Below are 288,358 nucleotides of genomic sequence, written 5' to 3' on the forward strand. Positions count from 1 at the left end.
CCAATAAGATCACATCAATTCTTTGTTACTAGACAGGGATCAGACAAGGTTGTCCATTCTGACTATCCTTGTTTGCCATCTTGTTGCACAGATTGAACATAACTATTAGACTAGACCAGCCAAACACTTGGAATTTATGATCACAGCATGGCAATGGTTTGTTCCTGAAGACTTTCCACTGGTGTCCCACAAGGCTCAGTACTTGGTCCTCTTATGTTTTTCCTTGATACTCAATCTCTCAGTGAGAGAGCAACAAATTATGGCCAAAATCATCAACAATAGTACAACTTATAGAAAATCATTAGAACCATTAAACTCATTGATCAACTATCCTTATTTTCACTGCCAATATTAAACACAATTGGATTAACATTTCCCCAAAGCTATTAAACCTATTAATTTAAAACAATTCAAATGAGTTTGCAGCACCAGATAAACTAAAAAATATATAAAAACAGTTGAAAAATGTTAATATTACTGAAAGTTAATTATCTCTTCACCACTAAAATGACCTGTTTTATTTTGTTAACTCAATTATAAGTTGAGTTCACTGGAAATAACAAGCAGAAACTCACTCACTCACTCACTACCTCTTATCCGAACTACCTCGAGTCACGGGGAGCCTGTGCCTATCTCAGGCGTCATCGGGCATCAAGGCAGGATACACCCTGAACAGAGTGCCAATCCATTGCAGGGCACACACACACACACACACTCATTCACTCACACAATCACACACTACACACAATTTTTCCAGAAATGCCAATCAACCTACCATGCATGTCTTTGGACTGGGAAGGAAACCGGAGTACCCGGAGGAAACCCCCGAGGCATGGGGAGAACATGCAAACTCCACACACACAAGGAGGAGGCAGGAATCGAACCCCAACCCTGGAGGTGTGAGGCGAACGTGCTAACCACTAAGCCACCGTGCCCCCTACAAGAAGAAACTAAGAATTGGAATTATTAGACTCAAACAATGCTCAAAGCAACTAATTTCCAAAACACATTATCTGGAAAGTTATTACAACTCGTATATATGTATATATTAAACAATCTGAATGCAGAAGATATGATTAATTGGCTTGATATTCTTCAGCATTGCTATAAAACAACACCCTTACAGCAAGCATGACAATACATAATTGGGAACAATGGCATGTCCAAGGTAACCTGAGCGAAGGACAGAGCAATCTTTATTTTCTGAGTGCCTTTTACTCTGCTAGCCACTTTTTTCTGGGTCAGTGGTGGTAGTGAGTGTCATTTCTGTTCTGTGAATCCTGGAACACACAAAGGACACAACCAGAGTCAATCAGGGAGTCTAGGAGTCAATCTAGACACCCAGGAGAAGGTAATGGAGAAACATGACTGAGAGTGGATCATGATTTAGTTCTCAGCCATCATGTAAGTAAGTGCAACCTTTTTCAGGCTAATTAAGAAACCACTTGCTCACTCATCTACAGTAGCTAATACTTAATTAACGATTGAAAAATAAATTGCTTGTTATTGTGAGTATGATGATGTCTTCTGAAAGGACATGTTTATTTAACATTTTTGGAAGGAGTCTCCAGTGAATTTTGTGACAATGAAAGTTGCAAGGATGCTGCTGATTAAAAAAAGAAGCAGGAGAATTACTGGTTACAGCTGTTGTAATGTAAGTGATATCAGGAAATAACTTTACGGCAGCGCAAGTAACTTGAATAGATAAAAAATGTGCCATTCGTTAATTAATAAAAACATTCCTATAACATGATGAAACACGATGAAACAAATCTAAACCGGTTACATTTGTGCAATCCTAGAAGAGCATACAGTACAGTGAAGTATTTTATTCTTTGCTTATCAGACGCACCATGTTGTTGAGATGGAAAAATAATAAAAGCCATGCTGGGGAGTCGAGTCTGTGGGTGGTTTCTATTTCTGTATTATCCACTTTCACATTTATGGCTCATCGGTTTTCTAACCTGACTGGCTCTGGGCAGTGACATCTAATGCATACTTGTGTGTTTAAGTGTTTTAATGTGAGTTTTAAAGCTGTGTTAAGTGCACAGTACTAAACTTGGGAAATAAATATCCGCATTATATCTGTGGTTTGTGGCACAGTGTGCGTTCTGTATAAAGAATCATTATGCCAGTATTCCCTTGACATTGAGCTTATCGCATCTAGCAGTGGTCCTACAAGTGTATTTATTTCATAAGACATTCACAAAACTGTAATACCTGTGTATATCAAATTTATTTGTGTTGTATGCTTCCGATATCATTAGCCCGCTCTGCTTTATCTCCGATCGGTCCTTATGAACATAGGAAACCTGGAGCCAGCGTTGGTGGAAAGGATGTCTGACTCTCTACCTCTCTCATCTCCTTCCTCACAATCACTGTAACATGATTCACATCAGCTATTTTTTTTTTTTACCTTTTGCAAAAAATAAATAAATAAATAAATAAATAAATAATTCCAGTGCTTAGTAAAATTCAGGGGGTAGCATCCAGATTGATCCAGAAATGGCCTGGCTGTGATAAAACTGGAGAGGAAACCTTATCATGACCATTAAGAACACCACTCGCTGAGTTCAGTTACAGCCGGAAAGCTCTGGGAATCAATGGTGCTGGTGGTGAGATGGAGCTTAATTACTGGATAATCCCAGTAACAATATCTGGATTGAGTTTCATGTCTGAAAGCTCTGGCAAAAAAAAAAAAAAGAAAAAAAAAAAAACACATCATAACGTCTGCCAAATTACATTTAGGAAAAAAAACCCAACACATCAAGTTACACAAGACCATTTATGTTTGCCTCTGTTTGACTGGCACTAGGAGGAATAATGTGTCCTATTCATCAGTCTGGTGCAGAATTTAAAAACAAAACAAAACAAAACAAAAAAATACTTAAAATTATTCAGTAGAGGCATGGAGTGCTTGGCATTTTCTCAGTAGCATCACAAATAAACATAAATAAACTAAATTCCTGGACATTGCACAATAATAAATGGTAACTATAATCATCTTGACAAATTTCTATGATATAACAAAAAAGAAAAATAAATGCTTTAAAATCTCCTCTATCCATCTATCCATCCATCCATCCATCCAATTTCTGACACCCTGGACAGGCAACAAGAACACCCTGATGCTCAAAGGCACTCTGGACGGGGAACAAGGACACCCTGAGGCACAACGAGACCCTGAACAGGCAACAAGGACACCCTGCCTGAGGCACAAAGAGACACTGGAGAGGCAACAAGGACACCCTGAGGCACAAGGACACTCTGGACAGGGAAGAAGAAGGACACCCTGAGGCACAAGGAAAATCTGGATGGGGTACAAGGACACCCTGAGGCACAAGGACACCCTGGACAGGGAACAAGGTCACTCTGAGGCACAAGGACACCCCAGATGGGGAACAAGGACACCCTGGGCAGGCAACAAGGACAACCTGAGACACAAGAACACCCTGAGGCACAAAGACACTCTGGATGGGAAACAGGGACACCCTGAGGAACAAGGACACCCTGGACAGGAAACAAGAACAAGGATACACTTGTATGCAAACTCGGAAGCAAACCTTCAATCCTGTAGGTGTGAGGCAATCTTGCTAACCTCTAAGCCACCCTTTGTCCTGTAATTAGAGAATAATCTATAAGTGGATAACATTAACTCTACTTTGTCTTTTTTCTTGTCCTCACACTACCCTGTCATTGCAACATTGTGTTGTATCCATTACTTTGTGTGTGCAGGCATGGCAGCTATATTTTTTAGATTTTTCCTTACCAGAGGCACTATAAATTTGGATGAAATTAGAGCCTTTTATCATCCAAAATAGGACTTGGATTTAATAAAACAAGATCACTAAGCTCGTTACTCCAGCTAACCATTCACCAATCAAAAAAAAAAAAAAGCCTGAGTTGTTGTGTAGAACAATTTTCCTGGTCAAAGGAGCAGTCAAGCCAGTTGATCCTGTGTTAAACAAAACCATGGCATTGCTAATTAGCAAATCTAACCGTGTTATATAAGTAGATGTAATAAACTAAGCTCTTGTGGGAGATCAGAGTTGGTTGAGGGAGCCAATAAAACATGTGTAGTGAAAACTGCAGAGTTGTGAGATGTGCACTGAAGACTAAAAAAGCCATGGCATTGATCATGACCGATCATTGATTAAGAGACAACCAGTTCTTCTTTTCTCTCAGTTTATTAAGCTGTGTGTTTAAGGTAGAGTGTAGTCACATGTGAAATTTAGAAATAATACAATTACGGGGTGTGATCAAACAAAAATATAATGAACAATGATGTTGTGTGACGTTACCGCACCCAGGCTGATGTTTTCCCATACCCGCTGTCAATCCCATACCAGCCTCTATTTGTGCTAACACTGAAGTCTCCATCCAAACATATTAAATAAACAGACCTCCACACTCTAAACTTCATCACAACAAATCCTTTTATGTGGAAGTCCCTGTGTTCATTTATTACTATAGAAACAATAAGGTACTGCCAGAACTACTGTCTGGTTTGCTGTTGAATCAACAGAAAACGAATCAACGCCTGGTCATCCAGACCATTTGAGAATCTAACAGTCTGTGTGACAGAGTAATTACAAAACCGTACTGATCTGTACTTAAGTGTTGCAAAACTAACGACTCATTCAGTTATCAAATACTTAAAGATGAGGTGCACGATGTTTGACAGCCAATGTTGATATTTGAAATCACCAAAACAAACACGCCCCTAACCCAAATGGGTGTCACCCCTATTTTGATAGCTCCGCCCACAACTATTATGGCAACTATTATGGCGGAACCTGCTGGGGCAGCTGGCCGAGGGGATATTTTTATCAATAAATGAACACAATGAGTAATACTATGGTAATACAAATGTGTTTTTGTAGTACTGTGTGTTGTACCGTGAAAGGCAGAGGTAACAGCAGGTATCCGCCATGTTTCAATCGCTTTTGGCTGACGTCAGACATGTGCACTGAACAGTCTCTCCGCCTCATATTGACAAGACACGCCCCTTTCTGCTCATTGGCTACACGTTTGTTTTGTTTGTCGGCCCGACTCAGTTTTCTGAAGCATTTTTCAAACATCGTGCACCCCACCTTTAAAGTAATGCTACAAAAATCATGATAAGACTTTTCAATAAAACAAAGAAATGTAGGATGGTAAATGGAGACAAACCGATAAAGACGTAACACAAAACACGTGAACACAGTCAGGAAGCAAATCAACAACAGGTCAGGAAAAATAAATTTTTTACAATAAAAATTCAGTAGCAAGAATATTATTATTTTTCTTCCGTTTTCTGCTTGTTTATTTAAAAAAAAAAAAAAAATCTGAGCACCTATACTGTAACTATACCACATAACAGACATGAACACCATTACACAGGTCAAAGATACCTTGCTATAACCTGTTACATCTAATCGTTTTTTAATTCAGTACAATCAATAATTGTTTAACAACTATTTAAGACAAAAAAAAAAACAGACTCGGTCAATATACACACGATTTGCACAATGACTGCACAAATAATATGCTTTGAAATGGCGGTGATGACCAACTTGTCAACCCCGATAATTAAAACACAGCAGAACAGGCTTTACTTCAATTAAGAGGCACAGGCACTGAGTCACAGTCATTAAAAACTCCTTTTAATCTCAATCTCTCACAATTAAACATCCCTCAGTGGGTGAGATGAATCAATTTAAAGTAATTAGAAAATGTGAATTCTGTTTGATTTTGTTTAAGACTGTCCGTTTCGTTTAAGCCTTTCTCTCTCTCTTTCTCTCTCTTTTTGGGTCTCTCTGGCTCTCTCTTTCGCATGCCGTCTTGCTGAGTGATGTTTTTAATCGCACGACACCCTTTTCTGCTTTCCAATTACAGATCTTGATGCTGTCATTAATAATGCACGGATATTATAATTAAAAAGCGTCTGCTATTGTACAGTGTAAACACAATTGATCTTCCAGAAATTAGGCTTTAAACTTCACAGATGGAATACAAAATCAGTCCAATGCAGTATGCCTTCTAGTATAGATGAATAAAATAAGATTTCGTGCAAATAACACTAGGCTTTTTTTTATTTGATTTTTTTAAAAAAAAGCTTTTTCTTACATTGAAAACCTTTGCGTTTGCATGGTTCAATTAAAATATCTGGCTAAAGGCATGTTGAAGTCAATCACTCATAATGATTCGTTATGCACATTATGGACATTATAGCCAGTACACATAACTCGTTCATGGTTGAATCCCAAAACTATGTCTTAGAAAATATGTAACAAGACTTACTGGAGGACAGGAAGCGTCATCCAGCAGCTCAAACACTGCTGTGCTGTTATTGTTTTGACCTTTATCATGAAGGCATTAACATTCACATTAAAAATTCTATGCTGTTCTTTTGAAATCTTATCACCTAGATGTAGATGTTAATACCGAGTCTGAATAGGATCTGGATATCATTCTTCCATCCATCCATCCATCCATCCATCCATCCATCCATCCAACAATTTTCTGTCCTGCTTATCCAGGAACCAGGAGCCTATCCAAGGGGACTCTCTTCTTAGCCATGTTCATGTGGTCTTCATATAAAGTTTTACAAAAGAATGCTTCATTTAAACCCATCTGAAAATATTATTTGCACAACATTTTCATTCCACTTAACCTCTATTTACAACCGTGCTAAGCACAAAAACATCTCATGGGTCATGGCACCACATTGTGTTCCACTCCTCTCAGCCAAAAACAAATCCTGCTGTACCTCATAGTAAAAATAACTACAGCAAAATACAAAAACAGCATAACAACAATTGTTTTATTGTTTTTAAGCAGAAATATGCTGGTTCATTATTTTAGGTCAGGAAACTATTGGATAATTTAGTCCTAAATGCAGACCTGAAACCTGGTTATGGAAATGAGGTTTATTTATTTTCCTTTGCAGGAAGGACTCATTTCTCTGACGTTTTCACTTGTCATTTTCAGTTCACCTTATTGCTTAAGCCCACTAGAGAGCTGTACATAGCCTAAATAGCATGGAACAATATTGCAGTAACCAGCTGTTACTTTACAGAGTGGAGAAGGACATAATACTGCAGTGGCATAAATACAGTGGCAGTGAAAATGAATAAGCAAAATGGTACAAAAAAAAAAAAAAAGACTTTTCTTGAGAAGATTGCTCTTGGAATCCAATTTCTTCCATTTTTTTATATCCCTTGATTTAATGTAGGATATTATATTCACACACCATGCTGGCAAAAAAAACCCAAAAAAAAAACTCAAAACCCATTGGGTTCATGTACCAATATAGATACAGACACAAATAGAGTTAGTGTCATTGTGTTACACCTTTAATACTTAAGGAATGATATTATATGATCAAGGGAGTTTAGTTAACTATTTCTTTCCATTCGTCTTTAATAATTCCTTTGGTAAACAATGTTTTCATCCTTAAACACAGTTTCACATCCTATGCAGTGAACCAAATAGTAACAGTTGAGTCATTTGGTGTATGGGGAGAAGATTTAGGGAGATCTTCAGGTCCTTGGACATTTAAGACCAAACGCATGGGCATAATTTCAATGTTAACTTTTGTGGAAAATTCATACAAATTATATTAAGCTACAAATACTAACCCTTTCCTCTATTAGCTCATTAGAAGACAGTAATTCATGTACATACACCTCCCTCACCACTTTAACACTGATATATTATTCGTTTTGAGATGCTTTTCTGCTTACCACGACTGTAAAGAGTGATTATTTGCGTAACCATACTGTAGCCTTCACAGCTCAAAGCAGTCTCTGTGTCTGTACGGTGTTGCTGTCTTGCATTAAGCCCTACGTGCGATGCCTTTCCAGTCATGCTGTGTCATTTGTGACAAGCTTTTAATAACCGAGATTTCCTCTCACGTCGATTTCCATGCCTTTATAGCAGTGTCATTCCTCTAACAAATTCCATCACCGTAAGAAATCTCCATAAGTCCCTGTCCATGGCTAATCATACATCAACTACGATTTTCTTTTCGTTATCAGTTCTTGCTCTTCCACTTGTGATCTCATGGTTATGACAATGAGGGAGGTCGGGAATAGGAGACCTGTAAGAAGGATGAAGACTGACAATTCAAATTTGGAGATTAATGGATTATCCAGGCAAGCACTGTGCGAATGACCTTTTCAGATTGAAGGATGGCTTCATTTTACCTCTGGAGGGCATGATGGGCCAAGTCTCTCGCTGTCTTTCTCTCTTTATAAAGGAAAAATTAGATGGCAAGGAATTGCATCGCACATAAAGGAGGAAAAAGGAGTCAAGAGATTAAAACAGCCTTAATAAATTCCTCAGCCATCGAGTGCGACTCGTAAACAAATGTTATCATCTCTGATGTTGTGCATAGATGTGTGGAGAAATGTTCTCTCTTTTTAGGTTATCAGCTTCTCATTCAAAATGTGTAAGACAGCACTAGAACACCATTGCAGGAAAATCGTCAGCGTAGGGAGAAAAGATTGAGAGCTAAATATTAAAAAAATAATAAAAATAGCATAAGTCAGGACTATACAAAGTATCAACAAACTTAGAAGCTAGCATTGCTCAATATTACAAAGTCTAAAAGCTAGCAAAGAGTTAGCAATTAACAGGGTAAAAAAATGTTTTGTACAAAATGCAAATGTTAGCACAGAGCCAAGTTTCAACAAAGTAACAACAACAAAAAAAGCTAACAAATAACGAGCCATCAAAATGCAAATAACGAGTGTATTAAACGTAAAAACAAACAAACAAACAAGCAAACAAACATCAGCAAATCCCAACCACAGATTAACAAATAGGGGGGCACAATGGCTTAGTGGTTAGCACGTTCGCCTCACACCTCCAGGGTTGGGGGTTCGATTCCCGCCTCCGCCTTGTGTGTGTGGAGTTTGCATGTTCTCCCCGTGCCTCGGGGGTTTCCTCCGGGTACTCCGGTTTCCTCCCCCGGTCCAAAGACATGCATGGTAGGTTGATTGGCATCTCTGGAAAATTGTCCGTAGTGTGTGATTGCGTTAGTGAATGAGAGTGTGTGTGTGCCCTGTGATGGGTTGGCACTCCGTCCACGGTGTATCCTGCTTTGATGCCCGATGACGCCTGAGGCACAGGCTCCCCGTGACCCGAGGTGGTTCGGATAAGCGGTAGAAAATGAGTGAGTGAGAGAGATTAACAAATAGCAATCATAGTGATCAGGACCTCTAGTCCTCTAGTGGAACAGTCCAATGAAATTATGTCTACTTGGTGTAACTATGGTAAAAAGCACATTTAGATCATGAACAGAATAAGATATATTACCTTATTACTTTTTTTTTGCAAAAAAATCTAGGAATGAAATCTTCCTGTGACAAGCAAAATCTGTAATAAGATCATGCAGGGAAAGAGTCTTTATCTGTGTATGGCCACTGGAGTTTTGTCTGCTCTGCTATCTGCATCAGGTTAATGATGCATGTCATCGCAGCATCAATTAATCTGCTAAGAGGGAAATGGCTTTTCTGCACACAGACCTGAGGCGAAGAACCTACGGAAGCGCGTCCTGGCACCAATGCGTGATTTACGTGTTAAATTCGAATTGCTCGTAACACCTCGGCTATGATTTGTGATTACTTCCAAACACTTAGTATGACAAATGCTAACATGTCTTCGTTGAGCTGCATAGCATAATGAGCAGCGAAATAAACACGATGATTCTGAATGATATTCTGAGTGCGGTCACAGAGCGTGATGTATGTCAAGAATTTGTGAGAATATCTGAAAAGAATTTCATATCTGAAATTTAAGCCATTTTTACAGACGCGATCAAAGAAATGTACAACATTTATGCAAAGAGCCATCCAGCTGCGCTATTCAAATAGCACTTGATGCAGCGCATCCTATTTATATCGTTTTGATATTTGCAGACCTTATGTAGTCTGTAGTAACTTCTGAGGTGGATTAATGTCCACAATCCAGGACAATTCAAATTCTGACCTTATATAGTATTAAAACTGTAGGACAGTTCTAGTTAAAAGGTGAGTCTGTGATATTTGCACCATATATTCCAATAACGTGATAGCCTGAATGTACGAAAGTATGAATCAATGTTTTAGCTAATGTTACCTTAACATAAAGGTCAGCATGTCAGCTGTAATGAACGTAAAGGAAATCAACAAGGATGAACAGCCACGAGAAACGTAACACAAGTGCATTCTAAAAACATAGGCGCATTTCTCCTTATGTTTACCTTCTGTTCTATGTTTATGTTCTGTAAAGCTGCTTTGAGACAATGTCCATTGTAAAAAGTGCTATACAAATAAACTTGAATTGAATTTTTAATTTTGTAAAAAATATAAACGTTACTCATGGTTTCAAGAGGCAATAACATTACAAGATAGCTTTTCATTTCCATCAGTCAACTTATTTTCCCATTTGTCAGCTTTTAAATGAACTCAATCAGCTCTGATTTACAGCAAATGAATGTTGGTTTTCTTTATCACAAATAGTAAATTTGTTCTCTGGGACTCGAAAACATTCTCTCTCTCTCTCTCTCTCTCTCTCTCTCTCTCTCTCTCTCTCTCTCTCTCTCTGTTTCCTCGTCTTAATTTCCCCAGGAGCTCAAAAAGAACCCTAATGACAATCTACTGTGGCAAAAAAAAAAAAAAAAAACCTGAAGAGACTTCAAGATAAATTAAAGAAATGTGTGTTTACACAAGTTCATTTAAATCTCTGCTTGGTGCTTGGCAAATTGTCACCAAATGTAGTGTTCATGAATTGCTTGTAATGATGGCTTGCTTTCTGCAGGAGGATGTTCCATGTATTATTTTGACATACCATTTAGTACAGAAAAGAGGGTAATAAAACGGAAGGAAATGTTATTTACACTGTTTGCGTGTTTATTTAAGAAGATGTCGTTGGACGTTAAAATACTTGAAGAAAAAAGAGGTCATCATCTCCAAAAATAAATTGCTCGTTGTGATCCTAACTAGCTGAGAAACCTTTAGAGGTCAGAAGATTCTAAATAGTACTCAATCAATTAAAAGCAATTTGGGAGAAAATAATTATTTTGTGTGTGTTGTTATTTATGTATAAAGAAAAGTTTTATAAAAGGAGAATCCAGTGTCACTGACAGGTTTTCCACCATGGGAAAGTCTTCAACACGTTTGCTATATTACCTTAAATACAAAGAAAAACAAAAAGCTGGTGAGGAAATGAATGTTTATAGTATTTATACACATTGGGATACTGATGACACAATTTGCAGTGACTGGACTACCCATAAAACCGGTTCTCTTTGGGTGTGACAAGATTGGACAGGATTAGGAACGAGTACATCAGAGGGACAGCCCATGTTGGACGTTTGGGGGACAAAGTTAGGGAGGCGAGATTAAGATGGTTTGGACATGTTCAGAGGAGGGAGAGTGAGTATATTGGTAGGAGAATGTTGGACATGGAGCTGCCAGGCAGGAGGCAAAGAGGAAGGCCAAAGAGGAGGTATATGGATGTAATTAATGAGGATTTGAAGCTAGTGGGTGCAAGTGTTGAGGATGCAGAAGATAGGGTTAGGTGGAGAGAGATGATTCGCTGTGGCGACCCCTGAAGGGAAAAGCCGAAAGAAGAAGAAGAAGAAGAAGAAGAGGACTACCCATAAAACCCAAACTTACAAAATATTTAAGTTTTATATATCATACAAATTTGTTAGCTTTGTTTTGGTCAAGCAGGATCGTAGTCTAGCTAAAGGATGTGAAATCAATAAACACTGAAAAATCTAGTTAGACTCAGAAACCTAAAAATCGCTAATATTAAGTAATCATTTGATAGCTACAACCGATAACAAGCTAAGCTGTCCTCCTTTTTTTTTTTTTTTGAGTACAGAGGCTTCAGAAAACATGAAATTATTTCCGTTAAGGAAACACAGTGAGCATGTACAGTATATGCCCTAGTTTTTGCAGTGCATTGTGGGACAATCAAGATGATTGAGACGCAATTCACGATTAGAAACCTTTCAACCTAAATTGTTTAATACATACTTGGAATCTTAAGAGGAAATGAAGACAATGTTTAATTTGTCTTAAGGGAGACACAAGACAGTCTTTGTCATATTCAATCATTTCAAAACTTGGCCATTTTGTACCCAGAAAGGACAAGCAGGTAGAGTGGAATTGATTTTTATAAACTCAGATCACAAAGCATTGTTCAAAATATTAATTTAATTTCATGCTTCAGGGAATGAGCTATTGTTTTCTTTGATTGCTTCTTCTTATTCTTCTTTTTTAAGAACAAAAGACATGGACAGCTATGGAAATTAATAATCTCAGGGTCATACTAATCAGGCCAGGGCTGGAAAGAAAGAATTCTGGCTCTGATGGAAATAAAAAAGGAAAGCATTAGAAGAAGATGGTTAAATGAAAATCATGCTAAAGTGACATGTACATCAGGTTCCTGGAGAAAACCCATGACATTTACTGCTTAGCTGATTAATGACATTTAACTGAAATTGAAACTGTACACCCAATGCTAAAAAAAAAAAAAAGAAAATGTCACCTTTCTTCCCCAGTGAAACAGAGGTAAGTTTGGTCTGGTAGTGGAACGAACCAGAAATATTAAATGAAATATATGTAATTCATGAATTCGTTCTTCACAGCTCACACGGCTTGAGTTCTTCCTTTGTTTTACCAAAATTCATGTGGTTTTCCTGTCTAGTTTTGTTCCACCTAGGGGGACATTTACAGCATTTGGCAGACTCTCTTATCTAGAGCGTCTTACACTTTATCTCATTTTATTCAACTGAGCAATTGAGGTTTAAGGGCCTTGCTCATGTAAACTCACAACCTTCTAATCAGTAGTCTGATACCTTAACCACTAGACCCCCACATACCAAATACCTTCAGCTAGTCAGACCTAATTGCTGAAGATTTTCTAGCTAGTCAGACCTAATTGCTGTTCTTGGTTGACATAAATGTTCAGCATGTTGTGACACTCTTTTCTGCTCACCATGTTTGCAAAGAGTTTCTTTCTTATTTGATTTTTGTTCAGCTCCAGGTTTCCTAATAAACTACAGTACATTTATTATTTGTTTATAGACTTTTATTCAATTAAATTTTATTTGCTTAGGAATTTTAACATTGGGCATTGTCACAAAGCAGCTTTAGGGGAATATAAAAATGTAAAATATATTTTTCTCAATAAAAAGGTGGGCTAATTGTAAGTATAGGCTTATATCAATTACGGTAGAGGGTAGACTCTTCTTTTGTACTCTCTGACTAGATTTTTATTATTATTATTATTATATTTATTATTCTAATTGTTATGGTAGCTATACTGTCTTTAAACTATAGGCCATTAGATTTCAATTTTCTTTCAGAGCTAATAAATTTACTACAAATAATGATAATAATATGCCTATAAATCGAATAAAAGAACAAAGGCGTTCCTTTTCCCTACAGTGGGAACAATGCATTTTTTTTCCTCCCTATTTACAGTCTGACACCTAAATAGTTTCCTAGAAATATTGATGTAACCAAACCTTAGCCAAAACATATTCTAGCTTTTGGAAATGTAGAGCTAAAATGCCAGATGGTCCAGATTCACACACACACACACACACACACACACACACACACACACACACACACACACACACACACACACACACACACACACCAAAAAAAAAGGTCATTCACCTTGTTTCTCAATTTATTCCTTTAGAGAAATAAAAGAGATGTAGTGATTGAAGTAGTGGTGTTATCATTATTGCACTGGTCCTTGCTAACTTTGCTAGCTATGTTTTTTCTACAGGAATGTTTTGGGGACATGATTGAGCACGTGCTCAGCTACATTAGTCCTAGTGCTAACTCTAATTTGTTAGCATCACCTCAGCTGTTTCAGCCATTATCTATGTCAACTTTTAGCAGTAATAGTATTTGTTTGGAACATTTTGGGAACAATTCTGCATCACCTCAATTGAACAAGTTCTTGCTGGATATAATTAGTTTTTATCCATGTTAACATTTCACAGTAATTACAAGTTAGCATCACAGTAATTACAAGTTAGCATTACTTCAGTTCCACCAGTCCTTGCTAGCTCTAATTTGTTAGCATCACCTCATCTGTGTCAGTACCTCCTAGCTATAATTGGTTTTTAGCTATGTTAACATTTCACTGGAATGTTTTGGTGACTGTTTAGCATCCTCTTAGTTGCATCAGTCCTTGCCCTCAGCATTGTTAGCATTTTACAGTTAAGAAGTTAGCATCACACTTGCTTTTGTATAGCCCCCTAGCTATCACTGGAAATTAGCATCTCCTCAGTTGTCTCAGTCCTTCCTAACTATAGTCTGTTATTAGCTATAAGATTTGTTAGGAAAGTTTTGCTATCATTTATTGCTCCAATTTTTCCCAGATATAATTTGTTTTTAGCTTTTAGATAATATTTGTTGGGAACATTTTAGCGACTAGTTAGAATCACCTTTGTAGCACTAGGCCTTGCCAGCTCTAATTTACTTTTGCATATGTTAGCATTTCACACAAATGTCACCAAGTTAGCATCTTCTCATTTGCATCAGTCCTTGTTAGCTATAGTTTTTTTTTTCTATGTTAACATCTCTTATAAAGGTTTTGGTGACTATTTAGAATCAACCTATAATATATATACACTGTATAAATTGTTTATAGTTATATTAACATTTCTGAGGAAAGTTTTGCTGACTACCAGTTTAGTTGCGCTAGTTCTTTTTAGCAGTATTTGATCATTTCTCAGGAAGTTTTTATTTACAACTAACATGCTAGTCATTTGTTTCCTGCTGTGATCCCCCCAACTTATTTTTCAGCAAAAGAGACAAAGGCATCTGGCAAGGCATCAAATTAGCATTCTTGTATACTCCCATGCCACAAGTACAGTATCATATGTCAGGCAGATTGGGAAAGACTGCATGTGGCCAGTCCACCGCCTGCTAGCTCATTGAAGCGTATGAGTTACAGTCATTTCTGACAGTGAGTGGAGGTAATAACACATTTTTTATGTAAATGGCATGACAGCAAGCCAGATGCCTGTTATCAATGTTATTCTATCTATTAGCTGGCTGATTCCATCGTTAGGGTACTTTTTTTTAAAATATGTTGCGCATTTACAAGTGTGCATGTAAGGTAAAGCTAAAAGACATTAGAAATACCAGTATGTGAAAATAATTCCACAACAGACAGTTCAAATTCATTTGAACTTCTTGATGATCATGAGAAGAACAAATGTTGGTTCCCTCATCCCATTTTTGTTGTTTTCAAATGACAGTTTGATATCGACTGATTCAAAAAAGGTCCATATTACCGTGTAACTATTCAAATTATCAATTAAAATTATTTATTTGTTTTAAGTCCAATGTCAGAGTGTTTGTTAGCATTAATGCTAGATAAAAATGGTAAAAATGCTAAAACTCCATTCTGTTTTGCATTTAAAAGGAAATTACACCTATGGTGATAGATTCTCTTTAATAATATATAGTTAGTTAGAGCTAAATGGTCAGTGTATAATATTTACAGAGAAAACCATTCTGTGTTATAATGCAGCTAATTTAAGCCTTTGGATGTACAGTGTAGAGGAATCTTTTCGGATGCAGATTGACAGATGGTTATATTTCTACAAAGAACAAATGACTTTTAAAGCAGCAAAGTCAAAAAGACTTAAAGGCCTTATTTAGAGACCCTGGGTATTAAATCATGCTTGCTGCACTACATCAATCATTCTGCACGCATGGCATTTATATAACACGTCGTAACTGAAGCCTGTCAGATACATGTGCAGTAAATCCACACTGTGATATCCATAGAAATGAGACAGATGTTTATGTTGCTTTAAACAGCACATGCTTATTTATAGGGAGGCTGTAAAAAAACGTATAGATGTTCGTAACCTTACCGACCGCAGAAGCAAAAATAAAGTGTATATTTGTGTTGTTCTGTTTCTCTAGTAAGTAATGTTCTAGAATATTAAAGTCCTGAAAGTGAAATGGGAGAAAACTTGATGCTGATGTGAATCTTTATGGATAGTTTGATAGCCAGCAGTCACACCTAGCTAGCTAGAAACTAGCTAGCTAAATTGATTCTTTACGTACCAAACAAATATTAGACAATAGCCTACATTGAAAAAATAAACAAACAAACATCTTTGTTTAAATCTGTTTTAGGTTAAAGTTTAGCATTTGGCAGACACCCTTATTCAGATTGACTTACATTTGTATACAACCGAAGGGTAAGGGCCTTGCTCAGGGTTCTAGCTGCGGCAGCCTGGTGGACCTGCGATACAAACTCACAACCTTCTGATCAGCAATCCATCACCCTAACCAACATCCCATCCAAAACTCTGATAGGATTTCCCAGGCCACCTCGCATACATAAATATTCTGTAATCTATCAGTGGTATGCAAAAGTTTTCTTTTTTCATTTTGTTAAGCCCAAACACATCATTCTTCACATTTTGAATACACACACCTTGTCCTTATCCTGTGTATATATACATGTGTGTGTAAATTGGGGTGTTGATGGTGGTGTTTGTGGATTTACAAAGACTGGAGATTATATCCTGCAGGCGGTTGGAGTGATATATTTGTGTCTGGAGCACAGCCATGGCCATGACTCTGCATCCCGCAGAAATCTTCTGATCCAGGATTGAAACATAAATAAAAGCCACTGGCTATTACTTAGAGTGAAGGTGGGTTTAAAGGAAGGTGTGCTCTGTGGAAGGGGTAGAAAAAAATCTCTCTCTCTCTCTCCCCCTATGCTTTGGAAAGAAAGAGTTCTGTCAGGCTCCCAACTATTTAATATAACATGTCTTCATCCTTTTGACAATATTTTTGGAGAAAGCTCAATAAAATTAATTATGGTCATTCTCTCTCTCTCTTTCTCTCTCTCTCTCTCTCTCTCTCTCTCTCTCTCTCTCTCTTTCTCTTATGATATTTGAGGTAGAGGATCAGTGACTTGAGGATTCAGGTCACCTGGTTGTATCTTGCCAATATTTGAGTAGCAAGCTCAGTGATCTTAGCCTTTTGGCTTCTGCAAGCTCATTTCTGGCAAAAGCTATATTTCACCTTGAGCATGGCACAATAGACACCTGGAGAAGAAGCATGGAAGAAGAAGCATACTTTATTTGTGCAAGCAATTGTAGATGGTGGTGGATAAATCTCATTTGTTAGCGTCATGCTTAAGTATTCTATGGTGGCCTGAAACACATTAAAACACCAAAACTGCATGAGCAAATGCAGAAATTCAGAAAACGTAATAAAACAAACACAACAGCGAAGCAAAAAAAGATAAACATAACAGCTAAACAAAAATTCAACAGCAAATTTGTAGAAACAACAACACAAGAACAAAGCAAAAACACAACAGCAAAACAAAATCTTAGCATCAATTTAAAAAAGCAACGACAAAACCAAAAACTACATTATAAAACACCATAATAATTATAATAATAATAATAATAAAATACAAGACTTTGAACAACAACAAAAAGAGCCTTAATAAATATTTTATGTCATGGATTATCACAAAATATATATAGGATGTTCCAGAAGTTCATTCATTCATTTTCTACCGCTTATCCGAACTACCTCGGGTCACGGGGAGCCTGTGCCTATCTCAAGCGTCATTGGGCATCAAGGCAGAATACACCCTGGATGGAGTGCCAACCCATCGCAGGGCACATACACACTCATTCTCTCACGCAATCACGCAATCACACACTACGGACAATTTTCCAGAGATGCCAATCAACCTACCATGCATGTCTTTGGACCGGCGGAGGAAACCGGAGTACCCGGAGGAAACCCCCGAGGCACGGGGAGAACATGCAAACTCCACACACAAGGAGGAGGCGGGAATCGAACCCCGACCCTGGAGGTGTGAGGCGAACGTGCTAACCACTAAGCCACCGTGCCCCCGTTCCAGAAGTTTAAAACAATTATTTACAAATAAAAAAAAATAATAGTTATTCACCCCATTGCTATAAAACTCCATCATCACTGGTGTATTCTCAAAAGACGACTCCCTGCTTGTGGAAATTCTAATATCTGTCATTGTCAGCATATCATTGTTCTCCTGAGGCAAAAATAAGGAAAAAAAGAGAGTCCATGTAGTGCAAGGGGAGAAACTAGTTTGTTTTGAAGTGTCTCCTGCCTGAGGAGCTCGCTTTAGTCTGATACCAGATGGCTAATAAGCACTGGATTCCAGAGGGATGAGGGAGAGAGTGCACGGTTGGGTGACAAGGGCATTTCCGTGGAGCGGCAGAAGTGCTCAGCGAGACGCATTCTTGCTGTCTTCACAGGGGCAATGATCTGACACTTCCCCCAATAGATAAGACAACATCCACCTTGAAATATGTCAGTGAAAATGACATGCTGGTGGTCGAGGAAGGAGGTCTGATCTTGTGCGAAAAACGTAGGACAAGAATCCGTATTAATTTTGTAATCATGAGCTCAGGTTGATGAATCTCTTCAAACAGGCCCATTTGGGAGTAACAAATACAGTCGTATGCAAAAGTTTAGGAACCCCTGACCATTTCCATGATTTTCATTTATAAATATTTGGGTGTTTTGATCAGCAATTTCATTTTGATCTATCAAATAACTGAAGGACACTAAAGTAATATTTCAGTAGTTAAATGAGGTTTATTGGATTAACAGAAAATGCGCAATATGCAATATGCGCAAATTTGGGCACCCCAACAGAAAAATCACATCGATATTTAGTCCTTTAGCAGAAATAACAGCCTCTAGATGCTTCCTATAGCCTGTAATGAGTGTCTGGATTCTGGATGAATGTATTTTGGACCATTTCTCCTTACAAAACATCTCCAGTTCAGTTACAGTAGATTTGATGGTTGCTGAGCATGGACAGCCCACTTCAAATCACCCCACAGATGTTCAATAATATTCAGGTCTGGGGACTGGGATGGCCATTCCAGAACATTGTACTTGTTCCTCTGCATAAATGCCCGTGTAGATTTTGAGCAGTGTTTTGGGTCGTTGTCTTGTTGAAATATCCAGCCCTGGCTTAACTTCAACTTTGTGACTGATTCCTCAACATTATTCTCAAGAATCTGCTGATATTGAGTGGAATCCATGCGACCCTCAACTTTAACCAGATTCCCAGGGCCAGCACTGGCCACACAGCCCCACAGCATGATGGAACCTCCACCAAATTTTACTGTGGGTAGCAAGTGTTTTTCTTGGAATGCTGTGTTCTTTTTGCCACCATGGATGCGCCTTTTTATGACCAAATAACTCAATCTTTGTTTCATCACTCCACAGCACCTTATTCCAAAATAAAGCTGGCTTGTCCAAATGTGCGTTTGCAAACCTCAAGCGACTCCGTTTGTGGTGTGTGTTCAGAAAAGGCTTCTTTCGCATCATTCTTTCATACAGCTTCACCTTGTGCAAAGTGTGCTGAATTGTTGAATGATGCACAGTGACACCATTTGCAGCAAGTTGATGTTGTAGGTCTTTGGAGGTGGTCTGTAGGCTGTTTTTGACTGTTCTCACCATCCTTTGCCTCTCCAAAATTTTACGTGGCCTGCCACTTCTGGCCTTAACAAGAACTGTGCCAGTGGTCTTCCATTTCCTCAATATGTTCCTCGCAGTGGACACTGATAGCTTATATCTCTGTGCTAACTTTTTGTACCCTTCCCCTAAACCATAATGCTGAACAATCTTTGTTTTCAGGTCATTTGAGAGTTGTTTTGAGGCCTCCATGTTGCCAAACTTCAGAGGAGAGTCAAAGAGAACAACAACTGGCAATTGGCCGCCTTAAATACCTTTTATCATGATTGGATGCACCTGTCTATGAAGTTCAAGGCTTAATGAGCCACCAAACCAATTGTGCGTTCCAATTAATCAGTGCTAAGTAGGTACAGGTATTCAAATGAACAAAATGGCAAGGGTGCCCAAATTTATGCACCTGTCTAATTTTGTTTTGATGCATATTGCACATTTTCTGTTAATCCATTAAACCTCATTGCACTACTGAAATATTACTTTAGTGTCCTTCAGTTATTTGATAGATCAAAATGAAATTGCTGAAATCCAAACACCCAAATATTTATAAATGAAAATCATGGAAATTGTCAGGGGTTCCTAAACTTTTGCATACGACTGTATCTGTCAAACCGAGGGCAGTAAACATGAGGACACACATGAGGTGGGACATTACACCTCCCTGCCAGTAGAGGTCTCCCGCCCATGAGATTCTAGTTGTCTACCTCCAAGTTACATGCTGTTTTTATAGTATCTTAAGCTATAAAAGGAAATTTAAATTTACAATTAATGCATTTAAATTAACATTTATGGCATTTGGTAGATGCTTTTATCCAGAGCAATGAATACATCAACTAGTTCACTAGGTCACAGTGTTACTATACCATCTGCCTAAAAGCTCTGATGGGAGGAATTATAGAACATTTTTTAATACCTAAAAACAAACACATAAAATAAAAACTAGTTTAAGTGTTTCAGGAAGAGGTAGGCCTGCACCAGTCATTTGAAGACAGCCTGTTCGGCCATCTAGAGGAAGTTCATTCCACCACCTCGGTGCCAGAACAGAAAAGATGTCTTGATGTATATCTACCTCTTACACTGAGAGATGGTGGGACCAGTCGAGCAGTGCTGGTAGATCTGAGGGAGCGAGGTGCAGTCTGAGGAGTGATAAGAGCTTTGTGGTAAAGAAGATCTGGTTCATTGTAGGCAAGCATCAGAGGACAAATTGCGTTCAGAGATAGACCTGCCAGCAGAGAGCTGCAGTAGTCCAGTCTCGAAATGACAAAAGGCTGAACAAGTAAAATAAACTAATGCTCTACAGGAGAAACCGACATGAGCACCTCACATTAACAACATGGGAGGAAAAGGATATTTGATTGTCCATGGTTACCCCACGGTTGCAAGCAGTGGCCTAAGGGGAGATCAGTGAGTTGTGCAAGGATATCACAGGATCCTGTCCTGTGAATGAATCACTTGGGAAGAGCAGCAGATCAGTTTTGCTGGGATTAAGTTTCATCTAATGAGCCGTTAACTACGATATAAGTCTCATCGGATTACACCATTTTGAAATCTCGTCGAATCAGAGCAGTTGTGTAAATACAAACAAATAAATTATACAAACAAACAAAAAAAAAACATGGATGGTTCATGGTTGTATAAGTGTGACCCAAATCCGCCCTCCTCCCGACACAACGGAGCCTCTGCACATCATGATGCTACCAGCACCATGCTTCACTCTTTGAAGATGTTATTCTCGGTGTGGGGTTTTCTGCCAAATGTAATGCTTCTTATGAAGACCAAAAAGTTCAACTTTGGTTTAATCAGCCAGTCACATCAGCCAATTACGATAATTATTACTCCTTCCTTCCTCTCGCTCCTGTACGATGTTATCTCTTGCTTTTTTGGTGTCACTTAAGGATTTGGTTCTGGTTTATTGCCTGGGACATGTACATCGTTCATATATTGACAGATTCATTCATTCATCTTCTACGCTTATCCGAACTACCTCGGGTCACGGGGAGCCTGTGCCTATCTCAGGCGTCATTGGGCATCAAGGCAGGATACACCCTGGACGGAGTGCCAACCCATCGCAGGGCACACACACACACTCATTCACTCACGCAATCACACACTAGGGACAATTTTCCAGAGATGCCAATCAACATACCATGCATGTCTTTGGACCAGGGGAGGAAACCGGAGTACCCGGAGGAAACCCCCGAGGCACGGGGAGAACATGCAAACTCCACACACACAAGGTGGAGGCGGGAATCAAACCCCAACCCTGGAGGTGTGAGGCGAACGTGCTAACCACTAAGCCACCATGCCCCCTTATTGACAGATTAATTTAATTAAATTTTTTAATTTTTAAGTAAATTTGAGGGCGATCCAGGAGTTTTAACTCACAACAAACTTGTGTCAAGAGCTTGGATGGTTCCTGGCCAGACCACAGGGGAAGGGGGCTGGCAGATATTTTCTCATCGCCCACATTATAATTTCTATTGGGTGGTGCTATGGCTTGTCTAACGTTTCAGCCATTTCACCTGTTCCTTTGTTCACCCTGATTAGTTTCTCTATATATGCTGATCATGTTCTCTTTGTCTTTGTAAGTCATTGTCCTTGTTACATTGATGTGAATGTTGTTGTTGTTACCAGGTTTACATTGCCATGTTTCGGTTATGTTTTGTTTGTTTGTTAGGTGTAAGTTTCATTCATGTTTGCATTGATTAAGTGGTACGAACTGGAAGCATACTTTCGGTCTGATTCGCATCACTGCTGGCGGACAAGTCGAAGGCGGAGATTGAGTCTCTAACACATGAAGTCATTATCAAAACAGAATATGTAAATTATTCAATTGCCTCTAAATCTAAAATATTGAGCTACACAAATCATAGTCCAAACACAAAGCTTGATGTTTATTTTCTGGTCTTATTTTTAAGTAATCTTTATCCAAAGACACATACCCTTTTACCATATCTGTCTGATTTGTTTGTTTGTGTTGTTTCTGGGTTTTAAATTAATATTGATCTGAATCAGATCTCACAGCTCCATCGGGATTAAAGAAGTCAATATCCCTAATTAAAATAAGCATTCCGATAACTGTGGTCCTGCTAATTTGACACATCCATTAAAAATAGATTCAGTCCATTTTTTTGTACTGGCAGCATAAATATCTGAAAGAGTTCCTTCACTGCTAGTCAGGGATCAAAAAAATAGTGCCATAAAGCATAACTTTAAGTCAGTGATGAGGATTTTAATATCCAGTTCTTACTTCTCATGGTAGATGTGTGATTTGTTGATGAGCCTCAGCTGAAAACTGACTGAACAAGCTGACTCATTGCCACTTATGCGAGCTTTACTAATAATGCTATTAGTCTTGTAGTGTAATTCAGTCAGAAATGCTTCCATGGAAACCTCTTTCCAACATCTGAGCTGTTTGTTAGCGTGTTTGACTCTCAGCTGTGCATCTGACGCAACACAGCAGGAAGGATTCAGTGTATTCAGGGAGGTGATGAATAATAAGAATAAATGGAAATGAATCTTCTTAATGAAGCGTAGCACGGAGGCATAATAACATTATTGCAGCGATGCTCGCTTTTGTTAATTAGAGAGAAGAGTTTTGATTATGTATAAGTAAAAAAAAACGAATCAAAAGATTCAATTCTGACCAATTCAGAACAAAATTGCAGGGAGTCGTTTGAGAGTCGACTCTTATTGGTGAGCTGAGTTAAATGGTCTGATTCACTGAAAAGATTTCCATCATTACCTTGGGACTGTGAGTAACAAACTTAATTTAGAGACTCCAAAAGAAATACAACAGCCACAACAAACCTTGAACTGAAATGGATTTACTCAGAATTGAATTTTTGAGAAAAATCTGAACGTCATCTGCGTTATAGTGGAAGATTTGAGCAAAGAGATGACACATGAGCTAATCACAAAACAAATACAAAGAAGGAAGGTTATGTTAGGAAATGGTTGTGCTGCCATGTGGAGAGATTTGAGTTGGAGATAAGGACAAATATTACATGCATCAGTGGGAGGAAAGTGGGTCAGGAATTGCCAGAACAGGCTTGTTGAACAGGATGAGAAGAGTCAGAGGGGAAATGTTTCACTGCACTTATTTTAGGAATAAAGTAATTACGAGATGACACACATTGAGAGACAAGAGATATGCTGTACAAGACTTGAGAAACTTGGAACCATGGAAGTAAGGTAAATAGTGACGCTGTTATCAAGGATATAATGTTCATACAGTATCAAACATTAGAATGGCCAGAGAGGTTCGAGTTGACAAGCACTCACTCTCTCTCTCTCACTCATTTTCTACCGCTTATCCGAACTACCTCGGGTCACGGGGAGCCTGTGCCTATCTCAGGCGTCATCAGGCATCAAGGCAGGATACACCCTGGACGGAGTGCCAACCCATCGCAGGGCACACACACACTCTCATTCACTCACGCAATCACACACTACAGACAATTTTCCAGAGATGCCAATCAACCTACCATGCATGTCTTTGGACCGGGGGAGGAAACCGGAGTACCCAGAGTAAACCCCCGAAGCACGGGGAGAACATGCAAACTCCACACACACAAGGCGGAGGTGGGAATCGATCCCCAACCCTAGAGGTGTGAGGCGAACGTGCTAACCACTAAGCCACCGTGCCCCCCTGAGTTGACAAGCAGAACAACAGAATGCCACGACGAGGCATTTACCAAAGGAGTCTCTAGTTTCAGAGCTTTGTAACAGTCCATCCATGGGAAATCTCTTTATACTGTCTGGCGATGGAACTTAAAGTTCAAGCTTTACTTGTGCCCCTTTTCCACCGAGGCAGTTTGAGTGCTGGTTCGGAGCCTAATTTAGAACCAGTTCTTTCTTTTTCGACAGGCTCTGAACCAGGAAAAGTGGTTCTTAAGTAGCACCAAAACGTTGCTGGTCTACACTTAAGAACCGCTTGTGTCAGGGGCTGTGGGCGGGGCTACTGTTAGCAATTTATTTGATGATGTACCTTAAGTATACTGATGTTTAATACACTTTTACTTTACCGCAATATGATCAGTTATCATCACACATGATAGTAGGTAGCTACATGCTAAGGCTAACTTTTTAACTTAGCTACATGCTAAGGCTAAGGCTAACTGCTAATGATAAAATAATGTTATGTATTTTCTCGATTACAACCTCCGTTTATACAGATTACATGGAGCTGCACGTACACGTTGGATTCGCCGTGTTTGGATGCCAATGTTGAACCAATAATGAACAATAATGAACCATGAGCATTAAAGCAGTAAATCCGCCATTGTTGATATTGTGTTTGTGTTTGTCGCTGCTGCGCTAACATTGCTGTGTAACGTGACGCGTATACAGTGACGTCAGACTCGGCTCTGTGATGCTCTCTAACCGATGAAAAGGCAAACCGGTTCTTAGAAGGTTCGCCAGTGGAACCAACTTTGAACCTGCACCAGTGCTAGCTCTGAACCAGCACCCGGTTCTTTCTGGTGGAAAAGAAAAAAAAGTTCTGACATTGGTGACTCCTTCCAAACATGTTAAAATGCTGTTCGTAAAACTTTGAACAAATCAGTTTATAAGATGCCTACAGGTCCATGTTACTATAGAAATGATAATATATTTAAATGAAGGTATTTATACATTCATTTATTTATGTAAATTAATGTATTATTATTTTCTATTATTTCTTTCATTAGTACAATTTAACAAACCGATAACTGTCAATTCTGTCTTCTTCTTCTTCTTCTTCTTATTATTATTATTATATTTATTGTTTAATAATTTCCCTTCCTACTGCTTACCTTCTGAATTCCCTTTTTTGTCCTGAGCTCATAAAAGAAAAAAAAAAATGACAAAACCTCATTAAAGTTCACTTGTGCAGCTGTTGTAGTGTAACTATGCTGCTGTCAAGGGTGTAATGAGATGGCTGAAACACAACCACCCAGACAACTGAATTCAGCAGCACTAATATGCCAGCAGACTTTTTTCTTTTTTTTTTTTATATGATGTAAATTTTCTTCTTCTCTTGTTTTGTTCTTGCAGCGTATTTGCTCGCCTCAGCTATAGTATGCATGCTTGCGGTATCGTTACTGCTCTAATGTAGAAGACATTTTGTGTGGAATTTTGACACGTTATTATACAGTACCATTCCCGAGGTACTTACACGTGGCGTGTTAAAATCAAACCCAGGTCGTATAACGTACGATCATAAGGTCACCTGCTGGGTTAGTGGAGAGGAAAGAAAAAAATTTCTCCATAACTGTGATGCATTATGAAGTGAGAGATATTAAAAAGTTTTGAATCATGAACTTTTCTCTTTGATGAACCTATAATGAATGTGTGTTTATGGTTTTGTAATTATTATGCAGCACAGTCAATCTTAGGTTAAGACCCCCCCCCAAACACACACACACCAACCTAGAGATTTGAAAAACACTTAAAAACACTTCATATGTACCAAAGCACTGCTTAATGCCACATTCAGATCACCAGCTAAAGTTCAATTTGTGATTCAGTGTAGTATAGACATATAACACAAATGTCTACGCAAATGTTACAGTGCCCTTTTCTTTCGATTTTATCATAACTCAAAAGGGGTAAACTATAGAATCACCCTTGCTCCCAAGGCTTGCTCTTATTATGGCTTTGCTTAACTTACAGACTCCGTGAAGAAATGTTAAACATGACCTTTAACAGGGGTTTGATTAAATTAAAAAATAAATAAATAATAAAAAAAGATGGAACAATACCGTTATTTATGCCGGCACTCCATTGCGTCTATTGCAACAGACTAATAGATACATATGAACCCAGACCATAGTCAAAATCCACTCAATTAGGTTCAATATTAAAGTAAAAAATACAGAAATTCTAGTATGATTGTAGAATTGCAATTTTGTTTTCTTGTCATGCATTTTTGTCAACACCTCAGTAATACTAACATAGGCTGAATTACAGGACTGTCTTTAGTTTAACGCTAGCGCTATATTTCTATACAAGGTCAATTGGATGTTGTAATTTATTCCACAGTACTGTAAAGTTTTATAACAATCAGCTGTGATAAAAAAAAACCCCAAATGAAATGCTGAATAATAAAATGTGATGGATCAAGTGCTATTTTAGAAGAGTCCAATAATTCATTGCAGGAATATATCACCAATATGCTAATCTTCTACTGAATTTATGTAAATACGATAGCATATCACCAATATGCTAATCTTCTGTTGAATTTATGTAAATACGATAGCATATCACCAATATGCTAATCTTCTGCTGAATTTATGTAAATACGATAGCATATCACCAATATGCTAATCTTCTACTGAATTTATGTAAATACGATAGCATATCACCAATATGCTAATCTTCTACTGAATTTATGTAAATAAGATAGCATATCACCAATATGCTAATCTTCTGTTGAATTTATGTAAATACGATAGCATATCACCAATATGCTAATCTGCTGAAATAAGCAATCATGCTAATCTTCTGCTGAATTTATGTAAATACGATAGCATATCACCAATATGCTAATCTGCTGAATTTATGTAAATACGATAGCATATCACCAATATGCTAATCTTCTGCTGAATTTATGTAAATACGATAGCATATCACCAATATGCTAATCTTCTACTGAATTTATGTAAATTCCACCAATATGCTAATCTTCTGCTGAATTTATGTAAATACGATAGCATATCACCAATATGCTAATCTTCTACTGAATTTATGTAAATACGATAGCATATCACCAATATGCTAATCTTCTACTGAATTTATGTAAATACGATAGCATATCACCAATATACTAATTTTCTGCTGAATTTATGTAAATTCCACCAATATGCTAATCTTCTGCTGAATTTATGTAAATACGATAGCATATCACCAACATGCTAATCTTCTACTGAATTTATGTAAGCCTGAATTTAATTCATTTAATTTACATTTACAGCATTTAGCAGACACTCTTATCCAGAGTGACTTACATTTTTTATTTCAGTTTAGACACCTGAGCAATTGAGGGTTAAGGGCCTTGCTCAGGGGCCCTGCAGTGGCAACTTGGTGGACCTGGGATTTTAACCAATGACCTTCCGATCAGTAGTCAAACACCTTAACCATGAGCTACAGTACCACATCCCTAATCACCACATTCATTTTTATGTCATAACATCATTCATCTTCTACCGCTTATCCGAACTACTGTACCTCGGGTCACAGGGAGCCTGTGCCTATCTCAGGCGTCATCGGGCATCAAGGCAGGATACACCCTGGACAGAGTGCCAACCCATCGCAGGGCACACACACACTCTCATTCACTCACACAATCACACACTACAGACAATTTTTTCACGCATTCACACACACAAGGTGGAGGCGGGAATCGAACCCCCAACCCTGGAGGTGTGAGGTGAACGTGCTAACCACTAAGCCACCGTTCCCCCAACAGTAAATTTCTTTCCATTTAAACCTCAGATATCAGGTGATGTTTAAACACAAAACCATGAGATCTCATGAGGCATATCTATTTCCACTTACTGTGTGTATCCATTGGTAAACATTTGTTTGTAATTGTGTTATTATTGGTATATTGTTTGGCTGGATTCCACGGTGCAGGACAATTCATTCATTTTGACCCTTACAAAACATTTCAACACCAAAGACAACAAAACAGGCCGAAAGCAGGAGACTCAGAACTTGGCTTGACATGATTGACAGCTAGGAGATTAAAGATTTTCTTTATAGTTTGACACAATATCCCTCCCCCTGACAAAATCAAATAACTGCTCATTCGTAGTGTTAAAAAGCTTTACCTTTCTCTCTGTTTCTTACCAGAGAGACTTCAAGCAACTGGGACTCTTTGACAAACCAAAGGTCTTTTTGAAGAGAGACACAAACACAACATCTGTGTTTTACAGATCGCAGGAGATCTTTGACGAAACTCTTTTAACTCAATCTGTTATGTTATCTCAGAAGAAAAAGAAAGCGTTGATATTTTTTATCAGATCAGGTGATATCAATGGATGATCAGGTGCTAAAACATAATTGTAGACTGTTATATAATGGCGTGTACAGATTCTCGATTCTGATTGGTCAGATGGTGTTCACGGGCAAAGTTTGTATCAGTGCACATATTCTAATATAGTAACATAAACATAATACACTGGAACATTGCTGGGGTATAAGAAGAATAAAACACTTTATGATGTGCTCTAAAGTAAGATGATGAACTTCAAAATAGTAAACGGTCCCCATGGCAACATTGCATCAATTTTCTTTTTTTTCTTCATATTTTTCAGTAGCGGGGGGCACGGTGGCTTAGTGGTTAGCACTTTGGCCTCACACCTCCAGGGTTGGGGGTTCGATTCCCGCCTCCGCCTTGTGTGTGTGGAGTTTGCATGTTCTCCCTGTGCCTCGGGGGTTTCCTCCGGGTACTCCGGTTTCCTTCCCCGGTCCAAAGACATACATGGTAGGTTGATTGGCATCTCTGGAAAATTGTCTGTAGTGTGTGATTGCGTGAGTGAATGAGAGTGTGTGTGTGCCCTGCGATAGGTTGGCACTCCGTCCAGGGTGTATCCTGCCTGGATGCCCGATGACACCTGAGATAGGCACAGGCTCCCCGTGACCCGAGAATAGTTTGGATAAGCGGTAGAAAATGAATGAATGAATGAATGAATTTTTCAGTAGCACAACCCAAAGCGTTTTTTAATCTCTCACGATAAGACACATTTACTTTAGGAAAACTGATGTTTCCTACTAAAACGAAAGTCCTCCCGTGTTTTCCTACTAAGCCGAATTTAATTTAGTGAACATCCAGCAAGGCGCATCGGTAAGCAGAAACAGCTATATATTTGGCCGGTGTAAGAATGCTAATTACACTGTACGTCATGAGTAGCTGTCTTTTCACAGTAAAACTGTCAAGCTTTGAAATATAAGGTTCTAACCTTCTCCTGGCCACGGTGCTTTGGTTCAGCAGGAAAATCGCTCGCATCCTTGAGGCGTATTCTCCTTATCTTTGATCCGGCAGTAAGAAGGTCAAACCCGAGACAGCCTCGGTCATCACGTGCTGATTAAATGAGGGTAGATCTCGACAGTCCTGAACAAGACTGAAACTCCAAACGAGGAAAGCCTCCACGTACTCTGTTATTACACCTTTAACCTCGTAGTCATTTTCTTTCTCCTCAGGCTTTATTCATTTACTTACAGTAACAAACAACAAGTCATTTTGATTTTAATTACTCGTGCAGCCAATCTCAATATTTGTTCAGCTTAATTAGTTTTCTCAGTCTTAATTAAATCCAAGTTATAGATGAACAAACCAGGTTATAAACAAAGTAAGAGTAACAAGGTAAGAGTTTTATTGAATGAGTAGCATAGTAGGACTGAGAAACACCTCACAATCCCTGGGTTCAGGGTATAATACTGATCTCTGTGTTACAGTCTGTATAGAGATTCCAATTTTCTCGAATTTTGGTTTGTTGAAAAAATACATAACAGTGCTTTTGTGTGAGAAGCAATGATTTGAAATGTTGCTCTGTTAGTAATTTGCAGCCTTACCTCTGCCTTGTGGATCTATTTCATTGGGGTCTAAGTGTTACTTATTTGCTTGTTTTTTTGAAACCCTCAATTAGTGCTTTAAGCAGCCTTTTATTAAGTAAAGCATTAAATAAAGTGCTGAAACTGTTGAACTCCAGGAAAGTGTTAGGACTGATTACAGAATTTCACACCTCAGTAGTCAGGAAAAGTTGTGGGTGTTTTTTTGTCAGCCATGATGTGGGGTACTTTAATGTGACTTGATGTTTTTGAATCGAATTGGATAGGGAAAAAAAAAACATGGGAATGTCTGGGTGTGCCTTGGTGTTGCACTATACTACATGGTGAACCTTTAATGCATGGTGAACATACTAAATGTACACTCACCGGCCACTTTATTAGGTACACCTTACTAGTACCGGTGTGGTCTTCTGCTGCTGTAGCCCATCCGCCTCAAGGTTCGACGTGTTGTGCGTTCAGAGATGCTCTTCTGCATACCTCGGTTGTAACGAGTGGTTATTTGAGTTACTGTTGCCTTTCTATCAGCTCGAACCAGTCTGGTCATTCTCCTCTGACCTCTGGCATCAACAAGGCATTTGCACCCACAGAACTGCCCTCACTGGATATTTTCTCTTTTTCGGACCATTCTCTGTAAAGCCTAGAGATGGTTGTGCGTGAAAATCCCAGTAGATCAGCAGTTTCTGAAATACTCAGACCAGCCCGTCTGGCACCAACAACCATGCCACGTTCAAAGTCACTTAAATCACCTTTCTTCCCCATCCTGACGCTCGGTTTGAACTGCAGCAGATCGTCTTGACCATGTCTACATGCCTAAATGCATTGAGTTGCTGCCATGTGATTGGCTGATTAGAAATTTGCATTAACGAGCAGTTGGACAGGTGTACCTAATAAAGTGGCCGGTGAGTGTGTGTGTATATATATATATATATATATATATATATATATATATATATATATATATATATATATACTTTTTCCTCTTAAAGAGCAGGCTGAATAAAATAACAACCCCATTCCCTATTATGAAAGTGAAAGTGACGTGACATACGGCTAAGTACGGTGACCCATACTCAGAATTCGTTCTCTGCATTTAACCCATCCAAAGTGCACACACACAGCAGTGAACACACACACACACCTTGAACACACACCCGGAACAGTGGGCAGCCATTTATGCTGCGGCGCCCGGGGAGCAGTTGTGGGGGTTCGGTGCCTTGCTCAAGGGCACCTCAGTCGTAGCCGACCCGAGACTTAGGGTTCACACAACCCACAACCTTAGGGTTAGGAGTCAGACTCTCTAACCATTAGGCTACGACTTATGAATTATGTTGTGAAACATTTAAAAGTTTATGTGTGCCAGTGAACTAATACTGTAATCATCTAGTCATGAATATCATATGATTCATAAGGTCACTTACTGTATAATATCAGATTCTTGAGTCTAAAAAAGAATGAGGTGATCTCAGTGACTTACAGATCCTTTGCATGGATTTTGTTGTCAGATGGGCTGCTTTGAGTATTTCAGAAACAAATAATCTCCTGGAAAATTGATGCACAACAGCATTCAGCATTTGACTGGAAGCCTATGATAACCAAAACAGTAACTACTCTGTACAATAGTGATGAGAAGAAAAGCACCTCAGAATGCACAACAACTTGGTTACGAGAGTAGAAGACCACATCTGGCTTCACTGCTGTCTTTAACACAGCCAGAAATGCATTTCTGAGTACAAACTGTCTTCCAGTCTTTAGATTTCTTCCCCTAATGCAATTTTTTATTTTTTTTTAGCTACTGGGATGTCAATCCCAAATATAGATCAAGATCAACACGGATGATGATGTTCCAGATACTTTGGATTCTGTGCATTTGTTCTAATTGTTCTGGCATGTTCTCTACCTAAGGCTATCTTAAAACCATGAATTCTTCCCCCTTTTTCTGAGCTATAGCGATAGCTGTTCTTCATGAGTGATTAGCTTCTCTGCCTGATTAAATGGGATGGATATGCAGGTCATGGTAGTCGGGTGAAGTCGCAGGCAACCAGAGACCCCTTCTTTATGCCTCTCAAGAAGAAGCACAAGATAAGCAGCTTTGGATGTCACATCTCTGTCAGCACTGTAAAAGCATTGACCATACTGTATGAATGCAGACTGTTGAGTTTCCAATACCAGAAAATTAGACGCTTGTATAACACTGTGATTTATGCAATACCAGTAGACTCCTAATCACACCACACTATCACTAAGCTTCAGAGATCTACACCTGGTATATCCCTGGGGACACCACCAGCTAGACCTCTTGGCTTAGAGAGGATTCAGGAAAGAACTCACCTAATACAAGTGCAAATAAATTGCCTCTGGATTTATCAGTTCACCTCATCACCTTGTCGTTCTTGGACTGTGGACACAAACCCACAGATATCCTGGATTTGCAAGGATATAATAACAGACGGATCCCTGGTATTTCAGGACATCTTTCTACATATCTAATCCAACTTCTCCTGGAAAATCTTATGCACAATCTTATTGACTCTACCCCCTGGAATTTTGGCTCAATTCCAAAATTCTCTACAACCATGGATTTTTTTTTTTGGTTTGCCGTAAGTTCTACTCGCTGGACGAAAGTTCTGGCTAAAAATAAAATTCCAGATATGCAGCTAAGGATTGTTTAAGCAACTAACGTGACTGAATGCTCACAATTGGTTACTTTCAATGCTTAACTATTGATGATTGGTTTCCATGACTATATATAAGTTCATTATTCCTGTTTAGATCCAGGATTTCTATGATCGCCTTTGGATATAGGGCTTTGGGAAAAATCTGGAATTGCCAAATCTTGGCCATGATATTTTTCAAGTATTTTGTCCAATCCACTGAAATATCTTGAAACATGTTGCTTTGAACCCCGTTCTTGCATTCGAGATTTGATTAATCTTGCATGAACCAACCGTGTAGCGCAGACAGACACACTTAATTAGATTTAACTAGGGAGTACAATCTGACACACAAGGAGACAAGCATTATGAGTACCATTTCATGCCTTATGATTTAACCCCTTCCCTTTCTACACATAAAGCCATTGACAATGACAACCTCCATGACATCCTTGCAGTTATGAGGTTTTAGGTATAGCTGAAAAGTCTGAAATGGATAATACATAGAACCAGTAGACGTGGATACACTTCCTCTAGAACCTGTATTCTCTAATACAGTCTGTCAAACAGGAATAGGAATATCAACAGGGACCAAGAAGACTGTGAAGACTGTGATGTCTAGTATTTACCCAGAGTACCTTGATTTAGAGGGACAAACTGAAGAACCTTGTAGGCTGCTGGATGATTTTTTTTAAACACTACAGAAAGTAGGCTGTGTATGGGAAAATACACATTGTTGTTCATTGTTTACTAGCACATTGTTCCATCCATCCATCCATCCATCCATCCATCCATCCATCTATTCTCTACACCACTTATCGTACTGGGCACAGGGAACCTGGAGCCTTTCCCAGGCTACTCGGGGCACAATGCAGGGAACACCCTGGACCTACAACCCTGGAGGTGTTAGGCAAACCTGCTAATTACCATGCCACCGGGTCCCTACTTTGTTCCATTAGTGACAAAATTTTATGTACCTATTTGTAAAAATACAGCAGAAGGACTGGAGTCTTGGTCATGGGACTTGGACAGGTTAATTCGAATTTCAACTTGGACTTGTCTGAGTCTTTGTTGGACCTGTCTCAGGACATTGTTCTGTCCTAATATGGTAAAATGCAACTTACTAAGAAGTTTTTGTTTCTTGGGAAACATATCCTCGCTGTCAGGCGGAATCCTCGTATCTCCAAAACCGTTATTTTTCAGGAAATTAAAAAAACGCCGTACCTTATCTGCAGTGCACAGGGTTTAGTCCGCGTTGCAGTGGATTGTCTTCAGTGGACTGTCCTCAGACTAGCACCAGAACTAGCGGGGGTCAAGATTTTTTTTTCTTTGAGCCCAGTGTTTTGAAGACATTTACCTCAGAAGACGTGTTGATTCGTTGCGACTCTTCTTGAGGAGAAATATGCCGTGAAGCTCTCCCGCGGAGTGAGGAAGAGGTGGACAGTTGAAGTGTCCAATGGAGTTATGAGATTTGTGCTCAAGCTATTTTCAAGACTTTAGATTGGTTAATAACTTGTAAAAATAACAGACCCACGTGGGGACTGACCAATAGCATCGATATGTGAAAAAATATAAAATTGACCAAATTTGGACATACGAGGTTTCCGCCCGACAGCGTCGATAGCCTAATCATTGGTACAAGTGTAATGTTGACAACTACTTGAATTAAAATCTTGGCATCACATAGAATTTCCTCTTTCAGATTTGGTCTTGCTTTCAATTGTGCTTAATGTTGAGTTGAACCTTTTTGACTACATAAGACTCGTGTCTTATAAGTACAGGCTTAGTTAGTAAGGCTAGTACTGGTCTTGGACTTGATATGACGTTCTTGATGATAGTCCTTGATGATTTGCCTGTACCCCGTTTTGGAAACAACACAAATCCCTTTTGTCTTGAGAATCAATGACAATACTTACTTCAGAGCATCACGTAATGTTCCTGACATTTGCCAAACGAATTGAATTCATTTGAGCCAGCTATTTTTTGTTATTTAAGTTGTGTTTTGACCTACTTTTGAAGTGTGCACCAAAAAATAGTGTTTATCTGCTCGTATTTTTGGACGTTACATATATTTTGTCCTGCAGAGTGAAAATGCGAAAATTGGAAATAAGGGAGACAATAATGCTTTTCATAACTTGAAAAGTGAGCATCTTAGTATATGATCATAGCTTTCATGGAACTGGGCTTTAAATAACTAGGATCGTTTTATTTTTATTCTTTTTTTATTGGAGTTTTTTAGTGTACCTTTCTGAACACTGAGTCAGCCAGACAGAAAAGTGTCCTTATATAAATTGGACAGTTGAGTTGTGAGTCACTCGGCTGTCAGAAGCAGCCAACCTTGGAGCTCTCACTACCTTGTAATAAAACTCAATGTGAGGCTCATAATGTGACACTTTTTTATATAATGACTGAATAAATATGAACTAGCGAGCACGCTTGACTGGCTTATTGGTGGTATTTTCCAGTTTTCCATCCAACTTATCAGATCCTTGTTTCCTCTCTCTCTCTCTCTCTCTCCTCTCTCTCTCTCTTTCTCTCTCTCTCTCTTTCGCTTGTTGCAGATGGAGAACATGAATAATTGATACAGTTTAATGAGCTTGGTAATGACTGAGGCTGAATGAGAAACCAGCAAAAAACCAGCAGCATGGGAAGAAAGACTTCTGTTTCAAGTCGACTTAATGCTTCAGAAGCGTGATTAAGTTGTTAAGCAATTAAAACTTGGCCAAACAACTCATCCGAGGTAATGGTTTTCAGGCTAGCGGGCACTGTATTCATGTAAATAATACCTCTATAGTAATTCTATAGGAATTCTGTTTCCTTCCAAACTAATTTGTTCATAAATCATACTGTATGTATGAGCATTTAAACAAGAACCAGAACAGGTTTTTAACCTACTCACTATTGTGAACCTAAACCGAATGGTTTTAAATTGTACAACATAGTGATAAGCTACTGTGATTTTTATGTATGAAATATATCTTCAAGTTTGAATAGCTTTTTTTTTAATTTCATTTATACGAATATCCATAATCACCTAGGTGAAGTGTGAATACCCCAAATGAGCTGTCATGAGGAAAATAACTGAAGTTACTGAAACCTTTGTCTGGATCTGCTTCAAATAAAAACAAAGGTGTGTGTGTGTGGGTGTGTGTGTGTGTGTGGGTGTGTGTGTTGTGAAAAGACAGGAAGAGATAAAGAGCAAAATCAATGCAAATTCTGACAGGTGGAACAATACCCATTCAAACAGAACCTGCTCTTACCAATCAAGAGATTTTGGATTTAGAAATCTCCCATCTCACATTTCATCCCCCTCTTTAAACAATATCCTGTATTTGGTTTAGACTTTTAGTGAACCTTAGAAGCCCAGACACGCATTTCATCACTAACATGTGCCCTGAACACTGCCCACTAGCTGTGGAGTCACATTCAGGGAAAAACAAAAGACATACATGACATGAGAACAGAACAGAACAGATACATATTCTTTCTCTCTCTCTCTCTCTCTCTCTCTCTCTCTCTCTCTCTCTCTCTCTCTCTCTCTCCAGCATGCATGTTTTTCTCCTTGGTTCAGCTCATCAGCAAATCATGAGGTCCTTCATGAGCTGAGTCAGTGTTTCCCACCCTCTTCTCCTTCAGTCCCTGCACATTTTAGTGTTTTCTTGCCATAAAACTCCTGACTCATCAACTCATTAGCATACACTTCATAGATGGTTGTGCCACTGAGATATTTATTAAAATAAATAAATAAATAAATAAATAAATAAAATTTTAACAAATGTATAGTGCACAAGAACACTTGGTTGTTAATGTATAATATAGCATGCCTAAGTAAAATGTATTTATTTATTCATATAAATATATTTATTAATTAATTTGGCAATTATATCCATCTCCTATAAAAGTTAACAGCACACACACACACACACACACACACACACACACACACACACACACACACACACATATATATATATATATATATATATATATATATATATATATATATATATATATATATATATATATATATATATATAATTTTATTTTATTATTTATTTATTTGTAGTATTTGTAGTAATTATCATATTACACCTTATATGTTATTATATTGTATTTATGTCATTATTGTTATTCGAATTATATTATTCTCATTGTTATTTTCTTTTTTTTTTTTCTTAAGTGATTTAATAGCTTATTGTTTTCAACTCATTTTAAACTTACAATTGAATGCTAAAATAAAAACAAACAAACAAACAAACAAAAAACAAAACAAAACCGTGCAGTTATAAAGCGACGTCTCTTTCAGCGTGTAATCGGGAGCGCGCATTTTCTCTACACGAGTGGGTTGTGGGTTGAAGGGGGGTGGTGGTGGTGGAGGGGGTGGTGGTGATGGTGTTGGGACTGGTGCGCGCGGCCGTGCACGCAGCTGGCGCGAGGAGCTCCAAGTCGATAAGAGAGAGGACTTTAAATCCCGGCGATCACACGCGCTGCGTTTGCTTTCCGGTTGCGCGAAAGAGGAGGCTGGAGACCGTACGCACGCGGTCGGATTTTGAACGCTCGTGTCTCGCCTGTTGTTGTTGTTTTTGTTGTTGTTGTGTGGGTGTTTCTTTTGTTTTGTTTTAAACACGGAACACAGTTGAGTTGGTGTGCGCTGCGTGCTCCGTGGATGGGGCCCGCGCGCCGCCGCGCTCCGCTCCGCCAAGCGGGCCGATGGTAGCGCGCGACTCGCGCCGCACGGGACCATGGTCGAGAGGAGCGGCAAGTTCCTGTTCGCCGTCGTCGGCTCGGCGCTGTTTATGCTCATCCTCTATCAGTACGCAGCACCCGGTGCCGTGACGTCCAACTTCGGCTTACCGCGCGCCTATGCGTCCGAGGACGACGACGCCGACGCATTCCCCACGCCCGACCCACACTACGTCAAGAAGTACTACTTCCCCGCACGCGACCTGGAGCGCGCCGTCGACTTTCAGATCAAGGGCGACGACGTGCTTGTGTTCCTGCACATCCAAAAAACCGGCGGCACCACATTCGGTCGTCACCTCGTCCAAAACGTGCGTCTCGAGCTGCCTTGTGACTGCCGACCCGGCCAGAAGAAGTGCACGTGCTACCGGCCAAACAGCAAGGAGACCTGGCTGTTCTCGCGCTTCTCCACGGGCTGGAGCTGCGGACTGCACGCCGACTGGACCGAGCTCACTAACTGCGTGCCAGGGGTTATCAATAAGAAGGAGAGCAAACTGAAAAACCAAAGGTGACACACACACACACACACACACACACACAGTGAACTGTCTGTCTTCTTCAGCATCTGGATCCATCACCAGTTTCTATAATCATGTGCAATGCAATTATCATGTACATTGTTCTATTATATTACAATAACTATAGCTATGCTTACGCAATGTTTCCAGAGACACCAGATGCCATGGATCAGTGATGTATGAAAAGTTCTTCTGAGCAAAAAGAGCAAATTATTACTAAACTGCATCTTAAATTGCTGGCCGTCAGGGAAGCGGTCCAGAGCCCAGGCGGGACGAGAAGTTCAGAAGGGGGTTACGTTTATTTCATTTTATTTGGTCTGATGATTTTGGTCCGAGTTTCCGCACCCACTGACATGTGGCTTTCGTGCAAGTTTGTTATGTAGGTCAAAGAAATCAGGTGCACAAGAAGAAAACGGGGGGAGATGAAACATTTTCTATGCTTTTCCCCCAGGCTTGAACTTTTAGTACCTATATTATGTAGCGTTCACCTGGAAATGTGGATAGAATCGATCTATCTATCTATCTATCTATCTATCTATCTATCTATCTAGTCAAATAAGATGCTCACAATATTTTGTTTTTTTGGACAAACGGACAAAAGATGAATTAATACATAGTGTATTACATATCTTTCCAGCTGTATACACACACACACACACACACACACACCCGTGCTAAATAAAGTAAAGTCAATGTTCGAGATTTTGCTGTTTAAGTAAAAGCAGGTTGTAAATCTCCCCAATATTACATTAATTCTTATAGAATCTTGCTTAACTTGCCTTACGCTCTGTGTATGTGTGTGTGAGTGTGTGTGTGTGTGTGTGTGTGGCAGGATCAATTCGATGTAGGAACGTCCCTGATGTGCAGTAGGAGTGGAAAATTACTGTGTAGTAAAACGGCCCTCTTGTAAACACAGGAGACATTCCAGCAGCGTTGACTGGGGTTTCAAAACAGGCCTTGAGTCAACCGGACGCGTAAATCCGTTTTAATATTCCCTGTCCGTCATCTCTGTGCTCTCGGTGGTTTCCCCAAAACGTGAGGAGCAGAACTAATCGTTACGCTTCTATACATTTATTTTTAGATAAGAGGCTGGATTTCATGCAGAGCGATAAATTTAATGTACAGTTGATTTAAATTCACACACACACACACACACACACACACACACACACACACACACACACACACAGAGCCATTTCATTGAATATTTCTAATCAGAAACACAGTGAAGTAAAACGATTATTTTCATTTAAGATAAAACAGATATTGCTGAGATATTTACTTATTTCAAAGACAAGTTAACGTCCTTTACAAAAGACACGCTTGAAATTCGAATAGAACAGGAATATTTCCAGCTTTTTTTGAGTAAAATTGATTAAAACATATACGCAACATTTTTACTTTATTTCTCGTATTAACACGTATTAACGCCCGTTTTTAATTTAGCTATAAGGGATAAAGACAGAAGCTTCAGTCTACTTGAAAAACAAAAACGACGTAAATGACAATTTTTTTTCTCTTTTACTTCAAGTAGCAGTTTGTTTCTTGAAAACTGGCCAATAGAAAACAAGTGGGCGGGGCTACAAAATGGAGTAGCTGCTTATTACTGTTGATTGGTGGAAAAAAAGCTGTTATTTTTTTATTTTATGTGATAAAATCGTTTCTATTCTATGCCGGTTAAGAATGATTTGTTAGCAATGTTTGTGTATGATATCCATCCTTGATTAAATTGATGATAGAGTATACTGAGTATTTTAAGGTCAATTTTAATAGACGTCGCACTACGGTTGATCTGGAACAACCTTTCACTTTTTCACACAGCGAAGAACACCTTAAAAGAGCAGCACGAGTCGTTTGGACGTCAAAGCCTAACATTTCATCAGGGCTGAATTCATTCCTGTGATACCAGTGCTTTATTTTATTGGCAACTGCTTTTATCCAGCATGTCTTAGCAGTGAGGCAGAATATGATTGTGTATAGATGATCAGTTGAGCGTTAAACACCTTAGTCAAGGGCACTGTAGTGACTTTGTGGCAAACTCGTCTCACAACCTTCTGGTGATCGTTTTTTTGTCTCCACTAAAGAAAGAAATTTTTGTCACTCATTTAACAAATCAAAAAGCAATCTCTTTCTCTCTTTTCTTTTTCTTTAGAATGTTCTTTTAATGACAGGCTGCTTTTTTGCTTTAAATGAGCAAATTCACCAAATTTGGGGGGGCACGGTGGCTTAGTGGTTAGCACGTTCGCCTCACACCTCCAGGGTTGGGTGTCCGATTCCCGCCTCCGCCTTGTGTGTGTGGAGTTTGCATGTTCTCCCCGTGCCACGGGGGTTTCCTCCGGGTACTCCGGTTTCCTCCCCCGGTCCAAAGACATGCATGGTAGGTTGATTGGCATCTCTGGAAAATTGTCCGTAGTGTGTGATTGCGTGAGTGAATGAGAGTGTGTGTGTGTGTGCCCTGCGATGGGTTGGCACTCCGTCCAGGGTGTATCCTGCCTTGATGCCCAATGACGCCTGAGATAGGCACAGGCTCCCCGTGACCCAAGGTAGTTCGGATAAGCGGTGGAAGATGAATGAATGAATGAATTCACCAAATTTGTTTCGCATACACGCTAACACCGCAAAGAGCTAACGATTTTATGGAATTCTGTTATTTTCAGATTATATTTTACTGACTATCTTTCGTTTGCGAAAACTTTCAACTCTCACAAATTGAAATCTGTGAAAATGCTCCCCGCTACGATGTTCCGAAAAATGTCCGAAATGATTATGCGACTTCCTGTTCGAGTGGAAAGTTCCAAATTTAATTTAATTTAATATGCGTGGATGTGGTTATAATTTTCTAACTTATAATGGACGACTTGTGGAGATTCTGATTTTGATATGGAAAAATAATATGATTTTTTTTTTCTCAGAAGTTACACTCTGCAATTGTAATGGCACCCCAATCATGGAGCTACTGTATTACCACTTGCATAAATTCTATATTTATCCAGGGAAGAGCTTGAGACAGAAGTGTGACATTAGCTTGATTTAACCCTGACAAAACTTGCGCATGTCTGTATCTACATCCTCTAATGACACAATATTCATTAATATCGTTAAAAAAAGTGTCATATGGAAGATAGTAGTGAGTGTGAGGTGAAAAAAAAACGCATTATGCACTTCTGTGATGCGGTCTGATTAATGCATCAGAAAGCGCATGGTGTTAGGAGTTTATTTCTGATCCTTCACACTCTTCTCATCTTACCTATTTAAAGATATTGCAGCAGATTTCGACTCCCAGGCCAAGAAACTGGCCGAGAAAACAGCCATAACACTGCTGTCATTCTTTTTCATTTTAAGAGGCTCTCACTTTATCCATTCTCTCTCTTTCTCTCTCTCTCTCTCTCTCTCTCTCTAAGGTGTCGTTTTCTAATCAAAGACTCTAGGTAATTTTCTGCATGCGTTCCAGCTTTAGGGGGATGGAGCTGCACAGAAGATCAGACATTCCAGTTGAATATATTTCCATGGAAGATTTGTTGCAATAATATACGCTGCCTATTATTAGCGCGTGTATTATATTGTCTCTCCGGAGGGCTGGATAGCATGAAAAAGCCGCAGTACTGTGGGCAGTAATTAGTACAAATTGACAGATTTGAATTAGCATGTTTGTCTGTATCTTGTATGTGAATATATACTGTATGTAAAGCTCCAGGTCTGCCAGGCAGGGATGAAATGATTCGTGGGTAAAACGGGGTCAGTAGCTGATACAGTGAGGAGAAATGGGTGAATTAGAAAGCACCAGGGTCACAGATTGATATTGTTCAAGAGCTCTTCAAAAGTGCTTGATACGGCAGAAAGGAGAGATGGCCTCTGTCGAGGAGGAATTACGGGAAATCGCTCTACCGTGGCTGCTCAATGACTCTACAGTCAGGAGATATTAGCAATTATTCATATCAACACGAGACGCATCAGTTCCATTATTCTCCTAAACGAATACGAGTGCGAGTATGATTTTTGATACTCGCCGACGCTGATAAGTCCCGTTAAGCAATCAGGGCATTCATGGCATTTAAACAGTATCTTGGAGATATATAGCACAAGCAAGTAGAGTGCACAGAACAATAATCTGTGAGCGCGGTCATTAAAAAACTGGAAGGAAAGAAGTGAGCATGGCTCAGAGTTCAGTACTCGCAGGATTGAATTGCTCTCATTCATGTTCATCAGGTTCTCTACTAGGTCCTTGCTAGCAGCAACCAACATATAACCGAAAGGTCAGGCAGGTATGAGTACATGAGTTCACAGAGCTTTCGTCTGATTGCTAGATAGCTGTTATTTTGTGTCATTGACATACACGTTTTAATTTACCGATCGATGTGTCCTTAATATTAATACATATGTAGATGATGTATAGACAGAATTTTTCCTGTAGCTTTTGTGTTCCTCTAGCAGTTTACTATGAAATATTCCTCTAATGTAACAAGTGTCCAGCATTACCAAGCCCTGTAAAAGTGTTCCTTTGTTTGCTGGGTTCAAGAACACACCAGATGGCTGGAATTTCTTTGCCAGTTTCCCACTGCCGAACCTTCAGCTGATCCAGTCTCTCTTGGTCAGGCGTTTGTGACATCGTGACTTTGAATTCGAAGCTCGGCCTCTGGAGGTATAGCCTGGTGCTTGTGTGGTAATCCCATCAGATCAGCATGGATTATACACAGCTCCATCCAAAACCTGTTATGCCCTAAGGCAGATCTTACGCCCATCTGCTGCAGTGGAGAAATCAACACCCTAGAGCATCTTACTCGAACTTTCCTCATCATTTTTGTGCTTGCTGCATATATGCATTGAATCGTGTCTGGTTGACCAGAGCCAAATTGGCAAATGGCCGACTGATAAGAGTAGGAACAGTGAACGCATCTTTATGTTATACAAAAAAGGGGGTTCTTCTGTTTTCACGTCTGTGCAGACTGTAGAAATGGTCCTCCAATACATTTCGACGTGGCACTCATCCTTGGCGGTTTCGGTCCAAAAGCTATGTCAATTTTTATGGGGAAATTTGCTCATATTCAATTTACTCATATATGATGATTTGGAAATGCGAAGACATGATCTGGTTTATTGATGCTATGGTATAGTCTGGTGTATTGATAATACTGTACATTTCCTACATGATTTGGCTTTACAACGTTTACAACATCGCATTCACCATAATCATTCTGCAGTTTTACCACTAGTATTTATTTGAGGTTGGTAAAAATCTAGCATTACATACAGTAGCTAATAGAGGTTTGGGTTAAGTAGATCTTTTAAGAAACTCCCTCACAATGCACTGCCATAATTCTCATTACTTCACTGGAACAATATCAGGATTTAGCTACAAGAGATCAGCAAGTCAGATGGCCACCATGTCTGAGGCAGCGTGTGTGTGTGTGCTAACCCATCGCAACAATCCATGGCACTCTTAAAACATGATTGAGTATTCTGAATGTTGCCTTGTACTTGGATCTGTTCTTATAATATTAGACTCCTAACGCCCGAACACCTTTCAGCTTCAATTTATCTGCACATCAAAAACATCAAGCACTTCCAATTTAGCCATTTATCAAGTCAGTGCATTTATTCAGACCCTGAAATGAGAGCAGTGCTATTTTAATCCCAGGCGTTGTCTAACCTCAAGTAACCTGAACCCCTTTATTAGTTTTTAGTTTCATTGGCCTCATGTTCTAGTAGTCTTGCTAGTCCTAGTATTTCTAGTAGTAGAAATCCTACTAACACGGCATTGATTATTATGTTATGGCAATGCTTAATAAGTTTCTTAATATTGGCTCTTCATTAGGGTTGGGAACCGAGAACCGGTTCTTATTCAGAACCGGTTTTGTTTTTCAACAGGAACCGAAACCGCACGGAATTTTTAAGTTTCGGTTCCAAACGCGGTTCCGATGCGATGACGGGCAAAGCGCTGGGAGCGGTCACTTTAAATAGCCACGTCTTACCTCATGAATATTAATTGTTTTACAGTAACGCAACCAAATTAACGCAACTTACCACAGAAATCAGTCACTCACGCTGCTGTGCTGAGGTACGCTTTGTGTTAAACGTCTAAAAAAACGTCTAAAGTTTGGATTCATTTCCAAAGCTACAACAATGAAGCAAATCTCCCCCCTCTGAGAGGGTTTTCTCCACAGCTGGAGATACAATAAGCCAGGAAAGGTCTCGTCTTCTCCCAGAGAAAGCAGACGTGTTTATGTTTCTTCAGAAAAAATGCTAACTGTTTTGCTAAGTTGTAATTCTGGATGTTAAATATGATGTTGGATTTATTTAAATTTAAATTTAAATTGATATGAATTGAAATGGTGGCTTAGTGGTTAGCACGTTCGCCTCACACCACCAGGGTTGTGGGTTCGATTCCCGCCTCCGCATTGTGTGTGTGGAGTTTGCATGTTCTCCCTGTGCCTCGGGGGTTTCCTCCGGGTACTCCGGTTTCCTCCCCCGGTCCAAAGACATGCATGGTAGGTTGATTGGCATCTCTGGAAAATTGTCCCTAGTGTGTGATTGCGTGAGTGAATGAGAGTGTGTGTGTGTGCCCTGCGATGGGTTGGCACTCCGTCCAGGGTGTATCCTGCCTTGATGCCCAATGACGCCTGAGATAGGCACAGGCTCCCGGTGACCCGAGGTAGTTCGGATAAGCGGTAGAAAATGAGTGAGTCAGAGAGAGTGAATTGAAATACTCTGTTTAAAATATTTAAAGAGTGATTAATAAACACAAATGGAATTGTTTAAGTATTGTGCATTATTTTTCACATTTCTTTTATTATGGAATCGGAATCAGAACCGGGAATCGTAAAGCAGAACCGGAACCAGAATCGGAACCGGAAAATTTCTTTTGATACCCAACCCTACTCTTCATTGCAAGCGATTCACTGACTTTGCTTAAACAGAGATTTTACTAAAAGGTCCTTTCAGGCAACCCTGCGCCAGGTAAAAGCCCCTTGACAATTGCTTCAGATTGATTTCCTGTGCTGAGAACAAATTGCCATGCATTGACCGATTTAACAAACATATTTATTATTCATAATTAGGGCCTCCACGCTCTCCACGGGAGTTGGAACTCAGCCGAGCTTTAATTAGGAAAGGTTCCGAGTTCCCTTTCCTTTCCTAGCTAAACAGGTGCGGCCGTAATACGTGAAACGACGCTAGCCTGAAAACTAAGCTTTTTTTAAAAGGAGAAAAACAAACCCTTAATGTGGAAGTCATTTTTTTGTATTGCTTAGTGTTTAGCTTGATGACCTTCAAAAGCATAAAACAGGTAAGGCTTCAGAGAGCTGCATAATTACTTTGCATCTACTGTAAGGTTGCAAAAAATGCACCGTTTCACGTGTTTTGAATGTCAGCCACCATCTGTTGGCTGACTTTCACCGTTTGTAGGGTGACTCGCCAACAATTCCAGTGGCGAAGCTAATAACAAAGCCTAAGAGGCCCAGTTCACACTCAGGGAATGTGGACACAAAAGGCAAGCCCTGACTTGAGAATGCTCTCAGTGTTAGTGCCTCTTGTTGGTCCATTCTATCATTTGGTAAAGAATCAATGGCAGCTTTAAGAGCGATGGTATAGAATGTATGAAAAGGCAACAAGCCAGGCTTTTCCAAATGGCTTTCATGAGGTTATTCCTCATTCAGACAAAGCCAATGGGAAAGTTCTTGACCTATGACAGTTTTCCTATTACGGCAAAACCCGGAAATGTTTTCAATAACTTTTTCATGTTACCGAGAACGGGGGGCACAGTGGCTTAGTGGTTAGCACGTTCGCCTCACACCTCCAGGCTTGGGGGTTCAATTCCCGGCTCCACCTTGTGTGTGTGGAGTTTGCATGTTCTCCCCGTGCCTCGGGGGTTTCCTCCGGGTACTCTGGTTTCCTCCCCCGGTCCAAAGACATGCATGGTAGGTTGATTGGCATCTCTGGAAAATTGTCCGTAGTGTGTGATTGCGTGAGTGAATGAGAGTGTGTGTGTGCCCTGTGATGGGTTGGCACTCCGTCCAGGGTGTATCCTGCCTTGATGTCCAATGACGCCTGAGATAGGCACAGGCTCCCCGTGACCCGAGGTAGTTCGGATAAGCGGTAGAAGATGAATGAATGAATGAATGTTACCGAGAACCTGCGGAATGCTGTCTACCACTGGAGACTCATTCCCTCTCAGTCTTTTACAGGATGTCAACATTTTCCTTTGTTTATTAAGAGCTTTTAAATGATCCTCATTATTTATGACGATGAGTGTTGGCCATTTAAGCTATTAATTAATTGGAATGAGTACATTGATATAAACATAACTGACCAATGGTGATGAACGATCAGATGTCCAGTAGTCTGTTTTTTTTTCTTTTCTTTTCTTAAAAAAGATGTGTAATACAGGAGCATCTTTTCTGCCAGATAGAGATTTTCCCAAGTTTTTTTTTTTCCACAATTCCGACTCCACTAACCCCACTTAAGGTGATGCTGACATAAAGAATAAGCCATGTTATGTCTCGTAACATTGTCTGTGTTTTTCCTGTTGATGCAGTCGAGCTGTCCTCAGCAGCTCTTCGCCGTATTATCTCCTGAAAGGAGGGTCGAAGGGAGGGAGGAGAAAGCACCAGTCCTTGATTTATTGCCTCTGCAGAGCAAAGACGAGGGGAGGGGAGTGAGAAAAAAGAATGGGAAGCATTTCAGAGTGGAGAATAGCACAGAAGATATTTGAAAGTGAGTTTTTGAGGGTCAGAAAGAAAGAAGGGGACTGACATTTATAAGCCTCTGGGAGGATTTTTTGTTGCTCCCTTCCATCAGTATTTTTCTTCTCCGGCTATATCACCCTTTGCATGCTTGTTTGATTTACCCAGCTTTTACTCCTCTTTGTGTCCACTTTGGAACTTGCCACTTTTTTCATCATTGCCTGCAAGAGGCCCCTGGGAATTACCCAGAATGCCACTCAGTCTGTCAGCTCTTCTCCCCATGAGGCTATACTGATGGTGCACCTCAGAGAGAAAGAGAAAGGCAGAGATAGTGGGGGAAAAGCAATGAGCGAGTTGTAGTCAGGCACAGAACTGTCACTCATCGCTAGAGCCCCCACTGAGCTATTCTTGCAAGAGGCTACCATCGGCCGTGGAAAACTTTTGCGGAATCTCTGCTTTCGCAAACCAGAAGCTTGGCCCAGAAACAAAATTTGTTTATAGATTCCAGTTCGGATGCCACTTTAGGTGGTGTGCTGTCACGTGTGACGTCTGATGAAGCTGGTTCCTAAGAAGATTGTTTAAACGAGCCCTTGAACAGCTTACTCCTGGTTCAGTGGTGGACAGCTGCATTCCTCTCTACCCTCGTCAATTGTTCTGCTGTTTTTGGTGTACATTTGCATTGTTCATCGTATCTGTCCATTGTGTCTTGGACATGGTACCATTGGAACCATGAAAGTTCCATTTCTTGCACTTGAGGAATCTTAGCCAAAGAGCAAATAATATTCATTCATTCATTCACTCATTTTCTACCGCTTATCCGAACTACCTCGGGTCACGGGGAGCCTGTGCCTATCTCAGGCGTCATCAGGCATCAAGGCAGGATACACCCTGGACGGAGTGCCAACCCATCACAGGGCACACACACACACACACACACACACACACTCTCATTCACTCACACAATCACACACTAGGGACAATTTTCCAGAGATGCCAATCAACCTACCATGCATGTCTTTGGACCGGGGGAGGAAACCGGAGTACCCGGAGGAAACCCCCGAGGCACGGGGAGAACATGCAAACTCCACACACACAAGGCGGAGGCGGGAATCGAACCCCACAACCCTGGAGGTGTGAGGCGAACGTGCTAACCACTAAGCCACCGTGCCCCCCTAGAGCAAATAATAGAACAAGTTAATTTTATTTGAAATGGTCAATTTTCATAGAATGGACAAAATATTTGTCAGAAATGTCAGATGATTCGAGACACGGTTTTCCATCATTTTGATTAACTGTGTTGTGCATCACCCTCAATGATTTGGTGACAACCCTCAACAATTGAGATAGGCACAGGCTCCCCGTGACCTGAGGTAGTTTGGATAAGCGGTAGAAAATGAGTGAGTGAGTGAGTACCAAAGTACCCACTATTTTGACGTTGCATTCTCGTGGCGAGTGAGTAAAGACGCTCTTGTTTGTTTGTTTTTAGGAGCTAACTGTGAAATCTGACCATTATCCTTTCCACGTGAGATCATCATAATTGTGCCTGGACTCTCTAAACACTTCAGAAATATTTTAAACTGGAGCTTTTCCTTTCAACCTATTTTAATTTGAAACAAAATGTCAGTGGGATTGATAACGAATAACAACCAATTATAAATCAGCTGATGGAGATGTAAAAGGATCTTTATGTTCTTACATTTCACTGTCCTAATTTTGGCATTCTTTCAAGTCTTAATCTGACCAGAATATCAAAATGTCTGCTTTCCTGTCCTTTAGTCGTGGTACAGTATTTGCACAGAGCTGGAAGGGTTTTCTGAAAAATTTCACGTCACCTCTTTTTGCTTTTCATTCATTTTTTGTTTGACCGAATAAGATACAAATTCCAATTCCTCTAGGACAGAGGATTTCCAGCTATTAGGACTCCCTCAAATGGTGCAGTCATGTTAAACTAGATTAATCTGCAGTGCAGAGCCTCTGAGTGTCCCCTGAGAGGACATTCAAAACCTACTGTAGTCTTGCTGACACTCTTTCGTGCAGCCACCTGGGCTGAATATCAGCAAGAACTTCCAGCCAGGCTGGATTGCTCTTTCACCACTCGATCCATAACTCCATGGGAAGATGCTTCCGTAAGACGAGATTCAATATTGACTAAAGTGTGACAGATGTGATTAGAATAATTGGCTTAAGCGTACAGCCTTGTCCGCAAAACCATATTACAATACAGCCTTGACTATTAGAGGTACCATAAAAGCATCGGTAGTTGTTTGATCGATTAAGCAAAGTCCTTGTTTTCCAATGGACTTTTTTTTTTATTGCTGAAGAATTCAGCGTTCTTAGCCCAGTGTTCTGCTGTGTAACTCGGTAACTCAAATCTGATGAGGATGAAGACCCAGCTGATGTTCTGGTCTTCTTACAGTTCAAAAATGGTTCTCTCATACAGTTCTCTCATCCCCATCTGAGAGAAGGTCATAAGGATGGCAAAATCACGGTGGAGCCCATGGGTGTTCAAGGGTGTCAACACCGTCCACGAACACGAACGCCATCCTCTGCTGCATTGGTGAGAGAATCGCAAGCAACAGCAGCAACATTTACGCCAACCAGAGAAGGAGGTGGCAAAAGAAAGAGGTGCCAACTGTGTGCAAAAAGAGATAAAAAAACAAGCTTTGTGTGCCATATATAATGTGTGCCATAGATGATAATATATGTATTATTGGGAACACTATTAGTGTTAGCCACAACGAACACAACAGGAAGGTTAATTTGTCTCTTGTTTAACTTGCAAGGTCAAGAAATTGACTTATAAGTATGCAGAATTGCAGGAAGAAAAAGTGCCATTGCAATCATGTCGCTGCCTCTTCTGGTGGAAAATATTGGAGGGAAGAATAAAGAGGGCATTTACTCGCATGCTGGTGGTAAATATTCTATCAGCAAAGCTCAGCAAGATTCAAGGATGACCCTAGAACTGGGACTGGAAGAGTTATGGCTGTCAGCATGTAGAGCCATCATTACTGAATATGATGAGAGAGAGAGAGAGAGAGAGAGAGAGAGAGATGTAAAGATGTGCTGGATAGTGGACAGAATAAAGAAGAGGTGAGGGATTCTGTGAGTGAAATACTACTGACCATGAAAAATAGGAACTATATGAGACTGATGAAAAGTGAATGAGAAATAGAACTCCAGCTCTACCCGTCTTGGCGAGGAAGCCGACATCATTTTTTTCCCCTCGTTGTTCGGACGATATAATATCGAACAGATTTGTCAGTTCACATGGCAAAGACTGACCCCTGTGGTTCACCCCTGTCTGTATCACTCTGCAATCCACTCGTCTTGCACACAGACAGTACGATTCATCTTCTGCAGTTGTCTCAGCTTCTATATGTAGCTGATATAAAGTTTGACTTCTGTTAACTGCATTTTGTGAGGCTTGTAATGGTGCACTTTTCTAAATGTGAGCTGCAGAAGTGTTCCTGGACTTGATAAACTTGATGAAGACGATTCTGAAGATGGTGAAATCGTCCGGTAATGCAGCTCATCCACCGCAGGGTGTTTTATTTGGCTTTCTTTTATTGTAATAAAGTGCGTATGTTAAAGTTGAATGCTGAAAGCTCAATTCTGATTGGTCAAAGGGTGCTGGCTACCATTTCTATTGCCTCAGGGGCTTGCTAGAACCTAAGGTTTTATTTATTTATTTATTTATTTTTAACTAAATGTATAATTAGTCACGATACAAGGATCTTCATCTGATGAATGAACTTTTGAGCTTATAAAGATGTACAAATAAACCTTAATGAATTTTCAATGCTATCTTTCCATTATCTTTAATAACGTAGAGTTTGAAAATTGCCATAGACCTTCATCTGCCCTAAGCAATCAGTTTACTGTGTGTGTGTGTGTGTGTGTGTGTGTGTGTGTGTGTGTGTGTGTGTGTGTGTGTGTGTGCTATCTTTTTCATGCTGGGAAGGCCACAGAATTTTTTTCCCCCGTCATTTGTCTGTCCTTCTCCCTTCTCTGCTAGGTCTACATGCTTCCTGAGGCTGTGTGTGGGGGATGAGAACCAATAGGAAGCGGTGTAGTGGCTATCAGAAATGGATCAGATCTCTCTCCGTGATACAATGCTCAAATTGTGTCACGTGATCACGCTTAATTAGCTTCCTTCTCCGAGATCCGTGCTCCAAAATCTGTCTGGCGACCTTCGCTCGAGGTCATCCAGGCGCGATTAGGAGCGAGAGCGTTAAAAGGAGTCTTCTTTCTTTCCATATGTCTCTCTGTTCTTTCCTCTTGCAAAGTTGCTCAGCTTGAAGGATGGTGCACAAATGCAAATATACATCCTGACTGTTCATTCATGCAGAGCTGAGTTTGTTTGGTTTTTTTTTCTCTTTTTCTTCCTGCTTTTTCTCTCTTTTTGAATTTTTGTTGCTAGGCTTTATCAAGAAAGGTTTACCTTAAAGGTTCCCTGCCACACGTATTTCATTACTTTTGTGGTAATGTCTGAAGTTTACCATGGACTCTGTAACATGTTTTTATGGAAATAATGCCTTGGTTACCTCATTTCAAGCCATTCTATTGTGGTATAGAAAGCCTGCAGGAAGACTCAGCTCGATTTGCAGTTCTCATGAATATTCAAATGAGCTATGCTGCTTGGCTCCGATTGGCTAACCACTAGGATATGAGAGCATGACTATTCATTCACCCAGCGCAATAAGTAGCCTTGGCTAGAGGAAATTTGTTTACAATCACCTTGAATTGCAGCAGAATGACTTCTTCACAAGCCCGTTGATGTTCAGCCATCCTTGCAGTATAGGAAACTCACTGAGCTACACGAATTCTGGGGGCGCGGTCTCAAGTGGGAGAGCTCATGAATAGTAATGAGCTCAGTCACTCTGACGTCAGACTGACCAGCTTTTCCAACTGACCTGATTTCTCCCCTTATTTCTTTTAAGTGGCTAGAACTGACCGTTTTCACTGACCGAATCATTTTCGTTTTGGTTTTCACATTCACTACACAACACAAACACATATGGACCTAACACGTATCAAAAAATACAAGTAAAAACGGTTTTGTGTGGAAGGGCACCTTTAAATAACCTAATGAAAAGAAGCAAGTTCATGATTTAAAGACCCTAATTTTTTTTTCATTTGTTCTCTCTGTCTCTCTCTTATTTACTTGCTTTAACTACTAGAGATATTTATGTCTTCTAGAACGGGAATTATTTTGTTTCTCGTTCATTTTGCAAGGATGGCATGTGTGAAGAAGTGTTAAACACCTGTTTTTCCCCCTCTGGCTTTCTCTCTCACTGGGTTTTTTTCACAGCTTGTTTTTCATGATCAACCCGACAAGCTCCAAACCCCCATTTTCTTAGAGGAAATTTCACTTTCACTGGATATCATATTATTTACCGAATGAAAGCATTTTGAACAAAGCAAACTCACAGACCAGGCATGTAGTGTGCTGCTCAAAAACCAATATCAGGTTTTAGTTTAAAAAAAAATCTCAAACTTTGGAGTAACACTGACTCGAATAAAATGTTTTATTATTTATTATTTATACAATCAACCAAGAACCCAAGCATAACTCTACACGAGCTCAAGAGAGCCACAGCTCGCATTAGAGAAGCTGAACACTCTGGAAAGTTGAGATTTATTGAAGGCTAGTGGACGATTTGAAGAGTTGGTGGAAACCATGGTGTTGGCATAAGATTGTCGGTGGTAGCGTCATGCAAATGGGAAATAGGAAATTGGTCCAGATTGAGGTTTGGACAGATGGAGCCAAATACATGGCTGTCCTAAAAGAAAAAGATTGTAGAAGCATCACAACCCTGCCAAAGCTGCACTGGAATAGTAGACCGAATACAGTAATCCCTCGCCACTTCGCTGTTCAAGTTTCGCGGCCTCAGTGCATCGCGGATTTTTCAAAAATATTCATCGAAAAATAAAAATTCAAAAATACCGCCATATCGGCAGCCGTATTGCCTAAAGCAGCGTTGTTTCATCGTGATGCGTGAGAGAAACGGTTTCCTTGGATGCCAGACAAAGAGAGAAACTCTCTCAGAGGCTTTGTACATACCCACGGGCACTCAGACAAGGCACGTGATTGGTTCCCGGCGCGAGATCGACGAATGAGAGCACAAGTGGATGTATCCCGTGAGCTGATTGGCTGCGCATCATCGCATCCTCTCCCAGCTTCTTCTCTTGTTGTATCTCGCCACTCTCGTTCACGCTGTCAACTGTGTCTCGCGTATCTAAGTGTTGTGTTCGATTAACTTTTCATTAAGCTCTTACAATGCCTCCTAAGCGCCGTGCCCCTGCGAAAGATTCCTCTAGTGAGCCCAAGAGGAAGAGGAAGATGATGAATCGACAGTATAAATATACATATTTTAAACATTCTGGTACCCACACACACATATACGGAAATTCCTAGGGGGCCAATCCTACGTTTTTCACCTATCGCAAGGGGTTCCGGTCCCCATTAACCGCAATAAACGAGGGATCACTGTATCTTAGAGTGGCCAAAACAGGGCTGAGTCTGATTGAGAATCTGCAGAAATTGACTTGCGGACTTGAAAACTACGGTTCATTCATGTTTTCCATGCAACTGGACAGAGCTTGAGCAACTCTGCCAAGAAGAATAGCCAAAATGTGCAGATCCTGATGTGCAAAGCTGGCAGAAACATGCACCAGAAGACCTGCAGGTGCATTGGGAGTGAAAAGTATTGACCCTGGGGTAAACTGGCTAAAAACATCCCAATGATGTTCATGTCATTTAAAGACTACCGTACTACAAACCAGGGGTGAAGATTTATTTTCAAGTCCTCATGTAAATTATTTGTGCTGAATATTACAGTACAGACTACTACACAGTCAATTATCGGTGCATCTACTCCCAGTCTACCCCCCCCCCCCTATTTTTTTTTCTCTTTCCCTCCCACCTCTTGCTAACACATTCTCTCCTCCATCAACCATGCTGTTGTGTGGAAAGGCTAGAATTTGTCTGGCACATCCACAGCAGATTGTGTAACATAACTCGAGCAGATAGCTCCATATGGCATCGCCATTCGTGCTATGACCACGGCTGGCTGATTGATGTAGCTCCTCACAGGAAGTGATCTCTGCATTAACACAGCCCAAAGTGCACCCACATTGCCTGAGCAAATCAGCACTTTACTGGCTTTTGTCCCGTTTCCTTTGTCCTTCATTCAGACTTGTCTGTACCGATGCCTGAATGGAGTTCTGGTATGCGATTGATCCTTGAACATTCATACTCAGTGATGCGTGATACTTTACATTGGTGGTAGCGTCGGCCCTCTCGGGTTGACTTAGGTTTTGCGAACTGGGATAAAATAAACCCCAAAGTAAACAGCATGATAATAGATACAAAGTAGATATGGTCCCTAAATATGGTCCCTAAATTGTCTCCTGCCCTTGAGGGGTAATTAGGGTTGTGTTAATTCATCTAATCCCCTTCCCCTGTCCCTGTTGTGTCCTCAGCTGTCTTTACTCCTATATACACACAGACACACACATCTTTAATAAACATTAATGAACACCCCCTTTCTCCTCCCTAACAATTAGCATAATGTGGCTAAGAGCTGCCCTGTAGGAGCGTACACACTCGTTTTTGTTCCTTGTGCAAGTGTGTGTGTGTGTGTGTGTGTGAGCAGGTGGGTGTGTTAATCCTCTGGGCCGTAAGTTCCGCTGTAAGATATGCAGTCGCTCTGACCCCGGAGCCATTCTCCAAATCCACTCACCCCTGTCTCTTACTTCCCCAAGGCCACTACACATTAACGGACTAGCATTGTTCAAGCACTTGACCTCCTTCTATATTTCAATGACTGTAGGGCACACTTTTAGCATTGTTCTTTGCCTTCTTACTGGAATATATACGGCATGTCTTGAGCTCAATCCCCGAGATTATATTTACTATATATTTATTATAGACGTGATTAAAAAAAACCGACAGGATTAAGGGTGTAATATTATTATACAGTAGTTGTTATTGCTTCATGTACATCTCTAGACTTTGTACATCATCTAAACACTTTGTCGCTGTGAGATGTCGGAAGAAAATGCGAGTCATCGCTCCGTACAACCGTGGCGAGCAGAAAAACATATCAAAAATGAACAGGCATGCTGAATCTTCATGCAAGTGAGCTTTAACTGCAGAAAAACTTCCTCCTTTAACTCCTCCTTCAGCGTGCTGACGAGATATTTGCGTCTTCTGTTTGTCCTACTATCTTAAACAACACTTTTCTTCCCTCCCGAGTTATTCTAGATAATTCTGGATACATCATTTATCTAAAAACGTACAGAACGTACTGTATGATATACCTGGTACAGCACTGACTGTAAATTGTTTTCCTTTATATCGTCTTCACTTTCCACATTCTACCCCCTGCTGTGTTATTTCATTAAGGCTCAGACAGAACCTTGGCTGTTGTGTAATTGGGTCTACATTTATGTTTTTTTTTTATTTCTTTTTTTTTTTTTTTTTTTTTTTTTTTTTACACAAAACCTAGAATGAAAAACTATTTTAAAGCACATTCAAGTCAGACCTCCTACTGATTCACCTTTAGTTAGACAGATGGAGACTAATATATATATATATTTATATATATTTTTTGCTTTCCGTTGCGACTCGGAGGATCTTGACTGAATCATTATCCAGCCTGATTCAAGGGTTCTTCTGGACTTCACTCCTTTGTGGTCAGGGATGAAAATGTATTGGCTCTCGAACATACAGTAGTTTGACTTGTGAAATTGTGAAACGCGAACAGATGTCTAGCCATTTTTAGGATTTAAGGTATCCACCTCTATCCATTTTAAAGACAGTGGAGCTTGTGTTGACTAACTCTCTGTATGTGTGTGTGTTTGTGTGTGTGTGTGTGAGAGTGAGAGAGAATCTTCTGATGGGTACATGCCCCTGTTTGAAATATTAATAAAAGTTCTCTTCCTATATTGCATCTATCTGCCATCTGTGATGCTGTTTCTCTTGTGTCAGAGCCAGACTGTTGTCACATGCCTTTGGTTTCGACTAAAGGCCCTTAGTCAGAGAGAGAGAGAGAGAGAGAGAGAGAGAGAGAGAGAGAGAGAGGTGGGGTTTAGAGACATAGGGACAGACAGACAGACAGACAATTCAGACAAAGATGAGGTGGGGGTGAATAGAAAAGAAGATGAATAGAAAGAAAGAAAGATGTTAGAGAGGACAAGACAGACATGAGAGACTGAGAAATTCAGAGAGAGACGGAGAGACACAGGCATCGATAGAGTGAGAGAGAGAGAAAGAATTTTACAGATAGAAAGAGAGTTGGATGAGACTGACAGACATGGGAGACGGAGAGACAATGACAGACATGGGAGACGGAGAGAGACTGACAGACATGGGAGACGGAGAGAGACTGACAGACATGGGAGACGGAGAGAGACTGACAGACATGGGAGACGGAGAGAGACTGACAGACATGGGAGACAGAGAGAGACTGACAGACATGGGAGACAGAGAGAGTGACAGACATGGGAGACAGAGAGAGTGACAGACATGGGAGACAGAGAGAGACTGACAGACATGGGAGACAGAGAGAGACTGACAGACATGGGAGACAGAGAGAGACTGACAGACATGGGAGACAGAGAGACACAAAGATGGAACACACAGAGATAGAAAACAGACAGACGGATGAGGAGCTGAAAAGCACAAAGAAAGCGATTCAGAGAGAGACACACACAAAGACAGGGGAAGAGGCAGATCAAGAGAGACACACAGTCTGAATAGCTTTGTGCTTATTAAAAAAAACTTTCAGCTCATCTCCAAAAACACACAATCACCATATTATGTCCTTTTCAAAGCTTCTCACCTCTGTCCATATTGCACTGTAGTTATTGTTATTGTTTTTGTCATTTCTTTACCAAGGTCCATCCAGGTGTGTGCTGCTTGTATTCCTCGGCTAACAAAAGGCTTGCCGTCAGCTGTGTGTATTTGTGTGTGTGTGTGTGTGTGTGTGTTTCCCACCAACATAATCAACACCACCATCAATCCACCCTCATCCAGGCCTCCGTCTTATTCCATTGTGTTCTATTCCTCTATTGTATCTACCAGTGTATATGCAGGTCTCTCTTTATGAAGGATCGCTCTAAACGCTGGCTGTTAACCAGCCGTAAGATAAAGGCTTCAATTCAGTTCGGCTCAGTTGGAATTATGATGTATTGACACCGCTTTTCTTTGTAGTACTGCCAAAGCAAATATAAGGTACAGGAGCTTAACTCAGGAGAGAACAAATGTAATTTGTAATAAATATGTACGGAATTAAACACCTGAAACAACAGTGTCGAGTTGAAATAGCAAAGTTTACACGAGCGTATTTAGATATATTACATGATTTAAACATGGACTGTTTATAGGTTTATAGCCTCCTTTTTTATAATTTGTTAATTCATATTACTTCATTCAATTAAAACTATTACTAAGTTACTATCTAAACAGTTACATATTAGAACCAACGCATTAATATAGACTTGCGATCCGAATTACAGCCGGAACTGTTGTCAGAACTACGGCAGAAAATGAACGAACACCTCCTGACCAATCAGATTCAAGATTCAAGGAAGGACAGACATGAGGAAACGCATCAGGCCGTCCTTAAAAATATTCTTGTTTGCCATAACCCGACCGACCCTGTCAATTTAGGACCGACTCAAATGTATTTTTTTTTTGCTTTAAGTCCGACCAACTTGCCGGCTGTAAATTTGCGTTAAGACCGACCAATTTTTTTTTTACTCTTCGAACAACTAATACAAAAGCAATAAAATAATATTATATTTATAAATTATATTTTATTACATATTGTATATATATATATAAATTTCCCAGGCCTACATACAAACGAAGGCTACGTTCTTTCTTTTAAATAAAAACCCGTGACATCATCTATGTTTACACTATTGGTTACCGGATGTCACACTATGGCCTGTGCGTTCGCTTCGTCTCATGCTCTCATTCATTGTCAGAGTCAACGGTCCGCGCTTGGTAACGATGGCTGCAGCTGCAGTAAACAAAATGTTCGCGGTCACTGTTCAAACAAATTTATTTGTGGTCCATATAGCCTGCATCTAAATAAGGTTTGTAATGATGCGCCCGAAGGCACGGGTTGAAGACCCAGTCAGTGACGTCACGATATGCTAATTTGTTTAAATTCATACCTACGTAATCACCGTCACCAAAATTGTACTTTTTTTTTTTTTTTTACTGTTACTGCAAACCAAAATATTTTTAAGGATGGCCTCACAACGGAAGCCTACTAACGGAAATTCACACGGAGTGACGCAACAGAAGGAGAAAACATGAGACACCTCACGATATCAACCGACCAATTCAGAACTCGCCTTAACAACTGTATGTTCAATTATCCAAATCCTCTGGCCATGTTTTGATTCCGTTCAAGGCCATCCTGACTTTATTTAGTCTTTATTCACAAAAGTATAAAAATATAAGCTACCGTTCTACTGAGCTACCGAGATTTTACAGGGTTTCTTTGTACACGTAACCTTTCATCTAAAACAAAACCAAAACAAAACTGACAAAAATGTTATGGCTTTGTGTTTTTTGTTTTTTTTTTCCATTTCAACGACCTGCACACATTTTACTTTGTACTCCTAATACGATGGGTCCACTTCTACTTCAGAAAGCACTTTCACTCTTGTTTTTAGCCATAAAAGTTGACAAGTACCACAACCAATCAGGTTGCAGGACAGTTTGCAAGCAGGCAAAATAAACATTTACAAAATCAATATTCCAGAGCTGGAACGTAGCTAAAAATATGAATGTGTCTATTTTTGGGACACCCCGCAAAACAATACGGCATCGCACTACATACAGGCAGTTAAAGTTCTCTTGGTTTTCTGTCTCCAAAGCTACAGAGAAAGCAAACAACATCCTCATCCCCAGAGCTGCAGCAAACCTTAATAGGAATCATAATAAATCTAATCTTGATGGAATTACACGTTAATTTAGCTCGATGGCACCCTATTTTTGTTATAATGTTTAAAACATTAAGTATTAAAGGGGTGGTAAAACACGATTTCACTTTTCTAACTTTAGCTAGTGTGTAATGTTCCTGTTTGAGCATAAAAAACATCTGCAAAGTTACAACATTCAAAGTTTTAAGCAAAGGGAGATATTTTCTTGTAAAGAAATCCATTTCTAAGGACTACAGCAAACGACCGGTAGGGACTACACGACATTCCTCCAGGGTTGCTGACGTCACTAACCCCGATATTTACATAAACCCCTTCTCCGTGAATATTAAATAAGGGGGGGCGAGGCCATTTTATATTGCTGTGGAGAAGAGTTGTTGTGGTATAGTTAGTAGGCTGGAGTGTCGTTGCCGCGATGCAGACGAAACGCTGTTATTTTCATCCGGATGTTTTCCTCTTCAGTTGGCATTTTTGCACAGTTATTACATGTACACCTAATAAAATAATATTTTTTTTAAATAAAAAAAGGTTCTTGAATACACTTTTGTTAATAGACAAACACTTATTGTTGTAAATTAAACATCAACTATTATAATTAGTACAATTAAATAACAACGTATCTAAAAAGTATGACAACAAAAAAAAAACAACATTCTGAAACATCGTTTAACAGCCGTTCTTGAACAGGTTCTGCTCGATCATCTTCACTAAAATTTTCTGGGTCCGATTCGGGCTCAAATTGGTATGGTTTTATTGACGCCATTGTTTCTAATACCACCAAAGCACAGACTACTGGTAAAGGTAAGGGGCGTGACGTTTCCGAAAAACGTGCACTAGGCGCTTAGCGAATCACAACACACTGGGCCAGCTAACCAATCTAAGCCCATTGCTATTTTTGAGGGACTGGCTTCATAGAACCTGGAAACCATCAGACCGTTTTACAAGGAGGGACAGAGCAGTGTAGAATAAAGGTAAAATATATGAAAAATAATGCAATTTTTAAAAAAACGAAGCATGAACACACAAACACCCCACAAACACAATCAAGCCTTCGAAAAAACGTGTTTTAACACCCCTTTAAAAACAAAAACTATTCAAGGAGAGACGTCACGCTAACCGGTGCCGCGTTACGTAATTTATGATTTCTTCCCACTTTGGCACTCATTAGTTGAAAGACATTCGGCGAAAGGAAATTTGTTGGGAGCAAGACCTTCATTAGAAACCGAAGCGGACCCCATGCTTGCCTTTGCAGCCTGGTGGTAGCCTCATTAACCTTATGCAGGGAACACCGATGAACCTTAGATTGGGAAACTTGTTTTTAAATAAAAGAGGACAAAGGACAGTTGTTCCTATTAAAGAGAATTTTGTTACTTGTTGATAGGGTTTTAATGAGAAGTGAAGCTATTTCAATGAATTTTGGTTTCTTTTGTTTACTTTTTTGTAAAGGTAAAAGTTACAAGACTGCAACACAAAGCAGGTGTAGTCGGTTTTGTCATTGTGAACAATTTGGCGGTGTTTTTGAAGGCTGCCAATGTTAAGAGGTTGTTAAATTATCTAGACCGTTTTTACGCTCATTTGGGTTCATTGTAGCGCTGGCGAATTCTTCCTTCTGATTGGTCGGAAGGTGTCGTTTCATTATCCAGATCAGCAGCTTTGAATATAAGTGCAAAATAAGTTCCTTCTACCATTTCTACTAAAAGCTAAAATCTAAGTCTCATAATAAACTAATTGCAACCTTATATCAAGACACAGTTGCTGGTATTGTGAAGCTTTCTGTAAGGAGACCGAGGAAGAAATCTTCAGCATCAGCCTTCCACTGTTGCGTTAAGTCTTCAGGAAAGTCTTTATTAAAACTTTTTTCTCTTGTAATCGCTAAAAAATGTTGTTGATTATTTTTTTTTTCAAAACCACACCATAAAGGTATTTTATTCCTTTTGTGTGTGTGTGTGTGTGTGTGTGTGTTGGGGTGGGCATATTGTAATGGCAGCAGGTGACAGCGACTGACAGTGAGTTGAGTGTCGGGTCTTGGCAATGTCAGGAAGGATTATGCTTCAGTGGAGCTGAGCACCCTATGTGTGTGTGTGGGGTGGGGGGGTGGGGGTGGGGGTGGTCTCTGCCTGAAGCAGTTCACAAGCTAAAAAGTGCCACTCAGCACTTCATATCCCGGGAGATGAAGCGTGGCTAAGTCGATATGTGCTTCGAGCTTTATCTCGGTTCCACTGAGGAAAACTTGTCTGGTCTTTGAAAATAACCCCAAACTCTTTGGAGTGCTTATGCTGCCAAAGCTGGTCAAAGAACAACTCTACTTTCTACTTTTCAGGTCCAAATCACTCACATGTCTACCTATAGAAAACATTTGCTTTAGGTTAAGTATTTGTTAATCTGTGCCGTATATGATGACAAACGATTTGAGTTTTAAACCTCTAATGCCCTACTGCTTACCCTAAACTTACAGTTGTCATCTGTCATTTGGTGGAATTTATAATCATATCAGATAAAATGTGCTTATTTTTATATATAAAATGAGCCAATTTTAGCTTCTCCTCCAAAGACATTTTGGAGAAAACTGGATAAGAATGTCTGCTAATGTTGCACGAATCCTGCAGTCTGAGCTACAACCAAATGAGCCACAGCCTCACTTTATCATGCCTTTTCATACAAGGTGTATACATTTAATGACCACTTGTGGTGCTGTTGGGTCTGTAACTGTCCAAAAATATATTTCTTTTGATTCATACACTTTGTAACCCCAAACCGAATGAATGGAAGTGTGAAATTTGGTGATGGAAAAACCAAGACACATAAATAAATAAATAAAATAAATAAGGTCAAAATATGAATACATTGAAGTTTTTTTTATCCTAGCACTTTTCCTTTCTTCTTCTTCTTCTTCTTCTTCTTCTTCTTATTATTATTATTATTATTATTATTGTTATTATTATTATTTGTAATTTCTTTTATTAATTTTTATTAATTTTATTAATTACTTTTTTTATTTGATTTATTTTTATTAGTAATTAATTATTATCATAATTTAAACATTTTTTTTCACTTTTGCTTCAAGAATGCCTACAAAGACAATCTTGGGGCAATTTAAAGAGGAAAAAAAATACTTTTTTGTTAGTGATTAAAATTGCTATAATTTATTCAACCTATTAAACAAATGACTAAACCGCTAATGTAAACATGGTGGTGGTAGAATAATTTAAAAAAAAATTTTTTTTAGATTGAGTTCACTTTCAGCCAAGATTTAGAGCTGTTTCTAAAAATATTAACATTGTTATGAATGTGTAATATACTATACTATAATATAATATAATATAATTTGAATGTCATTATGCTTCAGCGAAAGTGTCCTAATCTCATTAGTTGTCCCTGCAGAGCTCTGAAGAAAGGAAATTTAATTGGATCGGGGGGAAAAATGATATTTTTGTCCCTTGTTAGCACAACGGAAACTTTTATGTGACACATAACGAAGTGAAACATCGTAAATGAAATACATTTTGTCTGTTTATCCATGTTAAGAAAACAAAACACGAATCCTTGTACTTCATATAATAGGATAAGAAGAAAATAGATTCCAGTTTTTTATAGCAAAACATGCGATAAAACACGTAGCATACACGTGCTAATTTAGAGAGAGGTCATACAGTGCTGATTTGAGAGGCGCGTGTGGGGGAGTGGTATTAGGGTCAAGGTCGAGGTCACCTAAAGTAAAAGGTCGTAAGTAGTTATTCGCATCTTTTTCTTTTTCTTTTCGTCGCCTTGTTATGCTTAGAGAACCTTTGGAGATGCATGGGACTGACAGGTGGGCACACACACACACACACACACACGTTGCATCTTTCAAAAACGGTGTCATATCACACCGCCCACCTGTGTACATGTCAAGAATGTGATGGAGGGATAGAATAAAATGGTGTGTTAATATTCATGTACATGTCTGTTTAATTGTGGGTGAAAGGGAAGAGATGGTTTGCTGTGTTTTCTGGGCTTGGTGACATCTGACACACACACACACACACACACACACATGCATAAATGCGTGCTTTCAAACTCTGAACCGGTTTTACCGTGACTGTGATTTCAGCAGCTTTTTACTGTGATTACTACAAGCCTGAGAAAATCTCAACCAAAATCTGTAACAGACAGTATGGCGACGGCCCTTTAACGAAAACGTACGAAAAACACTTTGTTCCTGCTTAGGTCATCGATCAGTGATCGAGGCTTAAGCTGCGTAAACAGAAAAAGTGAGTTTGAGGTAATAAGGCTCATTTTTCCGTCCATTAGCACCAGTTTCGCTTACGTTTCCCCATCGTCAATCCCATAGTTTGCGAATTTTGCATTGCTCTTGTCTTATAGATGAAGGTCATGGAGGCACTATAGTAACACACCTGAGATTTAAATACAATGTTTCTCTCACTTCCAGAACTTTCTTTCAACCGTCTTTTTGCTCACACTATTATTATTATTATTATTATTATTATTATTTTATTATTATTATTATTATTATTATTATTATTATTATTATTATTATTTTATTATTATTATTATTTTATTATTATTATTATTATTATTATTGCGATTATTTTACATTGTGGGATTTTTGTTCGAAGCTGCAGAATCTCCATAAATTATATTGTGAAATGTTAGTGTATATATAGTGACTTTTACCTCAGGTGGGTGATTTAAAATGGTCTGTAATGTAGGTTTTCCGTCAACAGGTCGATTTATAAACGTAGACGGAGTCGGGGCGTCCTCTTTAAACGCAGTTTCCTAGTTTTCACCTTAAAAAACAGGTAGTTTTTACAGGTAGTTTTCAGGAAACTACATATACAGTATATATCGTCGCTGTCAGGCGGAATCCTCGTATCTCCAAAACCGTTATTTTTCAGGAAATTAAAAAATCGCTGTACCTTATCTGCAGTGCACAGGGTTTATTCCGCGTTGCAGTGGATTGTCTTGCGCTAAATTCCTGTCCTCAGACGAGCACCAGAACTAGCGGGGGTCAAGAATTTTTTTTCTTTGAGCCCAGTGTTTTGAAGACATTTATCTCAGAAGACGTGTTGATTCGTTGCGACTCTTCTTGAGGAGAAATATGCCGCGAAGCTCTCCCGCGGAGTGAGGAAGAGGTGGACAGTTGAAGTGTCCAAAGGAGTTATGAGATTTGTGCTCAAGCTATTTTCAAGACTTTAGATTGGTTAATAACTTGTAAAAATAACAAACCCACGTGGGGACTGACCAATAGCATCGATATGTGAAAAAATATGAAATTGACAAAATTTGGACATACGAGGTTTCCGCCCGACAGTGACGATTATATATAGATATATTATATGTATAAATAGAAAGCGAGAGAGAAAGAGAGAGAGAGAGAGAGAAGACTTGACAGTGTGAAGGGTTTCCCAGGCTGCCACATGTACAGTTTAATGAGGATTGTGTACCATCTGCCTTTGTGAAAGTGCATTCAGTGCTACAAGAAATAAAATTATAAAAATAAATAAATAAATAAATAACCCGCAAGTAACAGCTTTTCTTACATTCTCTCATATTTTATCCCAGATGCTCCAGAGGTTCTTGCCCTCTTCTTCTTATCTTGAAATTGTTTTTTTTTTTTCTCCTTTCTTTTGAGCCGAAACGAGAACAACAGAGCAGATGCTGCGGTTTCTGACAGCTTTGATGCAAAATGGAAAATTTAATAATACGATGCATTACTGTGGATGCATCACGTCCTTTTCCTTCCGCTAGTTATGAGGAAAAAGGGCACTCAGTCACTTATGCTTTTTTATCCCCCGAAGGGAACTCGAAGTGTTCGGAGAGGAGATAAGAAAGAGCTTTTGGAGAGGTGGTTGAAAACACTGTAAGGAAATAAAATAAGTGAACAAAGGGAAAGTTACACAGATACACAGGTATATGAATAAGAAGAGTATATTCTATCTATCTATCTATCTATCTATCTATCTATCTATCTATCTATCTATCTATCTATCTATCTATCTATATTAGAGACTAAATTATGATTTTATTGTTCTGGGCTGGTGAAATAAATAATGAAAACATGTCGTCAGTTTAAAGACTTATCTAACCAAGCACTAATCAGGTACGCTTACTAGACTCAAAGTCAATTCATGAATTGTTTTCTGTAAGAAAAACGCTTCAAGACTTCTCAAACGCGACTTAAACTGAGAAATTTCTAGCAGAAAAGAGTCTACCAGCAGTTTCACAAGAAGAGGCAACAGGCTTTAACTAAAGAAAACAGTGGATCCTTTTCACGTTGCAAGTGTTAAGGACCAAAAATTCTTACACAGCTAGCCATTTTACTCTTTAAAGCTTCTTCAAACCGATTCCTCAAACTTCAGTTGCAGGAGAAAACAGAAGCCTGAGGCCATCCTAGCAGCTCGCTTCAGGTGAAGATCCCATCCTCTTCGTTTAAAAGCACATCAATTTGAGTGTTTGCGGGTCTGAGGTACATCGCTGCGGGGTATTTTTAAAAATGGATGCTAACCTTCTCTGTTATGTCCTTGGACAGGAGTGCGATTATTTATTCTCGGGTTCTCCGGCATCCCTCGAAGACAACGTTGTCCATCTTGAGTGTTAGAGTGAGCTGTGAAGTGTTTGACGAACGCTGGAATTCCAAGACTACGTTTAACAATTATTAAAAACAGGCACGTGCAACCTAGCTAGCAGCTGAAGAACTAAACAACAAATCACCATCTAACTTACTTTAAATTTGCAAGAACTATAGATAAATAAACCCAAAACAAGTCTACTTACAGTTCTCACGGACACACGTTTTATCAACTGGCTAGTTATCCTCCAGACAGTGACGGACCATGTCGTTCTCTAATTTTGGCCGTGTGGCGCTCGTGCCCGCTCGCGGTGTGAAGCGCGTCCGCGCTATTCTCCGAGATGCACTTGACGGCCTTTTGTGCAGCGGAATTTTTTATTTTTTTTGGACGACCTAGTTAAGGCGGTAGGGTTTCCCGGCTTAGGCGGGCCGCCCGAACTGCAAAGTGCTGCGGGAAACCCTGCACTGAAGGGGAAAGGTCTTGAGAACGTGAGAACCAATAGAAAGGAAGAGGGCAGGGCTTTCATGCCTTTGGTACTTAACAAAATGGAGGAGATGCTTAATATTACAGTAAGAAGTATTTATTTTGTCACATATACAGTACACCACAGAGAAATTCTTTCTTCACATATCCCACCTTTGGAGGGGTGAGAACACAAGGTACAGCACCGCTGGAGCAGTGAGGGTTAAGATCCTCGCTCAGGGGCCCAACGGTGGCAGCTTGGCGGTAACTGGGGCTTGAACCCTGATCCTCCAATCAACAACTGCTGGAGCCAGCGATGCTAGGCCTTTGCCTCAATGTATACTGTATATATTTTAGTGATTATGCACTAGGCTTCTTATTTTGTTGTGAATATTTTTTTTATCTGCCTGCTAGAGGTTTCCTATTAGCAGTATTATCACCTTTGCATCTCTTTTAATAATACTGATCTTTTCAGTTAGAGTTTGTGAAATAGACCCAATTAGCTGCATTGAATGTCCCAAGGCTTCATTTCAGTATAACGTTCTATGAATGTATCAAAGATTCCGCGGAAATAAAAACGACGTTCGTGAATTATAGCGGAGCGTCTTGTAGTCACGAAACTATATTGAAGGATTTTAGGATTTTTTTTGGAGGGATCAATCAGTAATGGGTGAAAAAATGTTATTTTTCACAAAGAAAACAAAGCTCCAGGGTGAGTCATATGATTGAATCCTCAATTCTGATTGGTTGTTCTTTTGATTCGATCAAATCGATTCTTTGTTCGATTTATAAAGTTATTAAACTTATATAGATTCCCATGATGATGGTTGAACAAACATGATACAGCCAGATAGATAAATGCAGAATAAAACGAAGCACGTGCTCATGTTCGGATTTCCACCAGGCTAAATGCGGTAATTGCTCCGACTGCTCTTTTTACAGTTGAAATTTTTAATTACTGTTTAATTCATAAGAACCACATACTGACTCACTTTGGACTGAAAGTGTAAATTATGCAACTGTGCCCACTTTTCTTAGAGTCATCACCGAGGAACGGCGTGTACAATAACGCACTGCCTAATTTAGCTGGAAATGAGACGTTTGCGAAGCTGTTACACGCGCACTAGCAATTTTTCCATTACTCTCAGTTATTGATGTACACGAATTTTCTTGGAAAATCAGTGTTTGCACTGCTGCAGTGTACGGACTGATTTCGACACAGAATGCTAACAGATCTATTATTTTACACACACACAGACACACACACACACAGACGCACAAAAGGTATTTCAGGGCAAACAGATCTGCACTCACTCCTCGCCTGTTCTGCTGCTGATGCGTCAGGCCAAGATTGTAATTATGATCTCTTCTCGCTCTTTTGCTCTTTTCCTGTCCAGCGTGTGCCCCATGAGAATGCAGCGTCTTTCATCCTTTTAGAGCCGAGGCTTCCTCCGTTCTTAAGCCACGTCTGAATCATTTCCGTCGCCTCTGTTTTGACCTCGATCTGGATCAGAGATACACAATAACAGCCGGGACAATTTTACCCGTGTCTTCTGCTCTGTATCAAAATCGCAAGTATTTACAAGGGAGGACAAATCATTAATCATTAATATATTAGGTCAAACAAATAAACAAACAAACAAAAAACCCTGGACGTGGAATCTACTTGTCCGAGGCTACACGTTTGTCCTACTTTGTGTAGCTAATTTTAAAGCAACGTAAAAAGTTTGAGCGACTGTTATTTTTAAAATCTGTCCCTGTCTTTTGATGGGGTATATTTGGACATTTTTGCACTTGAAGGTATGAGTTAAAGGTAGGGTCTCCGTTGTTTGAAAGCCAATGTTGACATTTGAAATCACCAAAACAAACACGCCCCTAACCCAAATGGGTCCCACCCCTGTATTGATAGCCCTTTCTGCTCATTGGCTACACGTTAGTTTTGTTTTTGTTTTGTTTGGCGGCCCAACGCAGTTTTCTGAAGCATTTCCCAAACAACGGAGACCCCTCCTTTAATTGCTAATTAGCAAACTGGATATTTTGGGGATATGGAAGCATCAGGCAGCGTTAAAATAACAGCTTGAAACACTAGATAATATGCTACGAATTACACAAAAACAGGAGATTTGTGCTTACGATCAGACATTTGATAAAATAGACATGTCTTTAAAAAAAAAAAAACAACAACAGATAAATATTCACAGGGTGATACATTTATGGAAGGAGTCTCCAGGGTCAGCGGTTCAAGACACCTTCAGGACATAGGATTTTGTCCTTTTTTGTTCCTCTGTGAGAAAAATCTGCAGAAAAGAAAGAACATAAAGAGAGAATGGCAAGAGAACAAGGTGTATTGCTGCTAGAACTTGTATGTGGTTGTTCCAAAAACATAAATATTATTATGACACGTCATTCCTTAATAAATACCAAAACGTTAGCTTTGGAAATTGTTATGGTTTAAGTGGAACACACTTCAGGTATCGCTGCTGTTGGAAGATAATCAACTTCGAGGTGTCGCTGATTGGTCACCGTCTTCCACATAGTTCTCCATCTTCAGTTCTCACTTATGTTCCTCGCCTTCATTTGTCTCCCTGTGTTTCACTGACACTCCCATGCTTTCTCTTTTTGCTCTCTTTCTCCATCATATATTTTCTAGGCCTGTCTTTTATTGCTCCCGCCTGCTCACTATTTTTTCTTCTCCATCTGCCATCTTAGCTGGCCGTCTGAGAGCTGGCAAGTCTTCACAAAACCGGTATCCGCTGGGGTCGGGAAATGCTTTCTGGAAAGCAACAAAAGGATTTAAAAATAAGCTCTGGTCTGTTACACATTTTAATGAGGCCTTTGCTTATTGGCATGGAGACAGACAAACCTAGCAAGTATTTTTTCTTACAACGGATGTGTGCGCACTATAAAAGCCCTCAAAATATATTAATAAATGAATAAATGTATGTTTCTCTCCCAAGAAACATACTTGCAGCAATGTGACTTGAGGTCAAAAAAGGGATCGAACCCCTTTCTTTCTAATATCATCAAACAAATAAACAAACAAACAAAACAATAAATCGTACAGTCGAGTACAAAATTTTAGACACCATGTCCACGCAGAAGCATTTGGATCATCACAGTCGAGTCTTGATGTTGTTGCCTTTCTTGAGGTTGTATTTTGGGTCCATTAGAGTTTTGTCAAGTTGTATTGAATTGACACTGAGCAAGTGTCTTATCAAGCCATTTTTTTTCCCCGAGTTGGTCAAGTTGCGTCTAGTGAAGGGTCGAACCGTCTTGCTGAGTCTGACTGAAGCTTGCAAAGTCATATTGAGCTGAGTCTGATTGCGTCGAGTGTGATTTAGTCTTTTTTGAGTTATCTTGTCGAGTCAAGTCTGATCACGTCTCGTCAGTCATCCTGAGTCGTGTCTGGTTGCCTTGTCTTGTCAGAGCTATTTAAGTCTAATTGAGTCTGGTTAAGTTGCCTTATTGGGTTGCCATTCTTATCGAGTCTTTTTGGTTAAGTCTGGTCGAATCTAGACTCCTTTTCAGGTCAAGTCTGGCTGAGTCTTCTTCAGCTTTGTTGTTGAGTCAAACCAAGTCTTTTTAGGTTATTTGCCTTTTCTGGAGTCTACCCTTGTCGGGTGCCTTTGTTGAGTCTTGTAGAGTCTTTTCCACTATATATAAATGAAAGCAAATGCTTTGACTGTCTTGTGTACATGTGTTTGTATTTTACATTAACAACTGTCTCCAACTTATTTCATGTCCTCTGACTAGCATTTGGATCATCACACTTGGATCAAACATTGTCTTGTCTTGATGAGTTGAATGTTGTCAAGTGGAGTGTTGTATTGTATTGTTGAGACTTGTCACACAAGTCACATCAATGTGATGCGCATTCTATTTAAACACACCTAACAAGGCAATAGGATGTGTGGTTTATTGTCTTTCTCTTGTTACTTGTCTGCCAGGCAAAAAAAAAAAAAACAGGTTCCAAGTAAATTCCTTTTCGAAGGCTAACAATCCAAATTCTCTTCTAGGAATTCTTCCAAATAATGCCGATACCATCAACTTTCTGTACAGATTTAACATGTTAGGAGTTAGGAGTGTCACTGATGGAGACCCTGGCTCCTGAGGTCCACCATGCAAAAACGACAGGTTCTGACAGAGCTGTTGAGGGTAATCTGGGTAATAGCATAAAAAGCTGCACTGCACGTTCCATTGGATCTCGAAGATCAGTGTTTGGTAATGATCTGGTTTTGCTAATCTCTCTAAATAAATCCCCATGTATCCCCATTCAGTTCTCTGAAAGTTTAGCTTTAGCTTTAGCTTTAAGTTTAACTTATCGCCGTAACTAAATCCAGTATGCTTTTTTTTTTTTTTTTTTTTTTTTTTTTTGCAGATAAACAGGCTTTGTTTGTTCACCCATTTCAAGGGAACTGTCTGGGGCCTGGATTTCAGGACACACTTAAAAAAGATTTTTCGACAGAAAGTTTCACTGTCACTAAATTAATCCTTTTTCTGTGTGAGGGAAACTGAGCACCAAACCCCCACCCCACCCCACCAAACCTCGTGTTTTTTCAGGTCATGGTTCCTTGTAAAACAGGGCATCAAGGGAAGCATGATAAGACGTGTTCCTTGTGGGAGCCTCACCAGTGGTTTTCACCTCATGCTGCTGTGTTGTTTGGAGTTGACAACATGTTTTGACTTGTACTGTGTTGTTTGTGTCCCCAGGCCTCTGATCCAACTTTAGTAAGTCAGGGGTTATTATTGGCATGGTATGGTATTTTTTTTATATATTAACAACTGCTGTGAAATTCTCAAACCTGATTGGTCAGAAGGTGGTGTATATAAAGATGTATAATAGCAGCTCAGTAGTTTCAGTAGTTCTGGCTGCAAGGTATATTAAATCAATACATGACCGTTAATATAATAACAAGATATACAGGGACTTGTATGGCGGATGGTTCATACAGTATCTCTTTCTATAGGGAGATGCTGATTTCCTATTTTTGGAAGGAGACTTCTTGTTTCTGAGAGGGAAAAGTCTTCCATGTAGGGGGCTTCGTGGTTTCTTGTTAACTCAACAGATTTATAGCTTCGAGGAAGAAGAAACGAGAGGCTGGTGATGATTTATAGCTAAAATGTAAGCGGTAACAAGAACTAACTTTGTGCGTTTGCCTCCAGAATCGGTATAGAAGAGTAGTATACAGTAGACTCTTTATTTAAATCTTGAACAATCTCATGATGGCTGGTGCAACCAGAATTCACCTCCCTTTTGTTCTTCTTTACTCCACTGCAGCTGAGACAGATCTCAAAGAGTTCAACCTCCAAAGTGACAGAGTGCTATCCGTTGAGGCTATCATGCTGGTAATGGCCCTTTTCTCAGTCTCTCAGTCACTATAACCTTCGCTGTCAGCTTGGCCTTGGGTCATGATTGTGTTTCTGACTGACTGGCTGCTCCTTGGCATCCTTGGCAGGAGCTTGCTCATCCTTCTCACGTTGACTTGCTTATACATTGTCTCATGCTTTCACTGGCAGTCTATTTCAAACAATCTAAATAAAAAAAACAACCACTGCCACTCAGTCACTGGTGTACTCCAAAAGAGTTTGTACTGTACATGTTTACAGTATGGTTTAAGGGGGGTGTGTACTATGGTGGTATCCTGACCTTGCAGAGTTGCCACGTTCAAGTATTCTCTGTTTAGTAATGTGGATTTAACATTGTTTGTTTTTTTCACCACACAAGTTGGGATTATGTACTACGTTCATCCCTTGTACTTACTCTTAACTTTAGCTCTGAACAGTACTTTATGACACAGTAGGTAGCATTGCTGCCTCACGAAACCAGGGTCGCTGGTTCGATCACGTCCTTAGGTTACTAGCCACGTGGAGTCCCTCTGAATTCTCCGGTACCTCCAAAATGCTAGTCAGTGGGTTTGATAGGCATTCACTAAATTCCAGGGGTTTCGTTACCACGACGTAAAGTGGGCGTGTTTCCGGCGGTCTCTTTCAAAAAAAAGAGCATAACCTACGAAGGACAAAACAGTCAAACAGGTAGATTTATTTTAGAAAACAAATAAACAACCAAAAACTACGGTTAGGGTTAGGGTTAGAATATCAAATAGGCCACGCCTACCCGATGACACAATATCTGTTACGCTGTACTGAAATCCCTGGAAATAATTAGTGCATCCCGGGTTGGATATGCTAACTTGCCTCAAGGTGTGAATGTATAAACGTTGCCCTGTGATTGACTTCATCTTATCTAGGCTGTATTCTTGCCTTACACCCGCAGTTCACAGAACTGGCTCAGGATCTACGATAACCCTAACCAATGAAAAAGGCTTACTGTAGATGAATAAATGAAAGAAAGAATGAATGAATTCTTACAGTAGTAGCCAGGCAGTAGCAAAATCAGTGTAGAATATAGGTTTTAAAAAGGGTAGATTTTATTATTTGTCACATTTTATATTTGAATGCACCTGGCACTCCTGTACAACAGATAAGAAATAGAAACAGCAATCAAAGAGGTAGGAATGTAGTGAGAGGTGTTGGGTGTAATTTGGATTATTATCGAGCGAAGCAAAGAACAGATAATAGGCCGAGGAGAAGGTAGCATGGTCAGGTTCCACCTGCTGCTTACACAGCGGTAAGCAAACTATGGAAGAAAAAAAAATTTAAAAAAAGAAAAGAAATTCTGAAATCAAATTGCTACTCTGTGCTGTGACAAAAAATATGATAAATTGTAAGCTCATTCAAGTAAAAAATAAATACATTTCAAGACAGCATTTTGCATTGAAATTTCCTTTTCCTTTACAGATGATAATTTGATCATTTCTTAATTGGCTTCATTGTGCCTATTCTGCACAAAAATAAAGAAGAATTTTTATCCAAACAATCATGCTGTCATTAGCTCTTGTAATGAAATAAATGAAAATGAGCATAATTGGAAGATTTGCACATTTTCTTTCCGTGATGGAATTGTCCTTTTGTCATGTTTGGATTTAGATATAAATGCCATGCCATAGCAAATATACTGTAGCAGATGCATGGATTTAATTTGTTCTGAAGTAAAGAAAGTGAGATATTATTAAAGGGGTTGTACCCCTTCCCCATTCTTCATCAACGAACGAAAGGGGGAAATGAAAAATAAATGCGAATGGGACAAAGCAGTCTTGTTCTATAGGGCTTTATAAATGCAATACATTAGTGCAATACATTACAGGACGGTAGCCACAAAAAATAGCGTTCAGTCAAAGATTTCCATTCTCCCACTGTCGATCTTTAAATGATCCATGTCACTTCACCTCCTTTTTTCTTTGTTTTTTTTTTTTCATTCTTCCTTTCTGCATTAGTCATCAACTGCTCCACTGCTGCTAACAGTTTGTAGGAGAATTAGAGCATTTGATGAGGCTTCTTGTAAACACGCAGAAATATGGTACTATTCCATACATATTCCAAGGATTAAATATACGTTTGACATAGGCATCTGTCTATAAGCCATTTTCACCCCATCATTATATAGTAGATTTACATGTAATTAATAGCAGTATGCTAATCCCGGTCTCAATAGGCAGCATATCATACCAAGCTTCACCAATTATAAATAATTTGATCTTATTCTATTTAACGGAGAATGAACTTTAGGGAACAGCTTTCTCTTTAAACTGGAGGCTCCTTCCACAGGCTCCTTTGCTACAGGAATATTTACCAAACTACCATTTTAGTTTCTGCTAGCAGAAAAAAATCAATTCGTACCTTCTTGTACTTTCGAATTATAATGTGTTTCAGAATTTCCCGGTAGTCACGGGAACGATGTATGGGCACCTCCAGACGAGAAAATGGTGGAAAAAAATCAACCCTAAGGTTGTGGGTTCGAGTCTCGGCCCGGCAATACCACGACTGAGGTGCCCTTGAGCAAGGCACCGAACTCCCCGCAACTGCTCCCCGGGCGCCGCGACATAAATGGCTGCCCACTGCTCTGGGTGTGTGTTCACAGTGTGTGTGTTCACTGCTTTGTGTGTGTGCACTTTGGATGGGTTAAATGCAGAGAACAAATTATAATTGTGGTTAAAACCCATTGTGGTGTGGGCCACCACACTTAGCCGTATGTCACGTCACTCACTCATATAGATTACAGCACAGTGAAATTCCCCTAGTGCAGTGAGAGTTAAGGGCCTTGCTGAAGGGCCCAACAGTGTCAGCTCACCAATGCTGGGGCTTAAACCCTGATTATCAACCCAGAGCCTTACTGCTTGAGCCACCACTGCCCAAAGAGTCATTAAGAGATGGACTTAACTTCAGATTAAACTTCACTGAGAAGGTCATGTGGATCGTCAGAGCTTTAGATTGGACAGCTTTTATCTCCTTTATATAGGAAAGGTATATGGACAGAGTCATTATCTTCTGGGATTTTCCATCATAAATGCCCTCTTTTCTGTATTAATGGTGGTGTAATACTGCAATTGACACATTATTAGAGCTTTTCTTGCAGGTAGTTCAGGTCTACTTGAGATACCAGACTGGGAATCTGGAACAATGCTTCATTGTTGAGGTTTTTGTTGTTGTTGTTGTTGTTGTTGTTGAGCCTGTGTAGATTACTCATGGACAGTGCCATATTGACTTGCCTGCAGGAGAACGCTTGATCTGCGAGTGTTTAAAGTAGACAGCAAACAACCGGCTCTGCCGAATCGATCTTCAAAGTTTCGATTGTCGCGTCAAAAACCTTTATGTGTTCTTGGCAATCAAGTGCGAGGTCTGAATTCAGGGCTGAGATGGAGGCGAATGCTAATTGGCTCCGGTTGATTAGATGCACAGAGACAAGCGACAAGGTTCTAGACGATTTTGTTGATTGGATTGAAGTATGTGGCGTATTTTCTGAGGAGGTGACAGGGTGTGTCTTTGGTCTGATATTTAGCTCAACATAGTATGTGGGTTTGATACAGAAAAAAAAACGGGCAACGACAGGAACATGAAAAAAGAGTGTTAGGGTTATATAAGATCTCATTTTTTATATCATCTATAGCTGATTTCCAAAAAAAAATTCACAGAATAACAACAACAACAACAACAAAAAACAACCTCTTGTGGTTCAGGCCATGCCTTTAGTTTTTAATTCTAATTAAGACAGATGCAGATGTGAATATTTGAAGCAAGCCAGATACAGATGTTATTTAGTTCCACATCTAATCCACATACAACCACATACAACTTAACAAAGATGGAAACGGTTGTAATTTGCCATCAAACCTCACCTCGAATTCTCTTTCTGTCTCTTTCCATGTCTGCTGCTCACATGAACACATGATCCTGACTCCCCTTCATGCTCCCAGGTAAGACTCGCTTATTTATATGTCCTTCCTTCCTTCCTTCCTTCCTTCCTTCCTTCCTACCTACCTACCCACCCTTCAACCTATGTACTGTATATTCCTTCCTTACCTTCTTACTTGCTTCCTTTCATTCTCTCTCTCTCTCTCTCTCTCTCTCTCTCTCTCTCTCTCTCTCTCTCTCTCTTTTCTTTCTTTCCTTTTTTCTTTCTTTCTTTTCTTTTCTTCTTTCTTTCTTTCCTTTTCTTTCTTTCTTTCTTTCTTTCTTTCTTTCTTTCTTTCTTTCTTTCCTTTTCTTTCTTTTCTTTTCTTTTCTTTTCTTTTCTTTCTTTCTTTCTTTCTTTCTTTCTTTCTTTCTTTCTTTCTTTCTTTCTTTCTTTCTTTCTTTCTTTTCTTTTCTTTTCTTTCTTTATTTCTTTCTTTCCTTTTCTTTCTTTCTTTCTTTCTTTCTTTCTTTCTTTCTTTCTTTCTTTCTTTCTCTCTTTTGTCTTCAGAAAAATATCCTGATATTACATTCAAAAGCTCTTGTAATTTTTGATTAACTTGATCAGGTGTATGAGACTAAAAGCCTGTAAATAATTAAAGAGTGGTCAGTGTAATGGACCCGAATCCTTTGCCTACTACATTACAGAATACATTACTGCAAAACTGTGGAATATTTTGGTCAATAAATTTGTCTAGGGTTGGTCGCTTTTAGAAAATCGAGTGTACAGTGATAGATATTTTTCAAACTTCAAAACTCAGCGGTATAATTAGTCTTTTCATCCGCGTTAGAAAAAAAACAATCCAGCGAACAAGGGCAGAGAGTCTTAAAGAGATCGCTTTGAAGTATGAACATTTTGCCTACGCCCTTTTATCAGGAGATGTTTGAAGTGTCATAGATTTCATGCGTATCTGTGTGTCGACATGTTTTGCTCCAGCAACATGTTCACGTTAGCTTCACATCCCAAGACTTAAAAAGAAGTGTGTTTGTGTGTCAGGAAAGAAAAAGCTACTGTAAGTGGTAAGTCCTTCCTCACAGGAAGACGAGTTCTTTATCTGGACCTGTCCCAAATATTCCTTAGGAGCAGTCGTTCTTTAGGAGTTAGCTCGTTCTTTGATTCCTTTCATCTTCTCTGTCTTCCATTCTTTATCGTCATCTATCTTTCTTTTCTTTCTTTTTTCTTTTTTCTTTCTTTCTTTCCTTTCTTCTTTCTTTCTTTCTTTCTTTTCTTTTCTTTCTTTCTTTCTTTCTTTCTTTCTTTCTTCCCTTTCTTTTCTTTTTTCTTTCTTTTTCTTTTCTTTTCTTTCTTTCTTTCTTTCTTTCTTTCTTTCTTTCTTTCTTTTCTTTTCTTTCTTTCTTTCTTTCTTTCTTTCTTTCTTCCCTTTCTTTTCTTTTTTCTTTCTTTCTTTCTTTCTTTCTTTTCTTTCTTTCTTTCTTTCTTTCTTTCTTTCTTTCTTTCTTTCTTTCTTTCTTTCTTTCTTTCTTTCTTTCTTTCTTCCCTTTCTTTCTTTCTTTCTTTCTTTCTTTCTTTCTTTCTTTCTTTCTTTCTTTCTTTCTTTCTTTCTTCCCTTTCTTTCTTTCTTTCTTTCTTTCTTTCTTCCCTGTCTTTCTTTCTTTCTTTCTTCCCTGTCTTTCTTTCTTTCTTTCTTTCTTTCTTTCTTTCTTTCTTTCTTTCTTTCTTTCTTTCTTTCTTTCTTTTGTCTTCAGAAAAATATCCTGATATTACATTCAAAAGCTCTTGTAATTTTTGATTAACTTGATCAGGTGTATGAGACTAAAAGTCTTTTCAGTCTTTTTGGTCAGAGTAGAACTACTCCAGGATTAGTGTGCCATTTAGCCTGGGTCTATATTATTCATCAGTCTTAGTGGAGTTCGGTATTTTAGCGAAACAAATGATCAACCATCTCATTACTGTATCGTACGGGTAGCTCATTTATCTCAAATTCTTGCCAACGAACAGTGCAAATCTCCTACGTGAAAATCTCCTCTGAAGCCCCAACACAGAGCCAATACCCAGCACCTATCAGTGTGTGATAAATGTTTGTGTAGCTGCTATTTTAATGGGAAGAAAGATTGATGCTCATTGAACAACAGACTTAGAAAGCATCATTGTAAGTCCAACCAGGTTGCACATCTTCACAACAGTGTTCATTTGTCCCACCAGGACAGCGGTTTCTCCTTATGATGATTGGTAGACCTCTCAAGGGGGCGTAACCTCTTGGGCGCAACCACCTGACAATCAAATATCTACGCCGTTTACATTGGAATCGCTTTAAGCCTGGAGTAGGTGTAAATACCGTAAATAACCTAAATATAATGTTATTTGTTATTTTAGAAGTCTAACTAACTGTTACTTCCATCTCTAGGTAGCAGCTTAGCTATGAAATGGGACGAAACGACTATGCTAATGTTGTCCTGAATTTAGAAATGTCCTTTAGACTAAAAAAAAAAATCAAACAATCATGTAGAACTATGGCTAAGATTTAAATTTAATAAGAGGTCCTGTTATCCCCTTGGTCTTGGTACAGTAAAATCGATTGCTGTATTTATTATTTATATTAGATTCCAAATCCCTGGGAATGAGTGATGAAGTGTTGGGAATGAGAGCATGAATATAAAGCTATCAGGTTACATATGCAACACACACACACACACACACACACACACACACACACACACACACACACACACTATACATAATCCTCCTCTGTTTCAAAGTGACCTCATTAGTCAATATCACTGAAAATAAAGAACAAAGAATTAAAGAGGTTCTTTTGTTCCCCCTTAACTTCAGGAAATTTTGGTTATAGAGCATCCTGGTGTTTAAAATTCTAAATATCAGTGAATGAGATATTTGAGAAATGCTTCTGAAAACTGCGTTAAGCCACCAAACAAAACAAAAAAACGAAACAAACGTGTAGCCAATGAGCAGAAAGGGCCGGGTCTTGTCAATATGGCTGGTGAGAGTGTTCAGTGCGCATGTGTGCATGTGCGCATATTCACAGATTGGAGTTTCCCGAGTCAATAACTCCTGAGCTAAACGCCGTTACTACACAAAACGCGGTTGTAGCTGCGTCTCTACATTACTACGATAGAAAAGAGGTGTTATTTGTGTAGTAACAGCGTTTAGCTCAGGAGTTATTGACTCGGGAAACTTGAGTCTGTGAATATGTGCCAACTTCCTGCTCCTTCAGTTCTCTCCAGCGCTGGAAAGCTGATCCTATATTAACACGTCCTACTTCTTACCTTATCGTAAGCCTTTCTTCGCTTTCATTCTTTGTTTTTATCCTCCATGTGAATGTTAAAACCGCTTTCTGCTAATGTCACACATGCGCACTGAACACTCTCTCCGCCGCATATTGACAAGACACGCCCCTTTCTGCTCATTGGCTACACATTTGTTTTGATTTTTGTTTAGTTTTCGGCCCGACAGTTTTGTGAAGCATTTCTCAAAAATTGGCGACAATACCTTTAAATGGACATTTTTCATTACGTACAACAGAGCGACGCGTGGAAAAGGATTTTCAAGCATGAAATCTTCACGATTTAATGTGAGGAAGGTTTCAATGATTATATTTCATAGCTATAGTTGTCTGAAACAGGAAAAAAAATGCTGTTTTGTTTAATTAAGCGATGTAGATTTTATTGTTTATGTTCTAAGATGTTTCCTTCTATTACTTATGTTTAGAACAGTGGTAAGCAAAGTGCTACACAGGTGTGGAATCACCAAGCAAACGAAACCAAAGAAAAAAGAAAGAATTGTTCAGTTTAATGATAGCGAGTCAGACGAACATCCTCCTTTTAAGAGCAATAGTTATGATTAAATCGGACGCTTTCATTGCCGTCGCTGTCAATCTCTCAGCATTCTCCTTTTTCATACCCAAGTTTCAAAGAAACCGAGTGCACAAAGCTAATAAGTAAATCGGATGTCAAATAGCTCACCAGGTTCGGAGGCTTTATGCCGTTTGATGGTGTGTTTTAATTGTCGAGCTTGCCGGGTGCTGTTACTTTTAGTGGGTTTCATTAGCGCTGCCTTTGATCTGTCATTCCTGCCGAGAGAAAAGGAGGATAAGGCTGTGAGTCATCCTCAGCCGTCTGTCTGATACGGCTGGATAAGAAACACCAGGGCCTGCGTGCGATTGTGTAAGAGCCGGCGTTGAAGGAAGGAAGCACTGTGTGTGGGGCGGCGAAAAATGGAAGCAAATGGGAAAGGGAAAGGAGTGGGAGAGAAAGACATGAATACAAGGCAAGAGAGGAGGAAAAGAAGGAGGATACAAGGAGGAAAAAGGAGTGTGAAAGGAAGAGGAAAAAAGCCTGAGAGAATATCTATCTATCTATATATATATATATATATATGTGTGTGTGTGTGTGTGTGTGTGTGTGTGTGTGTGTGTGTGTGTGTGTGTGTGTGTGTGTGTGTGTGTGTGTGACCTCACAAACATTGCATCATTGCATTGTTGCAGTATTTTGGTGATAGCACTAGTATCTCTCTTCCTCCCATGTTTCTGCCTATGAGTTTTCTCTCACTAGGTGTTTTCCTTTATGGGGGAGGAAATGTTCTGCTTTTTCTTCCTCCTTCCCCCTATTTTTCCCTTGCTTATCTCAGCCGTGCAGAAGAGGACCCATTCTGAAATAAACAAGCCTTTGTTGGCAACCGGCACACACCAAGTACCTCCTTTTTTTTTTTTTTAACACAGTTCAAAAGATTGGAAAAGACATTTTGTTTATGGATTCAATGAATCATTGCGTGACTTTTACACATTAGTATAGCTAAAAAACCGACAAAGTTTATGAATAAAATGAGTTTATAGCTTATGCCGCAATTTAGTAAGTAATCCTCTGGCTAGTCATGGAAAATTTGTGAATTTTGTAAAGCAGTGCCAAGCTTTTTAAGTTTTTTCTTGTTTATTTTTAAGAAACAAATGAACACATGACATTTACATTCATTATTATTATTATTATTATTATTATTATTATTATTATTGCTGTTGTTATTATTATTATTATTATTATTAGTATCATACTATTTATAATACTAAGAATAGTAATAATAATAATAATAATAATAATAATAATAAGATTGAGTGTATTTTACTTATTGATTTATACCAGTATTTAATGTAGCCATAAATTGATATTGGATATTGCAACAAATTGCACCTTTATTGTTTGATAAATGGTGGTTGTACACTCAGACTGTTGCTACTGTAAATTGTTTATGAGGGAAATTTAGCAGTAGAGTGCTATCGGTTATAGATGCAAATTCCACCTGATTAAAATATGTGTCCTTAATTTAAAAAAAAAAAAAAAAAAGATTTGTAGATTACAAAAGATTCTAAGTAGTATACTTAGAATTGTGCAATGTATTGATAATGGAAATTTAGTAATGCCCTGATATTAGTTGTAGATGCAGATTCCACCCTTCACCTGTATAGAAATTGTGAACTTAATCTTTAAAAACCTACGGGTTTACACCTTAGAATTGTACAGTCTATTGCTAAAATGAATGGTAGAAATTTAGCAGTACATTGTTATTGGATATAGAAGCAAATTCCACCTTTTTCTGATTGTATATTACTATTTTATTCTACTATTACATTTGCATTTAATATTCAGAAAGCAAGATGCTTGGCCTTGCTTTAAACCATTAAAACGTCAAGCAATGTGCTATGAGAGACCTTGCAAGGCTGGGTTCTGGCATACATACTTATTATCTCAAGTGTGTAGATGTCTTGAGTAATCACTTTACCTTGTTCATTAGGGAAGATGTGCCAAAATTTGTGCAAGAGAAAAAAACAAAAAGTAGTAATGTAGGGTTAGGGTTAGATACATACATCGTCTGAGTTGTATAGGTTTCATCCTAAGCTTTTGACACGCATGGGAACATCGGTTATTACTACCGTATTTTCCGGACTATAAGCCGCAACTTTTTTCCCACGCTTTGAACCTTGCGGCTTAAACAATGACGCGGCTAATATATGGATTGTTCCCGCTTTTGATTTTTAATTTTTTTTTTAAAAAACACATTCTGTGACGTGCTCAGTTTCTTGGCGGCATGAAGCTTTCATTAGACCAATGAAATTGCCGAACGGGTTAACGAGAGATGACGTCAGTGGTTTCAGTGCACAGGAGGAGGAAGATAGTGACCAATGACTTTCTTGGTAGGCTACTGTTTACTGCAAATTTTTTATTTTTTGTTACAAGCCGTGTTTCGTTAAGGCATTCACTAAATTCCAGGGGTTTCGTTACCGCGACGTAAAGTGGGCATGTTTACGGAGCAGGGTTTCCCGCAGCGCTTTTCAGTTCGGGTGGCCCGCCTAAGCTTGGAAACCCTACCGCCTTAACTAGGTCGCCCAAAAAAAAAATTTCCGCTGCACAAAAGGCCGTCAAGTGCATCTCGGAGAATAGCTGACAGACGTGGTTCGTCACTGTCTGGAGGATAAGTAGTTGATAAAATGCGTGTCTGCAAAATTTTGAATGGTGTTTTGCACTTTTCTTATTTATTATTATTTGTTATTTAAATTTTATATTTAGTGTTAAGTATATAATTGTTAAATGTAGTACAGAGTCTGTGGTCTATCTCACAAAGAAGCGCAGATGCCCCACCCCCCGCCCCCCACCCGACAAACCCTACTGCCTTATCTAACAACTTTTCTGCGGGAAACCCTGCGGAGGTCTTGGAAAAACAAGAGCATACTACGAAGGACAAAACAGTCACACAGGTAGATTTATTTTAGAAAACAAATAAACAACCAAAAACTACGGTTAGGGTTAGATTATCAAATAGGCCACGCCTACCCGATGACGCAATATCTGTTACGCTGTTCTGAAATCCCTGGAAATAAGTGCATTCCGTTTCATTAAAGCTTATTTATTTTTGTTACAAGCCGTGTTTCGTTAAAGCCTGGTGTAAAGTTAATTTGTTTCAATGTACCTGTAGGCACTTGCGGCTTATCGACATGTGCGGCTTATTTATCGTTCAAAATAATAATTTTTTTAAAATTCAGTGGGTGAGGCTTATATTCAGGTGCGCTCAATAGTCCGGAAATTACGGTAATCTTGAGCAGTTACTGTGCCCGAATATCTGAATTTTCTGATTTGTTATGCAACATTATGCCACAGTGTTGTTTAATCTGATTGGTCAGAAAGTGTTGATTTAAACACAGCAAAGTATCTTTCGTCCATTAATCATTGTTTTATTTCTAACCTAAGTTATGATAGAAATGTAGATAGAGACTGAGAGTGCAGGTGAGAAGATAGCAGACGGTTGTTTAGTTTTGGGTAAACAGTGCAACATCATGCTCAGACTATATTATCGTGTAAATAAATGATGATTGATGAGGAAGTTTGGAGTGAGCGATGAGGCACGTGCACTCTATCACAGCTTTGACCTCTGAACTCAGGCGATAGTGAACAAGTCCTGTCAAGGACTACTGCTAAGTAATAGACAACAGACAGCGCTGAGACGCCGTGCTTACTTACCCCCTACACGCAAAGGTAAACAGAGGAGACAAAAGGCAAGCTCATTACTACTTTGCATCTGTTGACAGAATACATGTTGGTGTGTTTAACATTCATGTTCTATTCATTACTTTGCAGCAGATGTTCTTCTGGTAAAGCCAATGATAATCTCCTTTTTTTTTTTTATATATCAGCTCTTACTAACATAAACAATATTTACTGCCTTTACACACCCACACACTTTCTCCATGCTTGCAGATCAGACATGAAGTGTGTATGATGGCCAAAAATAGCCCTTCTTGTATTATGTTCACAAAGACAAGCCTTGTTCATCACATATTTCACCTCTCAATAAGAAGTGACTCTAACATAATTCATTCATTTTGTATTTTGTTTCTACCAGAAAAAAATGGTAAAACTATTTAAAAAAAATAATTAATACTTCATTAAATTTTAATTCATTTAATTACTTGTTTTTTTTCCCCTTTAGAAATCACAAGTAAATACAATATAAAAAATATTATAACATAAAATATTTCGTTATTGTCTCACTTTTGGTTTAAACATTTTTTACTAATAATTTTTAAATACCTGAAAGCCATTGAGTAATAATTTTTTTTAAAAGAACCATTTTACAATCATTTGGGAATTGTGTCATGTCTACAAGTGTAATAAATTGGAAACTGGATTGATATGGCTTGAAAAAAATTGAAAAAAAGCATTGGGTCACATTAGCCTTTCCACCTTCTTTTAGCGTCAGTTGTCATGGAAAGGGACTAAGCCATGCACTTGAAGAGCAATGCGCCTCATAACAGCCGCCTCTTGCCCCCTGAGCAACGTTAATACTTAATGCTCCCGTCGCCTCGGGCCTTCCATGAAAAATTCAGCACGATATGAAATAGTGATGAACGCTGATGGAACGAAACCAGCTAATTTGACAGATGCCTCCTCCTTTCTCTGTCTTTGTAGACTGAATTGTCCACTCTTAGGGACTGAAATATAAAGAGCGTTGAATTGAGGGTAGCAAGGAAGAAGAAGTAGAATTGGTTACAGAAAGAGATACTGTTTGTCCAGCTGAATTAAAGAAACAACAGTTTACCAGGTGGAAAAATAATACTTTGTGCTTTCGAGCTATAATAGTAACAGTACAAGGATAGTTTTTGATATCTTGTTTGTTTAACCTTTATTTTTACAGGCAAGTCATTAAGAACAGGTTTTTATTTACAATGGCGGCCTGACAAGAGTTGGTTTTAGGAATGCTTAATTGAAAATGAAGTGAGGATCGGGTGTTATATGTGACAGGCTTTAGCTGCAGCAAGTGACCTAAGTAAGGAGGTGAGTGGCCGAGAAGGGTCTTATAAATGAAGGTGAACCAGTGAATTTTACGGAGATTGTGAAGGGAGGGCAAGTTTACAGATGAATATAAAACACAATGGTGTGTATTGAAAGGAGCATTTGTGGCAAACCTGATAGCAGAATAGCAGGAGATCTGAACTCCATGTGATCCCTACACCAGTACAACACTCCAGTACAACACTTGTCTGACTGTATATTTGTAATCACACCCTCCAGTGTCACCCATATGAGGATGGTTTCCCCTTTGAGTCTGGTTCCTCTCAAGGTTTCGTCCTTTACCAATTAAGGGAGTTTTTCCTTGCCACAGCTGCCTGAGTCACCTCAGACTTGCTCATTGGGAATAAATACATATACTTACATACATACATGCATACACATACATACACACATACATACATACATACTGTGAACTATATATATTTTTAATTTTTATTATATTAATTCTTTATATTACTCCTTATGTTCTATGTTTATGTTCTGTAAAGCTGCTTTGAGACAATGTCCATTGTAAAAAGCGCTATACAAATAAACTTGAATTGAATTGAATTGAATTGAATTAAAGAGCATCAAGTTTTGATAGGATGGACTTGCAAGCAACCCTATATATAGTGTCTCCATAATCTAACATGGGTAGAACGGTCATTTGAATAAGAATAAGTTTGGCAGAAGTGGTGAAGGAAGAGCGGTTTCTGTAAAAGAAACCAAGCTTTGCTTTGACCTTAGATTGCAGCTTTGATATGTGAATAGAGAAAGAGAGTGAAAAATCTTCAAAATACCCGTACAGAACAACCGCCTGTAAATCGTCTACAGTCTGCTGAAATCCAATGAGTTTATCCCAGATGACTACAAAGACCTTTCAAATGTTAAACCAAGTAAATCATTACCCATTACCCGGTTAAACCGAGTTAATCATTACCCATCATTGTGGGTTGTGATTAGTGCAGGTTGTTTGCTAAGATGCGCTCAAGCTCTTCGCTTTACGGCGTCGGCCTCCTTACGTCCGCAGCGTTTTGTTTGACGTGTCATTAAGGATTCTGATAACAAGATTAGCGAAGTGAGTCTAGAGTCTGCTTACCTAAATGTGACCTCTAATGAATGTCTGAAAGAACAGCAACAACGAATGGCTAATTACCCTCCAGTTAAAAAAGAGCTTTGTTTGTAGATTCTGCTTCTTCACTTCAGTATAAATCAGCATTTAGAACTGTTTGTTTTTGTTTAACCGCGTAATGAATTCAGACATTTACACATTAGAGTTAACCGTTGCAAGAAACAAGTCTGCAAACTATAACAGAATATACGGTGCTTTTTAAACATATTCACCCCACTTGAGTTGTAGCCCCATGTTTTGTTGCCTGTACACTACAGTCTACAAAATAACCATCTGCCTCATTTAAAATACAGTTTAAAGAATCTCTCACTCTCATTTTCTACCTCGGTCACGGGGAGCCTGTGCCTATCTCAGGCGTCATCGGCCATCAAGGCAGGATACACCCTGGGCGGAGTGCCAACCCATCGCAGGGCACACACACTCACACACACACACTCTCATTCACTCACACACTCTGGACAATTTTCCAGAGATGCCAGTCAACCTACCATGCATGTCTTTGGACCGGGGGAGGAAACCGGAGTACGCGGAGGAAACCCCCGAGGCACGGGGAGAACATGCAAACTCCACACACACAAGGCGGAGGCGGGAATCGAACCCCCAACCCTGGAGGTGTGAGGCGAACGTGCTAACCACTAAGCCACCGTGCCCCCAGTTTAAAGAATCTGTGGGCTGTAAATACACCGGTTCCAGGACAGCATCATGAAGAAACCCAAGAGAAACAAAGCGTATAATGAAGACCAAGAAATATGTTCGGAATATGTATCAATCAGGGTTTGGGTAACTTTTAACATCTCATGGTGTACGATTACATTCATTGTTTAAACAATAGAAATAATAAAGTAAATCCTAGAGTAAATCCTCTACCAAATGTTAGTGATGTAACGTAAAGAGGAGATTAGTCAGAGAAGCAACTAGTAGACCGAGGATAACGATCAACAGGATGATACCACCACCATGCATGGTTAATACATGGATGATAAATAAGTTTGTTTTTATTCGCAAGTATATTTACTTGCATTGATTGGGTTAGGATGTGTGGTAGACTGACACTTTTCCTCTAAAGCTCAAATAAAACTGCTTCTTGGAAACGGATCAAACCCAAATCTCAGTGACATGCAGCGGGCTGTCGATTAGCATCAGTTTTCTGTCTGGGCAAGCAAACTTTTCACATTTTCCAGTTTGAAGAGGCTCAACATGACGTCAATTACCAGGAGCCCTTAGCCTCGGTCTCAAAGATGTGGCTACATTGGCAGCTGTGCCAGCTCCTTCATTAAAGATTAATCAAGGCCCATTCTCTAAGGAAGCCTCCAAGACAGCTAAGCTAATAAATGCACTTCACTCACCAAGACGTGAACACCTACAAATGCCCTTCACTATACTGAGCTTGGAGTACTGTGTTTTTTTTGTTTTTGCTAGAGAACCTTTCTTTTTAAAGACCTTTTCAGTTGCTTACTGTTTAGTTTCCATGGTTCCTTGAGGATCCCTCACAGGGGAATAGATACAAAATGTCAGTGTTGTTGTTTTCTGGACTTTGTGACCTTTAGGTCAGATTGTTTCTCAAAGCAAGTTCCATAGGGATCTACAGCATTCCTGAAAGCGCCCTCTTCCTCTCGCTGTTAAACAACTGGTAGAGCTTTCTAGCACCTTGAGGAACATCCCCATTAGACTCAAAGACCCCTGGGTAAATCTGTGAACTTTGAAAGCTGCGACTTCTTGTAGATTTGGGAGGTGGTTGTTGGGAAAAGATTGGTATCTCTTTTTTTTTAATTTTTTTTTTTTATCTTCCAATCAATAATTTGGGTCACAGTGTCGAACACTGAGTTTCCTCAGTATCACTGAAAATATGTTCAAATAAACAAGAATTTTTCTTCTTCCTCTGATTCTGAGGAAATTAGTTCCTTAATCCTGGTATCACCCATTTCCGTATTTAATTTAAAAAGGCTATGGAAAAAAAGTCAGTGGGGTTGTTGGTTGTTTTCTGATAAACATACAGTCCAGTTAATGCTTGTATTTGTGTTTTAGGTGACAGATTGAGAAGGAGGAAGGGTTGAAAAAAAGTGTAGGTGAGGACCCAGTAGACAGTAGCTGGTTTTGCACTGGGTTTATCCTTCAGGACAATCTGCTAGCTGTAGATAGACACCCACACAGCATAATAAAGCAATACTGTGCATGTTTGTATGTATGGTTTTGTGTGTATTCATGCAGCGATGCGTGCTTCTCATAGATACCCAACCTCTCCGTGTTCACGAACCACCGAGTTGCTGTATGAAACTCGTATGCGTATGCGCTCGTGTAATTACTCTTGCATGTACATGTAGGTGGATGTATTGCAGCAGCCTTGCGATCTTGCATCCTTTTATTTACAGCCTCATGTATTATTCAGGTTTCATTGTGCATTGCAGCACAGGGGCCATTTTGGATGGCAGTAAAGCAGGGAGCAAATCTATATTAGGGGATATGAAGTGCTATTCCAGAATGTTATGAGGCCGTTACTCGACTGAGGATGCGGCAAGTGTAATGGTACATGAAGGACTCTTGCACGTTCTCATGAAATAAAATAAATCTTATCGTCAGTCCTTCGTTAACTTCGCAGTAGTCTAAAAATGAGACAGTGCGACTTGATGATTACTTAATGGTTCGTACGATATTTTTAAGCAACGAAAAAAAAAAACCACCAAACAAATAAACGTAATAAAAAATGCTCTACTGGATCCATTTTTTTCCATTCACACCTTCGCCTGGTTTAAAGCCTCTTAGGTTTCTCTTGATGTATTTCTTCCCGCAACTGCCACAAAGAAGAGTTTTATTTTTTTTAAATAACCACATGGACCGTGGAATAGCTTTCTGGCAGATGTAGCCTAGAGGAAGTCACAGGATGATGATTCCATAATCTATATGCTCGGTACGTGCTTATCCAACCAGGAGCTTAGAGGCACACAGGAAATGAGAAAAGATGAAAGGATGAAGGGACGATGGCTATCCAGGTGCCGCATTCAGAGTGTGTGAAGCTGGATTTGGAGGTATACCATGTGTGTGTATAAGTGTGTGTGCAATGCATGAAGGGAATGTCAGGAGGCTTACGTGTCCCGAGTTATAAAAGGGAATTGGGTGATCTTTTGCGTGAAATGAGGCTGTGGCTGTCAAGTCCTCACAAATCAAGCGCTACACTACACTACAATGGGTGGCAGTACAGAAGCACAGATTCCAGGCAAACAGAAGCCACACGGGGCTTTCAGTAAATCTCATCTCCACTCTGTTTGCTGCACATTACAGCGACGCGTACAGAGACTCATTGGCCGTCGCAGATTGCGTTTCATAGAACCTAATTCTTCTAATTAAGAAGCCACAAATTAGGCGTCTGCTCTCTTTTATCGATGACGCTATTGTTGTAACGTCTAAATCAGCATGTTGCAGAGGCACTGCTTTGGTATAATTTGTTTAGAGCTGTTAATGGATTTTATTTTCTGTGTGTGGGTTTTGAACGTTGATTCTTCAGTCTTAAATCCCCTGTTAACGCTACAACAATTTTCACTCACGTCTTATCTAACGTAATTTTTCTAACATGTAAACTATTGTAAGAAAATATCAGCTCCACAGAAGAATATTTCATACTGTAGCTTGGCACAATCATGTTACAGTACATACGTAGGCGTATATAAACGTTTCTAGAGAGCACCTTCACCACGAGATGTATATTTTAGTTCTGACGACATGAACAGACTATATTTTCTTGCTGGTATTAAACATGTAAATGTATGAATACTTAATTGGATGAAGCCAAGATTTAAGGGACAAACTTAACTATCGCTAATTTTTTTCTTTTCAAATGTCTCTCCAGATGACTGTATAGAGATTTCAATAGATATTACTTAGCCATAGCATTTTTTGGACATCTTAATACGAGTAAAGACAAAAACAAACGAAAATGTGCCAGTTCACTGAAGGGCAAAGGAATTGGGGGTGTTTCTGGTAGCAGTTACTTACTCTTCACAAATTTATGTAGGTGCTTTATGCAGGACTTGTGAGCCAATGGAATAAAGAAAGGTAGGAGTGTGAATGCTTGTGTCAGAAAATAAATAAATAAATAAAGAACATCTTGTATGCAAGAATAAAGTTTTATCAGATTTTTTTTTTCCCCTAAAACTTTCTTGGCACCACTTTCCGTTTCATAGCCACAACATGTACGGGTTGGTTGACAAATATTGTCTGGAAATTTAATATATTTTTATTTATATTATGTCTGGGGGGAAAAATGATGGTGTGTGGGTGTGTTCCCAGTATGGATATTGACGATGCCTCTTAGCCTCCTTTTTAAACACAGCCATAAACCCTCGTCTGATCTCTGAGCAGTAATTGAAATTGAGCCACAGGTTTCTCCTTCCCCCCGAGGCCCCTCATTTAAGTGTCAGAAAATCCTTTTGCACTGCTATTTGATGTGTATCTGAGGAGTAGACGGTAATAAATTACCGTCCCTTCTCAGAGGAGGCGTGCGTATGTGTAGGCGTCCGAGCATAGGCATGTTTTTCCCTCTGGTGTTTGTCCTTTACTTTCTGAAGGGATGGATAGATTCGCTGATCCACACTAAGGAGGTGAAACCAGGCTTAGATAAATCCGCTCTGTCTTTATGGCTGGCAGAAATTTTTTTTTCTTTCTGTCAGGCCTAGCCTTTGGCATTCTGACTGTTGATGGAATGAACCAAACCATCACAGCTGGAAGGAGTGGAGGATTGATAAAACGAGTGACTGGGGCAGAAACTGTTATCACAGACTATGATCTCAATATACTTAATTGAAGTTCACTCCAGTTCATCGCACAGAAGCTCGGCATATGTTTTAATGTAGGCAATCCAATAATCTTCGATGTTGTCTGTAGCATGGGTCAATACACAAACTTGGATAATCCTTCGTCACAGATTAGTCAGATCCTCAAAACTAGAAAACAAGGCATTAGCATTAGGATTTTAATGACAGGTTATACTTACTGAAGCAAACCATGGTAAGGCTTCTTTAATAAAGAATTGCATATTGATATGATGGGGGGCTCGGTGGCTTAGTGGTTAGCATGTTCGCCTCACACCTCCAGGGTTGGGGGTTCGATTCCCGCCTCCGGCTTGTGAGTGTGGAGTTTGCATGTTCTCCCTGTGCCTCGGGGGTTTCCTCCGGGTACTCCGGTTTCCTCCCCCGGTCCAAAGACATGCATGGTAGGTTGATTGGCATCTCTGGAAAATTGTCCGTAGTGTGTGATTGCGTGAGTGAATGAGAGTGTGTGTGTGCCCTGCGATGGGTTGGCACTCCGTCCAGGGTGTATCCTGCCTTGATGCCCGATGACGCCTGAGATAGGCACAGGCTCCTCGTGACCCGAGGTAGTTCGGTAGAGAATGAATGAATATTGATATGATTTGATAAAATAAATATGTTTTCTCTAAGGACATTTATGAAAAGAGACTCCAGGGTCCAGTGAAGAAAATTTGGCTGAAATGGATGAAATTCCATTTGTCAAGTCAAAACAGGAAGTTCATATTTCTAATTCGTGACCTGTTTTTCCGTCCGAGCAACATTTTCTGAATTTATGGATTCATTCCTGTGTTTGTAAATGGAACTTCTGTTCCACTGCAGCATTTTGAGTGAGTTCAGATGATTGGTGCAGGTGGTGAGCTGATGTCAGCTGCCCACTGGGATTTTTATTAAATGACCTCTGTTGTCTGCGCCGTTTGAACAGTTCGTTCCACAGCAGGACCCAACTTCTGCCGTTTAGCTCGGAGGAGACAGGGAGAGAGCTTCTCATTAGTAGGAAGTTCACTGGAAGAGAAATTGTTGATTGATCATTACTCGCTACGCCCTTGGAACAGATCCATAAAATCCCTCATTAGTTATATAACAGTCCTCACCAAGGATTTGACGGAAAAAAAGTGTTGTTTTATTTGTTATAATTCGAAACATTATCTAGTTAGATTTATTACAAGTATTGAGATTGGCAGTGTCAATAGTTTGGGGATGGATTGCTTTTTGGATGGATTGCAATAGTTTGGGGATGGTTTTTTTAAGCACTGCTCACTATATTCACAAAGATGTGTTTCTGTCTCTGACGGTTGTATCACATTAAATGGCTTCTGGAATTGTTCTTTCACAATTTTTGTATTTTTTTAGTGCTCCACTGTACATATCCTTGTACAACCTAGCTAAAATAGGGCTTTAGCTGTTTTTTCTCTCACTCACTCTCACTCATTTTCTACCGCTTATCCGAACTACCTCGGGTCACGGGGAGCCTGTGCCTATCTCAGGCGTCATCGGACATCAAGGCAGGGTACACCCTGGACGGAGTGCCAACCCATCGCAGGGCACATACACTCATTCACTCACGCACTCACACACTAGGGACAATTTTCCAGAGATGCCAATCAACCTACCATGCATGTCTTTGGACGGGGGGAGGAAACCGGAGTACCCGGAGGAAACCCCCGAGGCACGTGGAGAACATGCAAACTCCACACACACAAGGCGGAGGCGGGAATCGAACCCCCAACCCTGGAGGTGTGAGGCGAACGTGCTAACCACTAAGCCATCGTGCCCCCCAGTTGTTTTTTTATTTATTTTTTAAAACTGTCCAGTTAGCTAACGAGAGCTAGAATATAATTTTAGCTTAATGTTCTACATAAACCTTGTACTTAAACAGGGTTTACAACTTTTATCAGTTTGTACTAACTTAAATGAAATAGCTAAATAAACTTGTACTATCTTACGCTAAAATGCCTAGCAAAAAAACAGGTTGAATGATTAAAGATTAAAGATTTTAAAGATTTAAAGATTTTGCTAGCTAAATCTAAATTTTATTATGATGTAATTCTTAAACCTTGACAAATTACGCAATTGACAAATTGTTTACTTTTCAGTTGTGCCTTGTGTGCATTTATAGACTTGCTAGCTAACTGTGATTTGCTAGCTAACTGCATCCTTTGGTATGCAAATGAACGAACTGAAGGGACCAGGTTTGGTTCTCTTCGTGTAGCCAGACAGATGGAAAAATGTGGTTTAGATTCCACTTTCTTGTCGTCCCACTGAAATCCACTTTCTTGTCTTTCCCTCTCTTTCTTTGAATCACTTTATCCATTTATCTCAGTTATTTTTCTATCTTTACTCTTCCACTCCATGCTCTTTCATGTTCACTTCCTCTCATCTTTACTGTTTAGCATTTACAGCTAAGCTCATGCTAATTCATGCGAATATTGAATGAAATGAAAACTATCAACATATTAGCTGCTCAGCAGGTTCTCGTTAGTTCCTGACTTTCAAGAAAGTTTTTGCATTTATTTTTCTTTTTTTTTGTTTTGAACTAACTTACATTTCGACTTACGGATCAAAGACGCCGAACCTTGCTAGAAGCATTACCGTCTAACTACGGCATAATAAAAGGACGTTTATGAAGGTTATTGGATACAGTGGATGGTTAAATTGCATTAGAATCCTTCCACTAGTAAGAAAAGATCAGCTGCATCACTTTGATCTGAGTAACCAAAGCTCGGTACTGTCATCTGGTTTGAGACGGGAGGTGAAAGGTCAGCATTTGCTCTGCCTATGTGTGTGTGGCGTTGTGTGTATCAACTGGCGCCATGCAGCAAACAGACACTTGAGCTATTGTCCGTTCTGAACGTCTCCTCTTTTGTCTAAATCTCATGCACATTCCTAAAGAAAGCACTCTCATTTCCCGCATTTCCCACATATCTACAATCTCTTTATTTCTGAAGCGTGGATAATTTTTGGAAATGAAAACCTCAGGAATCTTTCAGGACTTTATTCTTTCTTCGTTCTTCGTTCAGGCCTAGTTCAGTGTTGAAGGCTTATAAAGCTGAACCCCTATAACGAATCTAGCGCCTCGTTAGCTTTTTCACACATCGCTTCAGCGTCCTGGGTTAGGAGCGTTTCACACTTGTAATTCACAAGCACGCCTTTTTACCCCCGGGACTACGAAACTCTGCTCAGACGCACAGTTTTTAGAGTTACCCCCACCAATATGTACAGTGTGACACGATGCGCTGACAGAACATTACTGCTAGTTGCTTAAAAACAGACACGTGATCAGAAAAGGAACAGCACATGCCTCATTTCACATGAAAACAATGACGTAGCAGCAGTAAACAAAAACGGCTCGGTAGATAGGAGATAGCTCGGGGGTAAATACACGATACTCAGGCCGTCCTTAAAGATATTCTTGTTTGCCGTAACCCGACCGACCCTGTCAATTTAGGACCGACTCAAATTATTATTATTTTTTTTGCTTTAAGTCCGACCGACTTGCCGGTTGTAAATTTGCTTTAAGACCGACCAATTTTTTTTTTTACTCTTCGAACAACTAATACAAAAGCAATAAAATAATATTAATTATATTTTAGTAAGTATTGTAAATATATAAATTGCCTAGACCTACATACAAACGAAGGCTACGTTCTTCTTTTTAAATAAAAACCCGTGACCTCATCTATGTTTACGCTATTGGTTACCGGATGTCACACTATGGCCTGTGCGTTCGCTTTGTCTCATCCTCTCATTCACTGTCAGAGTCAACGGTTCGCGCTTGGTAACGATGGCTACGGCTGCAGTAAACAAAATGTTTGCGGTCACCATTCAAAGTCATACAGGTTCAGGCACCATAATACATCTAAAAAATACATTAAAACAGCTCAACACCGCTTTAACTTGGCACAAAGTTCTGGAAAAACCGTGCCCAGATCTTTTCCCATCCCTTCTCCCGTCTAGTCTATATAGCCTGCATCAAAATGAGGTTTGTAATGATTCGCCCGAAGGCACGGGTTGAAGACCCAGTCAGTGATGTCACAATATGCTAATTTGTTTAAATTCATACCTACGTAATCACCGTCACCAAAATTGTACTTTTTTTTTTTTACATTGAAACCTATATAGACCTACCTACCGACCCTTTTTTTTCTTTTACTGTTACTGCAAACCAAAATATTTTTAAGGACAGCCTCAAGTCGAACGTCACCGGACGTCTGGTCAACTAAAAGGATTAGAAAAATGAGACATCACATCAATGATGTGAAATCACAAGCCGTTGATTATAGCAATCGCATATTTGCCCATTTCTTTTTATGTTACGGACATATTTCCTCAGCTGGTACACAGACTAACGTTTGATATGGGTAAAGTTTGTCTTTGCTTGCCATCTGCCATGAGATCACACGAGGAATTAACAACACATGCTTTTTCGTTCTGTACACATATGGGCCACGGTCTCCTTTTTCTGTCATTTTTTTCTTTTGCTGCATCTTAAATAAGTGAAAAAAAAGATATATATATTCTATAATTCATATATATATATATAAAAAGAAGGAAAAAAAAAACCAGCCGTGTTGATTGCTTAGTGAATTGCACATTAGGTGACAGCATGGATCCATGACATGTTTTGAAAAGCCTGATTCTGAGGTGACAGCTGTACTTTTGCAGTGTACATGACTGAGTGAGTCATGAGGGAAAAAAAAACTATTTTCTAGCTATTTTCTGACTAAACCTTTAGCTGTTTCGGTGTTGCTCTCTGAGATACGCCACTGCTAGTCATGCCAAGCTTTTTGAATATTGCTCAGCTAAGAATCATTAGGGCTCTATAGTACAAGTTAGCATTAAAAAAAATCCCCAATAAGGATAATAATAAAATATAGCTGATTACCCAATGGACATATGAACCTAGAATGATTTACAGGTGTTCTGAACTCGCTGATGTGAACTCTCTCGCCAGGAAGCTCCGCCCTCTTCCTTGGTCTCACCTAGGATTGCAAAGGGGCAGAAAGTTTCCGGTAAATTTCCGGTAAATTTCCGGAAACTTTCCACAGGAACTTAATCTGGGGAATTTTGGGAATATTCCAAATTGGAAACTTTACGGGAATTTACGGGAATTTATGGGAATTTATGGGAATAATTTTGGAAATACAGGGAAACGTATATAAACTATATCATATACAAACATAAATAAACATTTTGATTGTCATAAGCAGACATGCATGCAAGGTAATACAAATTTTAAAAATGACTTGATTTAATTGTAAGTAAAACTTTAATTGATTCTTTCATTGAGTAACACAAAAGCATAATAAACATTATTATGCTTGTAATAAACATAATAAACATAATAACTAATAAACATATTTCCCTATGATTGCTGTAAAATGAAAGCATCCCGCACACCTTGCCCTTCTAAAAAAGTCCCAATCAAAATGTAAAATGAAGCATTTTTTCTCAAGCTTATTAGGTCTCTGCTTCTGTGGTAGTCAAGGCCTGGAAAATGGAGGACATTTTCTACATTTAAGTTCCTTGTTATCTGCAACTCTGCATTTTTTTTTTAAATTCCCAGTTTATTTCCATATATTCCCGTTAATTCCCATGGAAAGTTTCCAGCATTGAAAATTCCCGGAATTTTGCAACCCTAGTCTCACCATAGTAAAGAATGTTTCAGTTTAAGCTTTTATTTGCTTCCTGTCAAGGTGAAGAGAGAATGTTTAGAGGGCATTCATGTCACTTAAGGTGTTGAGGTTAAATAGCCCCAGAATGTAAACGTCAAATCGGACATACTTTTAAATGTAATCCTAATTAGAAAGTGAGGGGAAAATACAGTTTGCTGTACAATCAAGCCTGTACCAAGGAAAAATGTGGATGTGTAAATCGACTGTCCAATCAGAGCCCCGCGTTCAACAGCATTCACAACTTTGTTCCCTGAATAAAAAAAAATTAATTATGTGACTACGACACTGAGTAGACCTCAAACTAGCTTGAAGCCACAAACAGAAGAATCCGACAGAAACAAACTCACATGCTGTACCGACACTCTGAAGTCTTTGTGGTGATACACTCGGAGGTAGAGCTTTTGACTAGAACAGAGAAAGAGATGAGAAGACAGACTGTTAAGAGGAATGAAGTGACGTGTACCTTTCCTGTCACGACAGCTTCACTTACCGCGACTTTCCCTGGTGCCTACTCTCGTCCCCAGTCTTGTCTAGACTCATCTAAAGGTTTTCAGAGCGAGAGGCTTTTATGCATTTTATATGAATTCCTTCTCTATTCCTGTCTTTGTTTGTGCTTAAGCTGCTTTGACGAGTAATACAGTTGAGGACACAGAACTCCAGAGCAGTCACCAGGTCCGGGTTTTTGCTCTCTCTCTCCGATCCTAACAGACCTTAAATTCAGCCATAAAGAACAATTCTTACTCCATGAAAGGTCTCGGTTTTCCGATGACATTTTGCACATCTGCTTTAATGATAGAAACTATTTCTCATCTGCTGTCCAATCTCTGCTGAGAATGGCAATTATGACAAAAATATCACTATAATGTAGTGATAAAAAAAAATCTAAAATCTGACTTGATCATTTTATTTAATGTCTATTTATTTCATTTCTTTTAGCTATTTTTTTGTATTTATTTATTCCAACATGTTTATTATTTATAAAAATCTGTAATTAAACCCAAAATTTCAATGTATAAATACATAAAAAAAACAGAATACCAAATAAATAAATAATGAAGACAAAAATTACATTTAAAATTATTATTAATTATTATTATTATTATTATTATTATTATTATTATTATTATTATTTAAATAATTTATTAATTCTATTTTTTATCTTTAACATAAAAAAAACAAAGTGAGAGTAAAAAAGTGGGCCAAAAAATAAAATACAATTAATAAATAAAAAATAATAAAAAAAAAAGAAAATAATATAAAATAAACAGGAAAATAAATAACATTTTGAATTCCAGATTTATTATTTTTATTTATTTATTTATTTAAGTTCATAAAACATCTACTAAAAAAGTAATGTGACACTACGAACCATGATCATGATCAGTATAATTTGATATCCTGTCATATCATCCAGCCTTATTCTCCAGCCACAGTAGGATTCTGGTTTATTTATTTCTCTATTTATTTATTGATATATTGTTATTTTTAATCGAAGCGTTAACATACATCACCGTTCCGTGTCATCTGTCCCAAATATGTCACACTGAAATGCCTTTGGAATAATAAAAGACGATGCTCTGGAGAGAGACACAGTTATATGGAGCAAAGCGTCTCCTGACTTGAGAGAAAGGTTTGCTCTCAAGAATTGTACTGTGTGTGGCAGATCATTTCACATTCAAATTGCATTCATCCTATGCTTTTAGCTCTCTCTCTCTTTCTCTCTCTCTCTCTCTCTCTCTCTCTCTCTCTCTCACTCTCGCTCTCTCTCTGTCTCTCTCTCTCTCTCTCTCTCTCTCTCTCTCTCTCTCTCTCTCTTTCGCTCTCTCTCTCTGATTTCATTTACTTATTTAAATATATCTCTCTCACATGTCGTCATGCTCCGAATACAAATAAGCCCCAAATATTATGACTTTTTCCTCGTCTCCTATTCTCCTTTCAGACACGACTAAAACAGATGTATACACGGCGGCGTAAATCTAGCATGAAAACCTAGAACGTGGGGTGATTTCGAACGCCACATGCATGGCTGCTTTGCGCTTTCAAATAATTTGCATGTTAATGTTGTCCCATGAAAGAGGAGGAACCTTTCAAGCGGATGCTCTCCAAACCGCTTCGGAGTTTGCCGAAGCGTTTAAACAGTACACACACACACACACACACAGAGAGAGAAACACTCGCTCTCAGTGCTAATTATCCCACCTCGTTTAGAAAAAAAACGTTGAAAGGATTGCCATCAAATCAATTCTCCTGAAAACACACTGCTGACTCTAGCAGATCGATAGATAGCTATTACATTATCCAGATTTGTAGGGGACTGGTAATACATGTTGCGCACACACACACACACACACACACACACACCACAGATATACATCCTGTCAGAAGAGCTTGTTAAAATGTTCAGACTACACTCTATTTGACTTTTATGAGAATAGTTATATTCACACGTATTTGAGAGTGAGCTAAGTAGCTAGCAGCTTTACGAACTTAACAAACTTAGCTTGATCAGCTAACTTTAACGTAGAGAGAGAGAGATAGCTAGGTCACTTTCTTACGGAGGAGTTGCTCGTAACTAACTAACTTTGTGCAGCTTTCTCTTTAATATAAAGGCCCTGAGTTTTTTATGTATGTACATTTATATCATATCGTCGCTGTCGGGCAGAAACCTTGTATGTCCAAATTTGGTCAATTTCATATTTTTTCACATATCAATGCCATTGGTCAGTCCCCACATGGGTCTGTTATTTTTACAACTTATTAACCAATCTAAAGTCTTGAAAATAGCTTGAGCACAAATCTCATAACTCCATTGGACACTTCAACTGTCCACCTCTTCCTCACTCCGCGGGAGAGCTTCGCGGCATATTTCTCCTTAATAAGAGTCGCAACGAATCAACACGTTTTCTGAGGTAAATGTCTTCAAAACACTGGGCTCAAATAAAAAAAAAATCTTGACCCCCGCTAGTTCTGGTGCTCGTCTGAGGACAGGAATTTAGCGCAAGACAATCCACTGCAACGTGAACTAAACCCTGTGCACTGCAGATAAGGTACGGCGTTTTTTCAATTTCCTGAAAAATAACGGTTTTGGAGATACGAGGATTCCGCCTGACAGCGATGATATATGTACAGTTATTGTAGGCTAGACCACTGCTTAGCATGATTTAGACACAGAGAGGAAGCCAAAGCTTTAAGGAACTTTCGGAGTCACACCGTTCAAAAGTGCTAGTTTAGCCAAATAGCACTAAATATCTTTTAGTGCTAATCCACACAAATACGCAGATGATGTTTTAGCTAACGTGAAGTACGATTCAGAAATAAAAACCCTTGATAAATTCTTCAGCCAGATTAGAACCAAGTAGCATTAAGTTAATTGGCAACCAGGGTTGCCCATGTATCTATAGACAGGGTTGAATAAATTTTAAAAGAATAATAAAATTAACAAACGCAATCTGCTACGTGTCGAGTTTGAAAAGCACGGTCATGACAAACGGCACAGTATCTGTCAGTAGGAAAAGCCCCTGGGACTGAAAGCATTTAATAATTAATAAGAAGTTATAAAACTATGAAGCGTTCAGGATCTTATAGGCTACGGGCAACAGCTTCTATAAATCTAACAGAGGAAGTTTGGGGATTTTACTTTTACAATTAATACGGTTACGTTACTGATACATCGCTGTTCTAATTAGACAGAAGGGGTTGATTCATTAATTTCTTAAAGGCACGTCACAGGTTAGACCTTACACTAAGACTCATATAACAGATGGTCCATATAAATATCTTCATTGATTCAGTGACATCCTTAAAAAAAACCTACTTCATTAATTTCTGCAAAATCAGAATTGGGGGAGTTTAACAAATAGAAATAGGGGGGCACGGTGGCTTAGTGGTTAGCACGTTCGCCTCACACCTCCAGGGTTGGGGGTTCGATTCCCACCTCTGCCTTGTGTGTGTGGAGTTTGCATGTTTTCCTCCGCATGGGGTTTCCTCCGGGTACTCTGGTTTCCTCCCCCGGTCCAAAGACATGCATGGTAGGTTGATTGGCATCTCTGGAAAATTGTCCGTAGTGTGTGATTGCGTGAGTGAATGAGAGTGTGTGTGTGCCCTGCGATGGGATGGCACTCCGTCCAGGGTGTATCCTGCCTTGATGCCCGATGACGCCTGAGATAGCACAGGCTCCCCGTGACCCGAGGTAGTTCGGATAAGCGGTAGAAAATGAATGAATGAATGAACAAATAGAAATAATCAAATTCAGGGTAGTAACAGTAACTCCATTCATGTTGGGCCTCATCGTGTCACTGTGTTGTTGATTATTTTGCTATGACAGCACAACCCTATGTAATGTGCAGTTTGCTAATGGTTTCATGTTGGACACCTGGTTTACTGTAGAGATATTTCCACAAGCCTATTTATAAAATCGGCATGTGTAAGAGTCGAATTCTGGGTGCATTGACTGATGCAGGCGTCGTATTGATCAAAATGCCAACAACCCAATCGAAACCAAGTGGCCTTGACTTATACCTTAGTGGAACAAATCAAATTCGAACTATGCATGCGTGTGTATGCTCTTAATTATCTGGAGCAAAATGTATCGCAGGTTCATCTGAAGAATTCCCAAATCCCAATTATCCATTATATGCTCAAGTCAAATGTCAGCGCTGCTATGAGATCAGTGGATTGAACGACCTCGGGGTTTGACCTTACCCTTGACCCGTCCCTTCAGGGTGTCAGGTTCATCGTTAAGGAATACGCAATCTTTTAAATGCAAAGATTTCCATATCTGTAGTCTGATTGGTCAGAAATGATTGATTCGTTTTCCACACCAGCAGCCAGATGAACAGTTAAAGGTGAAACTATCAAAGTCATTTATACTGAATGTTTGGAAGGAGTCTCCAGTGTTAGCACTAAAGCTACAGGATTTCCAACATTGGAAAATCTTCATGATTATGTTGGCTTTGTAGAAGCTTTGTTTGTTGCTATTACTTTTCTAAGCGATCCGAGTACCGGTACTTCCGGTACCGGGTCTCAAAGTGGCCTTTTTTCCCCATAGACTCCCATTATAAAATGTGGAGGTTTATAACTCGGCAAGCTTTCAAACTATCTACACCAAACTAGGCTAGCTCCTTTAGGGTGATACTCTGAACAAAGGTTTAAATTGGTGTACCGACTGGCCTTTCGGTTTTTCCGCAGCCCCGCCCCCAAATATGCAAAATAAAAAAACTTTTTACAACATGGACATGTGACATATCAAAACACTCAGAACAATGAGCGGTACTTCCTCACGGGTATTCTGATGACGTGACGTCACGTGAAAATATGAGTATTCGGATGACGTCGCATGGGATTCGGATGACGTTACATGCTCGTCTCCACTCCAAATGTTTTGGCACCCTAGCTTTCTGTCCACTTGCCTCCAAATGTAACACTGATCCTTATGTCCACTCGCCTCCAAAAAACACCGGCCTTTGCGAATACCTGCTTTGTCAAAGCCAACATCAAAGTTTGTCGTGACAAACTTTACAAATCTAGTTTTATTTTCTTGTGCAGTTTCTCAGGAACATACAGTATCAGTGTATTATCTTTCAGAGGAAACACTAGTGTTTATAGTGATAACAGGAACAAATTTTGCAACATTACACATTAAATATTAAAGGCCAAAAATATCGATCATACAACCTTGTAATTGACTATTTTACATAACAATACACCTCTAAGAGTTTTATTCCTTAAACCAAGGACAATCATTGTCTTAGCTATTCAAGGACATAGGGAATAGTTAAGAGATTTATAAATGTGCTCCCGGACCGATGCAGTGTACTGTATGTGTGTGGAAAAGGAGCAGAGTTAATAATTCCTTAGCGTCTGATCAGGGATTGGACTTTCTGCACAGGGAAATATCTGCTTGTGTCTGTGTGTGCTGTCATGGTAAAGAATAGAGGTTATGAGGTTTAAAGGAAATGGCCCCCTAAGCTGTTTTTACGTTTCAGTGGAGAGAATCTGTCTGTCACATTCCCTCAGATCACGGTGATTGTCATGTCAAGTCGAGGCGGCATTTCTACGCTTTTATCTCCCGTCTCTGTCGCCCACCGGGGAGAAAGATGCTTGTGTTTGTCAGGGGAAAAAAAAAAACTCCAGACATTTTAATTTCAAAATGGATTCCTAAAAAAAAAAAAAAAAAGAACAATTCTGTCTAAGTGTCTCGAACTCCTCAAATTCTTACTACGACTACTTGAGGCCTGCAGTGACGTTCGCATTTGCATAAACACTCTTAGAATGCAGCGAGCAAAGAAAAGCGTTTTACTGTTGTTAAATAATTCAACTGTGCAAGGAGATGACTCGCTGTTTGTCCTTGTGTTTCTCGTCTTAATTCCAAGGCTTCCTTATCTGGGTATCTCCCCCCGTGGTCTTCGCTGCTGCCTTCAGCACTACGGACCCTTTCATCGCTCTGGCCTTAATCTCTTGGTTAATCAGAGCCACTTCTTGGCTCTGCATTCCACTGTGCTGTCTGTACGTCCATGTTCATTTTGGATACACATTTTCATTGAATCCAATGACATCAACTCTCAGTTTAATTCTATTTTTTAAGACGATAAAAAAAAAAGTTGCGAAAAACCACGGAATTTCTTAAGAGGCCAATTTGACTTTACACAAAAACAGTGCAAAAGAAGCGGGACATTAAATGGGTCGCAGTAATTAGACGTTCACTTCGGATTCGATTACGTATCAGTCTTTTATTTGCTAAGAACTTCTTACACAAATAGTATCTCTCACTCACTCACTCACTCACTCACTCATTTTCTACCGCTTCTATGCCTGTGCCTATCTCAGGCGTCATCGGGCATCAAGGCAGGATACACCCTGGATGGAGTGCCAACCCATCTCAGGGCACACACACACTCTCATTCACTCACACAATCACACACTTCGGACAATTTTCCAGAGATGCCAATCAGCCTACCATGCATGTCTTTGGACCGGGGGAGGAAACCGGAGTACCCGGAGTACCTAACCACTAAGCCACCGTGCCCCCCAAATAGTATCTTCATTACTGAACTTACATTTCCTCTTTGAAGACACAAAGTTCCCTAGAACGAGATTCAGCCTTAAACTGGTCTTTACTATTTGTCACAATGTTTGACACAGGAATAATTCAATCTTAGACAAATTCTGTAACAGACTGTGCAATATCATGTCAGACAATATGATCTATAGGATCCTAATGATAGACCTGAAGTTAAAGCAAACGACTTTACATAAACAAAAACATACCTCGGTGAGCTTGATCTCACGAGGATATTTTTGTTCTGTCCGTTAACTGTCCTCGACTGTCCCTGAGTTTTGAGTAATCCTATTCGGTTGTGTTATTGTTGGCTTTTTTTTACAACCGCTGTGGCAGAGCTCTGCCATAGACCGGCTTTGGTACGCAATTGCACTTGCACTGAGTCATAATGAAATGGAAATCCTGGAAAACAAAGAGCATATAATCATAATGCATAGCTGGCTTTAGTATACTAAGAATTAATTTCAGAGGCATATGTGCATCACCGTCTTCTCTCTTGTTCTTATCAAAATGACCGACGATGGTAGGTAGATACAGGCAATATTGGCGGTGTTGTCTATTGACTGGCACATGAAGGCATCGCACTCGACACTTTCACAATACAGGTTGATTTTTCATGAAGACGATCTTTAATATCTTGATCGTCATTTATTTTTCTACTTCCCCAATACAGTTTATTTGTCCAAATGTCTTTTTTTTTCAATTGCATTATCCCGTGATAAATGGACAGACAAACATAATTGCTAAAGACAGCTTTATGATTTGTGCTTTGTCAGTAGAACATACTGCAAAATCCCACAGCCAATAACCGGAAGCGACAGCTTCTGGAAGATTTAGAAAGATCCAGGATTCAGGTAGATTGTGACGTCCTGACAGACTCTTCGATCTGAAGCTCAGAACCTTAACTTGAAGTACCAAATGTTTTGTATCGAATGTACCAAATCCGGTTACTGTGGTAAGCTAAAGGATTTAGACCCACAGGACTGCATTATTCACCCAGTTGCCATAGTCCCAAGTAAAGAAAAGAAATTATGATTTCAAACAGTGCTTTGGAGTTTTATAGAAACGAATGGGCAGATGGCATGTGTGATGGACAAACTGTTGAAAAAAGCCATGGGTTGCATGACTTTTGAGAAGATGTTCCCACAGACCAATTTCCTGTAAATTTGTGAGCTGGGAAAGCACCCTTTAGATGAAAGAACGCTGGTGGTTTGAAACAAAGCAGCTAGCTACTTTCCTGCAGTTTGGCAAATGAAGCCACGGAGGGGTCAGCGGAACTGTGTTGTCACAGGCTCAGGCGGTGGTCCTGGAGGATGGCTGCTTTCTCTGAGCCTCAGGCTGAGCAGCACTCTGGGTTCTGCAGCTCATCACAATAGGCCCTTTTCACCCGTGGCCTTATGGGAGCACATTCACACACTCCCGGTGGGCCCACTATGTGTTAGGCGTACTTCACAATGTTGTTGCTGGGTTACACAATATTTGGCCCGTATCAACGAAATTCCTGACGTTGGCTCGGAATGGAAGGATAAAAATGGACGGAGGTGTGCAATATGCATTTGCTTTGCCTGTTTGACCGATCATAACTAGCTAGCCAACCTCACAAGGTGCTGGGAATTCCTAAGTGACCTATTCATGATGTCATTCCCAGAGGCTTTCTCCACTCTGTCTTCTCACAATGGTTCGTGATCTGCTCAACACTCAATATTACATATGCTAATTTGCGCCACGGGACACCCATCACCCCGTAAACACTCCCCTAAAAAAAAAAATCCGAGATAAAGACAGATTGAACGAGCCCACACAGCCTAGTACTCAGTCATGCGTGTAATGAGATAGGAGTGTGGAATTAAGAAGGCTTTCCCCATGTCTAACACCATAGAGTAGTATCTATTGTTCAAATTGGTTGGACTGCTCCCAACTATTCATCTTGCATCCCTAAATGGTTGATAACTTCGAGACATGCACTATTACTAAAACTTGATGGCGACATGTATTGTAGTATGCTGAACTAATATCATAGCAAACATACTGTATGATGTAAACCTGTGGTAATCCTAATATAATGATCATTGGGTATAGCAATGACCAGAAAAGTGTCTGGGTCCAACATAAAATGATTTTAAATGCTACTTGACTGGACATTTGAGACCAGCCAAGGGAATTAAGCCAAGTAGGTTCTAGTCAGGGCACATGCACTTGTTTTAAAGGTTTTAGCATAGATCGGGGGGCAGTTTTCCCCATTTCAGAGCTTTTCTTGCCCTCTTCATTAACCCAGTGGCCCCCTTTTGTACAACGGAGACATGTTTGGCAGGAGCCCCTCCTTGCCAATTCAGGATTAATTGAGCATGGAGGCAAAATTTTTTATGGTAAGGAGAAACACCCCACCCCAATTCTATCCACTTTACCGACCCCAAGGGAAACAGCTAGGCTATTGATTATACCAAGAAACATCTACGGGAATTCCACACTGTTGCTGTAGCATACTTAGCTTGTTCAGTAGCTATTTAGGTATTGCCAGCTAAAGAAGATGCAGCCCAAACAATCCCCCATCCACTACCTCAGTGGTAAACGTGTTCACTCTGGAAAGCTTAAAGACTTAAAGCTTGCCAACCCCATGACCTGACCCCTTAACCTGTTCTTCTGGCCAAATCCAGAGAAGGCCAGCTTGGGCCTGTAGCAAATCCTATAAGGAGAAAATAATTACTGCACCAAGATGGCAGAGTAATCCTTTTGTCAACACAGATGCCATGCCCTCACTTTGCTAAGCTAGCTTCTCGAAGTTTGTGCTGAAGAAAAACTTTCACAGATTTATGTGCATGACAGCCATTGTTCATACATTTCTCCCTGTGCATGTGGACACAGCTGGATTCATACAAGCAAGCGTTTGAGGAACTTTTCCATGTAGCCACAACTTTGTTTTGGCTACAAAATCCAGTATATAATGGAGTTATTTTTTAACATGACAGCACTACTGAATTCTCAATTCTGAGGTATTGAACAGCAGCTCACACAGTTACAGCTACAAGGCAAAACACAGGCTATATGTTAATTCGCTTGTTTGTAATATAGTGTTTTTTTGTTGTAAACATACAAAGGGAGCTGGTGAGCACTTGGTGAGATTGATCAAGAAAGCTTGGAGAGGTTTCTGTAAAGAGGGTATTTCCTGTCACTTGGTCACAGTGTACCTTTCTGCATTGGGTCTTTAGGAGACGGGACGTGAACCTAAAGGCAATACCACATTTAAAGGTGGGGTCTCCGATTTTTGAAAGCCAATGTTGACAAAAAAATTCACCAAAACAAACACGCCCTAACCCAAATGGGTCCCACCCCTGTATCGATAGCTCCGCCCACACATACATATGTAACCCAGGCAACTAATGGTAAGAAATGTGTCTTTATCATAGCTGAAGGGAAGAACAATACGATTGCAGATAAACAAACAAGCAAAAATGACACACAAGCATAATCATGTAAAGGACAAAGGCATATATTAGTTCTGTGTAACAAAGCAAAACCAACGTTACTCACCTATCGAGAAGGAAAAAAGCGCCTCGGCGTCAAGTAAAGTTGGCCACATATTCACAGATTGGAGTTTCCCGAGTCAATAACTCCTGAGCTAAACGCTGTTACTACACAGCGTTTGGGAAACTCCAATCTGTGAATATGTGACCAACTTCCTGCTCCTTCAGTTCTCTCCAGTGCTGGAAAGCTGATCCTATATTAACACGTCCTACTTCTTACCTTATCGTAAGCCTTTCTTCGCTTTCTTTATTTGTTTTTATCCTCCATGTCAATGTTAAGACCGCTTTCTGCTAATGTCACACATGCGCACTGAACACTCTGTCCGCCGCATATCGACAAGACAGGCCCCTTTCTGCTCATTGGCTACACGTTTGTTTTGTTTTTTGTTTATTTTTCGGCCCGACTCAGTTTTCTGAAGCATTTCTGAAAAATCGGAGACCCTATGTATGAATGAAGTATGAATAAATAAATAATTGTCAGTTGTCAATTCCAGAGGGATAAGTGCAGTAAAACATTTCTGTTTTTATTGTTTTATTGATTATTTTCCTGTAAGAGCATGAACTGCGGTGCTGTATTCCTTACCTAACGCCTGTTGCTTTGCTTTTAATTCTGCTCGGAATGGTGTTTGCATGGCTGTTATACAAGAAAGCTCAAAAAGTATAGTCATTTTGTATATGTAAGTTTCTCTCTGTGACTACACGAGTGAGGGGAAAAAAAAAAGAAAGAAAAAAGTTCAATTTTGCCAGCTCTCTAAAGGACCGAACCATTTAACAGAACGCTTTCACAGAGCAAATTGATTCTTTTCCCTGGGTGCTTTTTGATCTGTCGAAAATGTAGTCCTCAGAGTCAACCCGAGACGTAATTTCAGGTGGCGTGTCTCTTGATGGGAGCGACACTACGGCTACGGCAACAGTGTGACTCAGAGAAGCAACACCATTTACGGCTTTGATTCATGTAGAACCAATATAAAAAGCAGCAGTATCTGGCCTTTTGAGGGGAAAACTGTAGAGCTCGATCCCACCCCAATCCCCTTCCCCAGGTCTCCGAGACAAAATTTGTACAGACATGATGGTACTGATATTGCTGGAACAGAAGGTAGAAATAATTGAATAAGAAAATGTGTTTTGGTGGATTGAGTGCAAGCTTTTCATTTGTATCTTAAATGCCTCTGGCTTTTGGCATTAAAGCCAGGTCCTTGTCAGGAGGTTCCACGGCACTGGTCCCACTCTCAAACAGCACCATCTGTCTCATGATTAGCATCATTAAGCACCTCTTAATATCAAGACTCACACAGGCCACCAAGAAGTCGGCACATGGTCTTCTCATCTATCCCTTTCCAATGCCCGTTTATCTTTCACTGTATCTTTCACCTTATCTTATCTTTCACCGGGGTGTGACGTGTGATGCTCATCGAGTTTCATTATTCATAGAGAGCAATTGTCCTTTCAGAGGTTATGCATTCAAACGAAGCCCACATACCAGCAGTAACAGATGTGGAGTCTATTTACCAAATTGCATCGAAGTATCTGGAGAGCACATTCCCATTTTCATTGTGTATTCAGGGCCTATTAAGTCTGGTAAGTGTGCCTCAGACTCACATTAAGCCTATTGGGCTAAATTATACTTAAAATGGGCATTCACCACTGCAAATTAACTAGGTGTAATCTGTTTTCAAGAAAGCAAGCCTTAAGGGGTTGTGTCAGTAAAGAAAACACCGGCATGTCCTGCCTTGTTCTGGTAGGTTTGGGGAAGCTTCGCTATGAAGCTCTTGCTGTACTGAGAACCACCGCTTGGGAAATCTTCCTAAATCTAGCACAGGTCATATTATGTGGCAATTGTTTTAGATTTTTGATTTTTGTTGATTAGAAGCCCAAGATTTCAAACTGTTGCCACATCGTAGGAGCCTGAATGCTATCTAACTGTCTATCCATTCATCTGTCTATATTTTGTCCTTCCATCCTTTCTTCTGTCTGCCTCGTTCTATATTTATTTTTCTAGCTATCTAGGTGTCTGACCTATTTTTTTTTTCATTTGTCTATTTATCTGTCTATCTGTCTACTTTTCTATCAGTCTGTCTGTACATCCAACTGTTAGTTTAGCTATCTTTTTTGTCTGTCTAACAGATAGATTATCTGCCTGTCTGTCTTTATATATATGCATGCCCGTCTATCTATCTATCTATCTATCTATCTATCTATCTATCTATCTATCTATCTATCTATCTATCTATCTATCTATCTGTCTGTCTGTCTATCTGTCTATCTATCTATCTATCTATCTATCTATCTGTCTGTCTGTCTGTCTATCTCTCTATCTGTCTATCTATCTATCTGTCTATCTTTCTATCTATCTATATGTCTATCTATCTATCTATCTATCTGTCTGTCTGTCTGTCTATCTGTCTATCTATCTATCTATCTATCTATCTATCTATCTATCTATCTATCTATCTATCTATCTGTCTGTCTGTCTGTCTGTCTGTCTGTCTGTCTATCTATCTATCTATCTATCTATCTATCTATCTATCTATCTATCTATCTATCTATCTATCTATCTATGATTTCATTTTGGCATAATCTTCAGTTGAAGGAAATACAGGCTGCAATATAATTCCTTTCCCCTTTCCTCCCTTCCTTCATTCCATAATCCATCACCGTGCTTTCTTTCCATTTTTTCCTCCTCCATCGGACAGTTATCTGGTTTGCTGCCAGAGTGCAGTGCAAGAGACAACAGGTTGTACATTCCTGCGAGGGCAGTGTCTGGCAAAGATTCATGACTGCCAGGGCTCACGGTCTGACTCAATGGGAACATAAGGGCTTAAATTCAGAGTTTTTAAAATCCAGGTTTTTACCCATAATGCATTTATCATGTACTGTAAGTTATCCAGGGAAAGCCTATTATTCTGTAAATAAAACAAAATCTGTGTTACCACCTAACCTCCGTCTGCATAATTATATAATGTAGGACAGTGAAGATCTCTGCATTAAGCACACTTCTCAGTGCACTGTAATGTTTTGTGCTTCGGCACTTAGCAACAATGCTTATGATGTGGAAATATTATTACTGCTCTGTCCAACACAATTCTAATGAATCTCTCTCTCTTTCTCTTTTTTTTTTTTTTTATGTTGCTGTCTGTGCATCTCATTCCTTCTGTCACACCATCGTCTGCTTTCTTTCAGGTAAGAGTCTGGAAACCAAATACCTATCATAACTAAATGACTAAGATAAAATGCGCTCGTGTTATCCTGCTCCAGGCCAAAAGCATATAATAATGATTCTAAATGTCTAGATAACAATTCAAGAAGGTCTACTTACATCGTAATGCATTAGATAGGCTTAAATATACAGTATGAGAAGAATCGCTTGCAGCCTGGTGTCCTGCATTGTAGACATGGTTAGGTTTATATTACAGATTGCTTAGCTTCCTTTTTGGATATGAGTGTTTGTTTGATTGAAAGGTTCTCATTCGGTTCTTCATCACTGTAACTCTGGCTCTTTTTGTACAGGGGATTCAGTCATATTTTTTGCCCTGGTCAGAGGTGACACCATCTATCATAACAATATGAGAGACACCTGAAAACCAAACATGAATAAAATTCACTTTGTCTCAGTATAGGCACAGACAGTGTGGCTGGGATGGTTAGGTGTCCATAGACTTCTCAGGTAGAGGTCGAACTTTACAGCCAAACATCTTCCATATCTAGATATAAATTGTAATTGAATCCATTGGTTCTTTCCTATAGGAACCAAGTGGGTGGGCTTGTGGTCTGTTTGGTTGCTGTTCATTAATTAATGGCTTAAAAATAAATAAAAGAAATGAGCTGTCTTGTTCACTATCATAAACCAATATTTGTAGCAAAAAAACACCTCGGTCCTCTACAAGACTTTCAATAGGCCATCCTTAAAAATATTCTTGTTTGCCGTAACCCTCTCAATTTTTTTTCCGAACGACTTGCCGGTTGTAAATTTGCGTTAAGACCGACCAATTTTTTTTTACTCTTCGAACAACTAATACAAAAGCAATAAAATAATATTACAGTGATGCCCCGAGATACGAGTTTAATTCGTTCCGTGACTTTGCTCGTATCTCAAATTGCTCGTATCTCAAAACAATTTTCCCCGTTTAAATGAATTGAAATCCCATTAATCCGTTCCAGCTCGCAAAATTCCACTCCAGTTGTTTTGTTTATGTGTTTTGAATATGAAAAATGTTCAGTACCTGTATTTATAAATGACTAATATTGTATAAAACCATACAGTAATAAAAGAGAATGTTAAAAAAATAAACCGGTTTTACTTTACGGAAGATGCGCACGGAGGTTGAGGGAGGAGTAAACAGGAGGAATTTTGTCTCGTACGTACACTTTCGCTTTTGTTCACTTACTCGCTACTGTACACTCTACTGTACACTCTACTGTACACTCTTAATGCTACTTTACCCTTAAATGGAACTTAACTAAACTTCACTAAAATTAATGAACTTAAATCAAGCATCGCGTTAGTTCAGGAAGGCCACGTCGTCAAGCGTGCATCAGCTGTTAATCAGCTGTCCACGACGCGCACCAATCCGGTTACGACATCCATATTACCCGACCATTTAAATTCCCATTCATTGAGCCGCTTTCTAGCGCTTCGCTGCTGCCGCGATCTAAACTCCCTCCTCCAACCCCGACTCCACCATGCCGGAACCTGTGTTCGTTGTACCAGTTTAATATTAGTTAATTATTTATTTATCAATTCATTCATTACTTTCCAAAAACGCGTAAGCGAGCATATCTAATACTATGCATGATTAGTGGTTCTGTTATACGGGGGGTTTATTCTATTTTCGCTGCTTTCTCCGCTCTGTCCACGCATGCACACGGACGGGCGCGTGGATTCTTGCCCAGAACAGAACCATACCGCCAACACTAACTGTATGCATATCATCTAATAAATTCTCTTTTGACAAAGTGGTCCTGACAGAACTGAAATTCGCTTTTCTCTTCACTTGTTTTTGCCCTTTTTCTCACTCTTTCCTCACTAACATCTGCTGGTCGTTTTAATAAAAACCTGTCCGGTCGGCATATCAGATGCGTTGTAGTCGCACAATTTAAAATTTTTTAATGGATCCAACGCTTAAAACGGATCCGTAGACGGTCGGCACCTCACGCAGCGCCTTTGCGACTCTCCGTAAGAAAAGAATGACTTCCGTTTTATCGGCCGCCGTTTGTTATGTGCAGTGAAAAGGCGGCTTTAACCCGAGTGAGACGCGGGAAGCTGAGGCGGGGAAACAGAGCACACGTGGTTGTTGGGGATCTTTGTTTCGGCAGCGGCTCAGATGCTCGTATCTCAAAAATTTGCTCGTATCTCAAGCCAAAAATTTGGTCGAATCACAGTATCTCAAAAAATTCGTATGTCAGAGCACTCGTATCTCGAGGCATCACTGTAATTATATTTTAGTAAGTATTGTAAATATATAAATTGCCTAGACCTACATACAAACGAAGGCTATGTTCTTCCTTTTAAATAAAAACCCGTGACGTCATCTATGTTTACGCTATTGGTTACCGGATGTCACACTATGGCCTGTGCGTTCGCTTCGTCTCATCCTCTCATTCACTGTCAGAGTCAACGGTTCGCGCTTGGTAACGATGGCTGCAGCTGCAGTAAACAAAATGTTTACATCTTTTACATTTTTACATCTAAAAAATTCATTAAAACAGCTCGACACCGCTTTAACTTGGCACGAAGTTCTGGAAAAACCGTGCCCAGATCTTTTCCCATCCCTTCTCCCGTCTAGTCTATATAGCCTGCATCAAAATGAGGTTTGTAATGATTCGCCCGAAGGCACGGGTTGAAGACCCAGTCAGTGACGTCACGATATGCTAATTTGTTTAAATTCATACCTACGTAATCACCGTCACCATAATTGTACTTTTTTTTTTACATTGAAACTTGAAAAAAAATATATATAGACCTACCTACCGACCCTTTTTTTTTTTTTTTTTACTGTTACTGCAAACCAAAATATTTTTAAGGATGGCCCTACAGTAGCAATGTCAAACCAGTTAAAGCACTTGGTGTTCAAACGAGTTGTTGTTTACAATGGGAACCATATGTGTCTTTTGACAGCTTTTAAATCCACACCCTTACACTTACACTAACCAGGACTGATTTTACCTTTCATATAGTCTTCCATTGAGGTCAAGAATGCTATCGTTGTCACTTCCTTTTGCACCTTGTGCAGTAAATAGCACATACCTGATTATAATAGGCATTGTCCTGCCCCGTCTCGACTTTGTTTGAAAGCTTAGTTGAGCTTAAACACTTCCTCTACTGCCTTTCAATATGTACCATGTTGTCAGTATCTTCAACTTAAATGCCATTCTGCAGTTTAGTGGCAATTTGTCACGTAGCGGTGTTTGTTGATCAGAAAAGGGAGTGGTTGTTTTTTTTTTCCCCCCAGTGTAATTGCATTCATTTTTGAATAGGAAAGGTTAATGCGGGGACATAAACGTAACACTCAGCAGCGGTTCGTGTTCAGACTTGCTGACAGCATAAAATAGCTTTGAGAGAACTTCTGATGACAAATGGTTTTATAACCATATCATAAACTCGTTTAAAAAAAACGGATGGTTCTTAATGATCAGAAGATGCACATTTCTTATCTTGTGAAATCCCCCGTTCCTAGAAGCTGACTGCGGTCTGATCGTTTCTGAAGGTTTTTTTGCTCAAATGACCCATGGGCGGTAACTCGGGGGTATTTTAATGGCAGTTCAGTTTGCCGTACCAACCTGGCTTAAGATAAGCATTCGTTTACATGAAGACCACCTGTCTTCCCTTGGTCCTCCAGTCGATAACTAGAAGAAAATCTCTTTCTTTTTTTCCGCCAGCATGAATCCTAGTATATATTGATTTCTGACATTATTAAGCACTACGGCCACACATCACTACTACTTTGGCCGCTAGGCAGTCGTGGCAAAGGAAAGGCAAGCACTGTGTGGCATATGTGAAGAAAGTGGCTTTAAGGGAATATGGATTTTTGTCAGGGTGCCACACTTCTCCATCCACCTTCGCTGCTGTCATTTTCTTAAATGGATATTTGACCATTTCTACTTTTGACAGGGGAAAATGTTTTAAATTATCTTTTGATGCAAAGTTGATTTATTACCTAATTAACAAGAGATTATGGTGAAAAGGTAATATGTTTTTTTTTTTATATACTTTTGTACCTTTTTATATAAAGGTAATATACTATTTTTTGTTATGTTTATATCATTACTGTACATTCTGCCCAACATTTCACATTCATCTATGTGTATATAACGTGTGTGTGTGTGTGTATATATATATACGTATATATATATATATATATGTATATATACACATATATATACACGTATATATATGTATATATACATATATATACGTATATATATATATATATATATATATATATATATATATATATATATATATATATATATATATATATATGTATATATATATACGTATATATATATACGTATATATATTTTTTTATATATAGTAGTTTATTCAGCTTGCTAACTCCTTAAATGCCATAATCTTGTAATCTTGTAACCTTTCACTCTGCACACTCCTCTTCAATGCCATAGCCTTAGAACCATTTCTGCAGTTCTGTGATATTTATTTTCTGTGTTTGCTTTCATATATACCACCTGCTGTAAAAATGCTATATATTTATCTGCACTTTTGCACGACTGCTACATTTTGCACTTCTGGTAGATGCCAAACTGCATTTCGTTGCTGTGTACCTGAAAGTTCGTTCGTTCTATCTATCTATCTATCTATCTATCTATCTATCTATCTATCTATCTATCTATCTATCCATCCATCCATCCATCCATCCATCCACCCACCCACCCACCATTTTGGATGGGACAGTTCTAAGATTTCATGCTCCAAACATGTTTGTACATGTTTAGAAGGGTTTAGAAAAGGCCAATCAAAGAAGGGGTTGTATCACAACAAACCCCAGAGCGTACTAAGCACCTAAACAGCTTAATAATGATGTGGATCCATAAGAACTCCATAGTGCTTCCATTGTGACTGCAATTGCAATATAGGAGATATCCGAAAATCACTGAAGCACAAAGGCCACAGGATGTTATCAATGCACATTTGTTCCTAGTAACCGTTATTTGAAACCATTCATTAATTAATTGATTTTCTCTCTCTGTCTGTAATAGTTGTCTGGTTAGCAATATTTGTAGCTCTGGAACTCCTTAAATGAGTGCAGTAGTGATAAGGATATGCTCCAGACCTCTAGACATCATTTTATATCTGGTGTGTGTCTTGAATGCCTATTCATTCGAGCAGTATACAAAATTAAATCACTCGAAGCCTGTGTAGGGTTTTCAAATGAATTCATTTCATTTGAATTACGTTCAAGACATGAAGATTTACAAGCTAACAAAACAATGGCAATGCATTTGTTCAAATCAACATATCCAGTTGATCAGTGTCTATTTTTACACTAAAGATTTTTGACAAGTAACTCAAGTGTATAAGGTAGTACTGTACTAGTTTGGGTCACAGAAATTTCACAGTTAATGTCATTCACTTCTTTTCGTTGTGATATACCCCATGGATTAATACTAGGGATGTACCGATCCGATATTTTGGATCGGTATCGGCGCCGATCCAAGCATTTTGAGTGGATCGGGTATGGGGTCGGTGGTGCATGACTGATCCAAATCCGATACCCGTGGTCATGGGCGTCGGAACCATTATATGTGAGTGGGACGGGACCCACCCACTTTTTAAGACCAATAATATTGGACCCACCTACTTTTACTGTCTCTATTCAGTGCATATGTCTTTTTGTATATTACTTTTCAGAGCGCCGCCATTCGAATCCATTCTGCTTGAGGAATGCCCTAATAAATTAAATTCCATTCCGCGTTTTACCTACAGCATTGACCACTCTCCTGCTTCCTGAAATCCATGGGCCTCGGAACCATTATATGTGTGTGGGACAGGACACGCCCACTTTTTATTCACTTCCGACGCCCATGCTCGTGGTGGTTGAATAATGAACAGCAAACATCATAGACTATTGCTTAAACTTGTAAGAAAAATACACTTATATATTAAATTACATTAATGAAAATAAATATAATCAATTTTATGTGAAATATGTTGCACAACCGCCTGTGACAGACGGGCCAGTTTAGCAGGAGCCCTTTCCATTTACCTCAGCGCGTTAAACATGTCTCTCATTTGGGTGCAAGGTGTGTTTCAAGAGTTCTAATTTAAGATTCACTTTAAAATATTGCCTTTTCTTCAGAAAATAATTTCATTTAATAATTGCAGTATAAGGGGGCACGGTGGCTTAGTGGTTAGCACGTTCGCCTCACACCTCCAGGGTTGGGGGTTCGATTCCCACCTTCGCCTTGTGTGTGTGGAGTTTGCATGTTCTCCCCGTGCCTCGGGGGTTTCCTCCGGGTACTCTGGTTTCCTCCCCCGGTCCAAAGACATGCATGGTAGGTTGATTGGTATCTCTGGAAAAGTCCATAGTGTGTGATTGTGTGAGTGAATGAGAGTGTGTGTGTGCCCTGCGATGGGTTGGCACTCCGTCCAGGGTGTATCCTGCCTTGATGCCCGATGACACCTGAGATAGGCACAGGCTCCCCGTGACCCGAGGTAGTTCGGATAAGCGGTAGAAGATGAATTGCAGTATATATGGTTTAGATTGTTATACCGCTAACTGTTAAAAGTACTGTTTGCTACTGCATTAATACTTTTTTAAGGTTTCTTGTGTTTTCATTTTTCATCCAGTAATATGGCCATTTTTATATTTCTTTGCCAGAAACAAATAAATCTTAATAACTATACATTCTTTAGTTTCAAAGGTAGAAAAGAACACAGATATCGGATCGGTATCGGTATCGGAAGAGAAAAAGTGGTATCGGTACATCCCTAATTAATACTGGGTTCAGTATACTTCTCCGTAAAACATATCCATTAGGCAATATCATTTGTTCATCATGTTCTTCCACTGCACTGCTGATGACACTCTGTGTAGATTCCTTTGTGCTCAATAAAGTACCTGGAAAATATCAGATGCTGGATGGATTTTTTTTTTTCAATGAATGAAGGACCACTTACTGTATGTTGCACTTTGTTGCTCTAAAGTTCCTGTCATGGGGTATTATTTTTGACATCAGATTTGGTCAAGTATCCACTTTGTTGTCAAGAATATGCATGCTTTTTTCTTGTTTAGTTTACTGTAATGCTGCATAAATACTGTAGGTGTTAAGTTCTCATGGTTACAGTTAGCACAGAATATCGACTGGTGCACAGAAAAAGGGATCACACCACTCCTCCTTTTAGCTTCCCACCAGTGGCTTCCTGTCTGTTACAGTATACAGTTTTGTTTGTGTTCGCAATCCCTTCACAGACTTGCACCTTCTGACATCACTGATATACTTAGACCATATTCTGTCTAAGCAGTCAGGTCAGGTGGTTTTGGCTTTTCCAAATTTCATTACTGTTTACCCCATACAGTTATTGACAATAAATGAATTACACTAGATGGTCACGTACTAAATATAAACTGGTATTATTGCTGGTAATTCCATTGCTTGTAATTCCAACCATATGATAAGAAACATACTGCGATTTAGCGAGATTAAATTTTCAGCAGACAATGACATAACCACATTTGCAGCCGGGGAAGTGTTAGAGATTCTGATGCCATGGGGTGGCAAAGATTTTCGCTTGGCTAATTAAATTTAGGGTCTCCGATTTTTGAGAAATACTCCAGAAAACTGAGTCGGGCCGACAATTGAACAAAAATCAAAACAAACGTGTAGCCAATGAGCAGAAAGGGGCGTGTCTTGTCAATATGGGCGGAGAGAGTGTTCAGTGCGCATGTGTGACATTAGCAGAAATCGGTTTTAACATTGACATGGAGGATAAAAACAAAGAAAGAAAGCGAAGAAAGGCTTACGATAAGGTAAGAAGTAGGACGTGTTAATATAGGATCAGCTTTCCAGCGCTGGAGAGAACTGAAGGAGCAGGAAGCTGGTCACATATTCACAGATTGGAGTTTTCCGAGTCAATAACTCCTGAGCTAAACGCTGTTACTACACAAATAACACCTCTTTTCTATCGTAGTAATGTAGAGACACAGCTACAACCGTGTTTTGTGTAGTAACAGTGTTTAGCTCAGGAGTTATTGACTTGGGAAACTCCAATCTGTGAATATGTGACCAACTTTACTTAAGACGCCGAGGCGCTTTTTTCCTTCTCGATAGGTGAGTAACGTTGGTTTTGCTTTGTTACACAGAACTAATATACTGTATGCCGTCCTTTGCATGATTATGTTTGTGTGTCATTTTTGCTTGTTTGTTTATCCGCAATCGTATTGTTCTTCCCTTCAGCTATGATAAAGACACATTTCTTTCCATTAGTTGCCTGGGTTGCGTATGTATGTGTGGGTGGAGCTATCAATACAGGGGTGGGACCCATTTGGGTTAGGGGCGTGTTTGTTTTGGTGATTTTATATGTCAACATTGGCTTTTAAAAATCATTAACTTTAAGCATTCACATGCACATAAAAGTTTACTTCAAGAGAGAATGAAGTATTACAGTATACCATTACTTCATAATATTTTCTTTCCTAATTTTTAACAGTACATTGTAGATAAACAAACACTAGCATCACACCATAATGATTCAAACATTCGGTTTATATGAAGACTAGTTGACTACCTAGGCTGCCTGTCCAATTACATGACTGACTAACCCTGCCAAAATGGCAGACGCCTCTCAAGACGTCATGACCTCACAATCTCAACCTTAATTAGACATGACAGGCTTCTCTCTGAATGATGCTAATAGGGCACTTTGAACGCCAGATGAGGTGATATTTAGTGCCTGATCCTGTCACCGAAACTGAAGCAAAAATAAAATGACTGGCAGTGCTTTTCAGCCTCGAGGGGCCTCGAGATTAGGTTACACCTGCACCTGTCTCTCTCTCTTCCTTAACTCAACCACTAAAGAAGAATTACGGCTTTCCATCAACACCTTGTCCATTAGCCAGGTCTGCAGGGATACTTCTCTGTGCTGGAACTTAGCGCTAAAAGTCAGCCATATTGAGGTGTGAGAGACTAGGTCTTTGTTGGTGGTCTGATAGCTGAATAGGTGCTATGATGTAGAAAAGTCTTCCTGTCTTTCTTTTCACTTCTCTTTGATGGAGGCTGAACCATCTCATGTCAGAATGGACCAAGCTTATACCCTTGAGGGACTCCGTTTTTTACTTTTTGATTTCTGTCTCTTCTGCCTGGCCACCTTCTTTCTCTTCTCGTCTACTCTGTCTTATATTTCACTTATTATTTTCACTTAACTTTCTCCCTCCAGCCTTTTCTTTTGACCTTCAGTTTCTCTTGAAACTTTTGTTTACTTTCACAGCTCTTTCCAGATTCTTTCCTCATCTGTATACTCCAACCCCCGCCCTCGTTCTGTTTTTTTTTTTTTTTCGATTGCATTATTTTTATACCATAATCCCACTTGTTTTTTTTGCCCTCGTTCATCTATCCTTTCCTTTGTTTTGCTGCGCCTGTTAACCTGCCTGTCTGCAGCTGAAGGCAGGCTATCGATTTGCCATTGCAGACTCCAAGGCGGTCGAGTGAAACAGGTGCAGGAGGTGAGAGCCCATGTCAATACGTCCTTAAGGAGTGAGCGAGAGAGGACCTGTCTCCTCGACACAGGCATGCCTGTTTCCCTTTCTCGAGAGAATGCACCATTCTGAGCTATTCTGGTCTGTCTCATTAGCTGCTGAGAGAGAAGTCAGAGAGAGAGAAGGTGTAAGGGGAGAGGAGAAGGGATGTGTGTGCATGAAGCCCAATTAAGCTCATTGAATTGGATCTGGTAAACAAGGGTACGCTAGCTCATGGAGCAATTTTAAGGACATTTGACTTGGAGAACATACCAAACTGAAAACAGAGAAGTACCTCTTATCTAGGTGATCAAACCTTACCCACTACATTCCTGTAGCTTTTGAAGCATGTCCTACATCATTTTTTTTCATTTTGCATAGTGCTATTAGTCCGGTTATAGTAGTGATGTCATAGTGCATAGATCAATCTTGTTGAAGTGACACTGGATGAACTCTGATTGGCTGTTTAACCTCAAAATCATTGCACAACGAGAGAACTGAGCAAGCGAAATCACTCTCAGAAAGAAGTTTGTTAAGCCTAAAACAGCTCTTACAGTACATTAAATTCTGTTATAATTCTGCAAAGAAATGGCCAACGTTTAATTCCAGAGTGAACTGTTTACGCGTTGACATTATCATGAAATGGTAGCTGGGTTTGTTTGCTTAGGCTACGTCTCAAAACAAACCCTTTCTTTAACTGCAGCTTGCTGTTTCAAGGTTTGTAGGCCCACAGTATTGAGGAGTGAACTGGAAGTAAAGCCTTGCAGATTCCAGAGCTTGTGGATAACTGTCCTGTGCTCATCCAAGGACTCTTTATTCAAACTTGATCATATAAAACATCCTGCAAGCACAATTGGAACTGTTTGTAGAAGTATAATAATTTAAAACTTAACTGTCTGGTGTCACCCAGTAGAGGATGAGTTCTTTTCTGGTTCCTTTCGAAGTTTTGAGAGTTTTTCCTTTCCAATGTTGCCTTTGGCAGGTTCATTAGGGACCTGTACCTATTTTTGGATTCCTATAAAGCTGCTTCACGACCGTGTTTTTTTCCCTTGTCCACTGGCTTGCAGGTTAGAAACCACAGGTCATAATGTTGTCCCTGTTCCTTCTCCGACCTTTCGACTTCTTGAGCCTTATTCAACTCTAGCCCAACTTCAGAGTTCCAGCCTGGCCTCCCACGCATTGATTTAATAGGCACAGGAAGTCGGTGAAAAGCAGACACTTCAAGGTTTACTAAAAACAGTCTGTCTGTGATGCTCCTTGAATGGTTGAGCTCGAAAATATTTGACAGTGTGAAACAGCTTGCAGTCAGGATTTATTTTTTTTACTCTTTTGCTTTGCGAAAGAGAGAGGTCAGACAGGACAGGATCAGGGGAGTGGTTCTCTGATCACATCTCTTTTTCTAAGTGTGTTTACAGTACACTGAGAACTTTCTGTACTTTTAGTATCACATCTTGTAGAGGTGTTTCCCTGCGGCTTGCATCAAAAGACGTCAGGCAATATCAGCAGAAAATCTGTCGGCTCAGCCCGAGCGTGCTTAAAAGGGAACGCAGGAAAAAGTCGTACATCCCCAAGCAAGTATTCAACAAACAATTAAACTAACATTCCCACATCCAAGCCTGAAATTTTTCTTCTCTCTTGCGCAACCTTTTGCTGGTCTGTTCAATGATGAGCAAAATTGGCCAATAATAGAAAACAATGTTAGTTATGTTTTGTAAATCAAATCGACTATCAAGTGATTTCCAACAACATCCCAAAAGATATCTCGAGCTTTTCTCAGTGATGTAAAATGTATTAGTAGACTGCAAATGGACCAGAATTGAAATTCTGATGAACATGGTCAAGCTGATCTATTGATCTACTAACATCAACAACCATAACCCAAACTTTGGCTTGGAACAACTTTGCTGGATCCTCATCCTGACCACCAATTGTTGACACCCTCCCCCCTCCCCCCATCTCACTCACTCACTCACTCACTCATTTTCTACCGCTTATCCAAACTACCTCAGGTCACGGGGAGCCTGTGCCTATCTCAGGCGTCATCGGGCATCAAGGCAGGATACACCCTGGACGGAGTGCCAACCCATCGCAGGGCACACACACTCTCTCATTCACTCACGCACTCACACACTATGGTCAATTTTTCCAGAGATGCCAATCAACCTACCATGCAAGTCTTTGGACCGGGGGAGGAAACCGGAGTACCCGGAGGAAACCCCCGAGTCACGGGGAGAACATGCAAACTCCACACACACAATGCGGAGGCGGGAATCGAACCCCCAACCCTGGAGGTGTGAGGCGAACGTGCTAACCACTAAGCCACCGTTCCCCCCTCCCCCCATCTATGTAGTCTAAATATAATATATCCAAACTATGAGATAATCTACATTGAACTATCTCAATAAGGCATAAACAAACAAATAGGCAGGACATTGGATTACATTTAAATTTCCCAATAACACCAGCCAGTATTGAGCTGCATAAGAGATGATCTCAGCAGTTTCTTGCTTCTCTTGGTAATGGAAATCGGGCTCCTCTTGACATCCTGTGGTTAGGCAGTGGTGTTCTGATAACTGCAGTAAACACTGTGCTTTATCTCTCCCATTTGAGTTTCAGCAGCACGGAGACCTGCATTATTGCAGAATATCCTCTTAGGGCGGTTTGAAACAAACCAATCTCCATTTCACCCAGCCTTCACTCCTAGCATTTAGACAACATTGTCTAACCATATTGAACATGGGCAGTGGTGGAACTTTCCTGGTTTTAGGTAACAGTGAACAGGAGAACTGATCACTACATGATATGTGAATACATTCTGTTCCTTGTCTGTTTTCACAAGCGAAGGGAGCGAGGGAGGAAACACTTCCTTCGACTAAATCACTTGGCTTCTATTGCGCAGGAAATTAAGACCATTACAGGCAATTTAACAGACAAAGTTTATGCAACTCACTGGTTTATTTTCTTAGTTTTTAAGAGTGACGCACTGTCCAAAAGTCTTTCACAAAGTGCTCACTAATTGCTCTATGGTTTTGTAGTTGTAATACTTTATTACTCACTCACTCACTCATTTTCTAACGCTCATCCGAACTACCTCGGGTCACGAGGAGCCTGTGCCTATCTCAGGCGTCATCGGGCATCAAGGCAGGATACACCCTGGACGGAGTGCCAACCCATCGCAGGGCACACACACACACTCTCATTCACTCACGCAATCACACACTACGGACAATTTTCCAGAGATGCCAGTCAACCTACCATGCATTTCTTTGGACCGGGGGAGGAAACCAGAGTACCCGGAGGAAACCCCCGAGGCACGTGGAGCACATGCAAACTCCACACACACAAGGCGGAGGCAGGAATCGAACCCCCAACCCTGGAGGTGTGAGGCAAACGTGCTAACCACTAAGCCACCCTGCCCCCCTAATACTTTATTATCTCTGTAGTAATAACTTACACAAGGAGATCAAGATCATGGCTCGGTACATACCTCAGTACACAGGGACGTGGTAGCCTAGTGGTTAAGGTGTTGGGTTACCAATCGGAAGGTTGTGAGTTTGATTCCTACGTTCACCAAGCTGCCACTCCTGGGCCCCTGAGCAAGGCTCTTAACCCTCAATTGCTCAGTTGTATTAAAAATGAGATAAAATGTAAGTCGCTCTGGATAAGGGCGTCTCCTAAATGCTGTAAATACCAACATCTTTTTGCAACTTTTTTCAACTTAGGACAATGGATGTTAAGAAAAATATCACACTTACGTTTGAAGAGAAAAAAAAAAGAGTGTGAAAGCAGCCTAATGCTTTCCCTTGGAATGAAGAACTCACCTTCCCACAGTGCACCTGTTCACAACCTCCCAATATAGGATATATAATTTTGATCTTGTCAGCACTGTACAGTGACATCACTGCCACATCCTCTTCCATCCTGTTTCCAGAGTCAGTGAAGCAGAGATGAGAAATTATTAAGGATTTTTATTTTTTTTTTTAAAGGACATTCACAAGATTGCCCGTTTTTAGTTTTTGATGTAACGATAATACGACAGCAGTACAGAGCAGCAGGAAAGATTTGCGATATTCTGAGAGTTTTTAGAAGAAGTCAGCACGTGTTTAACTTTACTTTCTCTCTCCCACATGTGTAAATATGGTTTTTGGATTAGCTTATCTCTTCTGCCAAATGAATAAGCGGCTTAACAGAACTAATGCAAGTGTGTGTGTGTGTGAGAGAGAGAGAGAAACATGCAGAGAGTTGCTGCTGCTTCATGCAGGAAGGGACAAAGGTGAAAAAAATTTGTTGCATGTCTGCATAAATGTTGATATCGGAGCTGTCACATATCAGAGTGAGTGAGGCACAGCTTTGGCACGCCGGTCTCAGGGGTAAATAATTTACGATTAATTAGCTTGAATCGGGCACGTCGGTGGACGCCACACGTATCCCTGAAGGGTGCATGACACTAGGGTGTGGGCAGAGCGAGTCTCACCGTCTGGCTGTGTCTGAAGATAGCTTTAGGAGAGTGAGCGAGACGGAGATTGGTGACATTTTCCTCCTGTATCGAGTAGATAAAAAAAATGAGAAATCGAGCTTTTAATCCAGCCTATTCTGCCTTTACTTTGAAACATCATCATCCTTTTGCGCAGACATGGTCTCTTCTCAGAAACACGAGTCTGTGATGTCAGAAGAGTCTGGGGGTGGAATTATTTCTTTGCTATGGCAATAACTCAAGGCACCGACTAGTGTTATCACGGCAACTATTTTGACTGGCGATGCTGCTAGCACATAGCTAGAAACAGCGATATTATACATATAGTGTATATATTATTACACTACCTTATATGTTACACAGTGCACACACACACACACACACACACATATATATATATATATATATATATATATATATATATATATATATATATATATATATATATATATATACATATATATATCTTAGAGACTTTGAACAAAAACAAGAATATGCAAAAGTATTGGAACAATCACACCCATAGGAATATTCAAAGCTATTGGGACAGCCACAAAGGTAGGGATGTTCAAAAGTATTCGGACAGTTATAATGGTCGGAATATGCACACGTATTGGAACATACAAACACAGACAAGGTGGATAATCCAAAAATCAGCAGGCAAAAACAAAAATCAAACAAGCAAATGTCAAAAATTGGGGGGGAAAAAACTGAAAAAAAAAAATAAATAAAATGAACAGCATAGTAACGTTACAGACCTACAGAACTGAGAGAATACCTCGCAACGTGGTACACTCAATGTACTCAAAACACTCAATGTAACTATGAAAAAAACATATATATATATATATATATATATATATATATATATATACACACACACATATATATATATATATATATATATATATATATATATATACACAATTTTTTTATAAATAAATATGAAAAAAATCGCAAAAATTTCTAACCGACTCGCTATGGTATTGAACGAAATAAAACGTTTCAGGACATGCTGTTATCAAAAAAGAATCAGTTTCACACCAAAGTGTTCACACCTTTTTACACATTCCACCCATTATTGTCTTTCACTGCTTCATCCACCTCCTTCGTGTAAGAAAGATTAGCTCTTCACGCCACACAGCCTGACTTTCAGTATGAACGATGACAACATAATATTAGAGCACAGACTCCTAAGAAAGATAAATAAGTCAGTCGCTCTGTCCTTGTAGATAAATCGCAGTGTGTCACCGCGTGTTGTGTTGGAATTTAATTAAAGTTCCTGCTTAGAAATTGCTGTTTTTCTTCCACTTCCAGTTTCCTCTAGTGCTTTATTTTGATGTTTGGGTGAAATTAAATTGATCTCTCTCTTCTTCATTTTGCTTATGAGAAATGGATATAATTTCTCTTAATGATTATAAATGAGAATTGGTTTTCCATGTCAAGGCAAGGCAAACATTGATATTTATGAGGACCAGCAGGCTTTATGAGGTTTTAGCAAACTTCCAATTGGCCACATACTGTATAACGACATCACATTCTACCATCTCATTTACCAACATGCACAAAAGGATTTAAGTAGTAAAATTATGTTGGTAGAAGTTTCCTGATTTGGCATCTCTTGGACCTTTCAATTCATAGCATTAAAGCTGGGGTCTGCATTATTTGAAAGCCAATGTTGACATTTGAAATCACCAAAACAAACATGCCCCTAACCCAAATGGGTCCCACCCCTGTATTGATAGCTCCGCCCACACATACATACGTAACCCAGGCAACTAATGAAAAGAAATGTGTCTTTATCATAGCTGAAGGGAAGAACAATAGCGATTGCAGATAAACAAACAAGCAAAAATGACACACAAGCATAATCATGCAAAGGACGGCATATATTAGTTCTGTGAAACAAAGCAAAACAGCGTTTAGCTCAGGAGTTATTGACTCGGGAAACTCCAATCTGTGAATATGCGCCAACTTCCTGCTCCTTCAGTTCTCTCCAGCGCTGGAAAGCTGATCCTATATTAACACGTCCTACTTCTTACCTTATCGTAAGCCTTTCTTCGCTTTCTTTCTTTGTTTTTATCCTCCATGTCAATGTTAAAACCGATTTCTGCTAATGTCACACATGCGCACTGAACACTCTCTCCGCCCATATTGACAAGACACGCCCCTTTCTGCTCATTGGCTACGCGTTAGTTTTGTTTTTGTTTTGTTTGACGGCCCAACGCAGTTTTCTGAAGCATTTCTCAAACAAAGGAGACCCCATTTTTAAAGAATAAATCCTCCTGTTGCTGTTTTACTAATTTAAGAAAAACTACCCCCTTTTACAGTATGTTACATTTTGCATTCATTAAGCTGCTGTGATCATAAAATCTGCCCTCTTCTTATCCCAGGACTCCTCTACGCTCGTATACTGTAACGTTTTACGTTGTACTGCTTTGAATCAAGTTGTTTGTTAGTCACATGGGTTTAATTGTCATTACTCTACATAATACGAATATATTCAATCGAAAGGGCCGCGAAAATTTTCCAGAGACGTGGTATACCGAACTACAATGAAACAAGCGGACAGGGTACGCTGTTAATGTGCTGTGGCCACTCATCTTATCGCGGACACCAGCCACTCTAATCATACATCCTTTATTACTATGCAGAGCTCTTTGAAGACTGATTAGTCAAGTAGCCATTCAGACAACCCACCGACGAGCTGATTTTGAAAATATGTGCATTTGCACATCATTAATCAGGACAAGTCTGTAGGACATTAATCATCTCACATTCTGTCGCTCACAAATAGATGCGCAATAGCCAGATTGATGGGCTTTGAAAAATATCATGTGTGAGCAATGCAACTGTATCTACCTTTCCCCTGAAGTCATTTCACTCGCAAACATTAAACTTCAGGAAAATCCGGCCCATTTCCTTTTCGTCTGTATATGTGTGTGTTCCTTTCTTAATGCCCCTTAGCCAATGAGATTATTTTGTTTGAAGTAGCTCCATCTCAGATCCCACATTGTGGAAAACGGATGTTTCCTTTTTTTTTTTTCTAGTTTGCATCTCCTTCCCCTGGCACTGGTCTAAATTTGTCCCAGTCACCCATCTAGCTCTGAAAGCTATCCATAAACCAGAAATGGGCTCAGAAGACATACACGCAAACAAACATCATACTCTTTTCTATCTTTCCAATCTCTCCAAGCATGTGCAGAGCCTTTAAATGACGTTTCTTGTACCGCATACTCAAAGCCGAATCCCTTTTGTTTATCTGTTTGTTTGCTTTCTTTGATTTTGGAGTGTTGAAGCCTGGGGACATTGGCATGAAGAGCCGGGATTCTGTTATTAAGCCTATGGCCGGAGGCTCGAGTAACGAGTTCCTGGAGACCAATTATCTAATCGCTCGGCAGGAGGAATGCAGGCCACCTGCCGCTCAGAGGGACCATCACTAATTACATCATTTACTCAACAGTGTGTGCATATGTATGTGCGAGTGCGTTTTCATACTTCTCTGAGGAATTTGTGAACAGGACACGCCGTCCCATATGAAAGTATCTCGAGAAATGTTTAAAAGATAAACCAATGACACATTGAAGGGATTAAACTAGGAAATGGGATGTGGTAGCTCAGTGGTTAAGGTGTTGGGCTACTGATCGGAAGGTCATGGGTTCGAACCCTAGGTCCACCAAGCTGCCACTGCTGGGCCCCTGAGCAAGGCCCTCAGTTGTAAGTCACTCTGGATAAGGGTGTCTGCTAAATGCTGTAAATGAAATGGGGACCTTACAGCCAAAAGCAGTTCTCATCCTGTAAAGAAGAAAGCTTATTTTAATCCATCAGAGACGTGTCTATTTTTTTGTGACAAGCAAGTGATAAATCATTAAAGAAAAGTGCCACCTACAACATTCTTACAGCTGGAAAAAAATCGCAGGAATGCACGTTTTAATAGGGTCACACGCAACCGTACATGAGAATAGGAGCTTTAACCCAGAATAAGAGGAAGGCGAAGCAAATGGGCCAAGAAAAGTTCAATCTAAATTGTTGTCTACGCTGTTGAAGTGTCTTGACTCCGTGTAAATTAGGACAGCTCGTTGAGCAGGTAGACGCTACCACAAGTTCTCCTTCAAACCCAATTTGATTGCAAGCAGCAGGAACAAAGAGGATTCATAAAAAGTGAAGAATAGTTAAATGACATGGTGAATCTCTTAGAAAATGAGTCTGGCCAAGATCTGGGTTTTTCATCTTCCCCTCTTACAGGTCTGTGGGCTCGTTTGACAGAAAAACTGTTAACATCCCTCTTGTGTGGTTTTCTACCCATGTGTGGGATGGATGGGGGTCAGTTATTGGCGTGGAAACTGACAGCAGTCAAGGGTAAAGGAAATAAAATAGTCTGTGACCTTCTGATGGAGTTGTCAATCCACAAAATAAACTTGTCTTTCCTGTCTTGTTCTGTATTTCCCTCCCTTCCTTACTTAGAGTAAAAGAGGCCATTAGCAGGGTTAGTCCTTAGGTACAAGAACTTTTTATCCTATCTAAAAGTAGCTTCTTGGGTGTCATATAAGACGTTTATCTGCTTTTAAAAGGTTACAAATCTTTCCACAAAATTTCCTTTTTGAGTAATTTCTATAGCTTCTTTTGAGGCATTTTTCACCCGGTTGCTGAGTAATGGCGTACGATCTTGGAGATTTTTGAGTCCTGATTTCTTTTACAGAACAGTGCCACAAGTTGCCAAGTCTCGGTTCCCTTTGTGGCAAACTCCCCATGGAAATTAAAACAAAGTCTCATAGTATAAAATTCCCACAGGCTGACAAATTGTGGTTTCTTTGGGGCAAGGATTTGCAGGCCACTGAGTCATGGTTCCATCGGGATAAAGATTTTTATGAGAAATTATCCACTGTGTTAGGTTTAGGGTTGCAAAATTCCGGGAATTTTCAATGCTGGAAACTTTCCATGGGAATTAACGGGAATATATGGGAATTAACGGGAATATATGGGAATTAAGGGGAATATATGGAATGCAGGAAAAAAAAAATGCAGAGTTGCCGATAACAAGGAACTTAAATGTAGAAAATGTCCTCCATTTTCCAGGCCTTGACTACCACAGAAGCAGAGACCTAATAAGCTTGAGAACAAATGCTTCATTTTACATTTTGAGTGGGACTTTTTTTTAGAAGGGCAAGGGGTGGGAGATGCTTTCATTTTACAGCAATCATAGGGAAATATGTTTATTACAATTATTAAGTTTATTATGTTTATTACAAGCATAATAATGTTTATTATGCTTTTGTGTTACTCAATGAAAGAATCTGTTAAAGTTCTACTTAATTAAATCAGTCAAGATGTCATTTTTAAAATTTGTATTACCTTGCATGCACCTCTGCTTATGACCGATCAAAATGTTTATTTATGTTTGTATATGATATAGTTTATATACATTTCCCTATATTTCCAAATAATTCCCATAAATTCCCATAAATTCCCGTAAATTCCCGTAAATTTCCATAAATTCCTGTAAAGTTTCCAATTTGGAATATTCCCAAAATTCCCCAGATTAAGTTCCCATGGAAAGTTTCCGGAAATTTACCGGAAATTTACCGGAAATTTACCGGAAACTTTCCGCCCCTTTGCAACCCTAGTTAGGTTACTGTCTTTCAACCCATCAAGTCATGGCTTCATTGGGCTACAGCTTTCAGGGAAGGCATTCAGGATGTCAAGCCATGCACCGTTGGGGCATCACCTTTGAGGCTGCCGTGCCATAGTTCCAATGGGGCATTACTTTTTTTTGGGAACTCTGCAGTTCCATGAGTTGTTGATATTTTTTTAGGGGGAAACTTGGTGATCTGTTAGATCACTTGGTGAACTTACTAGATCATGGTTCCATCGGAGAGTGTTTTTTGGGGGGATGTCTTACAAATCAGTGCGTTATAGATCCTTTGGGGCAGAGTCTGTTGTGTCATGGTGTCATTGGGGTATGGTTGTTGAGGTAAACTTTGGACCCACTGGGACGCAGTCTTTCAGGTAGCCAAATAATAGTCCCTTTTAACTTTGGGTAACTGTAAGGAGGTGCTCTTTGTTTCTCATTGTGAAACAAGATCTGTTCGTAAAGTAAGCTTACATTGTTCTGCCAGGATTAAACACAGAATGTAGGTCACAGCTGTCACCTCCTCCAGCACCAGAAGGTGATGTATCTGTCAGCGGCAAAAATCCTCGCCCTGTTCAACCCCAGTGGGCCCGCTCCATTTTGTTATGGCTTGTCATACCATAGGGAAATGCATTTTTCCATCTGAGGATTCTGTCTGCTTGTCTTTTTATACCATTTTTACACCCGAAATGTATTTGATTCGGCGTTCATTCCAGTCGGAGCTCTTGAGTGACCCTGACCCGAGTCAGATTTTCTTACTAGCTCAAGGTTATGTGATCACTCTGTTAGAATACCATCCCTGGATTTCATTAAAAAATGTATGTACAGCCTTGTCATTGTTTACTCTCTAGCTTTACTTGAATTTTTTTGCTATGACTTGCTATTTCAGCAGCTATTCTTTTGGAGCTATTTAGACAGAGAATCAAAACAGAATTGAAAGCCAGATTTTCCTTGCCTCACTTCCTCTCCCTCTCACTCTGATTGCTTTGCCAGCCAAAGGTTGCTGCGGCCAGCTCCTTGTACTGCAATGTCACTTCTTATCATACTGCCCCAGCACCCCACACACACACATACACACACACACACACACACACACAAAATATCATCTTATGATTTCATTCATACACTCTCAAGCTTATTCTTCCCTTCCCACAAGTCCTCATTTATACAACGTTTTCTATTTAATTTGAGGAATGACAGCATGTTTCTGCAATTACTTCTTTCTTTCTATCATTCTTTCTTCGAAATGACACGATTCTCCAGCGGGATTTCAGAGCCATTTTCATTTTGTTCCTTCATCAGTCGGACATGTTGCCTAGCATGAGTCATGCAGCAATAAGCTGCTTTCTTATTAAAGCGTACTCACAGACACACACAATCTGCCATTGAGGTCTCTCTTAAAATTGCTCTGGCCTCCTGCTGTCTCCATGGCCAGGTGCTTGCAGGTATGTGTAATATGCTGTGTGAAAATATCAGATTCCAGCAACGACTCAAGACCCCGAGACGGCATCTACTGTACATTATGCTTTCTATCTGTGAAAGACCTGCTGATAAAGAAGCCACAACATACAAAAGTGTAAACTTTATATAAAGTATGTTAACATAAAGTGTGTTAACTTTAAGGTTAACACACTCTCTCACTCATTTTCTACCACTTATCCGAACTACCTCGGTCACGGGGATCCTGTTCCTATCTCAGGCATCATCGGGCATCAAGGCAGGATACACCCTGGACGGAGTGCCAACCCATCGCAGGGCACACACACATTCTCATTCACTCACACAATCCGGACAATTTTCCAGAGATGCCAGTCAACCTACCATGCATGTCTTTGGACCGGGGGAGGAAACCGGAGTACCCCCTCGAGGCACAGGGAGAACATGCAAACTCCACACACACAAGGCGGAGGCGGGAATCGAACCCCCAACCCTGGAGGTGTGAGGCGAATGTGCTAACCACTAAGCCACCATGCCCCCAAGGTTAATACACTTGAACGGTATTGCTGAAGTACATACTAGTTCTTTACATGTCTGTATTGCTAAAATCTCTTTTCACTACACAATCTCGTTGTTTTACTGTAATGGAAACGGAAAAAAAATGAGATGGAAGGAAGAAGAGCAAGTGTGGGGAAATTCCCAATTAAATGCCAAGTTTGAACAAAGCCCAAAAAAAGAGGCTTTGAGTTCAATCTTTGAACCAGAGTAAAAGAATGTAGTTTAACATAAACCAGGCTATTTCTTTCTGCTTCACACAGTTGAACGCTGTGTTCTGGGCTCCACTGTGTTTCAACACTTGATTAAGCAGAGAGTCTGACAGATCCATCAATAAAACCCAGAAGCAGAGGCCAAGAAGGGACATGTGGACTTTAGTCTGGCAAGACCGGGAAAGGCAATGGGGCTTAAAATACTTTGATATAAGACATCCAGTAGAAAATGTAAACACACTTATCTGTTATTCAATGGTGGTTAAAATAATTGTCTATTTGACCCAGATTCCTTGATTTTGATATAACATTATTAAATTTTTTTTCAATTGAATTGATATCCAATTGATATTCAATTTTAATTTCGAATAAATTCTTATGAATAAATTGTACAAATTCTTGGAATTGATTGAAATATTAACGAATAAATTGAACGTGCTATTTTTACGGCAGTAGCGCTACACAGTGCGTAAACCGTACAAGGACGTAATCGTCAAGTCTGAAGTAATGAGTTTTTTTTTTGTTTTTTTTTTTTTAATCTTTTTGTTTATTCTTCATATTTAAATTTCCTTTGTAACACCCTTTTTTTTTTTGTAATTCAAATGTATTCTTATTCACTATATGTATGTATACGTTTCACTACACGGTGGAGTCTACAGTACATAGTGCACGAAATACCCTGAATACAAAAAACGTTTTTGATATTTTTTTAAAGAAAATTATTTACTTACTTATATATATTTTTTAAGATTGAATTCCATTCGTTAACACGCTTTTTTAAAGACAACGCACCTTTACAACGGACTTTTTTCAAATGGTCGTGAGATTCTGCACGTGAATACATAAATATCGATCAAATTTAAAATGGTATTATAATTGATCTATTATTTTTATTTCATTTACTGCCTCAGGATGGTTTAAACTGCTATTTAGTACAGATTTAAAGCAAATTCCTTCAGTATTCTGTGTGTTTATTCTAGAGATTAAATAGATTAGAAGACACATTTCGAGTTGACATAAATCGGGCGTGTTAGAAAACAATTGTCAGCCATTTCCCAGAAGCCCCTTGCCTTTCTTGCAGTCAAACAAGGAATACCAGGTATTCTTTCTTTTCCTTTTCCAATCGGCATTGTTCTTTTGGATGATAACAGAAGGCAAGACAGGCTCTCTCTGTGTGTCGAGGGCCTCGGGGTAATGGGGCAGGCAAGTCTCAGCCTGCATGGAAATCAATACCCCAGCCGAGGCAAGACCTCCGTCCGCTCTAGCTTACTGCACATCTGAACAAAAGAAAAGTGAAGAGGAAAGAAAATTCTGTTCTCCGTATGTTTGCGTACACGACGTGATGAAGCATATAGATGTTATTTCTTCACGGCGCTTTTAATGCTTTTTTCATACAAAAACGGCAACAAAAGTGATCGTTTAACATCGAATTATGATATAAAGGCGAATGTGTAGGTGCGATGCAAAGAAAATAGCGGGACAAGAAACAATTCAGAAACCGTTTTCCTAATTCACATTCACACAGGGTGTTAGGAAGATTAGTTTCGGCTCCTCGGTCCTTTCATGTGTCCAATTATTGACAGGAGCAATAACTGCACCTGTTACTTCATTGTATTGTTCACGCAGAGCAAGCCGCTAGCAATTAACCAGCCAAAAGTGTATTCAATTTTCTTATTTAATCTAAAAAAAAAAAAAAAAAATCATGCCTAAAAGACAAAGTGTTGCGTGTTCAGTCTTGTGTATTTGTTTTAATCCTTAGCAATTCTCAAATTTTTTTTTTTTAAGCTGTGTAATATTTAAAACGTCATCCGAATACATTTAAAGCACTTTTAATATCCTTATACGAAGTGTCAGGTGAATTATGAATAACGTGATCGAGTGAACCATGCTGATGTTTCGTTTTGCCTCCAGGCATTTTATTATAATAAAGTTTCAGCCGCCAGCTTGTTTTCTTTTAGCCCGTGAGACAAAAGCTCTTTTTTCCTCTCTCTCTCTCTCTCACTCTCTCTCTCTCTCTCTCTCTCTCTCTCTCTCTCTCTTTACTCAAGCTCGGTTTTGTTTTTTCTTGTCATTTCTATAAAGCCGGGAGTGTGACATGTTTTCTCATTAGGAGAAGCAATAACTTTGATAAATCATTCCGGCTGCCAGCCCGCCCTTTCTGTTATTACAAAAGCTCATTGAAATCTCTCTCTCTCCTTCTCTCTCTCTCTCTCTTTTTTCTCTTGCTGGCTTGATCCCTCTCTCCGTGAATTTGCTGCCTACTGCTGTGTTGTTTGTTATTCCTGCTGGCACTTCAGAGTTAAATGATCTAACCATGGAAATCCTGCGTGTATTTGTGTTTGTACACGCGTGAACGCGCAGGAAACAGACGGATAGAGAGCGATTTCATAGGGTCACTATTAGTCTGCCAGTGTCGTAACGCTCTAGAGTTTATTGCCCAAAATCCCATCATTGTAATTTAAGCTGTAATGTACACCCTGTATTTAGGGCTGACATACTGTAGACTGGTGTGAAAGCAGGTTCCATGTACTGAAATTGCTTTCGAGGTTTATTTCTGAGGAAGTTTTTTTTTTTTCCTTGTCCCCATTGTCTTTGGCTTCTTCATTCAGGCATTTAAATGTATATCTGGATTTCACTTCAGTTTGTTGTCCCTAAACCTAATTAAAAAAAAATTTGGTTTGCATTTCCATCGTGACTGGCGCTGCGCAAAAATGCCACATGCAATACCAATTATATCTTCGAGCCAGTCATTGTTGTTTCCGGATGCTCCTGAGCCCTTATGAGTCATTAATGGCCTGCGAAAGCAACCCAGACACTGCTGTAGACGTACCTTCATCCGTTTAAGGAAGTACAGTCGCTCGGAGGACTATTACTATTACTGCACAATTTTTTTAGCTTCATTGTTAACAGTGTAACATAAAAGCCACCCAAGATCGTCAATGGTTGTTATAGTTGTTCCGCATCTTAAATCTTTTTAAGGATGGGAAAGATAACACGTTTCCTACTTTTTCGAATTACAGATCAATTGGAATGAAAAGAAAAAAAAAAAAAAAACCCGAATCACTGCGTGACAGAGTGAGATGTCTGTCCTTGCATCGAAGGTTGGCAACATAGCGTTTTCACACCTTGAAATGATTTCCTGACATGTCAGTGTGTTTTTGTGCTTGTCCACACACGTGTTTGTGGGATGCTCTGTGCTGTCAGCCAGACAGGAAGCAGACACTTTTTGACTGATAGATCAGATCTCTGATGCGATGTCAGAAAGCTCTGATGCTTCGAAAAAACTGCTTTTTGCAGGCAAAACGAATTCGTAACAGCCGCTCTTAGACACCCTCTGCTTTCTACCATGAGCTCGTACTATAGTGCTTCAGCAAACATTCTGATCTATTTACCCATCAGATCAATTCGATTACGGAGAAAATCAATCGGCAAACCGAATAAAAGATCAGTCCATCAACAGGAATTTACATCATCGAATACACAAATCGCATAGCCATAACGTATATCGTACAATACGAAGAACTATGTTTGTGGTAGCGCAGAATTCCCAGGATAGTCTAAAAGGTTCCACGTCGACCAGGATAAAGCGGTTACTGAAAAGGTATGAGTGACGTTTATAATGCCAATAACACAGCACTATTCTTGAATGTCGAATGCCTAGAAGGTATTCACGATCTGATGTAATTTTCTCTTCAACTAAGGAAAAAAGATGGATGAAGTGTACCCAAGAACAATAAAGCAGGTCTTATGCAGGCAGCTATTCTCTATACAGCAACATAAAGGCATTTATAAGCCTATAAGGCATTGAACCAGTCTTGGGTACATTCAGGGTACAGTATGTAGCATAGCTAATCACGTAAATTACAAAAGCAACAAAGAATCAACATTGTAAGTCTTTTATAAGTGTTGACATATCATTAGCCTGGAGCTGTTAAACCACAGAGAGAAAATAAAAACGCTAGCCAGACTCAAATCATATTTTATTTCGTTTGATGCAAGGACAGAACTCCACAGCTCGTAAAGTGGGCTGACTTATTGTCCAGGGTGTAAACACAAAGTCCTACATTTATGAACTGTGCTAGAAGAGAGTTTTTTTTTCCTCACAAACAGCTTTTTGTTTGCATTAGCTAAACATCGGTGCAGCTAACTAGCAAACAAGCTTACCATACATTATTATGTTGCTTTAGCTGGATCAATTAGCTAGCAAATAAATCATTTTTACAGCCCAATTTTAGACATGTAATCTATTTGAAGATCTATTTTCAGAAACCAGACTGCTAGATATCACTTGAGAGGCTGGTACATTACTTAGATATTGCAAATTTCCCGAATATAGATTTTTGATGAGCCCATCAGCAAGGGTGTCTCCTTTATCACTAACTGTTTTAAATAAAAAATTCAGAGATTACTTTTAAAGACTTTATGGAGTGTTTAACTTTTTTTAATCGAAATCTGGCACCAAAGAGTTTTTTTTTTTTTTTTTTTTTTTTTTTTTATACCTCAGTGAATCCCATCAATGCCTCCCCAAGGGATCATATCCACTCCCAGAGAAAGTATGACCGATCCAGTAAACTTCTTGCGGTGATGGTTTGAACTTTTAGATAGTTTGGTTCTATTTGTTACATAGTTTTGTGATGGGTGCCATGGGATCCTAGTTCCAAACTAGACCTCTTCATTAGTACAAAATATATTAAGCATTCCATGAAAAGTCCCGGTATGCACGGTGGCTTAGTGGTTAGCATGTTCGCCTCACACCTCCAGGGTTGGGGTGATGTAATGTAGCAGAAATCTTTCAGGGAGCCACATTGGACCATCTACATAAGGTAGTACCTGCTGATGGGGGAACCATCAGGTGTTCATCTCTCCATAAAGCAGGTGATGCAGCGGCACTTTAGTCCTTTAGTCTGTTTTTAACCTATGCATCAATTAAAAGTAAAAGTCAGGTATCTTTGTCATCCTAATAGATATTTCCCATGACCTGGCATTAAGATTTGGTCTTGATTGGTGTAATAGGCTTGAGGCTCAATCCCGGTTAATAATATATCAAGTCTTTAGTAGTCAAATGGAAAGGGACCAGGAATCCTGGAACTGAGTTCAAACACCAGGTTTGGCCCACAGAGGAAAGCGCCTATTGACTCCAGGCTCAATTCCAAAGTGGGATCTATTGGGGCAGCACTTTGCCCATTCTTTTCTACCTCATAACAGGCAGACTTTGAGCAAATGGTCCCCTTCTCTTTTCAGAGGCCACAATGGAAAGTCATTAGACTCTTTGAGCAGCTAAGAGAGGCTTTTAGAGACCTTGTTAGCAATTAAAGGTGGCTAATACACAGTCAGGGGTTCAGTTCAATCTGTTTGGCGTGTGGAAAAAATGTTAGCTTGGGGTAAGAGATCTGTTAGAGTGGAAAGAGCGATGGAACGGTGGAAAGGAGAGGAAGGAGATACTAGTAGAGGAAGACCACATTTCTTCTTTCCGCTTTGGCATCCGTTCCCTAGTTCAAATTTGTTTGGGTGGCAATTTCGGCAATAGGCATTGCTACAAAGCAGCTATATCCAAATTCAATTCTTTTGTATAGTGCCCTTAACAATTCACATTGTCTCAAAGCATCTTTACAGAAGAGAGAGAGAGAGAGAGAGAGAGAGAGAGAGAGAGAGAGAATAAAATAAATATATATATAATAATAATAATAAGAAAAAATAAGAATAAAAATAAATAAATGAATGCATACATTTAAAGTTTAAAATACTATATATCTATGCCTATCCCTAATAAGCAAGCCGGAGGCGACGGCAGCAAGGAAAAGCTCCCTGAGATGATATGAGGAAGAAACCTTGAAAGGAACCAGACTCAGAAGGGAACCCATCCTCATTTGGGTGACACTGGACAGGAAATAATGTAAATGCAAATAATGTAATTTCTACAACAGCTCGTGAGGAACTAATGGGTCAGCGAAAACTCTTGAGTTCACCACATACCCAACACTAATTCCTTCCTGTCAAAGTCTTCAAATGATTGCTGATTTCAGCAATAGACATTGCTACAAAGCAGCTATATGAAACCCAGATGTAGATCTGGTTCCCTAATAAGCAATCCAGAGGCATCGGTGGCAAGGTAAGCTGGCTGAGATGACGAGAGAAAGAAACCTCAAGTGAAAGGGTGAGATTTTGACTGTTTATAAACTGTTTTTTGGGATGTGCAAATTCACGAGGGATCATCTGCAGCAGCGGGAAGCGAGCCGCATGTGTAGAAAGCTCTGCGCACAAGTGTGATTTGCTCTGTATGATGTAATTTACCTGCCAGACTTTGAGAGTACAGAAACCGTTTCACTAGTCAAAATAAGTTACGTCAATATTGACTCGAGGGAAATTTGTTTGTTTTATGAGTCGGGTTGCGCACCTGCTTAAGTTGATTTTCTGAGCACCCCATTCAGAGTATGCAAATCGCCTGCATGCAGTTCAAGCTCTGTGGTTGGCTGAGTTTAGTTTATTTTTTTTTTTTGGAGAAACATCTAAGACAGGGTTTGTCTATAGCTGCTAGACCACCACTTTTAAGCACAAACACGTGACTTTTAAATATAAAAAACATCAAGGGCAGAAAACCAGGGACCAAAGAAGGAAACAGCATTTTTTTTTCTGTCCATATGAGTGAGAAGATGGCAAGCATTCAAAACAGGAGTAATTTGTGTAATTTCCGAATAGTTTCCTAGTCTATACTTTAAAAACTAATGCCACTCAAGGTCATTTTGGCCACGTTCACACTGCAGGTAAAAGTGGCCCAAATCTGATTTTTTTGGGGTCAAGTGACCAGGTCAGACTTCTTCAGGAGTAGTGTGAACACTCAAATCTAGCCCAGATCTGATTTTTTCAAATCAGATTCAGACCACTTCCATATGTGGTCCTGAATCAGACCCAAATCTGATTTTTTTCCAATGTAGCCGCAGTGTGAACAACCAAAGCGGATTTGATGCGACTTTTACGTCAATCTACATGGACATTCGTCACAATTATGCGCCGGCGAGTACGCACAGAAACGTGATTACGCCTAAAAAATGGATCAAATAATCAAAAGTTGCCCTCGACATCCGAAAATTTTCAAAACACTGCGTCTCTGTGCTGCCATTACACAAACATTTAGAAAGAAAAGCGAAAATGCTTACTTCCTCCATAACCTCGGCAACTTTAGCGCAACGGTGTGCTGCGTGTGACGTCATTGTTATTGTTCGTTTGCGCATACGGGTCAGTTCGAAACAGCAAACAGTTCACACTGGTATCTGATATAGGCCACATTTTAAAAGGTAATGTGAACAGCCAAAAAAAAAAATCAGATCTGAGCAAAATATCTGAATTGAGCATTAAGACTTGCAGTGTGAACGCGGCTTTACTCTGATAAAAAGAGTATTCGTTGAGTTACGATGCTTTTGGCTTGTTCTTTAAAAAGGTTGATGATATTTGGCTCAGGAAAAAAAAGGTGTAGCTTTAAATTGAAGGTGGGAAGACAGTGTTGATATGAAAGCATAGAGGGAGTAAAATACTACCATACTACCAAGGTGCTCTTTGGACCCTCCTTGACCCCTTGGACTCACTTTGCTAAGAAAGATTATCAGCATCGTGTGGTCAATATCTGCTGAACTTATTTGTGTGTGTGCACCTTCACACTTACATAACTTGTTCCTCCTCCTTGGTTCATTATCTGCTCTCATTGTGCTCTTCGGTTCCATCTGGCGAGCTGCAGGCGTGTGTGTGTGTGTGTTGCATGGAAAAAAAAGTAAAGTGGGATATTTACTTGCTCCGATGAGACGCTGGCATGCCCTGTGCTGGCCTGGCCAATTACTCTAAAGAGGCAGCAGCGGGTATCTTAGCAGCAGGCATTTCAGCTTTCACTTTAATAAGACACCTGCTGGAGGGGCCAAAAGACCTGCAGGTTCCATCATTCTCCCACAGTCCTTATACACTAGCTGTCAAAACTCACCTTACCAAATTCAATCGTTAAAGTTATTTATGAACTGGATGGAGCTTGTTATTGCGCAGTGGAATGGAGGATTGGTGAAACGCTGCCGTCATTGCGCTATCAATAATATGAGTGGGTAATGATGATCCTATAGTTAGATGTCATGTCGCTGCTAGAACAGGGAAAAATAAAACCCTTGGAGATGCTGTCATTATTATACTGTTCTTAATAAGATGCTCTAGTGTTTAGTATTCAAGTCATATATACAGTATTTCAAACAAATTAATTTGTTTTTTTGGTGGAAGCACTGAATGATATCCTGCGAAGTAAAACACAAAGCAGCAGTAGCAAATGATTAATAGTTCTACCCACTGCAAACAAAACGTATATCTATGCGAGACGAGAGAGCCTCGCATCAGTCAACCAAGAACGCATTTTCGAGCTGTAGACGAGTTGGAATGGTTGCTGATTGCAGAAAGTCGTTTGTTATATGGTTAAACAGCACCACCAAAAAGTGTGCTAGGGATAATTAATCGAAAGAGGAGAGTTGCATAAAGCTTAACACACACCGAGAATGGGTTAAATCTCACTGCTGGTTCCAATGGATGGGCTGTGTCAGAAAGGGCAAAAAAAACCTGTGCCGGATCAAATATGTAGACCAGACGATCCGCCGCGGCGACCCTGAACAGTGAGCAGCCAAAAAAGAACAACTTAAAAATGGCTCCAAAGGAAGCTTTGATGCATACTTCTAGATGATTCTGTGATTCAGCGAACAACACAGCTAAGGGTTTTGTATTTAAACCTTGAATTAGCAGATACGCAAAGTAGCAACATCGTGTACTAGCACCGATGCTAATCGCATGAGGACACGAAGGACATTTTAATTATTTTTAGACAGTTAGACCGGAATGTCCATTCGTTCATAAATATCGTCGCTGTCGGGCGGAATCCTCGTATCTCCAAAACCGTTATTTTTCAGGAAATTAAAAAACACCGTACCTTATCTGCAGTGCACAGGGTTTAGTCCGCGTTGCAGTGGATTGTCTTGCGCTAAATTCCTGTCCTCAGACGAGCACCAGAACTAGCGGGGGTCAAGATTTTTTTTTCTTTGAGCCCAGTGTTTTGAAGACATTTACCTCAGAAGACGTGTTGATTCGTTGCGACTCTTCTTGAGGAGAAATATGCCGCGAAGCTCTCCCGCGGAGTGAGGAAGAGGTGGACAGTTGAAGTGTCCAATGGAGTTATGAGATTTGCGCTCAAGCTATTTTCAAGACTTTAGATTGGTTAATAACTTGTAAAAATAACAGACCCACATGGGGACTGACCAATAGCATCGATATGTGAAAAAATATGAAATTGACAAATTTGGACATACAAGGTTTCCGCCCGACAGCGACGATATAATGGATGGCTCACGGAAAACGATACAATAAGATTCGATAAATACGTTGACCTAAAAAGTGTTTTAATTATTATATTTCACTGTAAAGAGTGAAGAACTCTTAGCCCTGACAAAGATGCTGTGTATGAGTAATCTTAATAAATCTTGTGATACTTTGAATATATCCCTCTGTAGGACCATAGGCGTGTTTGTATGTGTAAACAATGCCAGGTGTGAGTGTGTATGTGTGTGCCTACGCTGTAGGGTGGATGTAATAGTGTGTATGTGTGTGCGGCTGTGTTCATGTTGCATCTCTTCCAGGCGCTCCTTCGCAGCTCAGAGCCCAGAGCTAATTAGGATGTGGTGATTGATTAGGCTGCAGTAATTAGCTTTTGTTATGTAGATGAAACTCCCATCGGGTTGAAATTGATTAGCCAACACTTGTCTCCGGAGACGATGTTCGCAAATCGAGTGCCACAGGTTTCATTCACTGTTTTAAAAGCCTCCTTTACCTCAGAGTTCTTCATCAAACACTGTTTTAAACCACAGCGCCGGGTGAGCTAGCTTAAGAATATTGACAGCAATGCTAACAGAACAGGAGCTTTCTTTAGCAAGCTACATTAGCTAGGAATTGCTTTAATAATGGTTTCAATGGTTAAAGTACTTCATACTCCACCCAGAAATGTTGGCTGAATACAGGTGTATTCAGACTTGTGGCCTTTTTCACTAATATTTCTTCACGTACTAACATATATCTTCGTTTTTCCTGTTTTCCTGTTGAGGAATAACAACCCTGTTAAGGAAAGGATGCTCTCTAATCTGGCCAGGAGGTAGCTTATATGCGTCTGAGTAAAGCAGTGAGGAGGAAGATACCGCTACCCTATTGACCCCTGCAGGATTCTTCCGTTTGACTGACGCCAACCATTAAGTAGAACAGGACGCATTCATCCCTGAGCTAATGCTAATGTGCCCCTCCATTTCCTAATGCAGTGCAAGCCATGCACTTCTTCTGACTGTCTCTCGCTTAATGTAATTACAGACATGCCTGCATGCCCAGGCTGTTTATCCCAATAAGAGCCTCTGAAGGTACTTGTGTTTAGACCTGCAGAATCATCTTTAGGCCCAGAGCCAGACAGTATGAGAAACTATATATGAAGCTCGAATATTCTTTGAATGATGCTGAAAAGTGGAAACTGAACCAGATCACAGCTAGTCCTCAAAGACAACGAATTTTTATTAAATTATTATTGTTTCATTGTTGGGGGGCACGGTGGCTTAGTGGTTAGCACGTTCGCCTCACACCTCCAGGGTTGGGGGTTCGATTCCCGCCTCCGCCTTGTGTGTGTGGAGTTTGCATGTTCTCCCCGTGCCTCTGGGGTTTCCTCCGGGTACTCCGGTTTCCTCCCCCGGTCCAAAGACATGCATGGTAGATTGATTGGCATCTCTGGAAAATTGTCCGTAGTGTGTGATTGCGTAAGTGAATGAGAGTGTGTGTGTGTGTGCCCTGCGATGGGTTGGCACTCCGTCCAGGTTGTATCCTGCCTTGATGCCCAATGACGGATAAGCGGTAGAAAATGAATGAATGAATTTCATTGTTGTGACACCAGACAGTCAGGTACATCAGGTACAAATCAGGTCTTAACTCTAACCCTAACCCACTCTTAAGCTATTTGTGGGAAGCAGAAATCTTTCAGGGAGCCACATTGGACCATCTACATAAGGTAGTACCTGCTGATGGGGGAACCATCACGTGTTCATCTCTCCATAAAGCAGGTGATGCAGCAGAACTTTAGTCCTTTAGTCTGTTTTTAACCTATGCATCAATTAATGTATTAGTAGAGTTTTCCCTTAATACCGGCTACAGACTGCAGGGTCTCATTTTTCCACAATTCTCTCCTACACAGTCATAACAATCCGATCCTGAGCACCGAAGTACGCTTCACTGGTTGCAAAAGAAGTGTGTGTATATGACCACGACCCAGTGTGCTTGTTGTTGGTATTAAATCTCGTAGGCGTCTGTGTGGACAAGAGATGTCTGCGCCAGAAAATCTTTAAACCTCGTCCTCCCATACAGCACCCAGAACAATGATTCTCATTCCTTCATCCACTTTTTTTCCTCCCACCTTCATCCTTTATTCCCTCACTTAACCACACCCACATACTGCACATTATACACACATTATAGGTCATGTGCATTTCTCTTCACACCGCTCCGTGTTGTGTTACCGTAGTGCCTCTACAGGGACATGTGGTATCGATGCAATCAATTCTGTAAGTATGTAGCACCACCATGTGGACAATACAGAAAGTTTTTAGTTTTTTTTTTTTTTTTTGGAGAAAGAGAACGTCCTCAATCATCTGTACTGTCATTAGCAGATTAACGATCAGCAGGCTGTCTGAGCTTGGGGTGCTGGTGTATATCAGAGCTGCTCCCATCATATGGGTTTTGATAAGAGTCATCAGTCAAAGTTCTGTGTGTGTGTGTGTGTGTGTGTGTGTGTGTGTGTGTGTGTGTGTGTGTGTGTGTGTGTGTGACATTAACCAGCCTCTTCTTGTCGCCGTTGGGTCGGGCTCAGAGAACATTAACTGCAAGCTTTATCTGCCTAAATCCATCATGTTCTGCAAATCTTTGATCACAGCATTTTGTGTGTGTGAGTGAGAGAGGGAGAGTTTAGTAGTATCTATATTTACTTTTTTCTACATTGGCCCTTTAATCTTTTAAAGGGGAAAACAGCAAACGAAATGTAAAAAGGACACAAAGTAAATTCAGTAAGTTAGAATTGTATGTTGCTCTTGCATTTCTTTCTTTCTTTCTTTCTTTCTTTCTTTCTTTCTTTCTTTCTTTCTTTCTTTTTTGCCCAACACCACCCCCCAGAGGATTGTTGGACAGTTGAACTTTCTTTAACGTTATTTACAGTCCCTGTTACCAGGATATTTAAGATCGTTCAGGAATATTAGCCCCAAAATGAATCTGAAGTAATTCCCATTATCTGTACCATTTATCTTTACGTAGGGTCAGAGACGGATCCCGAAGCCTTTGCAAAGGGAACTTGGGGCATAAGGCAGGGGACACGTCGGATAGGGTATCAACCCATTACAGTGCTCACACCATCACACACCTTTTCACAGAGATAATTTAGACATGCCAATAAGTCTACAAGGCAGGTCTTTTGACTAGGGAATACAGCAGAGTATATGGAAGAAACCCACAAAGAAGAACATACTGTACAAACTCTACAGACACACAGGGTGGAGGCAGGACTCAAACCCCCAACCCCAGAAGTCTAAAAGCAAACATGCTAACCACTAACCACTCATCTGAGTATTTTTTATTTTTTTGCAAATCTCAGTATAAAAAATGACTGCAGCATACACCAACCCCTGTCATGATTTTATTAACACACCTAAAGCAAGAGTACAGGAACATAGAGGCGGGAATCTGAGGTTGTGTGTAGAACGGTAAAAGAGATTACCACACAAGGTGTTTGTGTTGCCTTTATTTCACTCAGTAGACTCAGTGTTTCTATCTTTGGATCTCTGCAGTTTGTCGGCGTGTGTCCAGGGAGCTGGAGGTAGGCTGGCTGCTGTCAGTTTGTCTGTTCATCTCGTACGCCCTGAAGCCCACCTCTAATAAAGAGCTAGCACTCCAGAGGCCTTGTGTTATTGCGATTATAGTCGCAGGGAAACACGGCGCAAAGGGACGGCGTAAAGTGAAGTTCCTTCGCTCACCATGCGAAAAGCTGAAAATTGCAATCCTCAAGGCTGTCGTCTGTTTTCGAGAGGACAGCGAAGTCGAAAATTGTGATAATTGAAAGGAACAAATTCTTATTTCTCGAGGGAGGAATGAAACATTTTTTTTCCATGAAAGAAATCTGATTCACCGGAAGGAATGTCCCTGTAAATTATTGTGATTATTACTGCGATTCACAGCAGAAATCCGACCAATCGTATTTGAGAATTCAACAGCGTAAGGGTATAAATGTATAGAGTGGGATAGGCACTAATTAGAAGATATGAAATGCCTAAAGAAAATAAACTCTTGTAGCATCGCTAGCATCACATCGATGACAATAACATCATGTCTGTTCTTTCAGCACTGTGCTTGCTTTCTTATGTACCACACTGCCAGATGGATCTGTTTCTGCAGTTAATTTAATAACGTGAGATTGCAGAAGAGGGGGGACGGTGGCTTAGTGGTTAGCACGTTCGCCTCACATCTCCAGGGTTGGGGGTTCGATTCCCGCCTCCACCTTGTGTGTGTAGAGTTTGCATGTTCTCCCCGTGCCTCAGGGGTTTCCTCCCCGGTCCAAAGACATGCATGGTAGGTTGATTGGCATCTCTGGAAAATTGTCCGTAGTGTGTGAGTGTGTGAGTGAATGAGAGTGTGTGTGTGTGCCCTGTGATGGGTTGGCACTCCGTCCAGGGTGTATCCTGCCTTGATGCCCGATGACGCCTGAGATCATGAGGTAGTTCGGATAAGCGGTAGAAGATGAGTGAGTGAGTGAGATTTCAGAAGAGTAAAGGTTATGTGCTACTCATTACTGTGTGTTAATTACACTTGTAAAGACTGGAATAATAATAATAGACGGGAAATATCACAAGTCTTTTCTTTTACAATCACTTGCTTCTTGCTGTCTTTATCTCTTTATAGCACTCTGTGCCTCTCTTATCTACACAGACAGTTTCTTTGTGAGTGATCAGGATGGCTGCATAAGCTACTGATTTACTGGAAATGACTTTAGTTAAAGGGAAAAACAAGAAGAATTACGGCCTATCATACTGTCTAAAGCGGTAACGCTGCCACCGTGTCCATTGTCTTTGCAAGATAAACATAAAAAAATAGTAGAAGACAATGTTTTTTTGGCCCTACCCTACCCCCTGGTATTCAGATGACTATGTGTACAGTATAGTTGCTGTCATGTTACAGCTATGTGCACATTGTGAAAATGTTTATCGCTTGTACACCCGAGCCGTAATTACTGTATAGTGCTAATGAATGGCTTTCTACAGTATCTGACTATTGCTCAGTACTTCATTTCAAAGGAAAGTGAAATGGATCAATCCTTGACTGATTCTTTTCTTTCGTCTTGCAGGAAGTTCTACTACATCACCCTACTGAGGGACCCTGTGTCACGCTACCTCAGCGAGTGGCGACATGTCCAACGGGGAGCCACTTGGAAGACATCACTGCACATGTGTGATGGACGCACGCCAACCCCAGAGGAGCTTCCGCCCTGCTACGAAGGCACAGACTGGTCAGGCTGTACCTTACAGCAGTTTATGGAGTGCCCCTACAACCTGGCCAACAACCGGCAAGTGCGCATGCTGGCCGACCTCAGCCTCGTGGGGTGCTACAACATGTCTTTCATCCCAGAGAAGAAGCGTGCTCAGATCCTTCTGGAGTCGGCCAAGAAAAACCTGCGTGACATGGCCTTCTTCGGTTTAACCGAGTTTCAACGCAAAACACAGTACCTTTTCGAGCGCACCTTCCATCTCAAGTTCATTCGACCATTTGTGCAGTATAACAGCACGCGTGCGGCCGGCGTCGACCTGGACAACGACACCATCCAGCGCATCGAGGAGCTTAACGAGCTGGACGTTCAGCTCTATGACTATGCACGTGACCTTTTCCAGCAGCGTTATATGTTTAAAAGGCAATTGGAAAGGCGTGAGCAAAGGCTCAAGAACCTTCGGCGCTCAGCTGGCTCTATAATTTCTCCCGTGTCCCGTGATGATGCGGGTGACTCTGAATTTTCACGTTTGTCCACAGAAGATTACATGAACCATATTATTAATCGCTGGTAGCAGGATTGAAGGCAAAACCTGGAGAAATGAGAAAAGTGGTGCCAACGTCTGTTTCGGTGACCAGTACTCTCAGCCAGCCAGACTGTGAGCTAGACTTGACATCCAATAAGCTCATCCTGCCTCGTTCATGCCTGGAATGATATGAGGCATAAAGACTTTAATGACTCAAAACTTTAAGCCCACTTCAGAATTCCTTCAAGACAATAGGGATTCTGTACAAGGCATACCTTAAGAGAATGATCAAAGGAAGATTGTATAGTTATTTGCCTAAATGTCTGCTGCCATTTTAGCCATGGCTTTGAAACAGTGATGTTCCATATCATAGTTTGTTTTGTTTTCAGGGTTCTTTAGAATGATTATTTTCGCACTTCCTACAAGAGGTGTTTTTAAAGCACTGAGACCAACTATGCTGCCTAATGTCTATTGTATGCAATTTTTCAGCTTTGTTTAGTCATCGTTCGGAAAAAAAAAAAAGAAAAAGAAAAGTTTAGAAGAATCTTTTTATTTGATTTTGTTTTTATTATTTTATCATGTTCGTTTTTATGACCAGATATTTGTGGACTATAGCCATTATTTAAACTTACAGCATATTGTATGGAATTAAGTTAAGCTAAAGGTGAAAGCTAAAACTACACACCCAGGTTGTCAATTATCTTATATAAACTTCTATCAGCCAGCGCAGCCCCAAGCATTACCCTGTGTTCACACTGGACACAGCATGCACAACAGCTGGAAGTCATGCATTTTCAATGACAGATAATTAGAGTGGCAAGAGGCAAAGCAACCATTTGCAACTCAGAATTGGGTAAGTAATGCAAAAAAATAAACCAATGCGACTACCAATGGGAGCAGGGTATATTTGCCCCACAGCTATCCATGTTTTTTCCATGTTGGTTCCAGATCTTTCTTCATAATCGGAGCTCCTGATCCAGCCAATGACACTCTGTCAGTGTTCATGCTGCAAATGTTTATCAGTGTTTGCAAGGAGAAAACATTCGTTCTAAAACAGGTCAAGTGTGCACTGCATGGCTGCCATTTACTGTATACACAAGCATTTCTGATTCAGTTTTACTTATATTGTAGCTCTAACATCCCACGGCATGCGAAAGGCAACAGTAGCAATGCAAAAGCTCCCTGAGATGACACCAGAAAGAAACCTTTAGCGGAATAAAGCCCTATTCGGACGGGATTAGTTTTACATGGGGACGTGGAGTAATGCAATTTTACCTCAGGACGTCTGTAATATTAATTGGCCAATTCGCACGGGACAAGACATCTCAGTAAAACTAGCAGAAGTGGGAGGGGTAACTCGCTTTACGCACCACAGTAACCACCTTGTCGTCATGTGCGTATGACGTTGCTTCCTGTTATCACGTGCGCAAACAGACAACATGGCGCCTCCATGCTTGCAAAAACGCGCCAAAAACTACTTTTAAACAGGAAATGATGGAATTTTACCGTACATATTTACAGCGGGTCTATTCGGACGGGATTAGTATTACCTGAGGTCATTTTTCCGGACCTTTTTACAGAAGGTAAAAGTCGCCGTAATCTTTACTGACATTGTCTGTAATGATTACCGAGATGGCACATTCGGACGGGACTAAAATCACAGAGAAGCTCTGGTAATAATTACTTTACCCCCACGTCCCCACGTAAAACTAATCCCGTCCGAATAGGGCTTAAGACTTAAAAGGGAACCTATACTCTTCTGGGTGATAGTGAATGGTGCAAATCTAAATTATTACACCATACAGCTATATAAGAGTTAAGACAAACAATGCTAAGTGTTTTGACAAGATGGTGATCGATCTGGGATGATCTACAGACTCTTATTTCTTATTTGTCTTTAAATCTGTGGTTTTGCTTACATTCTATAACAACCTTTCTAGTTTGTACAGTCAAAGTGCACACAAAGCCGGGCAACAACAGGGAAACCATAATAAATGTCAGTAACTCAGGATGTAAACGCCTACTAGCGACAAACGTACAACTTGAGCATCGGACAAGTGTGAACGCAGGGTTAAATCATGCCGCTTAATACCTACACATGAGACATATTCAGTTAAAAGGGAATCGAATGCTTTGATTGGTTCTACGTGCCAGGATTAAAAGAGAACATAATTTCCTCTTCTTAGGCTTCTAAGAAGAGGAAGTCATCAGTTGCTCGCAGTTTCTCTTCATTACTGTACATTTTTGTATGGGAAAGTGTAAGGATGTGATTATTATTTATACATTCTATACAATATAGTGTGAATGTGCACACCATGTTTTTGTGTGTGTACTGTATGATGCCTTGCCACGATCTGCAGGGAGTGAAGTAGAAGTCAGTATCACAACCCTTTGCTAAATGCTAGCATTACATCAAAAAAATGCACTTAACAACTAAACCCAGCCAAGCCTGAGGAATAAAGTGGTGACCTTTTGGAAACGTGAGTTTGAACAAATGAAATCTAGCCGTCTTTAAGAAATTGTATATCTCTGTTTATTCACTCCGCCTACAAAAAAACGATAAACAACTGTTTTGGTGCGTGCAAAATGCATATTTAACAAAATGCAAAATATTTTATACTATAAAAGAAGCTTGGCGTGAAGTGCTCTCAAGGTTGCCTTTTCTATAAAGTCAATTCATTGATATGTTCTTTTCTTTTCCAAAGTATGGCAACCCGTAGCGGGCGATCTGGTGTTCGCAGCCCATATATTCATGTGTATTCATGTAGGCTAATTACAAATGTTCTTACAAAAAAAAATAGCTACAATGACCCCTACTATTTCCCTGAACCTTGTCTCAACTGTGTTTGTTTTGTTTGTCCATCACATTCCAATTGCTCTAATTTTTGGTTCTTAGCATTGCACAAATGTATCACTGAAAGCCACAAATAAAAGAAATTTCACTTTTTTAGATTTGAATTATTCGGTTGTTGTCTGTTTCCAACAAATATTCACAGTTCACACATCATACACCACCGATAGAATAGGTGATAACTCTTGGGTTAAGCGGTGCATTTATATTGAAATTCGACTCATTTTAAGCAACTAATTATTATAGTCCATAAAATAGACTCCATTCAGCGAATTATTTATGTTTCGCTACTACTGATGGTTGGATTAGAACTAATTTAATGTTTTCACATCCATAGGGTGAATATTTAAACAAATTTTTAATTTGTAAATAATTGTATACAGTATGTACAAGTCATCGGATTTCCATCATTAATAACAAAGTACACAGAATTATATTTATTCATTTCATTCGTTCATGGATTCCGAGTATATCCAAGGAACACGGGATGCAAGGTGGGAATAAACCCTAGATGCGATGCTATAATGAGCTATAAACCATATAAGTCATATATGAGCCATATAAGTACGGTCAGGGGTTTGGTTTTGTTCCCCCTTTTCTACCTAATTTGTTCTTAGCCAATTTCAGAACAGCGTAACAGATATTGCATCGTCGGGTAGGCGTGGCCTATTTGATAATCTAACCCTAACCCTAACCGTAGTTTTGGTTGTTTATTTGTTTTTGAAAATAGATTAACTGTAAGATAATAAAGCATAATAGATCTAAAATATAAAATCTACCTGCATGACTGCTTAGTCCTTCATTATCCATCAAGGTATGCTCTTTTTTTTTTGACCTCCAGAAACACGCCCACTTTTTACGTCGTTGTAAGGAAACCCCTGGAATTTAGTGAATGCCCTTCTTCCAAGGCACATAAAACCACTTGCTTCTTTGCTATCCGAAGAATTCTCTTCTGCAGTGGAGCTCAAAGGAACCTAAGACTAGCTAAGACTGATGGGGAGAGTATCCCACCCCTCCTAACTAAAGGACACGGCCATTCTTGCCCTTTTGTCCACCAGATATGGATCTCTGTGGTAGCACTGGGATTCGAACTCATGGTCTCCCTGCCTTGGAAGTCAAAATTACAATAAACTCTTGTGCTGTTTTTGATTTTAGTGGTGGTGAATTATGACCATTATATTTTATATTTGAGATATATTGAGATTTAAATCGAGGTGCACGGTGGCTTAGTGTTAGCACATTTGCCTCACATCTCCAGTGTTGGGGGTTTGATTCCTGCCTCCGCCTTGTGTGTGTGGAGTTTGCATGTATTTTAATATCATGCATATTTAAAGCATAATAATGTAGCTATCAGGTTGTCTTGTACTCGTTAGGATTTCCATCTCCTGGAACACCGTACAAGCAAAGCCATTTGTCCCATTTAGAGTAACCAGGAAATGCAGTCAGTCACATTATCAGAGATCTTCCCAAACACACACATACTGTATCTCCTAGCAGAAGAATCTGGAGCTAAGCCCAAAGCCACAAAAGTGGCTGACTCAGACAAGTGCACTCTCCTCTGTAATTACAAAATGGATCATCATTTTTTTTTTATTTTTTATTTTTTTTTATCCTGTTGAAGTGGAAGGCCAAAAAGTCCAGCATCAGCAGCCGTTGTTGTCTGAAGCGGAGGAGGGCCATCATTTTAATTTCTCCTTGGACAACAGCCACAAGCGAGAATCTGGCTTATAACTTTTGTCCCATGTGGACATAATGGGATTTCTCATATGCCAAATACCATAGAGCGGAGAAGATAAAGCAGCTACAGAGAGAATGAGTGTCGCTATACATCAACGGAGTGTGTATTGAACCACAGACAGCACGGTACAATGAGCTTCTTGTCTGAAGTGGCCGACTGTGCAATAACCACAGGATGAGGAAGGGAAATCTTATCAAAACAATATAATTGCAAAGTCGTATCTCTTACAGGAATAGGGTATTTCCGGTCAATACCGTACGACAACGGCAAATTACCTGCATACGGTTGTCACTGTGAATTAATTCGCAAAGTAATTTAGGTTGATGGGTGTCGAATTAAAATGCATGAGGGGTAATTAGGATGGATATTAATCAGTGTCGTTTTATTTAGTCAATGAAACTATTTTTTTTTTTTACCTTCAATTAGAAGCTACTCAGACCAGCAACGTACAACAATATTGATCGTAAGCAAGTGCGATTATTTTGCCGTACGCAAGCATATTGTGCTAACTGTGAAAGGAATAAAACGCACAGGATGGAAATGAATCAACGACAGGGTGACAGCTGAGTTACGGTTACCACCTCGAAGTGTGTAAATAAATAAATAAATAATACCCGAGGAATAGCAATAACGATTCTGTAATTTGAGAGTGTGGATACAAGACATTGAAAACTGAACATCATAAAGCTAATACAGTTATGTGTGTCTTGATCTGTGAACAAAAGGACATAAATACACCTAGCACCGATCACCGATCTTACCCTTGAGCTCTTTCGCTTTAACATGACCACGTTAACTCGTGAAAGAATTGGTGTACAAATTTAGACCCGAATCTAAGAATTAGTTCTCGTAAGAATTTGGCCGTATTCCAGACTGCGTCCACCAAATGCATCCAGTAATTAACCAACACCGCAGGAACGAAAGCTGGAACTGGCCCAGAACTGTCTGCGATTGAATAAAACCGAATTAACTGTACCAGCTAAATCAATCTGAACACCATTTTTAACGTATTACGTTACACAATGGACTTACAGAACCTATCTTTGATGATGTTTTGGCCAATTTGATTAAATGAAGCTATTTGAAGCTACGCTTTATGCAGCACGATCCTTTTCAGCCCCACATTGTGGTCTCTAGAATTAACTCCTAATGACGGACATTGATTTTTACGCTTCGACGCGTCTTGTGCCTGGATTTTATAATCGCTTTATTAAAGTCTGAAATAACGGCTACATTTAAAACAGCTACTTTTCCTCAGAGATGGCTAAGTGTTCCAGCATCGCTGTCCACTATTATTCAGGTATTCAGGCTTCACCTTTCCACACTCCCAGAGGTTATATCTACAAAAATGGAACCGAGACGCTATAAAGCAGCACCCGCTGTGCTGTCATGCTTGATATACCTTTTTAATTCAATCCTTGAGCACGCAATTTTGGTCCTAGCCACCCTGCCCTGTGAAGGTGGGTATAAACATCCAACATGCTCTTTTAGGTTCGAGTTGGGGGTCATAAGAACCGGGAGACATCTTGGGTGCCTGGCTATGCTTCATATCATCAGCCTGGACATTGATTACAAACAACCATGAAAGCTTAAAAATGAAATATTTTAACAGCAAAGAGGCTTTAAATTTGGTGTTTTACGAGTCGGATAAATGCAACAAGAAATGAGAACATATTAAGTGTTAAGTTTCTCCTAAAAAGTTAACGTATTTTAGGTTCTATGCTCCAGGTGCTGGCAAAGCTTTCACTCTGACCCCAGGTTCCTATAAGCTTGTATATGTGAAAAAAAATTTTCACTGTAATGTATACGTGACAATGAGAGTGTGTGTGTGCCCTGCGATGGGTTGGCACTCTGTCCAGGGTGTATCCTGCCTTGATGCCCGATGATGCCTGAGATAGGCACAGGCTCCCCGTGACCCGAGGTAGTTCGGATAAGCGGTAGAAAATGAGAGAGTGAGTGTATATGTGACAAATATACATGAATGCCTTTTTTTTGTTTATCTTCCTTTCACACAAAATGTAAAAATTTATGTTGTTTTCTTGTCCATTTTCACATGGCAAAAGTTTTAAAGCCCTCACCATCCTTTTAAGAATTCAATTCATATTTTTTTCATTAAAAAAGTTATAAAGCTAGTGTGCTTTTTGGCAAACCTCTTGTGAATTGTCAAACTACTCCCCTTTGCTTCTTCTGCACTAGCTCTGCTTTATAGAACCGAATATAGAAAGTAATCAAATTGAGATGTTTTACACCCATTTTTCATAATAAAAATGACAAGTTGTTTTCTGATTACGTTACCTGTGAAACTGGAAAAAAAAAAAAAAATATATATATATATATATATATATAAATATATATATATATATATATATATATATATATATATATATATATATATATATATATATATATATATATAGGCCACATGATCAATGGACATATTAGAAAGGCAACACTGATTAATATTATAAATGTGATAGATTAACAGACAGATGGAAAAACAAACAATTAAGCAAACAATAGTCTTTATTTCCATGCTTTGAACCTCTAAAAATGTAGAAATGTCTGGTTTGGGCTGCATGTGCTCCTTTCTGTCTTCTTGCAAGTTCAGCTGCATTATGGCATTACAGGACCTTTGGGAAATCATAAGACATTGTAAGCCCCAGCACCTATAAAGTACAATCAACAGACTCAGCTACTTTCTTTATTGCAACTGCATTGCACCCTTCTGAAATAGAACCAGTGTGTTGTTAAGGACGAAGGCTGGAATTCTGACAACTTCCCATGTTGGGTAGTTGGTGTTTAAAAAAGTATTTCCCAGAACCTTCTTGGAAAGCCAACACTAGTTCTGAATGACATGAAATCCAAGTACTTATTAAAAACACACCAACATTGTGCTTCCCAACTTAAAATATGTTCAGGAGAAGGACCAGGAACAATTTTGATCATGGTTGATGACTTGCTGGGGTGGTACACCTCTGGACCTTGGAAGAGGGTATTCTTTAAGAAGCATGTGTCTTGGGAAATAAACATAAGTGCTTCAACAGCCCACTGACTAACCAGTCCTTAAGCTGTACGGTTTGGTCTACACCTATTAGGTACAAGAAACTAGTATATCCAGAAAACCTTTCATATCTAAAATTGGGCAGAAATTCGTGTCCTTTTTATGAAGAGGACCATCCAATTATAAGGAATTGTGTTAGCTATAAAATCACCATACCCTCTCCTTCAGGGGTATTTTTTGCAAGAACTTTAGTGGTTCTTGGTACTGTTAAGGGCATCCCCTTTGGTGGAGTATGGGGCGTTCAAACACTGACCTTTAGTCTAGACTAATTCAGACTGTTTTCTGGGTTTTGGCTGTACATGTTAGCCATCACCAGGCCTTGGGCCAAATTCGACTATGAGCCAGGATTGAAATCTGCCAGCCAAGTGTGTCGTGCCGTCTCTGGCATTGCAGCACAGACGGCTTTTTTGAGATGGTCGGTGTCAAGGCTGTGAGCACATATGTGCCTTTCAGTAGATCCAGACCTCTCCAATAGCAGGATTGTTCATGACAACCCACTTGGTACTATATGCAAAATATGAGCAGTCCAACACTTGTACAAAAAAAATAAACATTTATGAGGTGAAAATACCCACTTCAGAACAATGATCTGCAAATTTGCAGGAATCCAGGTAAATTCACAGGTTCAGCAATAGACAATGAATGGTAAGTCAAGTCAAGTCAAGTCAAGTCAAGAAGCTTTTATTGTCATTTTGACGATATATACTGTATAGCTATTGCAGTACACAGTGAAATGAGACAACGTTTTTTCAGGACCATGGTGCTACATAACACAAAGACAGAGCTAAGGACTTTGGAAGTTGGTCCTAGATACATAACGTGCATCTGTGCAAACAGTGCAGGACAAGACAAATAAGACAGTGCAGGACAAGATGAAAAGATAAACAAAAAATACAAGACAATACACACACAAAAAAAATACACAAAAACAGCACAGATCAGCGTAAATACTGTATGTTCAAACAATATTACGTGTGCGGAAATACTGGAACGAACACATTAGTATTATAGCAGCAGTTACATGAGGTATTGTAAAGTATTGTGCAGTACAGCAATCGACTGAAATGTGAGACAACATGTGCAAAGAGCAAAAAAAGTGTGCAAAACAGCCTGTAAACAGTTGTATATGGTGGTGCTTTAGACATGGATGTAAAATTGGAAGAGTGCTGATTTTGTAATTTGTCAATGTGATAGCAGCAAGAGTCTAACTGTTTAATTTGTAGATTATTTTGGAGTCCTAAGCTTTGAAGGACAGACCACTCGGTGCTAAACGGACAGCTTTACTCCATCTTTATTCATTCATTTTCTACCGCTTATCCGAACTACCTCGGGTCACGGGGAGCCTGTGTCTATCTCAGGCGTCATTGGGCATCAAGGCAGGATACACCCTGGACGGAGTGCCAAACCATCACAGGGCACACACACACACACACACTCTCATTCACACACTACGGACAATTTTCCATAGATGCCAACCAACCTACCATGCATGTCTTTGGACCGGGGGGAGGAAACCGGAGTACCCGGAGGAAACCCCCGAGGCACGGGGAGAACATGCAAACTCCACACACACAAGGCGAAGGCGGGAATTGAACCCCCAACCCTGGAGGTGTGAGGCGAACGTGCTAACCACTAAGCCACCGTGCCCCCCACTCCATCTTTATCTCCACAGAAAAGAGGAGGAGGGTAGGAAGAAGAAGAAAGAGAAAAAGAAAGGAATGGTGCATGTATGACAGTGGTGTTTATAGCAAATGCTGTCATGAGTCACTTTGTAACATTCACATCTGATTTTTTTTTCTCATCTTTCCTCAATACTTCAATAAAAAAAAATTCACTACCATATAAAATTACGTTCTTAAACAAGATAAACCTTTACAATCACATCCATTTGTCATGTTTGACAGCTAATGTCGCCTTTTTGAACTGGCAAAACAGTGTCTTTCTCTCTCTCTATGCAGGACCCGACCAAACAGGAGCTGATCCCAAACAGCTAAGCTAAGTGCACTGTGTAGGGTGTAGAAGGTGCTATTTCACACCCTATGTAGTGGACTCGATGAGGAAGTAAGGCGCCATTTGGGATTGAACCATGTCTAGTCTAGCAGGAAGTTCAGAAGCCGGTGGAGGTATGAGCTGTTATTTTCACTTCTGTTACCATACACACGATTATTTTATTTTGTTTTTATTTTACGATGTAGTAAACGCGAAAGGTTTACAATTTTCGTGAATAAAACCTAAAAAAAGAAAAATAAAATAAAATATTTATATTATACATATACACATGTTATATATACATATTTATATATATTTATATTAGCCTTTACCGGCTAATAAGCTAGCTACAGAATGAGACGTTATCTCTGCACAAGGAATCACGTCTCCTGTGTTTTTTTTTTTTTGTTTGTTTTTTTTTAGTGCTTTGCTCAATATTAGCTTGTTATCATCAGGTCCTGATATGTTTTAGCGGCTAAGCTAACATCCTAGTTAAAAAACCCGGACGTGTGTTTTTTTTTCTCGATGCTGATTGGCTGTCTGAGTGGCCACGCTGAGGCTTTAGATTGGCTGAAGCGCGAGACTCGAAAATAAAAACGATAAAATTGTTAACTGTTTAAAGTCGAATGTGTATACTTTGTTTTTGATGTCTCAGTTTATCTGAGAAATTCGTCATTTTAGGTGTCAAGTCATTGAAATATTTTCAAAGCGTTTGTATGTATGGATAAAATATTTATCTTTAGGTTATGTTGTGCGTTTATTCTAAACTACGGTGGCCCATAAAGGTCTAACTACATGTACAAACAAACAAAAACACTCAACTGCTCATTTGCTCTGATTGACCACATCAGATGAAGGTGTTCTTATTTATTTAATTCATTAATTTTTTTTTACATTAAGACAAAATACACCATACAGCCACAAGTTTGTGCACCCATGACCATCACATGCAGTGCTGGTTGTTTCCCCCAAACTGTTGCTACAAAGTTGAAAGCACACAATTGTCTAGTATCGTCAATGTGCGATGTAAAATTTCCTAAGAACTAAGAAGCCCAGATCCTGTTCCGTGTGCAAAAGGGGAGGTCGGTGAATGCCTCAGGACGATTTATATTAAAATGCCATCAAAATAGTTTTGCAAGGTTAATCATGATTTCTCTAACAGTTATACATGTTTTTATTTTATGCGTTCTAGGCTATAAGATGTGGATTCTTTGGTTGTTTCCGCTGGCTCTTCACTTCGTGTCCTGTGTCGATGGTGACTCGAAGGCTGTAACCACAACACTTACCACCAAATGGCCCTCTACACCTTTGCTCCTGGAGGCCAGGTAGATTCAGTTCAGAGAAACGTGCTAATAAATGTGTATGTCAAAATGACACTAGAGTTAAATTTGCATCTGGTTGTATTTTAACAAACACTGATGATTATTTGTCTCCAGCGAGTTTCTTGCAGAGGAGAGCCAGGATAAGTTCTGGAACTTTGTAGACGCTAACCAAGATATTGAAAATGACCATGATGGTAACTTTCTTGCATTCAGTCATGCATCTACTCACATAACCTTATAAGCATGCTTTTTCCCCCCATTCATTCAATCGGTTATTGGAGGTGTTTTTTTTTTCCCCCCTTTCACAGGCACAGATCTGTCCTATTATGAGCTGATCCTAAAGCGAGCTGGTCAGCTCTTGAGTCCTGTGCAACTGAAGCTGCTGAAGTTTGCGCTCTCTTTACGTTCCTACTCCTCCACCGTATATGCGTTCCAGCAGGTCAGAGAACCTACTGTATATGTAGGGATGAAACCGCATATAATCGTGCCCATCTTTTCATCGTCTGTATTTAACGTTTGCAATCATTCCACAGATTGCATCGACTGAACCTCCTCCTCCAGGCTGCAAGGCGTTTTTCAGCGTCCACGGAGAGAAATCATGCGAACTCGACCGTCTGAAGGACCTGATCGATGCCGCTTCAGAGAAGTAAGCTCTTTAACAGAAGTAGTATTTCAACTAGCAAATTACGTTCGAATACATTACTGTTTCTATAGTAACAGCTAATTCACAGGACGGCCTTTTCCACGTTATCGAAAGCTGTTAATAAATGTGTTGTTATTTAACACTGAAAAGTGATTCATTTATGTTCGCAGGCCAAAGCCTTTTCTGTTCAAAGGCGATCACAGGTTTTCCTCTTCTGAGCCTGAAGCTCCCGTCGTCATCCTCTACGCTGAGTTGGGAACCAAAGATTTCGCTAAATTCCATCAGCACATGCTGGCCAAAGCCAACAAGGGCCTGATTAACTACATCCTGCGCCATTACCTCACTGTGAGTACAGTTTCAGGTTGTCCCTGGTTGTTTCTTCTTTTATTTATATTTCCCACTGGATATTTCTTTCTTAATCACACACAAGTGTATAAGCACTTATATAAGTCCTCACTTTCATACTGTCTGAAATATCACAATGAACTCTATGTACTGTTCGCATTGCAGAAACCAAGTGATAATAGAGTTTTCCTGTCTGGATACGGGGTTGAGCTGGCCATCAAAAACCAGGAGTACAAAGCCAAAGACGACACCCAAGTTCAAGGTACGATGCCGCACGGTTTTCAGTCCTAGCTATCGAAGTGTCCCAGCAGGGTATCGAGTCAAACGCTTCCCTCTTATCGGACAGGTGCCGACGTGAACGCAACGGTGATCGGCGAAAACGACCCAGTGGACGAAGTGCAGGGCTTCCTGTTTGGCAAACTCAAGTATGTTTGTTCCTTAACAAATATTTTCTCACACTTCTACGATATCTTAGGCAGAAGTATATAACTGGATCAGCTCACCCTGTCTGTATTTGCGTCTTTAAATCCAGAACTATCTACCCAGAGCTGAAGGAACAGCTGAAGGAACTGCGCAAGCATCTGGTGGAGAGTACAAACGAGATGGCGCCGCTTAAAGTCTGGCAGATGCAAGGCGAGTCTATTAAACATACGAGCATATGTCTTTCCCGCTACAGCTCCGAAGATTAAATTGGACTTAGCGCATGCATGTTAGCACCCATATCCCGTCCCTTCGTAAATAGTTCGGCGTCAAGCTTTAGCGCTCTATTAAGAAGAGCCGTCAGGAGACTAAAGCCACCCACACATAAAAGACGGCTCAAGACACAGGCGTAATAATCCATTACACAGTTACTATCTCTGATAAAAACCCAGCCTTTTAAATCCGTGACACCTGGAGGAAGCTTTTTGTCACGAATGAAATTAAGCCATTAGAACTAATTCCCTTTTAAAGGATTACTTCAGGGATCAACGTCCTCCTTTTGAAATATTCAAGCCCGTTTTCTGTTCCTACCCCAGCCTGTTAGAAGTAAAGCTGATCTCAGGTCAGTTCTATTGGAAATGAACTTAATTTCACTAACTCTCTCTCTCTCTCTCTCTCTCTCTCTCTCTTTTTCCTTTCCTTTTCTATTTCTCTTTCTCCTTCGCTCTATAGACCTCAGCTTCCAGACAGCAGCCCGAATCCTGGCCGCCCCTCCTGTTGAAGCTCTTACAGTTATGAAAGACTTGAGCCAGAACTTTCCTACAAAAGCGAGGTACATCATAAAACCGCACCCATTTCAAAAGCAGGTCAAACGCGACGTCGGTGGCGAAGCAGAGAACGAAAACCGACGAGGTTTAAAATCAGCGCGGCTTTAATTAAGGAAATCCAAACGCTGTGTTTTTCTTTACACAAGGGGAAAGGCTTTTCATAGAGAAAACAAATCTCGACTCATGCCCGAGGCTAGAGGTTATTAAAGCAAGACGTAATTGTCAAAAAATTTATCTCGGCTGCTTTAACGAACACAGTAAATTTCCCACGTCAGCAATTAATAAAAACAGAACACTCCTGTGAAACGAAAAGGGTTTAAAGACTAGATGCTAAGAATGCAAAATAATTTCCTAAGATTTATTTATTTTTTTTAACCTTTTAGAATATAAAGTACAGTAATCCCTCGCCACTTCGCGGTTCAAGTTTCGTGGCCTCAGTGCATCGGTGATTCATCGAAAAATAAAAATAACAACGGTTTCCCAGGATGCCAGACAAAGAGAGAAACTCTCGCAGAGGCTTTGTACATACCCACGGGCACTCAGACAAGGCACGTGATTAGCTCCCGGTGCGAGATCTGAGCTGATTGGCTGCGCATCCTCTCCCAGCTTCTTCCCTTGTTGTACTGTATCTCGCCACTCTCGTTCACGCGGTCAACCGTGTCTCGCGTATTGTGTTTTCGTTAAGCCCTTACAATGCCTCCTAAGCGCCATGCGCTTGCAAAAGATTCCACTAGTGAGCCCAAGAGGAAGATTATGACCATAATTGAAAAGGTCAAACTAAGGTTTTATAGTTAAATAGATTTAAGTAAAATATATGTGAATGAGTGAATGTATAATATTAAGGTTTTATAATAAGTAAAATATATATATATAAAGTATAAATATACATATTTTAAACATTCTGGTACCCACACACACATACGGAAATTCCTAGTGGGGCCAATCCTACTTCGCGGATTTTCACCTATCGCGAGGGGTTCCGGTCCCCATTAACCGCGATAAACGAGGGATCACTGTACTCAGTCTTACACTTTAACTAGCATCGGCTCGAACCGAACTCTTTCTTTCTCTGTTGGTTTTGTTATCTTTATACTGCTTCTGTTCAGGTCCCTAACCAAAACGGCGGTGAGCTCAGAGATTCGAAAGGAGATCGAAGAGAATCAGAAGGTAACTTTATTTGTGTTTCATTGTCCGTGCTGTAAAACATAAAAAAAAAAAAAAAAAAGTATTTTGACGTCTTGTTGAGAATGTTTTCTATCGTTTGCTTTGAAATCCTCAGGTTAATTCTACCCCGTATCCATCTAAAATCTCGAAATAACACCATATTCAAATATTTACTAGCTAGCAAAATGCTAGCAAATTAAAACCAGCACGTTAATATAGGTTTATGATTAGCCTTGTAGACAAAGGTTTCTAAAAACGATGCTTAATATGCATGTGGTTCTTGGTAGTACTTTAAGGGCTCGCTTGGACTGCAGCCAGGCGATTCAGCTCTCTTTATTAACGGACTCCACATTGACCTGGACATGCAGGATATCTTCAGGTGAGCAGCAAATCTAGAGCCAGGATCGTGTTCATTGCCGAGTATTACATTTATTACGCAATACGAATATTATTTGACACGTATGTTGTCCCGTGCAGCGTGTTTGATGTGCTGAGGAGCGAAGGTCGTGTCATGGAGGGCCTCCGTAACCTCCTCATCGATACGCCCTTCATCCACGATATCCTCAAACTGAACATTCAGCCGTCCGACTCGGATTACGCCGTGGACATCCGCAACCCTGCCGTATTTGTAAGCTTACAAACACAGTCACGTGATCACCGTAACACGAAACTTCATCCCATCTTCTCATTTTTGTCGGATAACCGCAGCAAACCGTATCTTATATATTCTTCTCTTTACAGTGGATCAATAATCTGGAGACGGACGGCAGGTACACGTCGTGGCCAGCGACCGTGCAGGAGCTTCTGCGTCCCACTTTCCCAGGAGTCATCAGACAGATCCGCAAGAATTTCCACAACATGGTGAGCACCTTGTCTCTGAACCAACCAGCCAAGCGTTCTGCTTACGCATGTAACACAAGCATGACGTTCCAGTGTAATCATGCTACTTCAACTGCAAAACAAGCTAAAGTGTTAGCTAAAGAAACTATTTCAAAATAGTTTAAAAAAACTAAAGAATTCTAGATAAAAGTATAAAAAAAATCAAGCATTAAATATTAATATCAATATTAATTAATTAATTTATTCATTTAAATATAATATAATAATATATTATAATATATATATATATATATATATATATATATATATATATATATATATATATATATATTAAATATTAATATTTTATAGTATTAAGTATTAAAAAAAGTATTTAAAAAATTCTAGATAAAAGTATTTAGGAATTGGACCAAAAGAGCTCTATCTAAAGATTTATCTAAGAAAATGTAGACGTTTTGAGTTGAAGAAAACCGAAGTTCGGTTTCTACAGAAGAACTAGACATTCTAGTGTAAATAACAGAGGTTTTAGCTAAAGAACCAGAAATTCTAATTAAACAGCTAGATGATCTTATTGAAATTACAATTTTCTTACTAAATCATTTACAAAGAAAAGGTCTAGCAGAAGAACTAGACATTTTAGCTCGAAAAAAAAAACCCCAAAATGACACGCTACAATTCCAAAACAAAAATGACTACGTTAGACAGTAATGTGTAAATAAAAAAAAAAGTAATAACAAAATAAACTTTAAGAAGTGATCCAAAGTTATCTAAAGATCTCGATGTAGTAATTAATAAGTTGAACTAGAATTTCTAGCTATAAAATTACACCTTTTAACTACAGTTCTTGTTAGAATTTATTTTGAGAAATTCTGGTTAAAAAAAAACAAAAATTCTAGCTAAAGAGTTAGAAGTTTTGAGACAAACCTTATTACAAAATAAACTCTTAAGTAAGGAATCGGAAGATCTAGCTAAAGATTTAGATACTAATCTCAACTTCTTGCTATAAAATGAAAGTTTTGAACTTTGAAAGTTCTAGTTAGAATTTTATTTTGAGAAATTCTGGTTAAAAAGAAAATTCTAGCTAAAGAGTTTTGAGCTGAAGTTTTAAGACAAATCTTATTACAAAATAAATTCGAGTAAGAAATCCGAAGATCTAGCTAAAGGTCTAGATGTAGTAACTAATAAATAGAACTTGAAGTTCTAGTGATAAAATTACACTTTTTAACTACAGTTTTAGCTAGAATTTGTTTTAGAAGTTCTACGTAAAAACGTATTTAAAAAGTAAACTCAATCTCATTTTGTTTTAGCTAAAGAGTTAAAGTTCTAAGACAAACCTGAGTCAGAATTACAAGGTGATTGTGAAGCTTTAAACGCATTTTGTTTTGCTTCTTAAATGAATATTTTAGTCAAGTTTATTTGTATTTGGATTCTTGCAAGTCATTAATATGAAACGACAAAGTCTCACACAACTGAGAGTAAAGTTGTGTTTGCATTGGAACATAACAAGCTATAAAAACTTGACCATGTTGGATCAAATCATTCATGGTGATAATGATAAGATGATAAAATAAAGCTAGATTCTTCTACGTTTAAGTCTTCTACGGTAACATAGAACTAACAGAACTATTGTAACGTCTTTTAGGTCATCATATTGGACCCGACTCAGGAGAGCACATCAGAACTCTTGAGTGTCGCAGAGATGTTCTACGCCAATAACATCCCCCTCAGGTACTTAGTTCAGGTTGAACTAAGTAAAAAATGAATAGTGTCGAAGTCTTGGCTAGGTTATTTAAATAAATCCCGTTTCAAATAATTGTTGTTGGTGTCGCTCTTTTTTTAACCCTTTTGTTCTTGGCGCTTCAGAATAGGACTGGTGTTCGTGGTGAACGACGCTGACGACGTTGACGGCATGCAGGACGCCGGAGTCGCTATGCTACGGGCCTTCAACTACATCGCGGAAGAAGTGGACAATCAGTTGGCCTTCGATGCCGTCGTGTCAGTAAGTCGTGTTTGCTAGTTGCTAAACCGCAGAATTATAATCGGATAAAATTGATATCTATCCAAACGCAGCAACGAAATAAATACGTTAACATTTTAGTGACTGTTTTTATTTATTTATTTATATCAGATGCTGAACCGTGTGCCCAGCGGAGGGAAGCTGAAAGTGGAGGACGTGGTGGCCGTGATGAAGAAACGTTATCCCTACGTGGAAGTAAACAGCATTCTCGGAGCAGATTCGGCCTACGACCACAATCGCAAGGTACGTTTGTGTAATTAAGATGGATTCATTTGCTTGATCAGTGTAAGAAGAAGTAGCCGTGTGCTAATCACAAATGACGTGCAGGAAGGGAAGGCGTATCACGAGCAGACAGGAGTGGGTCCTCTACCCGTGGTCCTGTACAACGGCATGCCTTTACAGCCAGAGCAGCTAGACCCCGATGAGCTCGAGACCACCATCATGCACAAGATCCTGGACACCACCAGTTCTTTCCAGCGATCCGTCTATCTGGTGAGAAAAACCTCTACCTTTGCTTCGCTTCCAACAACACAGTTTGTGTCCTGCTGAAGCATAAAACAATGCTTTCGTCTTATTCGATCGAGTTATCGTTTTTATTTCAGGGCGAGCTGGCAAGCGATCACGACGTAGTGGAATTCATCATGAACCAGCCGAACGTGGTGCCACGCATCAACTCGCGCATCCTAACCACCACCAGGAGCTACCTGGATCTCTCCAGCACCAGTCAGTTCACTTTTATTAGCTTCCCCAATCTAATTTGCGATCCAGATCATTTGCAGCGCTCAGCTGATGACTCGGCTCCAGGGAACGCGGCCTCGTTTCCAGTTCTAAACGTCACTAAGCGTTCTCGCTCGCTCTCGAAAATCCGTTTACCTACACAAGGAGTAAGCGGAGGATATTCATAAACTGATTTATTCCTCTAGGAAATTAAGTTTGCTCGAGTTGGAGGAGCGTATTTATGTTTGGCTGGAAGCTGGAATAGGGTTAAAGACAAAATTGAACAGCTAGTTGCGAAAAAAACGAAAGAAATGCATGGTTTCTCTCGTATTACGGAGATTAGTTTTATTTTTCAGGTCATTTTTCTATCTCTCATGTTTTTACAGTAAAGTTTAAAGCGCACTTGAAGTGTACTTGATTTTAACTTTTTGTAAACGAGTTACAAGTAAAACAGCCCTCTTTTTAGAGAAATGCTTAAAACACGGGGGGCACGGTGGCTTAGTGGTTAGCACGTTCGCCTCACACCTCCAGGGTTGGGGGTTCGATTCCAGCCTCCAGCTTGTGTGTGGAGTTTGCATGTTCTCCCCGTGCCTCGGGGGTTTCCTCCGGGTACTCCAGTTTCCTCCCCTGGTCCAAAGAAATGCATGGTAGGTTGATTGGCATCTCTGGAAAATTGTCCGTAGTGTGTGATTGCGTGAGTGAATGAGAGTGTGTGTCTGTGCACAGGCTCCCCGTGACCCGAGGTAGTTCGGATAAGCGGTAGAAAATGAGTGAGATGATGAATGAGCTTAAAACGCGGTGGAAATAAACGAATCCAAGGACATTCCTTGTCATGTCATAAGAAAACATTTATTTATTAGTCAGCTGTGTCAATTTTTCACGTCAAGTAGCATTTAGTTATGTTTCGGTACATTTGTAATCCTTATCGCCTTCAGATAACCATTTTATTGACGATTACGCCCGCTTCCTCTTCCTGGACACTAAAGAGAAGAACACGGCCGTGTCTAACAGCATGAACTACATGACGAAGAAAGGTAAGCTGTCCTCTTGTTGCCATAACGACTGACATCAGGTCGGTTAGCATTTTACCAATACTATACAGTTTAGGACATTACTGTTTTTTTGTTGTTTTTTTTTTTTCACAGCTGCCTATAAATTTCACTTTCAGTGTTTCACTTTCATCTTTCTCTTTCTCTCTCACTTTCCCTTCTGCTTCCGTTTCCTCTTTATCATCTTGGTTTTCTTTTAAAGGAATGCACTCTACTGTCTCCTCTGGTAATTCCTTTTTCTTAACCGCCGTCATCTTAATGTATGTGAATGCTTATGCTTTGTGTGTGTGAGAGTGTGTGTGAGAGTGTGTGTGAGAGTGTGTGTGAGAGTGTGTGTGAGAGTGTGTGTGAGAGTGTGTGTGAGAGTGTGTGTGAGAGTGTGTGTGAGAGTGTGTGTGAGAGTGTGTGTGAGAGTGTGTGTGAGAGTGTGTGTGAGAGTGTGTGTGAGAGTGTGTGTGAGAGTGTGTGTGAGAGTGTGTGTGAGTTGTTTTTTGTTTTGTTTTCCTCTCTTCAGTTGTCACATGGATGACAAATTGAAGGAAAACCCCAACATAATGTGTAAATAAAATTTCTTTTTTTCCTTCTTTCTTTCTTTCTTTCTTTCTTTCTTTCTTTCTTTCTTTCTTTCTTTCTTTCTTTCTAACTTCCTTTCTCTTCCTTCCTTCCTTTCCCTTCCTTCCTTCCTTCCTTCCTTCCTTCCTTCCTTCCTTCCTTCCTTCCTTCCTTCCTCTTCCTTCCTTCCTTGTATGTGAATGCTTATGCTTTGTTTGTGTGTGTGTGTTTTTTTTTTTCCTCTCTTCAGTTATGTCACATGGATGACAAATGAAAGGAAAACCCCAACATAATTTGTGTTAATAAAATATTAGGCTATGAAATGATTTGTTTATCTTCCCATCATTTGCGTAACTGTCACTACAGACTTTCCTCGTATCTTTAATCGTATGCTGATGAATTCAAACAGACACAAGGGAGAAAAGCCCCTACATAAGCTACATAACCAGCACGTTAAGCTATATTAAGTGTCTGTGTGCGACCGACATAACAGAGCTCCATTTCTAGCTTTGTTCTGTCCTAATATCGACTCCTGTACAGTGCTCATTTGTTGCCTCATTGTGTTTTACCAAATAAATCCATGAAAATAAACCCAACATCGTTCGATCTGCATTCAGATGATGCCGTCATCCGTCCCGTGACGTTTTGGGTGGTCGGCGATTTTGACCATCCAACAGGCAGACAACTGCTGTACGACGCCATTAAACACATGGTAAAGTCCAAATGAAAAAGATGTATATGTAGATGATTGAGCCATTGATCAATGTATGCTAAAAGTACATCACCCAAAAGTTTAAGCATTACAAATTTTTATTTCAATCTTCTGTCCAGAAAACTAGTAATAACGTACGTTTGGGGATGATCAATAACCCAACGGACAGTCCCTCGAACGCAACCACTCTGATCGCCCGGGCCATCTGGGCGGCCATGCAGACTCAGACGGCCAACAACGCCAAGAACTTCATCACCAAAATGGTCAAAGAGGAGACGGCAGAAGCGCTGTATTCGGGGACCAACATCGCCGCGTTCGCTGTCGGGGTGAATTAAAAATCGATCACTTCTTAAAAACATAAACAAAACGTATTCACTTGGTTCGATTGCAAATTCTACCCAAAGGAATTTACAGTATATTTTTCTATTTTTTTCTATCATTTCTATTTTATCATTTGAACGAATTCATAACAATTTAACCCTTCCTTATATTTCAGTATTAAACCACTTTAATTATGAGATTTTATTCCCAATTAACAGGATATAAAATGTCAGATATTGACTTGCATTGTAAATCTATCTTGTGCTTCTCCAGGGCATGGACGTGTCCCTTTTCAAAGAGGCGTACGCGTCTCCTAAAATGGACTTCCTCTTGGCCCAAGCCGCTTATTGCCGCGACGTCCTAAAGCTGATTAAAGGCCAGAGGGCCGTCATTAGTAACGGACGGGTGAGTTAACCGATCGGATGAGGGAAGCCCTGAGACGGAATCCTCCGAATCCTTTTCCGCATATCTTTTCTGTTCTTTGCAGATTATCGGCCCTCTCGAGCAGGGGGAGGTCTTTAACCAGGACGACTTCCTACTTCTGGAGAGCATCATCCTGAAAACCTCCGGAGAGCGAATCAAGAACAAAATCCAGCAGCTGGGTGTTGAAGAAGACCGGTACGGCAGCTCGTCGCACCTGGATGTAGTGATTAATAGAGTACACCATGATGATGCTACACTGCATTCTAGAGATGAAGACATTAGTTGTGACAATTAGCTTTTTTTTTCCTCCCCAGAGCGAGCGACTTGGTCATGAAGGTGGATGCTTTGCTGTCATCGCAGCCCAAAGGCGAGGCCCGGATCGAGTATAGCTTCCCGATGGAAAGACACAGGTGAATAAATGTGAAAGTCCAGTACATTTTTCTAATTTCTTCAGCTTCGTTCTCAAAGTTCATCATATCATACGATTGTTGCAGTGCTGTAAAAATCCGCCCTAAGGAGGAGGAAGTGTACTTCGACATAGTGTCTGTGGTGGATCCCGTCACCAGAGATGCTCAGAAACTGGCTCCTCTTCTCTTGGTAATATACTTAGCCTGTATCATGGCATTATAGCACAGTTTTATTTCCGTTATCCTTCCATTGTCCTTGCTCCAAGGCTTAAAGGTGCCCTTCCACACAAAACCGTTTTTACTTGGATTTTTTGATATGTGTTAGTTAAATATGTGTTTGTGTTGTGTCGTGAATGTGAAAACAGTTCAAGCCACTTAAAAGAAATAAGGGGAGAAATCAGGTCAGTTGGAAAAGCTGGTCACTCTGACGTCAGAGTGACTGAGCTCATTACTATTCATGAGCTCTCCCACTTGAGACCGCGCCCCCAGAATTCGTGTAGCTCAGTGAGTTTCCTATACAGCAAGGATGGCTGAACGTCAACGGGCTTGTGAAGAAGCCGTTCTGCCGCAATTCAAGGTGATTGTAAACAAAGTTCCTCTAGCCAAGGCTACTTATTGCGCTGGGTGAATGAATAGTCATGCTCTCATATCCTAGCGGTTAGCCTATCGGAGCCAAGCACCATAGCTCATTTGAATATTCATGAGAACTGGCGCAAATCGAGCTGAGTCTTCCTGCAGGCTTTCTATACCACAATAGAATGGCTTGAAACAAGGTAACCAAGGCATTATTTCCACAAAAACATGTTACAGAGTCCATGGTAAACTTCAGACATTACCACAAAAGTAATGAAATACGTGTAGCAGGGCACCTTTAAAGCTTTTTGACGTCACTTTTTTTCTTCGCGCACCTTCCAGGTCCTTAAACAGCTGGTCAACGTAAACCTGCGAATCTTCATGAACTGCCAGTCCAAGCTCTCGGACATGCCGCTTAAAAGGTAAGCGTTGCTCCAGGATTCGCATCACACTTTGGTTTAGATGTAACCGTCCGTCCATCCTCGGATTCTTATACATCTTTTTTCTTTTGCGCCGTAGTTTCTACCGATACGTGCTGGAGCCCGAGGTAACCTTCATGGCAGACAACAGCTTTGCTCTGGGACCGATCGCTAAGTTCCTGGACATGCCCCAGTCTCCACTATTCACCCTGAACCTGAACACCCCTGAGAGCTGGATGGTAGAGTCTGTGCGTACTCGGCACGACCTGGACAACATCTACCTACAAGAGGTATGTCCATCTGCAAAGAGTATAGAAGTACAGTAGATCTATAGATTTAACATGTAATCGTGGTCATACCGTCCTCCTGGATGGATGACTAGAAGCATGGATGGTTAATTATAGTGTTTGCTCTTCAGGTGGACAGCATTGTAGCTGCAGAGTATGAGCTGGAGTATCTTCTCCTGGAAGGTCACTGTTTTGATGTGAGCACCGGTCAGCCACCTCGCGGGCTCCAGTTCACCCTGGGCATGGCCTCAGACCCCGTCATAGTGGACACCATCGTCATGGCTAACTTGGTAAGGGACTTCTTTTCGATTTTATCTATGAGATGTCGTGTTTGCGTTGTACTCCAACGACCGATTCGTTTCTCCTCCAGGGCTACTTCCAACTCAAAGCAAACCCAGGAGCTTGGATCCTTCGGCTGAGAAAAGGAAGATCTGACGATATCTACAAGATCTACAGGTAGGTTTTTTCGGTGTCCGAGTACCGTACCGTATGCGTGTGTATGGGATTGTGTGTGAGTTTCACATTTCTTTCGCCATAGTCATGACGGTACAGACTCTCCAGCCAACGCCGAGGACTTAATAGTCGTGCTGAACAACTTCAAGAGCAAGATCATTAAAGTGAAGGTGAGTGCGAAGAGAGCTGGTGTCTGATGCTAAGGTTGGGTTTGAAGGTTGGGCTCGCGTTACGATATGAAGTTACGATAACATGCTGAGATATCATGGGTATTGTGAATATTATAATAAGCTTGTTTGAAATGTCCTACTTATAAACTCCACTTTTCACGCCTTGCTTGATTGCTCACTATTCCCATAAACCATGTCCCAGTTGGCCCTAGAACCTCAGGCACTGATCTGGTGTTCAGACTGTAATCAGATTTTACTGTAAAACTGAGTTTCATTCTTTCATGCGTTGAGGCCCATCGTACTCTTTTGTCCTGTTCTGCTTTACAATGTAATTTCGAGTCAGTCCCAGAAGCCCTATGTTAAATTTCCTTTGTAACTCTCTCTCAGGTGCAGAAAAAGCCAGACATGATGAACGAGGAGCTCCTCAATGACGGCAGCAGTGAGAACGACTCCGGATTCTGGCAGTCCCTAACCAGGTAGAGGATCCCAAACCCTCTCTCTTTCTTTCTCTCTTTCTTCCTCCCTTCCTTTCTTCCTCTTCCTTCTTTCCTTCTTTTCTTTCCTTTCTTTCTTTCTTTCTTTCTCTTCCTTCCTTCCTTCCTTCTTTTCTTTCTTTCTTTCTTTCTTTCTTTCTTTCTTTCTTTCTCTTCCTTCCTTCCTTCCTTCCTTCCTTCCTTCCTTCCTTCCTTTCCCTTCCTTCTTTCCTTCCTTTTTTTCTTTTTCTTTCTATCTTTCTTTCTTTCATTCCCTTCCTTCCTTTCTTTCATTCTTCCTTCCTTCCTTCCTTCCTTCCTTCCTTTCTCTTTCTTTCTTTCTCTTCCTTCGTTCCTTCCTTCCTTCCTTTCTTTAAATCACCTACACATTCTCTCTTCCAGGGGATTCACCAGTGGGCAGAAAGTGGAGGAAACCAAGAAGGAAAAAGACGACGTCATCAACATTTTCTCTGTGGCCTCGGGGCACTTGTACGAGAGGTTCCTGAGGTAAATCTCACTTCCTGCTGAGTCCCCCCGCCCCCCCACTACTCGGCTCAATTTGCTCCGTCGATTTGCGAATGGATTTTACATTTGCTGATCTGAGGATGGCACCGTGTGATATTTGAAAATGGCACCACCTTAGATTGACATTTGCTTCTGCCTGTGTTACATCTTTTTATAGAATTATATTTCTTCCCGTTTTCCGCCCGTGATCTTTAGACGTGTCGCGTCCGATTAGCGCCGGCATTATTCCTTTTCCGGCAGAATTCCGTCTTTAAGGTCATTTTCATGGATTGCTTCCTCAGTCTTAAATTACTCAGGCTTAAAGCTGAAAGATGTCATGATCTAGGGTCAGTTTTAAATGCTATACTTGATAAACGTTATATTAGGTTTTTTTTTCTCCTTTCTTTAAGAATAATGATGCTGTCTGTACTGAAACACACCAAGACACCAGTGAAGTTCTGGTTTCTGAAGAACTATCTGTCACCGACCTTCAAGGTGCGTATGGGAACTCCCAATATCATGCAAAAACACACGTCCCGAATGCGTAAACTTTATTTTTCCTCAAACTGACACTTTGGTGATATTGGTGATACCAGCTAATGGCACCAGGACCTCAGCACCATCTGACCAATCAGGCATGAGAATTTAACAGCACTGTGTTCATTAAGAGAGCCAGTTAAATGGAGTTTAAACGTATTCATGTATCTCTGGCACGGCAGGAATTCATCCCCTACATGGCTCAGGAATACGGCTTCCAGTACGAGTTGGTGCAGTATAAGTGGCCTCGCTGGCTCCATCAGCAAACCGAGAAGCAGCGCATCATCTGGGGCTACAAGATCCTTTTCCTGGACGTACTCTTCCCACTCGCCGTGGATAAATTCCTCTTTGTGGATGCTGACCAGGTACCGTTTACTGTAGGGAATTAAAGGAGGTTGCATTACTTGGACGCTTCTGCCCCCTTCAGGCAGAACACTGTAACTTCACCCGGAAGCGTGAAAAGTTTAGTTTAGATTAAATCTGACATTTTTCTGACCTTTTTTTTTTTTTTTTTTTTTTTTTCTTTTTTTTTCCTCATTTCATTTGCATAGAAATGGCAAATATTCACCCAATGTCTAAATAATGTAAAACATTTCCTAGCTGAACATTTTGAGACAAAACCCAGTGTGGTTATTTTCCAAAATTAAAGTTAATTAATGCTTTCTGATTACTCAGAATCAGGCATTGTGTTCTAACACACTCTTCCCGTCTGTTAGCTTTGCTTAGCTAGACACATGCCTGTAAGGTTTTCAATCATATCTCGCGGCAGTTGACTTGATGACAGGTTTTTCGCCACAATCCTCTAGATTGTGCGAACAGACCTAAAGGAGCTGCGCGACTTGGACCTGGAGGGGGCACCATACGGTTACACGCCTTTCTGCGAGAGCCGCAGGGAGATGGACGGCTACCGCTTCTGGAAGTCAGGCTACTGGGCCAGCCATCTGGGACCCCGCAAATACCACATCAGGTTAGGAGGCACCGACGATCCCTGACCAAATGCATGAAGTAAAAATAAACAGATCCTTGTTGGAAGGAGTCTCCAGTGTTAGTGCTTTGTCAGAGGTTTACAAAATGGGCCAATAGCAAGTTCATTAGCAGTCATAAATAAGTTCTTTCTTTCGTTCCTTTCCCTTCTTTCTTTCTTTCTCCCTTTCTTTCCCTTCTTTCTTTCTTTCTTTCTTTCTTTCTCTTCCTTCCTTCCTTCCTTCCTTCCTTCCTTTCTCTTTCATTCATTCTTTCTTTCTTTCCCTTCCTTCCTTCTTTCCTTTCTTTCTTTCCTTCCTCTTCTTTCTTTCTTTCTTTCTTTCTTTCTTTCTTTCTTTCTTTCTTTCTTTCTTTCTTTCTTCCTTTCTCCCTTTCTTTCCCTTCTTTCTTTTTTCTTTCTTTCTCTTCCTTCTTTCCTTTCTCTCCCTTCCTTCTTTCTTTCTTTCTTTCTTTCTTTCTTTCTTTCTTTCTTTCTTTCTTTCTTTCTTTCTTTCTTTCTTTCTTTCTTTCTTTCTCTTCCTTCCTTCCTTCCTTCCTTCCTTCCTTCCTTTCTCTTTCATTCTTTCTTCTTTCTTTCTTTCTTTCATCCTTCCTTTCTTTCTTTCTTTCTTTCTTTTCTTCCTTTCTTTTTTCTTTCGTTCTTTCTTTCATCCTTCCTTCCTTCCTTTCTCTTTCATTCTTTCTTCTTTCTTTCTTTCTTTCTTTCATCCTTCCTTCCTTTCTTTCTTTCTTTCTTTCTTTCGTTCCTTCCTTTTTTTCTTTCTTTCTTTCTTTTTTCTTTCGTTCTTTCTTTCTGTCCCTTCCTTCCTTCCTTCCTTTCTTTCTCTTCCTTCCTTTCTCGATATGGGCCACAGGTCGAAGCCCAATAGCCAGTTCATTAGCAGTCATAAATAAGTTTGTCTTGTCTCCGTTTCTCTTGCCAGCGCACTGTATGTGGTGGACCTGAAGAAGTTTAGGAAAATCGCTGCAGGAGACCGACTGCGAGGACAGTACCAAGGACTGAGCCAGGATCCCAACAGTCTGTCCAACCTCGACCAGGTGTGTGTGTGTTGGCATGGGAATCATACAAAACTGTGCCAGAACACAGTTAACACTCGCTTTCACACATGACCAGGATGCACCAGTTAGTTTTGGTGCCATTAGGTGCTATAGGGTTCTTTTCACGTTTGCCTTGCTGCAGAATTAATTTATTTTTTCCCAACACAGGATCTACCGAACAACATGATCCATCAAGTACCCATCAAATCTCTGCCGCAGGAGTGGCTCTGGTGTGAGACGTGGTGCGACGACGCCTCCAAAGCCAAGGCCAAGACCATTGACCTGGTACTTACCATGCATTTAAATTTTTTTGTTTGCATTTCAACTGGTTTATTGCCCTTTTTCGTGAAACCATCACGCTCAACCTCGTACACACATTCATCGGGTGTTGAGACTCCTCGGTTTGTTCTGTATTAACGGATGAATGTTTACGTTACAGTGCAACAACCCACAGACTAAAGAGCCAAAACTCCAGGCGGCAGTCCGGATCGTGGCTGAATGGACGGATTACGATCAGGAGATCAAGAGAATTTATAACAAGTTTCTGGAAGGACGAGAGAGAGGAGCTCAGTCTGGAGAAAAACACACACAGGAGAGAAAGACAGGTGAGCGCTCTCTACCATCACTGACCTATAACCTCTGTTTCTCACTCGTGGTCCACTCTCTCTGGTCCACTCTCTCTGGTCTCTCTGGTCCACTCTCTCTGGATCGCTATTTAGAAATGAATCAATCATAGCTTCGTAGCTAAAGGTTTCTGAAGAGCTCTAAAACCATTCTACTATCGGTACCATTGTGTGGCTTAAGCACTATAATACTTACCAGCCAACTCACCTCTGTTTTTTTCTCTCTCTCTCTCTACTTTTTAGATGGACAGAAGCACACAGAGCTGTAAACGGACTGTTTTCCACACACAGGGACGACTGACTCTGTTTAAAGAGTTGTCTTTTTTTTTTTTTTATCCTTGGTTTTCCTTTTAAACAAACAAAAAAAAGGCCTATTCTCCTGGAGCGGGGTCCATGTTGGCGCTGTGAAAACTTGAATGGAATGTTTCATCCTATCTCGTTTGTGTATGCATGGGGCAAAGGGGCAGGACCAAGAGGAAACTGGCATAAAGCAAATTAGGTAGCTCTACTGTGGAATTCTGGGAAATCATATACGAGGCGTCTCTTATATCTGAAGTGCTATAACAAATATCTCTGAATCTGCCCAAGTGTGTGTGTGTGTGTGTGTGAGAGAGAGAGTGTGTGTGTGTACCTGTTAAGTCAATGCTCAAAAGGAGACACATCCTACCATCTGGTTAGTGAGAAATTCATGACGTTTCAGTTCTTTCTTACAGTTCTACGCTTGTCATCGATCAATAGGAAAGGCTAATTTATTCAACTGAAAAAGGATATAAATAAAGGATGAATTTTTTTTGCCCTGTGTCTGATTACTCACAAAATGAGCAGAACTTTTGTCTATTCGTTTTCTTTGCCAATGTTTTGGAAGTGCACGTAATTTTTTTTTCTCTCCTCTCCTCGATCTACTGTATCGTTTTTAAGCAAATCCGAGAACACAGAGGACATTCAGTCAGTCGAAATCTGTTGTCGGGATAATGCGGGATTAATTGTGGGATGTCGGATATTTTTTAATAAAAGAAATGGAATAAATTCATGCTTTGCTTGTGGGTTTTGTTTTCCCTTGAATTGTAACGCATTAAAATGAGCTGCCACAAGGGGGCGCCATGCATCAACAAACGGTCTCGGATTGGGACTTCACGTCAGTAAATATAAATATGGTGTATAAAAATAAACAGAAGTATAACTACGTAATCTGAAATGCTTTCCAGTGGGAAAAAAAAATAGGTAATAACTAAAACTTTTTAAGATGAAGGAGTCTTTATACATTTTGTGTTTTTTCCCCTCACATTTGTAGGTGAAAGATACATATTAAAAGTCCCAACATATTAAAAGTCTAAACAGTTCAGCAAAGGTTTAAACAAAAAAGATCATATTCAATTCATATATAATAATATACTGTTTCAGCCTGTTGTATAATAATAATAATAATAATAATAATAATAATAATAAACATCCCAAATAATCCTTACTTGCAATGAAAAGTAAAAATCCCTGGCTGTTATTGGAAAATAACCAAGTTTGAGATAACATGTATGTGGACACGGTGGCTTAGTGGTTAGCACGTTTGCCTCACACCTCCAGGGTTGGGGGTTCGATTCCCGCCTCCGCCTTGTGTGTGTGGAGTTTGTATGTTCTCCCTGTGCCTCGGGGGTTTCCTCCGGGTACTCCGGTTTCCTCCCCCGGTCCAAAGACATGCATGGTAGGTTGATTGGCATCTCTGGAAAATTGTCTGTAGTGTGTGAGTGAATGAGAGTGTGTGTGTGTGCCCTGTGATGGGTTGGCACTCCGTCCAGGGTGTATCCTGCCTTGATGCCTGAGATGAGGCACAGGCTCCCCGTGACCCGAGGTAGTTCGGATAAGCGGTAGAAGATGAGTGAGTGAGTGAGAGAGAGATAACATGTAACATTAACTTGATCACAAGACCCATGAAGTGTTTTATTTCTTACTTCTTTCCTAAAAAAGATTTCACATCAGATTTCTGTCAGTGTGTGTAAACTTTTCATCTCCTGTGTCCACTCCTACTGTGAGACTGATTTGTAATTCAAACCGTCATCATGGCACAATCTTCATTTCACTGTGGTAAATCTCATGGCAGATGGATGGTCTGGTAGATGAACACGCCGTTCGTCCGTTAGTGCGGAAATTCTGTGTAGTGATAGTTTAACAAAAAGGTTTTTTTGTTGCAGAAAGTCGGTGGAGGTGAGAAGTTTCAGTGTCGGTCGCAAACCCAGAAAGAGAGTCATTTGCATGTAGATGATAGTTGTGGCCTGAATCCTTTCTCTCTCTCTCTCTCTCTCTCTCTCTCTCTCTCTCTCTTGCTACATATAGTTACCATGACAACGTGCCAACCATTTATTTCTGTATGATTCAGCCAGTCTGCTCGTTATTGGCCGTTTCTTTTTTAGACCTCATGTTTTGGATGAATTTGCATGCAAATGACTTGGTGCTGTCTCCGTCTCTCCTTTTTTTCCCTTCTGCCCGTCTCGTCTTTGTTTCCTCCTTTCCTCCTTCTCTCTCTCTCTCTCTCTCTCTCTCTCTCTCTCTCTCTCTCTCTCTCTCTGACTGTAAAACACTAACACTTTCATGGAGTCACGGTTATAAATGTGGCTTGTTCTCAGGCCAAATAGCTGCATATTATGCAACATTTTTTCAGCTCAGCAGTTCAAGAGGTGCAACTTGAGTTTCGGGCCAAATAATAAGGCTGGTATTGAAAAATAATCAATAACAGGATGGGGTGTGTAGCCTAGTGGTTAAGGTGTTGGGTGACCCATCGGAAGGTTGTAAGTTCAAGCCCACGTCCAACCTAGCTGCAACTGTTATGCCCCTGAGCAAGGCCCTTAACAATCAATTGCTCAGTTGTATAAAAAAACAACAACATTGAGATAATGTAAGTCTCTCTGGATAAGGGTGTCTGCCAAATGCTGTAAAGTAAAGTAAGGATTGTGTGTTGAAGTTTTCTGTTTGCAATTACAACAGCTATAACCTCCTCTACACTGTTACAAAGTGCCGACACTGGAGGCTTTGTTTTGTTCAATGCGCTTACGTATGTAGAACGTCCACAGCACAAGGTCCCGTGAATGAGTTATAGACTATGTTACTATAGAAATGCTAATGTCTGTTACAGTTTTTATCCAAAAGCATGGTGGACACCAAGCTTTTAAAATGCTCTTTTTACTTCTACTACTTTTTTTTTTTTTGCTCTGCATTACTCACGAAAGAGATTGATCAGACTTAAGGAAAGGAAGACACCACAGACAAAAAAAAAGCAGTTTACGCGAGTGGGCATCCCTCCTGTTGCTGGGGAAGATGGTATCTCTTGGGTGTCAGAGCTGTGTGTGTGTGTGTGTGTGTGTGTGTGTGTGTGGCCGTCTGTCTCTCTCTGTCCAGATGGCAGCGGTCAGCCATTGCTCACTCCACAGACAGATTAAACGGAGCACCAATAATAATGACCAATAGGCACATCTGCCATCTCTCTCCCTCTCTATCCCTCTCCCTCAGTGCCTTGGCGTGGCTTTGATCTATCTAACTGGACCAAGAAGCCACTGGTGCCACCTGTGCCCGACGCCTGGCACCTCAGTGGGAAGGAAGGGGCAGGGAAAGCAAATGAAATCTTTGAGTGTGGCTTATTCAGTTGCCAGCTGGACTGCTGCAGATTATCTGAACTTCTTGACTTCTGCATCAATTTCCACTCAATTCAGATGCTATTAGAATACTGGACACTGTAGGGATTTTACAAATCCTTTCTTTAATGTAGGTTTCCAATCCAAAGTCATGATATTCTTGACTTAAAGGCACATCCTAGTTTGTTTAAAGAAATCAGAGGATCTAGAAATCAATTAAGGCGTACGTTATTTCTATAGGAACAATGACTTGTATAGAGGGAAAAAAGGGGTGTGTTTATTTGTTTATTTATTTATTTATTTATTTATTTATTTATTTTTATGAGGTGAAGTTTAGTTAAGCGTTTTGGAAGGAGTCTCCAGTGCAAGCACTTTATAACAGTCAAAAGAAACCATGACAGAGATGTTTCCTATTGATTGTAATCACTTGTAATATATAATGTGTGCCCAAGGATTAGCTAAGTCTTTCTAATCTAATTAGTTAATTTCTGTTATTGTTTCTATGTTTCTATAATTCTATAGATGATATGTTTATTGAATCGTTTTAAAATGATACAAATTATTATTATTATTATTATTATTATTATTATTATTATTATTATTATTATTATTATCTTATCATTTTTGTTTCATCCACTTTATCGTTTATTTTTAATAGTAGTCTATTGCATGATTATTAACATTTATGTTGTACAATAAACACTATATGTCAGTAAAAATGGACAGATGAGCTCATAGGTTTTTTTTTGTACCAATATTTCAATACCACATCCCTCACTAAAGCCACTGAACATGACTTGGTTATGTGCATATTAGATAACAGACGCTAGGTGGCACTGTGTGTTTAGATAATTGTGCTAACGTTAAATTGGCTTCTATTGTACATGTTGCTAATTCTGGGGTAAATGTTTTTTTTCTTTTTTTTTTTTGTTATCTTTTCTTCACTTTCTTGACCTTTTTTTATGCAAACAAAAAGTAGAGAATTAAAAAAAACACCAAAAAAACTTGAGGACTACTTTCATAAATATTTTAAACCTACAGAAACCGTCATTATTTCAACCAGGCTGAGCGAATGAATGTTTATCGCTGCTATAATGTATGTGATGATGAAAGAAACGATATGGATCAAAAATATTGAAATTTAAAGCAGCTAATAGACAAATAATGTCAGGTTTAATTGTGTAATATTCGTAGCAGGGTCTGTCTCTCTGTATCGTAACGCCCTGTCGCGTTTCCGGCAAGACTCTCTGTCTGTTGCCTTGTGCATTGTGCAATGTTGTTTAGCATGATCTCTCTGGGGATCCTCGCACTAGCCTAGATTCTTGAGCCAAATATCCCTCACACTTAATTATCCAATCCAGCACATGATATATGAATCGCAGTGTTTATGTATGCGCTTCTCAAATAAAGTGGTCTATCTAGCATATAATAAATTGGTTTTCAGTTGATTAATCAGGTTTAATCATCACTGGTGAAAAATCGGTGCTTATGCTCACTTAGCCAGGTCTGGGCTTAGCTGTATGATCATTAATGATTTACAAGTCATAGCCAAAATGATGTAGTAGGACCTGAATCAAACTCAAAGTCTATATAGCAGGAAAGCTTTTGCTTCAGTTATGAAGTCTGTTCCCTATATGATTAGTAACACAGGGGTTCAGATTCTGTGATGTATTAGAACTTCTCTGGAGCAAGCTGAAAGTTGGAAAAGTTAGATAAATGATCCTCACAAATTCTTATTTGTCAGTCCGAAACCACTGGGTACACAAACATACAACAGGTCAGCAAAAGGATCCATTTGTTATCCGGCTCTCTGTTTGTAACAAGGCTGTGGTGATGTAGGCCTTATCCCAATGGTTGTTCAGAGGGGTTGAGGTGAGGACTCTCTTGTATTTCCAATCCAACCTCGGTAAACCATGTGTATATGGAGTGTGCTTTGTGCCCTGGGGCACTGTCATGTTGGAACAGGCATGCATGTCTTTGGACCGGGGGAGGAAACCGGAGTACCTGGAGGAAACCCCTGAGGCACGGGGAGAACATGCAAACTCCACACACACAAGGCGGAGGCGGGAATCGAACCCCCAACCATGGAGATGTGAGGCGAACGTGCTAACCACTAAGCCACCGTGCCCCCATGTGATGGTCAGATGTCCACAAATCTTTGAACATATAGTGTACCTTTATATTGTTTAGCATTCATTGCCTATTTATGCTATATATAGTTTGGCTAGGAGCAGGATAAAATGCTGCACATCGAGTTCCAATCCTATTGATACCACAAAAATTTGTTCCCAGAGGTCTAAAGGCCTCTCCTTGGTTTCTGTTTTACAATGTGACATAATTATAAAGCAAACAGATGATGTTTAAAAGCTTCACATACCATGTCACTCACAGAACTGTGTAGACAGAGATGTACCACAAAAAGCCTTTGATTCATATACGACGGTCCAAATGGAACCACAGGGTATGTGAAATTGGAAGCTCACAATAGTGGTTTTATCTCACAGGCCTGTTTTACATGTCTTAACAGGCACAACTGGCCTTGCTCTCTGGGACCTGTTTGGCATTTTCATAATGCTGCTATAGACATACAGACATCTGTGGGTTCTGTTGACGTGAACCCCAGACCAGTGTTTTCAAACTGAACCAAGGAACAGTTCTCTGGATGTCTCCTGGGCTCAAAAATATTTTTTTACACTTCATCAATCATGCCAAACCCAAGGCTCAAATGGCTGAGTGTCTATGAAAAAAATTTCAATGTGACCATGACCTAAATGTGATATCCTCACAGAGTTAAAATATTGACTGTGGATAATAAATGATGAGACATGTATGAGAAACATGGGATATCATCCGGACATGACACTCACTCACTCTCACTCATTTTCTACCACTTATCCGAACTACCTCGGGTCACGGGGAGCCTGTGCTTATCTCAGGCGTCATCGGGCATCAAGGCAGGATACACCCTGGACGGAGTGGCAAACCCATCGCAGGGCACACACACACACTCTCATTCACTCACGCAATCACACACTACAGACAATTTTCCAGAGATGCCAATCAACCTACCATGCATGTCTTTGGACCGGGGGAGGAAACCGGAGTACCCGGAGAAAACCCCCGAGGCACGAGGAGAACATGCAAACTCCACACACACAAGGCGGAGGCGGGAATCGAACCCCCAACCCTGGAGGTGTGAGGTGAACATGCTAACACTGAGCCGCCTTCAAATCAATTCATTTGAATCAGGAGCAAATGACTCCTGAGACTAGACTGGGTCGTAACAAGCCCATGAAGTGTGTGCACTAAACCACAACTCTGGAAAGCAAACACCTTGATGTGACTTTACATCTGCACTGAAGGACAGTCTTCATTTGTCACTTATTGGATTTGAAGGTGTTTACAGTAATGTGCTAACCGTAAAGCTATATCGAACGCATCGGTTCAAATTTGTCGTCGTTTTCTAATCACGATCCAGCGCAGCATGGCGGTAATGCATCTGGTTTGCAAACCTGACAAAAAAAAAAAAAAAATTAGATTATCATTGACTGACACTTTTCTAAAAAGCCATCGTCATTGATTAGGACCGAATGAGGACGCTTGAGGTGGCATCGTAAACAGCCTCTGCAGGTGATCGTCACCCTTCAGCTTGGGGTTAATGACTGAAGAGGTTTAATCTGAATTAGCAATCACCAACATCCCTTCCCACACACACTCAACAAATCACTGCCACACTGGCTCCCAGCACAGTGCTTCCCTGAAAGCGGATCGATATTCCTAACTCGGCCCTCTGCGTGTGTTCGCACGCTCCTTTCGCTCCCTCTTCCCCTTCGTTCTTACCTTCTTTTCCTCCAATAAGGTGCAGCATAATGACTCCCCCCAGCCTGCTGGCTACACAAACGTTTAACGCACTCAAATGAAATATGGATTTTCTTTCCAGCCGCTCATCTCAGCTCCCAGGTGAGGCATGTAGCGTTTTCTGGGTAGCTGACGTTTAAGTTTACTCGGCAGAACAACAGCGGCGATACAAAACAAGCAAAATGAGGTTTTAATGGATGGTATGACTGCACAGGATGCTGTTTTTTTTTTAAGAGTATGGTGCAACTCAGCATTACATGAGTTCTAATGCCTTATACTCTTTAAATATATGTTTTTAAAAAAAAGTACCATCCTATTACTCATTTTGAAGTGTACAAAACCCAATATTATTTGGTTTAGATAAATGACAATAAGTTAAAGAGATCAGCTTCTAGTGTTTTTTAATGCTCTCAATCATAGGATACGTCTCAGACTTTAACACTCAAACGTAAGCCACAGATATACTAAAGAGTTCAAACGCATTCACTTCACCTTACTATAAGTACACACACACAATATTTAAACAGACGTCAAGATTATTGCGAACGCTGCAGTGTTGATTACGTGCCGCTCTTGGATGTCTCTTCCCAGGCTAGGAACATTTCACTAATGATGCCTTCATTCTTGATTTCCCTAATGGACATTACATTCTCTTTTTTTTTGGCCCCTCTGAGACAGACGTTATGATGATTTAAAAGATGTCTGCTAGGAAAAGTGGCAGCCTGGCAGATGTTATGCTATAAATCAGTGCTTTAGTTGGGCTTGAGTGGTTGGGTAGATAAAAAAAATAAAAAATAGGCAGATGGACATTATTTCAAAATTGTCCAAACTTCTACTGTATATACAGAGTCTAAAGGATGAATTTCCTTCTGACTGACACCCTTCATCCTACAAAACGTTTCAACAGTGCCGTTTTGGCTTGACTAGGCTATAAAGGTGGTCTGGAGACACCACCCCATCAGACCTATCCAAGTACATTTCATGGCTCTTGCCAAAGCTATAATCAAGCATGCCACCTGTACACAGACCCCAGTGGAATCCCAGGACTTGCTGAACCTTGTCCTGAACCCAGATGAACACCTCAGGGATAAATTGAAACTCAAAAGCGACTGTGCATCATGCCTTCTCACCAAACAATACAGCCGTCCCTCAGTAATGCTCTTGTAACCGAATTAAATCCCCACAGTTATATTAAAAAAAAGTTCCCAAAAAAATGGAAAATTGGGTGTATAGGATGTTCAAGGGCAGATTGAGGTGTGATGGTCATGTGTCCACAAACTTTTTATCTATTTGGTGTATCTCACAGATGGCTTAGGAGGCACTGAGGGTCCCCATGAAGAAGCCAGAAACTGTGTCTGGGCTGACCTTAGCAGATAACACGAAAAGAAAATGAATGAATAAAGGAGATCGTTGGATGGGACACTGTCCACTGGAGAGTTTATTTATAATCATATTTCTAGATAAGGAGTTTTATCTTCACAGACCAGCTGCATGTGTCTCCAAATACAAGCAACCTTCCTTCCACAGATTTCAGCTCTATCTCGACCTTGGTTCTGTCACCACACTACAACAAAATTATATCTTGCATTTAGAAAATCTATATAAAGTTTGATTTAAAAAAAAAACACTATAAAACTATATATACTCCATATTACTAGCAGAGAGCTTGCAAGTATTCTTACATATTTGACGTACATCACTGACATTCATCTTCGAGAGCTTTCACAGGCGAGAAGAACTTCTGAAGAACGCGTTAGAACCTTGACATAATTAGTATACTGGATATCGCTAGAATTATACTGAACATCATCACAGATATGTGTGAGGTACATGATTTATGGTTTGAGACTGAATATTTCACCATTTATTATTTTTTGTGATGTGTGAAGATGTGGGAAGTGACTTAGAGCCCATTTCATTCTTGAAGCCATTAGTGGAAGCACACAGTTCCTCTCTGTTCACTGCTCATTAAGTGCACTTCATCAGAAAACAGGCTAAAAAAAATGAGTACCCTTTAAAATGCCCTAATCTTAGTACGTGATCTATATTAAGCTCCATTAAGAAAGCCCATGACCCTGGTCAAACTGTGCTTATTATATATAGTGAGACATTTGGCAACCGATGAGTCTGGAGAGAAAAGTATTAGAAGCTATATTAAAATGTGATTTAACGTCCACAAACGTACCCCATTATATTAACAGCACACACGATATCGCACCCTGTTTAAGTGCCATCCATCCAATACTTAATTGCCAGGTTTACAAATTTATGTACAGTAATGTCTATGAATAAAGGAGTGGGGTTTTTTTTCTCCCAATATTTAGCAATAAAGTTTTATGTACTGACTCAATGATGCAGAGGCTGAGAAAAATATTAGCTAATACTCCATAAATTAATTATATTAATAGATTATGAGGCAGTACATCTTGGGCAAAATACTAGTAAGTATTTGAAAATAATTCGTCATCAAAATAAAGCAAAAATTTTTTTTGATAAAGTCTAAATAGCATCTTGAAATAAGATAACTAAAGGTCAAAATAATGACATAATAATGAAATAAACATATAAAATCTTGAAATAATGATTTATAAAACAAGATTAAACTTAAAATATTAACATATCTTGTAATATTGGAATTAATAAGTCAAAATGATGACTTATGCCAAGTCAAAAAAACTAAATTATAAATTTAAAATTCTCGATAAAATCAACTTGTAAAGACTTAAAGGTGAGGTTCGCGATGTTTGAAAGCCAATGTTGACATTTGAAATCACCTAAACAAACACGCCCCTAACCCAAATGGGTGTCACCTCTGTTTTGATAGTTCCGCCCCACACATACATACGCAACCCAGGCAACTATTATGGCGGAACCTGCTGGGGCAGCTGGCCGAGGGGATATTTTTATCAATAAATGAACTCAATGAGTAATACTATGGTAATACAAATGTGTTTTTGTAGTACTGTGTGTTGTACCGTGAAATGTTTAGCTCCGTTTCACGCGGAAGACGACATTAAACACCTAGAACCCGAGGCAGAGGTAACGGCAGGTATCCACCATGTCATTGTTTCAATCGCTTTTGGCTGATGTCACACATGCGCACTGAACACTCTCTCAGCCGCATATTGACAAGACACGCCCCTTTCTGCTCATTGGCTACACGTTTGTTTTGTTTGTCGGCCCGACTCAGTTTTCTGAAGCATTTTTCAAACATCGTGCACCCTGCCTTTAAGTCACAATAATGACCTAAATGAAAATCAGTCAAAAACAATGTGATAATGATTCAAATCATTGATAGACAAAGTAAAAAATTAACAAGACATTTATGTAATATTAAAAAAAATAATACATTTCCAAACAAATTTCACTTAAAAAGTAAATGATCCTGCTTCTAACCTTGAGAACTTAAGTGTGAACATTTAAGTAAATTCATCATACCTCAGAAACATATCTGAGCTTTAAAGCATCCGTGTTTTATCTCCTGTGGCCTGCAACGTTACTGGAATTACTCCAACAGGCTGAGGACTCAAAAACCAGCAGACAAAAACCACCCACTAATACGTCTCAGACGGAACCACAACGGTAATTTAATTAGTTCTGAGGCACGATTTGGTGATTATGAAAGTGGTAGACCTCTGTAAACAGAATACAATCCATTATTCATTGTTGACATGGATTCATTAGTGAGAATCCCGCAAATGAATGTTTAATAAGTACAAGCCATTTGAGACGCAGCGAGATCTCGAGTTATTTGTTTAGACTGGCACAGTTCTTGTTTTTTTTTACAATTTTTGCCTTTTCGTTTTAGCGTTTTATTCAATGTATGCACATTTTAATCGTATACAATTTTGATAAGTATATATTTTTTTATATATTATTAACAAGAAGTGCTCTTGTTAATGTCCTTTTAATGCTTTCGTACGCTTCTCTTTTGTTTGATGTGGGCTGACATGAGCTAGGATTACGTTAGGCTAACACCCGAACATTTTGTGGTAAAATGATCCGTTGCATATTTGTCGAAATTCGAAAAAGTTCTACGCAAACACAGATCTTATTAGCATATTATGTCAAGCTCTAATAATACCCACTTCTCTCCCAGACGACATCAGGTCATTTTCTGTTTGAATTTGGCTTATGCGCGGTCTGGATATTTAGCACACTAAAGAATCGTTTAAAATCACTTCTGAACATTAGAAGGGATGAGGAACTGGCTTTCTGGCTTTATTCGCAAGATAACTATTACTATCATCCTGGAGGCTAAAGGCTGTTGCTGTTTAAAAAAAAAAATAAAAGTGAGAAAGAAGTAGAAAAACATTAACATTGTGACAGGGAACATTTTGGAGGTTGAAGGTGGAACTTTATTACTGCACATTATGCCTGGTATTGTGTCAGTTATTTAATTTTACATTTCATGGATGTCCAACAAGTACGATACCAATTTGAAATAATATTCCATTAATGCAATTTGCTGTTATATTTTCCTAACAAACACGTACTGGCCACTTTAGTAGGACACAACAGCAGAAAAGTCAACTGTCCCTGTCTTGCACAGGTTAGGACTGCAGTCGCAGATTTTACATTTACAACATTTAGCAGACGCCCTTATCCAGAGCGACTTACATTTTTATACAACTGAGCAACTGAAGGTTAAGGGCCTTGCTTAGGGGCCCAGCAGTGGCAGCTTGGTGTACGTAGGAATCGAACTCGCAACCTTCCGATTGGTAGTCCAACACCTTAATCACTAGGCTACCACATCCCCATACCACAACAGATTCATGTTGAGTAATAGAACCGTTCTCCTCAAAGTTAGACCTAATATGAGATGCTTTCAGCTCATCATGATTGTAACAAGTGATTATTTGAGTTACAGGAGCATTCCTTCATTCTTCTATAACCTCTCATATCAACAAGGTGTTTCTGGCTGCACAATGTCCGCTCTCTGTATGATTTAAAGTCAAATGTGTAATTCTTCTATAAAAAAATATAGATTTGTTGAGAGTTAAACTAGGGGCACGGTGGCTTAGTGGTTAGCACGTTCGCCTCACACCTCCAGGGTTGGGGGTTCGATTCCCGCCTCCACCTTGTGTGTGTGGAGTTTGCATGTTCTCCCCGTGCCTCGGGGTTTCCTCCGGGTACTCCGGTTTCCTCCCCCGGTCCAAAGACATGCATGGTAGGTTGATTGGCATCTCTGGAAAATTGTCCGTAGTGTGTGAGTGAATGAGTGTGTGTGTGTGCCCTGCAATGGGTTGGCACTCCGTCCAGGGTGTATCCTGCCTTGATGCCTGATGACGCCTGTGATAGGCACAGGCTCCCCGTGACCCGAGGTAGTTCGGATAAGCGGTAGAAAATGAGTGAGTGAGAGAGTTAAAATAATATACAAGCTCCATTATTTATTACGTTCCTACCACAGCATGTTCCATTGGGTTTTATATCTTACACATGCATGCTTTGGTGTAAAGTGTCAGATGGCACAACATCCAGCTCTGCATTTGAAGTGCATTTTTTTCCTTTTGATTTCCTCATCTACCTCAGGCCTCATAACGGTTGTTGGGGAATTGAACAAGCTGTTATCCAAATTTCTGCAGAACTGTTTAATCAGTGCCGCCCTTCTGTTTTCGTTCGCTCCACACCTGGTTCTGCACAAACTGTGCCAGTTTTGACGGCAGCTCATCATTCGCAGCTCATCCAGGACCATATGCGTAACACTGACTCACAAGCGAGTGTTTACCAAGTCAAATAGACTTTACTCCCGCCATGAGAATTCCCCTATGCCTCCACCGTGGCTTGTTTAGCCGAATTCACCTGACTGGTATAAACAAAGAATTCCCAAATAGCTTCTGGAATTTTAAAACAGCTGGTCAGTTGGTTTCAACACATAACGAGTGAAAAAGTAAAAAAACCTGTTTTTTTTAATAGTTTTTTTTCTTTCTTTATTACTAATAATAATGAAGTTAAGACATTTTTACTTGAGATTATGAAGTGAACAAGAAGAAGGTTAAGGTTCCAAGACAGTATTTTGAACAACTAAGACTCTCTCAAACAAGATGCTGTTCTTCTATCCTTGTCTAGAGTCCATTATACATTCCATGGTACATCTTTTTGCTGTAGAAATGAATGGGAAGCAATCCTTTTTGTTTGCTGTTTGTTCAGTATGTTCCTACCATTGGGCACTTTTTGGTATTTAAGATTTGCCTGGACTCGTCCTCTGGACTGCATCCCTAATGCATTCATTCTCAAAGCATGGTAAACAAACCCAGGAGGCACATTTCACAAAATAAACCTAGATTAAACCAGAATGCTAAAATGCCACCAGAAGTTCTGACTAATAAGTAGGAGTTGCCGTAATGTATCTGCATATTTAACCCTTGTACGATGTTCGGGTCTGTAGGACCCATATTCATAAACATCAATAGTTTTGAAAAACTTTGCTTCCTTGTAATATTGTTGATTTTTTTCCCATTTTTTTCATTTCTTTAATTAAAAAATGTCATGTAATAAAGGTAAAGGGCAAATATTAACCATATATGCTGTTTATAGATTGAAACCTTTATTGCCCTGAAGGGAATTTGTTTTGCACTCAAGGAAGCCGCATTAACATCCAACAACATTACGAACATAGAAGACACAAAAAAACAAAACATAAACAACACAAACACAGCAATGATAATGACATACAATAATCAGTCCAATATCTAAAAATGAATCGATAGCTAATTAAAAAATTTCTTTAAAATTCTATGTGCCTGTATCTGATCTGTTCAGTAACTGAATGCTCCTCGGTACAAATGATGTACAGTAATGGCACGTTATATCATTATATTGCTTGTAATTGGGATGAAGTAAACATCTGTAGAGTATTTTAACATAAAATCTTTGATTGTGTTGAATTAAAAACCCAAAAATGCAGCGGGTCCAACAGACCCACGAACACTTTCTGAGTAACAAAAATACGAACAACATACAAGGGTCAATATCACTGGTAAAAAATATACTATATAGCCTGATTGTTAAAAATCCAATTCCACATTTAGTCCCCCTTTCCAGTTTAAATGCGTTTGAATCCACTCTTCTGAGAAGGATTTCCACTAGATGTTGGACCAGAGCTGTAGGTATTTTCTCATTCAGACATGAGCATTAGTGAGGTCAGGCACTGATGCCAGGCAATGAGGTCTGAGGTTTAGTCAGCATTTGTGGTCAATTCAAGAAGCTTTTTGAGGTCAGGAAGAGGTCAGGGCTCTGTCCAGAAAAAATTAGTTCTTCCACACCAAGTCTTGGACCTTGGTTTAGGTCTCTTAAGCCGCGTTCACACTGCAAGTCTTAATGCTCAATTCGGATATTTTGCTCAGATCTGATTTTTTTTTTCACATTACCTTTTAAAATGTGGCCTATATCAGATACCAGTGTGAACTGTGTGCTGTTTCGAACTGACCCGCATGCGCAAACGAACAATAACAATGACGTCACACGCAGCACGCCGTTGCGCTAAAGTTGGCGAGGTTATGGAGGAAGTAAGCATTTTCGCTTTTCTTTCTAAATGTTTGTGTAATGGCAGCACAGAGACGCAGTGTTTTGAAAATTTTCGGATGTCGAGGGCAACTTTTGATTATTTGATCCATTCTGTAGGCGTAATCACGTTTGTGTGCGTACTCGCCGGGCGCATAATTGTGACGAATGTCGATGTAGATTGACGTAAAAAAATGTCGCATCAAATCCGCCTCGGTTGTTCACACTGCGGCCACATTGGAAAAAATCAGATTTGGATCTGATTCAGGACCACATATGGAAGTGGTCTGAATCTGATTTGAAAAAATCAGATCTGGGCTAGATTTGAGTGTTCACACTACTCCTGAAGAAGTCTGACCTGGTCACTTGACCCCAAAAAAATCAGATTTGGGCCACTTTTACTGTACCTGCAGTGTGAACGTGGCCTTAGCTCCATTGAAGGGTAAGTGCAATGCTGTAACATGCAAAGTCATCCTAGACAATTGTATGCTACAGACTGGCCACAAACTTTTAGCTTTATGGTGTATTCACTAACGAATAACATATTCCTCCACATAAACCTGCTCTTCAATATGTATTCACAGGAGGTATAGTTTAAGAAAGAAAGAGAAAGTTTCAGAGAAAGTTTTGAATTTAGAGAAAAGGCTTGGGAAACAGTCACACAACATAAAATACTTGCATAACTAATAATAAAGTAATACTATTGCTTGAAGAACCTCTTGCCCTCTCCCTCTCCTCCAAATGAGCTTGTCAGAGGAAGGTTAAGAATGAGGAACACATTTGGAGAATGTGCTCAGCTGGTATGTAATAAGCTGCTATCAGTGAGCCATTTGTATCGCATGCATATCTCCAAGGCCAGATTTAAAGTGGAAGGATTTCATCTTCAATATCGATCGAGCCACCAGGAACATTTCAAATAGGTGTATTACAAGCATTTGTTTCCCATAAGCCAGGAAGCCTAGACAAGCAAATCAACTTTATGAAAAAGCACTGAAATACTTTTTCATACGCGGCACCGGACGTGAACCATGTAGGACAGTGCTCCTGGTAAAACCTCAGCACAGATTTCTGATGTAATAACAGGTTTGATTCATGAATATCTCTCAGCAAAGCAAAATTTCAGCAAAATTTGTGAATGGAGTGTTTTTTAAATCAAGCTTGTCACTGCTCTGCATACAAACTGTAGGAAATGAAACAGCTAGCTTATTAACAGCTTGCGAATGGTTCGCTAAGATGGATAAATATTGATACAGAGATGGAAAAAAGGACGGTGTTGATTTATAGCTCTCTGAAGTCCATCAGGTGAACATGCCGGGTTCATTCACGGCTGATTTCTCCAGGAAATAATCTGAGAGTTTGAATATTAGCCAAGAAACCATTCTCATGATATTACAGCATTGTATTTCACTGTATTACAAAGTTTTCCACCCCAAACAATCAAATTTAAACACTACAGTAATAGTGATATCATGGGCGTCTGATTTATTGTGAAAATGGAAAAGTAAAGTTGGTGTTGAAATTATGCCTATTCCATTGAAGGAAACTTTAGGAATATTAAAAAAAATAATAATAATAACAATAATAAATAATTAAAAAAAAAACTTTACTTACCTGTGGAAAAGCTTCCCCTGCTCTTTCTGCATTCTGGGATTATATCCGAACCAACAATTACCATATCAACACAATTATAACGTGTGTAAAGGGGAAAAAAACTCTTTGTGCATCCTGTTATACATAAATAATCCACAATTATAATTTGTGCTCTATTCTGACAAACTTTAAATGCTCCCTTTTTTCAGGGACCGTTTCAATATGCAAATTAGCCAATTGTGTCATCTGGTGCATTCTAACATGCATTGAATTCAGGGATATATATGTATATATATATATATATATATATACGTATATATATATATATATATATATATATATATATATATATATATATATATATATATACGTATATATATATATATACGTATATATATATATATATATATATATATATATATATATATATATATATATATATATATATATATATATATATATACATATATATATATATACGTATATATATATATATATATATACGTATATATATATATATATATATATATATATATATACGTATATATATATATATATATATATATATATATATATATATATATATTTATATATAAATAATTAAATGAATGTATGAATAAATAAATAAAAGATTCAGCGATACCTTCCACCTGAAAAAAAAATGCTTAAAATTATTTTAAATAGCTAGAAAAAAATCAAGTAAATAAACAAATGATTCCAATTTAATAGATAGATTTTCTTATTCTAATAAAAAAAAATGATATTTTTGTGAAATACCGGTACGTTTTATAGTAATGCATTCTGTATATTTAATTGTATTTTATAATAAAATTCTCTTTTCCAAAAATTATTTATTTATTTATTTATTTATTTATGGTTGTTCTGATCTATGCAGTATACTTATATGCAGATAGATAAATAAATAAAATATATGACACTATTTGAAAATAACAAGTACGTTTCATAGTGCACCGAAATTTTCTAATGAGAATTTATAATAAAATAGCTTTTATTTATTTATTTTTATTTATTATTTATACAGTACTGTGCAAAGGTTTTAGGCGGGTGTGAAAAAATGCTGTAAACATAGAATGCTTTCAAAAATGGAAGTGTTAAACATTTATTTTCATAAATGAACAAAATGCAGTGAATGAACAAAAGAGAAATCTAAATCAAATAAATGTTTAGTGTGACCTCCCTTTGCCTTCAAAACAGCAGCAATTCTTCTAGGTACACTCGCACACAGTTTTTGAAGGAACTCGGCTGGTAGGTTGATGTAGGCTTTCTCACATCCTTCTGTCTCTTCATGTAATCCCAGACATGCTCGATGATGTTGAGATCAGATTTAGATTTTTCTTTTGTTTGCTCACTTTGCATTTTGTAAATTGACAGAAATAAACACTCATTATTTATATTTCTGAATGCATTCTTTGTTTACAGCATATATATATCTACAAATTGGTAAAATAATTTAAAATTACGGGGGGCACGGTGGCTTAGTGGTTAGTGGTTAGCGGTTCCCTCCCCCGGTCCAAAGACATGCATGGTAGGTTGATTGGCATCTCTGGAAAATTGTCCATAGTGTGTGATTTCGTGAGTGAATGAGAGTGTGTTTGTGCCCTGCGATGGGTTGGCACTCCGTCCAGGGTGTATCCTGCCTTGATGCCCAATGACGCCTGAGATAGGCACAGGCTCCCCGTGACCCGAGATAGTTCGGATAAGCGGTAGAAAATGAATGAATGAATGAATTTAAAATTACATATGTATATATATATATATATATATATATATATATATATATATATATATATATATATATATATATATATTCAAAGTGACCTCATCAGTCCATATATATATATATATATATATATATATAACCTATAATGGATAACTTGTGGCAAAAGATGTTTATTATATTTCAAGGTAACAGTGTGCCAGGACAGGCAAAAATGAAAAGCTGTACATTGGTCAGGAAATTTGTCTGTGTTTCTGTGCAGTGTAATTATTGCGATTCTTCAGCTGTGATTGCAGCATGCAGCAAGAGGAAGACAGAATCCCCAGAGGAGCGTGAGAACCTGTCTCTCTCTTCCTCCATTGAATTAGCAATAACTCCTTCTGACTTTGACGGGAGGGAGAGAGAGAGAGAGAAAGAAATGCAACAATTGATCTATACATTGGTCGCCTCAAGTGGGTGAAGAAGGCAGAGAGAAGATTCCTGAGATGGATCAAAGTTAAGTTCCCTAAATGACGGCAACTCCTCCCCAGTCAGCAGGGATAAATCAAGCTCTGTGTTTTGTTCTGAAACTCACCACATTTTCACACCACCTCATTTCAGACTTGCTTAAATGATTAAGAAAGGGTAAAAAACCTTGCAGGTGAGGAAACAGGATGCAAGTGAAAGATTTCTTAAAAGAGTCGTTTAAAATTTATCATCCAGTCCAGTTCAAAATGATCAAGAATTATGCCAATCTCTCATCTGCATGTGCTTAGCACCGTAGCTATCCGTGTATATCCTGAGTACTAAATGAATGAGTCCCTGTGGCCCTAGCTTTTAAAATGTTCCTACTAGTGTGTTTCCTTGATAATGCCAAGCACCAGATCCAACAACTTAATAAGTTCTAGAAGAAAAAAAAAGTACAACAGAAACAAAAATCTAAAATTAATTTCAGTTGAAAATATTTACATTTGATTGGTCTTAACACAGGGGCACGGTGGCTTAGTGGTTAGCATGTTTGCCTCACACCTCCAGGGTTGGGGGTTCGATTCCCGCCTCCGCCTTGTGTGTGTGTGGAGTTTGCATGTTCTCCCCGTGCCTCGGGGGTTTCCTCCGGGTACTCCGGTTTCCTCCCCCGGTCCAAAGACATGCATGGTAGGTTGATTGGCATCTCTGGAAAATTGTCCGTAGTGTGTGATTGCGTGAGTGAATGAGAGTGTGTGTGTGCCCTGCGATGGGTTGGCAATCCATCCAGGGTGTATCCTGCCTTGATGCCCGATGACGCCTGAGATAGGCACAGGCTCCCTGTGACCCGAGGTAGTTCGGATAAGCGGTAGAAAATGAATGAATGAATGGTCTTAACACTTGACTACATTCAAAAGTAGCATTTTTTTGCTATGACTTTTGTCTATACTTTCTTTTTTACTTGAGTAAGATGAGTACCTCTTATCTTACTCAAATACAGAAGGGAAGGTCTTTAGGCTTTGTATGAAGACAGAAAGTGACCCAGGTGTTTAAAGATCCAGAGGAAGTTCATTCCACCACCTAGGTTCCAGAACAGAGCAGAATCTTGATGGATACCTTCCTTGTACTTCCTGGAGAGATAGGGGGACCACATGAGCAATGCTTTAAGATCAGAGGCTGAATGGTAAGCCGACATCAAATGTATATTGATCTATTAAAAAGTCTGTATTATTGATCGTCTTTGCATGTAAGGTTTCATTTCTGGTTTGTGCATTTACTGCATGCTAAGTAAAGCAATGTCTTGGCTGATGCGATTTCACATGCTGAAGGAATATGCAGTGCATGGCAGGGGAAAACTTTGAATTAAACCACTATTCCCTGGCAGCATTCCATACTCATTCTTTAAAACACACTTGGGTTGCTTGGTGCAAGATGATTGGATAACTGTTTCTCATTCAAGGATACTTGCAAAGTCAAGCAGAGTTAAAATTGATCATCAGCATTTCCAACAGTATCTCTGGGTAGAACACTGAATTTATTGACATATGCAAACTTTACATGGTTTTGCCTGATATCCTTTAGTCTTACAAAATATTAGTTGTCCAGAATTTACAAAGCAAACTCAAAAAAAGCATTTAGGAGGATAAGCAGGAACATGCCAGAAATGTCTAAGTCTATGTCTCAGTGCCTGTCAAGCTTGTGTGTATGAGATGAAGTCCATGATGTTTTTTTTATCCTGTATCTACCAGGGGACCATGCTGTGCTTTAAAAGGCACAGTGTTCTAGCCTTTCATTTACGATGATGTAAGGGTGGATGGGCTGCTTTACCAGCAGGGCATTTTGACCTTTAAAGGCCCACAGACATGTTTCAGTCCAGCTGTGCTGCATGATCTCAGACCAGAGCTTAGTGATAACTTATTTCTGACACTAGACCTTCTATTCTGGAACTTTCAGCAGAGCATGCAGGGTTGGAGGTCGAGATAAATTTGAAGCAAAATGAAAAATTTTATTTGTTTTGCTGGATGCTCGATATTTAATTTATATAAACTTTATGAAGACACATTGAAATTAAATTAAATTCAACATCTGAAATAACACGACAATTTATGTTAAAACCACTAACCTACTTTATGCTAGGTTTATTCAAGTCCTGTTATCTGTTACTATATACAGTACTTTCTCTTTACAGTACAGTATATGTATATTAAGTAAAAAAAATAGTACCTTTTAATGTAAAACGTTTTAGCAAAACTTTGTCCGGAATTGCTTTCCCTCTGGGCCTTTAATTGCTTTCCCTCTGGGCCTCTACACCCGGTCACTTCATGTGTTTTCTCTGTTCCGATAGCTATCTGATTTGTTAAAACTGTTCCATTTACATTAGGCCACATAAACGCGTCTTGGCAAATCGGATATCAAGCCGATCTTTCTACTCCCGCCCAAAATGCTAATATATTTTACCTCATTTTCGGGGTAATTAAAAAGAAAAACACGCTTTGGTGTGTGCAGTTTTCAGAATGCAATCAAAAAGAAGACGAAAAAACTTATGATGGTTATGCTACAAAAAACAGCATTTACATTTATTTGTTTCTGGTGCGATGTGCGACTCATTTGCGACACTTGCGAGTGACGTACTTCTGTTTGGGAGGAGTATAGCGCTGATGTATGTAGCTTGAACAACCACATTCATTTACACCTGTCCAGTTTCATCTGAAATGCGTCCCAGACCTCCTCCTAAAGTGGCTTGAACCATCGGATTTATATTCGTCTCGAAAACGTTTCGGAGGGCATTTAGACCTGGTCTTTTTACGATCGAATAGCTATCGGATCACAGAAAACGCATGAAGTGACCAGGTGTAAAACTCCCTCTGTTACCAAGAATTGAAACTGGAGACTCCTTCCTTTTATGTGCTTCGTCCGAAATGGGCTACTTGCACTCAATTTTGTTATGTCTCTTGTAGTACTTTGTTTACTTTTGGCAGTACAGCTAGACAGCAACATCTAATGTTTGTTTTGTCTCTCAGTCTTACAGTAAAGTCATAGTGTTGGTCTAATGTTAACTTGGCTGATATTTATGACTACTAATGCTATACTCACATCTACAGCAACTTTATTGCTGCAAGTCTCCAGTCACTGTACTATGAAGTCACCAGGAAACGTTCCCAACTCTGGTTGCCATAGTAATAGCCACCAGCTCTCATTGAAAATTAATGTTCACCAGTCGCTGCATTTGCGAATGCCCATTAAAAGGACATATACGATGAACGTTAATTATCAGGGAGTTCCTGCACACAAAATGGGTTAATTGGTGCCATTGCCATCAAGACATTTTTCTCAGGTAATTCTCTCCTGTTATACAGTAATATGTCTGTTGGACATACTATAGATTTATCAGTGATCCCAGAGCACCTTGGAATATATCTCATTCTTGGGTCAATAACTTCTTCCGACATGTTGCCACTCATTCTCTTACCTACTTTTGTCTTTTGCAATGCTCAAACAGAGTTTTCCCTCCTGGGGGAAATACCTTTGAAAAAAAAAATCCAATATTGTGTTTATTGTTGTGTGGGCTTAGTGTGATTGAATGTGGGCAGCAGTGGATGGGTCATTCACTCAACAAACAGAGAAAGAGACTGACAAAAGGGCCAGCAGGGACAAAAAAAAATCCACATAAGAGCCAATCCATGTCAAAACATTTTGTCCCTGAAAAAAAAAAAAAAAAAAAAAGAAATGCTGTAGGTAATAACTATTAGGATCAGGGTAGTCACTTGAAAGAACTAAACAAATGAAAATGAATAAAACAAATAAGCCAAAAATATCTTTTCTTTAAGTGTAATAAGCAGGTACAGTAAGTTTATTTTCCTGAAATAATTTCAGTCATTTTTCACCGCTAGTAACGTTCATGCGTGCAGTGAAACCAGAAATGCGCTTGTAGAAAATGATTTTCTTTTAAATTTGACCCTTATGTCCCACCTGTGCACTGTATTTGAGATCCCTACCCCTACTGTTAGAGCAGATTAAACATGCCGTGCAAAATCATTTACATCACAACGCATTTGGGTCGCTTTGATGAAATGCTCGGCCTCGCGCGCCAAATGGCTGCTTGACCACGCCTGGCGCGCCACATACATCAGCATGACGGCTCCATATGCTGCCGTGATGGTCGGAGATGTAGGATCATTCATCATCACTTATGATGGTGCAACGTTGCCCCTAGCACAATCCTCCATCTTCTCTCTGAGACTGCAAAATGAAGCCCAACCAGGTGGAACAAATGGGCCACTGCTGTACTTTAACTAAGCACTTACGCTCCCAGCATGTTCCTGCAGACTCTGACTGCTTAGGCCTTATGCTCGGTCCTGGTCAATGTGACCCATTTGAAACTTCTATGAATTAATTATCGGTTTGACATAGAAAAAAAAAATGCAGCTCGAACATCCAGCTCTGAAATATCTAGAAAAAGCTGAGAAAGTATAAACAATTTTTGTATGACTTAACTCAAGTGAATTCTTTTATTGATTTTGAAAAATTAGCACTTTTGAAAAAAAAAAAATATGCTGAAGTAGCTGATTCTTTGAAGCAGATCCATAGCTAGGGGCGGAGTTTAGATTTTTTGAGATGCTTTTCTGTTTAGCCTGAATGCAAAGAGTGGTTATTTGAGTTATGTTCCTATCATCTCAAAACAGTCTGGCCATTATGCTCTGACATCACCTCGCTCACTACTTACCTATCGTCGCTGTCGGGCAGAAACCTCGTATGTCCAAATTTGGTCAGTTTCATATTTTTTCACATATCGATGCTATTGGTCAGTCCCCACGTGGATCTGTTATTTTTACAAGTTGTTAACCAATCTAAAGTCTTGAAAATAGCTTGAGCGCAAATCTCATAACTCCATTGGACACTTCAACTGTCCACCTCTTCCTCACTCCGCGGGAGAGATTCGCGGCATATTTCTCCTCAAGAAGAGTCGCAACGAATCAACACGTCTTCTGAGGTAAATGTCTTCAAAACACTGGGCTAAAAGAAAAAAAAATCTTGACCCCCGCTAGTTCTGGTGCTCGACAGAGGACAGGAATTTAGTGCAAGACAATCCACTGCAACGCGGAATAAACCCTGTGCACTGCAGATAAGGTACAGCGTTTTTTTAATTTCCTGAAAAATAAGAGTTATAATAATAAGTTTTGGAGATACGAGGATTCCGCCCGACAGCAACGATGTTTTTCGCACCATTTCGAGTGTACTGTAGAGTTTACCGTATTAAAATCCCAGGAGATGAGCAGTTCTCAAAATGCCACCAACGTGACTGAGACTAACCCTAGTTTTTTCCCTCACTTTGAAGTATAATGCGTACATAAACCGAACCTGTCGACCTTCATGATTTTCCTTTTTGTTTGCGCTCCTGCCACATGAAGGTCTGATTGAGATAATCGCATGAATGAGAACATGTGTTCGTATTAAAGTGACCAGATTGAACTTTAGAAAGCTAAAGGTCAACACCAAGCGCTTTCATTTCTATATATCGTTACCCTGCAGTAGAATAAATAGCATTTTGTTCAGAACATTAGCTCTGGTATTGCTAATGTTTTTTTCTTGCTCATTTTGTTCCCTATTACTTTGCAATATTTTTCATCATCTGCAGGCTGGAAACAGCATTTGCCGTTCTATCAGGTAATTCCCCTGACATGGTCGCAAAAAAACAAACAAACATTAGCATTGAAGCTTAGCATCTACTTCTGAGCCAAACACAAACGCAAACTGAAACGGTTTTTCGGTGTATTTTCAGCTGTTACAATAGACCGCTGTGCGTTTCCGTGCTCCACAATAATTCACTGCTGACATACAGGAAATATAATATAGATATTTCTCTTCGAGCGTTGCTAAGCATGCATGCTACATTTCCCCCGCGTACCATGGTCATTTGGTTCACCTTGCAGCCACTTTGATTTGTGTGAGGCACGCTGCGCTCGTGATTCGAGGGAGTTCCCGTTGCTAATGAGCAGAGCAAGAGGGCTATTGCTTTCGTCAGCAGAAGTTTGCTTTTATCCATGCACCTGATTTGACAGCGCACTCTCTCTTGCTTTCCGTGCAGTCCCTGTGCAGTCATCATCAATTATCGAGCTCAGGAAAAAACCCCTGCACTCATGAGTTCTGTGTCAGCAAGAACAAAGTGCATGTGAAATGTTTAGTAGTAGTAAGTCAAAGCGACTGGACATGTGGGATTTTTCTCAGGTTTGAACCTTCTTGTCGTTTCTATGCAGCCGCTATGAACGCATCCACACCAATCTGTTCTAAAGTCATCCTGTTCCATCCGCTATCGAGATTTATTATACCAGATCAGGCAGAAGAGTGTGTGTACTGTATACACTCTTCTCTTTCAGTCGACTGGACAAATGTAATTTATTCTCGCTACATTTTTGTGTCTACTTCATTTGTTCAGCTTTTGTCGCTTCGAAAATCTAACCACAAAAAAAAATCTAATGATTATAACATTTGCGAATATGGATGAAATATTTTGTTTCTCATTACAAGGCCTTACAAATCCATTCACTTGGTTTCCCAACTGTATTACACCCATGTTTTTGTGCAACGAGTGAAACAGACAGAGTTAATTGCCAAACACAGAGTGGGGGTAAATCACTGATGAGCAAAATCACACATTTTCTTTCCAGAACTCTTAAACAGATGGCTCAACTTGGCAATTTTTCCCTCACGGATTAATAAAGAGCTTCAGCTGAGCTTGAAGAATTGGCTTAAAAAAAATAAAATAAACAGAACTGCAAAGGTCATACTGACAGAAGCATGTGTAAAGTACCAATTATATTTCAAACATCCTGTGTCAAGTGTAAAATTGATTAAAGCCGGTTATCGGAAAAGCATCATATTCCAAATAAATGTTTCTGTTCATAGTCTTTAAAGTTGTCATGTCTAGAGAATAATCAAAGCTTATTTAATAAACCACAAACACACACACACATCGAACGTGAAGTCGTGTTATGTATTGCCAAGCCTCGTATTCTGAATACATTTCGTTATCTTCCTTTACATCACCCATACGATTTCAACCAAGCCAACAATACAATTTATCAAGTTCAATTTTAATTTATTTTAATAAGTAACGGGGGGCACGGTGGCTTATTGGTTAGCACGTTCGCCTCACACCTCCAGGGTTGGGGGTTCGATTCCCGCCTCCGCCTTGTGTGTGTGGAGTTTGCATGTTCTCCCCGTGCCGCGGGGGTTTCCTCCGGGTACTCCGTTTTCCTCGCCCGGTCCAAAGACATGCATGGTAGGTTGATTGGCATCTCTGGAAAATTGTCCGTAGTGTGTGATTGCGTGAGTGAATGAGTGTGTGTGTGTGTGCCCTGCGATGGGTTGGCACTCCGTCCAGGGTGTATCCTGCCTTGATGCCCGATGACGCCTGAGATGAGGCTCCCCGTGACCCGAGGTAGTTCGGATAAGCGGTAGAAAATAAATGAATGAATGAAAGTAACTTAGCTGTATGAGAGGAAAAGATTTCAAAAATCCATTCATAATAAAAAAAAAAACAAAAAAAAACAACACACTGGGTTGCAATTCTGCCTCATCCATCACGATACCCTGCTTCTGGTTGGAGATATATAGGATTGCTATGATTGCTATGATAATTCCACTTAGAAACCATGGAGATGGTTTTGGACTGCAGCGGTTTTGCATTCAAGTCTTCATCCATGAAAGATTTTCTTCACCAACTTCGTCTTTGGCTGGCTCATATAGGATGAATTTCAAATGTATAATTCATATCCTGAATCAGAGTTGAATTTAATACTAAAATAGTGTCTATTGTCATTCAGGCGTCAGATGTCAATTTAACTTGTGTATTTCTCATGTTTGGTTATTTACAGTGAATGAAGTGGAAATTAGAATGTCAACAGAAATTGAGTCATTGGCGTTTTAATGTTTATTGATCCAGAGTCCTTACCAGTGAATGAACTTGTGTACATGTTATATTGATTCACAACCTAGAGAGCTAGGAAGCTGATTGAAACCCACCTCCTGGAAAATAGATCTATGGCCACATTCACACTGCAGGTAAAAGTGGCCCAAATCTGATTTTTTTGGGGTCAAGTGACCAGGTCAGACTTCTTCAGGAGTAGTGTGAACACTCAAATCTAGCCCAGATCTGATTTTTTCAAATCGGATTCAGACCACTTCCATATGTGGTCCTGAATCAGACCCAAATCTGATTTTTTCCAATGTGGCCGCAGTGTGAACAACCGAGGCGGATTTGATGCGACTTTTACGTCAATCTACATCGACATTCGTCACAATTATGCGCCGGCGAGTTCGCACACAAACGTGACTACGCCTACAAAATGGATCAAATAATCAAAAGTTGCCCTCGACATCCGAATTTTCAAAACACTCCGTCTCTGTGCTGCCATTACACAAACATTTAGAAAGAAAAGCGAAAATACTTACTTCCTCCATAACCTCGCCAACTTTAGCGCAACGGAGTGCTGCATGTGACATCATTGTTATTGTTCGTTTGCGCATGCGGGTCAGTTCGAAACAGCAAACAGTTACACTGGTATCTGATATAGGCCACATTTTAAAAGGTATTGTGAACAGCCAAACAAAAAAAATCAGATCTGAGCAAAATATCCGAATTGAGCATTAGGACTTGCAGTGTGAACGCGGCCTAAGCAGGCACGGAACCTGACTGGGAATACACATACAGTAACGTTCCAAGTTTTTCAGTGAAGGAAAGTTAAAGCAAGAAAAAGTTCTTTTAATTAGACACTTCAAAGTTTGATGAAATTATAGTTTTAACCCAATGAGCAATTATATTAGATATATAAAAACAACAACAAAAAAAATAACCCCTCAGACTTTACCCCTGGCATTTAAAACCCACCTCTCTCTAGGATATCCATCTCTGTCTCACATTTTTGGATGGGTGTTGTAGTTACAAGAGAGTCTAACTCTGCAGGGGAACCCCGAACGGCCGCGTTCTGATTGCTAGTGCACTTCAATCAGAGCGCACTCCTCTGTCACTGTGCCCTACGAGTGATTGAAGAGAGTCGGCTTGGCAGACATTCTCTGATTGGGAACATGGTGTAAAGTATACAGGCAGCTGCAGATGCAATTTCAAAGTGTGCGGCGGTGGAGAAAAAGAAAAAAAAAATACAGAGGCCATTAGGAAGTTATTGGTTTTACATTCACTGTGGAGTTTATTAAACAAGCGCCCTTTAGGAGTTTCTGGGTGTTATTGTGGTTGGGGAGCAAATGGGTTATATGCACACACACACACATTAACACAAAGTCCATACATTTGTCTAATTTTTGTCAATTCAGACCTCCGTAAGTCAATTCCGTGTTGCTAAATGCAAATGCGCAGTCTTAATGAGGCATCCCATTGATACGGCTTCCATTACAGCTCTGTGAGGATATTCTTGGAGTTAATTTGTATTAATCTGTGTCGTTAATGCCGTTAAAACAGGCACGATCATTAACCAGAATAATGCCGTATGGTGTAATCTGTGTTAGGACAGTTAGAGAAAGGTTGTACTGTACTGTAGTCCGTTCTATATACTTGTAAATGTTAAATTAATGCATTTTACTTCAATGTGAACAATCAAGTCTTCAGTACAATCCAGAATAACTAATCTGCCAACATGAAGGTCTTTAAATGGGCCGCTTTTTAATGTAGCTCCAAACCTGCAGTCATGGATCTCTTTTTCTCCCTGTGTGTGAACATGGCACTAATCTCCCAGCGTCACCACTCAGGATCACAAAGGCCTGAAATTAGCGGCACACCTCCAGCCACACAGAGATTCATGCTGCATACAAGCTCAAAGACCATGCCAGGAGTCATTAACGTTCGAGCCAGGATCTGAAATTGTGCTACAGGCCTTTCATGCCCCGCTAATTACCTCTAATTGTGTGGTAAAGTACCGTGGTGAGGGTTGCTTTCTCAAGCTGAAACAGACGGGTTGAGGATTCTGCTTAGTATTGATGCCCTCTCTCGGGTTCCTCTTGTTGTTTGCTTTATTCATACCATTCTATTAAATTGGATTTTTTCTGTAGTTTGGGTGGTAGATTTCGTTCAGCTGTGGCAAGAATCCTACATTTTATTATCTTTTAACAATCATGTCATTAACACTACATAGTACATAGCAAATATTTAAAACCATTAATACATTATGTACTAATTACTAGTTACTAATGAATACATATTCAAATGAAAGGTGTAGAAGACAGTAGTGAGAGCAGCTCTGCTGTATGGGTTAGAGACTGTAGCAGTGAGGAAAAGACATGAGGCAGAGATGGAGGTAGCAGAGATGAGGATGTTGAGGTTCTCTTTAGGAGTGACGAGGATGGACAGGATTAGGGACGAGCACATCAGAGAGACAGCTCAGGTTGGCTGTTTTGAGGACAAGGTCAGAGAGACTAGATTGAGATGGTTTGGACATGTACAGAGGAGGGAGATGGTTATATTGGTAGAAGGATGTTGGAGATGGAGCTGCCAGGTAAGAGGTCAAGAGGAAGGACAAAGAGGAGATATACTGTATGGATGTGTTAAATGAGGACATGAAGGTAAGTGGTGCGAGAGTAGAGGATGCTGAGGATAGAGTTAAGTGGAAACAGATGATTCGCTGTGGCGACCCCTAACGGGAAAAGACGAAAGAAAACGACGACTAATGAATATTTATGAGAAGGTGTAATTTATTAATCTAGTAGTTAACATATATTAACGGGATTTTATAAACAAAAAGGTATATGTATGAAGAACTTAAAGGATAAAAATATTGTACGAGTATCATTAGCTGATACCCAAGATTTCAGTATGGTGTTATCTTGATGTATAATCCAGTCAAATGCCTGCTGAAAGCTTTTTGACCAATGGTTCATATTCATCCAATACCAAGCTAAAATGGCTACTATGATGATGAAGAAAAAAAATAATATTACAGATTTGCCTTACAATGAACACTTTGTTAATTAAAGCTAAGCTACTTAAGTACTTGGACTTTTAATAAGAAAAAACACTTACAATTCCCTTTGATTGTTTAACATCAGCAATAATAACACTCTCACTCTCTCATTTTCTACCGCTTATCCGAACTACCTCGGGTCACGGGGAGCCTCGGGTCACGGGGATCTCAGGCGTCATCAGGCATCAAGGCAGGATACACCCTGGACGGAGTGCCAACCCATCACAGGGCACACACACACACACACACACTCTCATTCACTCACGCAATCACACACTACGGACAATTTTCCAGAAATGCTAATCAACCTACCATGCATGTCTTTGGACCGGAGGAGGAAACCGGAGTACCCGGAGGAAACCCCCGAGGCACGGGGAGAACATGCAAACTCCACACACACAAGGCGGAGGCGGGAATCGAACCCCCAACCCTGGAGGTGTGAGGTGAACGTGCTAACCACTAAGTCACCGTGCCCCCCAATAATAACACTATTACTGCTAAATAATATTTAGACCAACTTACTGCAGCTCTTTATATTATTGGCCTAAACATTGACCACGTTTAGCTAAAGTTACTAAGATACTAAACGATTATTACAAATTTAATTATAAACACACAACGCTTCATCCAGAAGAACTTTATATAGAAATGAAACTTCTAAATGCTGTATATTTACAAAGAATTTCTCCATACAAAAGACCATCTCAATATCTAATGAGGAGTCAACAGGAGATTTTTAAAACTTAAATACTCTCATAAATATATTCACGAGCTTGTGTCTCATGAACAATTATAAGCAATAGCAACATTAAGGTGTCTCTTAACCCCCGAGGCCACAGGTTCCTTGGTTCCACTTGGCTGTATTGAAGAATGACCATTTTTGTGGTGTAACTGCATGGTGAGCTTTTAACGTTTAAACAGTGTTCATGTCTTCTAGTCACCTGGAGTCTACAGCCAGGATATGATTATAAACGGCGTCTTATAAAAGAACCAACATTCCAGTATTAAATTAGACAAGTCGTGCATGAAACCAGTTTCAGGAGGGAAACTGGTAAATTTAGGAAGCCCATGAAAAGAAAGTTCCATATTGGCGGCTTGACCTTTAAAGTGTAATTGCCTTTTTCTTACACCGTCAAAAGCTTTCGGGTGGGAAAAAATAAAATAAAAATCCTTTTCTGAAAAAGCTTTTAACATAAGCTTCACTTCACAAACTCCAATAACAAAAAAAAAAAAATGCCTTAAGAGTAAAATAAACTTATGACTCACTGTATTTTTTTTTTTACTTGTTAGGATACTGAACTCCTGAAACTCTTGGAAAAGTGGAATATCTTCCTTGTTTTCTGTGAGGTGTTGATATTTCTGACTTAAGTTTGTATTTTATTTATTTAAAAAAAAGAAAGTTCATTCATTCATCTTCTACCGCTTATCCGAACTACCTCGGGTCACGGGGAGCCTGTGCCTATCTCAGGCGTCATTGGGCATCAAGGCAGGATACACCCTGGACAGAGTGCCAACCCATCACAGGGCACACACACACTCTCATTCACTCACGCAATCACACAATTTTCCAGAGATGCCAATCAACCTACCATGCATGTCTTTGGACCGAGGGAGGAAACCGGAGTACCCGGAGGAAACCCCTGAGGCACGGGAGAACATGCAAACTCCACACACACAAGGCGGAGGCGGGAATCGAACCCCGACCCTGGAGGTGTGAGACGAACGTGCTAACCACTAAGCCACCGTGCCCCCAAAAAAGAAAGTTTTGTAATTAATTTGTTATACACAATATTGCCTCAGTATTTTGACTTGATCTCATTATTTTACTTTAAAGCGTATATTAGACACATATTAGAAGGGAGGGAGGAAAGAAGAAAGGGAGGGAGGAAGGAAGGGTGAGAGGAAGGAAGGAAAAAATCCTCTGCTGCCATCACCACAGGAGCATTAAAAAAAAAAATAAAAGGAAGGCCAACAGATACGGACCTGCAACATCCCCCATGGACAAGAAGTGAGGTGGCCTCCTCCAACAGAAAAACAGGAAGTGAAGCGGTGTCCCCCACAGGAACAGTTGCGGAGCGATGTCCACCGAAAAAAAAAAAAATAAAAAATAAAACCAAAGTCCAGGGGAAAATAAATAAATAAAAATGTTATACAAGGGCAGAAAGAATAATATAAAAAGATGCTCCCCCAATTACTCGGTGCCATGCTAGGGGCTATATCAGACATGGACAAAATACAGCCTGCGGGCCATATACGGCCCTTTGGGCTTTTTAATCCGGCCTGCCGAACTTGTCCAAATTATATTATTAAATTATATTTTTTTATAATTAAACCTCCTTCAGTTTTACCTTTTCCCTGTAATGCCCGTGTTTCCTCAACAGATGGCGCACTCCAAAGACTCACTACTTTCTTCTTCACTTTGAGCCCTTCAGTAAAAATGAGCAAATCGCAGAAAAGAAAAGAAAAGTAGACAGTGAGTGCCGAGTATTTAATAAAGAGTGGACAACAAAATTATTTTTTTACTGAAGTCCGATCAATGGCTGTATGTCTGATATGCAAAGAAACTGTAGCGGTTTTCAAAGAATACAACATCAGCCATCATTTTGCCACAAAGCATGCAAACTACGCTAGCAAACAGTCTCCACAAGAACAGGCGGCTACGGCTGAGACATTGACGCCCAATTGGCAGACGCAACAAAATATTTCCACAGACAAACTGTGATTCAAGAGTCATGTACCAAGGCAAGTTTTTAGCTGGCATTCAAATAAGCAAAGGCTAGTAAGCCTTTCTCCGAAGGCAAATTTTTGGATGCATGGTAGACACAGCAGCTCTCTTGTGTCCAGAGAGCAAAGGCAAGTTTGAAAAAATCAGTTTTTCACGCAGAACTGTGACTCGCCGTGTGGAACTGATTGACGAAGATATAGCCAGCAAATTAAACAAAAAGGCGGATAAAAGTAACGACATAAAAGACACTGCTTAGATCCTAATTTTTATCTGAGGGATTAACGAAGGTTTTAAGATTACAGAGAAGTTTTTGACCATGGAGTCCCTGAAAGGAAAAACACGCGGTGAGGACTTGTATAACCAGGTGTCTGCTGTCATCGAGAGAATGAAGCGACCTTGGAGTAAACTTGCAAATGCTACCACCGATGGATCGCCAAATTTAACTGGCTACTGCATCATTCTTCAGGAAGCTCTGTGTAAGTCTATAATGCAGCTTAATCATGTCGTGAATCCAGTCGTAAACTTGTTAACTTTATACGAGCAAGGGGACTTCAGCACCGTCAGTTTATTACGTTCCTGGAAGAAACTGATGCAGATCACCAGGACTCACTTTACCACTCTAGTATCCGCTGGTTAAGTTTGGGCAAAGTGTTCCAACGAGTGTGGGAGCTCAAAGAGGAGATAGGCGCATTTTTGGAGTTAATGGGAAGATCCGACGAATTTCCTGAGCTAAGCGACAAGAACTGGCTTTGTAACATTGCATTTGCTATGGACATATTTTCACACATGAATAAGCTGAACATGAAGCTACAGAGGGGGGCACGGTGGCTTAGTGGTTAGCACGTTGGCCTCACACCTCCAGGGTGTGCCCGGGATGGCATCGGGCATCAAGGCAGGATACACCCTGGACGGCGTGCCAACCCGTCACAGGGCACACACACACTCTCATTCACTCACGCAATCGCACACTACGGACAATTTTCCAGAGATACCAATCAACCTACCATGCATGTCTTTGGACCGGGGGAGGAAACCGGAGTACCCGGAGGAAACCCCCGAGGCACGGGGAGAACATGCAAACTCCACACACACAAGGCGGAGGCGGGAATCAAACCCCCAACCCTGGATGTGTGAGGTGAACGTGTTAACCACTAAGCTACCGTGCCCCCCTAGCTAAAAACATGATTTATTAAATAAAACATAACACAATAAAACTGGGAAACACACTGGGGAAGAGAAAATAAACTCAAGGCTGAAGAACACTATTGTTTTTAACAGAGTAACTTGTTTATTTGACTCTTAAATCTTGTTCTTGACATGTACAGTATTTGCTTGACATAGTAACTTATTTTGCTATTAGTGACTCCTTACGTATAATTATACATGAATTTTTTATTTATTTAATTTTGACTTAATTATTTACTTAATCTACTTACTTCACTCTTAACTTACTCATCATTTCAATTTATCATCTCATCATTGTGACACATCATCTTGTTGCTGTAACTTTTAAAATTGTGGCGTGTCAAATTTTATCAACGAGCCTATTTTTCTGGATATTAAAACCAAATAAATTTGATTCAAGTAACAAAATATTACCCTGAAATATGTAGTTATTAAGTTGAAATAATGAGCTATCCGGTCTATAGTCTGGACTAAAATGGATTTCATGATAAAATCTCTGAAGAGAAGCTTTTACATGATAACATGCTTTAACATTTCGTCACGAGTCGTAAGAAGATTTTAAGAAATTCCATCTGATCATAATGCTCTCTGGCACTATTGCAAAGTGACTCTCAGTTTTACTCAAAGATTTAAAAATGGAATTTAAGATGAGACCATAAAAGAGTTTCACTGCAGTTAGCATGAAAGCTAGACTTTATAGATGGCTTTTACAGATGACTGTCACTACAAAGAATCATTTCTCTCTGTGGAGTTTCCCTTTGTGTCTTGGATCCTGGTTGAGAATCAAGCATATTTATAGAGGTGAAGCCATACAATTTGTAAAGTCTTCAAAGCAGAGTGAAGTGAACAGTACAAGGATAAGAGAAAGTGATGACATTGTTGTGGGGTAATGTCAAAAATAGACAAATGTCAAAAATAGACAACGCAAATAGATGAAGAAGGTCAAGTCTCAGAAGAGGTATCTTCTGTCCAGTAAAAAAAATCTCTTGGAAACCAGGTAAGGGAAGAAGAATGTTGAACAAAGAACAGAAAACCAAGGTAATTAAGGCTTGGATTTCATTCATTCATTCATTCATTCATTCATTCATTCATCTTCTACCGCTTATCCGAACTACCTCGGGTCACGGGGAGAGTCTCAGGCGTCATCGGCGTCTCAGGCGTCATCGGGCATCAAGGCAGGATACACCCTGGACGGAGTGCCAACCCATCGCAGGGCACACACACACACACTCTCATTCACTCACGCACTCACACACTACAGACAATTTTCCAGAGACACCAGTCAACCTACCATGCATGTCTTTGGACTGGGGGAGGAAACCGGAGTGACATGCAAAACAGTAACACGTTATTCTCATTAACGTTCTAATGCATAACAAATGTTTTCATAACAAATAAAAGCATGAAATGAAACAATCAAATAAATTAATATCGAAATGTTGCTTTATCCTCTTTATCTGTAATGCTAGTCAGAAAAGCAACCAAGAGAATAAACTTAACCCTAGAAAGTGCTTGGTGTTTGCCAGTAGACATGTTGGAGATGTTTTTGGCCTTGATACAAAGCACTACATTTGTTGGAAACCCAACAGTGCTCATCATCCGGAGAAAACTATTGTCAGTGAAGCATGGTGTTGCTAGCATAATGTTGAGCATTACCCATTGCCGCTTGATTGGTGCTCTGCCTAATGTCCTTTTTGCCTTTTCACCATCTCCACATTCAGTGTGATCCAACATAATGAACATCCAATACATTAAAAATGAACATGTGGTAGATTCCTTCAGTTTCTATTTTCTGTTCATTACCAAAAAAGCTGTTTATTTTCTCATAACAGTAATAATAAAAAAGGAAGAGTAGATGATGTTTAGCAGTATGGTCAGCTGAGTGGTGATGTATCAAACATTGCCTCCAAAAATTACATGAACCTTCATAAAATTCACAAAATCTCCCTCTGTGTGCCCAAAGCAAACATTACTATTGTCAGGCTTGAGGTGGTAATTTGGCATTGTTGCCAAGTGTGACTGGGTATAGACATTAGTGATGGGACATTAAACTGCCTCCTGCTGCTCGCAAAGGGTTTGTAGAACAAGACACAAGACTCATTTCATGACTTTTACCACAGAGAGAGACACAGAAGTGAACGTGGTATTAGATTTTATGGCGCAGATGGGGACACAAATAAAAACCAGTTAAAATAAATAGCTAATTAGTAGCTTTATAGCATAATGAATTATTAATATAACGAAACTGTAGCGTTGCAGTATATTATAACGCTAATAGCAAAGATACTTAGTCTCAATTGTCTCATTGTCCATTGTTTATTGCTCTTTTATACAAATTAAAAGCTTCCAGTGAGCATCAGGTCTTCCTTTTTTTGACGAGTGATATCAGTTAATAGATTCAAAAACCACTGTTTACATCTGAGGTGAGAAGAAAAGCATCTCAGAATGTACAAACTTGTTACAAGAGCAACAGAACACATCAGGTTCCATGTTTGTCAACCAAGAACTGGACAGTTTAAGAAACAATGTTGACTGGTCACTGGTTTTTCCAGTGTTCACCTGTCAAGGTGGTATGTGGGATGTGGTAGCCTAGTGGTTAAGGTGTTGGGTTACCAATCGGAAGGTTGTGAGTTCGATTCCTACATCCACCAAGGTGCCACTGCTGGGCCCCTGAGCAAGGCCCTTAATTGCCTCATCAATTGCTCAGTTGTATAAAAACATAGATAAAATGTAAGTCGCTCTGGATAAGGGTGTCTCGTAAATGTCCAGGTGCTGCTATTAAATTTCCAAATCTTTGCTTAGTTGGTTTATCTTAAATATCAAAGTTTCTTGTGCTGGTGAAAAATCATTAGGCTTCATAAGATTTAAACTATAACCGTTCAAATGTATAAAAAATTTAAAGCTTAAATACTTTTGCTGTTAATGCTACCAGTAGCACTTATCATCCAGTCTGACTATATTTATCTATTTTTCACCCATCAACAGCAAGTCCATAATCATGTCTGGCTTTGTTCCATTCTGGGGGGAAAAAAGACCTGCTGCTGTATCGCTGTGGTTGAAATCTGGCAAAAACTCAAACAGTAAAAAAAAAAAAAAAAAAGATGAACAGTCTGGTTTGGGCCAATTTTTTCTGCCTTATTGTGACACCTCACAATATATCACCAACATGTCATGGAAAAGTTTTAACTTTATTTTTACATTCTGCCTTGGCTCAATTCCCATAGAGATCATGTTTGGGTAAGGAGGCAGTTAAAAAAAAAAAAAAAAACATGCCTAAATATATTATGTTCACTTCTATTTGTTTTCATGGTTTTCTCCATTTCTATTCATATGTGACTTTTTTCTTTAGAAACAATTCATTTATTTTCACATTTTTATTTTTTCAGAAATGATTTATTTTCTCATTTATTTTTTTTTAGTTCATTTTATTTTAACATGTTAATTTTACACATAATTTCTTTATCTTCTGAATTAAAAGCGTTTTTTTTTCAATTGATTTTTTTTACCATATTTCCACGATTCACTTATTTATAATGTTTTTTTTTTTTTTATATATATATATATCTGATGTTTCCACAAATTGTTATTGTTCATGATCCATTTAATTGGTACATGCTTTTTATTCAAATGATTCATTAACGTGACTCGTTTATTTTCACCTCGTTTCATCTGATTTTTACAAACAATTTATTCATTTAGTTATTTTATAGTTTTTCACATGTCGCATGCTTTTAATGTTATTTTCTCACGATTCATTTATTTCAACATTTCATATGATTCATTCACTTTTACACATGACTCATTTATTTTAACTTCTGGTGTTAACACATGGATTGTTTAATTTCACATATTTGTTTTTCACGTGTATGATACGTGGTTAAATTTTTCTGATGTGATTTTCTCACATGATTTATACTCATTTATGCTCATGATCTCACATTTCATGGTGCAATTTTTTTTTTTCAGAAGGTTTTGAGCTTCATCCGAAAACAACCTACTGACGTATCATTTTGGATCCATCCCGGATGGATGATTATCAATTTATTTTCTTTTTTTTGCCACACTTTCTGACTCCAAATGAAAACAAATAATTATGGGAACCAATCAAGACATTGAATTAGACCTTCGACCATTTGTTCATTTAAACAACTCCACGTGTTGCTTTCACAGCAGTATGATGGAAATAAGCAAGATGCATGATGGTGAATTTTGATTAAGAAAAGCTAATTGTATGTTTCATTAGAGGGAAATCAATGGCTCGCTTCGGAGATGTTACACTTGGTTTAGTTTGTTTGCGGTGAAAAGATTTCATTTGGGAGCATTAGGAGGATGATTTACGCAAATTGGAATCCTATCAGTTCGAGGCAAGAGCATACCATGACGAATAATAGTGAAATATTTTTTTACAAAAAAAAGTATATATATTTGATAATCTAAAGTTTATTTTTATTTTTTATTTGTCTTGATCTTTGCAGAATTTAGCCACCATCGTAGTATATCTAAATGAAAGCTGAGTAACACAGTGTAAACTGTGTAATAATCTCTGCATCACAAAGTTTACGTATTAAACCGGCTTCCTTCTTCCTCCTGCATTAACGCAGTAATCTGCTGAGACAGGAATATGGGCTTTATGCATTGTGTGCAAGGTCATACACCATGTAATTATATTTTGAACCTGCTGGGTAGCTCAAGACAAGCTCATATATCAGAAAAAAATAAAACAACACAGGAGAATGCAGAAATAGAATTGCATTCTCTATTAGGTTGCTAAATCTAATGTTGCTCGTGCCGTACAAATAATGTGGGATGCGTACGAGAGCTGTGAAATAATTCGGCTGCTGGTGAAGTAAGGTGGAATTTTAAAAATAAAAGTGCCTATGATTGTTCAATCCATCGGTCCTGGTATTTGGGCCAATTATGCTGCAATTTGCAGTAGGTTGCTTCTGACAGTTGTGTGACACCTTAAGTCATAGGAAGACATAAAAATATTTCAGCAAAGCGATGTGGGAATGTTTTTTTATTTACTTTTTATTCTTGCTTTAAAAATAATGCAAAGATGATGTTGGCTAAGGAGCCAGCATGGTGGTAAAAACAGTACTGAAAATTTAGCAACTGTCACTAAATTTTAGACCATTTTAGATACTTAAAAAGAAAGTCTAGCAAGAAACTTTTTGAGCAGCTGTCTGATTACTATTGCTCCCAACAACCAATCACTGATCACCATTGTTTTTCAACAACCAATCACCATTTTTCTTAACATTCAATCACTGAATTTTTTTTTTACCAAGAACTAATCACTGATCACCATTGTTCCAACAACCAATCACTGATCACCACTGTTCTCCAACAACCAATCACTAATCACAATTGTTTTCCAACAACCAATCACCATTGTTCTCAACAATCAATCACTGAACACATCTTTTGACAAGAACTAATCATTGATCACCGTTGTTCCCAATAAATTATCACCGATCACCATTGTTCCAACAACCAATCACTGATCACCACTGTTCTCCAACAACCAACCACTAATCACCATGGTTTCCCAAACAACCAATCACTGATCACCACTGTTCTCCAACAACCAACCACTAATCACCATGGTTTCCCAAACAACCAATCACTGATCACCACTGTTCTCCAACAACCATCCACTAATCACCATGGTTTCCCAAACAAACCAATCACTGATCACCACTGTTCTCCAATAAATAATCACCATTGTTCTCAACAATCAATCACTGAACACATCTTTTGACAAGATCACTGATCACCGTTGTTCCCAATACATTTTCACCGATCACCATTGTTCCAACAACCAATCACTGATCACCACTGTTCTCCAACAACCAACCACTAATCACCATGGTTTCCCAAACAACCAACCACTGATCACCACTGTTCTCCAACAAATAATCACCAATGTCGTCCAACAACCACTTACCACTGTTCACAGACTCCAGGTACCGATCACATGTGTTCCTAATGACCAATCACCTTTGATTACCAAATTACTGATTACCCATTGTTTCCAATAACTAATAATTGATCACAACTGATCCCAATGATTAATCACTTATTGCTGCTGTTTCTCAAAAAACGATCGGCATCGTTTCTAACGATCAATCACTATTCACCGTTTCGAACAAACCATCACCGTGCATGATTTTCCTCAACAATCAAAAAAATTAATGACTGCTTCATGTTATGAGAGATGTGAATTGTGTAAATACATAGATATTCACAGTTATCTTTTTAACAAAAAAAAAAAAGAATTCTAAATATCTCTCTTTTTCTAGTCTCGTAAAAATGTATTCAGAAAGTTTTTTTTCACTTTCTGTAAGTCATTTACATGTCCAAATGAAGAGAGCAATTCAATGTCAATGTAAATTAGTCTGGCAACTTCTAGCCATCGTCTTACCAGTCCTTTTCTAATTAACAACGTTTTTTTCATATTTAGAGCTAGCGCTTACTTTAAAGGATTTTTTTTGTCTAATATTGCATCTTCTGTTTATTCCGAGTCCAGAAAAAAGACAGCATCGTAGAATAATTTTGTAGTAAGCAACACAGGTTGTATTTTTAGGCTAAACGGTAATGTAATGCTGCCTACTGGTCACCAGGGGACACTCAGGCTACTGAGATCTCCAAAGAAGGGTGATGAGTGAGAGGCAACTCGTGTATAGAACCGAGAAAGAAAAAAATTCACAGTTAAGGATATGTCTTTTAAAATACATCACTTCTAAAAAAAAACTGTGTAAATGAAAGTAAAATGATAAAGAACATACAATACTTATAAACCACAATGTAGCCTGCATGGATAGTTTGTATGTTTGTGGTTGTATTGCTGCTTTAAGTTAACCAAGCCGAGAAACCCTTAAAAAAAGGCTTTTAAATTATCTATAGATGCCTGTAGGCTAATAAACTATCATGTAGGATGTTCCATTAACTAATGAGCCAGCTAACGATGTTAGAAGCACACTGTTGTGATTGAATCACAACCGTATTAATTAGACAGCGCTAACACCAGCACTAATGTCTGAGGCTGGCGGAGCTCCGTTTTCTGTCAGCGTCGCCCTGTTCTGACCAGCTGCCCTCGTCTCTGCTATTCACCAAGAGGCTAATTATCGTAGCCGTGTCCTCGTGTCAATGCAAATTGGATCTTTTGACCTCCCACGCCGTGGACCTACACTCGGACTGTGTTTACACATGCTCTCTGGCCTGTAATGACGGGTGTCGAGCCAAAGCTCTAAAAGGTAGTAATTACCTTTAATTGTATGCTCAGGAGGTCAGATAGGTAAATGTTGAATAGTGGTGAACGCGATGAATAGGGAATAAAAAAGCATTTCACAGGCTCCGGAGCATGTCTTTAGGGAATCTGAACCCAGGTGATAATAATTAAAGTTATTGGATGGATAGGTTTTTTATTTAGAATGAGAAGTTCTAAATTGGGGTGGGGGGGCACGGTGGCTAAGTGGTTAGCATGTTCGCCTCACACCTCCAGGGTTGGGGGTTCGATTCCCGCCTCAAACTTGTGTGTGTGAAGTTTGCATGTTCTCCCCGTGCCTCGGGGGTTTCGTCCGGGTACTCCGGTTTCCTCCCCCGGTCCAAAGACATGCATGGTAGGTTGATTGGCATCTCTGGAAAATTGTCCGTAGTGTGTGATTGCGTGAATGAATGAGAGTGTGTGTGCGCCCTGTGATGGGTTGGCACTCCGTCCAGGGTGTATCCTGCCTTGATGCCCGACGACGCCTGCCCGACGACGCCTGAGGCTCCCCGTGACCCGAGGTAGTTCGGATAAGCGGTAGAAAATGAGTGAGTGAGTGAGTGAGTTCTAAATTGGCCTCGATTATAAAGAGTCATATACATGGAATTTCTTTCCTCACCCATATGTTACTTTATATTGTTTTCATTGTTGGGAACCACCCAAAACCAACAGATGCACCAGTTCTTCAAGCCAATTTCATTTCATTTGAAGCTACTTTCTTGCTACCTCACACTCAAGTGCATTATAAATAGCCTAGTGGGAAAAAAAGGACACTAATGTCTCCAGGATACTGTTATATAAAATGAACTATGTCCCTTAGATGACATTTAATTGAATATTTCAAGAATAAATGCAGTTATGGTCATGTATCAATTTTATCGATCATGCTACCTGACATCTTCAATCATATTTGGATTTATCGGATCGAACTATTTTTTTATTCATCTTTTATTAGTCCATATAAAAACGCAAAACAAGTCTCATCAAATTTAAAACAGCAATAGGTGGGAAGGTATTTTATTAGGATTGACATTTCATGCGCAAACAGAGAAGGAGAACTTAAGGTTGCATACCTCTGTAAATATCTTATGTTGAATAATCAGTAATATACTGTATAAGCTCCTCCGAACCTGGACTGTAAGATCTGTGGAACAGGTTCATGTGCAGTTCACCTCCAAACGAAAGGATTTGCATAATGACTGCATGCATGCGTAAGTGGACGTCTGCTTAAATTAATTTCTGCGTTTTTGTAAGTTTGAAGGGAATCCTTTTGACAAGCCGTGACGAATCTGTCACTTGGTGAATCGCCAGGCATGTCATATCTGTAAATGCTCATGCTCCCATGTGTAGAGCAAATAGAAATCCAATTGATCTGGGTTGATGAAGACCATAAAAAGCTTTGGCTGCCTTTAGTCTTCTCGGGAACCCACGGCCGATAGGTGACCTCCGTAGACTGGCCCATAATTGCCATTGGACTTCAGAACGAATACTCTGGATCTGGCCAACTGATTAAAACAATCAGTAAGGCATTCATACTGATTTTTGCAGAATAATCTAGTCATGTGACTTGAGTCTTAACACTGGAAAATGTTGATTTCAAGCTTCATTTATCCGTCCCTTAAATCCAAGCTAAACCGTCATACGTACGTAATTCCTTAGTCTTTTAAGGTTTGCGCTGTAACATTTACAATTTTAGACCCCTTGTTTACATGAGACACCTCAGAAACTACACTTTTTTTGACCAAATGTAAATAAAAGTAGCAGATACGTCAATTAAGTGATGGGAAAAGAAACTTGATCTTGAACCTTGATAAAATTGGAACGGAACAAGGTTGTGTAAAAAAAAAAAAAAAGGGAGGATTTTATGCAAATTTTATGCAAATGATTATTTTATGCAAATAATCAGAAGAAATCCTATATATTTAGTGCTACATATAGTATAAGTAAGTGTAAAAATGTCAAAAATCATTTGATTATGATACTTGATTTTCCAGCACGATTTATAGGATTTGTAGTTCCTAAGGCATTTTAACATCTAACATCCTTTAAACAAATTACAAGCACTAGAATCGTTCTCTTTACAAATCGACAAACTCTGAAACAGAGAGAAAGAAGGAGCAAAAGTGATCTATCCTCCTAGTCACTTTTATATTTAGCTCAGGCAAAGCAAACAATAGGAGCGGATTGATCATTTAATGGAGAGCGACAGCAAAATCCAAAGCAGCTCAAAGCAACAAAGCACTTTCGGGTATTGTTCACAGTCAAACAGATAAGTAAAATCAATATAGTGCAATTATCTCACAAGCCAAACTAATTTGTTTGCTTCTTTTCTTCTTCTCTTGCGTGACGTATTTGATCTGACGCCAGATATCTGAAACAGAATGCCCCTTCCTTTTCTCAAGGAGAGCCGTAAAAGGCTTTATGTTGTATCTCCACTTAATTAAAACCCTGGGCTTTTATTGATGGCACGTTCCCTGAGCTAACTGATGTCTCATTAATTCATTGTCCTATCTCGAGACTCTACAGGGTGAGAGGATATAGAAAAGGAACGCACACATCGGGATTTCCGAATACGACTTCTGTAATTTCATTTCTTTTCGAAATTTTGAATATACCCGAATATTCCAACCAAATCTACAGCATATGGTTCAGTTCAGATTTGTGAACACTGAGCAATGAGAAACACAAGCTTCCTTCCACCGAGATGTCGCGTTTTTATAACGAGCACACTGATACCGCTCCGAAGTGCGCTTCATCGCTATTAAAAATACAGTTAGCACGTGGAGTTCTTTGCTAGCATCACATGATTTGGTGAATTATGCTAAAAAGTGCTTGAGTTTCTTGAATGGATGCTTGATTGACTTCACATTATATACTATTTACAATATAATTTAGGGTACAGCTAAAGCGCTCGCTTGTGAAAGCGAGCTAGTGTTTGAATTTGAGCAAACTTGCTCTATAAAAGCATTAGCTAACTTAATTTCAAGGTAGCAAAGATTACATTTGGGCTAGATAATGAGTAAAGTTAAAATAATCTTAAAACAAATCCAAAAAGATAAAATAAAACACATCAAAGCTTGGTTTGGCAAGATAACTTCTTAAAAGTCGCTTTGCTCACATTATTATATTTAGCATTTTTTGCTTCAGGAACACGGCTAATTATCTGAACAAACAGAAATGGTAGCTAGTTAAAAGAAACATAAACATGCTAGAATACTACTGGACATTAGCTACTGCTATTTCTCTTGCATAATAATAATAATAATAGGGGACACAGTGGCTTAGTGGTTATCACGTTCGCCTCACACCTCCAGGGTTGGGGGTTCGATTCCCGCCTCCGCCTTGTGTGTGTGGAGTTTGCATGTTCTCCCCGTGCCTCGGGGGTTTCCTCCGGGTACTCCGGTTTCCTCCCCCGGTCCAAAGACATGCATGGTAGGTTGATTGGCATCTCTGGAAAATTGTCCGTAGTATGAGAGTGTGTGTGTGTGTGTGCCCTGCGATGGGTTGGCACTCCGTCCAGGGTGTATCCTGCCTTGATGCCCAATGACGCCTGAGATAGTGTGACCCGAGGTAGTTCGGATACCCGTGACCCGAGGTAGTTCGGATAAGCGGTAGAAAATGAATGAATAATAATAATAATCATCATTAACTGGCTAATCAATAGCTAGATTTTGCTTTGTTTATGCATCAGTATATGAAAATATGCAATAATTCATAAAATACATTTACAAAATACATTCAGCCTTTATCAGTTTGAACCTTTATCATTTTTCTCATGTGGTATCCCATGCCAAACAGCTGGGGTTAAAGGTAACAGTGTTGAAACATCATGGCTTTTCTGCTGTTTTATTCTCCAATATATTTATTAGGTCAAAAGGCATTAATTACTTAAGGTAATTAAGGTTGATTTACAAATCAGACAACTCTTGCTAATGTTATAGAATATTCATACGTATCAACAGACACTTTATGCATCCTTAAGTATTTGTTCAGATACTCAACTGCAGTAAATTGAATTACATAAATGAACAAGACGGATCAGTACGGCTGGACCGCATCCTAAAACTAATCCTAGCCCTTGCTCGATATGTTTAGCCGTCAAATACGCTGCATCGGACCTGCTACTGTCATCTTTTCTCATAATCCTAAAGCACCAAGGCCGTTCACTGATCGTTATGTGCTAGGGATTTCTATCCATCTTCCAGCAAATGTTATTACTATCAATGGAACACGAACTCAAAACGTCAACTCATGCCCTTTTCAGAATATTCACGCAGAATATTTGCATTCATCTGTTCTAACCCAGTTGCGATGTAGAAACAGAGCAAGTGACGTCCTCTAAAACACACAACCCACACCCTGCTTTAGACGTACCCTTGGCTTCCATTAGTACGCTAGACTGAAGTTTCCAGATCCAACAGAAAGTTCTGCTAACTTTAAATGATTAGCTGGGAATCCGCTACCAGGTCTGTATTTTATCCAACAACAACTTCAGTTTTATTCGTTCACTTCATTCATTAATGTACAGCTGTTATCATACAGCAAAGTCCATTATGTGTTTTATTTTATACTTAATACTTTATTATAATATTGTAAAACAAAAATTTTGCCTTACCTTAGTGAATAATAAGAAGAAACATTTTGGACTGCATTATATTGTTAGCTTTGTTTGGTTTGGTTGGTTTAACTGACATTAATGTATGACTACGTTGTTGTTTTAGTTGTTAGCATGTTTGCATCAAGACCTCTAGGGTGGGCGCTTAAATTCCTGCCCTTGTCCTGCGTGTACGTGAAGTTTTCATGTTCTCCTCAGGGGATTTCCTCAGGGTTCCTCCTCAAGTCCAAAGCATTATTGTTCCTTGTGATTAGATGGCATAGGATCTTGGATTCCAGAGCCTCTGTGGATTATAAGCATTAAAAAATGGATTTATATAATAAAATGTTACAATACATGTTACAATAATACTAGTGAGGCAGAAGTTTCAGCTTGAAAAAAGGTTCTTCAGTTTGTCACTGAGCCTTAAGCACTGTTGTTTCTACTTTTTAAGTGTTTCTCTTTCTAAGCAAAAGCTTTTTAATAAGTGATTATCTCCCAACTATCCCAAAAACCCTTAAGGAACCCTGGACTATTAGATAATCTGAGAACCAAAAGCTTGAGCCTACACCTTCATCGCAGATCGTGATCCTTTGGAAAGCTCTGGAAAGAACTTTAGTTTGTGCACATGGAGCTGAAGGCAGGTGCTGACTTATTAAGACAGGTATTGATTGCAGAAGCATTAATCAGGTAAGGAGATTCAAATATTAAAAAATATAAAAAAATTATTCTTTTTTTTTTTTTTTAATGCTGTCTGCAAGAGCAAGGATCCACATTAAAAATTGATCCAAGAGATGTGCTGTGTTGCGTCACTGATCCGGTGAAGAATTTATTACCTCTGCAGTACACATGGCTGCATCTATTTATTGGTTCGGAGAGGCAAACAAACAAATCCAGAGGGAGTAGAGAGGAAGCAAAAGAATGAGGGGCAAGTTGCAGTACAGACACGTACTGCTCCGAGGCCTACTTGCTTCACGTCAGGTTTGATCACTTACTTGCTGAGTAGGTCCTGTTCTCCCTTTCCTCTCCTTCTCTTCACATCTTTCTCGTTTTATCACCACATGTGACTGGCGAGAGTTGATAAACTAGCAACGTACACAGAAGAGCTTCGGCTTCAGGGAATCAATATATCATGATTCTTTGCCCCTCTCCCACACCTCCACTACACCAAACTCCTATGAAACAATTAAACGTTGTGCCTTAAGCTCATTACCCACACCAGTGGACATGAAAGCCAATTTTTGCACTGATATCGAATGTTCTGCATCTCTGCTTAGGGATTTATTTGGCTTTTTGTATTCTTGCCATCTTGTTAGAAACATTGCAGAAGTTTGGCCATGTCTTGAATTGGGTGAGGTTCTAGCATGGATTTTATTTCTGAGAACATTACACTTGGCCTTCATTGATTTGGCCACGGCTTCGCAGCGAGTCAATTTGAAAACCTGTTGGTCTTAATAAGAGGATCTTAATAAGAGAAGTCATTGTATTTAAATGGGACAAAAATTTTCCTTCAAAGATATCATTGAAAGAGACATTGATATTACTGGATATTTTTAGAGTCTTTCTTTTCTATAATATGAAGCATGACAGGTGACCAGTAAAAACCAATGTCATGTGACAGCCTAAATGTAACCATTCATAATTTTTGAATTGTTTGAGTTATTCATAACTTTTGATAGGTGGTCAAGAGCTAACATCTATTCCCTGTGACTTCAACCATGGCATTGATATTGGAACCAGATGGTCTACATTTAGTAGTTCAGAAACTGATGATATCCTGGGATTTTCCATACACAACAGTCTATACAGTACAGTTTACACAGAATGGTGTTAAAAACAAAAACGTCCTGTGAGCAGATGTTGAAAAGGCTGAAACACCTTGTTCATGACCAGACTTGTTTTAGCTGACAGGAAGTCTATAGTAACTCAAATAAGCACTCTTTACAACAGTGGTGAACATCTCAAAGGGCACAATACATCAAACATTGAGGTGAATGGGCTGTAGCTGCAGAAGACCACATCAGGATCCAATCCTGTCAGCCTTAGAACAAGAATCTGAGGCAATCCTAGGGTTCAGAGTAACCCAAACTACACAGTAAGAATACTGTAAAACCTGTATTCTTTACCTGCCCAGTTTGGGTGAACCTCTTAGTCCTTACTTAATTATCTCCCCTGTTGTTTCTCTTATTATTCTACATATTTTTTTTTTCAAAGATTGTTAAGATTTTCAGTGAAAGTTCCTTGTTAAAACACTTGAAATAAAATCTGACCACGGGCTGCCACATCTAGAGTAACACAGAATGAGCAGTTTCCCCCAAATGGAAACCCCATTCACACATTCACTTTAACAAGAATGAAACAGGAAGGTTTAAAAGGCACTTTTGATTAAGTCTGGTAGTTTTCAGGAGACTCATATGTGAGAACTTTCTACCACAGAATTGAAAGATGTTTTTTTTTTTTTTTGGTAGCTAGATGAATGTTCCAAAAGCAGTGCTCACTCACTCATTCATTCACTCACTCACTCATTCACTCACTCACTCACTCACTCACTCATTTTCTACCGCTTTATCCGAACTACCTCGGGTCACGCGGAGCCTGTGCCGATCTCAGGCGTCATCGGGCATCAAGGCAGGATACACCCTAGACGGAGTGCCAACCCATCGCAGGGCACACACACTCTCATTCACTCACGCAATCACACACTACGGACAATTTTCCAGAGATGCCAATCAACCTACCATGCATGTCTTTGGACCGGGGGAGGAAACCAGAGTACCCGGAGGAAACCCCCGAGGCACGGGGAGAACATGCAAACTCCACACACACAAGGTGGAGGAGGGAATCGAACCCCCAACCCTGGAGGTGTGAGGCGAACGTGCTAACCACTAAGCCACCGTGACCCCCACCAAAAGCAGTGCTGTCAAAACTTAAAAAAAAAAATAAAAAAATAGAAAATTCATCTATTTATTTTACTATTGAATAATGGAACCAAATAATAATAGAGCTTAATGATGCTGGAGATATCTGGTCCAAGTTTCTTTCCACCAGTTTTCGTTCTTGAACTATGTGAGATTTGAACCAAGGTGGACGATGTTCATCTTGAACGTAAGCTTCCAGACGAACTGTAGCTATCCTACTTAACCGTAAGTGTCCATCATCTTCCGTGGGAGCCTCTACAGAGTTCTATAGCGTCCTGAGATTAGAAGGCGATTTTAGCCACGGTGTGAAAGTATAGCCCTTAAAAGACTTTTTAGATGAGCTCATCCAAGAAAAGATGGGTTTCTCACTCTCAGAGTGCAATTTCCTTTCTCTTGTCTCCTGTCTTTCACTCTGTCCATTGTGAAAGCTGGATGATAGCAGCAACGTAAGAGGTTCTTTTCATGCTTTGTATGGTCTTCTTCAAGCATTGTAGCTACCTATCCATCTATACGTCTCTCTATATCTATATCATACATCGATATCTACTTCAGTAAGATTAGATTTTTTCTGACGCACACCAGTTCCTTGACCATCTCTGCATGAATGATGGATGAATACGCACTAACTACTGACATGGCTCTTTATTAAATGCTTATACAATGGATTAATTGTCCATTAGCTTGGTAAGGGAAAGGATCCAGCCATATACACAGTTTAGAACATATCTTCATAGGCCTCACATCCAACAGCGTTGTATTTCTAAGGGAATTCAGGCTAGGCGTTTATTCTTTTATTAATTTTTTTTTTCACTTTTTTTTATTATTAAAAATCACTATGAGAATAGTCCCTGGTTTAGATTTTTTGCTTGTTCTAATATGAAAATAATACATACATTAAAGATCATAGTAAGCATATTCAAGTAACATATTTTTATTTGACTGGTGAAGCGTTCCATAAGTAGCTTTACAGATTGTTTAACATTTATGGACGGAGTCTCAAGTTTCATTCAATCTTCAGGACAGATGTCTTAGCAATTTCTCGTATCTGGGTCACATTATAGTGGCATTATCGGATTTATTTATTTATTTATTTTTATCATTATTAACTTAACCAGTGTTTACTGGAACAAAATTGTCTAAAGGATGTAAACAGTTAAATAAAATAAACGGATACAAAAGGAACAATAAATGAAATATTGTACTTTCGCTGTATCTTGCTGTATATTATATTATAAGAGGAATAAAACTAAAAGATGTGCTATTATTGCAAAATAAACAACTTCATGGTGTATCTGTTAGGCATGAAGCATCACAACAACCATTGGTTGATTATTTCCCTGAATTAGAATGGAACTAAAATTAAAACAGATGAAGGGGAAAAGTAATCTCCTGTTGACAAGCGTCTGTAAATTAGAAAAGCTAATGAAGTGATGTTAACATGACAGATATTTAGCATCTTGTCTGGTATGGCATTGAGTGATCGATGGCTGATTCATCCTACCGATTAGCAAAAGGTCATTAACGAGGCATAATCTCTATCGGTGATGGAGGAGAGAACAACAAACCGGTGTGACCGACTCAGGAAGTGACACACTAAGCTTTTTATTCTGTTATCAGTGTTTTCTATAGGATATTGTCTTTGCTTATCTTATTCTGACAAGGATATAGGAAATGGAATGATAACTGTGCTAGATAGATATGTGCAAGATGGCGTTCTGGTAAATCTGGTAAAAAAAAAATTTAAGTAATCAAAGTTAGTAGACACAGTAGTCGTTAGTAGACAAGATAGTAATCAAAAATCAGACACAACGACTTTGACATTGTTTTACTTAACTTTTATTCAGAGTGTGGTGACTTTCGCCATCCAGTGCTGGGGGGGAGGTCTTTCTGTCCAGAACAGGAATATGGATAAGGTGGCTAAAATGGGCAGAAAAATTACTGGATCCGATGTTAAAAGCATCTCCAATCTTATAGATCAGTATACCCTCAATCTGGCATTGAGGATACTGGATGATCCATCCCACCCACGTTTCCTAGAGTTCTCCTTACTCCCATCTGGATGTAGATTTCGAATGCCACCAACAAAAACTAAACGTGCCATTACATCATTTGTACCGAGGAGCATTCAGTTACTGAACAGATCAGACACAAGCACATAGAATTTTTAAAGGAATTTTTTAAATAGCTATCGATTCATTTTTAGATATTGGACTGATTATTGTATGTCACTATCATTGCTGTGTTTGTGTTGTTTATGTTTTTTTTTTTTTTGTGTCTTCTATGTTTGTAATGTTGTTGGATGTTAATGCGGCTTCCTTGAGTGCAAAACAAATTCCCTTCGGGGCAATAAAGGTTTCAATTCAATTCATTAGATGCACCACTGTTACACCCAACTTATCTGATGACTGTTTACTTTCATCCAAATGCCTGAATGTGTCACCTGCTGTCTGTGTTTTGGTGGCTCTGAAATTTCAGACAAAATAAATAAGAATAAACAAAATAACAATCCCCACCTGCGGATAACTCGCCTGGTCAATCACCTGACCTCGATCCTTCATTTTCAGAAAGCTCGTTTTCCTCAGTAGCAAGCCTGGCCTGCTAAATGACTTTGCTCAATTCATAAAATATGCATGACTTGAACAGGGAAGAGGAAAAAAAAAATGCTAATAACTTTTTGGAGTTAAATTCGGCGCAGGGCTAAAAAAAAAAAAAAAAAAAAAAAAAAGGTTCAGTTGCTAAGTATTAATGCATGAAAGAATTTAGCTGTGAAACTCATAAATAGTTTACTGACCCGGTGAAGATTTATCACATTGCATAAGAGATAAATTATATTTTCCCACCTTCTCGTCTTCCTATTCTGAGTTTCAGTTAGAGGGGCGAATTGAATAAACAATGAGGGGTGGAATACGGAGCGCATGCCGAGACTAACGGCAGGTATTGCTAATGCAGGTGCAATCCAGATCTTCATGATAAGCTCCATTTTGCACGGGTGGCAAAGATCCTATCACGCTGACATGGATGAGAAAATCTGGATAGTAATAGAAAATAGTTTTGGCATGCATGAAGCTTCAGAGCTCATGGTGTCAGTCATTCTTCTTTGAAAATCCACCAGAGCCTATAACTAAAAGCTCTTACAAAATCAGCTTGCTAAAAATCTGAGACTGTTTGAACCATTTTCTGTAATAGCAGGAAAGAAGGGATACAGGGATGTATGGGTTTAGTACATAAAGTACTAAATAATGTACATTAATATTCCTCTGTTAGTATGTATTTCTAACTTTTATTTTTTTTTTACATAGCCTGTTTCATGTTTGTTGCTGTTTTATGATTGATTACATGGTTGAAAAGGGATTAAAACTTTTATGTGTTTTATGAAGAAAAATTTTGTTTGTCAAATTTCAGCTAGTATCTGAAAACCATTTCAAGTCTATAACACAATAAGTTTCAATAAAATTGCACACAGTCGCTTAGAGCTTTATGTAGGGAAGTGGGTTGTTTGGTGTTCTTTCATAAATGAATTTTATTTTTTTAATTATTTCAACCTTCTTGATTATCAGCATGCTCAATGTTTTTTTTATTTTGGTTCAAACAAACTTGTCAATGATTTGTTAATCTATTGTGTTCACCTGTTTTGTGTTACTCAGTGGTTAGTGTGTATATGTACAGCCTGTTGTGTCATTGTTTGCTGTTTTGGTTCCTTTAAGTCAACGTTTGATGTTATTTGTCAGTATCTTGAGCAAAATATAACTGCATATTATTTCCATTTGTGTGCAATTCTCAATTCGCACACAACTCTTTATGACTTATTTTGGCTGGGTAATGTTTTTTTGTACTACATCAGGGACTGTTTAAATACTTTTGCAATCCCTTTTGAAATTGTCCATAGCCGAGTTTAGCTCTGTTGATAAAGCTCACAGTGAACCGGTATGATGCAGGACCTTGGCATATACCCAGTCGGAAAGCATCGGCCTGTGAAATCTGAGATGATTGGTGGCATGCCGTTGGGCCATCAAAGGCAACAGGCACGTTTAAATCATTCTCCATTTGGCCATACATTACTCCGAGCGGCTGTGCTCGGGCAGAGAGCGGGATGTAATATGTGTCCAAGACTAATGGCCAAACAGTGCACAAGGGCGAGCGCTTCTGTTAATGCGTTTAGGTTGATGTATGGGCTCTAAAACTATACACTGCTGTCCGGCCTCTAGTTTCAATTTAATTGGTTTTATTTCAAGTGCTCACTTTGGTCGTCTCTAGAGTTTTATGTGTTTTGATTGTTGCAATCATTGCGATGAAAAAGCTTGCGATGCATACCAGTGTATGAGAATATTCCCTCTAAATCACAGAGCAAGCATTTGTGGCTGACACTTGTCTCGGCTTGTGGAGGCTCTGTGGCGCTCTTTGCATAAACCCGAAATTTCTAATCAAGAATTTAAAAATAGCTGAAACAGATTTGACCTTTTTGGAGGCATTAAGCAAGTCCCTGGATGTCTTTTCATGTCTCATGAGCCTCAAACATATTACAGGACTAGTTTACTTCAGCCAGCTCTTAATGAATAAAAGCTAAGACGGGATTATTAGTATTCTGTGAATGCGCCATGCTGGCTTGTTCGCACTGACTTAAAGTATTCCATCAACATCAATCCAGAAGATTGGACTCTCTCTATGCTGAGTGCACGATATGATGTTTACACAGCTTAGCACTTATTAGACGTTCCTCCATGTTGTTTACTTGTGCAGCTGCAATCTCAGAGCTGAGCTTCTTACACCCTGAGAAGAACAAAGCGGTGCACAGTTTCTGTGTTTTGCGGCCCCCCGTTTTCTTCTTTTGTCCCAGTGGTTCATGACAACATGAACCACTTATGACTTATCCATAAGACAAGGAAACACAGCGTGTAAATCTCCTCCTCTTCCATCACCCCCAGCTCTCCAGATTTCCATTAAAGAAGCAATTCAGCACCCTCCCTGTATCCTTTATCGTCTGAATCTATTAAAGCTAATGCCTCTAGCAGCGTTAACCGGAGGCCTCGCCGCAGATAGGTAAGAACTACATCCTCCTCAGTTGACACGTCTTTGCTGAAAGGGCTGAATTGATAGCTCATCAGGTGTCTGAATACCAAGCAGAGAACCTTCTCCCCCTATCCAGGCTTGGCAGCTGAATCTCCTTCTGCATCCTAATAGATCTGGTGCTGCTGCTGCAGTGGATATTGAAATTCTGGACGACACTTGCTTGCTTTTGTGATGTACCTGAGAAGAGGCTACAGGGTACATAAAGGTTGGATGTGGAACTGTAGAGAGGTTGGTAAGCCAACTTCTCTTGTACACTCCAAAGGCTTGAGCATAATGCTTAAAGAATAGAGGAAAACAGCACTTTGGGTGACCTTTTTGTTTTAGCCATTTGGAAAAACAAGCATAAAGTGTAGCTTGTGATATTGAGAAAAAAACAATTGGTTTGTATTCAATGCACGTTTGCCTCACACCTCAAGGGTTGGGGGTTCGATTCCCGACTCTGCCTTGTGTGTGTGGAGTTTGCATGTTCTCCCCGTGCCTCGGGGGTTTCCTCCCCCGGTCCAAAGACATGCATGGTAGGTTGATTGGCATCTCTGGAAAATTGTCCATAGTGTGTGATTGCGTGAGTGAATGAGAGTGTGTGTGCCCTGTGATGGGTTGGCACTCCGTCCAGGGTGTATCCTGCCTTGATGCCCGATGACGCCTGAGATAGGCACAGACTCCCCATGACCGAGGTAGTTTGAGAACTGACAAGCTAGCTAGAAATTAATGGTCAGTTCAAATGTACTCACTTACATTTCTATCAGGTTTATCACTTCCACTTTTAACAAAATACCTTGATTTACATTCGATTTACATTTTTTTTACAAAAAAATTCTACACCAGTGGAGGAAAATGTGTGAGTTGGAATAGAAATACACTACACTACACATCTAAGCTTTTGAAGATATTGATTTTCCCCTGTTTGCCACATAACATTTATAATGCTTTAAAGAAGGACAGTCAATTTCCTGCTATTTAGGAACAAATCTGAGACAGTGGTTGTTTTTTTTCTTATTCTTCTTTTCAAATCAATCCAGTTTGTACTAATAAAAGAAACGTAAAAGCGTGGCATATTTACGGAGCTGGAAAATGCCATTACACCTTTAGGAAATACAACATGACATAGTCTACCTACAAAAGCAGACAAGTGCAGTAGAAGAAATGCAAAAAATGAGCAAAATTTGGGTCAATTTGAAAAAAAAAAAAAAAAATATATATATATATATATATATATATATATATATATATATATATATATATATATATATATATGTATATATATATATATATATATATATATATATATATATATATATATATATATATATATATACATATATATATAAATATAGGGTTTCCTCCCCTGGTCCAAAGACATGCATGGTAGGTTGATTGGCATCTCTGGAAAATTGTCCATAGTGTGTGATTGCGTGAGTGAATGAGAGTGTGTGTGTGCCCTGTGATGGGTTGGCACTCCGTCCAGGGTGTATCCTGCCTTGATGCCCGATGACGCCTGGCTCCCCGTGACCCGAGGTAGTTCAGATAAGCGGTAGAAGATGAGTGAGTGAGAGAGAGATATATATAGGGCTGTCAATAGATTACATTTTTTTATGTGTAAACTCTTTTTATGTGATAACTATGATCAATTGCAGACTTATAGTAAAATTTAACATGGAATATTTATTTTGTTTAACATATTTATTTTGACATTTCACAAAATAGGCTATTTAGCTATTTATCCTATAGCTAAATTGCAAAAAATTGGGTGGTTGCACACTACTTGTGAACTTGCTGATAAAATCTGTGATGTGTTTTGCTTTTAAATGATATTTACTCGATTAGCGTCGATGGAAGTCCAGTTCTCCGGACTATATATGTGTGTGTATATATATGTGTCTGGTGTGTGTGTGAGTGTGTGTGTAATTTTTTATTATTAATTAATTACTCTCTCTCTCTCTCACTCATTTTCTACCGCTTATCCGAACTACCTCGGGTCACGGGGAGCCTATTTCAAGCACTATTTTATTTATTCCAAGAAGCCTTATTTGTATTTCCTAGCATGCTTTCTGTTGTTTTTTCATACTTTTAATACACAAATTAACTAAATTAACAGCGTGAACAAAAATCTCTAACTGATTTATTTTACTTTTCCTCCGTTTTAACTTCGTTTCAACAAAGTGAAGAAATGGAAAATTCCAGAAAATAATGTGCCTGGTCTCTCACAGCTCTGCATATTAGAGTTACGTCAACCCAAATATCTGACTCGAAAAACTTAGTTGTAAAAAAAAAAAAAAGAAATAAAGAAATAAACCAACGTTTTATAGAGTTGGAATCAGCGTGTCGTTTCTTAATGATTTTGTCTTAAATAAGCAAATTGTTTCCCAGCCTGAGAAAACTGGAGCATTTCCATTAGTTTTGTAATCACTCGTCTATTGTCCTTGGCTCCTTTTCTCAATGTAGGTGATGGTTACAGAGTCTTTCTGGATTCATAATCCTCTCAACAAGTGTGAAAACCTGATGAAATTGTCCGACATGGAGCTTCTCATTCTCATACATCGAAGAGAATAATGGAGTGTTTTCATGAAGGTTCCTTCGCCTTGTGAATGAGAAAAAGGGACTGATTATTTCCTTTAACTTATCTAGGGGTCAGGTTTTCTACCTAAATTGCTGTCTTTCCCTTCATTGGCTTATTCTGACTCAAACATCATTTTATGTTATGCTTACAATGGAGGCTTAAGGGCCTTGCTCAGGGACCCCAGCATTGGAAGCTCGTTGATCTCTGTTTCAAACTCACAACCTTCTGATTGGTAGACTAACACTTTAACTACTAGGCTACCACATCCCCACAACAGCTGAAGAGTAAGAGCGCTCCATCTCATGGTGGCGTTTGTCAGAAAATATTTTGTAAGATAGAAAAATACAATTGTGAAGGTTAATTTATAGAATCTAATAAAACATTCTTAAACTTAGAGTAAGTTGTTTAACAAAATGTACATGCAATATGACAGAACCTGCCCTAGATAATAAAACTCAGGAGACGTAGCGTCCATAAATATCCGCTCTATGATGAAACAAAGAGTTAGGAACAGATAGACGAATGCATAAAAAAACAGAATTAATTAATATAAAAGGTCTGCTAATACAGAGTAGAAAATAAATATACAGCATATCAGCCAAGCTACTGATTTGAAGTAGAACCTCAGGTCACCAGGCTTAATTTAGCCATCATTCGTCTGTTTTCTAGGCAGCTGATGTTAGACTACGGATTGAAAGTTTATGAGCTCAAATCCCAGCAACATCACTGCTGGATTCTTAAGAGTTCAGTGGTATAAATCAAATAAGTTATGAACTTAAAATGAAGGCAAGGCAAGGCAAGTTTATTTGTATATCACATTTCATACACAGAGGTCATTCAAAGTGCTTTACATAGAAATTAGAAAACAGTTTATAAGAGAGAAAAAAAATATATGTAAAAATAAGAGACACATGATAAAATCATAATAAAAACAAAGAACAATTAAAGAAAAAAAAAGTGATTTTAATAAAAACAGTTTAAAATATGTTAACAAGAATAAAACAGGAGTAATAGTGATTTGGATAAAAAGTGCAGTCAGTGTGAAGCAGCACAGTGCTCATTTAGTAAATGCAGAGTTAAACAGATGTGTTTTTGATTTTGATCTTGATTTAAAAGTGTCTACTGTTGAAGCACATCTGATCTCTTCTGGAAGCTGATTCCAGCTATAAGTGGTGTAATAACTAAATGCTGATGCACCTGGATGCACATACAAATTAAAGAGAAGCGGTGCAAGAATTGAGCCCTGTGGGACTCCACATGTCATGGATGTCCACTCAGATTTATGGTTACCTACAGTATGTTCACATAGTAACCTCTCCCTTTTAGGTATGATTTAAACCATTTGAGGACCATCCTAGAAAGCCCTACCCAGTTTTCCAGTCTATGTAAGAGTATGGTGTGATCTACCGTGTCAAAGGCAGCACTAAGATCTAGTAGCACCAGCACTGATATTTGAACACAATATATTTTCAACATGAAATATCCAACATGATTTGAGGGTATATTTTCAAAACTCGGACTAAATTCGAACATGAAGCTCTTAACTGAGATAAGAATTGAACCAACCAACCAACCATCCACACTGGTGTTTTGTACAGTATTTGCCAAATTACCATTGTTATGCTACGAAACATGTTTTAATTGCCAAAATTTAACACTACAGTAATACTTTTAACCGGCAGCGACATCCTTGTAAGATTTCTTTGGTTTATGTTAATTCTACATGAATCGATCACGCTCACTCTATCTACTGTATAGCATTCAATCTTTTAAGTCATTTAAGTAATGAAATCAGGTTTTGTTGATAAAATTAAACCTTTTTTCTTAACTCTGACAGACCACATATTACTTTTTTCACTTTCTAGCACTGGTTTAGTAAAAAAAAAAAACAGCTTGCACGTGCCATATTGTGTCGTGTGTATCACTACATGGAATGATATACTGTTGGAAAAGTTGTTATTACAATAACAAAAACATATAATTAATTGGTATATGTAGAGTACAGACATTTCCTCTGGTGATATCATTATTCATGCTAAAAGATGAACGGTTTCCTGCGGTGATGCTGGTTAATGGAGCTATGTTTATGTTCTAGAAATGACTTTTTTGTTCATGAGCCAAGCCATTTTTTTTTGAGCCTTCAGGAGGTACAGCTATAGCGGTAATGGGTCTTAAAGCCGGATATGTCCGTATCTTTAGAGGTTTTTGACTTTGAGCAAAATGTATATGAATATATGACGATAAATATAAGGATATTATTATTATTGCATATTGTAATGCATTATAATAAAGTAGCTTCATGTGTCTTCCTTTCGTCTTCTTTTGTTGTCTCGTGTCATATTTTGCTGACATTTTATTTTGTAATATTTGATAAACATACAACCATGAACATGTGCTTAATACTTATATATTTATTTCAATTTAGTGAAAGTGACGTGACATACGGCTAAGTACGGTGACCCGTACTCAGAATTTGTTCTCTGCATTTAACCCATCCAAAGTGCACACACACAGCAGTGAACACACACACCATGAACACACACTCAGAGCAGTGGGCAGCCATTTATGCTGCGGCACCCGGGGAGCAGTTGGGGGGGTTCGGTGCCTTGCTCAAGGGCACCTCAGTCGTGGTATTGCCGGCCCGAGACTCGAACTCACAACCTTAGGGTTAGGAGTCAAACTCTTTAAGCATTAGGCCACGACTTCCCCCTATTTAAGTTTAATATAAAATGTAATTTGATATATATTTATATTTAAGATATCATTTTTATATTTCATTTCATTTTTTATTTTGATTTTTAATAGCTTTTTATTCTCTTTACCTTTTTCTATTTTATTTAAAAGAAAAAATCGATTTCATTTTTATTTATTTTTTTCCTTTCCATTCCCTCCCCACGCAATTTTATATATTGCTAACAAAGGGAAGACCGGATAGAGGCGAATCTGATATATTGAAATTGAAAATAAAAAATAAATAAATCTGATATAAGTAAATTATTAGTACATTAATAAGTTCTACTGAACTATTTTCTGCAAAGTGTCTATTAAAAAAAAAAAAAACGATCTACAATCAGGTTAAAACGATCTACAATCAGACGGCTTTTTTTTTTATTTCAGAAAGGGCGGATTAATAAAACATGATGTAGACTGTGCTCCTTCACTTATTCCTGATGTTCAGATCTGAAACGTGTCATAAGCGCTTTCTATCTTTCAGCTATATCACACTCTCAGAATGCATAATTGATACGACGCACTCAAAGTCAACATTGGTATGCAGAATGCGGCATGAGAGCGCGAGTGCAATAAACACGTCAGAGCATGTAAAACTCAGTTATAATTCATAGAGCGTTTCATTTCGGCCTAAAGAATTAACATTTTAGCGGACCCGCTAAAACAAATCAGAGGCAAATTGTGCTACTCAACAGACTGCATTACTTTTCTATCAGTGTTAAATAATTCACAGGCTTTTTGGCGACCAAGTCAATAACTCTAAATCTACATGGAGTGGATATGTGTGTGTAAAAGAGAGTGTGAGTGTGAGATGTATGCTGTTGTAAATGTCTAAAATGGCTCTGGCTTTGACCTAACATTCACCCCGGGTTCAGCCCGAGTTCAATGCTTTTCAGTGCCATCATCTTTAGTTATGCCCGTAGGGATATAACACCTCCCTAGGGCAAGTCTTTGCAATATTACATAACATTACCTCAGTCTGGCATTACAGCATCTGCTTTAATTAACTACTAGCATGCGTGCTGTGCAAACTTATTACATGAATCATATAACAACATATTCATGAATATCACTGAGACTAGAAAAGTGTTTAAACCTGTAAAGCAGATGAGATGGACATTAGGCATCAATCATACACACTCCCTTAACCAATCTGCAATATCATACAGTACTAATCCAGGAAATGTGATTGTTTTTTGATTGCATTGTCTTTATGATGGCATGTTTTAATCTAAACACTTTTTCTCCCTTCTAATGGGACACTTTGACAATCGTAACACCTAATTATAAAGATTCAGTGCTCCAAACTACAGGAATAGTAGTTTAGAAATAGAACTTTATCTGATGACAAAAAGAAAAAAGTCAGAAGGCGAACAAAGGGTTTGTGTGCGAGGTTTGTTGTTCTTTCAAGTTCGAGTCAACACCATTGAAGTAAACCCATTTTGTCCATGTCCGTAAAGGACGTTAGAGGAGGCGACGTCTTAATCAGAGACACCGCTTACCTGACGGACCAAACTGTTTTATTGCATGCGAATTAAAGTGAGCCAGCCGTATGTATGGCAAGTGAGTGCTTGGTCAGCTTATCCTTCAAACTGTCATTATGTCATCTCCATTCTTTACTGGAGAGTGCATCGATTGAAGATAAACACTGCCATTGTTTTACGAATTTATTAAGAGACATCTTTTTAAAGGAAGCTGGATCAATTGCTATTTGAGAAATTATGGTGTAATCTCGTGCCATGTGATCACTACAATTATACACTATGAGGTCAATAAACTATATGTGGGCCTTCCAGAACCTTCTGTCATAATGATGGAAGTATATATTTGTGCAGATTGTGGTATGTCATAGCTGATTTCACTTCTTAGTGAAACTAAGAAGCCCAAACCTTTTCCAGCATGACAAGCGAGATTTATGAAGTTTTGCAATGGTTCATGCAGAAGACCTCAACTGGCCTGCGCAGATCCCTGACCTGAACCCTAGTGAAGACTTTTGTAATGTATTGAAGTGTGACTATTGTGAGGTTAGTTTCACAAGGCTTTTCAAATGTCTTGTTCTTGATTGGTATGATTCTTTTGGTCACTCTTGTCTTGACACCATATTTGCTTTCTAGTTGGCTGCCATCAGTGTTGTAATGTAACTGAGTACAAATACTTACTTAGTTACCATACTTAAGTAGGAATTTCACGTATCTGTACTTTACTTCGCTATTTAAATTTATGTCAACTTTCACTTTTACTCCACTACATTTCCTAGATAAAGTGTATACTTTTACTCCGATATATTTCCAATAAGCATCTTCGTTACTTACTCATTCATTCATTCATTCATTCATTCATCTTCTACCGCTTATCCGAACTACCTCGGGTCACGGGGAGCCTGTGCCTATCTCAGGCGTCATTGGGCATCAAGGCAGGATACACCCTGGACGGAGTGCCAACCCATCGCAGGGCAATCTTCGTTACTCATTACTACAAAATAAAATCAGAAGAAATGTGTGCGACTGCAATAAGGGAGGTTTGGTGAATCACTGCTCCTAGATTGCATTACGCAGCTCCGCACGCTCTATTTCAGCGTAATGTTATCAAAAGAGGAGAAAGCACAACCGAAACCGCCATGGAAGCACCTACCGGAGGACCTCCTGTTATCGTCGGCGACCACCCTGACGATAGTGGTGAGCTCGGTGAACAGGGTGAAGTAGATAACGTTATACACTCGTGGCCGTAAAGTATTTGCAAGAAATGTTTCTGTACATTGGAATGAAAGATTCTTCCTACCGGACGAAGTGCCTCTTATGCCTACCGAAAATCACTGAAATTTTACTTTTTACTTTTACTTCAAATACTTAAGTACATTAAATATCAGAAAATGACTTTTGAATATTAAGTACAGTAAATATCAGATACTTTAAGACTTTTACTTGAGTAATATTCTAAAAGGTAACTTTCACTTCTACCAAAGTCATTTTCTAGTACGATACTTGTACTTTTACTCAAGAATTGCTTTCTAGTACTTTATACTGTACAACACTGGCTGCCCTGATACCAGTGTATCCTGCATAGCTCCTTCTGTCAGCCCTTGTGTTCTTTAAAAGAACTTCCAATCTGGTTGCCTCCTGTCCCTTATGCTAAATTTATGTTTCCATCAACGACAGACCATCCAGTGCCTCGTGAAGCTATACTTAAAAGCCCTGCAGGAGGTGGCTCAAAGTGTTTCTGGCAATGGTGGTTGAGCAAGCCAAACTTGAGTGTTCTCATTTGTATCAATAGATGCAATGTTTTCCCATGCAGCATTGCAGTTTGGAGAATAAGATCTCTGTGCCCATTAAATCCCCCATCGTGGGCATTATCTCAATAAAGACCAAGAGGAGCAAATGCACCACTGTGTTACAGAAACACTTTACAAGCCAGTGTGTCAGCGCTTTTTTATTCAGGTTGTGGGTTTTATAGATTATATCCACATTTGCCTGCAATGCATCTTCCGCTTGTACCACTAGCAAGGCCATTGATTTCAGACCTATGGTTTTCACATTTGCCATTGCGCCCATTATGCATGCTTTAATACCAGGTCCCAATTTCCTTGCACTCTTGAACACAGCTCCTTTATGAAACTAGTACACGGTGAAATTGCCCAGCTACTCATTTGGGCTGATACAAACACAAAATGGGTCAGGCATTCGATCTGATGTATTAGGTGGAAGATAAAACAAGATGCTGATGTAGAACCACTTTATCCTGGTCAAGGTTGTGGTAGATTCCTTGTTGTCAAATATAACACACAATGAACATTGAAAAGTTAATTAATTAAACAAATTGATTACGAACAACACCGATATTGCTGCGGCTCGGGGCTATAGACGTCATGCAATGATGTAATGTCAATGGCAATATAAATGAAACATATTTATTTATACTTTTAAAGAAAACGCATTACAGTAATGAAATGATTACTCAATATATCTTACTTGTCATAACCCCCTACCACGCACATATACACTAATCAGCAGCTGCCATCAATCAATAGACAGTTATTCAATGTACACTTCTGCTATACATGCTTGTACAGTATTTATTTTTTTCAATGTATGTAGCGTTAAAAATGATATATTATTAGCCCCCACGCTTGACACCCCACTCGCACCCCCAGCAGATTAATATGTGTTCTACATTTACAGCATTTAGCAGACACCCTTATCCAGAGTGACTTACAACTGAGGGTTAAGGGCCTTGCTCAGGGGTCCAGCAGTGGCAGCATGGTGGACCCGGGGTTCAAACCCATGACCTTCCGATCAGTAGCCCAACACCTTAACCACTGAGCTACCACATCCCACCTGCTCTGTATCTCGAATTAGCACCAAAATAAATCAATTTAGTCTAATTTCATTGCATTTAGGTTATTTGTTTTCAAATTCAATTTATTATATGTTTTTATACAGCAAATCTTCAATCCATCTTCAAAAGTTTCTATCCTCTGGCTACCCAGGACAGAACTAATTATAATGTTGCATGAATCTCCTTGTAGATATTTTTCTCCATACATATATGAACCTTTGTACCCAGCCATAGTTGCGAGCACAGATGGCCGGTTAAGCTGCAGAAGGGTGATATATTTAGGAGTTTGCAGATGGAGGGTGAAAGAAGTGTTCAGTGCTGGGCTTTCAGTGTCGTATCCAGTGGTAACAGTGACCAGTCTGGTCAGTTGGCATTTCACCATCATACACTGTCATACACCATCTTGCATCATCGCATTTACCCAGAAAAAATTGTCTTTGGTCTTTAAAACTACAGAAAGTTTTCTCAACTTTCAAAAGTTCTACTTTGCAAGCAAAGCCACCATGTCTGTCAAGAAAGAGTCTCTGCACTCTCCAGAGAGTCTTTAGCAGATAATACCAGTGGTCTCTTGGCTGGTTGTGCAATGCAGGTACCGGACTTGTTCATAATGATCTTTACCAAGTGCTCTGACATCATCTTAAGGTGAGACAGACTGGGAAATGTGTTACTACTGTTCTTCACTAACCCACACTAAATGGATGGAACCCCCCATCAATCACATGCCAAACCTGATCTCAGGATCTCCAGCAATCTGCTGTATCCTGTGCTGACAATTTAAAGGTATATGAATTATTGGTGACTGTTAAAATCACTGAAGTACAGCTAGTTTAGTTTATTCATTTAGCAGGTCTGCTAGAATATATGTTTTATTCAAATACTCAACACGACTCGTGGGACATACAGTATCCAGATTGTGCTTCGCCAAATGAAGACCCGGACGTAGACCGATCTGATCTAGAACTGCTATAGACTCTTCACTTTTCTTTATTTAACCAGACAGTGGCAGACTTTCATGTAGTTTCATGTAAAATGTTTGAATGAGCTCTTTTGTTTGGAACACACCAAAACTTTCCACATAATAATTCGCTAAGATAATGTCTTGTTCGCTTAAAACAGGGGTGTCAAACTCGGCCCGCGGTGTAATTATATTTGGCCATATCATATCAAATCATATCAAATGTGCATTACAGCTGGCTAGCCGCATGCTCCGCTAATACTAAAAAATCCCAGAATCCCTTGTCACTGTATTGACGCGTAGTCACGAACAGCAAGCGCCCCTCATTCTCTGTTGACAGTCGTTAACAACCATGCTACAGTCACATCAGGCAAGTTAACTCCACCCTCCACAAAAATGGCCAAACGAAAGATGGACAATTGGAGCTTTCAAGACAGGTGGGAGGCAGATTATCTGTTCACGAATATAAAGGACAGACCTGTTTGTTTTGTGGGCGGAGCTAACGTGTCTGTAACCAAAGAATATAACATAAGAAGACACTAGTCGAAAAGTTGGATTTTCATTGACTGAAATTATTATTTTTGTTGTTTTGTTGTTGGTTTTGAAAAAGATTCACTTCAAAAAGGAACTTAAAATGATCCAGTGAGAGGCATCATTTATTTTATTTATTTAAATAAGAAACGAACACCACTGATGTTTCTTTTATTTCAAATTTAATTTCTGATGTGTTTGTAATATCAAGCTCTGGTTGTTCCAAACCCAGTGTTCAAGCAAAACTAAAGTTTGTTTCCATATGAAAAAGGTTGAACATTACATATCAGTTGCAGTTCATTTTTCAATAAATATTCAGTTTGGTCCGTGACTTTATGTCAGTTTTATATTTTGGCCCACTGTGAATTTGAGTTTGACACCCCTGGCTTAAAACAACATATTAAATACCCGTCATATTTCTTCCTTTAAGTATCATATTCATTTGTGCAATGCAATCTCATGATGTTAAAGCTTATTATCAAGTGCTGGTGCTAAATGAATCGATTTAAATGCCTCATATATAAATGTTATTCATATATAAATGATATTAGTTTGAAGTAGTAAATATTCATTTATTCATTCAGCTTCTACCGCTTATCCGAACTACCTCGGGTCACGGGGAGCCTGTGCCTATCTCAGGCGTTATTGGGCATCCAGGCAGGATACACCCTGGACGGAGTGCCAACCCATCGCAGGGCACACACACACTCTCATTCACTCACGCAATCACACATTAGGGACAATTTTCCAGAGATGCCAATCAACCTACCATGCATGTCTTTGAACCGGGGGAGGAAACCGGAGTACCCGGAGGAAACCCCCGAGGCACGGGGAGAACATGCAAACTCCACACACACACAAGGTGGAGGCGGGAATCGAACCCGACCCTGGAGGTGTGCGGTGAACGTGCTAACCACTAAGCCATCATGCCCCCCTGTAGTAAATATTAATTAGTGCTAATAGGAAAGTTATTTAGAATATGTAGTTAAAGGAGTGTATAAAACTCTGGATCCCATTTAAAGTAGGATTTTAAGGGATTAAAGTAATTACAATTTTGGAGTTTCAGATCTGACATGAGATTAAAGGTCCTATTAGGTACCTAGGTGGAACTCCTGGTGTGAATGTCTGTGGATGAGTGACAGTGACAAAGCAGCAGCGGATCCACACCACTGCGGCAGGTCTGCTCAGGTACAGCTCAAGCTATCCATCTTCCTCTCAAACAGGAAACAGGGAAAAATAAAGCAGAGCAAGACAGCGATTTGTCCTTGTGTGTCACAGCAGCGGTCAGATCGAGGTGTGTGTGTGTGTGTGGATTTGTGTGTGTGGCTAAGACAGAACGAGAAAGTGAAAAAGTGTGAAAGATAATCCCAACAATAGATCACTGCCATTGGCCCTCATTACAGTGCATGAGTGCATGCAGGCACACATTAGCATGCATAAGCTTTGTACGTGTGTGAGATTGTTCTACTTAAGAGCAATCTTTCACCGTGACAAGCCATTTAAGGAAAAAACGGGATGCCATTTTAATTTCCACTGAGCCTACCTTTATAGCGTAGCACAGCATGCAGCATTATTGCGGCAAGTCTTAGGAACATATTGTTGTTTTCATACACACATTGGTTTTCTGAACTTGAAGACATTTGCCATGAGGGTTTCGTAAGTTTGGTGGAGTGTGAAAAGAGTTTGTGAGCCTGGGAGCAGCCCTGAGATCTGACCCCTGTCCCCTTGATAATGGTGGTCTGGGGCTCGTTTCCACCGAACCGTAGTACAGACAGCATCGGGTGTGAAAGTTGCAGCACTTCATGCCGAGTAATGCGTTTGGTTGAACTTGTCAAGTTACTTGTGGTCAGAGGAAGACATGAACTTAGGGTATTCCTGCATGATGAGATAAAAATGTACACAAAACGTTCGGTTCTGCTTGCACAAAAGTAAACCAAACATAGGAACCCTGTGTATCCCTTCACCACAATAAGACCAAAATTAGTCCTCAATGCAAACTCAAATATTTTAACCCAAGTGTGAAAGCAACTGGTGGATTCTATCAAGTGATATCACTGGATTTGTTTCAAGCATAGCACATGCTATCACCAATTTAACATGTTAGCTGTATCATAAGCTCATGCTGAATATCTATCCCTAGTTTATATATGATGCATTTCTTTCCTTCCATCAATATTGCAATGGAATTGCTTGCAAACACTTTTGCCCCCATACTATTGGTGACGACGGTGGAACCCAAAACAACAAACTTAAGAGCAATCTTTCATTCTGACAAGCCATCTAAGGGGAAATAGAAATTCCATTTTAATTCCCATTCTGTGCAAATACCTTCACAGTATGTATTTTCTGAAATCACTTTTTTTTTTTCATTTGTAAGAATGAAGACTGTAGAGGCTGTGAGCTGTCAAAAGCAAACTCCACAGTTATGTGTTCAGCAAAAATCTAAATCTGACATCAGACATCAAGTGACAATTGCAAATCGTACCCGCTGTATTCTTTAATGTACGCTTTACCACTTATCAGGAGTACCACACTGTATATAACAGTCCACCTATCGCTCTAAAAAAAGCCTCAGTTCTTCCTGGTATAGATGCTGGAAACATTTCTTTGAAATTTTAGTTAAAGGTGGGGTCTCCGATGTTTGAGAAATGCTTCAGAAAACTGCGTTGGGCCGACAAACAAAACAAAAATCAAAACAAACGTGTAGCCAATTGTTCAGAAAGGGGTGTGTCTTGTCAATATGGGCGGAGAGAGTGTTCAGTGCGCATGTGTGACATTAGCAGAAAGCGGTTTTAGCATTGACATGGAGGATGAAAACAAAGAAAGAAAGCGAAGTAAGGCTTACAATAAGGTAAGAAGTAGGACGTGTTAATATAGGATCAGCTTTCAAGCGCTGGAGAGAACTGAAGGAGCAGGAAGTTGGCACATATTCACAGATTGGAGTTTCCCAAGTCAAGAACTACTGAGCAGTTTTCTGAAGCATTTCTCAAACATCGGAGACCCTACCTTTAATGCCACGCATTATTATTGCAGATTTCTTAGCTTCATGTTGCAATGTTCTACCACATCCCAATGGTATGATTTTGGATCCAGATTTGGTACCTGGAAAGACAAGTACAAGTGTAATAATAACGGAACCAGTTTAAGATAACATGGTGTATTATTATGCTGGAATTATCCCATTAAATGATGGGTAAATAGTGACTATAACTAAAATAACACAACTATAACGCAGTTCCAATGCTGCTGAGCACCGTTTATTTCCAGTAAATCAGGTCCAGCTAAACCATTAGCATAGCTAACGTTCCCAGCACTTCTCACTCCACAATCAGACTAGCTACCATCCCCAAAATGGCATGAAAGCTCACACCAACCCCAAGGTACAAAACTGTATTCTGCAAAGATAATTGGCCCAAACAAGAAAGAAAGAAAATCCAAAAAAAAAAAATTAATAATAATAAAAAAATAGCAGATACCATAACAGATGGTAATTTGGTAAAACAGATGGTAATTTGGTAAAGGATAGGGGTTCAAGGTCCAGCACAGCCAAGCTGCCACTGCAGGGCCCTTGAGCAAGGCCCTCAACCCTCCCTGCTCCAGGGGCGCTGTATCATAGCTGCCCCTGAACTCTGACCCCAACCTCCTCAGTTGGGGTATGTGAAGAAGAAATAATTCCGCTGTATAATGTATATGTGGAAATGTATTATACTCTTACAATTATAAGTCTTTGAATGATGCTCAGGAAAAATTTGTTTATATATTTTGGAAAAATTGACGGTAAAAGGCAAATTACCTGAGAAAGAGCCTTACCTCATAGCATAGGTTTGGAAATGACTGGTGACATAAATGCAAAATGCCACACTTCATTATAACCTTGCTTTTCCAAATGTCAAAAATGTCCCAGCTTCTTAAAAACTTTGAGGCCTTAATTGTTATGTGTGCCTGCATTTCCTCCCAGAACTAAGCACTGTTTACTAGCATCTCCAATGCACCCAAATGTTAAAAATATACACATGACCTTTTACTAAATTTCTTCATTTGGATGCACGGTCCCTAACGGTCCTGCTCAATTCTCTGAGAGGCTGCAGATGTTCATGCTCCTTGTAACAAGTTGATTGGTGGCATGAAATTTGCCTCGTGATTAAGATTCATAGCATATTACTCATTCAGGGGGGAGGGTACCTCGGGACCTTAGGAGGAATGAAAATGCAAATAAACAAGAGTTTAAACATGTTATTTTCCAAAACGTCATGAACTGTGAATGATCGTTTCCGCCCACACACCTAATGCTTATATAATATATGCAAACTCATCTCCTGTATCTACAGGAATCCATCCATGGTGTTGCATTAAAACTTTATAAACATCGATTTAAACCATAGTGGCATATTTTAGGTCATAGAGCATTAGTCAACAGATGTTATAGAGTCTACATGCCCCATGTTAACATATTTACTCTCACAAGACCTCTCACAATTTCCTAGGTTGTGCTATTTTGTACATTTCTAATTTAAATCTTCCCAGCCTGCATCCTGTAATCATTAATTTGGCAAGTTTCTTGTTTTGAACTTCCTCCCTTCATATGCATTTATAATTCATGATTGTTTTTTTTTTTTTTTTGCAAATCTATGCTATGTTTCTAGTGTTGCCAGTTTCCTTGTTCCCAGGATTCCTCAAAACGGCATCACTGTTAATGGTTAATGATGACGAAAGGACACGTTTCGGGACCGTAACTTTTCTTAAAACTTAGAACATTCATCAAAAATGAAACCAAACGATGAAAGCAAATCATCCAGGGATCCGTTCAATGGCCACAGCCATCTGTGAGCCCAAGAGAGTAAAAAATGGCTGTGCTTTCAGAGAGGGAAGGCATACTCTATCTCCCCTGTTAGTAACAGGAATACTAGCCAATTATGGGCATCTGTGAACCCTTGCATGTTGCATGAACCACGCCCCCTGATGTTGAATGATTGCATGGTTGGTAGCTATCCTGTGGTATGGGAGAGAGGTCCGATGGGTTATGGGTGGCATCTTTGTTACCACCTAGGCTCAACTGACTCAACTTCTATGTAGGAACCTTGCCCTGCTTTAGTGAAACCTCCAACTGTTTTGACTGGCATTAAATGTGTCAAAAAAATATAACCAATCATCATAGCTTTTTTACTACTTGATTTCCACGTAATCTGGCAAAATCAGGTTCACTCTTTCTATGTTCCTGCCTAGTTTGCGTCCTGTGGTCATCCAGGCTGCTGAACATAATTACAAGTATATCTTTAGTTTTGCGTGGTGGTCTAATGGTTCTGTATTCCCCCTGGTGTCGTTCTCCATTCACCCAAGCGCTGGCCTGCCTGGCTGCCTCTAATTGTCATGTACATGCACTAGCAGTCCAGATTTAGTGCAGCACTGCCTTTAATTTAATTGGAAAACACAGAAGGGAAATGAGAACAAAAGACAAAAACTAAAAGAAACAGAAGCAATTTTTCTTCAAGAGGCAATAAAGCAGCCATGAATAATGTATGCAGTTGATGGATAGGGTTGCAAATAGAAGCATGATGGCGGTAGTTCAGTTCAATTCTCTGCCATAACATTCCTCCCAGCTTCTTGGCTTCAGAAAGATGCAGCCTGATTAATATTCTTAAGTTTATCAGGTACCAGCAAGGTAATATTTTATAGTTGTTCTTTTATATAGTGTACTGTACTGTAAATAGCAGTTATGGTGTGAGTAAATTCTGCATATGAAAACATAAATGTAAGATGTGTTATCTACTGTACACATGAACAATTCCAGAGTGGCTGGATTCCTATTATTTCATTCGTGTCTAATACAACAACACCGTATTGTTCATTATAATTCTATTAATTCATTTTGAATCTCACATCTGCCAAATGAAACCTGTTTATCAGCTGCATTGTGCATGGCAGCGTTCATAAATCTTAATAATGAATTGCATTAATCCCACTGACAGCTTATAATATCAAGTTATAAAATAGTTTTTTTTTTAAACACAGAGTTTGCTAAATCTGTGCTGCTCACTAGATTATATACGAAGAACCTCACTCACTCACTCTCATTCTTTTTCTACCGCTTATCCGAACTACCTCGGGTCACGGGGAGCCTGTACCTATCTCAGGCGTCATCGGGCATCAAGGCAGGATACACCCTGGACAGAGTGCCAACCCATCACTGGGCACACACACACACACTCATTCACTCACAAACTCACACACTACGGACAAATTTTCAGAGATGCCAATCAACCTACCATGCATGTCTTTGGACCGGGGGAGGAAACCGGAGTACCCGGAGGAAACCCCCGAGGCACGGGAGCATGCAAACTCCACACACACAAGGCGGAGGCGGGAATCGAACCCCCAACCCTGGAGGTGTGATGCGAACGTGCTAACCACTAAGCCACCGTGCCCCCTTTAATAATTTATTTATTTATTTATTTTTTTGTTTGTTTGTTTGTTTTTGCTGCACCTGCCCAAGGCTGAACTATTTGGAACAATTTAAACCACTGTTGGTTGGTTCACAAAAATCGTTAATGCAGTTTGGATTCTCTTGCCTTTCTGTGCAGTAGTGTATGTGCTTGTATGTTACTGCCTGTCTCTGTCTGTGCTAATTAGTGCATTTACGTTAATTAATTTGCACAGTGATTGAGAGCAGCAGTGTGCGTCGGATCCCTTGCATCATTTGGATGTTAATCAAGTGCTAATTTCTAATTGTCCGTGAAAGCACACGATGTAAAGGAGTAAGAATGGGAAAGTTTCTGACTTTCTAATTACGGGTAATAAACCATTTGCTTACACAAGGTCAAGAGAAATCTTAAAATGTGTTCCGAATACACGAGCCGTAGGTTAAGCATCTCGCCGACCATACCAATGAGAAGATTGTCTTTTAGCTTTGTTTACTCTATTTAATCACCACTACCCTAGATAACTAATGTTTTGCTATTGAAAATCCATTCAGGCAAACCCTGATATGCCCCGATGGAGAAATTACACCTACACCTGCTGAAGCAATTTGGCTCTACCAAACAAAAAAGGATGTTGCAGATGTTTGTCAGGAATCATTTTGTAGGTATCAGAACTCATTCACATGTTTAAACAAACACAAACACCTACTTAAACATATATACAGTACATATATTTAAAAATGATGTGGTAAACATGTCCTAGTAAAATTTGAAAACAATCTTGGTAAAATGATTGTAATTAAATTCATTCATAAATTAAAGAGAAAAATCTGAAATGAGACCATAGACATTTAAAAGCTATGTTCACCCACCCATCTTACATGTTCTCTGCATTCTGGCTTGATGGTCATCTCTGATATGCCTGCTTGGTCTGTTCAGGTTGTAACTTCGCTCCCAGGCTCTGCTTAGGTCATCGCATAACATGCTGGCTTCACCAGGGACATTGCTCTGACACATTGCTTCACAAAGGCCCTTACTGTGCTTCCTGGCTCCACCAAGGGTGTTGACGAACCTCCCTCCTGGGTCTGCTAAGGTCGTCTGTCCACACCCAGACTCTTCTGACGATGCCGCTCCACCACTTGGCTGCACCGAGGACATTGTTGTATCACCAGTCTCCACAAAGGAGGTTGCTCTACTCCCCATCAACAGGATCTGCCAAGGTCATCATTCTGCCCCTGTCTCTGCTAACAACTGGCACAGATGAGGATGTCAGTCCAATCCTAGATCCTTCCCAGGATGATGCTCCACTGAGAATGTTGCTACGAGGTTGTCATGTCACCTTATCACCTCAAAAGATGTTATGGAGTCTCATCCTTCTGGCTTTAATGGTCTTGCTGATGCACCTCGTTATGTCACCTGACCTCTAGATCTGTTAACCTACCTGTTGTTATTACTACACTTTGGTGTGTTTCAAGCAAATTATATAATATCTGATTGTAACAAAGTGTAATGTATTTTTTCAGGACTTTTCCAGGTGTTGAATTAAGAAAATGTTTCTTTTGAGTACTGATCTTGCTACTATCCATGGTCCTGATGCTTGCATAACCATAAATACATAAATATCATTTGGTTATTACAGTATAGGTTCTTTGTAGGGGGGTACGGTGGCTTAGTGGTTAGCACGTTCGCCTCACACCTCCAGGGTTGGGGGTTCGATTCCCGCCTCCGCCTTGTGTGTGTGGAGTTTGCATGTTCTCCCCGTGCCTCGGGGGTTTCCTCCAGGTACTCCGGTTTCCTCCCCCGGTCCAAAGACATGCATGGTAGGTTGATTGGCATCTCTGGAAAATTGTCCGTAGTGTGTGATTGCGTGAGGGAATGAGAGTGTGTGTGCCCTGCGATGGGTTGGCACTCCATCCAGGATGTATCCTGCCTTGATGCCCGATGAGATAGGCACAGGCTCCCCGTGACCCGAGGTAGTTCGGATAAGCGGTAGAAAATGAGTGAGAGTGAGTGAGTAAATAAATAAATAAATAAATTACCATAGCCTGAAGAGATCAGATTTTGGGATGTAAGTAATATCACTGGAGCCTCATCTGCTAGTCTACATCTGAAGAGCTTCAGAAGACTTACATTCAGATTGCAGGTTTAGCCTTAAAAACACACACACACACACACACACACGCAATACAAACCATTTTTTACTTAATATTTGCCCTTGTTTCCCTGCGTTGTCTTCGTGTAAAGCAAATGCAAGCGTGCCAAGAATCACTTCTTTAATTTTTTTCATCCTCTGTATCTACCATGACCTTGGGGTGGCTGGGACATTGCCAACGTACCTTCAGTACTACATCTCTCTTTTTTCCGATGGAATGGAAATGTTTTTCTTTTTTTTTTTTTGTTGCTTTGATTCCTTGTTGTCTTGTACCGTGGTTGAAAAATTATTTTTAGACTGGGGTTGCACCCTGTGACTGTGGCTGGCATTTATTATTGATACCTCAAATGTGCTGCATGTCCCATTTTTCTGCAGCCTGCCCTACTTGCCCAAATCCTCAAGGGCAGCGGTGAGATTTGGAGTTGGGGAGACTGACTATTTATAGCAAGGAGCTTCATTTGTCCTGAAGGATCGCTGGGAAAATGTAGAATTCGTCATGGACGTACGCACCCGGCAGGTTATTTAGAAATAAATGTTTAAATATATTCCTTTTCTTAGTGGCTTTCAAAACCTTTCCCAGAAGAGTTGTAATTTAAAAATGGATAATTAGCTGTTTATATTCAAATAATAATATAATTTAAATCCTAATTAAAGACTCATTGGCTATACTGTACATCACTTTCTATGAGCTGTAATTATATATATATAATTATTTATAATTAATATATATATATATATATATATATATATATATATATATATATATATATATATATATATATATATATATATATTCAATTTTTTATAATTATATATATATAATATTTAATTATTTAATATATTATATATATATATATATATATATATATATATATATATATATATATATATATATATATATATATACAGAGTCTCATTAAAACAATTAAATAATTAATTAATTAATCAATTAATTCAAATTCAAAAAAATTGAATTATAAAAAATTGAATATATATATATATATATATATATATATATATATATATATATATATATATATATTAATTATAAATAATTAGATATATATAATCAGAGTCTCATTAAAACAATTAAATAATTAATTAATTAATCAATTAAGCAGTTAATTGATTGATTAACTGATTAATTGTTTTTTTTATGAGTCCCCAGTGTTGTAACTTTCATTTAAGTGATATTTGGGAACTAGCTCGAATTTTTAAAAAAGTTTTTTAAAAAAAAGGAAAAATTATAGTTTATAGCTACAATTATGTCAGTAATTTCAGGATCTCATTTTACAGACAATCAACAACAATAAATGTTGTAATCATTGGTTTATAAACTTCTGAATGGCAACAGTATCTCTAGCTAAGTAGCTATGTGTCGATTGTTTTAGATTTAAGAAGATAAGTTCCTTACTAAATACACAACAAGGAAATCCTTGCTAAGCCGATGCCTAGAAGTACTTCCCTGTCAGAAAGTTATCCGAGGATCGTGCGGCTCAGAACGATTAACTACGATGTTCATAGTTAATACAACATCTTTGTTGACATAATGTGTGTAATGATTGGGCCATTTGATGTAGTGTCTGGTTTATTTATTGACCAATTGTTTCAGAGGAATCTGATGTCTTCATGGGACAAGATTGCATAATGTATTACATATAGGTGTGAAGACTGCCTACACTCCTTATGACAGATCTGCAAAAAAAATAAGAGAAAGCACTTAGAAATTGAATTTTGCCTCATTAAGACATTTTACATTACACAACTTCTGTATGAATAAATAAACATGCAAAACTTTGCGATGCTTTGATTTGCTGTTAGTTTTCTCTTACTTTTCCAGCATAGCCGAGATCGTGCTCTGTTTATTTTTTCCCCCATACAGTTTTCCATTGCTCCAACTCAGTCTCAGTCTTAGGTAGGTTTCACTATGGTCCTAAATCTAGAAAGCTGGAAGAAATGATATAAAAGATAAAAGATAAACATTTCATTTTGGGTAGGATCAAATTTGGTGGGATGTATCAGTTTAAATACGGCGAAGGGGTGCAAATACTTACGATCGAAGACAGAGTCTAAAAGACAAGGTATATCCTATGACCGTATTTGAAAAGCACTAAGTGTGGTGCAATTTGTCGTTCAAATTCCAATTTTACTTGTCAGATACGCAAATAAATAAATTAATTAATTAGTAAATAAATAAATTAAATAAATAAATTAAAGAAAGAAAGAAAGAAAGAAAGAAATATTCAGGAATAGGTTAGGTTAATAAATAGGTTAATAAATTAATCGGTTAATAAATTAATAGGTTAATAAATTAATAGAAAAATTAATACACAATAAAAATAAAAAACTATTATATAACTATTATTTTTAGATATTTATTTGATTTCTATTATTATTATTATTATTATTATTATTATTATTATTATTATTATTATTATTATTATTATAATATATTTTTTAAATAGATATGTCTCCCTCTTGTATAGATCAGGTATAAACAAAAGGCAGTTACACAGAAAACCATTTAGGATTTGAACTGATTCAATTTGGCAGATTTTATGTCGGGTTATGGGGAAGAAAATGATTTTCCTACGGGCAGAAAATCAATCCTCAAACTCATAATAACACCATTCTCATGATGATTCATTATATTTTCAGTGATCCGTTCACGTATGTTGTCCACAATTAAAAATATATAGATATTTTAATTATTTCCATCCAGATTTAAATTGACACACAATTAATTACCAGCAAGAAAAATCCTATTTTCTTCTCTCTCTGTCTTGATACAGTATTTATGGCTTTTCTAACATCAGGTTCCCCCTGGACAGGTGCCTACGAAAAAAAACGAAAAAAAAAAAAAAATGAGAAAGATGATGGATGAAAGCGAACAAGCGTGCAGCTGCATGTGAGATGGGGTTTGTACAGGGATCATCACACTGTTAGCTGCCTGTCTACTCTTCATTACACCTCTGACACACAAACACACACATCCATATTCATTCAGTCTCAGTATATCTTACTGTAATGCAAAGCAAAAAAAAAAAAAAAAAAAAAAAAAAAAAAAAAAAATATATATATATATATATATATATATATATATATATATATATATATATATATATATCTTACTGCTGCCTCTTTCATTTTATTCTCTTTTTGTCTGTGGATACAAGCAGGGCTGATGATAAAACTCATGCGAGTACAGATGCAAAAAACTTAAAGGTATGAATTCAGGGGATTTATTTGTGGCTCCTGTACGTATACATACAGCGTGACGTGAATGTAAAACGGATATAAAGTAGGAAAAATTAAATTCACTCGAAAGTCATCACTGAGTTCTGTATTGTAGAAATTTACGCAGGGGAAATGAATACATATATATATATTTATACTGATTGGAAACCCAACACCTTAACCACTAAGCTAAGTGGCTAACTAGCTTAGGGGTTAAGGTGTTGGGCTACCAATCGGAAGGTTGTGAGCTCAATCCTCAATACTATATATATCCTTATATATACATCCATATTCATTCAGTCTCAGTATATCTTACTGTAATGCAAAGCAAAAAAAAAAAAAAAAAAAAAAAAAAATATATATATATATATATATATATATATATATATATATATATATATATATATATATATATATATATATCTTACTGCTGCCTCTTTCATTTTATTCTCTTTTTGTCTGTGGATACAAGCAGGGCTGATGATAAAACTCATGCGAGTACAGATGCAAAAAACTTAAAGGTATGAATTCAGGGGATTTATTTGTGGCTCCTGTACGTATACATACAGCGTGACGTGAATGTAAAACGGATATAAAGTAGGAAAAATTAAATTCACTCGAAAGTCATCACTGAGTTCTGTATTGTAGAAATTTACGCAGGGGAAATGAATACATATATATATATTTACAGCATTTGGAAGACGTCCTTATCCAGAATGACTTACATTATCTAGTTTTTTTATAAAGCTGAGCAATTGAGGGTTAAGGGCCTTGCTCAGGGGCCCAACAGTGGCAGCTTGGGGGAACTGGGATCCAACTCACAACCTTCTGATTGGAAACCCAACACCTTAACCACTAAGCTAAGTGGCTAACTAGCTTAGGGGTTAAGGTGTTGGGCTACCAATCGGAAGGTTGTGAGCTCAATCCTCAATACTATATATATCCTTATATATATATATATATATGTGTGTATATATATATATATATATATATATATATATATATATATATATATATATATATATATATAGAGAGAGAGAGAGAGAGAGAGAGAGAGAGAGAGATGTATATAGTGAAAAAAGCTTCAAATTATAATGAATAGCCATTAAAAATTAATAATACAAAGGTTTGTGTGTGAGTTCAAGAGAAAAAAAGAGAAATAATCATGGCAAGCACAGTAATTAAATAAATAAATAAATAAATAAATAAATAGAATCAGAGAAGGAGCCAAGTATTTGTGCATTTTGTTTTGATGCAGTCTCTAATTGTATCTGATTCGATTTCCCCATCAGTATGAATTATTAACGACAATAATATATTTAAAAATCCATTCCACGTTCATCAGTGGCATCAGTTCATCCTTCTCTTTATTCACAACTGCATACATTTTTAAATTCCATTGAAATACAAATTGTTCATTTTGAGTGCCTCGTGTTTAATTTTTATTTATTTATTTATTATATATATTTTTTTAATGCTATTTTACAGATTTTCCTTTCCTTAGAATCAAGGTAGGATGTATGCGCAGGGTTTTTTTTTATTTTTTTTTTTAATAACAGAAAGTCACAAAAACAGGCACAGGGCAAAAGTATTGGAACAGCTACAAATTTAGAAGCTATGCAAAAGTATCAAAAGGAACAGAACTAGGAAATCAGGCTGATGTGTCATGTCAATACAAGCCAACAGGGATAAACAAAAATTTCAGAGATAATGATCTGGAAACCAAACCTACATAATAGGTCACGGGGGAAAACGTTTAAAAAGACTGTTGACTCTGAACATCGAGTTTGTAGTCTGTGGCGACCATATTTGTCAGTCAAGTTATGTGCAATGGCGTTTCGATTTTTGGTCACTTTCTGGATGTTGCACAGTCTAGAATTTAAAGGTAGGGTCTCCGTTGTTTGAAAGCCAATGTTGACATTTGAAATCACCAAAAACAAACACGCCCCTAACCCAAATGGGTCCCACCCCTGTATCGATAGCTCCGCCCACACATACATACGTAACCCAGGCAACTAATGGAAAGAAATGTGTCTTTATCATAGCTGAAGGGAAGAACAATACGATTGTAGATAAACAAACAAGCAAAAATGACACACAAGCATAATCATGTAAAGGACAAAGGCATATATTAGTTCTGTGTAACAAAGCAAAACCCTACGTTACTCACCTATCGAGAAGGAAAAAATATTCACAGATTGGAGTTTCCCGAGTCAATAACTCCTGAGCTAAATGCTGTAGTCATGTAGTGAGGCAGCTACAACCGCGTTTTGTGTAGTAACAGCGTATAGCTCAGGAGTTATTGACTCGGGAAACTCCAATCTGTGAATATGCGGCCAACTTCCTGCTCCTTCAGTTCTCTCCAGCACTGGAAAGCTGATCCTATATTAACACGTCCTACTTCTTACCTTATCGTAAGCCTTTCTTCGCTTTCTTTCTTTGTTTTTATCCTCCATGTCAATGTTAAAAACCGCTTTCTGCTAATGTCACACATGCGCACTTAACACTCTCTCCGCCCATATTGACAAGATCCGCCCCTTTCTGCTCATTGGCTACACGTTAGTTTTGTATTTGTTTTGTTTGTCGACCCGACTCAGTTTTCTGAAGCATTTCTCAACCAATGGATACCCCACATTTAATTGATTAAAATTTAGCTTATAATTGCTGATAGATGCCAATTGGTTCATGATGCATCATGTTCGGAGGAGGTGCGACAAATGATCTTAAAATCAAGTGATAATACATGCCGTATATTTTTGTCAGATTCGGGTGAAGATGTGTCATGTGACCAATGGCGTAAGTTTGATTTTGACATTGGTGGGGACAACATTCCCCGTATTTTGTGCATAAAGCTGTTGTTATAAGAATACTTTCTTACTCACATACCGGTAGCTGCATAATCACGTTGCATATTGCTTCCTACAACGGAATATAGCTGCAGCCTCCTACCTCAACACATTAGCGAGAAAGACAAAGCCAATCAAACAGCGACATGGGTTAGAGAGGCAGGACTCAAAAAAGGCAAAGGCCAATCCTTTTAGAGAGGTGAGTTACAGAGGCGGGATTCATTGCAGGGGGTAGATCTGTTAACCATTTGTGTTCCACAAGTTGTGCTATTTTTTACAGAACGCTGTTGTAAAATATTTTTCACCTTATTTAATGATTCCTGGATAAATGTTAAATGAAATAAGTAAAAAGCACAAGACACAGACGGACATCAGTGGTTATGTATATAAATATATATATAGGCTTTGTCGAATTATTGCTAGGGACAATTGAGTGTTCCCTGGATATTGGTAGGGACATGTCCCTACCGTCCCTACCCAAATGCGTGTGACGTCTCCACTAAGCCGTCTTCATTTCAAGTGAAGTAAACATGAGTAGCTTCCACTGATATGGAAAGTAATTCTGTATGTGTCAATGGTAGGAAATTAAAAGAAAAATCCATTTATTCTGAATTTTACCAATTCAAAATAAATTTCCAAAGAAAAATGAGCAACCCCCTTCACCTGCTTTATGATATATACTTTGTGTGCAAAATTCAGATCATATAAGAAGTTCTATGTTGTACTTAGATGATTTAAACTATGTTAAAAAATGTCCTTTGTTTGTTTTGTTTTTGTGGGCAGCCAAAACAGCATGAGAACGCCTCAACTCCTGTGTTTTAATAAGCGACGCCACATGATTTGGAGCGTGTCCAGTAGCCCCAGCGCGGGAGGTCACTTCAAACTCAGTGTCATGGCACACAGCCAGCATTTTGAATCAGCAGGAAGGTGTTTTTCATGCACATGTTCCACTCGGGAAAATGTGTGCACTTGCATTACTTGGTCAGTCAAAACAGCAGGCAATAATTTCTTATACCTTGCTGTAAAAGTGTCCAAAACTTTTTGTTGTTGTTGTTGATTGTTGTTGAGCAGTTTGATCAAAGACATAATGGTTTGAAGGACCATTGAAGTTGTTGTTGATTGTTGTTGAGCAGTTTGATCAAAGACATAATGGTTTGAAGGACCATTGACCAATGTTACAGTGTAGGTGTAGCATAAAGTCTGAAGCATGATGGTCCAGCGGTCAAGGCACTGGGTTCCTAATCAGAAGGTCGGGGTTCAAGCCCACAAACTGCTGAGACATCTACGTTGGGTCCTTGAGGTCCTTGTGCAAGGCCCTTAACCTCACATTCTCCAGGGTGCCGCACGATGGCTGACCCCAGGCCCATAATAGCCTGGGATATGCGAAAATTGTGAGGACGTGATAGTCCAGCGGTTAAGGCACTAGGATCTTGATCAGAAGGTTGGAGTTCAAGTCCACAAGCTGCTGAGGCATCAACGTTGGGTCCTTGAGAAAGGTCCTTAACCTCACCTGCTCCAGGGGCACCGTACTATGGCTTGACCCTGCGCTCTGACCCCATAACCTGGGATATGCGAAAACCTGGGGGAAGTCGTGACCTAATGGTTAGAGAGTTTGACTCCTAACCCCAAGGTTGTGGGTTCGAGTCTCGGGCCAGCAATACCACGACTGAGGTGCCCTGGCTTCATCTGCTCTATAGGATGAGGATGAGTGATGAAGTAATTACTGAAAGTAAATATGTGTCTCTTCTATAAAACATAATATAACATAATATAACATCTTTACATAACATAATATAGTTCAAAATTTGATAGCTTGCTAGTCGGGTAAATATTGTGCTTCGTTTGTTCAAATTCACCCACATTGAAAATGGTTTCTGGTCAATGTTTTTTATAAAGCACAGTGCCTTTGATTGGTGCAGTACTTTTTGTGACGGTGTATTTTAAACACGCATTGCAAAAAACAACCCAGCGTCCCCTCTAAGCGCCGATTGGGAGCGTAGGTACTTAGTGTTATGTAATTAAAATGTAATGAAGACCTCTGAACCCACAGCAGGAAGAGAAGAAAATCATTTAAATAGTGTCGCTATTTTTAAATGTGGAAAATGATGCCTGGGGTTTAGACCAGCGGTAAACAACTACATTTTTATACTCAATAAAAGTTATTTCTCACTTTTGTTATTTTACACAGAAGGAAGGAAAAGCATATCTCTAAAGATTCTCACTATACCAATTTTGTAAATATTTACAGCCTATATTATACGATTGGCTGTAAAAACGTGGCTTGGATTGTAGAGACCCTCACAGGTATATATGAATGCACTTATTCTAATATGTTAATATTTCTATTTTTAATAAGTCATTAATGGAATTTTATTAAATGTGAATTTTTGAACGAGGTTTGGAAGAAGTCTCAGGCATGAAGCTAAAATGCTAAAAAGAAAATAAAAACAAAGCTAAATGCGTGGTGGTAATTTGATGCAAAGCTATTCGACTTAAATAATAGTTTGTTGTCACTGTTAGCCTATGTTCAGGAGGTCGGGTTTAATACACACGTTTATTTTAGCAGCATTTGTCGTAACATATTAATGAGTTCCTTCAATTTCTTTTTAGAGCTCCTGATTTAATCACATACAGTACAGAACGAAAGCACCGGCTATTTGTCACACCAAAGACAAGTTTTTGGCTACCAATCGGAAGCTTGTGAGTGCGATCCCAGGTCCACCAAGCTGCCACTGTTGGGCCCCTGAGCAAGGCCCTTAACCCTCAATTGCTCAGCTGTATAAAAAAATTCATTAAGTCGTTATTGAATGATGTAAATGATGTAAATAAATAAATATATATATTATATATATATATATATATATATATATATATATATATATATATATATATATATATATATATATATATATTAATCTCCCCTGCTTACATTTCTACATTACAGAACTCAGTTTAAAAACACAGGAAAACAAAGAGCTTTAGAAAGCCATGACTCGATTCGTCTGTCGATTTGTTTGTGTTTATATTCTGTTAAGAAAGGAGTGGTAGCTGTATTGGTTTCCACTCGGTAACAGACCTCGAGACCTTACAGTAACCTCCGTTCCCAAAAAAAGACACGGCAGACACGTAAAGATTCCATAGCAGCGGAATCGATAGAAGCGTCTGAACACCGAGAGAGACACAACTTCCACTGACGCCAGTGGGGCCAAAGCTTTCAGGAAACCTCTCAGCTATTGTGGAGACAAAAAAAAAAAAAAAAAGGCCCAGGAGAGCCGTTAAGATAAAGTCAAATTTCTAATGGACGAGCAGTGAGTGAAAGCTAGGTGGGGACTTAGAAGACAACGAGACTTTATTTCTAATTAGATCTTGAAATCTCTGCCATCTAGCCAATCTCTGCCATACAATTCCAAATGTCTTATTACGACAATAATTGTTTCTAGTTGAAAAGTTTATTTCAATACACTTGTTCTAATATGTTTTTCTCGCTTTACAGCATACGCAGGCATTGATCTCTTCTCATACGCTTGCGTCTCCGGTCCGTGTATATGACGAATCTCAAACATATACCTCCTTCCAGGCATTTTTATCAGATGGCATCAGGTTGCTCATGTCGTTGGCTCACCGACACCGTTTTCCGATAAACATCTCGTACTCCACATTTGTAATCTTTTACCTTCTTCAGAGGATTACGTAATCGCAACATCTGCCATTTTACTGTAATACAAGAGGATCGTGTGATCAGAGAGGAGTGTAACAAACAGATAAGACATTTCTCTTGAGCTCGTGCAAGATGTTTAATGTTGAATATTCTCATATTCAGATAACTTACTAATTAGTCATCAGTTTTATGTTGTTTACCTGTTGCGACTATTGCGATTACTTATTCAGTGTTTTCTTTTAAAAGAAAAAAATGTGACATCCTTTATGTGACGTTAAATCAGACGATACCTGCGTATCCACTCTATGGGGTTCGTGTATACTGTAGCTGAATAGACGACGTTAATATCTGACCTGTAATGAGAGTTTGGTCGCGTTTGAGACGTTTATGCTAATTAGCACAGAAAGAGATTGCAAAAAAAAAAAAAAACGGTTTGCCGGGTTTATGATTCCGTCTAATTGCTTTCCTTATTGCCTTTAGGCTTCTTCTCTGCACACAAAATATTTCCAGGGATGGAAATGAATCTCTGTCTAATTTAGATTTATGACAGTTTTACAAGCTAGACAAGAGGTCACGGAAATTCAGATACAAATGATGAGACAATGACCTTATAATAAACAGTTGTTTCAACTAAGCCTTAAGTGCTGTGAGCATTGTTAGAGCTATGATATTTGCATTAGGAGAACTAATTACACCTGCATAATAGCTTAATTTGTCTTGATTTCGTAGCATAAGTAATGGCCCCGGAGAAAGAGAATGGCTCTTGCAATGTCTCATTTTTATCTAATTATTGCTTCTCCCTTGCACGTCTGTGCTCGGAAATAGTATGCATATCTCATATGCTGATATTTTCCTATATAATCAGTGGTGTGTGAACAGATCTGCTTTGGGATCTAAGTACGTGAGTGTAAAAGTATAAATGGTTATGAAATATTAATGGTCAAATTGTATTCGCGAGCCATGAATACATTAGTATTCACCAGGATAAATGATTGAAATAATGCAAATATTTCGTATTAAAACTATACTAGCATTATCACGTGTTGTTATAGAGTTCTAGAGTAATAATGCGAATAATGTGTAACGCTAATTCCACCCCATGTGAGCAACTCTGAATACAACCCTTAGAGATTATAACAATTAACAAAACTAATTGATATTTGTTATTATGTTGGATAAATAACGAACGATACTCACATTTCTGCAAGCTTGTATATGTCGATATGTTTTCTTAAGCTTAAGAGGTCAAACTATCATGAAGTCACCTACTTTTGTATGTGTGAAAAAGGAATTTTGGAAGAAACCAATGCCCAAGAGTGCACAGTGAGCCAAAATTATACTCTCTTAGTCTACTTTACAATCATATATTATTATATAACACCACAGTTCAAACAGTAAGCTGGAAAGAATAGACTTTTTGTCAGCAGTGAGTAGTTATCGGATACTCTGAGAAGATCGAGAATTCAATATCTGCTCATACAGTACCCAAAGGTCCTAATGTCAATCTCAGCACTAGTGTGGCTGATTTGGGTGGTCATCGCTGATATCTGTAAAAGCCATCTGACTCTGGTGTCTCAATACTGCTTTTGTAAGTATTTGAGGTGTCTCACCGGGTTTAGATGGAAATGTTCTGTAAGACAGACACATTCTCAATCAATATCAGCCTCGGTGGATATATCTTACCTTTAGAAGGACAGGAACCCTGAGGACAAAGAGGCTTATTATATTTTAAATAATGCAAAGTCTGTATATATTCTATAACCACAGTGTTCACTTACTGAGATTGATGCTAATTCCCAGCCAATGTACATCAGTGTTTTTTTTGTTTTTTTTTTGAATGGACAATTAACAGGAAATTAAACAGAAATGAGGGGGGCATGGTGGCTTAGTGGTTAGCACGTTCGCCTCACACCTCCAGGGTTGGGGGTTCGATTCCCGCCTCCGCCTTGTGTGTGTGGAGTTTGCATGTTCTCCCCGGTCCAAAGACATGCATGGTAGGTTGATTGGCATCTCTGTAGAAAATGAATGAATGAATGAATGAATAAACAGAAATGAACAGATCAAGGGTCCGAAAGGGTTCCTAACAAGTTTCTAGTTTAGGTTACTCTGAAATATGTCCAGCATGTCAATAGTGGTCATGGAACTGTAACCCCATATCTACTAACTTACGTACTAGCCCAGTCTTCAGTTTGAGATTGATCTAATCTCTAATGATTTGAAGTGTTTGAAATTCATTTGAAGTCATTTATGATTAAAGGGTGTGCCTTGTCTCCATTCCTGTCTGTGTTTTATATAGACCAGGATATCAAGACACTGCCAAGTTCGGAGACTTGTCCATTGTGGGGCGCTCGAGGCAACATCCCTGTTACTTGCCTTTGATGTTGTTCACTTGGCACTAACTGAAAAGAATATGAAGAATAAATGATCAACTCCATGTCTGAGTCCATGCTTCTACCCTCCTCCCTTCTCCTCAGAAATTGGGATGCTTTGTTCAGGTAAAGGTAGAGACCTTGCCCGTGTTAGCGGAGTTTAATCCAGGATATTAGGCTCTTTTTCCAATTGAATGGAAAAGAAAGTGTGAGGTTGATGAATCTGGATAAACGGTCATTACTGTTTATTGGTCTGTAGTGGTGATGTCTATGCTGACCTTCTCACTGCAGCCTTCACTGGAAAATGTGAATGACATGAAAGCCTGAATAAATTCAGGGAAAAACTTACTTAATAAAGAAGAGTTCTCTAATGCCCCTTTTCCACCAAAAAGAACCGGGTGCTGGTTCAGAGCTAGCACTGCTGCAGGTTCAATGTTGGTTCCACTGGCGAACCTTCTAAGAACCGATTTGCCTTTCCACCGGCTAGAGAGCCGTCACAGAGCCGAGTCTGACGTCACTGTATACGTGTCACGTTACACAGGAACGTTAGCGCAGCAGCGGCAAACACAAACACATCAACAATGGCGGATGTTGCTTTACTGTTAATGCTCATGGCTTTGTGAACCTACATTGGCATCCAAACGCGGCGAATCCAACGTGTACGTGCAGCTCCATGTAATCTGTATAAACAGAGGTTGTAATCGAGAAAATACATAACATTATTTTATTATTAACACAGAAAAAACTTAGCCTTAGCATGTAGCTACCTACTATCATGTGTGATGATAATGTATCATATTGCGGTAAAGTAAAAGTGTACTAAATATTAGTATACTTAAGGTATATTATCAAATGCGCTAACAGTAGCCCCGCCCACAGCCCCTGACACAAGTCTAGACCAGCAACGTTTTGGTGCTACTTAAGAACCACTTTTCCTGGTTCAGAGCCGGTGCTTTGGCTGTCGAAAAAGAAAGAACTGGTTCTAAATTAGGCTTCGAACCAGCACTCAAACTGCCTCGGTGGAAAAAGGGCATAAGGATAGTTTGTGTTGTTAAGGATTTTTTCTCCCAACTGAGGTTCAGACAGAAGCGTATTTTCATATTTGTGTGGCATCGTACAGACAGGCTTTATGGGTAAGCATAACACACAGAGGTGCATTCGATGGGGTTGACATGAAGTCCAAACTCCGACCTGCATATTCTGATGTGCATTAACCAGCCTTAAGGCATGTGGTTATGTACCCAGAAATTTGAAAAGATGTTATGACTCACAAGTCGTTTTCAAGGGTTCCAGTCTATTATTGCCAATATAATACTTTAATCTGACTGCAAATCTGGCGTCGGGCTGTTCCAGCGCTGTAACGAGCATCTGAAAAGTGCTGACGTTCAACAAGATAAAGGAGAGATAAGTGTTCATGCTGCAACCTCTCATCACTGTGGGTGTGAAACGCAGCCTGCACATATAGCATTTCTATATTACAAGTAGCTTTTAATTATATTGTTATATATCTACAGACAAAAACAATAATGGACACATTATATATTAACTTTTCCTTTTCTCTTAAGGCTTTATAACAATGTAGAAGTTTTTAGCAGTTTGGCAGTTTTTTTTTTTTTAGGTACTATACTTTCAAATAGAGGAAACAAATATTAAAATAAGACCATTAAAGGTGCGGTGCACGTTCTTTGAGAAATGCTTCAGAAAACAGAGTCGGGCCGACAAACAAAACAAATGTGAAGCCAATGAGCAGAACGGGGCGTGTCTTGTCAATAAGCGGCGGAGAGAGTGTCCAGGGCGCATGTCTGACATTAGCCGAAAGCGATTGAAACATCGACATGGCGAATAAAAACGAAAAGAGGAAAAAGGCTTACGATAAGGCAAGAAGCAGGACACGTGTTAATATAGGATCAGCTTTCCAGCGCTGGAGAGAACTGAACGTCTTCCGCGTGAAACGGAGAAAAACCTTTAACGGTACAACACACAGTACTACAAAAACACATTTGTATTACCATAGTATTACTCATTGTGTTCATGTATTGATAAAAATATCCCCTCGGCCAGCTGCCGCAGCAGGTTCCGCCATATTAGTTGCCTGGGTTGGGTATGTATGTGTGGGGCGGAGCTATCAAAACAGAGGTGACACCCATTTGGGTTAGCGGCGTGTTTGTTTTAGTGAATTCAAATGTCAACATTGGCTTTCAAACATCGTACATCTCACCTTTAAGCTATTTTGTCGAAGTTATAGATAGTTCAAGTTTCAGACCTAAGTGTTTGCGCTTTAGTTAATTTTGATATTATTATTTTTTAGCAACTGATTAGAAGTCATTAACTATATCTCAAACCATGTGCGTATGTTTATGGTGCGCACGGTGGAGCCGTCGAAGAAAACAAGGTGGTTTCAAAGGAGAGTTCTTATGAAAATATTACAGATATTCCACTGAGGTCATTTAAGTCCATTCTCCATTCTTTGCTTGCACTTCCAGTTGCATGAGATGGGTGATTTTTGGAGTCTATTTCTACACATTCACACACCTATCCTTCACTATCCTTCCACTAATTATTAAACAAAACAATGGCAAGTTCATTAAAGATCCTTTAATCCTATTAAAGACATGACCCAACATTTAAAATATTGGAATATTTTTCTGCTCCTGGTTTCTTAGGACAAAAAAAAAATCAGATCTGTTGACGTTACTTTCAATCGACGTTGAAATCCAACCTCAAAAGCTTGCCGTAGGGGGTTCATACCAGCCTAAGGAGTATTGCAAAATTCTCTCACTGGCTGCAATCCAGTCCTGTCAGAGTCTAATGACATGCTGTGAGCTTTGATTTTCCCTTTTTTTTGTTAACCTTTCAAAGGATACTCTGATCGTCTGATGCGTTTTGTAACATAGTCAGCGCAAAAATATTCATCTAAAGCTTTGTTTTGCTTTAAAAAGAACAATAATCTACGTCGATACTGCTGGATTTCGGCTTTTTGATCCTAGCTGCCTGCTGTCTGGTTATTTAATCAGAAACCAAATCAGCTCTATTTCGCTTACATGGGGATTTGAGTTGGAGAGGTTTTTTTTTTTTTTTACTTAAAAAGAGCAGCTAAAATGACACGGTACATATTAAAGATTTCAATCTACCTGTAGAGAAGCCTGTTGGTTCATGGTTATACAGTACAGTAAGTATTACTTGGCACTTTATTTCAAGTGATATTATATCACTATAGTTTTTTTAATGCTTTGTATTTGTAGAAATCCTGATACTGGCAATTGGTCTGGCTTTCTTCGCTAGAAATATGAAAAATAAATAAATAAATAAATAAATGAATAAATAAACTTTCACAGAAAGACACAGAAACACCTCCAGGGTTGGGGGTTCGATTACCGCCTCCGCCTTGTGTGTGTGGAGTTTGCATGTTCTCCCCGTGCCTCGGGGGTTTCCTCCGGGTACTCCGGTTTCCTCCCCCGGTCCAAAGACATGCATGGTAGGTTGATTGGCATCTCTGGAAAATTGTCCGTAGTGTGTGATTGCGTGAGTGAATGAGTGTATGTGTGCCCTGCGATGGGTTGGCACTCCGTCCAGGGTGTATCCTGCCTTGATGCCCGATGACGCCTGAGATAGGCACAGGCTCCCCGTGACCCAAGGTAGTTCGGATAAGCGGTAGAAAATGAATGAATGAATGAATGTATACCCCATTTTATCTGTAAATCAGTCTTAAGTCTTTACTGAACTAATCATCGTGATCTCCGTGATCCATACATTCATGCATTTTATGAAACACCTCCTACACAATTTGCAGGGAACCTGGAGCCATGGGGCGGTCTCAGGGCTCAAGGTGCATGGAATCACAAACCATTTACTTCGGTTCATGATACTTTCTATCTCATGCAATCCCAAAATGTATGATTTTAGGATATCTCAAATATTCCACCTATAGTAGAAGCTTAGTGTAAAAGGTTTTGTGTGGTGTATAATAAAGCAGGGTTGAAGTGGTACCACAAGGTTGGGTAACTAACGATCTGGCTACAAAAGGAGTTCTGTTTGAGGATGGAAAATATCCTGTTTTTTCGAATTTCTATTTATGAATAATTGAAAGCAGACTCCAGAAGCTTTTCATTTTCTATGTCAAATATATTTTCTTTTCCTTTCTCTCACACCGCTCATATTGGTTTTGTATTAATGTGAGCAAATGCAGTGTGTGGGAAGAAAATGACTTTAATCTTTTTTACCTTTTCAAATCCTTCCTTACTGCTTTACAGCCTTCTACTGTATTGTGTGAAGCAGAGAATAAGTTGGGACACAAATAGCAAAAATGATTACACGATGGTGTAAGAGATATAAAATTAGAGATAATGATAAGTTGACTATTACAAGCGCATAAAGACGTTTACGTTCTGTGACGCGTTACTACATAGGGTTCTAATTATGTCTAAGATAATGATAATTATGAGTAGATATATTTAGCTTTTAGGGGTTAATATCCTTTAATAACGGTTACTTTTTTTTTTATAAAGAACAATGCAGAACAATGTCAACTGTCTTCTTATAGATCATGCACATATAGATCTTGACTTTATCGTGGTGCTTGTTACAAAACTTACAGCAACAGAAGATATCTTGATAATAATCGGAAAATAGGAAGAAGGAGGAAAATATCCACGAAATCTCCAGATCTCTACCTTTTTTACCAAAGAGAATACTTGGCTTAACAAATATAATTTAAACTACTATTTTAAAGATCGTGACTAAATAGAAGATTATTCCATAACTTGGGGAAAATAAATGTACTTTTTTATTTGCATTGTGAAGTCAGCATATGTTAAACTATAAGAACTGAGCCAGGAATAAGCTGTCTTATTTACTTTTTTTTTTTTTTTTTTTGCGAAGTCTTTTTATTGCAAACAAAGTCAACTAACAATACAGAATCCCATTTTAGTTTTACATGAAAAAAGTAAAAGTAAAAAGTAAACAATAAACAACAATAACAATAATAACAATAATGGAAAGAAAGTAAAAAGAAAAAGAAAAGAACAAAAAAAAAACAAAGTCAAATAACAATACAGAATCCCATTTTAGTTTTACATGAAAAAGGAAAAGTAAAAAGTAAACAATAAACAACAATAACAATAATAACAATAATGGAAAGAAAGTAAAAAGAAAAAGAAAAGAACAAAAAAAAACAAAGTCAAATAACAATACAGAATCCCATTTTAGTTTTACATGAAAAAAGGAAAAGTAAAAAGTAAACAATTAACAACAATAACAATAATAACAATAATGGAAAGATTGTAAAAAGAAAAAGAAAAGAACAAAAAGAACAAAAAACAAAGTCAAATAACAATATAGAATCCCATTTTAGTTTTACATGCAAAAGGAAAAGTAAAAAGTAAACAATAAACAACAATAACAATAATAACAATAATGGAAAGAAAGTAAAAAGAAAAAGAAAAGAACAAAAAAAAAAAAACAAAGTCAAATAACAATACAGAATCCCATTTTAGTTTTACATGAAAAAAGGAAAAGTAAAAAGTAAACAATAAACAACAATAACAATAATAACAATAATGGAAAGAAAGTATAAAGAAAAAGAAAAGAACAAAAAAAAAAAAAAAAAAAAAAAAAAAAAAACACCTGCCCACCCCGGGTCCTGCCCCTTTTTAATTATCGAATACAAGTCATTTAAAATTTAAAAAACCTAATCCGGCAAAACCTGAAGGCCTATGAAATATGAAATAAACGATTGCCATTCATGAAAAAACTTGGAAGTATTACCTCTTATAGTATATTTTATTTTCTCAAGCTTAATAAAAAACACTGTATCCTTTAGCCATTGTGAGTGGGATGGTGGGACAGAGGACATCCACTGAAGAAGAAGGTGACGTCTGGCCAACAATGATGTAAAGCTAATAATTTCTTTTTGCATAGAGTTTAACTGAGATGCTTCATCTGGAAGTCCAAATATAGAAATCAATGGGCAGGGTTGCAAATGTACTCCCAGAATAGTGGACATCGTACTGAAATAACCCGACCAATAATTATATAGTCGTGGACAGAAAAAAAAACATGTGACTCAGGTGGCATTGTGCGTTAAAGAGCTGTCTTATTTACTTAAATAACATTGTTTATTTTATCTAGAACATTCACGTGATAAAGGGTACCGAGAGCTTATCCGTGAAGTAATGCATGCAAAGAGACACGGGGCAGTCATAGGTCATTTACTTCTTTAACCGACGCTGATTTATACCACGATAACTCTGAGAAATTTAATAGATGTTTGATTCTAATGGAGGTTTGAGCTCAGATGCCAAGTTTAGAACTTTCACCAGGACATAAACATGGAGCGTTTGACGTTAGACTTTATATTGACGGCTGATAAGGATGACGGTCGGGTCACCTGTACATGTTTTGTTTGAAACAGAAGATTGAAGCCAAGTCAGTGAGGAAAATATTCTCCTTAGTTTACCCCTTGTTCACCATTTCGTCTTGTGATTTCTTCTAGATTTATTCTAGACTCAATCCAAGCCACATAATTTATTCCAAAAACTCTGACTTAACATACTCCATTTGAAACCAGCCTATAAAACGGAATTTTACAACCCGCTTCGTGCCACGTCTCTGTTTTACATATCTTACCATCGAGACGTATAAAGCTTTCATGCCAATGCGATGAAAATAAACCGTATTTTTTTAACGTGCCACCGAGCCGTCACGCCAATCAGAAGCGGAGTACAATGGGACACGTTTTGGCTCCCTCCGGCATCTTGTCTCTCATTTCTACTGTATGAATCTACATGCATCCAAGAAAAGGAAAGGCTGTCATAAACAACCTAATTGGATACTCTGAAGTTTGCAGTATAGCTAAACCTCTCAGCTTATTGCTTTCACATCAACTAAATAAAACGGGGGGAAAAAAAAAACAGATCATAAAAGCATCTTGAAAATAAACACCAAGCACAATAAATCTTTCCACGTGTGCATTTACCAAAGTAGTCACACTGAAAGCAATTACTATTGAATGGTGGGTACAGATGAAAGCAAATTATTGTGGTATACTGTAGAAGGAAAGACAGTGGACACACAAGGCATCGTGGTACTGATCAGGGTCTAAAGTTTCTCTGTCGAAATGACCGGATGCTAACTCGCTGCGATCCTCGCTGCATTCGAATCGTTAAAATGATGTTCACGGAATTACACCAGCACTATGTAGGTTTATTTTTTTCTGTTATAATTTACTTCCAGACTTTTATACACATCTAATGGTTAGAATAATGCAAAGTTGTCTGCTCAATACTTGATCTTCTCATGACCTTCTCCACCACAGTAATGCTACACTAAGATGTTGGCGTCTGCCGGAGTCCCAGACACCTGCTAAGACCTTGTGCATTGACATCTTTGGCTTAGTTTCAATACCAGATCTATACTGCCATATTGCGCTGTCAAATCTCTAAGAACCTTATTGACACTGTGATGGGCTCTTCCTAAAAGGGATGAGTTAGTCTAGACGGCGTGTTATTTATTCATTCGTGCATTAATTTCGAAGCATACTATTATTAGAACGTGGCTTTGCTGCAAAAGCTTTGTATAATGCTTTAAAACTTTTTTAAGACATGAAGAATTCATTCATTACTGTAGTAGCACTAGAGTGTGATGAGTTCTATGGCTCTAAGTTACAACTTTACCTTTAACTAACTCGTACAAAAATACTAAATAAACTAAATTTCTCCTAGTATTTTTTTTATCTTTAATCTGTGGACACATCCACGACCCATCTTCAGTGATCTGGCTGAGGCAAAGAGGTTCTCATGCAAGATTCTAAAGTTCATGGTCCTGTTGATCAACCCATCAATGTAGTAAAGCCTTCCTGTCCCCTTAGCAGAGAAACAGCTCCAAAGCAGAATGTTTCCACCTCCATCTTTGACAGTGTGGATGGTGTTCTTGGGTCATATTCAGCAGTAATCTGCCTCCAAACAGGGTGAGTTGAGTTGACGCCAAAGAGCCCAATTTTTTGTCTCATCTTACCACATGACATTCTCCCAAGCCTTCTTTGAATCATTCAGTGAAAGTGAAGTGAAAGTGACATGACATACGGCTAAGTACGGTGACCCGTACTTGGAATTTGTTCTCTGCATTCAAAGTGCACACACACAGCAGTGAACACACACCCGGAGCAGTGGGCAGCCATTTATTCTGCGGTTGCAGGGGAGCAGTTGGGGGGGTTCGGTCTGGTTCGGCCTTGCACAAGGGCACTTCAGTCATGGCTGGCCCGAGACTCGAACCCACAAACTTAGGGTTATGAGTCAGGTTGTGGGTTTGAGTCTTCAGGTGTACATACACTGGCAAACTTCAGCTCCGCCTGTACATGTGCCTTCTTGAGCAGGGGACCTTGGTTTTCTTGGTGATTGTGGTTCCAGCTCCATTGAGTTTATTAACAAACTCCTCCTGTGTAATTCTAGGCACATCCCTCACCTTTGCATGGAGGGCAGTTGAATGTTATCTTGTATTACTTCAGTGGTCTCTTTCTCTAAAAGCTTCTTTCTGATGGTCTTGTAGCCCATTCCAGCCTTGTGCAGATTTACAATCTTGTCCATGATGAGAGGTTCGAATGGAAGTGATTGATTCTGTAACAGGTGTAAAATATAAAATAATATTTTATTATAGGGGGGCACGGTGGCTTAGTGGTTAGCACGTTCGCCTCACACCTCCATGGTTGGGGGTTCGATTCCTGCCTCCACCTTGTGTGTGTGGAGTTTGCATGTTCTCCCCCCGTGCCTCGGGGGTTTCCTCTGGGTACTCCGGTTTCCTCCCCCGGTCCAAAGACATGCATGATAGGTTGATTGGCATCTCTGGAAAATTGTCCGTAGTGTGTGATTGCGTGAGTGAATGAGTGTGTGTGTGTGTGTGTGCCCTGCGATGGGTTGGCACTCCGTCCAGGGTGTATCCTGCCTCGATGCCCGATGACGCCTGAGATAGGCACAGGCTCCCCGTGACCTTCGGATAAGCGGTAGAAGATGAATGAATGAATGAATGAATGAATGAATGAATGAACACAAATTAAAAAAAAAACTAATTACATTTTTGTTCCTAATTAATAATAGCTTCAATATTCATGACATAATCCACATTTCTAAGCTTTTAATTCAATTCAGCTGATACTATCTAGAACCTTAGAATCTATTATTATGAATTAGTTTAATAAAATGTAATTAAATAAGGCTGAAGTGTTTGCTGCATATTTATTTGAATAAAAATGTCATTATTAAATCACATTATGTAGCAATAGAGGTCTTAATTAATACTACATGTCTAATTTACAGTTTATTCCACAAACAATTTAAATAATCCTGCATAAATTGCACATGATTTATTTATATAAGTTGGGAGACGCTCTTACTAAGGCCACGTTCACACTGCAGGTACAGTAAAAGTGGCCCAAATCTGATTTTTTTTGGGGTCAAGTGACCAGGTCAGACTTCTTCAGGAGTAGTGTGAACACTCAAATCTAGCCCAGATCTGATTTTTTTCAAATCAGATTCAGACCACTTCCATATGTGGTCCTGAATCAGACCCAAATCTGATTTTTTCCAATGTGGCCGCAGTGTGAACAACCGAGGCAGATTTGATGCGACTTTTACGTCAGTCTACATCGACATTCGTCACAATTATGCGCCGGCGAGTTCGCACACAAACGTGACTATGCCTACAAAATGGATCAAATAATCAAAAGTTGCCTGTGTGCTGCCATTACACAAACATTTAGAAAGAAAAGCGAAAATGCTTACTTCCTCCATAACCTCTCCAACTTTAGCGCAACGGCGTGCTGCGTGTGACGTCATTGTTATTGTTCGTTTGCGCATGCGGGTCAGTTCGAAACATCAAACAGTTACACTGGTATCTGATATAGGCCACATTTTAAAAGGTAATGTGAACAGCCAAACAAAAAAAATCAGATCTGAGCAGAATATCCGAATTGAGCATTAAGACTTGCAGTGTGAACGCGGCTTAAGAGCGACTTAAATTTTTATCTAATGTATTAAACAACTGAGGGTTAAGGGCCTTGCTCAGGGGCCCTGGGATTTGGACTTACAACCTTCCAAACGGTAGATCGACACGTTATCCACTAGGCTACCACATCCCAAATTATCTAAATTGCACATTTGTACCACATTTGAGCAAATTATTATTTTTTTTCATTCTAATTCCTTTCATCTCCCCAAACAGATCATATAATCAATTATCAATTTACCTGCCATTGAAACTGTCACTCAAGCATGAACCCTCTTAACTTTCTGGTAAAAAAAAAAAATGTGATGACAGGATTCCTGATGCTGAGCTTTCTGCAAAGAAAGACTGCGATCTTGAGCAGCTTTGACTGATGCCATCTAGACGGGTTTTGGGTAACATAGTAAATAAAATGCTGCGGTATGAGATTTGTAAAAGTGCTCATATGGTAATTTGCAGGAGATTGATGGGTTAGATTTGGATAAGCCTGCGTCGGTTTCTTGAGAACTTTTTTTTGCGGAGCCATAAATATTTTAATTGTTTACTTTATTTGGCAGGATGATCACATGCACAACCGGCTGTGATATATACATATTATATACACAATTTGAAGCTATGCAGAAGCAGCAATATCTGAGCCAATTGTCTGTCAATATTGGAGAACTTTAATCTGGGATTTTCTGAGTCATAGATTTATAGTTAATGAATTCCTAGGTCTTTCAACATCAATAAACCCCTGTTTGAGGTTACCATGGCTGAGAGAAGTGATTTAGAGTGTGAATGCTCATCTGTTCCAGCCTCCTGATGGGTTGGACCAAGGCTGGCCTGCCGGGAAACCGCCTGTCAGATCTGATTATGTGGGTTGGCAGTGGGAGGCTGCTTTTGACCTCTTGGACCGCTCATTTTTTAAATGGGTGAGTACAGTGGACAGCCCTCGGTGAGTAATCGGCATCCAACGAACCGTTGATGAATGTGTTTGACTCTCATTCGCTGATCTGTCACAGTTGCCGAGGAGCCAAAACCTTGAAACGGCCAAAACTACAAGCAATAGCGCAGCATGAATGCATGACCGCTCGAATGACTGAGAAGATATAATACATACCGTGTATGGACACCACATTAAATGTATTACATCTTTTCTCTGGCATTTGCAAAAAAAAAAAAAAAAGCCAACAAAAAGCAAGCCTTTATTACAAGGTTTGTTAAAAAGTACTCGATATTGAAAAAAATTATATATCACAGTCAGTCTTTGATAATAATTTCCTTTGGTTATATTTTTAAACGTATATTTAAATTAGAAGTTTAAAATTGTAACAGCGTACTGATTTATGTACATAAAGCTTCATCTTATTAAATCTACAGTACTTTTAAAAAAAAAACAAAAAAAAAAAAACACCAACCTCAATAAAAACAAGCAAATAAATGAAAGGTTTTTAGGTCGATGTTAGATTTACTGACTAGTTAACTGTGCATGTCTTTGGACCGGGGGAGGAAACCGGAGTACCCTGAGGAAACCCCCGAGGCACGGGGAGAACATGCAAACTCATTTATTTATTTATTTATAACATGCAAACGCATTTATTTATTTATTTATTTGTTTGTTTTTCAGGAGGCAGCACTATAAGTTTAAGGTACATACCATCCTTGTAGCTTAATCAAATAACGCTATTTACTTTAATTAGAGGGGGCACGGTGGCTTAGTGGTTAGCACATCTGCCTCACACCTCCAGGGTTGGGGGTTCGATTCCCGCCTCCAGCTTGTGTGTGTGGAGTTTGCATGTTCTCCCCCTGCCTCGGGGGTTTCCTCCGGGTACTCCGGTTTCCCCCCGCGGTCCAAAGAAATGCATGGTAGGTTGATTGGCATCTCTGGAAAGTTGTCCGTAGTGTGTGAGTGTGTGAGTGAATGAGAGTGTGTGTGCCCTGCGATGGGTTGGCACTCCGTCCAGGGTGTATCCTGCCTTGATGCCCGATGACGCCTGAGATAGGCACTTGCTCCCCGTGACCCGAGGTAGTTCGGATAAGTGGTAGAAAATGAATGAATGAATTAATGAATGAACTTTAATTAGATTAATTAAATAATCAGTCTATTGGGTAATCAGTAAAACCTTTTTGAAACCTCTTTTATAATTTGCAATTGTTATGATTACCTTCAAATGATATTAATTAACTGCAAAAACTTAAAAAAAAATTTAGAAACTAATGATGGTGTAGAAACAAATCAAATAAATCCAAAAGACTCAAAACCTCAGTGACTAGTATAGATGCTATATAAGAACTGTATACGAGAGGGAAAAAAGCAAGCGAGAATTGTCGTGTGTGGCCGACAGATTTTTTTTTTTTTTTGGCGTGAGAGGGAGAGAGAGAGAGAGTGAGAGAGAGACAAGTGTAATGAACAGCAGACAGCCAGCTAATGATGTGATGATCCCTGTTCAAACCCCATCTCACATGTGGCTGCACGCTGTCCACTTTCATCTATCATCTCTCCTGCACCTGCAAGCAGCCATCACACCTCCTCATCATCCACCACGAACGTCCACCACTGTATACTCACCATCCCGTCCAAACAGTACCGTGTATTCTTTCTTTTTTTGGAGCTTCTGTAATGGTCAATAACACGGCATCTAATAAAACGGGAAAAGGAACAGGCATATTCTTAGTTCCTTGATGGCAGGTAGCTACATGTGCGATAAATCTTAGGTATCGATGTATTGACATAAAAATGAGTTCTAAAGAGGAACACGCGGATGTAAGTCGATCGGTATTACTTTTTTGTCACACGAAGGAAAAAGTACATTTGCGTCTTAGCTTCGGTCCCGTTTGCGGATGCATGTCTATGTCTTTAATGTTGAGATGCCCATCACTGACTCCATTAAGCACACACACATACTGTAGCATGATGTATTTATCTCCAAGAGAAGGTGGAGAAAACGCACTGTTCAGTGCGCAGTCGTCTTAATGAAGATTAATGCAGGCATGCGAGTCCAAGGTGATATTTTATTTGGTATTAGACTATCAATTTGCTAATGTACAACTTTGGAGAGCGGCTCCAAATAACAAAGTGACAGGCGCTGGAAATGGATATTGATTATAAAAGGCTGATGGTGTTTTTTTTTTTTTTCCTTTCTCTCTCTTTCTCTCTCTCTCTTTCTTTTCCCTCTCTCTTGGTCATGCCGTAGCGTCATAGCGTTTCGTGCGGGTCAAAGCATGATGGATAGGCGAAGCCTGATTTCAAGGCTGAGCATCAGAAGTATGCGCTCAAATCCACCTGATCAAATTTCGTTTTTCTTTTTCCTTGTTTTTTTTTTTTTTTTTTTTTTCCTCACGATCTCTCGACTATCCCTATTGATTTCTGGCCTCTCGGGCTTGTTGTGAAAATGGACGTGGACACAAATAATCGAATAAATATGGACTCAGCCTTTAAATATTTCCCCGTCGTGCCAAAGTAAGGCCTCACAATGGAAAAGGAAATGTGTTGTTTTTTTTTAAGTTCTGCATTAAATTATAGGTTTTATTCTGAGAATAATAGCATCGGGATTGAAAGCAAATTGAATCAGATTGCTTGCTTCTCGTGATTTGAAGTAAAGAGGGTCGGACCAAGCTAGCTGTTTTCAGTAGGCAATGCTAAGTGCTTGAACGGTGATTACTTTTATATTTATCTATGACATTAACACGTGATCCTCTTTGAAGGAACCTCATCGGATCTTCATCTGCATGGTTTTGACAAGTATGATTACTGGAGTGTGTCAATAAATCAGTAGAATTGATCTCTTGAAAGCTTATGAATGCCAAGAGGTCAAAAGCTAAGTGTGTTTATACCACAGTGCTGTTGAATTCTCAATTCCGTTTTGTCAGAAGATGTTTAATGAATCATTTTAGCAGCAGCTCAGACTGAACAACAGTCACAGGGATTTGTATTGTGGACTGTTTTACGTGATCTCAATAAAAACAAATTTCTTTTTAACACGAGACTAGTTTTTTTTTTTTCGTTCTTTTTGGATTCAACCATTGTTTAAAACTACTATAACATTCAATGCAACTAGAAATGGATAAAAAACAAACATGATTCATGACGAAACATGACAAAAAAAAAATAAATAAATCATCAGCCTTTGGAAATTTGCTGTAGTATATGAGAATGTGCTTTTAGGATGTGTCAAACACCCTACTGTTTTATATTCCATCCTTAAAGGAATCATTTGTTATTAACTCCTAGCATAATTGTATTTTCATTCATTCATTCATTCATTCATTTTTTACCGCTTATCCGAAATACCTCGGGTCACGGGGAGCCTGTGCCTATCTCAGGCGTCATTGGGCATCAAGGCAGGATACACCCTGGACGGAGTGCCAACCCATCGCAGGGCACACACACTCATTCACTCACGCAATCACACACTACAGACAATTTTCCAGAGATGCCAATCAACCTACCATGCATGTCTTTGGACCGGGGGAGGAAACCGGAGTACCCGGAGGAAACCCCCGAGGCACGGGGAGAACATGCAAACTCCACACACACAAGGTGGAGGTGGGAATCGAACCCCCAACCATGGAGGTGTGAGGCGAACGTGCTAACCACTAAGCCACCATGCCCCCAATTGTATTTTTGTCCCAATTAAAATAAAAATTAATTTAAAAAAATTTTTAAAAAATCCCAATCACGTCCCAATTAAAATTGTTCAAATACAAAGGACACCCGAAGAATGAATTCACGTGTTTCCTTCCTTCATTAGAGCTGCTCATTTTTCCCTCTTTATTTGCTCGATTTTAATATCTAATTTGCTTTAATTAGCAATCACTGGATTTTTAGTTTTAAATGCCAAGTATGGTGACTTTTTGTGCCTGACATTTTTTCTGCTTTTCTGTCGTTCCGATAAATCTTCTAATATCTGAAGTCCAAACAAAAAAAAAAAAAAAAAAACGCCAGAGGAGAGGAAAACCATGACATGCCAATATATCAAAAAATATGTTTTATGTGACAGGTGTAATAGCCCTCTTGCCACATTTCTGATAGGATACTTACAGTGACAGATTAAGTGCAGAAGGTGATTTCCCCTTTCATTCATATTCGTGTAGGGGGTTAGGGTTTGTTTTTATGCGTAAGGAATAAAACGTCTGCTGTTTTACGGATATAATCAATAAATAGCGTGGTATTTAATTCTTCTTGTACCACAGCGGTGGAACAATCATAGTCTGTTAACAGACAAATAAAACTGTGCTTTATGTAAAACGTAAAGAAAAATTTATCTCAGAATGTTACAAAGTCGCGGGGCACGGTGGCTTAGTGGTTAGCACGTTCGCCTCACACCTCCAGGGTTGGGGGTTCGATTCCCGCCTCCACCTTGTGTGTGTGGAGTTTGCATGTTCTCCCCGTGCCTCGGGAGTTTCCTCCGGGTACTCCGGTTTCCCCCGCGGTCCAAAGAAATGCATGGTAGGTCGATTGGCATCTCTGGAAAGTTGTCCGTAGTGTGTGAGTGAATGAGAGTGTGTGTGCCCTGCGATGGGTTGGCACTCCATCCAGGGTGTATCCTGCCTTGATGCCCGATGACGCCTGAGATAGGCACAGGCTCCCCGTGACCCGAGGTAGTTCTGATAAGCGGTAGAAGATGAATGAGTGAATGAGTGTTACAAAGTCATGTCTTTGTCTACAAAGTTTATGTCTTGTGTCTTCACCTGTTTTTGCCCCGCCTGATCATTATCCTGTTCCAGCCTTTGCATACCTGCTCCTAATTACCTCCCCTATGTATACCAGTTGTATTTCAGTCACCTTGTGTATTTCAAACACCAAGTGTTTGTAGTTTTCTTATTTTTAATAAATCCTTAGTTTGTTATTCCATCCCTGCATTTGGGTCTGATTTTTGTTCCCATGAAACAACCAAATAAAAACATCTCTATATAGAAACATAGAACTCGTGCTGTGGAGTAATCTCAAAACATGTCCGTTCTTGAGCTCAGACTCAAACTGATAATTAATAACAATCAAGCTCATTTTGCCACAAATGCGGTTATCATTCATTGATTTACGGGAAGTGAAGGGGGGCCAAAACGTTGTAACGACGGCTGGGAATCAGTCGGCTATTTTTAAGTGAACCTGTAAGGTAGATGTAGCTAATAAAGAGTAACAGAGTGGCTGTAATAATGCTGTAACGAGGGATATCATTTGACTGAGCAGCCAACTGCGGTTGAAAATTAGGGTCTTAATTCAATCTGTGTTTCTGTCTCAACCACACCAATGCTTATGTTTAGATCTGCATAGTAATTAGCAATGAAGGCTGATTAGGAAGAGGAGGAAGAGGATTTAATTGCAAACATTTCCTATAATAGCAGACATAGGCAAATCAGAGACCTGGATATCCGGGAGATGAAGGCTACATATACCAGGCTATTGTGATATATGTGAATATATTGTTTAACTAGAGAAAGGGGAAAAAAATTAAATGTGAATAATGTCCTTTCTGGGGGCATGGTGGCTTAGTGGTTAGCACGTTCGCCTCACACCTCCGGCATTGGGGGTTCGATTCCCACCTCCACCTTGTGTGTGTGGAGTTTGCATGTTCTCCCCGTGCCTCGGGGGTTTCCTCCGGGTACTCCGGTTTCCTCACCCGGTCCAAAGACATGCATGGTAGGTACGTTCGCCTCACACCTCCGGCATTGGGGGTTCGATTCCCACCTCCACCTTGTGTGTGTGGAGTTTGCATGTTCTCCCCGTGCCTCGGGGGTTTCCTCCGGGTACTCCGGTTTCCTCACCCGGTCCAAAGACATGCATGGTAGGTTGATTGGCATCTCTGGAAAATTGTCCGTAGTGTGTGAGTGCGTGAGTGAATGAGAGTGTGTGTGTGTGTGCCATGCGATGGGTTGGCACTCCGTCCAGGGTGTATCCTGCCTTGATGCCCGATGACGCCTGAGATAGGCACAGGCTCCCTGTGACCCGAGGTAGTTCGGATAAGCGGTAGAAAATGAGCGAGCGAGTGAGTGAGTAATGTCCTTTCTACAACAATTTGTAGTCGAGTGGAATTGTGAAACCAAGACCTCCTGAGGAACTAAAAGAAGTTCATTATGGACTTAACGCTAATTCCTTCCTGCCGAGGTCTTCAAATGTTTACTGATGAAGACCTGAGCACAAAGCTGATCGACACAATGGCAGTTAAAAGATGGTGTGATAGTCTTAATATCTCTTTCCAACAGAGTGCACCACCAAGTAACGAGACTCCAACTAGGGGTAGGGGTTCAGGATGGATCAGGTTGGTCCAGAAAGAAGAAGCGGTCACACAATGATGTTGATAGAGATCCAGTGATAGAGATTTAAGCACTTATGTACGTCACCCTGGATAAGGGCGTCTGCCAAATGCTGTAAATGTAAATAAAGTAAAGTAAAGTGACAGTTAAGTACGGTGACCCATACTTAGAATTCGTTCTCTGCATTTAACCCATCCAAAGTGCACACACACAGCAGTGAACACACACACACCGTGAACACACACCCGGAGCAGTGGGCAGCCATTTATGCTGCGGCGCCCGGGGAGCAGTTGGGGGGGTTCGGTGCCTTGCTCAAGGGCACCCCAGTCGTGGTATTGCCGGCCCGAGACTCGAACCCACAACCTTAGGTTTTCAATAGCCCACAACCCACAACCTTTGTTTCAATAGCCTTCATCTTAGCTCTGTGAAGCCTTAATAGAACAACTCGGCATACTTTTCTGCTGTGCTCATGCACCATCTTGAATTGGTTATTGATTGTAATTTTACAACAGTAAAGTTCACTGATCATTGATTGAAATCAGCCTGGAAGAAAATGGGAGTCATACCCAATTATGTTTAAGAGTCAGAAAAGAAAACAGACCCAGTAGCTGTGAGCATTCATTTGTGCAGACAAATTAATCTTTAGATATTCCCCTGTGGAAGCTTGCTCAAACACCATAGGTGTAACAACTCAGTTTCAAGCCTGACTTTAGTTTATAAGTCAAATTGAGTGATTAAAATATGACTGTAATTTATATATCAATTCTGATTCTCTTGGCTCAAAATATGGTATATTGAAAATAATGAATCTTATTCAAATCAGACCGCGGTTTGTAATTCTGTTAGACTGATCCGACTGAACTCTGCCTGCAGTTACACCTCAAGCTGATTATTGTGACTCAAATGAAATTGTAGTTTGTAACACAATTCCCTATCAGACCATAGTCTGTAACTCAAATTAATTATTATGAATTCTACGTTTTATATTTATTATTATTATTTATATTATCTATATATTGTTTAGGGGGGCACGGTGGCTTAGTGGTTAGCACGTTTGCCTCACACCTCCAGGGTTGGGGGTTCGATTCCCGCCTCCGCCTTGTGTGTGTGGAGTTTGCATGTTCTCCCCATGCCTCGGGGTTTCCTCCGGGTACTCTGGTTTCCTCCCCCGGTCCAAAGACATGCATGGTAGGTTGATTGGAATCTCTGGAAAATTGTCTGTAGTGTGTGAGTGAATGAGACTGTGTGTGTGTGACCTGCGATGGGTTGGCACTCCGTCCAGGGTGTATCCTGCCTTGATGCCCGATGACGCCTGAGATCCCCGTGACCCGAGGTAGTTCGGATAAGCGGTAGAAGATGAGCGAGTGAGTGAGTGAGTATATATTATTTATTATATATAAAATTTAAACTAAATAATCAGCTTGTGTTTAAAAGTCTGGTCAGATTGAAATCAGAAAAATGAATTTGGATAAACAAACATTTTGAACTCAAATCGATTATTCTGACTCGTACAACTACAGTTTGTAAGTCAGACAGATCAGGTTTTCATTAAAATTCTCAATTTCTACTACAAACTGCTTAATCAAATGGATTTTTCTGACTTAAATTTGACCTGACCAGAATATAAATCTAATTGCGGTTTGTAACTCAAATTCATTTGATTGTACTCAAATCAGATCACATTTTGTAACTCAAACTAATCATCGGATTTTACGCAGGTTCATTCTTTTGAGTTATCCAAAGAGAATTTTTTTTAACACAAACTGATTATTCTAACTCAAATCTGACTGCAGCGTGTAACTCAAATATGTCCGAACGATGCCGTTTCAACTCAAACTGATTTTTTACTTAGAATTGTCTGCATTGCCTGAAGGTGTGTAGATCAAATCTGAATGCAATTTAGAGTTCAAATGTATTCATTTAGAGTAACTCAAATCCAATACAAAGCTGACTCAATTCAAACTGTAGTTTTTAACACAAATATGTTTGATAATTGCTGACTCAAATCTGAGAAGTGTTTTTACCTCAGATCTGATTCTGACAAAAAAGTCAATTTAATGTCTTAAATTTTAATTTGTCTTAAAGCATTGTAGCTTCCAATATACACTAACAAACCAGCACAGCTTGAGCAAATTATGCGACATGCAGCTTGTTTGCTAATTTGGAAAATCTCAGCACACCATACTTTGATCAATGGTAATGCATGTTCTTAATATTATAGCTTTGGGCAAGATTAATAGGTAGGCAGATGCTGTAGTCAGTCATGTGCTAGTCATGTGCAACCCAGTTTGTAGCAGCTTGAATCAATTAATGCTCAGAAAATAGACGACCCCAAAGAGCTAAATCTGGTTATTACAACTCTGGAGCTTGATTATGTTAAATGTACCATACTATGTAAAGTCCTTCATTAGAAAGTTTATGTAACCAATCAATGACACCTTTTAGAGAATATATCTCATATGGTCATGTTTTTTTTTTTTTTTTTTAGATTAAGTTGAATCATAAACCTTGATTATAAACAAGTGCATCTTACATTTGTATTCAAATTTCATGGTTGTAATCGAGAACATATTCACAGTAAGACAAATTTATAGTTATTTATATCGTATTAGTTACTTATATTGTTACTCGGGATGAATTGGATTTCTGAACTCTTTGTGCACCAGGCTTCATTCAGGATCTTTATGGAAATCTCATGTGCCGAACAAAGCCTCAGGTGAAGTAAGTTGAAGCTGTTGAAAATGGAGAGAGCATGGCTGATAACACAGCTGAGGTACTGGCAGGTATGAATGATAGAGGGTAGATTTGTGCATAGCACAGCAAGAGCTTTTACCTCTCTGGGCAAGGTTGGAAAGATTGGCAGGGAAAGTATGGGGATGATAGATGGACTGCACTGCCGTTGGTTTACCAATTTTGGTTATAATCAAAGCCAGCAAGAGATTCAGATTTGTGAACATAGTAAAAGAATAGAAATATCATAAAACAGAACTAATGTGGTTCAAGCCAGTGTAGGGGAAATCCATGTCTAAATAATTAGCCATCACCTAGCAGTTCATATCTGTCATTAACCAGAAGAACATCCCATTTGAAAATAACTAGTGCAGGCATCATTAACCCCTTTTCCTAAAGAAATCCCTTCTAACCTTATCTAATTCACCTTTTTTCAGATAATCTGTTTACTTGTTAGGGGGCATGGTGGCTTAGTGGTTAGCACGTTCGATTCCCGCCTCCACCTTGTGTGTGTGGCGTTTGCATGTTCTCCCTGTGCCTCGGGGGTTTCCTCCGGGTACTCCGGTTTCCTCCGCCGGTCCAAAGACATGCATGGTAGGTTGATTGGCATCTCTGGAAAATTGTCCCTAGTGTGTGATTGCGTGAGTGAATGAGAGTGTGTGTGCCCTGCGATGGGTTGGCACTCCGTCCAGGGTGTATCCTGCCTTGATGCCCGATGACGCCTGAAATAGGCACAGGCTCCCCGTGACCCGAGGCAGTTCGGATAAGCGGTAGAAAATGAATGAATGTTTACTTGGTTGCTCTGTAGGTCCAAAGGTTGGCAGAGCTCCATTAGTAAGGTAGATTTCCAGAAGATCATTTATTCACACTATTGCCAATTAAAAGATAGCAGGTTATATAAAGATTGACCTCCAGGCCATGCAATAGGCTCTGCCTGCATTCCAGGGTGCATTTGGATTCATGTTTGAGAGCTGTCTCAGATGAGTGACACCATTATACTCCATCTAGCTGAGCTAAGTCTCTGCTAAAACCTGTACTACCTACAGGACTTTAAACACATCACTAATTTTACCTCTCTTTAATAAGACCCGGCACGTCCCTGGAAAATGGTGAATCAGAACAAAAGCTGTTCTTTGGTTGATTTTAGGAGCCAACCTGACCTTTCAAGCTTATGTTTTTATTTTAATTATTTCTCCCATTGTAACTGCACTTGCAATGTCCCCCACTGGCAAGATCTAAATTCCCACATGAGTAATGGAAATGCCAACCATCACCAATCTACAGACTAGGTTGTGTTTTAAGGAACAAATACATACTGTAGGTCTTTACAAACTTAAAGAAATTTCCATTTCAATTGGCTTTGCTGTCTGCGAGTGCGTGTTTCTTTGGGATAACAGCCACAAAGTAGGATGAATTGATGCTTGGTAACACAGCAGGATGCCTTGACTCATGATGTCATTGTTACTATATCTGTCAACATCTGTGTCAGGGGAAGGGGGTCCATGCTTAATTCTCAGAATTGTCATGTATCATGTATAAATACTGAAGAAAGCTCCAGGGCTGGGGGACAAATTTGACAACTCTTCTAATTTACTCGCTCTCAGAAGAAAAGCCGAACCAGCTATCCGTGGGGGAAAACAAATGGCTTGATTGGCACACAAGTGTAAAAGATTTTAAACACTGTTGGTGATCCATCATGTCGAAATATTTAAGTGGTCCAGGCACTTGTGCTGGATTTGTTGCACCTCGTAAACCACAGCTCTTTTTTTTTCCAAACACACTAGTGGTTTAGCACAATATTGGAGGCACATGAATGGGTGAAGCAAACCGCCTACCGGTGCCAGTTTAAATTCAAATGGTTTGGCTATGTCAATCTGTTTTAATTTGTATATCAAATTGCTTGTTTGGGGGTAAAACCATCTAACCATTCACAGCACCTTAATATGTTTTAACCTTGGTTCATAGTACCAAGCAACAAAGCATCAGACATCCAGACAGAGTTTTCCTGATTTGCATGACAAGCAAGAATTCTATGCAAATAAGGTACGAGCAGTTGGCTGGAATATTTCCAATGGACCAATCCTGTGGAGAACCAATCCTGTTTTTCCCCTAGTTAGTTCCCTTGTTTTAACTTGTTCCTAATATCTAACATCAGACTTTAGGTTAATTTTCGACTGCTTTAGGATCAAATCAAAACATCTTGCTTTACCTTAACTTTGCCAACAGCTCCTGCAGTGTTTGCATGTTTGCCGAAGTTCCTCTGAGGCATCCGAAATCACATAATTAAAGGCAGAGTGTGGAAAATTTCCAAATGGACAACTCAGATGTTCCACCTCCAGTCTTTTTCCCTTTTATCTGATTTCGTGCAGCTTTTTCTGTCCACAAAGACTCCTCTAGGTTTGGATGAATGGTGAACTGGATGTCTTGACACAAATGGAACACACCATTTAAATGCTTGATTGATGTTTCTGTACCGACATGTTGGCCTGAATGGTCATTTGGGAAAAGAAGAACACAAACCTGTTATTTATTTGGATTTTCTCATTCTTGACTAGCATCAGTTGTGCTCTTTGATTGACTGCCAAGGTCGATTACCTATCTGGCTGGAGATTACTTCAATCCAGTGTAGGCGTGACTGAAAGACATTGATCAGTCCTTCAAGCATCTATTCTTATCGTCTTGGTCTGACAAGATGGAAATTGTGGACGGGTCAGAGATTGGATTGAGGAGCTGATCTTCTGACTGGCTTTAATCTGTGACTGAGAAACTGGAATTGACCCAATTGATTACAAAATATTTGAATTCAGAGTTGATTAGAAGAAAGAAAGAAAGAAAAAAAACATGAACCAGAAGATATCGGTATAAAAAGTAATAAGTCAAAGGTCAGCCTGTAGTTAAGAGCATTTGCGTCTATAAATTCAGTACGTTCGAAAGTCTGGATTTCTTTAGTATATCGAATATATCGGAATCATTTACTTTGTGCGGTTGAATCAAGCCTAATTTTCACTATTAAAGAAAACATTTGTGAAATTTTCCAAACTCTGATATATACTAGGGTTGAGAATTTTAGCACAGAGTTTGCGTCCGTGCTAATTGCATAACTAAGTTATCATCACTTCAGCTTCATTTTTTTAAGAATTGTACTGTATGTTTAGTGAATATTATTAAAAGAAAAACAAAAACAATGAAATAAATTACTTTTTGATTCTACATGAAATCTGGACGATGCGACTTTTATTTCCATGGTGTGAATGTGTTCAGATGTTGCTGAGGGCTAGATATTTACATTTACATTTACAGCATTTAGCAGACACTCTTATCCAGAGTGACTTACATTGTCTTATTTCAGTTTATACACCTGAGCAATTGAAGGTTAAGGGCCTTGCTCAGGGGCCCTGCAGTGGAAACTTGGTGGACCTGGGATTCGAACCAATGATCTTCCGATCAGTAGTCGAACACCTTAACCACTTACCACATCAGGTGCATGGTTTATTTACAGGTGTTCAATAAGATGTAATGGAAGATGACTAATTTCGAATGAATTCAATTCTTTTTTAAGGTTCATGATCATCCGCACACATTTTCCTAAACGTTTTAGATCCCAGTTTGAGATGTTTTATAGCTCTCATCTTTCTTCTCCTTTCCTTTCATCTCAGCTTGGAAACTAAGCTCCACTGACTGACCTGACAGCGCTCCAATCCCGGATCAAGTTTTCCACGGGAGCAGTGAATCTGTTGCTCTTTTTTGTTTTCTCTTTCTTTTACCGCAAACGACCCGTTTATTTCCACAACTTCTAAAGAAAACCTCGTGTTCCCGCTGATTCCTTATTCGTCCGCAAGATCACCCGTTAAGAAGGAAAATAAAATGAAGAAAGCTTTACATTTTTTTATTTAAAATTGTCGAGATCGTATGTTCTGTATTAATACGTACGTTTTTCACCCTAACAAACTGGTTTACATATGCAAATCTTTACCTTATTTAATTTATTTAATTTATATATTGACCAATAAATTTCGATTATATTTCTTACCCACCTTTTAATGACAAAATCCTGAGCTAAGGCTTAATCTGTTGACCCTGTAGCTGTGAGCCGCCAACCCTGTGTAGCGCTTAAGCTAGAGCGCGTAACGAATTAAAATCATGTCTCAAATGCAGAACCTCAGTGATTCAATTTCACCAGATTCTCTCTTCACTAATATAAATAAAGAAGAAAAAAAACATTTGTTATGTATTACGAAATGACAAAAGCTCTCAATATTTATCTCAATACTCTTTCCAAACGACGTACGATGACTCTTTTTAGATCGTTTGCCAGCTGCTGAAAACATCTGTTAAGGCTTAGGGAAGATCTAGACCTCCAAAAATCTCCAGCCAGAGGAAAATCTTTCTCTGCCTATTCTTGGTAATGCAAGACATCCCTAGCAATAAAAAAAAAAAAAAAAGATTTGTTTAAAATGGGTTAAAGCCAATGGAGCGTAATATAACACATGTGGAGGCCTCAGTAGCATGTGGTTTTCTGTATGCATAGTGCAGAGGAAAAAAAGAACCGCAATACCAATGCCATGTGTTTCTCAATTTCAAGGTACGTCTCCATGAAAATAATTAAAATCCGGTATAAAATACTTAATATGGAAAATTTCCATATTTCCATCAATCACTCTAATGTGAAGGCTTGTTCTAAGCCTCTACTGTCTTCTTCTATCTTGTGGGTTTAAGTCCATGGGAAAACCCTTGCTCAATTTTTTTTTATTATTCGGGGCCTATAACAATTGAAGGGTCTTCACCAATGTCTATAAAAAACAAATAACATTAGATCTAAAAAAAAAAAAAAAAAAAAAAACCTTTAGCAAACTAGAAGTAAATATTTTCTCTAGGAGATTCAGTTTCTAACATAATCTTAGAGAAGTTTTGGTTCACTCTTCTTTCCAACAGCATTTTAATGGGGTTGAGGACTGGACATTGGCTTTTCAACACCTTGACTTTTGCTTAATCCATTCAGTTGTCAGTTTGTGTGCTTAGAAGTCCTTAGAATGGAGTTCACTGCTGTCTTTTTGTGATTGCAAAATAAGCCCAATTTTTTAGCACCCCTCCACCACAATGCTTGATATTTGATAGGAAGTGTGTGGTGTTTGGTTTTCTCAAAAGATAGCTCTGTCAATGATGACCAAACATCTCTACCTTGGCTTCATTCATTCATTCATTTGTGGTTTGTTTAAGTGCAAATCTAAATCATGCCATATTCAATTTGGAGAGATGGGACTGCATCAGGGGGGCACGGTGTCCTCACACCGCCAGGGTCGGGGTTCGATTCCCGCCGCCGCCTTGTGTGTGTGGAGTTTGCATGTTCTCCTTGTGCCTTGGGGGTTTCCTCCGGGTACTCCGGTTTCCTCACCCGGTCCAAAGACATGCATGGTAGGTTGATTGGCATCTCTGGAAAATTGTCCGTAGTGTGTGATTGCGTGAGTGAATGAGAGTGTGTGTGTGTGTGTGCCCTGTGATGGGTTGGCACTCCATCCAGGGTGTATCCTGCCTTGATGCCTGATGACGTCTGAGATAGGCACAGGCTCCCCGTGACCCGAGGTAGTTCAGATAAGCGGTAGAAAATGAGTGAGTGAGTGAGTGAGGGACTGCATCAAAGTTATACTTATTCTGGCTTTTTCTTTATATCCTAAAAGGTTTGTCCTTTGACTGAATAAGCTGTTACAACAACTCCTGATCAGCTCGACAGCTATCTTACATTTGTAAACAAACCTTCTCCCAATCGAACGGTGACTTGAGGAGATGGCCTCATAATCCTTCCCAGATAGATGAGCAGAGAAAAATGTCTCCTCTTATTAGGTCATGACTTAATTATGTCTGTACTTTTTGGCATGATGTAGACACACACCTTCTTTTATAGAGGTAAGGACATCTCTTTGGTTTCATTGGTAACACTTAGGTACTCATTAGTCTCTTAATGATCGTGGAAGAAGGAGGGGTGTACTTATGTTTTTCCCTCCTGGTTTCTGAAGGTTTAGGTTGAATGAAACAAGGTAAAAAGGGTTGGAGCTGGAAAGAATGATTTCAGAAAGGCTACTGAAGAAGGCTGTAATATTATTATTCATTCTCTCTCTCTCTCTCTCACTCATTTTCTACCGCTTATCCGAACTTCTCGGGTCACGGGGAGCCTGTGCCTATCTCCGGCGTCATCGGGCATCAAGGCAGGATACACCCTGGACGGAGTGCCAACCCATCACAGGGCACACACACACTCTCATTCACTCACGCAATCACACACTACGGACAATTTCCAGAGATGCCAATCAACCTACCATGCGTGTCTTTGGACCGGGGGAGGAAACCGGAGTACCCGGAGGAAACCCCCGAGGCACGGGGAGAACATGCAAACTCCACACACACAAGGTGGAGGCGGGAATCGAACCCCAACCCTGGAGGTGTGAGGCAAACGTGCTAACCACTAAGCCACCGTGCTCCCTTATTATTATTATTATTATTATTATTATTATTATTATTATTATTATTATTATTATTATTATTATTACTATTATTATTATTATTTCACCAGTTTCTGAAACTTAAAAAACTAGAAAAAAAAAAAAACATTTTGGAGTTTGACTGATAAGTATATTGTATATTGCACAACCATATTATTTATAACAGTTATAAATGACTGTTTTAGCAGTTTTAATAAGTTTTAGTTTACCAGTAACTGAAATACATCATATCCTTTGACTGCAGTGTAGGAGTGACAAAGGGAAAAAGCACAGCATGGTGTCCGTCTCGGTCTAGCCTACTACACAGCCACACATAGTGCAGCACTGGTTCCTGTGCAATGCTGAAGCTCCTTAATGTGACATGAACTAGCATCGGAGATCTTGTTTTTTTTTTTTTTGCGTGGGTCTGATAACATTTTTGAAATTTACTGGTGTTCGTGGAATAACATAAAACTGTAACAAATCCGAAATATAGCCACTTAAGTTTACAGTGTTCATAACAACAGTCAGTGTTAATAATCAGAAATAATTCTCAAATAATTTAACACCCGACATATAAGACATAACAACATTATAATATAGCAATATGTACACACTGAACCAAACAACTTGAACCAAAGAGCAAAGGTAGCCATGATGCACTTACAGTATGATGTAATCGTATAAAGACATAAACAGTCTCAGGGCCTTTTAACACCTGGTCACTTCATGTGTTTTCTCTGATCCGATAGCTATCTGATTTGTTAAAACTGTTCCATTTACATTAGGCCACATAAACGCGTCTCGGCGAATCGGATATCGATCCGATCTTTCTACTCCCACCCAAAATGCTAATATATTTTACCTGGTGTATGCGGTTGCTACAAAAAACAACATTTACTGTTTGCTGCCTTTTCGCTGGTGGCAGCAGTGCATTTTAAGACCAAACGAGACACCTGGGTGAAAAATCGGAGACAGCACTGATGGGAAAACATATTTATTTCTGGCGCGATGCACGACTCGTGAGTCACCTGCGAGTGACGTTCTTCCGTTTGGGAGGAGTAAAGCGCTGACGTATGTGGCTTGAACAACCACATGCATTTACACCTGTCCAGTTTCATCTGAAATGCGTCCCAGACCTCCTCCTGAAGGGGTTTGAACCATCGGATTTATATCCGTCTCCAAAACGTTTCGGAGGGCATTTAGACCTGGTCTTTTTACCATCAGATAGCTATCGGATCACAGAAAACGCATGAAGTGACCAGGTGTAAAAACCCCCTTATATACATTACAGAACTTGGACAGACGGGGTCACGTTACTACAGTTTATAGCAAACTAAATGCAGAATGTTAATAGAGAACAGCACAGCATTACTTTGAAGCATGGTGGTGGCAGCATCGGGTTTAGAGTTACTCTACCTTGGCAACACATTTGAGTGGATGGTCGATTAAGTAATGTTTATTTTTACAACTAAGCATTGAACATCGTCCTGGACATCATCATACTATTCATGTTTTTATATTGAGATCAATGTGTACACAGGTTAGCTACTAGCTAATTATGTGACTTTTAATTGCAGCGAATTGCACCCAAAACTAATTTGCTGGTTTTGTAGAACATTTTTTCAAACTCCATTCATTTTCTTCCCGGTTCAATACGATGAGCAGTTTTTGTGTAAATTTGTGACATAAAATCACAATTTAATCATAGAAAATACAATAGCCGAACACTGCTAAAGTTCACTCATCATATTAAACTAGGAATCTTCAATATATGGAAAGCTTAAGACAGGAGTATTGATTTGACAATTTGTATTATTTTTGCTCAAAAAAAAAAAAGATTGGGGAAAAAAATAACATGACTTGGCTGTTGGCCCAGGAGGAATATACAACAGTATTGACACTAAGGCAGGCGGTTTTATGATGCTGAATATGCATTGGTCAATGCATGCATTTGATAAATCTGAGCCAAAATAAAAAGTAAGACATAAAATTAAACTGTAGGCTTTAAACTGCTATTAATACGTGCTCTGTATACTGTTTATACTACCAATCAAAGGTTAAACACAGTTGTATATGTATTTTTATTGCCTTAAAGCCAATATAATCAGTAGAATCTAGCATAGTACACTATAATATTTAAATATGTATTAGGCAGATGATATAGAAGTGTTGTCGTTTAGCTTTATGGCTTAGAACTGCATGTATAAATCGATCCCTAAACAATAAGTTAGCCGATCGTTTTAAATAATTAAATAGATCAGGACTTCCCATGTGTTAGGTTACAGAAGTCACAATGTTGTGTCCAGATGTTGTAGCTCTGAAGTGAAACTTGTCAGCAGATGTCATTCAGCTAAAGTGGATTAGAACAACCACTGGTCTAATCAAATTCAATGTGAAAATGCATGTGGTGAGCTTAAGTTTGTCCTCAACTCATCACAAACTAGGCATCCAGTAAAGAAAAACAGCTGCATTACTGAAAACTACTAATGCATTTGGTATCTGTTTTGCGAAGAACTTAAGACCGATAAGCCAAACGTTCTTACTGCTGAAAGAAAATAAATAAAATGTCAATTTCTATAGGAATGGGCATACAGTACAGGATATATATTAATTTGTGACATATAATGTACATTTATTGTCTTTATTTAAGTCTGTGCCCACTGTAGGCTTAGATACTTGTTCCTGGATGACAAGGTCAGATCCTAGCCTAATCTTTAGGTGTTGGAGCTCATCCATGTCAATTGACCAAATTTGTGCCCCAAGTGTATTTGTTTCAGCATAGAATGCTAGAGTTTTCTAAAATATCCCAACCAGCAATCATGTCACGGTTAAAGTCACTGAGATCAATTTTTTTTTTGCCCTCAATCTTTTTCTGAATGATTTTATGCATTGTGCTGTTGTTCCTAAGGAAGTAGAAAGTGAACATCTGCTTGATGTTCATTGCATCTAATGTTCAAAAACACGTAGGATATACAGTACGAGCGCATCTTTATCCCAAATTATATGAAAAAAACAGGTCACCGTCGCCGTATGCGCTGTTGCTTGGTTTTAACTGTATCTACCGTATCCAGCAGAGTGTGACCTTTTGCTGTGTTTGCGCATCAATAACGTTTTGTCTTGACCTGAAAGGGATGAGAATGTCACTCATTTGAATAACACTAAGATTAACTTCATATTTGTTTTCATACTGACAAAGCCCGGCTCTACAGAGAGA

The 288,358-nt window shown here is 39.3% G+C and overlaps 2 protein-coding genes across 2 annotated transcripts; both read left to right on the forward strand.

Annotated features, from left to right (window-relative positions):
• The first annotated feature begins 37,122 nt into the window (after nucleotides 1–37,122).
• On the forward strand, nucleotides 37,123–148,947 carry hs6st1a (heparan sulfate 6-O-sulfotransferase 1a). Its single transcript, XM_060873893.1, has 2 exons — nucleotides 37,123–37,973; nucleotides 145,334–148,947. Exons 1-2 carry the CDS (start codon nucleotides 37,468–37,470, stop codon nucleotides 146,043–146,045), a joined length of 1,218 nt encoding a protein of 405 aa, XP_060729876.1. The 5' UTR covers nucleotides 37,123–37,467; the 3' UTR covers nucleotides 146,046–148,947.
• Nucleotides 148,948–155,631: 6,684 nt separating this feature from the next.
• uggt1 (UDP-glucose glycoprotein glucosyltransferase 1) lies at nucleotides 155,632–174,482 on the forward strand. The gene is made up of 40 exons (XM_060873894.1): nucleotides 155,632–155,770; nucleotides 156,829–156,961; nucleotides 157,073–157,152; nucleotides 157,267–157,397; nucleotides 157,492–157,604; nucleotides 157,772–157,946; nucleotides 158,112–158,208; nucleotides 158,293–158,371; nucleotides 158,479–158,579; nucleotides 159,099–159,198; nucleotides 160,300–160,360; nucleotides 160,645–160,736; nucleotides 160,835–160,985; nucleotides 161,099–161,218; nucleotides 162,840–162,925; nucleotides 163,061–163,196; nucleotides 163,326–163,457; nucleotides 163,542–163,706; nucleotides 163,817–163,937; nucleotides 164,867–164,965; nucleotides 166,150–166,244; nucleotides 166,364–166,570; nucleotides 166,839–166,970; nucleotides 167,053–167,183; nucleotides 167,303–167,398; nucleotides 167,483–167,585; nucleotides 168,311–168,390; nucleotides 168,488–168,677; nucleotides 168,806–168,964; nucleotides 169,045–169,130; nucleotides 169,213–169,297; nucleotides 169,685–169,773; nucleotides 170,173–170,277; nucleotides 170,685–170,769; nucleotides 170,994–171,176; nucleotides 171,618–171,778; nucleotides 172,719–172,833; nucleotides 173,002–173,118; nucleotides 173,273–173,438; nucleotides 173,700–174,482. The coding sequence occupies exons 1-40, from the start codon at nucleotides 155,734–155,736 to the stop codon at nucleotides 173,723–173,725; spliced, it is 4,620 nt and encodes a 1,539-aa protein (XP_060729877.1). The 5' UTR covers nucleotides 155,632–155,733; the 3' UTR covers nucleotides 173,726–174,482.
• The last annotated feature ends 113,876 nt before the right edge of the window (nucleotides 174,483–288,358 follow it).

The sequence above is a fragment of the Tachysurus vachellii genome, chromosome 7, assembly GCF_030014155.1.
Source record: "Tachysurus vachellii isolate PV-2020 chromosome 7, HZAU_Pvac_v1, whole genome shotgun sequence".
NCBI classification, from domain to species: Eukaryota; Metazoa; Chordata; class Actinopteri; order Siluriformes; family Bagridae; genus Tachysurus; species Tachysurus vachellii.

Coding starts and splice junctions, on each gene's coding strand:
- hs6st1a (XM_060873893.1), top strand. CDS start 37,468: ATGGTCGAGAGGAGCGGCAAGTTCCTGTTCGCCGTCGTCGGCTCGGCG. Junction 37,974..145,333: donor AGCAAACTGAAAAACCAAAG/GTGACACACACA, acceptor TTCGTCTTGCAG/GAAGTTCTACTACATCACCC.
- uggt1 (XM_060873894.1), top strand. CDS start 155,734: ATGTCTAGTCTAGCAGGAAGTTCAGAAGCCGGTGGAG. Junction 161,219..162,839: donor GCAAGAATTTCCACAACATG/GTGAGCACCTTG, acceptor AACGTCTTTTAG/GTCATCATATTGGACCCGAC. Junction 172,834..173,001: donor GTCTGTCCAACCTCGACCAG/GTGTGTGTGTGT, acceptor TTCCCAACACAG/GATCTACCGAACAACATGAT.